At 39.2% G+C, this 288,358-nt stretch overlaps 1 protein-coding gene and 1 long non-coding RNA gene across 3 annotated transcripts; one reads left to right on the top strand and one right to left on the bottom strand.

Moving 5' to 3' along the window:
• Positions 1-95,586: 95,586 nt before the first annotated feature.
• LOC138816400 (uncharacterized) lies at positions 95,587-102,869 on the bottom strand. Of its 2 annotated transcripts, none has more exons than XR_011368664.1 (3): positions 102,813-102,869; positions 101,780-102,370; positions 95,587-97,162 (listed from the first exon to the last, which is right to left on the bottom strand). It is a non-coding gene; the product is annotated as an uncharacterized lncRNA (long non-coding RNA). The 2 variants fall into 2 exon arrangements; XR_011368661.1 differs by having other exon boundaries at positions 101,847-102,370.
• Positions 102,870-103,028: 159 nt separating this feature from the next.
• Brinp1 (BMP/retinoic acid inducible neural specific 1) lies at positions 103,029-280,529 on the top strand. The gene is made up of 8 exons (XM_070012560.1): positions 103,029-103,434; positions 148,163-148,430; positions 211,980-212,170; positions 220,182-220,351; positions 223,652-223,757; positions 249,503-249,739; positions 254,714-254,936; positions 278,908-280,529. The coding sequence occupies exons 2-8, from the start codon at positions 148,213-148,215 to the stop codon at positions 280,046-280,048; spliced, it is 2,286 nt and encodes a 761-aa protein (XP_069868661.1). The 5' UTR covers positions 103,029-103,434; positions 148,163-148,212; the 3' UTR covers positions 280,049-280,529.
• Positions 280,530-288,358: the final 7,829 nt, after the last annotated feature.

Genomic DNA, 288,358 nt, shown 5'->3' with positions numbered 1-288,358 from the left:
TGCAGCCTCCTGAGCAGCTAAGATTACAGATGTGAGAATTCAAAGGAAATTGAAATGTATACACATAGTCTTAAAACTTGGGCATTGATTTAACTAATAGGACTCAACCTTTGTTTACACATTTTTATTGTGAACTTTTTGTACAAGGAATGTCCAACTCTTTGGGAATGTGGTGAGAACTGACAAATATATTTGCCTATGTCCCATATTCTTGTTAAGATATAGAGTATCCTCGTATCCCAATGTGTTTCAGTGACAAATGTATGGATAAAGATTCTATTCTTTTGTCTAGATAGAAATTGTGAAGGAGGGAAGGAGCAGTTGCTCCCTCACTGTTGAAATCCTTGAGTTGCAGAAACTCACAACCTGGGCTTCCAAATCTAGGGTCATACATCTCTTATCTTTAAAAACCAGAGCTTTATGGCTTCCGGCTTTCCAAGCTAGAGGATAACTCGTCTAGTTGCTCAAGGCAGAGGTTTATTGCTCTTGCCTTAAATGCCAACATCTAGCAACTAGTTATGGATCCTGAGTTCTGGGAATAGGGACCTTTAGTTTCTCAGCCCCTGATGGTCCCTGGGGTTCACAATCCTCTTAAGCTTCTGCCTTTGGGTCTTCACTGCCTCTCTATTTCACACTACTTCCATGGTAGTATTAGCTTCTGCCCCCAGGCACTCTTTGGAACTCTTAACCATTTCTTGATGTTACTGCTTTGAGCTTTGGCTATCAGGGTCCATAGCTCTCAGTGGCTCTGTGGAACCATCAACTACATTCTCAACTCCTTGTTACTGCTGTTGCTGCTGCTAATAGACCTGAAAGCTTTGGAGTCTTTTCATGCAAGGTGCTTATTTTCTCTACCTGTGACCACAGTTAAGCAAAGACTATTTGGAGGAAGCTTTTATTGATCCTGATGATGCAATGTAGAGGTAGGAAGCATTAACTGGGATAAAATACGATGCAAGAGCAAGGCCTCCCTGAGTAATCTGAAAAATAGAAGCCAGAAGAAAGTGTCAAGGTTATGCTCAGATTGTTATTCTCTCAGTCATAATTCTCCTATAAGATGATGATCTCCTTTCTGTTAATCAGACACTTTTTGCCAAGTAACTAAAGGAGGTCTTTCTTCTCCCTCAACCTTGTTGAGGACTGTTATTACAAATCTAGAATATTCTGGGCAGGATTCTCTGGAGAAACTGTTGGCAGGATCATTGGGAAGTCACAATTGAGGTAAAGTTTGTCTGGTTCCGGTGCAGACTGGAGTAGCCATGACTGAAGCAAGGCCTCCTGAGACAGATTTTTTTTTGGTTTTGTATTTTTGTTTTGTTTTTACAAGTGCTATGCATGCAGCAGATCACACAGTAATATGGAAGTTCCTCCAGCGAGGATGCTATGATGGCATTCACTAAAAGGGGCTTCTCATTGACAGCTCCGGATAGAAATAAGGCTCTTTCAGCTTTCAAGTAAGTGGCAAGTGCTGGTTCTTTACAGCTTATTTTATTTGAAGAAATCCAACTCAGAACACAAAAGGGACCATACAATAAAAATCACCAGGGAATTAACATTCTCAACGGTAATAACAGTAATTGACCCGCAGAAAAACACCCGTAACAAAGTTGACTCTCTTTTGGTTTGTTTTATTTGGCTTTGAGATAGAATCTCTTGAATATTTTTTTCAACCAAGACTTTCTATTAGTATACATTAGTTTTGTAACAAAGGGAATTTCATTGTGATATTTCCATACATGCCTACCTTACACCATAATCAAAATTGCCCTTTCTACTTCCCTCTCTCATTCCTCTTCCCCTTCTTAAAACAATTTCAGATGGTTCTTTGTTCTATTTTAGTCTCATCTGTTCATACCGACTGTACTTAATCACTGTGTTTACCCTCTCCCCAGATGCACCCACTATCTTAATTCTTTCCCTCTAAAGATCAGATTTGTCTCATTCTGTGACATTCTAGAAAATGACTAGTACAATCTGTACCTTTAAAAAGTAAGACTTATTTCACTAAATCTAGAATTGTGATTTATTCTTGGTATATTCAACTACTACACAGTATTCTGTTATACAGAATATATACCCATATTTCGATGGACATTTGGTTCAGTTCTTGTTTTTAGCTGTTAATGATAATGCCTCAATGATCACTCATATAGAAGTCTTTATGTGTAGTTGTCATGTCAAAAACGAACTTTATAACTTGGCTGGGGGGGGGAGGTGGGGGGGAGGATTAGGTGGGGGGGGGAGGAAGGATGGGAAGGGATGGGAAGGGTAAACAAAGGAGGAGGCTACAATGCTTGATAAGAAATGTACTCACTATCTTGCCCATGTAATTGTAACCCCTCTGTACAGTATTTTCACAATAAAAAAATTAGTCTTTATGTGAATGCTTACTTTATTTATGATTAGATTTGTTGGATTGTAAGATAAACACATACTCATATGTATTGGAATCTTTTGTGTATTAAAGCTTTTCTTCACAGTAGTTGTATTATACTATGCTCTTTCTAAGTATGTAAGGTACTTATTGGTCTGCAACCTTTCCAACATTTAATGTCACTACTATATGTCATTACAGCCATTTTAAGTGAGTAAGTCATGAACAATGGTGGTTCTTATTAACATTTCCATAATGACAAAGAACAGGGTGTATTTCATCTTTGTATGTCACATTGACCATATGAAAGGCTTACAAAGAAATTTTCTCTTTTTTTTCACTGTGTTATTGGCATTTTTATTATTGAACTATAAGAATGATTTACCTACTTTATGTCTTTCATTGGATATGTATGATTATTTTCTCATAATATATGACTTACCTATTCATCTTATTAATAATATCTTTGATAAGATGTTTAAAATGTGTAATGCCTTATCATTTTTTCTTTTATTGTTATGCTTTTATGATTTGTCTAAGAAATCTGTGCTTACATTCCATTATGAAGATAATCTCTCATACTTCTAAAATGTTTTTTGTTTATGTTTCTAAGTTTTTTTTAAAGTAGTGGATAGCTCTAGTGTTCTTGTTATAAATAAGCAAATAACCCTGAAGTGTAGGCTTACTATTGGACTCTCTACTACATTGATTAATTGTAAATTCCAGTGCCAGTGTCATAATATCTTGATAGCTTAAGTCTTCTATGATTTTCCTGATAATGTTTTTGTAAGTTTATAGTAAAGATATTGTGCATGTACTGACATTTTTTTCTAGTATTTTACATATTGATGCAATTATAAGGCGAATTGCTTTAATTTCACATTCTGATGTTTCCAAACTTGGTTACTAGATTTTCTCAAGTAAAGTATAACAATATATGGAATCTGCAAACAGCATTTGTGAACAGCTTCATGAATTCCAGACATAAACTACTTTTTAACACACATTTTAGTTTTTTAGAGAAGTCTCAGATTTATAGAAAAATGGAGAAGAAATCACAGGGATCTCTCACCTTGTTTTTCCTCTCATTAATGAAGAACCTCTCTTATGATCAAGACCCATTCCAAGAATAGTATATATCTATAACAATTGATAAAACTACTTTGGAAAGTCATTGTATCCCCAAATCTATAGTTTGATTGGAGTTCACTTTTGGTCTTGTATATCTTATATAATTTTAGACAAATATATAATAGCATGAATATAGCATTATACACCATCTAGAGTATTTTTATTTCCTTATCCAACCTTCTATGAATGTCTTGTCTATTCATTGTTACCACCTCCAAACCCTGGGAAATTCTGATCTTTTTACTTTCACTGTATTTGTGCCTGCTAATGTATCCATCAGCATAAAACATTATATAGACTTTCAGACTACTTCTTTCATTTAGTCTATGTATTTATTGATGTTTATTGGCCTATATCAGTTATACAGGAGAGGATCTCATTGTTACATTTCTACACATGTTTACACTGTATTTCAATCAATTTTACCTTCTCTAATACACTCCCTGCCCTCTGCCCTCTATGAAATAGTGTTCCCAACAGGTTTTCTTGTTCAGTTGTTATTGTTATAAATAATCTGTTTCCACAGTACTTAATCTTCTTTATCCTCCCCACAGGTACACCCTCTCCTGCTAGTCCCCACCTACCCATAGAGTCGATTTCTCTTTCTTCTAATCTCCTTATTGATTATCAGCTTTGGTTGAGTCTCTCTGTGCTTCTCACAAGTAATGTTTATTTCAAATTCCCCCATGCTTTTACATGGCTTGATAACATATTTCATTTTAGTATTGAAGAATATTCCTGTATCTTTATGTATAAGTTTATCTGTTCACCACTGAAAGGCAAATTTGTTGTCTCCAAGTTTTGAAAATTATGAATAAAGCTGCTGTACCCATTCATGTACAGGTGTGTGTGTGTGTGTGTGTGTGTGTGTGTGTGTGTGTGTGTGTGTGTGTGTGTGTGTATACGAACTTTTCAACTCCTTTAGATAAATATTGAGGAAGATTGCCATATTATCTACTAAGCTCTATGAGAAATTACCACAGTATCCCACCATTTTTATTCCTACTACCAATGAATAAGAATTTTTATCCTTTCACATCCTTTTCAGCTTTGGTATTGTTAGTTTTCCAGACTTGGGGCATTCTAATAGGCTTTTACAGATCACATGTGGATTTTTTAACAAAATCATATACTCTGAAATTTTGCTAACTTTACATTGTACCTCTTTGAGCAGCTTTTTAGATTACATACAATTTTTGTCATTGAATACATCATTTCCACACTGACAATTTTATTTCTTTAGCTATTTCTTCCTTTTTTTCTTTTTTTAAAATTTAATTTTATTTTATTTGTGAACATACTGTACAGAGGGGTTACTTGTCATGTCCAAAATGAGCTTTAGCTATTTCTTCCTTTTACACATTTTCTCTTTTCTTTATTCCTTCATTTCTTCCTCCCTCCCTCTTTTCCTTTCTTCCTTCCTTCCTTCCTTCCTTCCTTCCTTCCTTCCTTCCTTCCTTCCTTCCTTCCTTCCTGCCTTCCTGCCTTCCTGCCTTCCTGCCTTCCTGCCTGCCTGCCTTTCTGCCTTCCTGCCTTCCTGCCTTCCTGCCTTCCTTATATCTGCTGGGATGATCATAGTTGTAGTATATTAATCTGCTAATGCGGTGAATTACATGTTTTTTGTTTTTGTTTTGTTTTTTGGTTGGTCGTGGGGCCTGAACTCTGGGCCTGGGTGCTGCCCCTCAGCTCTTCATCTCAAGGTTAGCACTTTACCACTTGAACCACAGGGCCACTTCCGGCTTTTTCTGCGTATTTGGTGCTGAAGAATCAAACTCGGGGCCTTATGCATGCAAGGCAAGCACTCTACCACTGAGTCACCTTCCCAGGCCCCATGTTTTATTTTTATTGAGATAAATTATGTATACTATACAATTAATTATTTTAAAGTGGATAATTCAGACAATATAAAATCAATTTTTTATTCCTTGCATAATCCATTTGTGCTCATGACAAATTATAGATTTGGGGTATTATATTTGATTTTGAATTCTTTGGCAAGGACTTTTATTTTTATCTTCATGAAGGAAACTGCTATAATTCTCTTTCTATATTTTTAATGTTATTGTGCAGTTGGTAGAAGGGTTAAGTTTTTGTCCTATACCAAGTTGAGCAAACTTTTGATTATTTCCTCAAATATTTTATTCAGAAGAGTTTTTATGTCATTATTATAAAGCAAACAATCCATTTGATTAATTAGTCAAGGTGATAAGCCTGCTGGTTTAATGTGGCTAATTAATACATGAAAAATTATTCAGCCTCCTTCACAATTAAATAAATGAAAATTGAAGCACAATTGAGATATTATTTTTCATTAAGTCAAACAGGCCCTAATATGGCATCTGTAACTTTTACTTGGATGGAAACTGAACAAACTTTAAAAAACCAGCCTACTGTTGATACTCACAGAAGACTTTTGTTCCTTCTATATGGTTTGGGGTCAGCTTCTTCTACATGGTGGGTAGGTAGAAGAGTAGTGCCTATTCATGGAGAAGAAACAAAGAAGGGGTAAGCATTAATCTCTTTTCCCTACCATATAAACATTGACAGTGGTTATGTTAGTTTTCTATGGCTAAGGTAACTAATTATTCAAAACTTATTGATGTAAGCAGCACAATCTTTCTTTTAATCTGACATTGCAGTAGTTTTGAAGTCTGAATTGATTTCAGGGAACTAAAATGAAGTCATTGGCAGGGCTGCAGGCCATTCTGGAGTTTCTAGGAAAGCATCTGTGTTCTTGTTCATTCCTCCATCCATCTTCTAAGCTAACAATGTGCATCTGAACCTTGCTGAATAGACATCTCTAATTGGACATCTCTAAGTGGAGATGTGACTCCAGTGGTAGAGACCAAAAACATGTTAGTGAATTGGCTAAGGCAGAATAATCTCATTTTAAGATTATTAACTACAATCTCACCTGCATTCTCCTTGTATAATGGAAGGTGGTAAATTCTACAGATTAGGATATTGACATATTTAAGGGATTATCATTCTGGCTAACACAATCCAGTTTCCTACAGCCTTGGGAGAATTTGTACTGTGGATGGTATCAGAAAAAAAAAAAAGTTTCTTTGTGTGGGCTTTAAGGATTTCTTTGTTGCTTTGTATGTCCCTCCCCCACGGTATAATCCCTGCTTTCCCTGTATTTGATGTTGGTATAATTTGTGGAGGGGAAGGGAAAAAACAAATCGTTTAAATAGGGATACAGGTGGACCCATTGCAACAATGAGATGTACAAGTCATTATGTCGAAAAATGAACTTGACAACTTTGGCCTGGGAGGGTGGGGATGGGGGGGAGATGGGAAGGGATGGGAAGGGGAAACAAAGGAGGAGGCAATAATGCTTGATAAGAAATGTACTCATTATCTTGCCCATGTAATTGTTACATCCCTGTACGCTATTTTCACAATAAATAAAAAGATTTAAGTATACTTACAATGTTCTTTTCATAGCAGAGATATATTTTGTTATTCTTTTATTTATTTATTTTATTGTGAAATTACCATATAGAAGGGTTACAAATACATGGTCAAGGTAATGAGTACATTTCTTACCAAGCATTGTTGTCTCCTCCTTTGTTTCCCCTTCCCACCCCTTCCCATCTCCCCCATTCCCCCCCTCTACTTCATCCTCTCCCCCACTCACCAGCCAAAGTTGTAAAGTTCATTTTCCCACATAATGTCTTGATGCTGATTTAATTTGTGGAAGGGAAGGGAAAAAATAAATTGTGTACTTAAATCTTATATTCTTTGACCTCCTTTTATCATAACAGCATTTATGATAATTTTTATCCCATAAAATTAGCTATCACACTTTTAAATGATGACATTGTGTTAGTGAAGATTTAAGAAATAGCACTCACATAAAATGCTTGTGTGTTGGTAATTTGGGCAAGGCTTCTTTTAAGAAAGTATGACAGTTACCTTTTAAAATTTCAACTAGTGTAAATACTTTCCAATTCAGCTATTGGTTAGGTGCTGACATCACAGGAAATGTGCTCATCTCACAGGCATGGAGATGCACTGTCTGTCAATACTGGGTTTATCAAGTTGATCTGGAAGAATTCCAGTGATCATTAGCAGCAACTGTTCAGTGTATTCTAGTACATTCACACTTGGGAATATTAGATTTCTAATGGAAAAATAGATTTAGGACACTAAAATGAAAAGATGATAAAGCCATAGTCAAGAAAAAGAGCAAACTACATTACAAAATATTAGAACTATATGTGTGTAAAGGTGTATGATAGATGCATACATTTAAAGTCATGAAAAGATAGGGAAAAACAAGTAACTTAGCAGCTATAATTTCCATTGAAAAGAATGTTGAAGATGGAATCAAGCATGAGAATTTTGAAGATAGTCATGCATTTAAAATACATCTTATAATTTAAAATTTATAAGAAGTATTTTAAAGTTAAAATAAAGTTACTGAGTAAAAGACAAAAAGATAGGCATCTATTCATTTTTAAGACTGAAGCACTGTATGAGCTTATATATTTTGCTCCTGTTTTCATCTAAATGGAAACATACAGGAAGTGGGAATTTGGATACTAATAATGTACTGTGGACCCATTATATAAATATATCTCCATTTAATAGATGAAGAAAGGCAGTTTCCAGAGAGTATGCATGAGATACAATCCATTTCACAGCTGGAAATTGATAGAATTGGCACCTAAATCAAGCCTTCTGATCTATGATCCTAATTGATTCCCATTCTGTATAAAATAGTATGAAATTTTCATGTCATTTTTAACCTGTGATAGTTTTTTAATGAACCTAGAGAAAGCTAAGGACAGAATATGGAAAAGGAAATTTTTAAGTAGACAAAACTAAAGAGTCCAGGAAAGCCAGTTTCTAGGAGCAGGCAGAGGTCAATTGGTTCTTGAGGAAAGGGCTACATAAAAGAACAACACAGGTATTGTTATTGTCCCTGAATTTCACCATTGTGTGTGATTGCTTTGGAGTATCAGGCAGAGGTTGGAGTGGGACCTGGAGATTGTCACAGAGGAAGCACAGTGAAGATGATGCAAGGTAAAAAAACCATACATTGTGATACAGAGCATTGAGAAACCAATCTCACATCTGGTATGCACATATCATAATAAGGTGAGCATACTAAGATAGTGCATGACAATTATTTAAAAGCTGGAGAGATAGACAGGTCGAGAAGTAGAAAGTGATTGTACCTTGGAGAGAATGAGGGTCTGCAACAAAAATCTCATCACCAGTTTCAGAAGAAGAATAAAAGAACTTACATCAATGACTGTGATTTACTGGACAGAATGAAGACCTGTGTAGGACAAACTATATGTTGTAGAAAATATGGAAAGCTTACATGTCTTGATCACCAATGTAATACTATCCTGAAATATGGTGTGATGTGTAATAGTCACACCAAAAACACCTATGAGTTAATGATTTGCATTGCAGGCTTTAGTATAAAACAGCTTCAGACTTAAAAAAAAATCTGTTTGATTACCAAGTTATTTTTAAAAAAAGAAACACAGTACATTATTATTAGTCTGTCTTGACCTCGAAATCTTTATCAGTAAAGTACAAATTACAACAGTGCACAACTTAAAGGTAAAATATGAAGATATAAATGATGCATGGGGTATCAGGATCATATGAAATAAAAGTTACAGAAGAATGATTTTCCTGCTACTCTGATTACACTGTCATCTTGGGCTTGAATATAGTCGAGGAATTACCACCCAAACTGGTGTCACAAGCAAGGGCCTGAATATATATAAAAAAAGTTTTACATCAATGTTCATCAAATGGGTCTATAGTTCTCTTTCTTTGATGAGTCCCTGCCTGGTTTTGAGATGAGGGATATGATGGCTTCATAGAATGAGTTCAGTAGTGAACTTTCACTTTCAATTTCATTGCAGAGTTGGAGGAATATTGGTGTGAGCTCTGCTTTGAAGGCTTTGTAGAATTCCATTGTAAAACCATCTAGTCCTGGGCTTTTCTTGGGTAGGAGGTCTCTTATTGCTGTTTCTATTTCAGTACTTGATATGGGCCTGTTAAGATGGTTTAATTCATATTGGTTTAGTTTAGGCATGTCGATATTTGCTAGGAAAAGGTCCACTTCTAGCAAGTTCTCAAACTTATTAGCATAAAGTTTTGAGAAATATTCCCTTATAATGTTCTGAATCTTGGTTGTTTCTGTGGTGATGTTTCCATTCTCATCTCTGAGTTTATTTATTTGGGTGTGTTCTCTTCTTTTTCTGAAAAGATTTGCTAAGGGTCTGTCTATTTTGTTAATTTTTTTCGAAGAACCAACTCTTTGTTTTGTTGATTCTTTTTATGTTTCTTTTTGGATTCTAATTCATTTAATTCTGACTTAATTTTAATTATTTCTTTCCTTCTACTGGATTGGGGTTTATCTTGCTGCTCTTTTTCAAGGAGGCTCAGATGTTTCATTAAATTGTTGGTTTCAGGTCTCTCCAATTTGTTGATGTAGGAACTCAGAGCTATAAACTTGCCTCTGAGTACTGCCTTTGCTGTGCCCCAGAGAAGCTGGTAATTTGTGTATTCATTTATGTTGAATATCATGAACATTTGAATTTCATTTCTAATCTCTTCCATGACCCACTGGTGATTCAACAGTGTGTTGTTCAGCCTCTATATGTTACAGGACATTTTTTGGTATCTTTTGGTGTTGAGTTCTAATGTTATTCCCTTGTGGTCTGAGAAAATGCAAGGTATGGACAAATGGGATTGCATGAAATTGCAGAGTTTCTGCATGGCAAAGGACATAGTTAGCAAGATCAATAGAAAGCCCATGGATTGGGAGAAGATCTTCACTAGCCATACAACGGACAAGGGTCTCATATCTAAAATATACCTGGAACTCAAAAAATTAAATCCCCCAACAACAAATCTTCAAAGAAACAGCTGTCCAATAAATAAGTGGGCTAAAAACTTAAAGAGAAACTTCTCTAAAGAGGAAAGAAGGATGGCCAATAGACACATGAAGAAATGTTCAACCTCTCTAGCCATAAAAGAAATGCAAATCAAAACAATTTGAGATACCACCTCACCCCATTTAGAATGACTATAATCGAGAACTCTAATAACAGATGCTGGAGGGGATGTGGACAGAAGGGAACCTTACTGCATTGTTGGTGGGAGTATGGAAAGTAGTATGAAGGTTCCTCAAAAGACTCCCCATAGAGCTCCCCTATGACCCAGCAATCCCACTTTTGTACATCTACACAAATGATCACAAACAAGATCATATTAAAGCTACCACACAACTGTGTTTTTTGCAGCTTTATTTACCATAGCTAAGATATGGAACCAACCCAGATGTCCCTTAGTAGATGAATGGATCAAGAAAATGGAATTCTATGCCTCCATCAGAAAGAATGACATTGTTGTTTGTTAGGAAATGGAAAGACTTGGAAAAAATTATATTAAGTGAAGCAAACCTGGCCCAAAGTAACATAGGTCCCATGGTTTCCCTTATTTGCAATAACTAGTTTATGTCTGAGACAAGCAGAAAAGGTCAGACATGTTGATGAACCCCAAGATAAGAATTCAAATGGTTTTTCTTTCTTGCGATTGCTTCTAACGTATTTATAAGATTTTTTTTTGTTGCTTTGTATGTCCCTCCCCCACCGTATAACCCCTGCTGTCATTTTATTTGATGTTGTATAATTTGTGGAGGGGAAGGGAAGAAACAAATTGTTAAAATAGGGATACAGGTGGACCCATTGCAACAATGAGATGTATAAGTTGTTATGTCGAAAAATGAAATTTACAAGTTTGGCGGTTGTGAGGTGAGTGAGTGGGAGATGGGAAGGGATGGGAAGGGGAAACAAAGGAGGCAGCAACAATGCTTGATAAAAAATGTACTCATTACCTTGCTCATGTAATTGTAACCCCTCTGTATGGTATTTTCACAATAAATTAATAATAACAAAATATCCTAGGGAAAAAATAATAAAATAAAATAAAAGCCTTAGGTCAAAAGAGGTTTGGAGCACATCTTAAGTGGTAGAAAGCCTAGGGAGTGTTTTGAATTCAAACCACAAGTTGCCAGGAAATCAAACCAACCATCAAAAATCCACTAGAATAGGAGGTTAAGAGAGACACAGAAAGAGCGATGAGTTGTTCTTGGGGTTCCTTAAAGTTAATCAAAGTATCATACAAATTCCTTATCAATTCACCCTCAAGACAAGTTGGCCCCAGACCTGGGGTTGGGTTTGAGAACAGGCATGCCTGTACAGATTCCACTCTCCAGAGCTGCCTATCTTTGAGATCCAAAGCCTGAGGGGAAGCAGCAGCACGCCGAATGCAGAATAAGACAGTGTATCTCTGAGTAGAGAGTGGCTCAAAGACTGGCAGGTGATTTACAGCCTTTAAATGGCTCTCTCCTTCTGCGAAACTCTTAATTTAGTAGACAAACATCTTGGGATAAGGGCTCAGTAGAGACAGAGCTGATGGGATAAATGTGGGAAGATGAAAGACCTACAGACAGGAGTGCATAACTCTGTTATGAAACTAAGAAGGAAGTTTTCCAATAGGCCGTCTCCCCACCCCCTCCACCAAGGACACATCTGAGACAAGCCAACGGGAGGGAACATGGGATGTTGAAAACTGAAAATCAAATGTCAAGGAAATAAGTATCGAGAAAACTAAAAACCATCTTGCTTAAAGGGACATTGGTTGCTTATCATCTCTTCAGCTCCAGGTGAGAAATTGAGTCACAGCAAGGTATGGTAACTTACCCAGGTGAGCTTTGAGCTATGTTGGCATTAAGATATTCTGATGTCTAGTTTCCATACTTGCCTCTGTCTCACAGTGGACAGGGAGTCTTGGTTCCGACTTGCATGCTGTTATATCCTCAGTATGTTCCAGACATGTGGTAAGCCCTCCATAAATACATGATGAAGTATCTAGAGTGCTTGATATTCTGCTGGAAACCTAATACTTTTTTCTTCTGCTGGCTGCCTGAGATTAGTGTCTTGCATTGACTTCTTAGTTTGTTTTCACTTTTGTGTTTGCTTTCCTTTATGGATAAATATCTACCCTCCCTAACCACCCTTTTACCTGTCTTCAGCCACCTTCTCACAGTGTCAGCATTGATTCTGTAAGACTCCATCTTGAACATTGCAGTAGGTCAGCCTCAGACGAGATGGGCTGACTCGGGTAAAGCACGGGTAAGGTTATAAGTGGATCACCGAGAATTTATTTTAGTTGGCTAACACGGAGAGAATATGAAGTTGGAGGGTGAGCCAAGGCAATGAACTTAGTATTATCTACTTAGATGGTGATCTAAAACCTAGCAAGGATATAGGGTATAGATAAAAGACCAGACTCTGAAAGTATGATCAAAGAAACAAGATTAGGAAACTAGATGCTTAGACTACCAAAATCAGGCTCTTTGGAGGATCACATGAGGACTGTAGACCAAACACTTTACAGGTGTGTGTGTGTGTGTGTGTGTGTGTGTGTGTGTGTGTGTGTGTGTGTGTGTGTGTGTGTGTGTGTGTGTGTGTGTGTGTGTGTGTGTGTGTGTGTGTGTGTGTTCCAGTACAAGGGCTTAAACTCAGGGCTTCTCATTCTCACTGGCATTATTGCTGGTGGCTGATACTCTACAACTTGAGCAACATCTTCATGTCTAGCTTTTTGCAGGGTCATTTGCTGGTTAATATATCTGCCCTGATTGTCCTCAAACTTTCATCCTCAGATCTCAGACTCTGGAATAGCTAGGATTACAGATGTGAGTCACCAGCACCCAGAGCCCTTTATTTGACTTTAAGGAATGTTACTTTGCATTTTGAGTCAACAGAACTTCCTCTCTAGTTAATTATTATGGATTAACTGTAGTCAACACATCAAATTGTGTAAGATCTTTTGATTGTGTAAGATCTTTTGTGTAAGTCAAATGTGTAAGAATGCTCAGAAGGCCATTAACACTAGATGTTTTTTCCAGTTCTAGGTCATTTAGTCTCATCTTGATACTCTTACATCTTTTGGCTTTTGACTTCTTTTCAGAATTTAATTTGTTGTTGCAACTCTGTACTTTAGCTTACAAAACTGAATGGAAGTTTTGTCCTGTATATTTTTTTTTGCTTTATTTTAAAAAATCAAGCTTTTGACAAACATTTTTTAGTTTTAGTCACATAAAAGGTACTTATTGAATCCTTATTTATTTTACAGTATCTTATGTTTGGAAGATTAACAAACAAGAATAAAGCCAGTATGTATTTACATTGTAGCAAAGCTTCATTCTCAACTGTAATTCATAACGTTTTAACTAACAATAGGAGTATGTGGGAAGTTTATTGATTAGAGTATCCCATGTTATTGAGCTCAGAGGAACAGCCAATATACTGAATAATAATCAGAATTTAATAGCTTTTTGGAACAGTGAGAAAAAAGAACATTTGGGTCAAATATAAATAGAAAAAGTTGACCAATTTTTGGCTCAATGTGTATCAAGTGTTCTCCCAGGTCCCAAAATCCAACCATATTTACAAGATGAGGGAGAAAATAGTTAATGAAAAAGACAGGTTGCAATCAGAGACTATGCTTCCATGTAAGTGTGGCAGTGACTTGAGTCAATAGTGAGCTTTAACTTGAGCAGAATATGCAAATGTTGTTACAGTTTGAACCCATACAATAATCCCACTGTAAGTAACCACATCTCTAATCCTGAATGCAATCTCAGTAGAGGCTTCAACATAACTGATGAAGGTGAGGCCTGAAGAAGGAACGGAATGGTCAGTAAGACACAGCGCAATTGGAGCATTGCTCTGGCTCTTAATCTGAACAAGGAAATATTCTGAGAAGTAGTTTCACAGATATCTATAAAAATGTCTGAATACTTGTAGGGGAAATCACTGGAGATTAGAATAATACAAAAATATGGTAACTGCAGAAAGACGCAGGTTAGCTCATGGTGAAGTATAATTTCCTAAAAATTACAGCTAATTCCTCCAGAAATTGGCTTCCTCAAAGTCTCTCCTGCTTCTTCGATGAAAGAATCTGGACCATCAAAGTGGAAACTATTACAGACAGTGTTGAAAGTTCATTGCATGAAGTCAAGGATCATAATGTAGGCCTGTTATAGCGTGAAGAATACCTGCTTAAAAAGAATTGATAGCCTTCAAGTCAAATATGAATAGGAAAATCTCATGGAAATATACCACAACTATCCACTACACATAAAGATCACTTTTAAGAGGCTTCATTAAATTTCTTTATTTAATAAGTTTTATATTGTGAAAATACTGTACAGAGGGGTTACAATCACATGAGCAAGGTAATGAGTACAGTTCTTGTCAAGCATTGTTGCCTCCTCCTTTGTTTCTCTCCTATCCCTTCCCTCCCATCTCCACAACTACATCCCCCTCAACATTCCCCACCTCCCACCCCCTCCCCCACCTGCATCTTGTACATTTCATTGTTGTAATGGATCAACCTGTATCCCTATTTAAACAAATTGGCAAAGGGATGGAGAATGAATTCTCACAACAAAATGGCAGGCACAGCACATGTCATAAAGGATGAAAGAAATACTACTGGCTTTCACTCACACGGAGAATCTCAGTTTGCACAAACACTTGTCCCAGTGAATTCTGATCTAAACCTCATTAAATGAAGCAAATTAAGAGGGCACAATTCCTGGTCCTGTCTCAAATCTAAATCTAAGGTCTCTAAGGTTCAGATAGATCCTCTCATTGCCTTGGAAAAGTTAGATTTCAAATGCCAGATTTTTTATTCCAAATAGTAAATTTTGTTTTGCTCTTAAATGCATCATGTTAATCAGGTTTAAACAGGAAATAATATAAAGGAGTAGAGATTATATTTTTATTTGTTTGTTTTGGTGACAGTACTGGGCTGTACAAAGGCACAGACACTGTTCTTTTGATTTTTTCCCCCCTTCTTGATCTCATAGTTCTACTTCTTGCTTTTTGTTTGTTAATTGGTGGTAAGAGTCTCACAGAATTTCCTTCCCTGGCTGGCTTTGAATGGTGACTCTCAGATCTTAGCTTCCTGAGTAGCTAGGATTACAGGCGCTAGCTACTGGCATTTATCTAGAGATAAAAATCTCAAGAACTTGTCTCCAATAATAATAAAAACAATAATAATAATGTTGAGGGTATACCATTCCAACCAAGCATGAGAGGAGGAAAAGTAATGAAATAATTTTATAAAGACATCTAAAAGACATATCTGTAGTTTTACCTACAGATATAAGCAATAAAGCTGTGAGGCAGGCTCAATTCTAGTTCATACATTCTTTCCAACACAATGAGTTTGGAAGGAAGGGGATGACAGACAGAGTGATGCTTCTCTTGGGAGCTGGGAATGACTGTTTTGTTATGGTGAGCAAGTAGTTTTGAAAATTATATACCATAGTAAGCAGGTTCTTTTTAAAAAATAAAACTGTAAGACCTGAGTTGAAATCAAGTGGTATCTGAAATGGTCTGGAAGGAGTTCTCTGGGCTTGCAGGCAGGCAAGCAGCATGATTAGTACCAGATGCCTTTTGGAAGGTGCCAATACCCAGGTTACATCCATGTGATCTAGGTCAGGAGCTGTCCTGGAAATGGTTTTGTGCCAGAATGTCCAGATGTGGTTGATCTTCCACTCTGTCTCCTTAGCATTTTTCGGTCTTATCATTACAATTTATTACCATGGCACTTCCAATATGATTTAGAAATGGTCTGAGTATCATAATTTATTTTAATGACACCTCTGCTCCAATTTGTATATTATCTGGGTGGCCCTAAGGGTCTGCAGGCTGGAGTCTTAGTTCACAATACAGTGGCACTGGGGAATGATGATGATCATTGGAAGGAGGCAACTGAACAGAAAGGTTTTAGTTTCCTGAGCATGGTTCCAGAAAAAATGTCTGCATTTTCTTGTGGGAGCCTTGCTGTTTCTCTTGAAAGCATTGTTATAGAAGGAGACACTCTGGCATGCTGGCCTTCTTCTTCCCTCCAGCTTCCTGTATCAAGATGTCTCTTGCTCCTTCATGTGCTTCTGCCCTTACAATCCAACGGGAGGTGATCTAGCCAAGAGAAGTCTTTCCTTAGCCTGTATCCCACCATCTGGAATTTTAGCCTCTGTAACTGTACTCTAAACAAATCTGTTTATTGAATAAGATAGCTATCTCAATTATTTTGTGTTGGTAAGTAAAACCGACTGCTACAACTCGTCCTGCTCTCTTGCTCTTCTTGACTGAAAGAATCCGAGATTGAGGTCAGTAAGCTCAGGGGATGGAAGAGTGGAGAAGAACAACATTATGCCTGAGTGTTCATGTTTGAAAAACAAAATTGTGAAAAATGAACCCTTAATATGGACAAATAGACATCTGAAGTCCAGAAAGTAAAATAGATGGCCAGAGGGAGATCAGGGGACAGTACATTTTATTTGTTCAGTTTCACTGTCCAACAGTGAGCAACACAGACCTAGTCCTCTTGCAGATTACCACGTAGAAGAGTAGGCAGACATTACAACAAGAATGCAGACTGCCATCCCAGAAGTGCCAAGGACAGTGTGAGTCGATGTGGAAAGGCTGCATGGGAGCCTAGAGGCCTGGGGACCCTTCTTATGCCCCTCAGTCTGTCAGTGGTAACACCAAGCCTAATATGTAATCCTACCTTTGTCAGATTAGCCATTCTACCCTTCATTCTTTTGCAATACATAAGTTATATCAATTTATTTTAGCCCTAAACTAGGGGGTCTTTAGAATCCTATGGTCCATTGATATCTTTCAGAATCTCAATCAAGACTCTGGATTATGTTAATATAATTGTGATTTAAAGAACCATTTTGAATCTCAGGGTTTTGAATTTTTCTTCTATGCCTTTAGTTCGATGACTTCATCTACTCAAAGTGCTCTTTGCTTTGGATCACCCCCAATCTGCAGTTTCCAGCTCAGCTATATCCCCTGCCAGACAGAAACCAGACCACCCTTGGTTGAACAACTTGCTAATTGTTCCACCAGGCCATTCTGCTAGCAGAAGGTAGCAAGAGCTACATTTGGTAAATAATTTTATGTGCTGGAGACAAGAATAGCCATGACATGGAGGGCCTGAAAACAATAGACTTATTTTCATGAAAATAATCTCGTGTAGGGTGAAAGTAGTTGATCACGCTCCATAAAAATATGCCTAATATATAGAGAAGGGGCAACGAAGGAGATGTTGGTTTTAGAAGTCTGAGAGCAAGTCATGAGTTAAGTGGTGAGTTTAGGTGCTGTTGGAACAGCAAAATAGGAAGGAAAAGAGAGTGGAGAAGAAAAGAAAGAATTGGAGGAGAAAAGAAATGATAAGAAAGAAACTTTGAAGAAAAAGGAAAGAACCAGAGAAGATTCTTTGGATAAACAAAACCCATAAAAGAGGAAGAATTTTAGGAGGAATCCAAGAATCCAAGGGGGAAATTCCATCTCAAGAAAGAAATAACCAATGTTAAATAACATTTATATTAAATAAAAATAGAACCTAAAAATTTCTGTGGAGTGCTTAACATTAGGAAACTATAACTGTCCCTTGCAAGAGAAGTGGGAGAGAAATTTTGGGTGAAGGGATCCAATTCCCCTCGGTTGGGGAATGTAAGGAAGATAAGGACATAGGAATAATAAAGACAGGAACCTTTCATCTTTGAAGGACTGACAAAAGACAAACATGGTGTTCAGATTGAGCTGCCATGGGAGAGATATGATTATTGAAAGAAAGGCGGAAGTGGAAAGGAAAAGCAAACATCCCAGAAATGGAAGGTCTGGCTGGGGATGGCCGAAAGTTGTAGAAGAAAGGCAGCACAATGGATCCAAAGATTTGGAGAAGATAAAATACTGACAGATGTACAAGACATCTTGAATTAGGAGAGAAGGAAGGGAGGGAATGCAGGTACAATTTTGCTTCAAGATAGGTTGAGAGGCAATGAATTGAGGGGCTATGCTTGACACCCTCAGGTCATCTGAGATGTTGGAGACCTTGTTTCTCTCTGTCTCCCCACATTCTCTTTACTTCAGTTCCCTTTTGTAACTGAGACAAGCCACAGAAGGTTTTAAATAGCCCTGCAGTCTGTCTCTGAGTCACTGCCTCCCCATGAACTCAACCTTTTTAGAAATACAACCTTTAAGAGAAAGTTTAAACATTAAATAACCAAAAACATGGAGAAAAATGTTTTCCCCAATGCTATTTTCAAATGTCATTTTAGGGCTGAGGAATCTGGTTGCAAAACTGTGAATCCTGTTTCACTCTGAATGAGCTATTCCCAAGTTTGAGGAAGAATATACAAACTGGCAGAACCTTCTTTCAGCCCTGGCTGTGCCTGAATAAGCTGGGAATCCTGGGCCTGTATATTTGTCTTTTGCTGTAGTGTCCTTTCTCATTCTCCTCATTTGAACAACCAAAAGAATGAAATATGGCGATTTAGAAGGTCTTTTTCAACTTTCACTGATGAGTAATACTTCAGAAGATTACTTAGACTACAGAATTTCTATTAAGTGGTACATTTAGTTGTGACTCATCTCACAAGTTGAAGAAAGGAAAGAAAGGGAAGGAAAGGAAACTGATCAAGAAAATTCACAAGAGAGAGGGGGAGAGAGAAAGACAGAGAAACAGAGAGCACACATAGGTTCCATTTGAATTCCATCTTCACCAAGAATGTTCAACCTTTTCACAAAAGTAGTCCACACATGAACTGACAGAAGTATAATAGACTCTATGAAGAGCTCAAATAGTATAATTCTTTAGAAAGTATAAGTCAAAACCCAACAAAATAAGTACCAAGAAATGGGTGCTTGCAAAGGAAGAGGATCCAAGTAGAGAAGGGTACACAAATGAAGGCAGGGAGAAAGAGAATGCAGCCAAGAATTTGTTGTATGTACCACAAGGTTAAGAAAAATAAGGGAAGGGGTGTGTTGAAAGGGGATCAAAATGATGGAGGGCTGACACAGAGCAAGATGCATTGTGTACCTAAACTGTTTTGTTAAATGGCAAAACTACATATCCTACAAAATTAAGAAAGTGAGGGGAGGAATGGCAGGAGGGATGGATGAGAATACCTCAAGGGGTGATACTGATCAAGATGCCTTGTATTCATACATTGCTATGGTGAATGAAACCTCTTTTGTAAAACTACTTAAAGATATTTAACTATATTCATTATACATGTATATACATACACACAAATTACACAGTGTGCAACATACTGGTAAAATATAAAGATATAAATGATTGAAGATTCACGGTGTATCTAGCTCATATGAAATAGAAGTTGCAGAAGTATATACACACATATATATGCATATAAACATACATGGATGCATGTATGTATAGTGAAAAACATGACCCAACCACAGTATTATGCATGGAGATATCTTATTTCAGTCACTCATTTCATAAGTTCACTTAATGCTGAGTTTATCACTATTCTTTCCACTTGACCTGAAAAAAAAATGGAGGCAAATTAAGTAAATACATGAGATTGGGTGATGGTATTATGGCCACTGTGCAGGGAAAATAGCAGGTGGTTTTCAAAGACATCACCATTCTAGAGGTGAAGTGGGAAGAGGCTTTACTTCACTGTCTTTTGATGACGACTTCTATACAGGAAGAATTGTGTGTAGATTCATGAGGCTGTGGGTTATTTGTTTGAAGTCTGTTAGAAGTCTGCTATTGCAACACAACAAGCTGAGTGACCTTAAAAAACTCTTAAGATTTCCAACTTGTTCATCTGTGAAGTTGGAATAACATATATATATATATATATATATATATATATATATATATATATATATATATCTCCCAGGAAAATTTAAAGCCATATGTCTTATGAGGAATTAACTGATGTCAGAACCTAATATATCTGTGTGCAAATTCTACCATATTTTCATTCTCTATCATGATCTTTCACTTCCTGTTTTCCTCAAATAATTAGTCTTCATCCCTTTCATTTTGTGTTCCAAATATGCAATTTGACTAGCAAATCAGTGAGAATGTTTACAAATCCATCACCACGGCCAGTCTGCTACACTTGAGCCTCTACTCATCTTTTTCTTCCTCATACTACTAACTGATTGTTTGCATTTTTATCTGGAGTCAATTTTGTTTTTCCTGTTTCTAGATGCTACCTGTGTATTTTTTCACATCCAGTCTAATTTCCACCCAAGGGCTTTGATCTGAAAATGTTGAAATCATCATGAGTTCTCCAAATCACATTTTTTCTCTCTGAATATTCTTTTTAGTTAGCACACAAAAAACCCATAATACAATATCTCCCATATTTAACAAAGCTCCTCAGTTGCTAAGTCCACTGGGATCTGTTCCTTTACAATAAGTGTCTGCTCTCTTTCCCCAAATCCTAGACCAGAAGTTGGGCTTATTTTGAACTTCTTTTTTTTTTTTCTTCCATTTCTCACAGTCTGTTTCCATACATCACAAAATCCTGCTAACTCTACTTCAAAATGCACTCAAGATGGGAACACTTCTCACGATTTCTGCAACTCCATCCCATCTCCAGGAAAACAGCCACCACTCCCTAACTGCTCCCCCTGATTACCTCCCTCACTCTATTCTCCTGCCAACACGCAAGACATTTATTTGTTTGTGTGCTTGTTTTAGAATGTGAACTGTAGCTGTCATTTCACCATTCAGCCCCCTCTTGGACTAATAGCTTCCCATCTTGTCAAGCATAGAAAGTGATCTAAGACTGACTCGTCATCTTCTGTACCATGTGGGACCCGCAAGACTTCATGGGAATGACGTATTCTCTTACTCACACTCGGCCTGAGCCTGACTTGTCCTTTTGCTGTTCCTAGTTCCTACAAGCCCCATTTCCCAGCAACTCTAGCTGAGGCCATTCCTTCTGCTTCCCACGCTCTCATCCCAGATGGTTTCCAGTGTCTTGATCTCTTTTTAGTTCCAGGTCTCTGCTCAACTGTGTCTTTCAGAGAGGCCTCTGTGAACAATCCTATTAAAAATTCCACATTTCACACTCATACTGGTATCCTTAAACTTTATTTCTGTTCCATTCCATAGTAGTCATGATTTTCATTTGATTATTTGATTAATTGAGCTCATTATAATCTATCTTTTTTTCTGTAAGAGCAGAAGCTTACTTCTCTATTTCATTTCAAGCCCCTAGAGCAGTGCCTGCTATGGAGAAGGTCAAAATTCACCAAATAAGTCAAGCTCCAATGGCTCACACTTGTAATAATAGCTACTTAGATCTGAAAATCATGGTTTGAAGCTAGCCTGGATTTTGATTACCACCAGAAAGCCAGACCTGGAGCTGTCCCCCAAGTGGTAGAATACTAGCTTGAACAAAAAAGTTCAGGGACTAGCCTTGAGCAAAAAGTTCATCTCAGTCCCTGAGTTCAAGCTCCAGAACTGACACATGCACAAAAATTACTGCATATGTGAGTAAACAAAATATCTTCAGGTAACTTATTTAATTTTGCTAAATCTTTCCAACTCTAATAAATATAGGTAAGATTGCCTATTTTAATTAATTACTATAAGGAACAGAATGTACATGAACTGCTTGTTGTATAAGAAGTGTACCATAAGTAGCATGTATTATGATGCTGTGTGGAATCTGTGAATAATTTATACACAAGTCCTTGTGTGGTTGCTGGTATAAAAGTTCAGGAAATTGTGGGTCTCCGTGCTCAGAAAGAACATATTTTCTGACTATTTAAATAGATTTATTGTTGGCATGATGATGGATGACAATACCTCAGGTTTTGTAGTTGCATGGCTAAGTTCAACCCTTGTTTCTATACTGTAAGTAGTGTATCTTAAACAAATTACTTCTTAGTTTCAGTTATTTCCTCTGTACAATGGGAGTGATCTCAGCCCCCTCAATCTTGCACAGATAATCAACTTCCCTTGACTTATTACAGGCGTTTGATAAATAAGACCCTTCATAGTCTATACTTCATATGGATAAAGATAAGGCTTTGAAGCTCAAGTGGGGTATGCAGGTAAAAGTGTCTGGCATAGAGCAGAATAATTAAAGTGAAGACAATATATTTGGAATCTATTTTTGGCAACACTAGGATTTGAACCCAGAGTCTCATGCATGCTACACAGGGACCTTACCACCTCAGCCATTCTACCAGCTCCTTTCTATGTTGGTTGTTTCCAAGATAAAGTTTCACTTTCTGTTCAAGCTGGCCTAAACTGTGGTCCTACTCTTTGCACTTCCCCTTTGCTGCTAGGATGGCTGGTACACAAGCTGGCACTCAACTATTGATTCAGAAGGTGTCTCAAGAACTTTTTCATGCAGTGTTTGCAAGCTTCTGGAAGAATGAATAAAAGTTCCCAAACCTCCTCAACCAAAGCTCTAAATAATAGACTCAAAATCGTCCAAAATTACATTACCAGTGTGTCGTGTAGGATGTAGAAAGAAACCAAGAATTGTGAATATATTTAGTAACTTAACTCATTCCCCTTTTGTAGATAGTTTCTTGGTGCTTTCCAGATTTAGTTGTCTATTTTGGGATTGCCTCTATGTCCCTGCCTTGGTGGTTTAGGCTTTTGTCACAAAACATACTATAATTAAAATTGTGAGAAAATATGTATAAAAGTATAATACAACTCTATAACAAAAGTACTATTATACACAGTCTAAACAAAAGGGATTGAATTTTCATAGCTCTAGAGGCTGCAAGCCTGAGATACCACAGGCCAGAGTGGTGGGAGTCTGGTGAGGTCTCTCTTCTGGATTGCTGATGGTCATCTTTTTATTGTATCATTATGTGGCCCATGAGGACTACACTCTCACAGCCTGCTCAACTCCCAGTCTTCACCAGTTCTACATGGAAGGTTAGAATTTTCAGTTTATGAAATCTGAAAGAGTACAAGCACTTAATCTGTAAGAGTACCAAATGGTGGTGTGTGTGTGCGTGTGTGCGTGTGTGCGTGTGTGTGTGTGTGTGTGTGTGTGTGTGTGTGTGTGTGTGTGTGTGTGTGTGTGTTGTTCCTGGTGCTTGAACCCAGGGCCTGGGCATTGTCTCTGAGCTTCTTTTTATTTGCTCAATCACTTCTTTTGCTCTACCATTTGAGCCACACCTCAGATTCTAGCTTTTTTTTTTTGGTAGTTTAGTGGCGATAAGAGGCTTACAGATTTTCCTCCTGGGGCTAGCTTCCAGCCCTGATTCGTGATTCTCAGATCTCAGCCTCTTGAGTAGCTAGGGTTTCAGGCATGAGCCATTTTTTTTTAAAACAAAGCTCTACAATTAACATACTTTCCTGATGTCTTTGTTATTTTAGTTCTAATTTAGAGGTGTGGAAAATATGGACTTGAAACTTTCTGAGTTTATGTAATAACATGTAGAAGAACTAAAAGGTTGAGCCTAGTGATGTGGGAGTGTCATGCAGGATCTTTCAACCTTGCTGCCACTGGCATTTTATGGTTCTCCTACGGTTAGTAGTGTCCTTAGCCCCTATGCACTAACCACCAGCGGCCAAACCTACAGGGTTGCTGCCCAAATGATCTCTAGACCTTGCTAAATGTCCTCATGCCAAGAAAACCAAAATTTCCCCTCTTGACCAGGCTATGGTGGCTCACCTAACTACTAAGGAGCTACTACTAATCCTAATTCCCAGGAGCCAGAGATCTGATTATCTTGGTTCAAAGCCAGCCCAGGAAAGTCAGCAAGGCTCTCTTATCTCTAATTAACTGTCAAAAAAACCCCACCACAAATGGAGCTGTAACTCAAAATGGTAGAGTGCCAGCTTTGAGCAGAAAGAGCCCAGGGACAATGCCTAGGCCCTGAGTTCAAGCCCCACAATGGACAAATAAAACAGAATTACTTCACTTTCTATAAACTATGCTTCCATCTATGCCCCCATATACTGTTTATCAAAAGAGAGAAGTGACTTTTATGTATTTTTATCCTAAAAATGTTAAGATTGAGGCCAAACTAAGACAAAGAAGGTAGTTGGTACCATCACCCCCGTAGGCTCCTCACGGAGCTCACAGTTCAGCATATAGACTTTCCTCTTTGCAGATGCTCTCAGGTTCTCATTATGAACTTAGCATCTCTGTGGGCTGCAGACAATAAGAACCAGCCAGTTTTCCTAGGACTTGCAAAGATGGCCCCAGACCAGGCCTAAAGAGAAAGCTCCAAGTTGAAATGGTTTTGCTATCGGTGGTAGGAGCTAAATGTTTCATCTTCATAAAATAAACATAGATCATCTCATCATGAAATATACATAAAATGTTTAAACATGTTAATTATTAAACCAATATTGATTCATATTGGATGAGGCATTAAGGGAAGATTAGCTAATGTATTTAATATCTCCTCCACAGTTGACTAGTATCAGAATTCATCATATCTAACCACCAATAGTCATAAAAGTGGCAGGCAGTATTTATGATCAGAGGTGAGTGAGTACTAGGCAGGAAGTGATAGAGATGGAAGAAATATGAGGATCTAAAGGAAAGAGCTGTTCAGTTGTCAAAGCCTATCCTCAGAATTTCAGCCATAAATCACTGGGCACATTTCATCAAAGTTTGATAAACCTTTCATATTGGGACAGTTATTGAAATATCATTTAGCCCTAACTTCCTTTTCAAAACTGAAATGAGATGGCAGGTACAATGTACAGGTGGAAAGAAAATTAGAGCAAAAAGGGTTCTTCAATCCTGGGTTTGAACTCAATCTCACTAATTTTTAATAGTTTTAGCCTTCATTTACTTGTCTGAAATTGGGAAGACAATATCACCAGGTGACATTTTATTCTCCTCACACATGTGTTTTAATTTTATCCCAATAATTATATTTCAAATTCCTAAAGTATAGCAAAAATGTCCCCTAGTGCTGAATACTAATATATTCCTTAAAAAATCTTCTCAGACCTGGTCATCTTTGCCTGCAATGCTAGCTATCCAGGAAGCAAGAAGCTGAAGGATTCTGGTCTAAGGTCAGTATGGGCAAAAATATGAGACCCTATCTGAAAAATCAACTACAGAAAGGGGACTAGAGGCATGGATCAAGTAGTAGTGCAAGGCCTTGAGTTCAAATCTTAGTAGTACAAATCAATAAGCAAACAACAACAACAACAAAGAAAAAGAAAAACCTCTACTATGCAATCAGAAACATCTGGATATCAATCGTGCATATCATTTGAAAAGAAACTCATCCTGTAGAGCTGCTGTGACGATAAACAAATATAATCACCTCAAATACATGTAGAAAGTATTAGATAGTTAGTAACCACTTTTATTCCCTTCTGTCGGAAGAGTAACACAAAACTAGATAGTTGGAGAATATCAAATAATCTCAGTGCATTGGTTTTATTAGTAATTCATGAACGTAAAAGTAACTATGCCACTAAAGATAACTATGGATTCAAGCAGCCAGCTTCTTTTCCAATCCAACCACAGCCACTTGTAGGAACAAATTCCTTGTACCTCTAAGTTAGTGACCTAGCAGCCTAACTCATTCTATTGCTAAGGAAGGAGAATTTCCTTCATTAAACTGAAGACACCATATTTGATAGAGCCATATTTTGAACCTTACCTCTGCTAACAAGAGCCTTATTCTCTGAGGCTCAATTCTCTTATCTGAAAGAAAAAAAATTCTCAAAATCAACTCACAAACTCATTTTCAGGACAAATGGAAATAAAAAGAAATGAAACAGCACAAACACATTTTGCCAATTTAGATATATCTGATATCTGCTTTTCTCCATTTTGAAATGCACTCTTTTTTTCCTAAAGTTAAGATTTCTTACAATTGGAATGTTCACCCATGTTGTCTTCTCTCCTTTTTCAAGGAGCTCTTGTTAAATCAGAGTGTCTTATGATAATGCCTTCCAGCCAAACAAACATAGCATTATCACCCATCTCTCCAAAAGACAAGGATACTTCATCCTGAATTATCTCTTCTGAGATAAGATAGTTGCTAATAAATGAAAACATTCTTAGTGAGACCGCTGTATTTTCTTATTTTCTACTGTAACAAGGTATTTTAACTTTTTGTAGGGAAATTCCATTGCTAAGAAATGGGGAAAATGGCAGGCACTTGGATATTTTCCAAAGCACATTTTCCTCCGATGTCTTTTGGCATCTGGAATAAAACAAAACCTTGATGGGAAATGGCTTACTGTCATGGATCAGGACCCATCAAGCCTCTCCAATATCATGTTTCAGCTACCAGATGTTACAAAGCTGCATTGCAAATTGTTATCTGAACACCAAAGAGAAAAAAAGAGAGATTGTTGAAGCCATGAAGGCATATGACACAGCAAACAGTGCATTTAATTTCATCTTAATGTGAGAGATTGCATGCATTAGATAAATATAATCTGATCATTAAAAACGTATTTATGGAAATTTAGCAAGTTTGTCAGGGATGTGTAACTAATCGTACAGAGTCACGAGGCCCCCAAATCATATTTCCCCTAATTGGATAGTGTTTACATTGGATTATTGGCTGTTAAATCAAAGTAAAAGTTTTCATTTGAGATTTTTACATTTCATATATGATGGGTTTGTCCTCATCTGGATAGTCATATTAGATATCCAATTTGCCCATTAAAAAAGACCAATAAAATTGAAGCTTCAAATTTCCATGTTGGTGAAGTTCTTAGAAGTCTACTCTCCTTCCAGCTCTTTTTTAATTTTTAATTTAATTTAATTCCATGTTTTGCAGGTAGCATCATCTGGTTTGAATTGCAAGTATATTTTGTGAATGAATGTCATATTACTATGCTGGGGGAAATGTGGAAAAGTAAACAGAGGAAAAATTTCAGCTCTGTTCCCTATACTCCATCATTTCCTTTCTTTCATTTTCTGTAAACTTCTGTGAGTTTTGCACACAATCATAGTTATGGTACAGAGGCATGTTATTTTGAGTTCTTCATTGTGACTATTCCATTTTCAAGGTTTCCGTATTAAAGAACATAGTATTATTCTAGAAAATGTCTGGGCTCTAGTGTATTGAGCTGTTTTCATTATTTAGGTATTTAAATGCATCTGCTTGACTTTGAGATGTATTCCTATCCATTTAGAGGCAATATGATCTTGGACAGGTCTCTTCTTTATATATATATATATATATATATATATATATATACATATATATATATACATACATACATACATACATACATACAGTAAAAATACTGTAAAGAGGGGTTACAGTTACATGGGTAAGGTAATGACTGCATTTCCTATGGAGCATTGTTACCTCCTCCTTTGTTTTTCCCCAATGTCTCTTCCCTCCTCACCTCTCCAACTCCTCCATCCCCTGGACAGGTCTCTTCTTGACATTACTGCAGCTCAGCTTCCATGCTGATAAAATGTGGACAATATTTTTATCATATTATAATATTTGTGAGAGATGAATAAATCAATCCAATATTTGAAAATGACAGAATGAGAACTTCATAAGACTTAAGCATTATGCTGGTAAGAGAGTCAGATCTTATAGAAGAGGGGACATTGATCAAGATACATTGTACTTATGAATTGACTTGTTGAATTGGAACACTTTGTACAACTACTTAAAGCTAATAAATAAATTTATATATTTCATACCTCTGGAGGGGAAAGAAAGCCAATTGTATGGGTAGATAGTAAAGTGGTACACAATTTAAGAGAAGAGAAACATAGCAAATATGGACAACTATGAATATTATGTATTTCCTTTTCCAACACATTGAAACATGTCCTTCTGGGACATTTCCAAGTCATTTTCATAAAATTATAAACAAATGTTTACTCAGACCTTTCCTAGGCATTTTCAAAGCTAAATAATCTGCTGGCTCCTTCCATGGATTATCTCATTTTATAATTCTCACCTGAAAGGTTAACTTCTAGTACTGTCCTATTTTATATTAGAGGAAAAAACAACTAAAAGAAATATGCTTAAAGTCACATAATGATAAGTGGAGAGCCAAGATTTGAACCCAGACTATCTGTAGGGACCTTTTCTTTTTCATGACAACTGTGCATCTTCAACATTTGTCTTCCTATAGGAAGGAATAAGTCACTAAACACAGGAAGTACTCTACATTCATACAAAACCAAGAAGACAAATCATTCAGCCATACAAAGGAGACTGGAGTGTTCAAAGGAATGTTAAAAATTTTTAATGTAAGATGAGTGCTGACATCATATGCCTGTCATCTTAACTAATCAGAAAGCTTAGAACCAGAGGATTAAAGTTCAAAACTAGCTGGGTCATAAAAGTCTGTGTGACTCTATCTTCAAAAATATCAAGCAAATACTGGACTGGAGGCATGGCTTAAGTGGTAGAGCAACAAAATATTTTCTAACATAAAGTATTGAGTGATGGCAAAACATAGGCTCTCAAAAAAGTCAAACATAAAAAGCAGCAGAATTTTAGAAAAGGGAGCACACAGTGCTGGATGGTTTATGAGTGACTTTGGGGAAAGACTTGCACTGACAATATTATGTCCAAGCATACAAATATAAATATATGGTTATATGTATGTAATATATATGTATAGTTAACAATATATGGCTATATATACATGATTCATTTAATGATGATGAATCATTAAATGAATGAATCATTAAATGAATCATGATTCATTTAATGACAAGAATTTGGGGAAATGTGTAGCTGTGTGCTTGGGTGATTTCTGTCATTGGATGAACATTATGGGTGTCTGTTAACAAAATGTAGATATCATACCTACAGTCCTAGATTAAATTATATATATATATATATATATATATGACTGGCCTTTGAAATATAATTATGCAGAATATGACTGTACATACTCTGAAAGACAGATAAAGGACATAGTTCTATTTTTAATAACTCATTCTTATTTGTAAAATACTATCTACCTATTGTTGCATTATTCAAAACTCTTTAATCTCTCATCCTCATGTCCTTACAGACTCTAAACCCTGAAATTGTTCTAGAATAACTGATCTGAAACAGAGACAGGAGGCTTGGCTGCAGTAAGTAAACAAAGAGGATCAAGACTGTGCCCCAAAGACACAAAGGCAGAGAGACAAAAGACAAAAGGCAAATAGTATAGTCCTTGGAGTCCGAGAGGTCTGAATCTCTATCACACATGGGCCAAGCTGTAGGACCTCCTGCCAAGCACTTTAACCTCTCAGACTAGTTTTCTCATCTGTACAATTGGTGTTTAATGCTTACTTTGCAGGATTAGTGTAAAGGTTAAATTTGATCATTTCTGTGTGGCACAAGGTCCAGAATCCAGCATACATTAGCTGCTCAATGGGTGAGCTATTTTTCCTCCTCACATCCTGGCCCCTTTCTTCTGTAATTCTGGCTCCTTTTTTTTCCAAAACAGTTCAAGAGATGATGTAATGCTTCAGTGGCCTGACCCAGGCCTGCTGTGGGATCTTGGCGGTGACCTTCCTTGATGAAAGTATTGCCTAAGTACATCTCCTGGGAAAGCTGCCGTGACCCCAGTTACCATATGGTGACACCTTTGGAGAAAATGAGATGAATGTCTCTAGCTTAACTTATAACTCTAGAGTGAAGTGGCCGTACGGATGTTTCTTTCTCTGAGCATCTATGGACTCCCAGGTATCTGTGAAACCAAGAACTTTTGAATCACAGCCATCGATCTACCACTGGATGGATCTAAGCACATGGTCTGGAAATGTACAAAGCATAAGGTTTGGAACAAGTTCAAATCCCCCCTTGTAACTTATTGACTTAGGAGACACAGGTAACTCACATTTGCTTCTGTTTGTCTACCCAGAGAGGGAGAACAGTTGCCTGAGTCATAGGTGTGGGTCAGGGTTCAATGCAAGCTTCCTTTGGAAAAGATATCGAGGATAGGGTTCTCTTCCTTATGTGGTGTTGCTGGTAGGGTACCCAAACTGAATTGACTGTGAATACTCAGGTCTTTGTCCTCTCAGGACAGGGATGGGCAAACACTGTTCCCTCTGTATCCCCCAGTCTCCCAGGAAAGACCTTCAGGCCCTAGTCCTGCATAGGATTTAACTCAGAGTTTCTATATACCATAGCACCTAGCTGTAACCCTCAAAGCCTGAGACAAGAATGGAGCTGCTCAGACATGCAGGAAACCTTCATCAAAACTCTTGAAGGGCTAAGATGATACTTAGCAGATTACATTCTGATGTAATCCTGGCAGAAGTAAAAAAAAAGCCTGAGTGAAGTACTAGACATCAAGCAGGACCCTTCATTTTAGGGGACCAGGGTAGGATGCAGAAAACAAGAAGAACTGCAGTGGCTGAGAACATTTCCTTTGTTTTTTGTTGTTGTTGTTCAATTATGTTTTTATTATTTCTAAATAGTTGTACAAAGGGGTTACTGTTTAACAAATCAGTTTATAAGTACTGTGCCTCCTGATCGATATAACCCATTTTATCATTTTCCCCGTCCTTCTCAATCTAACCCTTCCCCTCAGTTTTCCTAAGAACACTAGCTCTGGATTCAGCCTAATGGGATATGAGTCTTAACTCTCTCTTGCTTCTTACTTACATGTTTTGGGACAGTTTTGTTTTGTTTAAATCAATTTCTGATAAAGGAAGCTGAACACATACCTACCTCTGAAGCTTTATGATTGTGTATTTAAACAAGTCAACCTTGAGGAACACTTACCTGCAAGGACACTTTGATACTGTTATAACTAAGGGTCAGATCTACTAGATGTGATAGGGATCAACAGAAAAGCAGCTGTACAGATCTTGCAGGTGGTAGGAAAAACTGGTCAACCAAAACATGCCTGACAATGAACTGGGGGCTTGGGGCTACAAAAGAGTGAGAAAATAGGGACAGGGCAGTATATCTCTGGCATCACAGAGTTATAGGAAGCAGAAAATCACACCATTTAACCCAAGGCCAAGTCCTGTAATGAAGAAGACAATGCAAGAAGGTGGAGATGGGCTGAAGAGTTGTTTTCCCATGGCATGACTATGATGCATACTTTCTTTCTCTGTCATAATTCTTTGCCAATAAACTTTCCTATCACCTTTACTCTGCCCAGTTTTTTGCCTGAATTCTTCTCTGTCTGAATGTGAGGAATAAGTTTGTTTAGTTGTCCTAGACTCATAGGCTTTTAAAGATGGGCCTGTTCACCAACAATGTCCACTTCATTCCCAATAATCTTTCTTTGAAGTGAGTACTACTCAGCCCCGTTTTACAGATGGGAAAGTGAAGGATAAGAGAGAATTAGCTGGCAAAGGTCATGTCAGTCATCTGAGCCTTGGCATGATACACAGGCTTTGACTTTGAATCTCTAAACCTTGTGCAATGGAAATGAATATTTTCATCTGTAAAATGACAACAGTGAGCATTTAATGATATGTTATGTCCTTTAAATATGTTCATTTATTTAATCCTCATAATAACCTCTTGAAATATGTTACATTATCACTTCCATTTTTCATGTGAAAAGACGGGGGATTAGAAAAAGCAATCTTGAAGATTTCTTCTTGATCTATAATTTATTTAATTAAATTCAAGTGTACTTAGTGGAACACTAATTTTATAAGTTCCTCTGTAAAGCAAAGGCTTTGTAGCAAATATATTTTGGACATTCTGGCTGGGAAAGCCCCTTCTTGGAGATTCATAGCACACATTTATATATCAAAGGGACAAAGGATACCTATAGGGAACAAACTTATTAAGCTTTGTTTAACCCAGGATTTCCCAGATGCATTTGGCTAGAGACCTTGACCCCTTTCCTACAGCACAACATACCTCCACATCTGTCAGCATTCTGCAGAGATTTTTGGCAAAGTTTCTTTTAATTCCTGTCAACCTACATTCATTGACAATCTTCCATCCTTAACACTCCATGTTGCAGTTAAGAGCATGCCAGAGAACTTCAACCTTTTCTGCAAGTTCATGATCTTTTTTAAAGAAATTGCATGCAATAAATAAATATCCTTCAAATAACGACTTTTAGATTTTTTCCTATGGGAAAACTGGTGGAGAGGAATAGGAAGAGCTGAAATCAAGGAAAAATTTAAGCTGAGCCACACAGAATAAGGCTCTCAGCCTGATCTGGAAAAGAAAAGACATTTAGACTCTTGAGACATCTCCCCGCAACAAATAGACACATTTTATTAGTTGTAGAGAAGTTTTATTCCTAGGGCTGAATTATTTCATCTTCATCACAACACAACATTTCCTTATAAACATTGCAATAATATGGATTTCTTATTGCTATTATTAGGGTAATTGTTTCATTTGTAAATTGGATGTTTATGTGTTAATAAAGTATAAACATCGCTGAGCAAATCCAATGATTAATTTCACCCATCTTTTTCTTAGCATCACCTCAAGCTCCAGAACTCCTGCATATTTCTAATCCATTCTTGTTGCTTTCTCACCCACTGTGTTGATAAACCAAATAAATGCTAACAAAGAAGCTATATGAATCATCCAATCACCAACAGTTTCTTCTCTTTTCAGCATTCTCATTTCTGAAATATCCTCAGTTTAGAGCCAACAGTTACATAATGGAAGCCATGTTGTCTAATTAACCCCTACGGAATTTTTTTATGAAGACTCTATAAGATAAATGACCTAGACATAAACAATAGGACCAGTAAAAGCAAATTCTTGATGACAGCCAATGTGGAGGAAAGCTAGATGAAGGGGAGATTTATTTGATATCTAAGGCTGGAATCCCTACTTTGCTTGGATGAGCTACTGAGTTCATTCCTGTAACTTATTTCCTCCTTCCCTGTCACTATCCTTCACCTCTCCCGAGTGATCTTAGTGTCACTGGTTCTCTGGACATATTCTCCTTCCAGATCTTAGTGTCAGAAATGATCCCATTAAACTGTTGCTACATGCTATCTCATCTTTCCCTTGTGAAATGTTCTGATTCCTGTATTATTTAGACATTTGGGACAAAATGGCCAAGTGTTCGGACCAAACTACATCGCTTTAAAGATGTGTCTTTATTCAATGACTATTGAGAATATGAAACTTAGTACCTAGGCCAGAAGTATGGCTTAATGAAACATCATTTCCTAACATGTAAAAAGCCCTGGATTCAATCAATGCTGTAACAAAATGTATGGAGAGGGTCCCTCTCAACCAATAGGCATGTATGTCATCCCAAGCTCTGAGGAAAGCCCAATGGCTAAAGGCAGTGGTATTCACCATTCATCCCAATGCAAAGCAATGCACAAATAGGAAGATCACATTCCAGTACAACCTGAGCACAAACAGTTATCTTGGAAATTACCTATATAAAAATAAGGCTGGTTGGGTTTGTTCAAGTGGTAGAGTACACGCTTTAGCAAGCACAAAACCCTGAGTGCAAGCTCAAATACTGCCAAAAAATAATAAAATCAAGTATTAAAAATATATATATAATGAAATTAAATATGGTTTCTACATGTGCTTTTGATGAGCACTAGTCAGATGACATGAAGATTTCTTTCTCAATCAAGAAACAAGTAGAAAATGAACCTCTGCTTATGATATGATTTAAAATATAGTATATTTGGGATGTAGACTATATAAAATAGAATGATAATAAAAGGAAGAATTTTGTCAGGCATTAGTATCCAGATTTAACTTGTAGGCCACATTTGATTGATATTCAAAGTGCAGAGATGGAGAATGACTTACAATAAACATACAAGAAAGTACTTCCTTATGTAGGGGTTAGAGAATGTAATATAACGATTAAAATACAGATCTTCAGCCCACTGCCTGTGTTCAGAATCCTCCTATTTATCATCAGTGTCATCCATAAATCAAGATGATCAAACCCATGATTCTTAGGAGATTCTATTATCTTGGGCATGAAATACGAGTACCAATTATATCAAGTTTATTGTGTTGTGGAAAATAAAAATGTATAATCCATCAGGTACCAATGACTGAGACCTAGAATCCTAACACTGCACTGGAAACTGAGATTGGAAGGATTGTGGTTACAGGCTTGTCCAGGCAAAAGGGTTGACAAGATGTCATCTCAATGGACAAAATTGAGTGTGGATGACAATTGTCATTCTAGCTACTTCTGCAAGCACCAATAGATTTATTATGGTCTATGCTGGCTTGGGCAAAAAGTGAGGTTTTATCTTAAAAGTAATGAAAAGTGAAGTTTGAAGCGTGGCTCAGGTGGTAGAGCACAAACCAATGAGTGAAATTAAGTGTCTGATACTGAGTTTGAGTGCTGGTCTCAGACCAAAAAAAGTAACCAAAAGAAAAAGTCCTGGAGGCACAGCTAAAGTGGTAAAATGTCTGCCTAGCAAGTTTAAAGCCCTGAATTCAAACCCTAGTACTGCCAAAAATAGATAGAACATGCTAGATGATAGATAGATAGATGATAGACAGATAGATAGAATGACAGATAGATGTACATAAAACAGACTGTGGTATCTGAGACATAGCATCAAATAAGTTTTAACTAATATGACACATTTAAGAGTTTTGTAATGACTGACTGTTTCTAGTATAGTTTCTGGGGGCTGAGATAACGCACTGAAAAAGACCTGAAGGCCATTACATTTTAGGGAATATGTATTCTACTTGCGAAAGAAGTCATTATGTTGAAAACGAACTTTACAACTTTGGTGCAGGGAGGGGGGAGGGCGAGGGGAGGATGGGAAGGGATGGGAAGGGGAAACAAAGGAGGAGGCTACAATGCTTGATAAGAAATGTACTCATTATCTTGCCCATGTAATTGTAACCCCTCTGTACAGTATTTTCACAATAAAAAAAGAAAACATTTCAGAGTGGTTTGGTATGATGTTCAGTATTATAAAGTCAACTGTATATTGAAATAGAGTGGTTATTTGGGTTGGGCAAGGTTGATCTCCTTGAACAGTTGGTATTTTAGTAAGAACTCCAAATTTCAGAAGGAAGGTATTGAAATATCTGGATCCAGAAGTTTCTTCTAGAATTTTTCTAGAGATCTTTCTAGAAAAAGGCAAAAGCTTCTAGTGAGTGCCATCTTTCTTATGTAGAAAATGGATAGGAGACCAAGTGGTTAAGGTAAAGTGGTAGGAGGTAGATAGAAGGTGATAAGAGAGGAGATGGGGGAGGTAAACAAGATCTGAGCAAGTAGAACTTGAAGTCAGCAGAGGGGTCTTGATATTAATTCCCATTATACAGTCAGCCGCAGAGCTGAATGGGAAATGAGACTGGAATAAGCAGAGGACATCATTTTTTCCTGAGTTTTCGCCTTGAACAGGTGTACATAATGAACACATTATAACTATTATTAATGGGATCACTTTAGACCAGAAATAATTATTTTTCTGTTTTCCAGAGGGACCTATTTCATCAAATAAACAGAATGTCAGGAAAAAACCCACAATGCTATATTGCTCTGACTTTATACCTAGGACAGGAAAAAATGGAAATTATTGCTGTAACCCAAGCATCTTCTTTATTGCTCTGTAGTGTGGATGCTATCTTATTGATTTAGGCAGCTGTATTTTAGAACATATCCTGGCCTTGGAAGATATTTCCTTCATCCATCAGCCAGGGTCCTGGCAAGGAACAAATCCCACACTTAATGGAGTAGTTGAAGATAGTTTAATAAAAACATTAGTGATGGAAATTTGGAGACAGAATCACCAAGAGGTGGCAAAGCATCTTAAGGATAATGGTAAAATAATATGGTCAACATCACAGGCCTGACAGGCCCAAGGGAGGGAGTGGTTGCTAGAAATCTGAGAAAAACACAGCTGTAAGAAAGCATCAGTTCTCAGATTTTTGGTGTCAACAAAATGGTATAATTTCATAGACATGAAGTCCAGCAAAGAAATAAGCAAAGGGATAAATAATAGACCTTGGTCACATCCCTGCTGATCTTTATTTTCAGAAGATAGGAAGCAAGGGAAAGCAGAAGACTAGCTTCTCAAAGATGCCAATGTCCAAGTGTCCAAAACTTGTGGGTTTTCTAGGCTCCAAGGCAGAAAGAAAATCAAGGCTGAATATGCTTGCTAATCACCTGACCTTACGGTAAAGAGATCATTTTTATCTTATTATCTGGGTAGACTCGATGTTATCCATAGGCCCATAAAAATGAAACAATAAGGAGACTGAAAAATTAAACCAGAGAGACAGCAGGATGAGACGAATTCACCTGAACATTTCAAGCTTTGGAGGGGCCCTGCACTAAGGAAAACATGTGACCACTGAAGTAAGAAGAAACAAGGAATCAGACTTCCCTGTAGAGCCTTTAGGTGAAACACCTTCCTATAGATATGTAGATCTTAGCCCAGGGATAACACATTTCAGAATTCTTGTCACTCAAACTGTAAGATGTGGCACATTTTTGTTAGCTTTAGTTTCCAAGTTCATGATACCGTATGATAGCAGACATATAACACTAGCGCAAGAAAACTCAGTTAACATAATGCATTAAAGGATGGAATTGGGAGGTGGAGAGAAGTGGAAAGAGTATCTGAAAGTACAATAGAGACTATATACCTGGGTTCAAGCCATGGCGCTGTCTGTACTGTATCACCATGGTCATTACCACTTCACCTGTGGAGCCTAGATTTCACCACCTGGAAAATGAGGTCAGTCCAATTACTTCAGAAGATAGTTATAGCATCTGGATTCAATGCCATCAAGGATAGGAAGGTGTTCTATAAACCAACATCACAGAAAAAGTAAGGCATCTGTAATATAATGACTTCAGGATAAATCCTCTAATGAAAATGCCCCACTTTAGACATTCCTGAGTTCAAAGTCTTTTACCTTTTGCCTACATGCTTTTTTTTGTCCATTATGAATTTTTTTAATATGAAAAATTAGGGCATGTCTCTAAAGCATGTTTCCCTGAGGAGCCTGGAGCCATCCTAGCTGGGCTATAAATCTTTTCTTTCAATGTTAAAATTTACAGCTCTTGTTTGGAAAGATGGGTTGCAACATGCAAACACAGAATCATGCATGCAGACACATATTGTATGTTCTAGAAAATAAGGCAGTCTTGGAGAGATATAAATGAGGAATTCGTAACATTAATCACACATTCCACTAGCCACTGTAAACTCTTATGAGCATGCTGACAACACATATCTGCATGTTAATTTTTATATCTCTCATAAAGGTATTCAAATTATTGAACTTTCTAGCTCCTTCTGAAGCATAGACCACAAATTGGTCTATGCCTTACCCCATGTGGCCTCTACTGGACCTCATGTGAATTTTGAAGCTAACTAAATGCTTAACCCTGACTCAAAAGCATCTCCAATATGACAGTCATGAGGAAAAGTCAAATTACTTTTCATGACTTTCAAAATGGCTTGAGGAAGACAGGTTGGTTTATGTATTAAATGTATCTGGAATTTACATTTTGATTGGGCAAAAGTCTGGGCAAATTCCACAGTAACCTATCGATCTGACAGAGACATCTGACAGCTCAGAACTATTGCTGAAATGGCTTTTTAAACTCAGTTGACCCGGTGAGAGCCAGGGAAATTTTCCCAGTGAGCCATCTCATTCATCTTCTAATGGCTCTCTTACCTCCCCCACCTGCCTTGGGGTTGGCTTTCAATAAAGTCAATGGAGATATATTTCCAACAATACAAAATGAAAATCCTCTTGGTCTCTTCCTCCATTGCTTCTCTTTCTGTTGGTTACCTATTTGTCTCCTTTCACTCTTGATCACATTTGTAGCCTCTTCCACAATCAGTCCAGGGCCTGCTTGCTTGCTTTAGACTGATGAAAACAATAGCTATATGTTTCTAGGTTACGAGTATGGCCTCTCTGTTAAAATTCTTCCTCATCTCTGTGGTGACCTCCCAGCTCCAGATTCTGTGCCAGGAATTATTTTCCAACTTTTCTCATGTCAGAAACATAATTGATCATCTGAGTGGTATTTTTTATCAGCCCAAATCAGCATGTCTTCTTCCATTGTATGCCTACACAAATCTTTTCTCATTTAGCATATCTGTCTTGGCTTGCTAGACTTTAACTCAATGAAAAGTAAGCACTTACTATGTTTTGGCTGCTGTTAAGATTTTAATTCACAAGAACCTCTTCTAGAAGAGTCTCTTGTCAAAGAACAATGGTTCATTCAAAAGTTGATTTCCAAGGTCACATTATGTAATTCTCTTCCCTCAATGGTACAGAACCAGAAACTCTAGAAACACGACTCAACAATACTCCCCAGTGAGTCTAATGTGAACTAAAGCTTAAGCACTTCACTCAGTCCTTAGGTATTTAAGACATATACAGAAAAGCTAATATTGCTTTCTATTTTTTAAGTGACAACAAAGCTCACATGGAGATTCATAAAAGACATACTAAACTTAGTGAAGCATGATACTCAGAATTTGGAAAATGAGAAGACTTCCAGGAGAAGATGGTCTCTTGCTGTGTTTGGAAAGATGATCTGAAGGGCCTACTTAGACCAAAACCTCAAGAAGAACACAGATGCTAGGATGACAGAAGTTTAACATTCAAACTATACATTTTCATGTCCTGATCACTGGCAAAAATTGTTAATAGGCCCTGGCATTTTTCCTGATTGAGCGCTATTGTATGTTCTTTCAGAGTGCCAGTTGTGACTGGTTATGGTTGGCACAGATCAGGCCATTTCCTGTTTCAAGAGTAGAGTCAGAAATGACTCAGGCACCAGGCCTTCTTTTGAAGGTTTTTAAGGCAATATGGTTCTATGGGAACTAGGTTTTGTATGGCCTTGAATGCCACATAAATGTTTGAACTTGTTTCTAGAGGCAATAAGAAAGCCATTAAGGATAGGATTCGGGAAATTAATACCATTAGGACTGTTTTCTAAGTAAACATTTGTCTTTCACTCCTTTTAGGAGTAGGTAAATTTTTCTTCCTGTCAAGGGCAATCTGGATATTTATAACATCATTCATGGATCATACACAATTGTCAATTCAGGCAGGAGGCTACAGACAGCATATGAGGAATATACATAGTATCTCTCCCATAATGTACAAAATGATTTCTCAAATGTTATAAGGCTCCAGGGACAGATACTCTCCATCCTTGAGAGTTTCCAAATTTAACTGTCCATACAAGTCCCCCAGGGAGCTTTTAGAATGCCTCATGCCCAGATCACACTTCAAAACAACTAAATCAGGATCTTTTTAGGTGTGGTAGAGGCCACAGTATTCTTGAAATTCCTATGGTGATAACATGGATGGCTAAATCTGTAACCCAGTAAGGTAGACCATAAGTTTGTTCAATGGGGAATTCTCTGCTATCCATCCATAATTGTATCCTGCATCAACCTGAATAGTATTTCACTTAAAGAAAAAACTTAGGGTGAATTCATGAGAATGAAGGTGGTCCAAGTAGTTTATTTTCATTTATAGGATAAGATAATGAATCACTTTGGGTTTGTTTTAAGGAAGAAGACAAGGGGGTAAGGGAAATTGAAAGGGATATTTAGCAAGAATACATTGTATATATGTATGGGAATGTCACAATTAATCCCCCACTTGTACAATTAGTAAATATTAACAAAAATAAGAGGAGGCTTAGAATATAAAATTACCTTCTCTGGTGGAAGGACATCAAAAAAGTTATAAGGCCAGGTGCCGGTGGCTCATGCCTGTAATCCTAGCTACTCAGGAGGCTGAGATCTATGGATCACGGTTCAAAGCCAGCCTGGGCAGGAAACTCCATGAGACTCTTATCTCCAATAAACCACTAGAAAACTGGAAGTGGTGTTGTGACTCAAGCAGTAGAGAGCTCACCTTGAGCTGAAGAGCGCAGGGAAAGCACCCAGGCCTGGAGTTCAAGCCCCACGACTGACTAAAACTAAATAAGTTGTATGGAAAACTTCTCAAAAGCACAGCACCCTAAACTTCATAACTGAATGCAGTGTTGAGAGAAACAACACCAATAGAAATAACACCAGTGCATCATTCCCTATCTCTGTTGAAGAGCCTTGTGGGGCTGAGAAGTCCAGCAAACCTTTATAAAGGGTCAGAACAGAGGAATGTACATTAAAATATGGGTACAATCTCATGGAAGGAGACATTAAAACTGGGAAGAGGATGCTTAGCTGGGAATTTAAGGTCATTTTCTCTATCCCAAATTCTCATGGCTTACAGTTTAAGCACTTGTGTCTCACTTCACATAAGTTTACAGGAAACGTTCCAGACTTTCCCCTCCAACCAGGAGATTATTTGTTTACATTTTTGCATCTTTCATATTAGCATATAATTTTCTAAATTCTCCCTGGTAATAAAGTGAGCCCTGCCCAGGCCAATTTTCCATCTTTCCATAAAGAGCCAACTTCTTAAAGCTCTCATAGAAAGGCTTCCTCCTTGCCTTCCTATCTTAGTTTTTGATGTTCTCAAAGCAATGACCTTGATCAAATCAATGACCTTGACCAAAGCATTTGTTGCATTACAGTGAGATGTTTATTCCCATATCTCAGTCTCTCTCTGTCTCTTTCTTTCTCAAGTATGAAAAAAAAAAAATATATATATATATATTATATGCATGGATTAAAAACATAGAAATCTTATAAAATAAGAAACACTTCATAATTCTCACTCAGTTACTGACAAAGATTTGGTGTTTGAGCTGGTTTGGGTACCTGTGTTAGCTTAGTTAAAATAATAACTTACATGGAGGGGTTCATTTACTTTTGAAAGCAGAATATTGAAGCAGATGTTTTTCAAGTTGAAAAATCTTAGTCTTTATATTAATATAACTCCATTCATATGAAAAGTCCAGAAAAACCAAGTCTACAGAGAGGAGAAATAGATCAGTAGTTTTCTAGGTTTGAGAGTGCAATGGGGTTAACTGCAAATATAAGAAAAAAATATTTGGTGTAATGAAAATGTCATAAAACTAGAGTGTGTTTGTGGTTACACAGTTCCATAACTTTACCAAAGTTCAGTGAATTTCACACTTATAATGTTTTTCATTCTATATTCATACTTTAATAAAGGTGTTAAAATTCTTTAATTCTTTTCCAAACCTCATTTACACTGATGACATATGTTCCATCATATGGGACTCTTTATAATTCTCTTTCAGAGAAGATTTTGTTTCTAAATGTACTATTATTAAAAACACATAAACATAGATACATTAATTTCTGCAATGTATACCTTTGTGTATTTCTTTGTTAGAATTTCAAATTCTTTTCTTTAGATCTTATATAGAGAGGAACACTGCTTTAAAATATTTGCGAGTATTTGTCTCTAGCTACTATTGTTAAATTGCTTTCTCAAATGATGTAGAGATTTGTATTTCTAGCAGTAGAGAGGAGTACTTATCTCATAGATCTCTATTTTGAGATTTTTTTTCTTCCAGTTTTGCTAATTTGAGAGGTGAGGGTAATTGCTCTTTGTTTTAATTTGCATTCATTTGCTTGTTTTTTGAGAACATATGTTTATTTAGCATTTATATTTTCTCATTTCTGAATTGCCTCTTCATGACAATTTATAGCCTGTTACAATTTGGAATCTGAATGCTTTGCATCACTTTCTTCTAGGCTTAAAGGATAACTCATTCATATATTTTTCCATTTTTTCATATATATATTTTCCATTTTCCCTTACATTTCAGTTTTCTCTTTGATGATTAAGTAAAATATTTTATATTTTCTATGACAAAATCTGATTTTTCTTGTTTTTTCAATATTGGAGTTTGTACTCAATACCTTAAACTTGTTAGGCAAATGCTTACCCACTTGAGCTACACTTTCTATCCTTAATTTTTCTTTTAGTAGATATGAAGAGGTCTGTGACAGTATGCATATGGAGAGAATCCTTCACTGTCTTTATCTTGCTTTACAATTCTGGCTTAAGTATAAATATAAAAATAGAATTTCTCCTAGGGAAATTAAAAAATCTAGTGAGAATCCAGGAAGTTACTAGTAAACAAGTAAATAAAGCACACACATGAATTGAGCTTCTTCACTTAGCTTCTTACAGTGAAAGATAAAACTCTGTAGTTCAACCCTTGAAGCATTCATTACCTTTTGACAGCTTATGAATTATGTGTGTGAAATCCAAACCTTTTTCTGAAAAATGCTAGCATATATCCTTATATGTACTAATGCCTATATTCTAGTCACTTAATGTATTTCAAACACAAAGTGAATCCATAAGTAACACGTTACGTGGACTTGTTGCCTTGATGTTGACATTTCTTAGTGTCCTTGGTCAATATTGATAGTGCATGTATACACAGCCATATTTTCTTGTGATTTAGATTGGTTAGCAAAAACAATAGCTTTCTACGCTGTTATGATCTTCTGTGTGCCCTTTATTTTCTCACTTACTGCCTAGAGTCAGTCTAGGGAAAGAAAAAGTAGAAAAGTGATCTTTATACACTAGGATAACTGAGTATCTTGTCTTCTCTGCCCTTGGTACTATTCTAGTACAGGACTCAACCAAAAAACCCCTAACTTTAAAGGAGTCAGCAATCTGCTGAATGGAGTCCGTGGATCAGGTCACACCAAAGTCCAATTCCTAACACATCACAAATATGAAACACAAGCACTGATTGCAAATCTGAAGACATTTTCATTTTGCCCTAGGCTGGGATTTTTAATTTAAAAAAAAATAAACCTGTCAAGGTCTGCAAGAAAGGCTCTTAGATATTCTGGCCAATGGTTTATTTAAAAATCCAATAATGCAATTTCCTTAGCAGCAGGAGGCAAGAGACCTTCTCTAGGCTGAATGTCCCATAAATGGATGATAGGTAGATTTCCCAGTCCATGAAGCAGAAGGAACTTTACCGAGGCATCTACCTCAGCACCCATGACAGGGAATCAATCTTAAATAACTTTTCTATATATTGGGGAAAAGATCTGACCATCTAGCCTCACTTAGTATACATGTGAACTCCAATATCCACATAGATAATTTAAACAATAACAAATAAACATAGAATATGAAAATGGTCATATATTTCCCACCCTGGCTGGAGAAAAGATATCATATCTATGTACCATATAACTCCACCATGTTGGTCATAGCTAGTTCAGAAAAGCACTACTGTGCTACCTGCCAATCATAGTCTTTTACTCTGTACTTTGAAGTCCTTAACAAGATGAGAACATTCAGTTTGCTACGGCCAATGACACTAAAATAGCAAATTATCTCAAGGTCTTAAGCAACTGTTTTGTGATAAGCCATGATGGGTTACAGTGAATTAAAAGAGACTGTTTTTCAGGAGGCCAAAGTGTAGATAGAAATGAAGATGAGAGGCCATATAACCCATAGTAGTAGTATGAAGATAAAAGGAAGAAGTGAAGATAGAAAGAGAGAGAGAGAGAGAATACTGATAATGATCTGCTTTTCAGTGATGTTTAAAAGTTAAGTTCCATGAGAATGTTTCCCTTCCAATGCTTTGCTTTTCATAGAATGAATTTTTATTCCCAGGAATCAGCTCTAAGAATATTACATGCAACTTTGGACCTGAGCAAACATGAAGTACTTCTGACCTTACCAGTTAGTTCAACTAATACATATATATATATATATATATATATATTCATTAAATATGTTTCATAAACCAGTTGTCAACATTTGGACTTAAATTTTAATAAGAAAAAGACAAAAACAAGATATGGAAACAAAATTCAAATTAACAATAAATGGGAGAATATTGACAAATATGTCAAAGGAATGAAAAAAATCAGCAAGAGCAAATATAAACTCTTTACCAACATCAACAAAGTTGACAAACATAATTAGACTGTGGCAGAAAAAGAACAGGACTCAAATTACTAAAATCAGGAATAAAAGAAGAGTAGCATTACTGGCCTTATAGAAATTTAAAGGATAATTATAGGACATATGAACAGTTATACGGCCAAATTAGGAAGAATAAATAAACAGTGTCCTGGAAACATACCATCCAACTAAACGAACTCAAAGATAAATAGAAAATATAAAACTTAAAGTGATGGAATAGGAACAGCAACAATAGTCCCATGAAGAAAGACCCAGTACAAGATTTACTGATTTTCTATTTACTAGGACAAAACCCCTTAGAAAACATCTTAAGGATGGAAATACTTGTTTTTACTGATGGTTTTAGAGGTTTCAGTTCATAGTTGGCTCATTCTATTGCTTTTAGGCCTGTGGCAAGGCAGAGACATTATGGTAAAAGTGAATGACAGAAGAAAGGTACCCAAAAAAGCAAACAGGAAACAGAGTAAGAGAAAGACCAAAGACAAAGGCATACTGTCAGAAGTCCTGACCACAAAGGCCTACTTCCTCCAAATAGGCACAACTTCTCACTGTCCATTCAAGCATAAACTCATCAATGAATTATTGCACACTTATGATAAAACAATTCTCAATAGCAGCAGCAGCATAGCACCAAGCTTGTAACACCTGGGCATTTCATATCAAACTATTAACACTGATGAATGTTATCCAATCTTTAAAAAGAAACTATTAACATCAATATTTTAATAAAAGTTCCAGAAAACATAAAAGGAAGAAGAAAATTATAGTCTATAAGACAAGTAATATTTGAACAGTAAATTCAGGAAAAGACATCATAAGGTATCCCTCATGAATATAGAGTCAAACATATTTTTGAACTACTAAAAATATAAAAATCATTATGTTAAATGAGAGGAATGCAAAGTTGTAGCATCAAAGAAAAATCAATCTATGTGCCAGGCGCCAGTGGTCCTCAAGTCATGCTACTCAGGAGGCTAAGATTTGAGGATCATGGTTTGAAGTTAGCCCAGACAGGAAAGTCTGTAAGACATTTATCTCCAGTTAATCACCAAAGAGCCAGAAGTAGAGCTGTGGCTCAAGTGGTAGAGTGCTAGTCTTGAGCAAAAGAATCTGTCAAAGACAGCACCTAAGCCCTGAGTTCAAACACCAGGACCAGCACACAAAAATAAAAATCAATTATTCATTTTGTAGTGGAAAATAAAAAAAGAAATCTATACAATAATTTCAACAGACAGAAAAACTATCAGATGAATATCCAACATGGCTTCATTATAAAATCACTGAAGAAGCAAATAATTCTTCAGCTTGTTAGGAACAGCAACAGTAGCCCACAGAATGGCCATAATAATGCAAAAATAAATAAATAAACAAATGAACAAATAAAAGCTTTCCATTCAAAATCACAAATAGGACGAGAATGTCTTTACTCACCATGTTCAGTCAGTGTTATATTAAAATTATATGTAGAGTGTTCAGGAAAAATATAAAATTATTCAAATTAGAATTCAAATTTCTTTCTTTATTCAGTCTGCTTTTGTGTTCTTTCTTTCTGTTTTTCTCTTTTCCTTCTTCCTCTTTCTTTCTTCTCTTTCTTTCTTCTCCCTTTCCTTCCTCTCTTTATTCTCTCTCTCATTCATTCTTTATCCCTATTTCTTTCTTTGCACCTGTCTCTCTGTCTTCCAGTCTTTCTTGCTGTTGAGGATCAAATCTGAGGACTCATGCATGCTAAGCAAATATTCCACTACTGCTTACATTCTCCCCTGCCCTTGGCCAATTGATATTTTGATAAAGCTGACAAATCATTCATTGAAGGACATTTATTTTCAACAAATGATGCTGAAATTACTAGATAGCTGTACTAAAGGAATGAATTTTACCCCTGTCTAATATACAAAACTAAAATGAACCATAGATAAAAACATAAAGAGCTAAAACAACTATAACACTCTTAGAGAGGAAAGCCTAGGATTAAAGTTTTGTGGTTTCTAATAGATAAGTTGTATTTAATCGAAGCGAAACTGTTTTATTTTCCAGGTGCACCATGATGAATTTGGAAAGACAACTCACAGACTGGAAAAATATTTGAAATAGCATATTTGGTAGGATATTCATATCTGCAATACATAAAGGATTCTTACAACTCAAAAAGGTAATCTAATTTAAAAAACTGGGTAAACTTTGTGAAAAGACTCTTTTTCCAAAAAAGACATAAAAATGCCCAATAAGCAAAGAAATGAACTCAAGCTGTTAACAATTAAAAATGCAAACCAAAACCCACACTAGAAGTCTACTTTACAAACTCTGGGCTGACTATAGGAGACAATATGTATAATAATGATTGTTGGAACATATGAGGAGAAAATGAAATCTTCACACACTGCTGTTGTAATATAGAGTAGTAATATCACTTTGGAAAATAGACTTGCAGTTCCTCACAAAGCCAGAAGCAAATAAGGAGTGACTGCTAATAGACATGGAGATTCTTCTGGAAGCAATGAAGGTGTTCTAAAATTGATCATCATCTTGGTTTCACAGCCCTGTGTGTATTATTCTTAAAACAGATGAATTAGGGAATTTGTGAATAGTATCTCAGTAAAGTTGTTAAAAATAAAATATGAGGACAATTATATTCTGTTGTAGGCAACTGAGCAAAGAAAGCTCTGTGATACACTATTTTATAATAGTAGAGCTATTTGTAGGAGGGGTATATGGAATGAGATATCCCTAGGTTTTGTATCCAGAAGTGAGGGATCATACTAAAGTGTTGATAACAAGAATTTCAGAATAACTGATGGAATGTTGAAGAATATGGTTTCTTTCTTGCATTCAAAATAGTATGAAGCATTTAAGATAATGATGATGATGATGATGATGATGATAATGATGATGATGATGATGATGATGATGATGATGATGATGATGATGGCTACCATGGATTAAGAACTTATTCTGGACAGTGTCCATAAAAAGTGCTATATGGAATTGGATTGACTTCATAATCCTAATCATCTTTAATCGGTTTTTAAAAAAATTTCTTCCATTGTAAATGGGTCAATGGAAGCTCAGATAGATGGTGTAACTTGCTTGCAATCACACAGTCCATAGAGGCAAATTTGGGATTAAATTCAGATATGATTGATTCTAAGATTTCTAATGTTACCCTCTATATATGGTCTACTTGCATTTTTGGTTTGATTTTCTATTTATCACATTTTAAAGTACATAACAATTATATTATCCTTGTAGAAAAAAAGTGTGACATGGGTTACACTTAGCAATAACTGGACATTTGATATTGCCAGTCAAATTATAATATATAATTAATACTGTTAAATATGTATTTCATAAATGAATAAAAATCTACATTAAAAGCAACTGAATTATAGTACCTTTTTGTGTATATGTTACAAACATATGCACTCTATCACATAAGCATACATGTGTCACAAAATATATTTACATATAGTACATAATTGCATTATATAAATGGAAACAGTTGAAAAGAAAAAAGTCTACAAGTACTTATAGAAAATGCTCTTTGCCTCTGTGTGAATTTTAGGCAAGTATCTTACTTTGGCTTTTCTGAATTTTAAAAATTGTTTCAATATGTTCATCTTTGACTAATCAATTTCTGGATGCTTTCCATTTTTGTTGGTTTTATGACTTATGTCTACTATAGATTAGACCCTCCTAGTGAGTAGAACATTCTTGAAGGTTCCATTAACCTACAATTGCAGATCCTGCTAGCATCCAGTAAGAGGGAATTTCTTGTGCTGAGGTTAGGAAGGGTGACCAACGACAAGCAAATAACAAGCAGATTCTACTTACACAGTTCAGTGGTTCTTTGGAGGAGAGAAACAGACACAGAAAGCTTCAAAGTGAATGTTCTCCCTGTTCCCCAGGCCTGTATTGCATTCTTCTTCAAACTTCCATTTCATTAGTCCTTAAAAAATTATTATATCATAGCTAAAATATGGAACCAACCCAGATGCCCCTCATTAGATGAATGGATGAAGATATGTATATATAGTGGAATTCTATGCTTCCATCAGAAAGAATGACACTGCCCCATTTGTTAGGAAATAGAAAGACCTGTAAAATATTATGCTAAATGAAGTAGGCCAGGCCCAAAGAAACATAGGTCCCCTTATTTGCAATAGCTAGTATATGTCTAGGACAAACAGAAAAGGTCAAAAGCTATGCACATATAACCATATAAATGAATGAACCCCAAGATAGGGACACAAGAGGTTTTATCTTTGTTTCTGTTGTTTTTAATGTACTTATAATGTACTATGTGATTTTTTGTTTCTTTCGTATGTTTGTCCCCCATGGTATGACCCCTGTTGTTGTGCCTTGCATTTTGTATGTACATTTTTCTAATTTGGGGAGAGGAAGGGAAATAACAAAATGCTGAAACAAGGATACAGGTTGACCCATTGTAACAATGAGATGTACAAGATACTATGTTGAAAACTATCTTTACAACATGGGGCAGGGAGGAAGGAGTTGGGGAGGTGGGGAGGAAAGGGATGGTAGGGGAAAAACAAAGGAGGGGGTGGCATGCAACTGAAACCCCTGTGTTCAGTATCTTTAAAATAAAAAATATATATTAAGAAAAGTTATTATCATTACATTGTTGTACAAAGGTGTTACCATTTAACAAAGCAGTTCATGAATGCAATATATCTTTTGTTTTGCTAGTCCTGGGGTTTAACTCAGGGCCTGGGCACTGTCCCTGAACTTCTTTTGCTCAAGGATAGCACTCTACCACTTGAGCCACAGCATCACTTCCAGCTTTTTCTGTTCTTGTTATACTGAGGAATCGAACCCAGGGCTTCATGCATGCTAGGCAAGCACTCTACCACTACCACATTCCCAGATCTGAATGCAATACTCCTTCATCAGTGTCACCTCTTTCAACATTCTCACCCATCCCTCCCCTACACATCCCTTCCCTCACTCTTCTTAATTTTTCAGGATATACAGGGGATTCTTATCTACATTTTGTATGCCCTCCTCCTTTGCATTCATCTACCCCTCTCTCCTGGGCCATACCCCACCTCTTTTATATACTCATTTCTTAGTGTTTTCCATTACTGAGCTTTAATTTTGGCTTTCCAGTCTTAGAAATTCTCTTCTTTCCTTGTCATTCCTCTCCTTGTTTAACTGACAGTCTCTGTAGGGGAACTACAGCAATTAAACCAACAAATCAATCTCCGCATTGCTAAATTGTTTAGCTCAACACGGGAGATTTTAGCCATACTCATAGAAAGTTTATCTAAACAGAAACACATTGGCAATATCTGGATATTTCCATCTCATTATTCAGTAAAGTAAAGACTATCAAAGTAAGATCTCGCCAAAGCCATCAAAGTAAGTTCTATTCACTTTTACTAACAATTTCACTTTTTATAAATGACAATAATATATGCATCTATAGATTTCTATGGGGTTCAGAGTTAGTCATTGGTTTTTTTTTTGAAGCAAAATGTTTTCTTTGGTGTGGATTGTTTTTTTCTTCACAATAATAGATTTGAGAATTCTGGAGTGGAATAGCTCCTGAGACAGGGCACTCTATTTCTCTTATTTGATAGCTAAGACATTAAGGCTAATTTGAGTTAGTTGCTGACCCAAAATAACAGAACAAGTTACTGACAGAGTTAGGAAACAAAACTGAGTCTTCTGACTTAGGATTTAGAGTACTTTTCATACAAGTTCAGCCAATGAAAACAAATGGTAATATTCCCTAGAGTAAGAGAATGGGGAATGGTGTGGAGTTGGGTTCACTGAAAAGAATATGCTCTACCACTTTTCTGAAAGCCACAAATACACCTATGCACTGGACAGTCTGGATGTGTGGCTCCTCCATTTCAACATACAAACCTTATGTTATCAAGTGTGTCATTTAGAAACATCAATCTATTTATAAATGGCTTATTTTTATAAAGAATTAACTGTATCATTGTTTTATTCATGATTACCTAATTAAATCTTAGCTGTAATACCTTTTACATCTACCAGTGCCAATTGGAATCTTTTCCAGTGATCGGAAACTTAGTTCCCACAATTAATTTCCCCATCATCCCTAATAACTAGAAGTTTTTTTTAAATGAATATAAAGAAATTTCTCCATAACTTTTATATACTGTTCAAACTTTTATTTATTAGAAGCCAAACAGTAATAAGTTTCATCTCTTAAAACTGACAGATTTTGAAAAAAAACTTGAATGTAGCTTTCATGCCTTTCCAAATTTTCTCATCTCCCTTAGCCATTCTTCATATGAGATATAACATCCAACGAGGTGGTGTGTTCAAAAAGGTGAGGGAAAGTCCCTCAAAACCAAAATAGCTTTTTTGATAGTCCATCATCATGCCTAAAATTAATCCAAGATACTAAAGTATTCAAAGAGATGTCAAAAGAAGTGGAAGAAAGGTTCAGAAAGGAAACATGAGAAAGGCATTTGAAGTTAATATTAATGATAATGGAACCTAACATATATCAAAATCTTACACTATGACAAGAACTCTGCTGCAATACTTACATATATATTTTTTCATTCAATTTACAAGTTCTCCAATATACAAGCATTTAACTACCATTTAACAGGTGGAGAAATTGAGCCTAAGCGAGGCTTGTTAAAATGCTCATGGCTACTTAAGAATTCCAAAGGGGCAGGACTAAGATTTAAACCAGATCTGTCTGGTTTAGTCTTTATCTGTCATTATAGTCTAAAGAATTGGAAAACACAAACTAGGATTTGAGTGGCAAAAACTTGGGCTCACAATGTACCATTAACTTGTTTATTCTGAGCAAATTAGTTAACCTCTTTAAGCTTGTCTTCTCTTGTGCCATTTATCATTTACTCACTTTTTTATTTATGAAAATCCCATTTCCAGACAAAAACTGGACATTATCTACAAAGAATCTTTCAAGGTTCCAACTACCCAAAGGATGTAAAAGGGGGGAAAGTATTAATTTCTTTGTATGGAAAGACTTTCTCCTCTGCATTCCCACCTACCTTCTCATCTTTATTGTAACTTTTCCTTCAAGTATTCCATATTGTAGACACATAAGACTGCATACCACTCAGAAACTTGCTGCATAATCCCTTAACTTAGTGCTATTCTCTCTACTTTGAATGGCATTTTTCTACCTGGAAAGTTCATATACAATTTTCAGAGCTTAAATTTCCCTCAACTCTTTCACTCCTTTGTATGACCTGAATGAACCCATCTTTTTTGAATTTTAGTCATGTGATTCCAGTCTTTATCAAAATAATTCTCTGTTTACATGCTACATTTCATATGCAAACAGCTTGACATTGAAGGGCACACTTTATTCATTCATTGTTTAACCACAATCTATAACCTGGCACCAACACATTACCTGGCACAGTTTAAAAAAATGAAGATAGTATCTACTGTAGGTAGATATATTTCATGTATTTCATCCTAAAATAGCATAATGCTTCATTGTTTCTTTAATGAACAAATGTATAAAATGTATAAAACTACAAAGACCCGGGGCTTCCTCCCTCCACCTCAATTAGCATTTTATTAAATGCGATGATTTCTATTTGCTGGAAACTACAGCTCTTAAATGACTTTCATTTGTATATAGAGATGTACTTTCACGTTCAGAGAGCAGAAGATAAAATCAGGTGCCCTGTCATTATTACAACCACTGTCATTATGTCTATGATGATGAATCGGAGATTATTATTATTTTTATTATCTTTAGCAAATGAGTTTTCTTTCTTTCAGAGCTGCTAGGTTGGTTTTAGCCATCTCATCTTGTTTTGACACTTTTGCCAGAGGTAGAAAGGGGAGAGGGAAAGGGGATTCAGTGGCTGCTGTCCTTGGACTTGGGTTGGCCTGCTGGCAGCAGACTGACCTGGGGCTGCAGGTTCTACTTTGTCTCCCCCTTCACTTCATCAAGGCCGCCATTGATCAGCACACTGAACACTTTAGAGCTGTAGCCTTGGACAGGCTGTTGGAGAAATTGATTGCAGTCAGTTCCCTGCAGATTGAGCCACAGCAACTTGTCTCCTGATTCCACCATGAGTACTTCAACTCCTCTTTTTAATTACTCTAGTGATCTTTATCCCAGTAGACTTTCTGTATAACAGCCACAAGGGGTGGGGGGAGAGAGAGAGAGAGAGAGAGAGAGAGAGAGAGAGAGAGAGAGAGAGAGAGAGAGAGAGAGAGAGAGAGAGAGAGAGAGAAGAGAGAGGAGGGAGGGAGGGAGAGGGAAAGGTAGAGGGAGAGGGAGAGGGAGGGAGAGGAGAGAGAGGAGAGAGAGAGAATGGAGAGAGGAGAGAGAATATATATATATATATATATATATATACCTAGAATGAATGTCTTCCCTGGAGTGAGGTGCTTGTTAATGTACCAAGAAACTGGGTCATACTCATATGTTCATTATGAATTTAGTAAGGTGGATTATTAGAAATTTTGATTAGAGAATCAAGAATTGAGGCTGAGTTCAAGATTCAACATAGCCAAATAATTTTGTAAATTTTCAAGTTATTATCAGTTCTGTGGAAATTGGTTTCATGTCTGTAAACTGAGAAACGTGCTAAGGAAAATGTAATACCTACATGCATTTGTAAATAAAATAAAACCATCATGAATACCATGAGCCCGAGGAGGACACAGATGGTAATGAACGCTAACATTTATTAGGTACATAAGTCACTAAGCACCATGATAAATGCATTGCAAGGATAACTTTTTCTCTTAATAATTTCCAATGTATCACATTAGGATTGCTAGAAAGGAAAATGTTTTCCTCTATTCTGTAGAAGTAAGCTCTGAGGCAAGATGTTTCAACTGTTGTCTAAATTTATTATATTAGGGATCAAATTAAAGTTTCTCTGGATCTAGGACACCTGTTCACATAGTCTGTGTAAAACACCAGGCAACTTATATACAACATCATGTGCTCTGTATGTGCATAGTAGGGTTATACTTAATATGGGCACCTTAGTCTGAGAGTCATGTGGTTGACAAAGTCCACTTCTATTCTTTTCTCAGCATAAAGGGATGCTCTGAGCTCCCAATATTTACATATTTGCCTCTTCGCTTCAAGACAAACCGGGAGTTTGAAATGACAGTTGTTTCTGCCTCCTGTGTTCTTCTCATCAAGGCTTCAAAATCACAGAGTGATTGATTCTCTAGTGCCAGAGGCAGAGTACTTGCACCAAAGTCCCCTGGAGAATTTACTAGAAAGCATTCTTCCTTCCTCCTCCCCTGAGTGCTTTATAACCAGAATTTCTGGGGCAGAGGCCCAAGGTAGCACATTTGAACCTGGTTCTTTTTTTATTGTGAAAATACCATACAGAGGGGTTACAATTACATGGGTAAGGTAATGAACCTGGTTCTTGAGGACTACAGTGACTGTGAACCATGTGCCCTTTAGAGTTCAAATTCAAGCTCCCACTCATTTTCTTCTTATCTTCATGCCACCAGCTTTACAGTGTTGTTTTGATGTCTTCTTTAAAGTCTTTCCTCTACAACCTTCCTTGCACCCTACTTCCTTCTCTCCTCAACACTCAGATTAGATGCAGGGGTATATTACAAGAGGATGGTTAAAAATCTAGAGGTTGTACCTATTTTATGTCACAGCTCTGAGCCATCTTTCTTTGTCATGGTTGGCTAGAGGTGAGAAGGGGACCTAACTAATCTGGTCTAATTCAGGGGAAAAAAAAAGTCTTGTGGGAAGATTCCCAGGAGAAAGTTTCCCTTTTTCATGAAAGATAAATCTAAACAAAAGGAAGATTCCTTTGCTCAGTTCTTTGCCTTAATTGGAAGCAGACTTGCCAGGATGTGATTGTTAGAGGTACTGTACTTATCTGACACCAGTTGATGACACAGGAGAAGCCAATATTGTTAGGGTAAAAGAGTAGACAAATGTAAAGATCCCTTATCCTTGACAATGTGTTCAAGGTCATTCAAGCAATCCTGAAGGTAATTGATAGTGTCTAATTCTATGTGTAATAAATGTCCTTGGGGTTGGGCCAACTGTTAGTCAAAGAAATATTATTATAGCTTGAAAACATCTTAGCTTTCTCCTTTACCCTGTCTGGCCCTTAAGCATTTCTTGCCTTCAAAATCAATGCAGAAAAGTCATGTTGAAGCTTTATCAACTCAGCATGCTGCCTATCATGTGAGAGAGTTAGATGAAGGGAAATTAACATGGCCATTTGACTCCGCTGTCAAATCTAGATGTCATAACTCATCTTTGGCAGAATCTAGATTGCGGTAAATTGATGGTAGGTTTCTTCAAACAGAATTGGTCCTATTGATCAGGGGTCTTACATCTGTAGCCTATAGGACAAATCAGGCCTCCTGCCAACCTTTGGAGTTTATATTGGAATACAGCCACACTCTCTCATATGTGTGTAGTCAATAGATGCTTTAATGCTATCGTAGCAGAGTTGTGAAACAGTTGTTCCCACACCAAGTGGCTAAAAACGCATAAACTATTCGCTATAGTTGCTCTTTACTTTTCTAACTCTTGGTATAGACAAGGAAGTTGTTCAAATACAAAAGTTTGTGCATTAGACACCGAATCAGAAGAAAATCACTATCTATTGAAATAATTTAAGACTGGGTCTTTTGATCCCATCCCCCAAACCACAGGTATAGACAGAAGGATAACTGTAAGAAACAAAAAATATCTATATTTACCAATAAAAGGGAGCTTTGAACTTTCTTTAGCCTTTAGATGAAGTTACTGTTTGCATGTGAAGCATCCTCCAAAAGGTTCATATGTTGAAGGCTCTGTTCCCAGCTGGTAGGTCTAACTAATCACTGAAAGGTAATTAGAGCATAAAGGCGGTGACTTAATGAATTCATCAATTTGGTCGATTCATAATTTGATTGCATTCTTGGGAATTGGAGAGTGTGGGTGTTGGAGCCTGTTCGGAGGTAGTAGGTCATTGAGGATGTCCTTGGAGGGGTGGACTTGTCCTCAGCCCCTTCCTGTTTCTCTCCTACTCCTGAACACCATGTTCTTGTCTCACCATGACTCATAAACAATGAAACCAAGTGAACATGGACTAAAACCTATCGGTCACCAACCAACATCAATCCTTCCCCAAGCTGGTTGCCTCAGGTATTTGTTACAGGGATGAAAAAATACTGATGAAAACAGACAGGTAAGAGGATAGTAAAAAAAAAAAAGCCAAAAATACATTCCATTTGAAAAGTAGAAGAACCCATGGGATATAGAGACAATCAAGCATGACGTTGGGTCAGTTACTGATATTCTAGAGGGCAAGGCAAGTCATGTTGAAGAACCAAGAAGGGAAATTAATAGAATTAGAGATGGAAATTAGGAAATCCAGTTCTTTTGTAAAGAGTGGAACCTATAAGCATAGATTCCCCCTCCACCCCTGCCCCACCACACATGCACTTATTTTGGTACACTGGAGATTGAACTCAGAGCCTAACACTTGCTAGGTTAGTGCTCTACTATTTAAGTCACATGTCCATTTCTTTTGCTTGTTTACTTTGTTCTGACTTGCCTCAGACTACGATCTTCCTACCTCCACTTCTGGAGGTTGACAGGTGCTTATGACCACATCTGGTCTTGGGATCGTTCTTTAATTTGCTATTGTATGATTTCATAGAGTCATGCTGGCATACAGCCTGCTGAAAGATAAATGATTAGCTAAGGAGGTACCATATATCTACATAGTCAGAGAGAAATCAGTAGAAACTTCCACACCCATTATTTTATCTAAAGAAGGATACTGTAGGCACTCAAGAAAATATCTGATTTTAGGCAAAAAGAGATAAGAAAAAGTATTTTTAGATCTTAAGGGACATTTGCTGTCAACAGAGTTGTAGTAACTTGGGCAACATGGGACTCTCTGAGCCTGTTTTCTGGTCTGTAAAATACTGCATAGCAAGGACTGATTAAAAAAACATATACAAGAGTGTGTACATTGTACTCAGAAACACATGAAAAAAGTGTTTCCTAGCTTATAAACTGCTCTGCACATATAAGTGTCATTATTAGAGAGTTAAAAAGCCCCACATACTGATAGGCTTGCATTTGAATTTGCCATGTCCCATAAAACAGCTGTTGAAATTGACCTGTTGACTGGAGATAATTCACAACTCTCTATAAGATGTTAGAAAATGCCTGCCAAAACCCGAACTCTTTTACTTATGTAATTGACACAGAGGAGATTCTTGTGACAGAAACTAGCCACTAGATTCAACCTTTTTAAAAGGCTTCTTGTCAGAGAAAATAAAGCGATTTTCATCTGCATGGAACTGTTTGCCCATTTCTCACTTCTCTGCTCGATTAAAGGAGAAATCACAAACAGCATAGTTATATAAAAGTTCCAACCTACAGATAAAACATTACAGATCTGTCTATCTGTCTGTCTGTCTGTCTGTCTGTCTGTCTGTCTGTCTGTCTGTCTGTCTGTCTGTCTGTCTGTCTATCTATCGATCTATCGATCTATCTATCTATCTATCTATCTATCTATCTATCTATCTATCTATCTATCTATCTATCTATCTATCTATCTATCTATCTATCTATCTATCTATCTATCTATCTATCTATCTATCTTTATACAAGGCCAGAAATTCATCCTTGGGACAGAAGATGATCCTAGCAGTTCTACTTGAAGAAACAGAAGCTGCAGTAATGCCCACTGAAGTGGAGAGGATAAACCAAGGTTGATAGATAAAACATTCTTAGTAGAAGCTTTGAGTTCAGGCTGCTCATCATAAATGCATCAAAGGGAGGCACGCAGGATCCAGATTTTGGAGATGAGAGTCAGGGAAACAAGAACAATGTGAAAGGTTGAGATTTCTTTATTCTTGAGCAGAAACAAGTGCTCTATTTGTAGTTTATACCTTTCTGAAGATATCTTCTTGTTTTTAAATTATATTGTTATCATCTTTAAGTAGAGTTACCATCCAATACATCAGTTGATATGTACAACATATTTCCATCTTTGTCTCTGTTTACATCATTCTCCTCAACCCAACTCCTCAATTTTCTTAATTTCATAGGATATACAACTGAATGTCACGAGTGAAGAAATCTTCTGAAATACGTCAACACTGAGAACCACATGTAAGCAGGTCATCTCATTAGACACTTTCTGTAAAAATATAGATCTCACATTAAATGTTCTTTTTTTGTGAAAATACCATACAGTGGAGTTACAATTACATGGGCGAGATAGTGAGTACATTTCTTATCAAGCTTTGTTGCCTACTCCTTTATTTCCCCATATCATTAAATGTTCTTATCACAATAAAAATTTCAAATATACAAGTATAAGGTGATGAGCTTGAAGAGTATTTGCTTATGCTTACTTTTCGTACTTCACAATGCATTTGTATACAGCTGTATACTGTACTTCTAGTACCAGTCCTGTCTCTCTATGTGCTAAGTGTTGTGATGTGTCTTCAGACTTTTCAGTCTGGAAGCTGTGCATGCAGTCAAGCCATCCAGCATTGAACATGGAAGTCTGCTGAAGTGAAATCCTCTCTGGGAATGAGCATGAATGTTTCGAAGACAGAAATTAGGCTGTCTCACATATATGTATTGTGGTAATGTAAGGACAAAAGAATATCTTGTATATGATTCCATGCATATAAAAGCAGCAAAAATCCATGATTGCACCTGTGGTTACTTCAGGGAGGATAACAGGAGGGATCATCAAAAGCAGTTTTGAGGTCTTGTTTATAATATTTTCTTTCTTTTTTTTAATCAGAATTTATATACTTCTATTATCTTCTCAGAAGTGGTAAAGCAAGATTGTATGGTCATGGTATTCGCTTTGGTAAGAACTTCCATATTGGTTTCCAGAATGACTGCACCATGGAGTTTACATTCTACCTGAATTGGGGTTCCTTTTCTATCCACTCACCTTACCAGTACTTGTTTGATTTCTCAATAGTAGCAATTCTATTATGGGGTGAAATGAAATCACAATACACTCTTGATTTTTATATCACTTGTGGCTAAAGATATCAACTATTGTTTCATGTAACCACTGGCCATTTTAAATATTCCTTTGAAAACTGTCTTTTTGGTTCATTAAACAATTTATTGATTGAATTGTTTGATTTTTTGATTAACATTTTGAGTGTTTTATATATTCTGGATATGAATCCCCTCTTGGATGAACAGCTGACAAGATATTTTTTCATATCCTTGGGCTTTCTTTTCACACTAGTATTTATTTCCTTGGCTTTTCAGAATAGTTTCATGTGCTTTTACGTGTCGTTTCTTGCTATTATTTCTTGAAGCATTGAAGTCATACCCAAAAGTCATTGCCTATGGCTGCTTCTTCAGATGTTTCTTCTATCGTTTCTACCAGTAGTTTCTATGTTTCAGGTTCTATATAAGGGCTTTCATACATTTTGAGAGATTTTTTATACAAAGTGGGTATTAGCAATCTGGTTTCAATCTCATTAAGGTGGACTTCTAGATCTTCCAGCATCATTTGTTCAAGGTGTCCCTTTCTTCAGCATGCTTTTGGTGCATTTGTTGAGAATTAAATGGTTGTAGCTGTGTGAGCTTATAACTGGTCCTCTGTTCTAGTTATTTATCTTCATGTATTTTTTTTGTACCACTACTATGCTGTTTTTGTTATTTTGGCTCTGTGGTATAATCTGAAATCAGGTACAGTGACACCTCTAGTTGTAGTCCTTTGCTGGGATTTCTTGGATTATTCAGAGCCTTTATTGATTACATATGAATTTTAGGATGTTTTTTTAATACTGTATTTTCTCTTGGTGTCAGTGCTCAGTTGCAATCACTTTATAAACATTTATCAATACAAGCATTTATGATATTGTCTGTTTTGGGAAGCATTTTATACTTAACATAAATACACTTATAGATGGACATGGAGTCAAGGATATAAGACAGGAGAACTAATGAGCAACACAAGCCAACAAGCTTGTTGAAGCACCTTGTACAAGTTGTATATCTTGGCTGCTCCTTGGATGCCTCATCTACTGAGGGAGAGAAGTGATTCTTGCCTCACAGGACTCAATGTGAATAACAACCTTAAAAGGAAACTTTGGAAGAAGAGAGTGAGTGTGTTGAATGAGGTGATGTTGATCAAGAATCACTGTATTAATAAACTTCTTTGTTGAAAGGCAAATCCTCTGTATAACTACTTAAAGATAATAAAAATATTCAAGAGTAAAAGAAAGAAAATTTGCATTAGAGTGTGAGACACAGTACTTTATTGCCAGGATGGCTTATATGATCCTTAGATTGTCCAGGCTGATACCATTTCAGACGGGCTGGTCTATTGGTCGTCAGAATTTCTCATCCATCTAGAGATACTTACTGCATGCTCACAGGGAATCAGACTGTGGAATGTGCAGTAAAAGCAAGCCAAAGATGAGGACCGGTGTCAGACTAGGAAATAAATTTCAAAAGGCCCATTCAAGTAGAGATTATGGATTGTGGAGGTTAAAAAAGCCCAGGGGCTGGCTGGACTTTATTCCATAGGCAGAAGCTATTGAATTCTTTTCATTTTTAACAGAAAAGTTGCATAGAACTCAGATCCAGTCAGAGCCATCTAGAAAGGTAAAAGAGATTAAAATGGATAACTGACAGATAAACCTGTGTATCAGGTCTGCAGAGTCAGACTATGGTGGTGTTATTGTTATTATCATAAGTAACAATGACCAGTGCAGTCACTATTATTTTAGTGCACCTGTTGTGTATCACATATCACATTTATAAACACTATCTCATCTAAACCTTTCTCAGAGTCAAATGGGAATAGTTGTCATTTATCAGGTTCTTACTAAGTGCTGGGCACTCTTCCAAATCTTTTATACATATTAATGTATTTAATACCCATAACAGCCTGTGGAATGGGCACTATTGTAACTTCATTTATAAATGAGGAAACTGCAGGAAAGAGAGATTAAATTACTTACCTAAGGCCATACTGGTATCAAGTAATGGAGCTGGGATTTAAGCCCCTAGTAACTTTGTCCTAGTAGCTCTCTTGTACTCATTAGACTATAACAACAACCTAGGTATTATTATTCTATATTTATATATACTAATGGATACAACAGTCAAATAATTTGCTCAAAGTCGCAAAGGATAGACCTTTATCTGCGTGGTAATATAGATTATGCTTTCCATTACTATCTTATCTGTTAAGAGAAATAGTTTCTTTTCATGACCGAGGACAAATGCAACAAGCAACAAATTCTTTAAGAATGAAAAGAGTAGCAATAATAATAGTGCTTATTTATCGAACACTAATGCAGCAGGAAGTTTATATGTAACATGGGTTTGCACATGTTTATTCACCCTCACAGCAATCCTCTAAGGAATTTGAATTCATATGTTCTTTTTACAAATGAGGAATAGGATTCTCAGAGAGGTCAGAGAATTAGTGAGAGATCTAGAATGAGATCTTCTACATATAAACATCAAAATGTGTATTGTTCACTCTACTGTCTCTCAGCCAGAAGAGAGTAGATTACAGAATCTGATCCTTCCTCTCTCTACCTCACCCCACCCACATGAGTTGTTCACTTATTGGTGTCCTGGGGGAGATTTAAAAGCATTCCGAGTTTTAACTCCTTTCTGCAGCAGCAAATTCCTTCCCCCAGTTAGTAGAAAGCCTCAGGCCCCAGAAGAACAGGTGCTTACCTGACCCAAGTGTCATCTGCATCTGATATATCTCATTAGCTGCAGGCAGAAACATCATCTGATCTGCCCCTTCTCCTAGAGTCAGCCTGGCACAGCAGGAGGAAGAGCCAAGGGTATGCTTGTCACTGGAATCAGACTTGACTCCTCTCTGGGAGCCTTGGAAGGGTGTGGCTCTTTCTCACATGCCTTCATGAAGGCACCGGGCTCCATTATTACCCAGGGCAGCTGCAGAGCCCAGGACTTAAAGGAAATAGCTTCTTCCATGTTTGCCAGTAAAAGAAGTTCAGAGGCTGCCTTTCTGAAAACAGCATTTCTACTTTCAGTCCTGCCTTGAGTTGTGAAATCTTCCTCTATATAACCTAGTCTTTAAATAAAACTCCTTCTATCAGGGTTCAAATAAAGAAATAAAAGTAGAAAGGAGACTAGAATCCAAGCCAGTAGAACACACACACACACACACACACACAACACACGCACGCACACACACGCACGCACACATACACACACACACACAACACACGCACGCACACACACGCACGCACACATACACACGCACGCACACACACGCACGCACACATACACACACACACAACACACGCACGCACACACACGCACGCGCACACACACACACACACACCACGACTGTCTTGATATTTATCATCTATCAATCTATCTATCAATCAGCCAATCAATCTGTCTGTCTACCTACCTACCTATGTATTATCTATCATACAACCAGAAGCTTGCAGATTCCAACAAGAGACCTAATGCCATTGATAGCATTTCTCCTTCATTAGGAAAAGCTCAGTCTTGTTCTAAATGTCTTCAACTGATTGTATGAGACCAATTATAAAAGATACCCTTTGAAACTGGATGCAGGTAGCTCATGCCTATAATCCTAGCTACTCAGGAGGCTGAGATATGAGGATTGTGGTTCAAAGCCACCTCAGGCAGGAAAGGTCTGTGAGACTCTCATCTCCAATTAACCACCAGAAAACCAGAAGTGGCGTGTGGCTCAAGTGGTAGAGCACTTGCCTTGAACTGAAGAGCTCAGGGACAGTGCCCAGGCCCAGAGTTCAAGCCTTACAACCAACAGAAAAATAATGATACCCTTTGAAATCAATGGATTATACATCTAAACATATCTACAAAATGTCTCTCCATAATAACATAGATTTCTATTTAAGTGTAGAATTGCATGGTACAGCCTCGTCAAACCAACACATAAAAAACTGGCACATTGACAATTCACATCATGTGCTAGAATGGCCTCCAGGGTACTTGCTATGGTCCTAACGTCTGTGATCTTGGTGACTTGGTCTATTCTTGATGCTATACCAAAAAAAATGTTTTGGACTTGGGAATTGATAAACAGCATTACTTTATTGCTAACAGTTCTAAAGTCTGTGAGGTCTCAGATAAAATGACATCAGATTTGGTGTCTGATGAGAGGGCTTGTACCTTCTAAATGATTCCTTTTTATTGGTGCATCTAACATGGAGGAAGAGATAAGGGAGATCACTCTATCCTCCTCTAGAATGGCATCAATCTCACTATTTAAAAAGGTGGAGTCTTTATAGCTTAATTATTACTTAAAGACTAACCTGCTATTACCATTTGGGTATTTGGTTCTAAGATAGAACTTTATGAATAACAACATTTAGAGCATAGTACATAGATAAATTTCAGTACCAGAAAGCTCAGAGTGATCTCCTATAGAATGGGTAGAGTACAAACACTGAGAAATGAGAATGATATGAAAGTTATCTTTACATATTTAAAAGCATGTGACATGTAAGGAATATCTGGGCTTGCTCTTGAAGATAATAGGACTAGAGCTATTGTGTTCGGGAGGAAATACAACTTTAGGATTGATTGAGGAAGTGTATTTTGCAATGAGCTTCCATTATGAGAGGATGTGTCTTATAAGAGAATTCTCTCCCTCTTTCAGGAGCTTTAACAACAATAGAAGAGGAAAGTATTTTAGATAGTACAATGTAGAAGACATTACATTTTGGAAAGAATAGATAAATATTAAAGTGTTTTTCTGCATGATTATTCTTCACCACTGGAAAGACTTGCTTTCTATCTTTTTCTCCCACTGGACTTTCCACTATCCAAAGTTTATTATCTTACTATGCTATGTGACATAAAATGTAAATAGACGCTGGAAGAAATACTACTTATTAGCACCCATCAGATGCATTCTTTTCAGTTTATTCATGAGATTAACTGTAGACTATCAGAGGAATCTCTTAAATCAACTTAGATACTCCCTCTCAGAAATGCACTGGAAGATGAACCACAGTAAAATGATTTTTTTTCTTTAAAACTTAGTGTATGTATGCAAAACATTCCTTTGTATAAAGATCAATCATGAACCAGACATGGCCCCTGGCTTCAGGCAGTCTGTAAGAAACGTATCTCAAGAAGTCCATGTAGATGGAAGCCTGGCCTGGGGAGAGATTATTCATAGTGAGAAAAAAGAAACTGTATTTTTGATCGAGAAATTTAGCTGGGAATGAAGATGGAAAAGATGTAGCATAAGGAGAGTTCCAGAGAAAGGCATCATGGGTGAAGAAATTGATAGAGTTGGAGTGGCAAGAGAGCCCTTGAGCTGGAGACAGGGAGAGAGTAAGGCAATGAAAGGAAAATAGGTGAGAATTCCAAGCTCTGTGAAATTACCCTAAGACTTTTTCACTGGGATTTTTTTCCTTCCTGCTCTCATAGGCCTTCTTTTTAAAAGTGAGAAGCGACTTGCCACATGTCCCAAAGTTCTCCGCTGTAGTGGAGACTGTGCTGAGCTCAGAGCCTTGATTTCCCAACCTAAAAAATCTGCCCACTGTGGTCAGTTCAGTAGGTTTGCACAAACGCTGCTGCTAATAAGCCGGAAAGAGCAATGCACACGCTTACCTGCTTAGGGACAGGTCAGATTGGTCCTGGAGGAGATTACGGCAGCTTGAAACCAGGTCTCAAATTTTGTCATCAAAACAGAGTGGGCAGAACTGACATGGAACCTGGTGGCAGAGAGAGGCATCCACCATGTGACTCTCAAAGCCATGTGCCTGTGAGTACGGAACATGTCAGCTGCTTGGGTTGTTCAGTGTGAAATTTAATTTGGGCTCCTGGGTGAGCAGGGAGGCCGGGTGAAAGATATGACACTGGTTAATTTCATGTTTTACAGTCCCAACAACCCCAAAACGGTACATATGTCTATGGCAACAGAGAATCTGCAGGCCCCAGCATGCAGTGATATGCAGTCCAGAGGGAAAAATGAAGATAGAGAGGGAAAAAAAAATAAAGAATCTATCATTTTCCTGCAATGAAATAAACTCAAGAACTTCCATTTCAATGGGTTAAATTGGCAGGAAGAGAGCAAAATAAAACACCAAAGAGGGTTTCTTTTAACCGTTGTAATACATTTTGCACATAATTGCAAACACTCCTTAGCTTGGTTTACAAAACCCCTTGTCCCTATCTTTATCCATGTTTTCACGGTCAGGTCTGGCCTTATCTTTTTGTACCTCTCTGTAACATAAAATACAAACTCTTCAACGTAGCATAAAAAAATCGCCAGCATAACCAGAGCCCCCTCTTCATCTCCCACATCGATTGTTTCAGCTCTCACCAGCCAACCCTGTCTCCAACAACAACATTGATTAGTGGTTTCCCAAACCTGCTGCTTCTTCCACATGGCCCTGACTCTGTGTGTGCAATTCCTTCTGCCTAGAATTCTCTTTATTCTGGTTCTCTCCTGGGTTTCTAACAGTGGCTACTTTATACCCTGAACGTTGGCTTCTGATACACTATCTACAGACCTCAAAAGTTACCTAACCCCTTTCAAATATTATTAATTATTAAATATTATTAAATAGTTTCCAGTTGCCCTCTCTCTCTGAAATAGAGGCTGTTCCCATGAGTTCCTAGCTATGATAAGCATTCAATTGTTTAATATATGTAAAATGTGGAACACAGTGCCTGGCACATAGAAAGGACTCAGTAAAGGGCTCCTTTTCATTACATATGTAGCTCAAATATTCCTTCTGTGACTTCTGTAAACTTACATGCTGTTTCCATAAGAGATCCATTGTACCTTGTGTATCCATCCATTTCTGTGTTGTTTTTGTTGTGTTTTATTCTGCACTGTTAGGTTGTGTTTGTAGGTACATACATATAATTTGATCATCTCTGTATGCCCAATGCTTACCACAAATCCCTAGACAATAATTATAGCTGAATTTAAAATGACAGAATAAGTAAATTTTCACACACATGGATCACCCTTCATGACCCAGATCCACTGCCTGCTTTCTTAAAATGTCTTCTCTGATCCTATCAATGGAACAAAACTTCTCTTTTGTGTCTTTACTTTTCACCTAAACCCTCACCATACCATGAACTCAGAAGCTCTGTAAAGAAATTCCATGTCTTCTTAATCCCTAATGAACCATCAGCAGAAAACCCGAAACATGCTAAGAATTTCTTGTATGCCCCTTTTCCTCACCACATCATTCTCTCCCTCACCTTTATTATCACTGTTCCCAGGGAAGCCAATGTGTGTGATATCACTAGGTTAGAACAGAGAGGGCAGATGTTGGGAAATTGAGCTAACTGAATTTATATTTATTGTGCAAACCCCACATACAAATGAACACTATGACAGGATCTTCTAGATGATTGTCACTAGCTGCTACAGAAAATCAATGTTCAGGAGAAGCTACGAAAAAAATCTGAAAACATAAAAACATGTTAGCTCATAAGCAAGAGGGTCTGTATCAGTTTAAAAAATTCAATGTATATCCTATAAAATTAAGAAAAGTGAGGGAAGGGGTGGATTGTGAAGGGTAGGTGAGAATGTTAAAAGGGATAACATTGATCAAGACACATTGTATTCGTAAACTGTTTTGTTGGATGACAATTCCTTAAAAATATTTAACAAAGAAAAAGCAAGAAAGCTTTGAAGCCATTCCAGACAAAGAAGGGGGTGAAACTAATAATTACAATGATACACATATATTTGAAACTATCTGTAGAGCATAATACACATTTAGTGTACAACATTTATGATGTAAAAGGGACTGTTCAAAACATGACCATTTATTAATTCATTTAATACACATGGCTCTATTAGGTTGGTATTATTATTCCAGTTTTAAGCAAAAAAGTCAGATCCATTAACTTGTTTGATATCACAAGGCTAATTAGTGATAGATCTGGGTTTGTATCTGGACAACTTAATACAAAACGGATTCCCTCAGTGTACATTTTAGGAGAAACAGAGAGGTAGTGGTATGGGTGCTTCTTTTTTATTATGTTTTTATTGTAAAAATAGTGTGCAGAGGGGTTAGAGTTACATGAGTAAGGTAATGAGTATATTTCCTATTGAGCATTGTTACCTCTCTTTTATTTTTCCCTTACCATCCCTTCTCTTCCCCCACCCTGCAAGTTGTAAAGTTCATTTTCTACATAGTGTTTTGTACATCTCATTGTTCATTGTTACAATGGGTCAACCTATATCCTTTTTTCAGTATTTTGTTATTTTCCTTCCCTTCCCCAAATTAGAAAAATGTATATACAAAATGTGCAGAGCACCAACATCAAATACAGTGAAAACAGGGGTTATACTGTGGGGAAAGAACATACAAAAGAAGGGAAAAAAAATCACATACTACATTTTAGTTCTGTTAATTTTTTTTGTCTGTCATGGGACTTGAACTCTGGGCTTGGGTGCTATCCCTGCACTCTTCAGCTCAAGGAGAGCACTCTACCGCTTGAGCCACAGGACCACTTCCCACATAGTGCATCTTAAATACATTAAAAACAATAGCAAGAAAGAAAAATCAAGTTGTGTCCCTATCTTGGGGTTCATTCACTTCACATCATCTTATATGGTCATATCTTTATTTAAAAATAAAACATATATATTCAATGAGTGTGTATCAAGAACCCATTATTTCAAAGCAAAAAAGGAAAGCAAAGGGACCAGGACAAGAGCACAGACAAAGACTTGAGATGGAAGAGAACAAGACTGTTCTATGAGAGTTTAAATGAGGCTGGCAGGCGGAACGGAAAGCTCATAATGGAATCCTTCTATACCGTTGATGAGGCTGACTTTCCCTGAACGCCATTGTATAAGGATAAAAACATAAAAATCTGCTGACAAATTTGGTGATATTCAGGAGTTTGGATGGGATTAGAAACCTCACAGCAGGGACCCTGGAAAAATTCTGTGGCATAGCTGCAAGTTTTGAAAGAGTGGCCTGACTTGTTCATAGATGGCACATTGGCCCTTCTTCCCAGAGCTGCGTGTAGCTCAGCAAGGTGTAGGTTCAAATCCCCATTCTCTTGTGGTCTGGCTGTGTAATGGTAGGCAGGTCTCCTCAGTTCTCAGAATCTCCATTTCTACTAAGTTGAAGAAAAGACCTTGGAAGTCTCCATTGTGAAAGGCCTAGATGTGTTTAATGTTGTCTGTGATTTGTTGGTTAATTGAAGATATTAAATGTAAATTGACAATGGTTATACATTGAAAAGATCTCACAATAGTACTAGCTCTGTTGTGTCCCCACTTCTAAGCAGAATAGTGACTCTTTTTGCTGTACATCTGCCCTGATAACCACAAAATTGTCAGAGATGCAGAACAGTCTTAGAACCATAGAGTGCTTCTTCCTGATGCCTGGGTGCTTTCACTCACATTCTGCTGCAGATTCGGGTGACAAGTGGCATATATCCTGCTTAGGAACATGTGTCATTTCTCCCCTGTGTTCTTGTGCATTCACTCAGTCCCTAGAGCTGCCCCCCAGTTACTCTGTCATGAGTCATGTTCTTTCCTTTCTCCACAAGAGCCTCTCCATCTACCACTCATTTCTAGACTATTTCTACCAATTTGCTTTGCCCAGCTCTTTCTTTATGTCTTTCATGCCCTATTTTTCCATCCCAGCATACTAAAAGCATTTCTGGGCATCCCCACCCCTTGACAGACTGACTAAAATACCTTAATTCTACTCAGATCTTTGCAAATGAGTGCTTGCTTATGCAATCATTTTAAAAGCATTGTCTTTAACATCTATATTTTCCCATAAGTTCCTTGGTTGTCAGCACATGGTGATTTTGTTTGTAATCCCAGGGGAACAGTTTCTAATGTCTGGAGACACTTCTAGTTGTCACAGCTGGTAGATTCTATCCCTAGGTAGAAGACACCAGAGATATCACCAAATGTACAATTATGTCCCCTTAGCAAAGAATTATCTGGCTCACGATATCAGCAGTGACACAGTTGAGAAACCTTGCTAGAACACTACGAACTTTATAATGAGATTACATGTCTTGTGTTGGGTTGCCAGTATATTGCCCGATTTTTAGCTAATATTCAATAAATACCTATGGATTCACTCTCGTCAGCACATCTCCTTAAACACATCAGTTGGGTAAAGGAGGCTTTCTATTTTAACCTGGATACAACAGGCTTGAACAACCAGGCATACACACCTACTAGTGTAGAAGATGGTGGGGGTGAGGAGGCTCAGTGCCTTAACAAAACCTCCCTGTGGCTTATCTAAGCAATGGGACTATAAAATGTATACCATTAAAATGAGATCTGAAGCCAGACATCAAGCGGAGCCATCAAATGCAACTAATGTTAAAAAAATCTATCTTGTACACACACACACACACACACACACACACACACACACACACACACATATGCACACACACACCTTTACAACATTTTTTTTTAAAAAAAAAAGAAGTCAAACTGCAGAAAATAATTTTAATCAACGTCATGCTAGTGCGGGCTGAGGGTAAAATAGGATATTAATGCTTTTATCTCTGCTGGGGATGCGGCTGGCTTCACCATTGATTCCATTCGACGCCGCGCCCCAGGTGTGTTCCCACAGCATTTTCTGCATTAAGCAGCTGTGAGACCAGGCCTAACATCTTTTATTATCTCGGCAAAGCTGCACATACTGAGTGGTGGGGCCATAATGAAAAGATCCAATACCCCATTAACACAGCTAAATATTTGACTTCTAAACTCAAGTGGAAAATGAAACTCGGTGCCCGGAGAGGAGGTGGTGAGAGGTGGTGCTGTTGGGGAACTGAATGAGGATTCTTTCTGGTTTCCTAACATTTTTGTAGCACTTTACAATTTAGGAAAGACCAAGGACATATCTTTTTGCTGATCTTTCGTGACTGCCACCTGATGTAGGCATTGGCCTTCCTATTCAGAGGAGAAAGAGCTGGAGCTCAGAAAAAAATGGATGACTTGTCCTGATGACTGGTCCTGAAACCTGAAGAGTCTAATTCTCAGGCAGACGTGGTCTGTAAAATGTATGGCACTAAAGCCTTTACTTCACATGATCCCCTTATTTCCCAATCTATAGCAATCTATATTAACTTTCTAAATAGAATTTCAGTTCCACATGGGGAGTTACATGCCTTCCTTTCTTTCCTTGCTTTTTGCTTTTTACCTTCCTCTATCCTCCCTCACTTCCAAGCAAAAAGTACTGACCCCTTGCTACCAGACCTGTGCTTGATGCTTGGGCTAGAGGAGTAGCTAACACATAGGATGACTTTATCTCCATGGATAATCTCATCAAGCAGGAATTTGGATTTTTCAATTGAAATGGAAAAGACAGGGGAAAGAGAAATACAAGGAACTAAGGGAATGGAGGGGATGTGAACACTCATGTGATGAGTTATGGAGATGAACCCAAGACATGGACATCAGAATTAAAAGATGAAAAGGGATGGAGTCATGAGAAGTTGGGGAGGGCCATGCAACTGGTGAGAATTCCTAGAAGAAATCACATATAAAATGTTCAGAAATACAGGATTTGCTGACTTGTGTCTATCACTGAGGGCATTTCATTGTCATCAGCAAAATAACTGGTGGTGAATTTGGCAACAATGCAAGGGAGGAACAGATCTCAAGGAGTTAAGAGATTGGGTTAGGAGGGTGATATATTTATATAGGTGGCAATGCTGGGGAAAAGGACAGAAATATCTCACCTTTTAGTATATAACAAGGTAAGGACTACAAACCACATTTGAGTAACAAGGCAGAACCTGTGCTGTCCAATTGAATAGCCATGTGTGGAAATAGAGCCTTTGAAATGAGGCTACTTCAAATCAAAGTAAATATCATTATAGAATATGCGCCTGATTCTGAAGAACTAGGCAGAAGAAAAATCAAAATGGCTTATTAGTAATGTCTAATTGCATGCATATTAAAATATTCATATTTGAGATATGTTGGATTTAATAAAGTGTTATTAAAATGTCATTAAAACATGACATGTTTTTATTTTTTTGAGTGTGGCCATATCAGAAAAATATTTAATTATACACACTGATTATATTGGATTGAATATTTTATTATAATTAATTTTTTATGTGCCAGTACTGGGGTCTGAACTCAGGGTCTCTCATTCTCATTTGGCCTTTCTCACTCAAGGCTGGTGCTCTACCACTTCCTCTACTTCCAGGGTTTTGATTTTTTATTGAGGATATGTGTCTCAAGGACTTTCCTGCCTGGGCTGGTTTTGAACCAAGATCTTTAGATCTCAGCCTCTTGAGTAGCTAGGATTTTAGGTTTCAGTCACCAGTGCCTGGCTTATTAAAATTCATTTTACTTTGTCTTTGCTTTTGAAGATGTGAATGTTAGGTGTCTCATTATATATGTTGTTCTCTTTAGTTTTGGACAAGGTTGTACTCTCCTGGAAAGTCTCCCAGCCATGGTGAGTTTGCTCATTGTTCCCTCAGTACTGTACCCCTTCCCAGACCAAGACCAGTGTTCATGGCTTTTACTTTTCAGAATGACCTCTTAGCTTTTTCATACTATTCAACTAGTTCATCAGAAAGTGTTGATACACCTGCAGCAAGTGTTCCTAACCTTGGAATCACTAGAGAAACTGGGGACTTAACCCTAATTGCTTCTGATCTAAATGCTTGCTCTCAGGGAGTTCTTATGTGTGTTCAAGGCTGAATACACTAAAAGAGAATTTAGAATTAATCTGACCCTTGTTTTGCTGTTGCTTAAACCAATGAGCGGAGGCAGAGATTTAGTTGAGGTCAGGAAATAATCAATATTTCTTGATTCTTAACTCTTCTCAATGTCTCCATTGCAGGTCTTTCAGACTGACCCACCATTATATTTCTCATTTGTTGGTATTTGTATCTAACTGCCTTGTCCATACCTAGAAAGTCATTGTAGTTCTGGGAAGTTTGGCGAGATGGAAAAGCCCAGCTGTACTAAGAGGTAGGGAGGAGCCAAGATTTAATATCACTATAACCCTATGGGTGTCAAAACAAAATGGCGGCCCATTTAGTACATATAAGACAGGTTGGAAAAGTTAGTGCTTCACAGACACGCACACACACATACACACTACCATACTCTTGTATAATTTTATTTGTTGATATTGTAAAAAGTCTGAGGCTTACCATGAACATGAAGCCACACACACTAAACAGCCCATTGAACCTCAATCTCTTCCTGGGTCTGCACTTATTTTACCAAAGTCTTGCTTTGGTTACAGCTCCTATTAACAAGGGCAAAGCCCAGAGTTTAAACCTAGTATCAAAAGAAAAAAGTCAAGTATGAGAATAATTTTAATGTCATATTTTATTTGAACAAATGCTTCTGAACTTTTTTATCATTTCAATATTTAGTCAATAGAGAATAGTGCTGATATTTACACTCTTTATTTTTTTTTCCATTCTTGGATTTTGAAATCTGGTGCACATTTTACAATGACAGAACAGGTCAATTTAGGGCAACTTATTTGAATGTGCCAAAGCCACACCCAGCTTCTAGCTATCATATTGACTGAACTCTCATCTATTCTAGAGCTTAGAATAGTGCCTGGCACTTAAATCTAAAAGTAGTTGTGAATGAATCAATGAAAAGATCAAAAGATTCACTTCATGGAACATAGAACAAGACTTCAGAACAACCCTGACTTATTCTGTAGCAGCTTACTCAATTGCATTTTCCCCCCAGACTAAAGTAAGCACAGGGCTTATCGAGGAAACAGGCTCAGCCTACTCCTGAGGATGGTGACTCTGGGGCTTTCCACAACTACTGACGTAAGACATGGGTGTAAGACAAAGGTCATCTTGCTAATTGGTAAGAGTTAGGCAAAAGATCTAGCCTCCTGCTGAAGACCATTTACACGATACCCTGCTGTCAGTAGAATTGATTTATTTTCAAGACCTGGAAGAGCATAGAACAATTGCATGAAGGGCAAACATGCTGGTAGAGTGTTGATGCTGAGGCACTGATTACTATTTAAATTTCTGTGTGAGTAGGTGTCCATTGGGCACAGTTGGAGCTCATTGTGTCAGGATCTGAATTCGCCTGCAGTAGGGATGCTGGATATTATTTACATAGCGGAGGAAAGCAGAGGACAGGCACCTGCTACCTTGGTTCCATTTAAACAAACACATGCTTTGAGATGTGCCTGGGGCATACTAGGTTCCAAAAACTCCTTGTAAGCCACAGGGTGTCAAAGCTGGGGAAGTTCACCTGCGATGTTCTTTCTCCATCATTGCCTGCCTATGTAGGCTCCATTCCTTGGAACCTAGCCAAAAGTGATATGTAAGGATGAGTTCCAGGGTCTTTCCTATGTATATAGAGCATCTTCTTCCTCCTTTGAATGCGGCAGGGCAAAGTTCCCACTTTGACACCTGTACTTGCTGCTCTCTCCTTGTCTCCCAGGAAGCCTGCATTCCATGAAATAAATTGCCTTCTGGAATCAAGTTGCCAAAACATCTAAGCTCAAAATGACCTTGCACATTTTCTAGAGGTTTCCCAAATTCCAGGTTTTTACATACTCTCCTATATTCACTATTTGTGTACTCGTCTTGATTATTTTCTTCAAATCTTTCCATGTCTAAAGCTAAATTGATTCATTGGTTCTCATGCATATTTAATAACCCTAGAAATTTCTCATAACATTGAGGTTAAAAAAAAAACAGCTTATACTTTCTTCTTAACAACGTTCTTTGTTTTTCAAAGTTTTGACAATGAGCATGCACTAGCTGTAAAATGAGAATTTTGTTAGATTTGTCTTGTATTAACAAATATCTTTTTCACTCTTTACACTGAATGTGTGTGAGAGAGAGCGAGAGAGAGAGAGAGAGAGAGAGGGAGAGAGAGAGAGAGAGAGAGAGAGAGAGAGAGAGAGAGAGAGAGAGAGAGAGAGAGAGAGAGAGAGAGAGAGAATGTAAGTCCATACTGGAACTTGAACTCAGAGCCTTACACTCTTGCTTGACTTCTTGGCTCAAGGCCATCGGTCTCCACAACTTGAGCTACACCTCCACTTCCAACTTTTGGCTGGTTAATTGGAGATAAGAGCTTCATAGATTATTCTGCCTGGATTGGCTTTGAGCCTGGATCCTCAGATATCAACCTCCTGAGTAGCTAGAATTGCTAGTAAGTGGCACTTGGCTTTTTACATTGATTTTTAATTGCTGTATACTAAGTGTACAAATGAGTTTCATTGTAGTATTCCCAAACATGCATCTAATGTACTTTGTTAAAATTTACTTCTTTTCCCTCTACCTTTTAAGATCCTTGAAATGATGCACATGATAAGTATATTGTGTAGTTCTCCACATAATATAAATATAGTTACTTTACTGTAATTGTAATATACTCAACATTGATAAATAGCTATAGATAGCACTGTTGTGTCTGTGAGCCTTCTAAACCAACTGCACATTCACCAGTGACATACTTATTTCATTCGGAACATTTTGCTGTGGGCCTCATGTTTATTGGAATAAACGTGAGCCTGAGGTAGGGAGAAGCAGACTCTGTCTTCAGGCAGCTTCAGTAGAGATTTGGTAATCAAGCTGGGTGGGCATTTAGATTTGCTGGTTCTAAGCCCCAATCTCAAGTTCCCCTATCCTTCCACTCTTTATTCATCTGGTCTGTCTCACTTTGACCTAGTACCTGCTTCTCACACTTGCTGCCGTTTCCTATTATTCAATTTACTAAAGTGTAAGTTTGCTGTTAAAAAGAGACACACTATTGGAACCCTCCCATGTATATACTACATAGTTTAGTCAATCTGTTTATGTCTATATGCATAGGTATGTTTTCATATATGCTTACACTTTAGATCTAACTTTCATGTAGGAGAGAAAACATACACCCTATGCCCAATATTCAGTGGACATATGTGAAAATGGAATCAGGTAACTTGAGATGATGGATGGGGTTGGGAAAGATGGGATAGGGTCATGAAAGGGGTGCTATTTATCAAGATATTGTATTCATAATCTGACATATTGAATTAAAACTCCTTGGTACAACTACTTAAAGATAATTAAAAACTGGGGAAAATGTACTAATAGAGTTATTTAAATAAATATTTATTTTACTTAATTCATTATATGCACCACACTCTCAGTCCAAAAGAGAGTCAAGATAAAAGTCTTAGTGAAAATTTTTCCTTTTATTCTACATTTTCAAAATCAGCTTGCAGCATGTATAAATTGAGGGCTTGGAAGTCTCCACTGAATACTTTTAAGCACAATTTGGGATTTTTAAATTTTGTATTTTTCCAAACATCAGTAAGATGCTTTGATTAAAATATTAGCTTTTAATTTCAAGCAGAAATTAGTTAATATGAAATAAAATTGAAATTTTAGCAGTTCAAGTTGTCAACCTCTGCATAATCCCATGTCATTCAGTGGCTGCCTAGGTCTAACATGTAGCCTTGTTAGTGTACTCGTTTGTTAACTGTAAAATGGGTGTTACGGCTGGGTGCCAATGGCTCACATCTGTAATCCTGGCTATTCAGGAGGCTGAGATCTGAGGATTGCAGTTCAAAGCCAGCCCAAAGAAGAAAAGTCTATGAAACTCTTAGCTCCAATAAACCACCAGAAAAACGGAAGTGGCGCTGTGGTGCGAGTGGAAGAGCACTAGAATTGAGCTGAAGAGCTGAGGGACAGCACCCAGGCCGAAAGTTCAAGTCTCATAACCGGAAAAAAAAAATTTGTATTACATGCTACTTAAGCATCATAAAAATATTTTCACTGATGGTGTTTATTTGATCATTACTACAACCTACGAGAGAAGCTACATAGGTCTCAATATCTCCGTTTAAAAGCTGGTACAACTTGTACTCTGGAAGGCTGAGTATCTAATATAGGGATACCTGGGTAGAAAATGACAGAGCAAGTTTCAGAACTCAGGGTTTCCAGTTTCCTGAATTTAGCTTTGCTCAGAACCCTTAATGAAAGTTCCAAGTTTACCTACTATTTAAAGAGCAGTTACCTTTGAAGACAAACCCACCAAATTTATCCCTTTTAATACGCTTTTTTTAAATCACATACTCGGTGTTATGTGTTAATAGTTTGAGCCTATCTTTTTTTTTTAAGCTGAAGCTAAAGGAGATGAGGTTATTGGCAAAATGCTGAACTAATTAGCTCCACTGCAGGTTTACTTAGAAGGCTCATTTTAGAAGCTGTATTATTTAAACATCAGATAACTGATTTGTTAATAACTCTTTTTCTTCCTCTAGTGAGTATAATTTTCTTCTCCGGGGTTCAAAAAGGTAAGACTTCCCCCACATAGAGGCCTGATTGTAGTGTTCAATCTTTGATAAGGTTTATTCTTATGCCAGGTTTTTCTAGTTCTCTTTCTCTTTTCTTTTTCTCCTCCCTCCCAGGTTTCAGGGTGTGTGGGAGTGCTCAAATCTATATAGAATCTTTCTCCCCCTTCCTCTGTTTGTCTTCCTTTGACTATTTTCTCATGTGAAGGCAAATACAATAATAACATCTTACTTTCTAAAGCTCTTTTCATCTCGATCGAGTTCCGAGCGCCACAGAACACACTGCATTTCAAAACTTATGGAAATACAGTCTTGCAGGTTACAAATTTAGACAACATGAAAAGTCAGACACAGGGCCCTTGAATCACATTAATTCACTTTCAACATACCCCGTCCTCCAAGCAACCACAATTAATCCTCGCTGAGTGAAGCCAAACCTTTATACTAAAGGTAGCACAGACCTTGTTAAAGAAAGGAGAATGATGTTTATTTATGTGTCTACATTTCCATGCGATTATCGGAGCCCACACAGATCTGTTGGGCTCAAAACAGCCACATTAGAAGACGAGACTGTATTCTCACTACATTGTTGCAGAAAAAAGCAAGCCCCAGCATTTTTTTAAAGCATTCCTCTGGTCCGTTTTTTTCCAGGGCCAAAGAGTCGATGTTCCTTTTACAAACCATGCAAAGATTATAACACTTCAGATGTGTTCAGACCCACACTCCTGTCATCTTGTGTAAGGTTTTACTTAAATAATAATAGCTCCTAGATGTCCCCTGCACACTGTCCCTGTTCTCCACTTGAAGAACTGGGTGTTGAATCGTTTAAATAGAGATACAGGTGGACCCATTGCAACAATGAGATGTACAAGTCGTTATGTCAAAAAGAACTATACAACTTTGATGCGGGGGAGGGGGGACGGGGAGAATTGGGGGGTGTGGAGGATGGGAAGGGATGGGAAGGGGAAACAAAGGAGAAGGCTACAATGCTTGCCCATGTAATTGTAACCCCTCTGTACAGTATTTTCACAATAATAAAAAAAAGAACTGGGTGTTGTACGATCAGCCATATTTACCACATTATGATTTTTGTTTGCACCAACCTCCTTCGAAGTCTGGACTTTCTTCTTTCTTTTGTATTGTCCTGGTTCTAGGTTTGGATTCAGGGTGCTTTCCCTGAGCCTTGTTTGCTCAAGGCTAATATTCGAGCCACAGCTCTACTTCCAGTGGAAGTTAATTGGTGGTTAATTGGAGACTGAGTAGCTAGGATTATAGGCATGAGCCATGAGGGTCCAGCCTTCTTTCTCTTCTAATTCTCCTTTCCTCTCTCTTTCTATCAGTTTCCACAGTAGCTTCTAATATCTCAGGTCATGAAACAAAAAGCGTTTTCTCAATGGGGTTTGTTCTGTCCATCTGTCAGTTTTTACCATGTTTTTGTCTCTCTGTATTATTGCTTCTTTTCCAACTCTAGTGTATGCTTCTTATTTTGTTCTATTAATTGACATAAATGTTTACTACTGTCTTCTCCCATTAGAAAATAATTTTAGCTGTAAAATTGAATGGGTAGGTAGCCCCAGGGCTCTATTCTTCTCAGGCACATCATCCTTGTAAAAAAGAAAAAGAAAAAGTGTTGATAGAAAGAGAGAGATTGGGTATTCTTAGTGGCCTTTAGGTACTGCCAAGATCAATGTTTATGATCCAAGAGCAACTTTGATTCCATCACCCATGTGGGAAGAAAGTAACCCAAGCAATAGCAATGCTCTCCCACCTCATGGCTGAACAAAACCATTGGTCAGTTGGTCATATTGACAAGGGAACACAGCCAGAGTCATTTAGAAACACTTCTCCATCCCACCACCAACTTATTTTGTCCATTAGTATTTTTAGGGCATCTTATTCAGCTCCCATGTTTATAATTTCTTTTCAATGAATGTAATAGAACACAAACTCTGAAAGTGAAAACTAACCTCAACAAGTCTATTTCACTATAGATTACTTCTAAAGCGAACACATGCCAAAAAGTATAGTGACAGAAGAAATAAGTTTTCTGTGGCCAGGCATAGTGGCCCCAAACTGTAATTACAGGTACTGAGAGGAAGAAATCAGAAATATAGAGGTAATAAGACAGTGGGACAAAACATTAATAAGATCTCATCTCAAACCATAAACTGGACAGTAATGAGATGATGCACTCATATAATCGTAGCTATGCATGAAGTTGTAGAAAGGAATAACAATACTGTAGGTAGGATGATTGGCTGTAGGTAGGAAGCTATAAATAAGTAGGTGGATCAAAGTGTGACACCTACATAAAAGATATTAAAGCACAAAGTGCATGGCATAATTGGGAGACCATTTATCTAGAAAACAAGAGGTCATGATTTCAGACCACAGTCCAACCTAAAAAAAAACTTTTAATTTGTGGGTTGGGGGGCTTGAACTCTGGGCCTGAGCACTGTCCCTCAGCTCTTCAGCTCAAGGCTAGCGCTCTACCACTTGAGCCACAGCACCATTTCCGGTTTTCTGGTGGTTTATTGGAGATAAGAGTCTCATGGACTTTGCTGCCCAGGCTGGCTTTGATCCACAATCCTCAGATCTCAGCCTCCTGAGTAAGTAGCTAGGATTAGAAGCGTGAGCCACCAGCACCCAGCCCAAGAGAAACATTTTTAAAAAGAGATATGCCTTCTCTATACCATAGCCACATAAGCTTTGTGAGAGAAAGGGAGATGGAGGATGGGAGAGGAGAAAAGAATGACCCATTGTTTAATGCTGTAATTCATTAAGTCCTTTGACCTATACTATTTCACCTTATCTTTATTCAGAGTTAGAATAGCAGATATTAGTGGGATGTACCATGTGAACACTACCAGGTAGAATTGTTTGGTCTTGTTGATGGGCTATTGGCTACACCATAAAGGATGTGTCTGTCTGTGTATAGGTGTTGCACTTGGTTTCTCCTCAAGGGTTTACTCTGATCTGTCCATACTCAAGGTGAGGACTACTGTTAGGAAGGATTCTGAAGCTGTGTCAGGGTCTTTCAAATGCAGCAATTGGTTACTAATGTCTGTCAGGGACATGAATGAGTGGTGGTGGTAGAAAGAAAGTACATAGGCGTTCCATATAACTTAAGCCTTAGGTAAACCCAAGGCTCTGAAGTATTAATCATCCAGGTATTCTGGAATTTGAGCCACTGTACCACCTGGATTCTATTTCTTGTTCCTCCAGCAATGAGTAGTGTGGCCCTCAAAAGCTCATTTTCTCCTCAAAGGTTACTATAGGTCTATAAATTCAGGACACAGTCAATGGTTGGTTCATTCTGCAGAAATAATCTGTGACTTTACAGGAAGTTTAAAATGACTATTAGAACAAGTGTAATCTTAAAGAACAGCATATGTGATCCTGATATATCAGCATGTATTTTTCCCTCCTCTTTCTTACTCAAATAGATTACCTAAATCAGATATTTATTTATATGAATAATGTCACTACTTAGAATACCAATATTGATTCATGCGGGGATAAATGGGAAATATATCGTGTGTTTGCTCTAACACATGTCAAGAAGCAGTCAGATTCTTGGTGTGAAGTGACAGCCATTGACCTACACAGTGTGGTCTATATGCTGAAAATATGCTCATGATCAGGAATGTAGAAAAGAATCCGAGAAGCAGACTCATACCGAAAGAAGATCTGATGACATGATGATTCATGAAGTTTTGAGGAAGTTTTCTCCTTCTATGACAAAACAAAACATGTGCACTGCAGAAAGACTAGGAAATGCAGGGGCGTAGCTCTTGTATGGATTCCATCAAAGCAGAAATTACGTTTTATCTTGCCCAAGCACTCTGTCACCAATGATGTGTACAGTGTCTGGGACTAATTAGAAAGGTTCTGAATATATTAGTAAGTAAAGGAATGCCAGCCAAAAGAAATAAAAACCTCACCTAAAACACAAAAATAGCCAGTGTTCATAAGTGATAGACAGACATCCACCTAGGTTTTACTCTTACTAAATTACAACTTGCATACAAAAAAACCTACCTATTTTAAATATAACATCCAATGAATTTATGTAGCAATCCCTATAATCAGGATATAGAGACTCTTTGTTTCACTTCTAATGAATTTCTTGTGAACCGTGATCTTCCTGATCTCTGTGAAGACAGGCACATGTAGTTTACTTTTCAGTTTTCATTACAAATAATTTCAGTGTTGATAAAGTCCTTATTTCAACAGTTATTAAAAGAGAAGCATAGAGAAACCCAATACGTAATGTAAGATTGCATATATCTTCCTATCAAATTTTGCTTCAATTATTGGAAGGTTTCTTTTTTTATTAGCTGTATGTCTAGTCACAGAAACTTTTTCCCAAACAACTTAGGTTTTTATCATTAGGAAATGTGTCCCTTTTCCCCTGTAATAGTCTGTCACAAAGTCAATGATTTGTGATTATTGTATGCTTATTGCAGGCTAACTTCAAGTCATATGCTAAACCACATACTACATGTAAACCTTACAATTACATAATATATTATTCCCTTTATTCTAACCTTTCAAATTTCTTATAAGCTATATCAGCTTACATCATGTTATCTCAGTTCTCCTTGACTTGAAATTCTTTCATTATCATGCAGTTTTAAGGTATTTGTTTCCACTAGGTATCGATTTCTTTGCTTTCATCACTTTAAAAATTTGACTGATTCCATGTCTTGTCTATTGTAGATTATGCTGCAATAAACATAGTTGTATTGGTAGCTTTAGTGTGACCTTGTTTATGGTCATTTGGGTCAACCAAGATGCCCCTCAGTGGATGAATAGATCAAGAAAATGTGGTATATATACACACAATGGAATTCGATGCTTCCAGCAGAAAGAATGACATTCATAAGGAAATGGAAAGACTTGGAAAAAAATATTAAGTGAAACAAGCCAGACCCAAAGAAACAGAAGCTGCCTGTTTGCCTAATTAATTGCCTAATTATTACTTGTAATAATTAGTATATGTCTAGCATAGTTCTAGCAGAGGATCACAATAGCCCAATATCTATGTACCTATGACCTTAGATGTACAAGACGCTGTCAAAAAATGAACTTTACAGTTTAGGCAGGGGGTGGGGTGTAATTGTGGAGATGGGAGGGAAGGGATGGTAGGGGAAAAACAAAGGAGGAGGCAACAATGCTTGATAAGAAATGTACTCATTTCCTTGCTCATGTGATTGTAACCCCTCTGTACAGTATTTTCACAATAAGAACTTACTAAAAATAAATAAAATGATGCTAATTGAAATGAGCTACAAGATATGGAAAGAAGAGGCATTTTTCTTAGTGAACTGTATGCCGTTATTCCTTTTTTCTTTCATTTTTTACATTTTTCTTTGTTTTACCCTCCCTTGTCACTGGTTTTGATTTCTGTGCCCTTTGTATTGAATATAAGTTTATCTGATTTGGGAATGGGAAAGGGAATCACAGAAATGGTGAGACACAGGACAAAGAGTGAACCAATGCAACAGTGATAAGTCACAAGACGCTAGGTTGGAAATGAACTTTACAACTTGGGGAGTTGGGGAGAGGAAGGAGGAAAAGAGGGAGGGAGTAACAATGTTCGACAAGAATTGTAATCATTTACTTACTTACATAAAAATGTATGGCCTCTGTACATCACCTTCACAATTTAAAAAAATGTAGATCTCTTGTCTTTGGCCTCCCGTGGTTTCTAAGAAACTGTGAGCTAGACTTTTTACCTTTCTTTCTTTGGGATTCTCAGTTGCCTTTAATTTAGTCTCTTTATCATTAGTTTTCAGTGATAGGCTCAGGATATACTAAGGTGTGGTCTTACTTTTTTTTTCTTTTTGGATTTGTTAATCTACAATTTTGAGTGTATGATTTTTCTAAAACTGTGGGTTTTTTTTAAAGCATTCTTTTTTTTTTATCCAAATATTTTCTTTCCTGTTACCTTGCTTCATGTGTTCTGATTGCCCCAGAGTCACTGAAGTCTATTTAATATATGAAGTCTATTTAATATCTTTCTTGCTGTTATTCCTTCTTTTCTCCAGTATTTGTTTTGGAGAGTTCCATTTACTATGCTTCAAGATCATTGTTCTGGGTTTTTTTTGAATGATTAAAATTTTATAGTTCATATCTATTTTTTAATCTTTCAGTCCTCTACTCAAAATATCTATCCCTTCTTTTAATTTTCTGAACGTATTCAGTATATTTGTAATATACTGACTCTAACTTCCTTGCATTCAAATTTGATTATTCATGTTAGATATCTGGCTCCACTCATTTCTTTTGTCTTCTTGCTATCACTAGTTTCCTACTTCTTGCATGACTGGTGGTTTTGTATTAGATGCAAGATATTGTGAACTTTGATCATTGGATTCTACCCTTTTGGATCAACTTCCATCAGGTTCTCTTTTTTTCCTAGCATACATTGCTAAATTTTAAAATCAGTTTATTTTCCCTTAAAAGTTTTGTTAGTATGGTCTTGTTTGTGATCATTTGGGTAAATGCCCAAAAGTGGGATTGCTGGGTCATAAGGGAGCTCTATGTGGAGTCTTTTGAGGAACCTCCATACTACTTTCCAGAGTGGTTGAACAACTTTACACTCCCACCAACAATGAAGTAAGGTTCCCTTCTATCCACATCCCCTCCAGCATCTGTTGTTATTAGAGTTCTTGATTATAGCCATTCTAACTGGGGTGAGGTGGTATTTCAGTGTTGTTTTGATTTGCATTTCTTTTATGGTTAGAGAGGTTGAGCATTTCTTTTTTTTTTTTTTTTTTTTTTTTTTTGGGTCCGGTCGTGGGGCCTGAACTCTGGGCCTGGGCACTGTCCCTCAGGCTCTTCAGCTCAAGGCTAGTGCTCTTCCACTTGAGCCACAGCGCCACTTCCGGCTTTTTCTTATGTGGTGCTCAGGAATCGAACCCAGGGCCTCGAGCATGCAAGGCAAGTGCTCTACCACTGAGCCAACTTCCCAGCCCAGGTTGAGCATTTCTTCATGTATCTATTGGCCATTCTTATTTCCTCCTCAGAGAAGTTTCTCTTTAAGTCTTTAGCCCACTTATTTATCGGGCGGTTGTTTCTTTGAGGATTTGTTGTTGGGGATTTAATTTTTTGAGTTCCAGGTATATTTTAGATATGAAACCCTTGTCCGTTGTATGGCTAGTGAAGATCTTCTCCCAGTCTATGGGCTTTCTATTAATCTTGCTAGCTATGTCCTTTGCCATGCAGAAGCTCTGCAACTTCATGTAATCCCAGTTGGTATCATTTGAGGAGTGGAAGGGAAAAAATTGTTTAAATAGGGATACATGTGGACCCATTGCAACAATGAGATGTACAAGTCATTATGTGAACTTGTACAACTTTACAACTTTGTCTGGAGGGTGGGAGGGGGGGTGGGAAGTTGGGGGATGGGAAGGGATGGGAAGGTGAAACAAAGGAGGAGGCAACAATGCTTGATAAGAAATGTACTCAGTACCTTGCCCATGTAATTGTAACCCCCTCTGTACTGTATTTTCACAATAAAAAACAAAGTTGTGTTAGGACTGGTTCAGAGCAGTATTTATGCTGAGATTAAGTGTAATCTTTCTCTGAAGGTATTCTGAGGTACCATTCTCAGTTTGGCTCCTTATAAAGGATTAGCAGTTGTGTTCTAGTTGTTGAGGACAGGCATTACTCCCAGGTCCCTGTGAATCTGGAGGCGCAGCCTACAGCTCATCAAAGTTTTTTCCTCTGTCTCACTGGAAAGCATCTCAGCATGTAGAGGGCATACTCAGCTGAGTACATTAGATGAGTTTTTATGCAGGTCTCCAGAGGTCATTCTCTGTCAGAGTTCCTGTCTCTCTGGTACTGTGCTGTCTGGCTATCTTGGATAGTCCAATCACTATCCTCTCAAGTTAGAGTAAGTTCCAAGCCCTAATTCTGTTCTCCCTCCCCTTTCTACAACCTGTAAAGTTTTGGAAGCAGGAATAGTGCTGACCTCCACAATCCTGAGCTGCTCGTTGTTCAAAGCCTTGCCTTCAATTTGTCTTTTATACTGTCTTGGTTTGTAGTTATAAAAAGCTAATTCTCATAGTTGTTAATCCTTCATGGGTGGATGTAGATAGACACTTTGAAAGGGGTCGTATTATATCTGCTGATCTAGGGAATTTTTTTGGTTTGTCCACTTATTGTGTATTTTTTTTCACTATAACATTAAATGTCCTTCAGCAACTCCACTTTTTAATGCTTTGGAGGAATATATGACTTTTTTCAATCAATATGGAGACATTGCCAAAATCAGCCATTGGTATTTGTATACTTTAATTAAAATAACTATCTCTGTTAATCATTAAGGGTTTTGACCTAGTTAAAAGGGGCAAGAAAGAGTCATGGAATATGTATCAGGGGCATTATTTCTCCAGAGCAAGATTATTTAAGAGGTTGATGAAGAGATTTCAAAGAGAAATTTGTAGCACAATGTATTGAAGTAGCTTACCATTCCTACCAAAAAAAACCATGAAAATTAAAACCTTAGTTTCCAAACAAATCTCATAAAGTATGCTATAATACTATATTATAAAGTATGCTATGATACCATATTAGGATACCATATTAGATACCATATTAGGATGTAGAAAAGATAATACTGGGCACAATTGTTTTTTATAATATCACTTGTCCTTTATTTTTCTTTCACTTTGAGTATGGAAGAAAGTGAGGTCAGTGGGAATTAACGTTTCATTTCCATTAAAGAGCAGAAAATGTTGGCGCAACATGGGCCTAAAAGGACAGCATGGAAATGAGACAGAAGGAGTGCGGGTGAGCCCTAGGAGAATAGAGGAAACTTTGGGGGGGAAAGGATGTCCAAATCCCTGCTGCTCTCCACCAAGTAATCACACAGAGCAGAGAGTGAAAGACTGGACTCAGTTCTGTCACTGACCTGGAGATGGAATTCTCCATTTTCCATTATCAACTCTGCCAGCAATCTGCTCCCCCTGGAGCCATACTTAACTGACTTGCTACCTCCATCCACCCTGCCTAGTTCATAAACACAGATACAGACATGTAGGTTGCACAGACCTAGCGTGCTCTTCCCAAAGGGCAAACTATTTCTGTACTGCATCAAGCAGAGTACTGGGGCCAGAAATGGTTATAGTAAATAAAATAACAATATTAAATCCTGTTTGTAGTCCTGCAAGTGACAGGGAAAAAGAGATAAGAAGTGAAGATCAAGAATCAGAACTGAAAATCTTTAGCCCACTGGCTATAGTAAAGTGAATATGTTTTCGAGAAGTCTATTTTGGTGTAAGGGGAAGAATATGAATTTGAGCATAGAGAGACACCTGGGTTTATCCTCCTCATTCTACTGTATATTGTGGTAGGTCTTTTTCACAACACTCCAACTTGACTGCCCTCGGTTAGGTAACATTTCACCTGGAGTTGTTTGCATACCAAAGTGAGAATAAAGTTGCAGGTGTTAAGGTTAGCATTTATCATTTACCCTTTTCTCCTGCCTCAGGGCTATACCGCTACATTCTTCTCTCCCTTCCCACTTTTCACCTAAAGAGATGATTCCCTTTGCTTCGATGTTTTTCAGCATGAAATGGGTGAAGTTAAATAAGACAGCATTTAGTTAAATCCCACATATCAAAAATAGTATCATCACAACATGTCACCAACACAGAAAATTGATGATAGATATTTTATTTATTTTTATATTTTTATTGTAAAGATGCTGTACAGAGGGGTTACAGTTGCGTAAGGTAATGAGTCCATTTCCTATGGAGCATTGTTACCCCTTCCTTTGTTTTTCCCCTACCATCCCTTCCCTCCCTACCTCAGCTTCCCTCCCTACTTCCCCAGCTTCTCCCTCCTCTGCCCCTGAAGTTGTAAAGTTTGTTTTCAACATAGTGTCTTGCACATCTCATTGTTACCATGGATCAACTTGTACCTTTGTTTCATCATTTTGTTATTTTCCTTCCCCTCCCCAAATTAGAAAAATGATATACAAGATGCAAGGCACCGGAATCAAATACAGTAAAAACAGGTGTTATACCATGGAGGAAGAAGATACAAAAGAAACCAAAAAAATCATATAATACATTATAAGTACATTAAAAACAACAGCAATAAAGGTAAAACTCTTGTGTCCCTATCTTGGGGTTCATTTCACTTAGCAACATCTTATATGGTCAAATATGCATAGCTTTTGACCTTTTCTGCTTGCCTGGTATGTCATCCTAGACATACAGTAGTTATTGCAAATAAGGGAAACCCTTGACCATACTCTGCCTTCAATATCTGCTGTGTATTTCACACATTTCAATTCAGAAAAGCCATGTTTCAGTTGCCTAACAGACACCTGTGGCTATTTCCCATGCCAACAGTCAGTCCTAAAAGAGACAACCTTCTCTCCTTCTATGAACTGGATGCATTCCTGTTAGTCACCCTTGGCTAGCAATGGCCACCAGGTGGCCTAGCACCAGCACAGTTTCAAAGTGTGATTCAGTTTACCTGCCTTTCCTGATTTTTGATATTGAAACAAAAGATTGATAAATGGGATGGGATGGAATGTGGAAAGTCACCTTCAAATGTTGCTCTAGCCCTGGCTCGGTGTCCCCAAGAAAGTCCCTATTGTTCAGATTAAAAACAACCATCTAGGAAGAGAGTGGGCCATACCAGATTAGACTATCTGTGCCTTTCTATTTCCAGCCAGCCAGATCCAGAAGTTAGAATGCCTTTGTAGTCCAAGGAATTCTGTCTGTGCAACATGAATGCAGATGTTCCTGGGAGTAAAAGACGCTTGCTCAGTCTACCAGAACCTAAACTTGGCAGGCTCACTAAGGCATGGAGGATTATGCAGTATAAATTGGATGAGAATGTTGATGGTTGTTATTTAAAAAAATAACATCAGCAATTGCAAAATAGAAGAAACAAAAAAATGGAGACTCTTCTCTCCATTAATGAAATAACATTCTATCCTAAGTCTCTGGGCTAAACTGAAGACCTTGTAGCACCAGATTGTCACAACTGAATCTATGGCTATTATTGTGGAGAGAGGTGCACTTGACTTTCTAAAAGCACAGCATCCCTGAGTAAGGCCTGGATCGCTGTGTTCCTGCCTGGGTCTATGGGAGACATGCAGATACATGATCATTTTGTAGGCAGGCAGTGGAGGCCACTGATCTTATCTAAGGTAGATGGCACCGTCCCAGGAGACAGAGGCTTGTGCAATGAATTCCTGGCACAGTCAAATAGGATCACCACTTAGACAGGTATTTGTTTACAGGGGAGAAGCACAATTCACATTCCACTAGAGATTCAGAGAGCAGCAGAATATGAACGTTGATCTCCAGGAGCATATTCAACTAGGTATGAGCTTATGATGAACAGCCTAACTATTAGGCCTTGAAAATGATGAATGCTGCAAGCACCTGAAAACGGGCTGGGAAACTGTGTGTGTGTGATTGCATGCAATCACACACACACACACACACACACACACACACACACACACACTACCACCACCACCTCCGGCTGGATTTGGAGAGAACAGTGAGAAAAACAAGGAAGCTGGTATGATTCCAGCTCATCGATGAAGGTGCTTTTGCAGTAGGTCTGGTCCACAGAATATCAATGGAAACCCAGAGTCCCTTGCTCAGGGAACCCATAGACTGTCTTCAAAGGAGACTTGAAAAGCAGGCAGGACATATGTCGGTCCACCCTGGGGGACATCTTAGGGACTAGGAGAACCAGCCAGTGCTGGAATTCTTCTTGGGTATTTTTACACCTCACAGGTGCATGAAGCTTAAGGTTATTTTACAAAACAGGTTATGTATCCATGACCTTCTTCCTGGGATGCTGTAAAAATGGTAATGCACATAAAGGGAACTACGTTTCTTTGTTTGACTGGTTGTCACAAATAGTTTAATGCACCAAAAAGGAAATATATTCTGGTTTCTCATGCTGTGGTAATATTTTCTAATGTCTTTGTGCACAAAATAAAGGAGAGAAAAAGGAGCCCACCATGTTGGCTAAAGATTATAATTCTAGATTGGAAGAGCAAGATTCGAGGCCAGCCTGAGTAAAAAGAAGGTTTCAAGATTCTGTATAAGCCAATGGCAGGGCTCAAATGGAGGGCAGTTGTTATTGTAGCTACAAAGGAAGCACATTGGCTGGGCATGTTGTTTCAGAGTGGGTTTGTCACCCCCCACAGACACAGGGAAACACAAGGAGGATCATTGTAACCCAGACATAAATCGGAACCCTACCTGGAAAACAAAAGGGGACTGCAAGCATGAGGCCCTTTGTTCAATACCCAGTACTTTCAAAAAAGAGACCGAGACAAAGCGATTAGGCTACGTATTGGTGAGGTGAGCCTAGGTGTGTTCACTTAGTTCCGTTTACTTTGTCAAAAGACATGGACTGAAAGCCTGCTCTATGCTAGATGTAGCTATAGGGTCTGGGTGTGAATCTTGACTCTGCAACTTCTGTATAACTCAGGATGGCCAATACATTTTCTTAATTTCCTTGGCCATCAGATAAGAGGCAACATGATTGAGTCATTTACTTGGCTGAGAATAAATGTGTCAAGTACTATACCAAGCAGTAATATTTTTTAATTTTCCTTAATTCTCCCAGTTAAATATTATGGGGACAATTTTCATTTGGAGGAAGTGAGATTCCTAGAGATGAAACATCCTGGACCATTTGAACTAGGGGCAGAGTTCGTCTCCCTGTAAAGAGTATGCTCTTAACCACTAAGTGAAAGTCTTATAATAACCACACAAAGCTGTTATTTTGTAATGTTTTCTAGTGATGTAGTTAATTTCCCACATTAACCAAAAATATCTCTTGTTGAGACTGAGAAGCTTCAAGAATACACCCACTAGGTGTCCTTTCAGAAGCCAGTGATGGATTGCCAGAATAAAAAGTGGATCGCTCCATCCTCTTTAACTTCAGTGCATCCAGTCACAGCTTCAGCCAGGATTTTCTGTTGCCATAGAACTGAGACCTGGGCAGCTGAGTTGGTGCTGCACCTGGTCCTCGATCTGTGGCTCCTAGATGGATGTGCTACAGCCAGCTGCTGTGCAGCAGTTAGATCCCAAGTCCATGCCAAAACTCCAGGGACACAACAGCTGGCAGAAGTAGAAGGTATTTTAAAGACTTAGTCCTGTAGTCTTCTGAAAACGAAGAAACAAAGGGAGTAAATAATAGTCTCAAGGTCTGAATTAGCCATAATCATCCAGAGGAATAGATAGATATGAACAGAGATAGGTAGGTAGGTAGATAGATAGATGATAGATAGATAGATAGATAGATAGATAGCAAGGAATTGCTTCATGTATCTATGATGAATGACAAGTCCCATTATCAAATCAAATCCCAGTATTGGAATGAGACCCAGAAAAGTTAATAGTGTAGTTCCAGTCTGAATCCAAAGGCTAAGTCATTAAGAGTGGTTATGATTCTAATGAGAAGGTAGGAAATAGCTGATCTCTTAGTTGAAAGACAATCACGCAGGCAGAATTCTTTTTAAAAAATTATTTTCAGTAGTTGTAGCAAAAGGCTTCAATTCAACAGGTCAGTTTGTGAGTACAATGCCCATTGATCAGTGCTATCACTTCTTACCTTCCTCCCCCATCACTCTCAACCCCAACCCGGTCCATCAATGTACCTGTTCCATTTTCACACATATACCTTGAGTAGGACGATGGCTGCATTCACCCACCCGGAATTCTGTACTGCAAGAGAAAGTAGGGAAAAGGAAGGGTAACCTTCTGTTCTATTTAGTTCTTCAAGTGTTTGATTGAGGGCCACCTAAATCAGACTGGGCAATTGGCTTTTCTCAGTCTAATGATTTGAATGATAATCTCATCCAATGACATTCTCACTGCAATATTCAAAACCATGTTTGACCAAAAATGTGGGAGCCTCAATTTTATTGCCAAGTATACTTAATCCTCATAGAGCTGTGGATTCAAAGAGACAGCCATAGGAAAGCATACTCTCTCATTTTAATCCTTGCATTCTTTTCTTTCAATCACTTACTTCATGGATCTCTCAACATATTGGTCAGAAATGGTCATCAGTGTGTGCTAAACAAAGCACTATACTGAAGCTACTTATGGTTAGAGATCAAGAAATGGAAAAGTAGCTTATGCAGGTTATTGTCCAAGTGTTTATTGTTATTTTAATACATAGATACCTGAATGATGCTCTGTAGTTTACTTGAGCAAGAGAAAAGAAGCAATTAGAAATAACATTTGTAGGTTCTGCTTACAAGTCACATTTACTTCCTCCTGTTCTTTATAATGCTAGTGAGTTTGGGCATGTGAAGTTAAATGAATAGAATCATATTTTTTTTTTACAATCTGCGATGATGTTTAGGAACGCCATAAAAAATACTCAAGATTTACTGTGAACATTAAATTGTCAAATGTGTAAGGGTCAGCAATATTTAAGGATCTTTCTGAAAAAGAATATTTTGGGCATTTTAAAGCAACAGTAAGAAAGCTATATGAAAGTATGTTAGCTCTACATTGCAAATGAGCATGGCATTTCAGGAAACTGCTGAGGATCACTCAAGTAGGCCTAATGTTGACTATCTCAAGTTTTACCCAGAGCTTTCAGGAAGAAAGTTTAAGACACCTGTTTGATATTTAAAATGATCTGTTTGTGTGTATGCCTACATGCAGTTCATAGAAAGATTTAGTTAGGGTCAAAGAGGATAATGATGAGGCTATTTCTTGATTTATAGCTCTTGGTGTTTCACATTTCTGGAATATCATCCCCCATTGCTCTTCAGTAGTACCTTTCTTTCCTCTTAATCCAGCTAGTTGATATGAGGTTGAGTTATTTTTTTCCCCCTAGACTTGCATCATCAGAGAACTGTAATGGAGATTCAGTGATAGAAATCCAGCTGAATCATAGCCAGTTAGTTACAATCTTTAAGACTTTGGTTATGACTAATACATTGGCATTCAAACTATGTATGGAAACAATATCTGCCTGAGAGATAAGACAATCTAGAGAAAGTTGGCAGAGGCAGGGATAATACTGGTGACAGGGAGTCAAATCAGAAGGGCAGTTAGCTTTTGAATTTTTAGAGACATGAACCAATGCATTCCTTTTCTTCTCTCTTCCTTCTGCTTGTCCCCCTTCTCTTTTGCTTCCATTAGCTTCTTCAGAATTTCTTCTTTCACAAGCAAGAGAATGCTAATTGATACAGCAAGTATGATGTACTCTTGCAGATCTGTCTGAAGTTGCCGCACCCCCTGGAGTAAGTAGTGACACTGCAACCCTGCAAGATGATTAGTGTGGAGCAGTATATGGCTTGGCAGTATCATGGTCTGATTATTTAATAGTGTTATTATCAGTGAAGCCTAATATAGACAACTGTCCTAGCACAGAAAAACAATGACCAAATTCATTAAGCATGGCTTTGCTTATCCTCATGTTGTTAAATCAGCCGGACATTAATTTGCTTGTAGAGATACCTGTCCCGAATAAAATTATCACTGGCTACATATTAACAAAAGAGTGATATACACAAATAAGTCCGAATTTCATGAATATTGTATTTTGTACATGCATCAGCAGGGACTCGGGCTTTGTGAACAATTTTATTTTTGTGCTGCTGTATATAATATCACACAGATAATGAGACAAACTGTTCAGTACTTGACCATTAGGGTAGAAATGTAAAGACGGTTCATTCACAAGTTAGATCTATTTGATCTGACCATTGAACAAACATGCTTGTATCTCTAAAATCTACAAAGAGCCTTCATTTGTCCCCAGAAAAGAACAAGTAGCACTGGTGCCTGGGTTTGTCCTCAGTGCCAGATTGAATTGATTGGCAGTTGCTGATCCAGGGTTGTTCTAAGAAGTGTTTGGGGTTTTGCAAGAGGATTCTATGATTGGTTAGTAATGGCTGCCCCAAGTTAGAAGTGGAAAAGAAGTAGCATGGGAGAGAGGTGAGATAATGAAAATCAATGAACATGTGATATTATCAAACAAAGATCAAATGAATGCAAGCTAATTGCAACAGTAGTCAATTATAAACAGGCACAAGAAGTTTATGTTGTAAAATAAGCCAGTCTCAAAATGATTTGAAACTGTAAAAAAAAAACAAACTGGAATGTTATTGATGCACTAGGAAGAATGATGGTATGTCATTTGCACAAGAATGGATGGACTTTGAAAACATTATGTTAAGTGAAGTAAGTCAGGCTCATATATACCAAGGACACATGTTTTCTCTCAAATGTGGAAGTTTACTCTAAAGTGTAAGTATATATGTAAACATATACAGAGTCATATACATATATACACAAACATTTGTATAATGTATGATACACATACCCATACACACACACACACACACATACATGAGCATTCCAATGATTTGATATCTTGGAACAAGTAATTTATAGTTTAGCAAAATGAGTACCAGGAGTCTAGAACATTCATTGTCAGGTGGAAGGGTCAAAGTCCTAGACTGGAGACAAATATTCACAAATAAAGAGAGGAAGAGCAGGCAAATACAATCATAATATTCCAGGCACATATGTGAAAAATGGAAGCAGGTAAGTGGAGGGATGGCTGAGTTGGGGAGAGATCAGAGAGAATAATGAAAGGTAGGAGGTTGCTCAGGATGCATTGTACTCACAAAGAACCATGTCCAATTGAAACTTTTGTGCAACTACTTAAAGATAAATTAAAAATGAATTATCACAGAAACTATGTTTCTGCAATAGTGGGCTGTTGCTTTGGACAAAGGTTTGTAGTCATTGGGTTATCTTCTATACTTTGGCAAAATGTAATGTTGCTGTGAACAGAACCTGACAATTGGGAACATAGATTGCAAGATTGAGTTCCAAGCCCAGATTTAGCTTTTATCAGCTGTGTGGTCTTAAGAAGATTGTTTTATCTCAGTGTTCAGTTTTTTCATCTGTGGTAATAGGAATAATATATGACTCACAGTTTTTTTAAAGTTTGTTTTAATTTACCTAATTTATCAAATTAAGCAGTATTTGTGAACCACTTAGCAAACTTTCTGGAACATTATAAGCATGAAACAAACAGCAAGCAAAGAAAAGCAGCAGAGAACAAGAGCAGAATTAGTCATTCAAATTTGTCTAACTCCTCGCCAGTTGTGGTAACTTAGTCAGAATTTGTCATGTGTGGGGGTCCTCGTGATACGGAGGTGGAATACCTCCGTGTGTGTGGAAAAATTTTACCACTGAGGAAACAAACAAAAAATATCTACAGTCTTTTATTCATTTGGGTTTCAAAGTATACAGTCAGAGTTGGTAGGAAATCATGGTTAGGTGCATTAACTTGTGAACAAATGATCTGAATTTAAATATTAGTTTGAGTCTTACTAAGTTTTCTCTTATTGGAAATATTAGTCACAACATCTACCTCTTGGTATTTTTTGTGACAATTTCGTGAAATAATTCATGGAAAACACTTAGAGAAATCTTGCCCCAATGTTGGTACTGTATAAATGCTGTTATTAATATTGATATCATACTCATTGGTAAGTACGTATATATATATATATATATATATATATATATATATGCATGACTTATTCATTGAGCTGTATGTCCACTCCATGTTAAGCACTTATCTGATTTAATTATAATGCAACAGTCTTATTGCGATAAGTATTCATTTCTAATGAGACTAATATGTGTCAAAATATAATAGTTTGTTTATGTGATAGACCAGATATTTGGCTATGAGAAGATACTCAAAATATTAAGTTCTAAGCCAGGCACTGGTGGCTCACACCTGTAATTCTAGCTACTTAGGAGGATGAGATCTGAGGATTGATATTCAAAGCCAGCCCTGGCAGGAAAGTCCTTGAGACTCGTATCTTCAATTCACCACCAGAAAACTGGAAGTGGAGCTATGGCTCAAAGTGATAGAGCACTAGCCTTGCTCAAAATAGTTCCCGGGAAGCTCCCAGGTCCTGAGTTCAAGCCCTAGAGTTGATAATAAATAAATAAATAAATAAATAAATAAATAAATAAATAAATAAATAAATAAATAAATAAATAAATAAATTCTGGAAACTATTTGTTCCTCACTTGTCAAAGACATCAAGATTTGACAGAGTAAAAATGATGCATGTAGGGTTCCTGTTAAGGCTTACTACATGTCTCCTTTGGATGTGATGATTCCAGATTTGGGTCCAAATCTATTTAAATCCAGAGTCTATTTCTGATAGCCATTATGCTCACTAAGTTGAAAATCATTTGTGTTTATTCATACCTCCCGTAACGATGTCACTTGATTAGAACACCATTTTACTGCGATTAAGGTGTATAGTCAAAGAAAATTCATTTTCACATTTGTCCATCACTAATCATTATGTTTAGCTAGATGTGATTAACTTCCAAATTATATATAAACAGGGAAAGAGTTTATATGGAGAAGTCTCTGGGTGGAATAGATTTGTAAAAAGAGCATGAGATATAGTCTTTCTCTCTTTAGCTGGGAGAATTTATGAATGAACAAGCATTAGAAAGTATTGTAGGAATAATACCTATGTACCAGATAGGTTAGTACCAGTAAATATTACCACCTGATAGTGTGATGTCAAAGCTAAGGAAGGAAACTGTAAAGTTTATTTGAGTTTGGTATTCTATTTATAAATTATATTAATTTTTTTAATATTTTATTGTAAAGATATTGTACAGAGGGGTTACAGTTAGTTACATGAATAAGGTAATGAGTACATTTCCTATCGAGCATTGTTACCCCTCCTTTGTTTTTTCCTACCATCCTGTTTACTACTTTTTATTATTATTTTTGTATAGTTGATATGCAGAAGAGTTGCAGTTACATGAGTCAGGTACTATCAGTACAATTCTTTTTGAACCATGTCTCCCCTTTGGTCACTCTCCCAATCTTTCCCTCCTGTCCCCAACTAAAAGCTATCCAGTTCATCTTCCACATCGTGCGTATTTGTTCAGCCCTGTTCCACTTTTTATGTGCCTTCCCTTATTCTCCAAAATACAAACTAGCAAACAAGATGAAAGTAAAAGAAAACAAAGGCAACTAAAGGATGTCTCTTGTTTCCTTTTCTTGGAGTTCATTTCGTAGAATATTATTTTATATGATCTTCTGTCCATAGCTATCGGCCTTTGTCTACCCCCTCCTTTGCCTCTGTAAGTTAATGAGGAGGGTCCTGTATAAGTTATCATGTCCTAGTGTTATTTATTTATTTTAGTCATTCAGTGTATTTACTTGTAGCCTTATTGGCACATTCTAGTTACCACCAATGAGGGGAACCATATAGCCTATGTTTCTTTGGCTCCAGCTTACTTAATAAATTTTTTTCCAAGACTTTCCATTTCCTTACAAATGTTACAATATCATTCTTTCTGATGCATGAATAGAATCCAATTGTATACATACACATATACATATATATATATATATATATATACATATATATCACATTTTCTTGACTCATCATCGCTGAGAGACATCTAGGTTGATTCCATATCTTGGCTATGGTAAACATTGATGTGCAACAAATCCTCATGAATTCAACATACTTAGGTCTGCCATTGTCATCTGTGGTTTGGTGTCCTCTTCTAAGTTCATTGGTTGTTGAAAGGATTTATTTCCACATGGTTGTAGAAATAAGGTTCCCATCCCCTGATTTGCTGTCAGCTGAGGGACACCTACATCTAAGGTCCACTCATCATTTCTTGTCCCTTGACTACCATATTCAGTATACAACCTGCAGAAACAGCTTCTTATACATTAGCTGGCAAGAATCGCTCAGCTTTTCCTCTTTTGCAGTCAGTAAAAGCTCTCTGCTTCTAAAAGGTAATGTGATTCCCTTGCTGAGGACAGTCTCCATTTCCCTATAGAAATGATATAATCACACTGATATCATTTTATTCACAGGTTTCATCAACTTTCAAAGAAGAGATGATTAAATAACGCCAAGGGTTATTGGAAGACAGTTTAGATGTTTGCCTGCTGCATAGATTGTGAACACTTGACCCCCATAATAAAAGGAAGAGCAATACTAATTGTTATTCACTTGGCTCCAAGTTTATTTCTCTACTAGACTATTACTGCAAGTAATCCTTCTGGCATGGATGACATCTGAAGCCTCTAAGACAGATGCTTCAAGCTTCTGTACATGAAATTCATGCACCTGAATGATCTTTCAGAATGCATTTGGTTAAAGAAAAAGTGACCAAAAAGAAAGCCCAATCCAATGGTTTAAATAGAAAGCATGCTTATTGTGTCAGAAAGTCAAGCATGTGGCTTATTTCAAAAATCTCAGGATCCACATTTCTCCACATTGCCTTCATTCCCAGCCAGACTTCCTTCATTGTGCTTGAAGCCCAGAACTTCTGTCTGGTTTTTACCACCTAAATATGTTCATTATCACTGATACAGTTAGTACTTTTTTGAGCTTTGTTGTATGCTTTTATTGTGAAAATTCTGTACAGTGGGGTTACAGTTACATGAGCAAGGTAATGAGTACATTTCCTATTGAGCATTGTTGCCTCCTCCTTTGTTTTCCCCCTACCATCCCTTCCCTCCCACCTCCACAACTACATCTCCCCCAGCTGAAGTTGTAAAGTTCATTTTCAACATAATGTTTTGTACATCTCATTGTTACAATGGGTCAACCTGTATCCTTATTTGAGCATTTTGGTTTTTTTCCCCTTCCCCTCCCTGAATTAGAGAAGTGTATATACAAAATGCCAGGCACCCACATCAAATACAGTGAAAACAGGGGTTATACCATGGGAACAGAACATACAGAGCAGCAATAAAAAATCACATGGTACATTATAAATACTTTAGAAACAATAGCAAGCAAGAAAGAAGATATTTGTGTCCTTATCTTGGGGTTCATTTTGCTTAATATCATCTTCTATGGCCATATGTAAATAGCTTTTGGCCTTTTCTGCTTGTCCTACACATGTACTAGTTATTGCAAATAAGGGAAACCATGGGATCTATGTTACTTTGGGCCTGGATTACTTCACTTAATATAATTTTTCCAAGACTTTTCATTTCCTAACAAATGGGGCAATGTCATTCTTTCTGATGGAGGCATAGAATTCATATATATATATATATATATATATATATATATATATATATATATATATATATATATATATATATATCACATTTTCTTGGATATGGAACCAACCCAGATGCCCCTCAGTAGATGAATGGATCAGTTTTTAAGAATGGAGTAGTTTTAAGAAATGTTCCAACAAAGATCCTGAGCCTGGCTCTGATTGGATCAATTTGTATCAAATCCATTTCTTAATCGCAATGACTATTGATACCGAAAACTCTGGCCAAAACAACCCTCTAGCTTCAGGTCCTATGTCCTGAAGCTACGAGTAAGGTTGGCGTCTTTATATTGAAGTGTATGGAGCAAAAGACTTAACAGAGGCTTCCAAAGGGGAAATAAAGATTCTGTCAGCAGTGGAGGAAGATGGATCTGACGCAAGCAAAAGCTAAAAATAGCCTATATAGGGCTCCCCCTAGTGGTCCGTGGTGGAACATGTAAACTGCCTGGCAGGAGAAAAAGGGAAGGGTCTAAAAAATGTTAAAGATTATAAACAACCTCAAGTGCTTCACAGAGAAATAAAGGGAGAACCAGTCCACCAGCCGTTAGTCCAAGTTGTAGGTCTCCTATTGCAAAATGTTATCCAAATGCAAGTCATTCTTCGGCCCTGATATGAGGTTTTCTCTTCTGCACAATGCTGGGTCACTCTTCATCTTAAATCATTGAAGAAGAAAAAAAAAAAAAGCAAGTCTGCAAAGAACAGGAAAGAGCAAGGTATAAAGTATCTGAGATTTCACAAAGCTTTACCTACACTGAATTATTAATTCAAATAGGATATTGAATGTGTTTGCAATAAGGATATCTCTTGAATCTCAAACAACAAAATAATATTTTTGAACTCCTATTCTCACACCCTTTTACAATCCTATATCAGCAGGGTAAAGTCTGGTCAGGCTTATGGTTACAGAAGTGAAACTTTGGAAATACGGAAGGGAATGGGAAAAGGGAGAGAATGCAAGCTATGCATGCCTAGCAAAACCAGTTTGCCTGTATTCATGTTCAAACACATCCATTCCTATGGCTGGGAGTCTTATGGGGAAACAAGACAGGGGCAGCTAGCAGTCAAGGAGTTAGAAGGTAGCAGCATGGCTACAGAATATCAATATGTTTGCTGGAAGATCATAGCCAATGTCTGGGAATACCAAGAACAGTGTTGACATATGAAAATAACCAATATTAAGGACAGTGCAGTGTGTTGCAGACTCAAAAGAGACAGAATATGCTGAAGATTGAAAGGATTGGAAAAAAGCCTCTGTTTGTTGAATGATACACAATTGGCCATGACCACATAAAGGGATAAATAGAATCTTTATCAAATGCTCTGCTCTTGTATCAGGGAGTCCTGTGTCTAGTATATAAAATTTGAGATAATTTAACTTTTCTGTACTCTGTTTTCTGTCATTTGAAAGTGGGTGTGATAACCATAGTCGCAGTAACAGCACAGAGGTATTTAAATGGTTAAATGAATTCATGTCTGTGAAGCACACAGGGGGTAAACACTGAGACATGGGGACTAATTCATACATTTCCATTGTGCCTTTAGCTACCCAAGCTCTCATCATGAATGTATCTTTTATGTCTGTGAGTTTTAATTTTGTTAAACAAATAATGTCATTGTTAATTATTCCATTACAATGATGATACACGTTATGAAGGAGATATTTGCGTCTTTGTCTGGGGGCCAAGGAAATGACATTTACAATGAAGGCTGAGACAGACTTTGCTAGCATGAAAGTCTAGGGAAAGAAAGGCCTTGGTGAGCTCCAGCAGGGGGAAGGGAGATGTGATTGGAGAAAGAACATTGGAGATAGATCACATATAACTTTGTACACAGAGTAGAATGTACTTTATGCTCATCGACATGGTAAAAGAGGTGGCACATGAGCTCAGTATTTGAGGAGAGGTCAGATGTCTTTGTTCGGGTTTCAATGATTACTGGAGAAGAAAAGACATGATGGTAGAGGAACCATCATGAGTAAGGGCACATAAGAGTGTCAGAAGCCAGGTACTAAGAACCAGGAGAACAGTTACTTTTTTCCTGACAGAGAAAGCACAGGATGATAAAGAGACATATTACCCTGCAAGATAGTAAGGCACCCAGGGACCAGGTGATGGAAGGCATTCGATTCTTGGCAGAACAGTTCTGACTCTGGTATGCAGTTAAACATCCACCAGGTTTTGGACACATGGAATGATGAATGAGAATTTTATTTTCAACAAAACTGCATCAGCACAACTTTGGGTGCAATGAGAAGAGGAAGGGAGGAATGAGGGAGGAGAGAAACAGATGAGGAGCCAAATAGTATTTTTTTCTTTTACTCAGTGAGGAGATGTGCAGATCAATCAAGATGAAAGACACGAAAGGCTTGGATGTCTCTGACATACAGCAACTACTCAGTAAATATTAGTTCTTATGAATCTGACTATTACAAAGACTGGATAAAGCAGCTCTGGGTAGCTACAACATGCTATTCCTTATGCAGAAGTAAATTCTTTTCCTGTAGCTTTCCCAGAAGTTCCTAAAGATTTAACATGCTAGCTAGATTTAACATCACATGCTGTGATGGCTTCTTTTGATTATGTAGGAATAAATAAGTATGGTTTTGCTGTGGGCTCTAGATACTTGAAGATACAAACCAGGCAAGTCATACCAGCTCTCATTCATTAGGCACTTAAGAAATGCAGACATCCTCGTGTAGTTATTCAGGCTGTTCTGAACCCAATGTACCTCAGATTAAGGGATTTTTAACTCTGGTAAGGTTTAGCCTGAGTTGTAAACTTAAGCTTTGGAGGCAGCAGCAGGTGCTCAGAGTCTTTCACAAACAGGACAAAAAGTTATCTTTATTTAAGGAAGAGAAGGTAGAACCTTCATCTTAACTTCTGTGCATTTATCTATATCTTTCCTCTATTTCCAGACCAACAAAAAACCTGTTTGTTTGCTTATTCACTTCCTCAATGGTTTTTCTTTTTCCATTTCCTTCAGCTCAAATTTAAATGAAGCAATCTATAAAATTGAAGGTCAGGTGGGATGCTGGAAAAGTCATCTGTTCTGGAGGTGCTGAAGCTGACTTCCATGAATAGACATTTATTAATAAGATTGGCACCGAAGAATTCAATAAAATTCCACGTAAAATATTGTGGATATTTTTGTAATCACATTCTTTTTCACAACCCAGAAGTTATACGGTAATTGTCAAGTTCTTAAAATGAGCCATGACTCTAAAAAAGAAAAATAGTGTCCATCGTTCATCTAATCCATCTCAGCAAGAATGGAATGATGTGAAACACCTCTTTTTTTTAAAGAAATAAATGCCACTGGATAAATATGAGAATCACCCCCCAAGATCTACAGGCAAGAAGTTCTTTCCTAAGTCTACCCTAATCCGTTGGTAAGTCCTCCCTACGCAATCCCTTGGTAAATTCAGTAGAAATAGCAAACAGCTGCTCACCAACACCCACCCCAAAGAAAGAACAAGACATTTCTCACATATCTCAAGCTGCCTTAAATGTTCTTTCTTTGGCAGAGAAGAAAAAAAAAGAAATATATTTTTGGCCTCTAAACCTTTCCCCACCGTGTAGATTTCTGCAAAAATGTTATCCATATGCTTCTGATTGCTTTCTCCAGAAGTCATTAGCAATGCTTTGCACTCGGAACTTTTCTGATGACCAAGGAGTCTTTGGGGACATTTTTTTTAATGGCCCTCTTAGCCTTCTTTCATAGAAACAGGGAAACTAAATAGAGCCAAATGCAAATGAACTAAGAACTGGAAAGGTTGGAGTTATATGCAAAACTCAGAAGCCAGCCAGCTCTGGTGAGCCTTAAATCTGTCCATGTAAAGCTCTCACCTTCTCTGGGCGACAACGGCTACTAAATCCTCTATGGGCACAGATTGGGCCATAGTCTCAGACACTGAAGTTTGTATTTAGCGCGGGGCGCAGCAACTCTATTAAATCTCAATATCTTCCTATGACCCTAGGGCTTCCTGATTAGTCCCTGAAGATAGAATAAAAATGTTGGTCTCGAATATGGATGTAGAATTCCTGAATTCATTTCCTGTGGACTTCACTGTATCTTGGCATGCCACTCAAGTTTTTTTTTCCAGGACTTGTCTTTTATTATATAACAATGTGGTGCTATTGGCTATGCCTTATCATAAAACATTTAAGACATAACCAAACACGTTCTGTGCCTAATAAAACTTCACCAATTCTCTGGGCTCTCTTTTTCTCTCTAACTGTAGTTGTATCTCAGAAAGGCTGTGTGTTTCCTGACTGAAATATTTGCTTTATGGGATTGGAGGAGAGAGACAATAAAATGTTCTACAGTATAAAATCTTCTCCTTTTCGGATACTAATTTTGAGGAAAGAGCTAGGAAGAGGAAGCCCTCAGTACCTTGGTTTTATTTGAAGCTGCCCTAATTAGTTGTTTTGCTTATTATTTTTCAAGAAGGCATTACCAGCAAGCCTGTTGTCATGTAGTTTTGATGAATAAGAAGTCTTTGAGTCGGGGGATGCTGGAGACACAGAGAAAATGGCATGGAGAAATAAAGGTAGGAAAGGGAAGGCAGAGAGGAATGAATGAATGAGAGAGATGGAGAGACAGAAAGGGAGAGAGACGAGGGGAGAGGGGAAGAGGGGGAGCAACAGAAAGAGACAGAAAGAGAAAGTTTAGAGGAATAAGGGGAGAGAGAGCATCCTCTGTCTTCTATTGACATGCATGAGAGAAGTAGGTTGGAATCAAAGCCAGAGTTTCCTGAGGAAATGCTGGTCAGTATCTGAGCCTGGGACAGAGGCTAAGAGAAAGGAAACAAACAAAACTTGCAGAAACAAAAGGAGGAAGAGGTTCCCCCCAGGCAGGATGTAAAACCCTGGGATGGTCAGTGGCCTGAGAGCTGTCCATGGTGCTGACCTTCGCTCCCCTAGAAGAGGAAGCTGAAGCGGGGCTCAGAACAGCCTGCCTCTGGCCTCTTTCTCTTCTCCAGACACCCAGTGCTCACTCAGACTATCTTAAGAACTCTACCTGTCCTACTCTCGTTCTCCCTTCTTCATTAATTGCCTAACCTTCTCAAGTTCTCAGTCCATCATGCAAGCATTTCTCTTACACTTAGTTTCCAGACTCCTTTCCCTCCAATTAGTTGTCTGACTCGTAGGTCTTCCTAGCGGTCACCTTTCTCTCTTACAATCCTCTGGATAACAGCAGCAGCAACAACAACAAAAAAGATTATTTATAGTAGAGATCGGTGTAGCAGAACGCATGCATGGCATATTCACTGCGTGGGAGGTATCACATTAAGTGCTTTTACATACATTAATTCACTCAACTTCCATCATAATTCACTTAAATTCTATCAGGCCGATGAGAGTTGAAGCTTACAGGAGAAGTAATTTGGCCAAGACTGCATAGCAACAAGATTCCAACCCCTCCAGAGCCGACACCGCTTACGGAATCTGAGTTCCAGGAGATTCTTCAATGCTTTCTCCATTATAGCTTCCCTGCCCGCTCCGCTCCATCTGGTAGCTTGCTCCCCATTCCCCTTGTTTATCATCTTCACGAGGCTGGAAATCTGCACCTCCGGTGATGCAGTTTAAGCCAGCAGCAAAGTAAAAAGTCAGTGGACACAGGGAACGTGTGCTGGGGGAGCACTGGGTGGGGTGAGGGGCCTACTCTGACTGGTTCAGAGGCCCAGCCTCAGCCAGCCCTCTGCTCCCGCAACCCCAGGCAGAATGCAGGGGGGTGGGGGGTCTCGCAGGCTCTCCATATCCATGCTTTAGTCCCTCTCACTGTGATTTCTGGTGGTCCCCAGAGAACTTTGGAGTTCCTTTCAGCTTCCCTCTCCCACATCCTGCCCACGTAGGAGAAGCACTCGCTTCCTTCTGGGAGGTTCGGTGGGTTGTCGCCTATGCGCAGAGAGAAAACAGTCTCAAAGACTCCAGAGAGATATAGATAAATAGAGATAGAAAGACAGAGAGAGACAGAGACAGAGAGAGACAGAGACAGACAGACAGAGAGACAGACACAACCCGACCTATATAAGGGTGGAGCGGGGAGGGGGTGCGCCTCCCTCAGACAAATTCTGCACCTCGATATATCCACACAGACACCCCTTACTCAGAAACACCCCAGGTACACACTGGCCAACGCGCTGCGCGCGCACACACACACACACACACACACACACACACACACACCCATCCCGCACCCCCTTTCCCAGACCCGTGAGACTCCGCAGTGCCTCAGCCTCAGCCCACCCACCCAGGCCGTCCCCCCCCCCCCCCCCCCGCAGGCGTTCACCTTCCCTCCCTCCTCTCCTCCTCTCCCTCCTCCGCCTAAAAGATGTACCAAACCCTCCTTGGAATCAACCGGGGATGCTGGGGCTTCTCCTTCCCACCCCCCACCCCCACCCCTGCCTCTCCCCTCCTCCCGGGAGCCTCTCCCCCATTCATTTTCGGCCTGGCGGCTTCCAAGCCCCGCCCCAGCCGAGCCCGGCCCCCGCCGCCGCTCCCCGCCCGCCGGGGGAGCACGGCGCGCGCTCGGCCCTCGCTCTCCATTCGCCAGGCGCCGCGCTCCACTCCGGGTCCCCACGGCTGCGAACTGATCTGGCTGCGGGGAGGGAGGGGGGAGAGGAGGAGAGCGCTGGCGAGCGAGAGAGAGAACGAGCCCGAGAGGAGAGAGAGAGAGAGCGCGAGCTGGGAGCAAGAGAGAGGGAGAGGGAGAGAGCCGGGAGGCAGACGGAGTAGTGACCGCCTTCTGCAGCCGGCATTCATGCCTGTCCTCGGGACGAGCCAAGGGGACTTTAGGGCTGAGTATGAGCCAGGCTGCTAGGAGCCAGGTACCCCTACGCCCGCAGTCCCCGCGCCGTCCCCGGTATGCGAGCTGGACGCAGGGTTCTCCCAACTTCCCATCCAGACGAATAAAAAGCGTCCGCCCGCAGTTCTCCGCCCGGGACGGACATTGACTCCAGGTAAGGCGGCGCCGGCCCCGGCGCAGAAAGCCTGCAACCGCTCGCTCTGCCCTTGCTGCGGGATGGAGGGGGGCTGGAGGGGGGCCGGACCGCAATCGGGGCGCCCTCGCCTTCCCCGCCCTTCCCCCCTTCCCCTCCCAGCACCCACCACATCCCAGCTGCTTCCTCTGGCCGCCAAGTCTACTCAGGTTGGCTTGGGCCGGGGAGAGGGGGGGAAAGGGGGTTGCCGGAGGGGAGGGGGGTGTCCCCCAGTACCTGGGGCTCGAAGGGTTAAATGCGGGTTTTTAGTAAGTCGTGTGCATTTTCCACCCTCCACCCGTCCCCCTCCGACCCCGCGCGCTCCCGACATGGGCACCATGGAGGAACTTGATGATGTGGTGGTGGTGTGAGTGTATGTGTGGGCGTCCTTTGCTTGTGATGCTTGGTGTGTGTGTGTGTGCTTGCGTGGTGTGTGTGTGTGTGTGTGTGTGTGTGTGTGTGTGTGTGTGCTCAGGGGAAGGGGCAAAGAGAGAGGTCCTATAACCTACTTACAGCTCGTTGTGTGTATGTGTGTGTGTGTGTGTGTTTGTGTGTGCATGTTTGTATGTATGCGTTTGTGTGTCTTTTCAATTAGGTCTCTCCCCAGTCTACACGGAAGGATCTTGTACTACAGGATCACGTAGCTATCAGGAAATCCTCTCTTTGGGCTTCCTCTTGAGCCTCCGAGGCTAGGGATCTGGGGATATGGAAGGCATCGAATGAAGCCCATTTAGAGGGTACCCTTGAAGGAAAATTCCTCCAAAAGATTGGAATCCTGCCTGCACACTCGGACCTGACGTTAAATAAATAAGAAAGAGACCAGGTCCAAAGCTCCATGCGAAGGAGAGGCTGTGGCTTTAAATTCCACTCCAGGATTCGGATGGGAACTGAGAGCCTCTGGGTTAGCTGGAGATGGGAGAAAAGGGAAGCCAGGGTTAGTGGAGTCAGAAATGAGCTCCCTGGCAGCACCTCCTGCTTCTTGTGTTTTGGGGAGGCGAGAGGGAGGATCTGAGCAAGTTTGTGTGGATCCTCTCAGGGGAAAGTGTCCCCAGGGGACATGGCACAGTTCAGCATGGTCCTACAGGGTCTCAGGGACATTTCATCCGGGGGCAGGAGATGGACAGGACCTAAGACAGAGTCTTCTCTTCGCGAGCTCAGCCAGGCTTGGGGGAGCCCCCAGGGAATCTCTTCTAAAACTATTACCTCCCAGTGGCTCCACTGGAGTTAGGAGGATACTGGGCAAAAGCAGATGAGTGAGTGTGTGTGTGTGTGTGTGTGTGTGTGTGTGTGTGTGTGTGTGTGTGTGTGTGTGTGTGTGTGTGTGTGTGTGCATTTCCATACAGAGGGACATCTACAGTTGGGGACGGTGGGCAGAGAATCCATGACAGAATGTGGTTGGTAATTGAGTTAAATTGTTGTCTGGTTTGTATCTTCTTTCTCTCTCTTGCCAAGGGTAGAGGGCTATGGGAAGGTCTGTTAAGAAGACAGTTTGGGTGTTTAAAGCCCTCTTTCTGATTTTCCCTGCCTTTTATTTAGGAGTCTCCATGGTTAAGTCCTTTGGCCACTGTGGCTATGGTAGCGTTGGGCTTAGGCTCTAAGGCCAGCCATTGATTTGATTCCCGGCTGTCTCTTAAAGGCTTATCCTACTCAGCAAAAAACGCTGAGTTTTACTGCTGTTTAGCATGGCTTCCACACTCGGCAGCTCTCTTACTTTCTCAAGGTAAGCGGCAGCTGCTCGTGCTTTCTGCCCATGGGCAGTGAAGCTAGAAGACAGGCTGAGAGATGAGATGATGGTGGTTTCACAGCAGCTTCTGGAAGGAAGCACCGAAAAGGCCTCTGGAAAAGGGCTAGACATAGACATACTTGCCTCCAAAAGTATCTCTGTGCGTGTACCTATGTGCCTTTTAGGGAAGAGAAAAGCAGGCAAACATCTCTGCAGAAGCCTGTCTTGGCGGTGGGGTAGGGTGGGTTGCTGATGGCTGATCTACCTGCAGACACTTGCAGACATACCGTTCTCTGGCTACAGGCTGATCCCTGGGGCTGAAAGTCTTCCTATGTGGCCACAGTCACGGCCACGGCCAAGGCCAAAGGAACAGCCAGAGAATCTATGTCTGAACACTTGGGTTAGAACCTAGCTTCCTGGTTCATTTTGTGTGTGTGTGTGTGTGTGTGTGTGTGTGTGTGTGTGTGTGGTGGGGGGTGGATGGTGTTTGTAAAGGGAGAGGAAGAGACTCCCATGTTGGAATCTCTTTGGATTTCCTGTTTTCCCTTTCTTAGAGGATTGGAGCTGGAATTAATATTAACAAAGCAGGCAGACAGGACTTTGTGGCTCAGAGAGGGGATAAGGACTTCCCAGGATTCTCTAGTGAATTGGTGGCATACTGAAAACTGGAACTCAGGTTGCTTCTTTGCACTCTACTACTCTGCTCAGGAACTCACTCCTTAACCTACCACCATGCTTCCATTCAAGACACAGTTTGTTTTCCTTCATCAAACTTCTCATCTCTGAGATATATTTCTGACCTTCTTCATGTGGAAATAGGACCCCAGAGAGAAAGGGTCCAATATGTCTATTTTCCCTCTCCCCTCCCTCTCTGCCTTGCTCTCCCCATCTCTCTCTCTCTCTCTCTCTCTCTCTCTCTCTCTCTCTCTCTCTCTCTCTCTCTCACACACTCACACACACACACAAAGAGAAAAAGAGTAAAAGCAAAAGGAAATTCTCTAATACCTTCTGATAATTACACCCAAGCAGGGACTTAATACTGAGTAGGACTATAAAACAAAACCCAGCAAAGAATCTGGACTCTACCTAAGTCTTTACTAAGGAAAACTTTTCTTTCTAGAAAGCAGTGTGCTCACCCATTAAAGCAAATACCTGAAGCAAATTGATTTCTTTATATTAATTAGAATCTTACCTCTGTACATTCATTTATATTGCAGGTACAGGAGAATATGAAGACTCACATGCATGCATTCCTTTGTACACATATATCCATGCACAGAGGCACCCTCTACATTTCCCCCAAAGAGAATTGCAGCCTTCAGACAAAACTGAGGTTTCCAAATGTAAAGGCATCACTCAAGACTGGATATAGCTCCTGGGAAGTGGAAATATAAAGCACTTTGAATCAGAGAACCTTGACAATTTGGAGTGAGGCGCATTCACAGTATTCTCCCTTGTATTCTAGGTGCTCTTTTTGGGGTACAGGCAAGTTAGTAGGGAAAAAAATATTCTTGGTTTTTGGCCCATGTGCAATAAAGCCTTTTTCCACGTAGGGTTTTCCGGGACTGGATAGCACTTTAGCTCCCAGAAGGGGGAGCTGTGACTCCATTTCAACTGAGGAGAAACTGCTTAGAGATTCCAAATCAGCTGTTGGGCTCCTCTTGAGCTTAGAAGGCCCAGCTCAGGCTATAATAAACATATATTTGGAGCAGTTTAGGTGGGGATAGTAAAAATACTCTTCTCTACTCCATTCAAGTGCAACACCTCCTTCTTAGTGCTTCTAAGTTCATGTTATTGACTGAAAAGTCCTCTATTTCTCCCAAAAGGTCTTTCAGTTGGATAAGGCTACATATTATTTTCTTTATTTGTGTTCTTTCTCCCTTCTACCCCCACTCAGTTTCTTAGATGAAGTTACTCTTACATATCAATAAAACTAAGGTTTTATACACCATACCCTTCTTCTCTCATTGTTTTTGCTTTACTGAAACCCAAGGCTTCACACATCAGCTACTGAGCCACATTCACAAGATGGAGGTCATGCGAAGGGGACAGATCTTCCTGTGTCACTCTTCTAGTCATCCCCTCCTTATTTTCCATTCTAATCCCTTGTTAATAAAGATAGTGAGCATCTTTATCATTCTTTTCACTACCTTCTACCTCTTTCTACTTTGTTTAACTCAAATACCCCTTCCAAATAATCTTTCCCCAAACCTTATTTTATCAGTAATGTCTCTCCTCCATATGTCAATGTAGTTTTGTCAGAAACTCTCTTTAGCTTTTGTCTCAATTTGATTTGCAATATAGCTCCATTGGAAGACAGTTTTAGTATGTTTTGTATGTTTCAGTATGCTTTTCTTAGGAGTTTTTTTTTTCCTATCTTTAGGGACTGACACACAGTGTTGCTCTGTCAATGTTTGCTTTTGCATTTCACGTCCAGTTTTCAGCAGCAACTGTCATTTCATGCTCTGTCTCTGCCTCTCACTCTTCTAACAATGGCTTCATATTTGCTCAAAGCAATGCCATCATGGCTTCAAAAGCACACCACTTATACCAACAATGTAGGAAGAAGGGTGAGGATGCAGTCAGGTAAAGTTGGAACTGAAAGTTGCCCCCTGCTCTGTGCCAGGATCTTTAGTTTTGTTCTCTCCCTTTATCTCTTTGCTCACCCAGGAAGGCAGATTCAGCACCCCCATGCAGAAGAGGAAAGTGAAGCTCATACCGGTTCCTTTTACTGTTCAAGGTCACATAACCCACAGAGACAGAAAACTAAGTCCCCCCTACCTAAACTTTGCTCTTCCAGTGTATAATTGAGTTAAAAAGATAGCCAAGGAGACTTGTCTGTCCGTAGACCATGAAGGTGCCATGTTGCTAGATTAAAAAGAAATCTCAATGGTTTCCCTGAGGTTTATCTAAAAACAAACAAATCAAGAAACAAACCTCTGAGGAATTTTCAATAATGGACTTTTTCCTCTTTGTTGAAGAATCAAAAAAACAAAAAAATATTTTTGAACAGGCATATAATAAATCAGCTTCTCAGTTGTATTTTTTTAAAATTATATTTTATTGTAAAGATACTGTACAGAGGGGTTACAGCTCCATGAGTAAGACAATGAGTATATTTTTGTCAAGCATTGTTACCCCCTCCCTTGTTCTCCCAGGAGTCCAGTCCTTCCCTCCCCCACCTCCCTCCCTCCTCCCCTCCTCCCTCTCCCAGTTGTAAAGTTCATCTCCAATATACCTTCTTGTTGGTATCATTGTTGCAGTGGGTCTTTCTGTGTCCTTGGTTTAGCATTAAGTTATTCCCTTTCCCCTCCCCAAATTAGGCAAATGTATATACAAGATGCAGGGTACCAAAATCAAGTATAGTGACAACAGCGGATATATTATAGACCAACAGTGAGTTCATGACCACACAAAGACCCTATGTTGTATTTGGAGAGATTCATAGGCTAGTTCCCTATTTGGGCCCTAAATCTGCCTTTTGTCTGTAAGCCTCTGAAGTTACACAGATTTAAATTATTTTCTTTTTTAGTTACTGGTTCTTTATATACCATGAAAGTATGTTCATGTCACCCTACATGTTCGCTCATAAATAGAAGCTTGCATTTCCACAGCAGTATCTCCTGTGACATTTATTTAGAAACTCCTTCCCATGTCAATATGGTTCTGTGACCCTTGTTGAGTTCATCATTCTTTTAGGGGAGGGAGCAAAAGGCCTTAAGTTGGGTGACAGTTAAAAGAAAACATTTGTTCATGCAATTATTCAGTAAATAGCTTTTGGGTGTCTATTAGTTGGCAACTCTTTAAGTTAGTGTCATCAAATAGAACTTTCTGGAACAATGAAAATGTTCTCTGCTGTCTAACCTAGCAAACTATTAATCCCATGTTACTACTAAGCACTTGAAGCATGGCTATTGTTATTTTATTTAATGCTATCGATTTTAAATTTTAATATGTAGACATGTTAGCCAGTGACGATTACATTATAGACCGTGCTGGTCTAGACATTAGAAATGTAGATTGATTGGGTTTCTATTTTCAATGGAGCTTGGACTGAGTGGAGAGAGATGGATAACAAAGGAACAAGCAAATAGACAAGCTAGTGCATTCATTTATTATTAAATGTCAGGAAATAATTGGGGAATGGTGTTAGAAAAGAATGTGAATGGTACAGCTTTAGACAGGTTAGTCATGAAAAGCCTTTACTGAGGAAGTCATTTTATACCCATGATTTAAATGAGAACAAGCCAGCCATGTTTGGTTATATGAAAGGAAGAATATTAGAGGCTGAGATAACAAACATAAATGGAGTTATTACACAGGGGAAGAGTCAGAAAGCATAAATGATGGGTTACAATGCAGCATGGCCAAAGCTTTGAAATGAGGAGAGTGACATGAGAGGTGTAAGCTCAGTCAAATCACAACGGGTTTGAAGCCCTCCACATCTTTCCTTTGACCGTATTCCTAGTGGGGAGTGTGAAGATTGAAGACAGTTCGAAAACTCACAGAAGGTCATCATTAGATATTCTCCCTGGATTGTGGTTTTTAAATTTTTTTAAGCATGCCCAGTTTTAATCAAACAATTCAACAAATTCTCCTAATCTTTCAAGTCCAGCTCTGAGTACTATCTCCCCCCTCTGCCCACCAGAAATACCTAAGTCTAAAAAAAGGAGGGAGGAAGCAATAGTAAATACAGAAAAAAAGGTGGAAGAGGAGGACTGCATGGGGAACAGATAACTGACATGAAATTAGGTAATAGAAGATGAAAACTAGAATCAGTTGAATCAGCAAATACTTATTATGCATCTTGTCTGTGAAACGCATCTTGAATAAAATGATGGTGGTACAAGCTGATGAATCCTACTAGGTACTGGTCACTTACTAGAAGAGAGATGCAAACCCATCAATAATGACCATTCCTAATACACTGATCGTTGTCATTTCAGAATTCCTAAAGCATTTGGGGGTGGGGAAGTCTAAAGGACACATCAGTGGAGTTAGTGATGAAGATGAGGAAAAATGTTTTGGAAGATCAGAGACTGCATCTTCTCATTTGACATCTCCTTTAAGTCCAAGTTTTATACCGCAAGCGCACAGCAGCATAGGGCTCTCCATTCTAATCCAGACTCCTATGGCTATATATCTGGACTCCTTATGAGTCTATCTTTCCTCCTCTCTGAGCTTGCCTTCTGGAAATTGTGAAGGACCAAACTATGCATTGTCTCACTGAAGAGCTATTGCCTGGCTCTGTGGAAATGCTGCATGACCAAGTTCTTGTGAAAGCAGAGAGAGACATGCATGGTGCCTGTGCTTCATCATAAGGTGGAGGTGTCCTTTCAACAATGAGCATATCTAAAAGAATTCATACCTCAGAGCACAGATTGTAATTCAAGACGAGGTGGCTGATAAATGGTGATTCTGAAACCCAATTCTCCTGGAACACAGCCCACAAGGCTGTCTACAAAATCCACAGCCAGTCTTTGCTATGAGGGGCAAAGAAGACAATTAAGAAAATAATGAGGCTGAAAGAAAGTGAAATTAATTTTTTCTCTAAGAGAGTAAAGGGGATCTTTGTCTATCTCAAGGGATCTGTGTTTTAGAGATTGCAGGTGGCTTTAAAGGGAAGAGTCTGAATAAGACTGAGTGTGAGAAAGTTAAGAATGGTAAATGACCAGATTTGCTTCTGTCCACACACCAGAATATAAAGGCTGATGACAACATGAGGTCTCTAATTCTGAATAAATTCAGTTCTCAGGGTATGCGAGTTTCTCACAGGGTGCTCAGCCCTCTGCAACGGTGTTGGAGCCATCTTGGGAATAGCAAAGTGATTGCATCTCACACCACCGAAGGTGGAAGATAGGTTCAGAAGGCAGTTAAAAAAAAGCAAGATACAGTCATTTTGTTTACTCTACCAAGGTGGGAATGGCAGGGCTCTAAGAAAGGAAATGTCCCATCTGAATAGCTAGAACCCTCTGTAAGGGTTAATCCAGTATTGTCCCCAAAGGGTCTCTGAGCTATAATTTATCTAGTCTTTCAAAGACCCTGAAAGTGAGCCAGTGGGAACTTCGAGGAGAATGAATCCTGGGGGGTAACATGGAGCAGACAGGCTGCAGATTACAAATTGACTCAGGATGACAGGGCACACATCCAAGAAATAATCACATTTTAGGGCACCCACCACACTGAGTGGTGAGTTCTCAAAGTCTGTTTTCTAAGAACTAGCAGTCTGCAAAAGTAGAGGAAAGTCTGTTGGGCTGTAGAATCCCAACACTATCTGGAAGCCCCCAGATAAACCTAGGAGAGCATCTCTGAATCCCATGACAGAGACAACAGTCATAAGAAAGAACATTTCTATGTATACCAAATTGGATCTGCTCAATTTCTTGTGGAATTCAATGATTTTGGAGTTTATAGGTACAGTATAGGGGAAGGATCTACAAGGAGCCTTGCTGACACTATATAAAAAAATCTGTACAAGCAAAGAGGCCATTAAAAAACAGAAATCAGCAGTTTGGTATGTTTAGGAGTATAAGAGAAAGATTGAAAAATAGATTACCTGGCAAGGGTTGGTAATACAGTTTTGCTGCCGGGACACATTTTGGAGAGATGGCTCTTTGAGATGAAGTGGTCCTCATCAAATGCCATTTCCAGGGATGGCCAAAGCTGGGGAGGGCTCAGGGGGGTGAGTCATAAAGAATTTTATTCTGAGTGCATATCAACAGGACAGCTTCATTCAAAGTCCAGTGAAGCCTTACAAATGATGGCTGAAAATACTACCAGGTCAGCCAGAATTTTGCTTGTCTTCTCATTTCTTTCCTGACAGGAAGGATTATACATTGGTATAGAGCATAAGATCATTGCTTGCAACATGTAGAGACTGCTGAAATGCCGCTATTATAAAGCAGTTCTTGGAGTACTGAGCCTGTCTCATCTTCCTTGTGCTGCAATGGACACTTGCTGGCTGGTCTAATAATCTCAGAAAGGCAATATCAGTGTTCCTCATTATAAAGAGGAGGAAACCAAGGCACAGAACAGTAATGCTATGTGTCTGAGCCTTTATCCTGAATTTGTGGTATGCTGCTGAGGACTTGAATCCAAGAAGAGTGGTAGAAAGCTTCAGTGCTGGAGTTCAAAGGCTTGTTTTCACACTTGCCAGTGTTCTCTGACCTTGGCTATCTTACCTGAAGTTCTCAGGTCAGTTTCCTTATCTGTAAAATGGGCATAATGGGAGCAGCTCAGCGGAGAAGACACATGGGGATATATTGAATTTGTATGATCGAGGTCTTAAATGCCCAGTGGATTGTCAAAACCACATAGCATTACCATATTATGTCTGAGTGATGTTATCATTGAGTTTTAGGTACTCTTGTGCAGGGAGTTATAGAATCATTTTTTTTTTTACCAATGAATCTCTCCTTTCTACTTCTTTATGTAACAATGATTAACCTGAGATTGAAAAAAAATAGGAAAGGACATGGAAGTATAAAAATTTACTAAGGCAGGTTTTTAAATTTTTATTTCTATTTATATGTCGTCTATCATTTATTACTTTTTTTTTGGTTGGTCATAGGCCTTGAACTGAGGGCCGAGGTGCTGTTCCTGAGCTCTTTTTGTTCAAGGCTAGTGCTCTACCATTTTGGGCCACCATACCACTTCCAGTTTTCTGGTGGTTAGTTGGAGATAATAGTTTCACGGACTTTCCTACCTGTTCTAGCTTTGAATAGCTATCTTCAGATCTCAGTCTCCTGAGTAGCTAGAATTTCAGGCATGAGCCACCAGTGTCTGGCTTCCATTTACTATCTTTAAGTAGTTAGTTGTACAGAGAGGTTTTAATCTAATAGGTTTTAATCCAATTTATGAATACAGTCCATCTTGATCAGTGTCACCCCGTCCATCATTATCTTCCACATCAATCCCAACTCTACCCATCTTCTCAAGTTACCTAGGTCCATTTTTACATATATAAATTGAATATTATGACTGTATTTACTCACAATTCCCTTCTCCATTTATTACCTCACAGATGAAATAGGTCATCTACACCTTAGACAAATTTTTTTTTACTTCCTGATATTCATTTTGTTTAATTGTAAGTTCAAAGGACTTATACCACCAGAATCCTTCCCTGTATATACCTTACTTCAGTCAACTTGGTGTATATGCGCATATGGCCCTGTAAATGTTTTCATATATGTTTATTATAATTTAGACCTAAGGTTAGCATATGATAGCAAACAGAGTGTCCTTTGTTACTCTGAGCCTGACTTTCTTCACTACATATAAACTTTTTTAGGTCCATTATTTTTTTTTTCTGATCCACTCATCTATTGTTAGGCATACAACATGTTTCTATAGCTTGGTTGTATTGGATAGTGCAGCAACAAACAGGGTGTGCAAATGTGCATGTGTCTTTATTGTATCCTGATTGTAATCTTTTGGATAACTGACCAAGAGTGGTATCCACTGGTTCAGAGGGGAGATCTAAGTTTCACTTTTGGACTGATCTCCAGATTGCTAAGATTCTGAAATTCTTTGTACTGTGTGGTCAAGACACAGATATTAACATAAGGCCATCCACCATCAAAGCTGGAAGCCATCTCCCCCATAGTCCGGTTTGATTTTCTCCCTGTCTTGTTTTACCAATACTTTTTTTTCCCTTCAAAATCAAACCTGACCTTAGTTGGTTCAAGAAGCCTGGTGTCCTGACGTCCGGTTCATTGTACTTATGAAGTCACCTGGAATAGTAGAACTACTTGGGAAAGGAGATGATGGACAGAAGGCTGGACACCCTGGGGACGCTGTTTATCTTGTCCTCATGGTTCCGTTCTGCATTGGAAGTGACATTTATTTTGTCATGTCCTGACATTATATTATCTCATCTAATTTGTATAGTGACTCTAAAGTTGGCAGTATCCTCCCCATTTCCCAGATAAGGACATTGTGACAAAGAGCAGCCAAAACGTACTCTCCCATGTAAGATGGATCACAGCATCAGACGTCAAGCCCATGTGTGTTGCTACACATGTAATGCTGTGTTCTTTCACTGTATTGTCCTTCCTTCTATTAGTCTAAGGCATTGTCTAGCTGTTATCAACTTGGTGGCTTCCCACAGTTGAGGCTGATGATTGCTATTTGATCTCTATGGTCCTGAGACAGGTCAGTCACAGCAAATCTTCACATTGGTTTTGTCTTCATTACCAATCTCACACAGGCCTCACTGAGAAAGATATCCATCTTAACTTGCTCTAAGAGATGTTATAAATGGTACCATTGGAGGGAGGTGTTCTTACCTCTTCTTTATAACAGTCTGAAATTTTACTTTGTCTCCTTCTTTGTCTGTCAGCGTCATGGATATCTTCTACTCTTCCAGGGAATGCTGGCTGCCAATTTCAGAGTCTCTAAAAATAGCAATTTTACTTCAGAATGCCTCAATAGGAAACATAGCTTGGCTTGTTTATCCATGCCTTAAAAGTAGAAGTTCAAGTGCCCCTGAGACCAGGGTTAGCAGTCCAAGGATAAATTACTTTCTTTGAGCCAGATCCCAGTGCCAAGATCTTACCTTTAACACACTTTGCACATTTAAAGCAGATCATGAAATAATAGGGTGGAGGTGATAGGCATTTGTCCTCAGCCAGTGTTGCAAATTATGCATTATATTTCTATGTGAATCTCTCTCCTATATTCACTTACACAGATAGGGAGAGGGAGAGGAAAAGGGAGAGAAAGAAAAATATCAAACATGGTTCAGAATAGATAAGAAGAGAAGTAGTTATAGGCAAAACTGTTCGAAGCCAGTTCCTGCTTTCCTAGTAATAAAACATGAAATCAGACATGGTAAATCTCCTGCTATCAGAAGATAATATGAAGCTAAAATTTTTATGTACAAATGGAGTACAGGTGGCCAATAACTGCATAAACAAACAAAACATTGTTTCCCAAAAAAGCAAGTGCAAGGTAAGACCAAATGCTATCATCAAAATGTTTTTTGTTTATTCGTTTGCTTGTTTTCTTGTCGCTTATCTATCAAATGGTAGATGCGATTTGGAACAACAATTTATGAAAAGGACATTCAGTATGTTGGTCAAAATGTATATTGAATGCAGAACCTTTTGATTAAACGTTACTTTTATTTCTTTTTCCTTTACAAAATCCAGGGGGAAAGCAAATGTCGTCTCTTGATTTGTTAGTCTGTGCCAGACACTGTTGAAAGAGCTGTGAATACAGCAGTGAACAAAACTAAGACCCCCATCCCCATCTTGGAACCAATGTTCTAATTGAGGGAGAGGATATATAAATAAACAAGTAAAAATACCTCACGTCAGATGGTGATAAGCACAATAGAGAAAAATAGAACCTGGTTAGGGAAAGAAGGCATTTGTGACAGATGGGCATGGTGGGAGAGGGCTTGATGGCTTGTGTAGATGATAGAGGGAAACCCCCACTGGGATGCTGACTTCTGAGCAGAGATCCGTGCGAGGTCAGGAAGAGAGACAGGTGCACAAATAGGGGCAGAGACCACAAGAATTATGTTCCTAAGGTGGGGGCTGTGCTCAGCAGTGGCTGTGCTGACATATGAGCCCATGGAAAGTGTGACGGGGACAGAGTGTACACTGGGAAGTAAGGGCTAAGAGCAAGTGCGCCATCTTGGTTGTGATTCTCTTATCTCAATCTCTACCTCTGTCTCTGCCCTAAAAAGAAGATGGAGATGCTTTGATTTTAAGAAATTTCTCCGATTAATTGGATGTGCACCAACTTTCAAGCAGGGCTTCTATCAGAATGTTTGGGGGTTAGGGAGGAACACATGCCCAAACAAAGCCGCTAAATGGAATGTTCTATGAACTTTATGAAGGAATGCTCTGTATACGGTAGAAGGAAGAATGAAGACAGGAAGCATCATATGTAAAATGCATGTAAAAATATCACATGTCAAATGATGTAGAATGAAGACAGTACATTTCATGTGTAGAATGTATGTAGCAATATCCCATGTGAAATGATGTAAGGATGAACACCACATACAAAAGCACTTGGCAGTATACCTCATATGTGGTAAATGCTCTGTAAATGACACTTAGGTCATTTCCCCATGTTGACTTACTTTTCCTTGGCTCATTTTAAACCATATCATATAAAATTTATCACTTGTATCATGGTTGTTTTGCCAGATGCACCTGTTTAAGAGTAGCTATCTTTGGCTAATGGGTTATGGATGACTTTCATCCTTTCTTTATGCTTACCTGTATTTCTTAATATTCTATAATGAATACATTACCCGGGTAATCAGCATTTTAATTAGTAAGAAGTGGAGATCAGTGAGCAATTCATGGTACGTAAGAGAAAAAAAAACCTAACGCAGAGGAGCATGTTTTATATGGGGTTATCTACATCTCTAAGTCATTCATCCTAAATCACATTTAAATGGACTCAGTTCTTTTTCTCACTTGACCTTAGCCTGAGCAATGACATTCATAAACACTGAAGATGTTCTGAGTGATTTATACTTCTTAATGTATGTGATAACGGCTGCCACATCTTTAAAAGAAAAGTTCTAACCACAGTGCATCTGTGCATTACCTAGCTCATTTTCTGCACTGGAAGGACTTGGAGCCTCGCTGAGTGGCTACTGCCTTAGCAGCAGGAGCCTTTTGCTCTCATGCTTTCCCCTTTATACATTTAGGGCACATGAGGTACTCTTCTAGAACTCAGTTTCCTCATCTGAAAACTTAAGGTTTGAGATCCAGTAGGGTTTTTATAGATGTTCTGGAGCCCATCAAGGAGGCAGGGAGAGATGACAGATCTGGAATGACTAGAACTGGTATCTTGCCCAGCTTGCCACTTGTATGAGAGCAGCTTTGCTTTTTCCGCTTTTATTATACTTGTTCCAAAATAAGGGGTCCCCAGCAAGGCTTTAGAAAGTGGTTTGAAATCTCTGTGTGTGTGTGTGTGTGTGTGTGTGTGTGTGTGTGTGTGTGTGTGTGTGTGTGTGTGTGTGTGTGTGTGTGTGTGTGTGTGTGTGTGTTTAACTTTATAAAGGGTCACTAGAGGGGACTTCTGAATAACAGAGACTATCTTAGATTAAACTATTATGCTGAGCTCTTTGCAGGCCAAACGAGATTTAGGCATATCTCTGAAGGGCTCATGGGAAGCAAATGGAGCTGTAAGACTGTGACAACATCCATATTGTCATCGCCATGTATGACATATATTTTCTGACCACCAAATTCGTGGAACGGTGTGCCCTATTGAAGATGGCCTCAGAGAGGAATGCTTGCACAAGAAACCTCAGGACTGAAATCATGTTAGTCCAACCTGTCCAGGAAGAGCTTAGGCAGGTGATGGCACAGGAAGTGGGTCAAATCTGGACAAGTGAAAGTAGAGGAAGAGAGCATTTCATTTGTATGAAATGGTAAATCCCAAAGGCATGACTCCAACCTTGCATCTGTCTTCATCACAGATCTTGTTGAGCTGGAAGAAGTCCTAGGAGCGATCAGGTCAATTCCTCAGTTCTGAACGACAATGAAATCTAGATGGTCTTGACGAGTGTCACATTTGTTCTTCATAGGGACATTATGTCTAGGACCCCATTCTCCTGATTCTGATCAGCAATGTTTTATCATAGTATTTCTTTGAGACTTGAGAAGAATGTATTGTGTAGTCCAATACATTTTGGGAAGGATTCATGATTTACACTTTCCTTGGAAATCATTAATGTACATAAGCATATTGAAGGTTAGGAAAAGTCCTGTAATAGAAGGAACTCTGTAAAAATGTCAAATTTTTATGTTTTCCATCATTAGTTCATAATAGTGTCCTGTAAAATATGTAGGTAGCTCTAACATGAAACAGAACTATTATAGATTGGATTTAGAATATTATCTGTATGGATTTAGAATATTATAGGTATGGATTTTTTTTAATTTAATCATTTCTGATTTCTATATTGTTTCAGAAATGGTGGTTATACTAAGAGAAATGTCTAAGAAGAGTGAGAAGGAAGTTTTCCCAGGTTAATATAAGTTTTGCCCTCTTTCCTCCTTCTTTCCCTTTTGTCTGCATTTTCACACTACCTTCTTGCGTTTTCTTTCCTCTTATTCTCCTTACTCCATTCTTTCATATTGCTGCTTTCTCCTCATCCATTTCTCCGAAACATATTTTTTGAGGAGCTGCTATATTCTAGGGTGTGGCAAATCTCCCATCAGTGGGATTTTCTCCTCATTTGAGGCCACTGTCTATCCAACAGAAAAACAAAATTTGCCATCTGAGGCAACACTGAGGAACAGGTGCATGTCTGGCAGGCTGAGTAGCAGAGTTGGATTGTTTGGGAAAACCATTCTGGGTGGAGAGTGGGAGGGGAAATATTTCAGAGAGACTGGAGAACAAGCTAAGGGGAAAGGCTAGATGAAGACTCCAGCGGCAGGGCATAGAAGGCCTCAGGACTCAGAAGAAGTAATCTGTTTTAGAAAAGAATTGATAACTGTTAGATAGGCATTATTTCATCAGATTTGGGATTTAGAAAGACAAGGAAGTGTGGGGTGGTGGCATATGGCATATGGCAGTCCTTTTGCAAGTCACGGTAATGACCTACAGATGCCAGACAGAAGACTTCATCTAGATGAGCACAGTGGCAGGTCAGTATAGAGACTGGTGCTGAGGGACGGGAGGATTGAAGAAGGCTTCCTTTAAGGTTGTGCCAAATCTAGACCTGCGCTCTCCAAATAGTGCTTCCAAAAACAGCAGGGTCTCAATTATCTCACTGTGGGCTGTGAAATTCTAAAAAAAAAATTAAAAAGTTCTCAAAACAAAATTAAGTTTAATTTGCTTTAATTGAAAAAATAAACACATGCCATGTACAGCACTCTCAAGAGGAGGAAAAAGGGTTAGAAAATGAAATGAACAGTTGGGTATGTGTATAAGACCAAGTATTGGATAGCCCGAAATGGGAATTGATATTGATTGAGAAAATGCACTTAGAGTTAAATTCATAAACAGAAAGCACCAGCCCCCTCCCTCTGCTCTGGCTTGTGTAATATTTCATGATGTTATCTTTATTGTTATTAAGGGCATCACACAGCAACCATGGAACTAAAGGAAGCTCTGTAGTTGGTGTCAATTCGATTTTAACCTTCTTATCACTTGAAGTGACCCTTGCTACATTGTTGTACTTCTCAACCTAAGACTTTCCATCAGTAAAGTGGAAGTAATAATTCATATATCACTGGATTCCTAGTAGTATTAAATGATTAATATATGTGCAAGTTCTAAATTGTTAAGAGATGACGAAAGATACAGAAAAGCAGTAAAAAGGTAGAAACTTAGAAGTCAGTGGCAACGAGAGATGAAGAAGAGTACTACAGTGAAGTCCATTCTATACAGTGAAGTCCATTCTATTTTCTTTTGCCTTTCACTTTTTCACTCATGGCTGGTATTCTACCACTTGTGCTTCAACTCTGCTTCTGGCTTTCTGCTGGTTAATTGGAAATGAGTCTCCTGAATTTTTATGTCCAGGCTGGTTTTGAACTACGATTCTTGGATCTCAGTCTCCTGAATAGCTAGAAGTACGAATGTGAGCCATCTGTACCTTGCTCTCATTTTTTTAAATCATAGTATTTACTGCGAGTCTTCTGTGTTGGAGTTTGTGCTAGATGTAGAGGCTGAAATAACAAGAGACAGCTGAGTCTGCCTCAACCACTGAATGAATCAAGGAGAGGGTGGTACCTAGAAAGAATTGTATGTTTTAAGAACTCTACTCTCTCCTGGGTACTTTTTCTTCTTATGATCACTATACCTTCTTTGTTGGCTTTGATTTAGGCTCTTAGCTCATGGGAAATACAATGACAACCACACTCTCATCAACATGATGGCCACTTAGAATTGTAGGTTCTAAGTGTCATAACCTTAGATTCATGGTGTAGAATTTTAGAATCTATTAAACCTTGGTTTTTAAAGAACCTTAGAAGAAGAATAATTAAAAAAAAACCAGAGTCAGAATCTTATAGACTTATAAGAGAATATTTGTGGGCTGTAACAATCCAGTCTTAGTACTATCTCAAAAATCCAAAATTCATTAGATTAGTTTTTCAGAAGGAAGCATTTTTGGTCGCCTAGTAAATCTTCCTTCTCAATTCAGGGAAAATACGAGCGTAGAAAAATTGTAGAATATAAATATGCATGAGAAGGAATTTGCCTGCCAAACATGTCTATGAGGGGCATACCTAAGACTAATGGTAAACATATTGATCTAATAAATATTCCAACAAAATTTCTTGCTGGAGTGATGGTTGACTTTATTGACATTTAAGACAAATGCTTACATGTTGAGGTATGGCTCAGCAGTAGTATTTGCCTAGCAAGCCAGATGCTCTGACTTCAAATTCAGTATCATCAAAAAGGAAAAAAAGTTCAGGTAGAAAAGGAATCAAATGCTACAGGATGCTTCTAATAAGTAACTTAGAACTCCTGAAAGGAAGGAAAAGAATTGGACTCCGGGTTAAGTAACATATTCAAAGTTTTAGAGATTAAGGGCTAGCATTAATATATGGTTTTCTTGCTATGGGATTTTCTTTTCTCCCTTCCCTTGTTTTTGTCCCCCTCTATTGTAGATTTTCTCCAATGGAGAGCTGAGCTCACATAAACCTTATGCAGTCTGACACTCAGCCAAGGCACATAAACATTCTGAATTCACTGCTTTGAAGCTTGGAAGGGCTGAAATAGAACTTTGAAATTCTCCTTCACTTTTAATTAAAAAAAAAGATTTAGGCCAACCTTGGTTTCCCAGTTCTATTTAACTGAGACTGTTTTTTAACAGTTGCTGTATTTTTATTGTTGCAAATGTGACACACCGATCCATCTTCCTTGTAACACGTCACAGGTCACAGTTCTCTTCCTGACCTTCATCTGTTGAAGAGAAAACATTTGCAGAAATCTCTGGGCTGTTTTCCAAGGCCAGAAACTAGCAAAGATTGCAGGGCAGGAAGTAGGGCTGGGCATTTGTAAAATCAGATTATTGCTAGAATCTAGTTCCTGTCTCATTTTAACTATTGCTTTTCTAAATTAGCCATATCCCTTCCATGTTTCTAGCCAACATCATTACTTTCCCTGGTCTACATCCGGGAGACCCTGGACATCGTGAATTTAGAAGTGTTTTCTACTTTCTCTTACAAGGACTATTTTGTTCTCATCTCATGTCTGCATGCCCTCTATTGTTTGTAAGCTCCAATGTTGAGGCCTTCTAATAAACGTTCTAATTAATCACTTTTTTGTTTTTATTTTTGGTAGTACTAGGGATTGAACTCAGGGTCTTGTATTTGTTAGATAGGTGTTCTATCACTGTCCTCTTTTTGGCATTGGTTATTTTCAAGATAGGACCTCACTGTATGTCCAAGCTGTCCTGAGCTGAACTTGTGTTTCACTGGGGATGATGAGAACAGATGTACACTACCACAAGGCAGTCACCCAATGATGATGATAGCTGCCCTTTACCAAACTCTTTTTATTGGCCAGACACTGTGTTAATGGTTTACATTCACCATTTCATTGCATGTGCATACACACAAAGATGATATGAAAGAAGTACAATTCGATATGGAAACAGATGGCAAGAAGTTGACATTGCTCGCCCACCTGGATAGTATGTCCCATTGCTTGAACCAATGAAGGTCAAGACTGTCTACTTGGCTCTACTTTTAATCTTCTCACTATTGCATTGGCATTTTGAGAGAATCTGGAAGTCTGGGTGTGTGTCAGAGTCAAGAAGTTGGGGTTGCTTCTTGGAGCAAAGTTAATACTGCGTCCCTATCTGAAATCAAACTCTGGTAGAATGTACAAGGTTTTGAGTTCACTCTTCAGTACCACAAAACAAAACAAAAGAAGATCTGGATACCTCTGGGGAAGATAGGCTAAGAAGGAGATACTGAGCAAGTAACAAATTACAGTTTGTATTGAGAAGTAGGAAATGTTAGAACTACAAAAAAGGAGTCACTGTATTGGTAGAATTCTAGACGTAACTCTGAGGCTTTTATCAAGGAGGTATTTTGGGACAAGAGGAAGATTTTCTGAGAATTAAGTCTTTGTGGACAATATCCTGTTTCACATGGGCTGAGATTGGTGCCTGTGTAGAAGCCAGGCCTTGGTTCCTTCTAATTAACATCCTTCATGTTGAGTCCAGTAGATTCTGCAGAGATAGCTATCATTTCTCCATAATGCCTCGCACAAGGTGCCTTTTTTGGCACACCAGAGTCAGAACCCTAAAGTGAAAAGGACATTAAAAAACTCACACTTCCATTTTTTTTCTTACTTTCTAAAATTAGATTTTTGTAACATTTTCAGTTAGGAAAAGCCACAGACTCACAACCTCGGAGGTCTGAAATATCTTTGAGAATTCCAATGCAGGCACACTGAGTCAAGCCTTTTCTTCTTGTAATCACTGCCTGTTTTTCTCCCTCTGTCCTTCATCCCTCTTTCCTTTCTTTTACCTTTTTATTCTTGGTGGGAGCAATACTGGGATGTTTTCCAGCTTACTTGCTTAGCTGGAGCTTCAGTCCAGCATTTTGCTGGTTAATTGGAAATGCAGACATTTCTGCTTGGGATGGCTTCAAATTGGAACCTTCACGAATCTCAGTCTCCTGAGTAGCTAGGATTACAGGTATGTGTCACCAGTGCTGGCTTGGGCATTATTTCTTAATGTTCCTTTCTATGGCATCTTACTTCAGAAGTCAATGCTTACAGGTTGGGGCCTCTAAAAGCCAATGTAAAATTTAGTTTTAAAATATGAAGGACAAGTTTTTATTCTATTGTATATTGGTTATGAATGCGCTTGCTCTTACAAAATGCTAGTAATCATAATTATGTTTGGTTGAATGGCTTTTCCTAGAATAAGAATATGTCAATAATTTATCTTGGTCCAAAATGTGGATGTTGCAAATTAGACTTTGCTATGGAGACCAGAAATCCAAGTGGGTATTCAAGGTAACAGAGTAAGTCTCTTAGCCCACATATGATTAGAATGCCCTATTATCATAGCTTCATTTTTTCATTATTTTTTATAATGCTCTGACAAGCTTTTACGTAATAAGATCCAGGTGTTGGTGGTTCCCATCTGTAATCCTACCTATTCAGGAGGCTGAAATTTTAGGACCATGCTATGAAGACAACCCTACAGACAAAACTGAGACTCTTCAATTAACTAGTCAAAAGTAAAAAAAAAGAAAAAAAATTGGAGGTATAGCTCAAGGAGTAGAGTACTAGCCTTGAGCAGAAAAAGCCAAGATCACAAAGCCCTGAGTTCAAGCCCCAGTACTGACACAGAAACAATGTGGAATCAATAAGTGACTCTCCAGTAAATCAAAAATATGTAGACTATCTTTTATATTTCCTGGTGTGTGTGTGTGACATGGGAAGCCATTTGCATTAACTTCTGGCATGAAACTTAACAGTCTGTGCTTCAGATTTGAGTAAACTTAGTTGTTAAAAAGCTCAGGATCTAGAATCACCCTGCCTGGATGGAGGTGAGTTAGACTTCCTTTCTCACTGTCTGTTTTTCTTAGAGAAGCTCCTGAGTCACTATAGGGCCTCATTACTCTTCCTGTAATGGGGTGGTAACAGAAATCTCTCCTGGAGCTCTTGTGAAGACTACTTGAATGTTATGCAGATAGAGAATTTACTTAGATCAGTGCCTGATTTATAGTAGGTGCTTAGTGGATGTAAGTGCTGTTTATTAAGCCTTGTGTTTCATCATAGATTGGGGTAAAGAAATCTGGTTGACTTGGATATGAAGATCTGAGAGCATGTTTCTACTCTGCCACTTATTAGTTGGGTCAAGTTAGAAGAGCTAGCTAATGTAATCATAGAAAACCAACATTAGAATTAACAGCCAGTAGAACTTTGGAGAAAGATAATGTGCATTGGGTGGAGATATTAAAATGTGTCTGTGAAGAAGAGCCTTAAAGCATGTAAAGAATACTGCTGGGGTAAAAGCAATATAATGGGCAGCCAAAGAGATGAAAAAGATTTGGAGCTGCCTCCTTTGGAAAAGTTCTAGGAAGAATTATGAGTAAGATCATCCTTTTCTTTCTGATGAAGGACAGGAAAACTATTTATAGCTGATGGGGCATTCTTTTCAAGAAAGACACCAGAAATAGAAAGCTTCTCCTGGATAGAAGGCTCCCCAGGAATTCACTCCCATGCTGAAGACAGGTTCTTATCACAAAAAAGTAGAAGAAAAGATGAGATGATAGGTGAAAATTGGAATTAAGGCAACTCAAGTAGATACAATGAACCTGTGCTTAAGCTGGGTTCTGCATGACAAGACTGGAATCACAGTGTGTGTGTGTGTGTGTGTGTGTGTGTGTGTGTGTGTGTGTGTGTGTGTGTGTGTGTGTGTGTGTGTGTGTGTGTGTGTGTGTGTGTGTGTATTCAATGAGATAGGACTTCAATGAGATAGGACTTGTGGGTGCTTGTGCCTCCTGGGATTTTCCTGTTGCCAGAGATTAGGCTGCCATCTGGATACTACCTGCATGCAAGATGTTGCATGGATTCTTCCTGGCTTTCTGAAGTTTGTTATCCAAAAATGCCTTTATTTAACTTCATGCAAAGGGAAAATAAGTACTGGAACCTGGATATGGAGAGAGGGAGTTGATTGTGTTGGTTGGTACAGGAAATCTGTGGCTCTGTTTTATATGTGCTTGCGGAATCTTGCTTTTATACAGCAGAAGCTGAGTTAAGAAATATATCAGACACAAGAAGAGGATATTGAATGGATACTATAATGGAGTAAAATAAAGATATTTGCACAAATGGCTGGTGGTGGCTGAGTTATCTAAGGTTGGATGTATGGTCCTAGATGGCAAAAAGTGGAAGTTAGCTTTATTTATAACTTTATTCCGGGCATCAATAAAGCATTTTCACTTTGAAAATCCATTTATCCATCCACATGATCTTTTATTCCTGAGCATATCTGGAGAGAAGATAGTGGCTGCACTTAGAATAAGGACGTGGGTATGTTTCTGTTCTAGAGTACTTCAATTATATGATAAATATAAATTTTGTTCCTGTTCAGTAAGAGTTTACAATGTAAAGGTAAAGAGATGGTATAGATTCTCCATTTAGGGAGTTTACAGTTCAGGAGAAAGATGAATTCTGAGTCAATCAAATATGAGAGTGTGCACATATTTGTGTATCTATACACATATGTACAGACACATACATACATATATGAATACACATATTTAATGTACTTCAAATATTAATAATAATACATACTTATTGAGCATTTAGTATGTCCAAAGCAGTGTACTAAAACATTTTATATGTACTGATTCAATTCTTCCTGATACTCTCTGCAATAAGAAGAATACTACTATTGCCTAAATTTCAGAATTAGGAAATGGATTAAAAAATGTTGAATAAATTACTTAATGAAGCAACTGGAAGAGTTACTTCGACTCCTTCCTCTTAGCAACTTTCTTATGTATCTTCTTCCCAATATACAGTTAAGAGACTTTGGGGGAAAATGACTAATATGGTGGAGATTAGGGGCAGGATGAAGGTAGAAAAAAATGCTTAAGCTGTGTACCATAGAGCTAGTAAATTCATTAAGAGGATGCCTTGGGGAAAAGGATTTCAGGCTGTGAGAATAACAGGTTCAAACATGTAGAGGGCCAAGCCATCCCACACAGTTGAAGAAAGATAATTAGCTCTGAGTTAGGTGGGTTGGGGGCCAGCTTGGGAGTTGTGGGACATCTCCATTCCTCCATTTAGCACAGCCTCTGGCAGATCACAGTTTTCTCCATTTCAGTATCTGCCAAGGATGGCTTTTAGGGAACAGAGAGAGGGAGGAATGATTCTCTGATGGGTTAGTAAACACCCAACAGAAATGGAGATAAAGGCAGATAAAGGCAGAAGAAGCAAGTATTAAAATGTAGAAAGCTGGGCTTTCAGATTTCTCAACTCCTTCTGGGAGCAGTGGTAACTTGCAAATAGGGTACCATTCTTATTCAAGAGGAGGACGAAGAGGAGGAGGAGCTAACACTTGGGGAGAAATCGGAGCCATAAAGTTAAAATGTAAATGCCTTGAATGTGGCAAATGGGGGTGTGTGAGTGGGAAGTCCATCCTGGTGCCAGGCAGGGGAGTGGAGCCGTTAAGTTCAGGGTTTATGACTTGAAGAATGTGACCCATATAGCTAGCTTTCTCTTACTGATGTGTTTTTAATCGGATATGTTCTTCTAAAATTCACCCTTCACTGACTCCATATCTCATTCGCCTGAGGCAGTGAGGAGCAATCTGTTTGCATCTGCTCTTTATACAGCTGTGAGCCCTATTCCAGTCACACCTGGCAGGTCACATCTTGGACACAGAGCCACTGCTAAAGTACCTGTGTGCTAAATGACCTGGAGGAAGCTGGCTTCCTCTTTGTTCTGCTGGAGACTGCAGTGTTCTGCCCACTCTGCTAAACTGCTGTGGAAGAGGTTAGGTGATTTGAACTAGGGAAAAGCCCAATGTCTTTTAATAGTATGTGTTTTTACAGAAACATAAATAGAGGCAAAGAGAAATGAAGTAGCGTGTCAAGACTGGGTAGCTAATTAATGATAAGTTACGCTTTCTTTTTCTTTTCTCATAAGTATGTATGTCTATGTGGGCTAAGAATTGAACCCTTAGCAGACTCTATCACTAAGCTATACCCCAAACTCCCAAATTTAGGATATGAATTGGGAGATGTCGTAATTCCAGAGACTTGTGCCTAATCTGTCTTTTAGATTTCTGTGCATGGGTTTTCCAGCACAAATATAGGCAAGAGGCAGCTGGGTCACGTTTTAATAGCAGTTACAGATCAGGAACAGGAAGGAAGCACCACTGAGTTAATTTTGCTCACAAATTACCAGTCATCCATGGGGGTGGGGCTTCTTGGTCTCATCTTTAGAGATATTCCAGGATGTTTTAACTTGAGGGTTAGTCCTAAGCTAGGAAGCAAATGCATGAAATTTTCCATTTTAGAGGAGACATACATTGAAACAGTGATGGATATTCCCAACATAACTGTAGTATTTGTCAGATTTAGGGTTCAAACCCAGGCTGAATAGGCTACAGAATTCTTGTTCTTACCTGAAACTCTGTGCAGGTCATTTTCTTCGTCTTTATCCACTAAACAATGGTACTGGATTATATTAGTGTCTGTCAGTATTTTGGGTACCACCTTAACAATCTTATTCCATATGTAATACTTAATTTTTTAAATCTCAGAATCCAGCCACTTTTTATTTAGCTGTGTACATTTCCATGGGCAATTTAATTAATATCAGTACCACAAAAATTTTTAAACGGTGGTAACTATGTGAATACAGTAAAAAAAAAAAAAGAAAAAATAACCAGGACAGAGATATTTTTGTTCATAGTCTACCTTACATGTTTAGTTATGTTCTTAATGACCCAAGTCTCTGATCTTTTAGGCCTATCCTTTTTAACATGTTAGAGAGATGCTAAAGATATAATAGAAATAAAAATTTGTCTTCCTTCTTGTTATCATCAGAATTAGGATAGAATCCAAAAAGGATTAATTTTTTTTTGTTAGATGAATCCACCTTACCTAATAAAGATTGTGTCTCCATTGAAAAGTCCTATCTCCTCCATATCTTGTTAAATAGGAAGATCTGTGGAGCCCTGCCAGCTTTTGCATTCTTTGAAGATTCACTCTTTTAAGGATCTCATCATACTTAGGAGTCCAGTTTCAGTGCCTAAGACTTGTTTGGATAATGACAATGAAAAGTATGAGTCTAGAATAGGATTCACAGGTAGGAGGTATAGCTTTGCTCTGGACACCTTGAAATATCTGGAAGAGAGGAAAGCATCAGAGCCTTGAAACATTCAGAGTCACATCTTCTTACTGAAGGCTTCATTTTCACCAGTTTGCCTCTGATCCCTGCTGGCTCTTTCTTTTGTGAATATTCACCTGCTTTGTACCTTACACATCCCACCCTTGTTCACACCTAGGACTAATACACATTGACAATACACTCCTCCCCATCATTGGCTAGGCATTTGATACCCAGGATTTCATTTCCCTCAGCAGCAAATCAACAAAATAAATAAAGGTTAATATCTCCTTTTCCACATCAGAAAAGGTTTGGAAGGCATCAGCAACTCAATGAAGTACCACAGCTGCTGAGGCTCATACAGTTTAATGTTCTCTCCAAATCCTGCATGGTCAGTAATGCGCTGAAGGAAGATATGCCCAGGTTGGGAAGGAAGAAGCTCTTGGATGGGGGCAGTGGTTGGATCCTTCTCTGTACTCTGGGGCTGGGGCATATTGTCACATCTCTCAGCTCAGCCTTTCTTTGTGCAGTGACCAGAGTAAGATGCTAATGAGACCCTACTCATGGATTTTTAGCCCCTTGGGGGCCAATTAACTTCACTTTACTTCAGCTGCCAGGAACCTCAGAACTAAATCCAGATCAATTAGTTCATCCCAGGTGCCTGGTAACATCTATTCCTTCATTCATATTAACTATTCTTTGTTCCACTTTTATTTTTAATTGTCCTGATTTATCTCTTATTTAACTTTATAATATCACTTTAGCTGTGTCTTGGCGATAAGTGGAGTAGGCATTCTAAATACGTAAGTCAAATTACTGTAGGCATCATTTTTGGAGAAGAACATCTCCGATTCCTCCTCTAGATGGGAGCTGAGATCACTTCTCAGGCTATGGCTTTGGGAGGTGAAATCTTCCTGGAACTTGGGTATTTGGGCAGAACCAGGAACAGGAACAAGAATAAGAGTAGTTGGGCAGGGAAACCTAGGCTGCGTGGGTTAGTGAGGATGGCTTCAGTGTGAACCAACAGGATTCGTAAAGAGTCATGGAAAGACCAGAACTCAGGATTCCAGAGATAAGTAGGCTGTAACCTAAAGGGAAATTTGTCCAGCAAGGTACATTTGGTGAGATGTGGTGGAACAGCCTTGTGTTCGAATGTTTTTGACTACATGAGTGACTTATGGCACCTGTAGACCATTTATAATAACTAGACTGTGTCTATGATATTCTTAGCAGAGGATCACAATAGCTCTATAGCTAGGTGCATATGACCATATAAAATGCAGCTTATTGAAGAACTGGAAATGGAAAAAAGGACGTTTTTATAATGCACTGTTTGCAGTTGTTTCTTTTTCCTTTCTTTTTGTTTTCCTTTGGTTTATGCCTTGTTGTCACTGTTGTTGATTTCTGTACCCTTTGTCTTGTATATAAGTTTATCTGATTTGCTGAAGGGAAGGGGAATCACAGAAATGGTGATACAAAGGGTTAACCAATGCAACAGTGATACTCACTAAGTACTATATTGGAAATGAACTTTACAACTTGGGGAAGAGAGAAGTTAGGGCAGGGGGATGGAAGTGGGAGACAATGAAGGAAGAGGTAACACTATTCACAAAGAAATGTGCTCATTACTTATGTAACCATAACCCCTCTGTACATCACCTTTACAATAAAATAAATAAAACACAGGAAAAATTATTCATGACAAAAGCAAGGTCTGGTGGTAGGCAGGTAATATGTGATGGGATCCATCCATTCATTCATTTATTCATTCATTTATGTACCTATTCCTGTAAGATGACTTGAGCTCACTATTTGCTAGGCATTGGAATATGTACTGTGGGTTCAGGGTTGATTTTAGATAAAGTCTCTTGTCCTCTCAGTACTGATATTCTAGTGGAGAAAGCTAATAATAAAGAATCAAATAAGACTAGAGATGAAGTATTTTTAAGTACTATCGGGAAATAAAAGCAAGTTAATGTCTAGTTCTGCAATGAGCAAACTCTGGCCTCTGGGCCAAGTCTGACACAGTCTTTGATTTGCAAATAATATTTTATTGGAACAAAGCCATGCTCTCATTTCATTTACTGACTTTCCATGACTACTTTCTCCCTACAAAGATAGATGGGAGAAATTGAGAGAAGATGACATGGCCCATAAAACCTCAAGTATTTATCATCTATACCTTTATAGAACACATAATCTTTCCTTGGTCTATAGGAAAATAATTATTAGGAGCTGCTGTCTTGGGAAAAAGAGCTGCTGGATTTACTTTATCTTTGTCTTCCTTTTGCTTCTTCCTCTCTTCTGTCTTTTTCTATCATTCTCCATTTGTCCCTCTCTCTATCTCTGTCTCTGTCTCTCTGTCTCTCTGTCTCTGTCTCTGTCTCTCTTTCTCCTTCCTCTCTCTTTCCCTCCTTGTCCATGTTCAAGCTGAAATACTTCTTCTACTCCATTCTTCTTCATTTATGAAGAGGATGCTAACCGCCTCCCCCCATCTTGAGAGTGACTGCCAAGGTAAGGTAGACAGGGAGTGACCATGAAGGAACAACTAAGTCCTAATTTTCATACTCCTGTGACATTTACTCTCCACTCAACAAACACATTGTAAGGACTTAAAAGCAGAGATAAGAGAAAATGACAGTAAATTCATTTAGTCTGGGAACTGGCATGTAGTAAATTGTCAGTGTAGCTTATCTGAGTTCATAGATGCCTAGTCTAGTTACAGAGGCAAAAACAAAAACAAAACAGGAAAACTAGTTTACAGTTCAAATGCATTTCTGAAGCATTCACAGACTTAGTTAGGTGCTTCCCATGTACCTCAATATCCTGCCTGCATTTCGTCCATCTACTAGACAAGGTTAAAAACAGAGACTTAAGACAATACATTCTCTTTAGAAGGGAAGGGAAGAAAAACAAGCACTTGCTCAAATCTGCATAATAAGATGGGGGGAAGGTCAGGATTAGAACCACAAGCTCCCAAGACTCTTTGCATTTTAGAATCCTGGAAAGCAACTATAAAATGATAGCCTATGCTTTAAAAGCCAAAGGGCAGTTATATCGCCTCTAAGATACAGAGTTTGGGGGAAAAAAAAAAAGTTTTGCAGTCAGGAAAAGCTTCCCGGAAAAGGCAGGGCTTAGGAGGAACTTGAACTATGAAAACTGGCAGAAAATATGCTTTGCATCTGTAGACAATGGTTAATTAAGCCTCACAGCTAATTGAAATTGGAGTGACTGTGATTATGAGATTACTTGTAGATAGAAAGCAAAAGCAGGACTAGGGAAGTAGATCTGTCCAAGTTGAAGGAGAGAATTTATATTTTTAGTTAAGATGTATGGACTTGATCATTTAAGCTTGGAGTCACAAATAGATGGGCCTGTTGGCACATGAGTGGTTGAGCTTAATGCTCCTAGGTCAGCGTTGGGAAGAGTTTATTTGCCAAGGCTTAACAATAGAGACATCTCATACACACATCTACATTTCCTTCGGGTTTCTCTAGAGAATCAGGTGGCCTGGCAGTTCAGAGATCTCATTTCTCCATGGTAACAGCCTGCTGTTCTTCTGTACTGAGGAGTATTCTGCCCTTTGTAATCAGACGTCCTCCTCCTCTCCTTGTCCTGGTCCTTGTTGTCGTCCTCCTTCTCCTGCTCTTCCTCCTTCTCCTCTTTCTCCTTATCCTCCTCCTCCTAGCCTTCTCTTTCTTTTCCTTCTTCTCCTCCTCCTCCTTCTTTTCCCATCACTTACTCAAATTTAAGCTATGTATTTGAGGCATCTCCTGTAACAAGCAAAGGAATGGAAGATCAGCATAGTTGTCCTTTAAGACAACAAAAGAAGGTGTGCTTAGGGTCCAATGCAATTTAGTGGTCCGAGGAAGGGTCCAAACCAGTGCTGTGGTTCCTGTTGCCTTTGGTGATCATGGTCCAGATACTCTTTTTTTTTCATCTTCATAGCCATCTGGAGACAGATTCCCATCACATGTGCATTACAGAACACAGAAAGGGCTTGGTCCTGATGTAGAGATGGGTGAGGCCAAGGATGCACACTCACTTCCATCCCTGGAACCATATTAAAGTTGGTGAGGACCCTTCACAGGTGAACTGACCCTTCCTGTACATGAGCTTTCCCACCCATGGGCCTGACCAGCCTGGTCGCAGAGAAACCTCGGTCCAAACTTCTTTCTTAAATTCTGCTCCTGACATTTCCTTCCTTCCTGTTCGCTGCCTGGATTCTGGAAGGCTTCCGAGTTGGTATTCTGGTGCAGAGGAGGTGATGCAGTAAAGATCCTTCATCATTGTTGTGATGAAATCAATATTTGAGGCTGTTTATTTGCTCATCAAACATTTATTGGGGCATCTGCTTCATTCATGGCTTCCGACAGGGAGGATCTGGTTCAGGAGGTGAATTGTGAAGCTGGTATAGTCAGATTAGTGAGGGTAAAATCTGCATAGGAATGGAAGTATGAGGACCCAGTAGTAATTGCTTTCTTTTCTCTCCATTCCTTATGCCCTCCTTTTAAACAGAAAGTGGCCCGATCCATTTCTATGGAATCAGGAGCATGTAGATGTTCCTTTAGACTCTTTCACCTGTTTTGTTAACACTGTAATATGTGTTCATATTTTATTATGTTCACATAGGAGGGATCTTTATCCTCATACTCTGTCCACCTGTTTTCCCCCCTCTCTTCCTCATCCTGTGAAATAGACACATCCTGTCTGGTCCCATTCCCCCACAGCTCATCACCTGTATACTGACCCAGGGTTCTGAAGTTCTGAGGCTGGGTTTGTAACCTCAAGGACCTTCAGAGCAGACCAGAATGAGCCTAGGCTAGCTCCATGAGCTTCCTTTTAAAATCAATACAACTGTTTTGTTTCTCTGTGTTGGATTGCAGCATTTTGGTTCCCTCTACTCCCTAGCTTTTTGTCCTTCTTCTGCATTTTACTCCCTCCCTCTCCTACAGCCCATCCTCTCTATCACTTCTTCATTGGTCCCCAAAGATCTTCCCCAAAGATCCAAGTGTCACTATGTCCCTCACACACATTACAGTATGATTGCTCTTACAAGAACGTTAAGCTGAATTTGGGGGTTCCACTTCACTAGAAATGGTCCTTAAGTTAAAACAAAACAAAAGCTTATCTCTCCTGCCCCCCAAAGAAAATCAGTTTCTGTAGGAATACCACAAAAGCAGACTTGAAGTAGTAAAAACAGAATACCAGAAGGGGCTTGAAGATGTAGTCTATATACTTTATATTCATCCGTGAACTCATTGTGATCCTGAGTAAGCCTTGGGTTTCTTTTTCATAAAATGAAGCACCTGTATTTGATTCTCTTCCAGGACCACTCAAGATAAAATTTGCCAGAGAAATAGAAGAAAAAATATTTGAGCTGGGTCTTGTTTTCAACCTGTACCTGACACATGTGTATAGGGATGATTTTTTATAAATATATATGTGTATATATACATATATTACATATGTGTATGTATGTATATATATATATATATATATATATATATATATATGTAAACAAGAGACAGTTTTGTACTAGCACTGAATACTTTAGGGCCTCTTGCTTGGCTTTTTAACTCAAGGCTGGTGCTCTACCACTGGCACCACAATTCTGCTTCTGGCTTTTTGCTGGTTAATTGAAGGTAAGAATCTCATGTGTTTCTCTGTTCACACTGGCTTTGACTCAAGATTCTCAAATTTCAGCCTCCTGAATAGCTAGGATTATAGACATAGCCACCAGTACCGGGCACCATAAGACTCTTTACTCAAATATATCAGCAGTAGTAAGGAGTACCAGCTGTAGGAAGAATGACATGTATGAGGAGCCAGTGAGACTCAGACAAGACCCCCCCCCCCATGAATTTACATCCTGTAGGAGAACATAGAGGTTCTTCAGGCAAGCTCTTTAACTCCCCTCTGGATCCTCGTGATTACGATGGACATGTAAATAAAGATGAAAGATTCTGATTTTCCTGAAGGTAGAAATCCAAGATTCTGCATGCATTCAAGTTTCTATTCTCTGCAGAATGGTAGATGACTTTGGGTCATGCCTCACCTTGTGAATGTATTGATAGCTTTACAAAAAGTGGATTTTAGGTTCAAAGAATCCGTTACCTCATCCTTGAGCACACTGCCTAGCATATGAAAGGTGTCCTTACAAGTACTTGTTGAGTGAATCACTGATACTGGCAAGGTATCCAGAAAGTACCAGTTGAATGACAGTCACCCATATTTTGTCATAGTCCATCATTAAATGTCTGAATTACAAGGGCACTCAGAGGTCACTTCAAACTTCCAGACCACATGATGTCTGTGAACAGCAGGAACCCACACCCACTTCACATAATGAGTAGGGGACTGACTCCCAGAGCACTGTTTTTATATCCTTACTGTTTCTGTGTGTGCATCCACTAGTGTAAATTGGATCAAGCAGGCTTAAGTTAACCATTTCCAGAGGCCCTTCTGGGGTTTGTGTAAATTTCCTGAGTCTTTTGGGGGAAGGCTCAGCTGGTGCCTTCTCTCCTCCTCCTGAGCTGGCACTTTCTGTTAGTCTCAGTCAAGAGAACATTATAATTTTTCTCCCTGCTCTCCAGCAGTGCACGGCCACCCCATCACTCACTCTAACAGACCCTGCTGAGTACCCACAGTATATCTGGAAGCCATTTTCTGTTTGGAAGTCAGTGGCGGTCAGCCAACATTTCAGTAATATTTGCTTTCCTAAGGCTTAGACAAATCAAATCCACTCACTCCCTCAGACCTGATCTCTCTTGTCTGGCACAACATCCCCACATTCAAAGCAAGCCAAGATCAGATCTCTCTTTCCTTCTCTCTCTCTCTCTCTCTCTCTCTCTCTCTCTCTCTCTCTCTCTCTCTCTCTCTCTCTCTCTCTCTCTCTCTCTTGTCTCTGTCTCTGTCTCTCTGTCTCTGTCTGTCTCTCTGTCTCTGTCTCTCTGTCTCTGTCTCTGTCTCTCTCCTTGGTTTTCTTTTACACATACACAGAGAATGGTCAAATTTCCTTTTTGTTGCTGTTTAGCAGTATATAAAACCACAGCTAAGACAAGGTTAAACTGTCAGAAACTCAAATGATACTTAAGTCAATCTTGTTGGTTAAATAAGTACAAAGAACAACTCTTAAGAGTTGGGGAAGACCTCAGTTGTTTGAGTTCGAATCTAGCCTCTCCAGAGGCAGTAGGAATAGGTCTAGGAAGTTGAGTGTCCTGACACAGCTTTGCTCCGTGTCAGCAAAACCTATGACATACTCTGGTCTATTCTGACAAGTAACTATGCTTCCAGCTTTGTCTTATCCTTCCTTTTCTTTGGGACTGAAATGGGAGCAAGGAAGGAGAAGGAAGGCAGATTGGGTAAGATCAGGCACACAGCCTTAACTTTCTAGAACTCAGTTGCCTTGCTTGTGAACTGGAAGCTCAGTTTACCCATGGTGCTCACCACTTAGTGTTGCCATGGGAATTGGATGACGTAATCATGTCCCTTCTCTTATCTAAGGTGCTACATATAAGCTCACGCCTGCTGCATGGTATTCTTAGATTTTTTTTCCTTGGGCAGGAGCTTTCAATATTTCAAAGTTGTATTTATTCTATAATGAGCATTTGGGACATCCTGGTCAGGAAGCTGGTATGATGTTTGGGGGCAAAGGATCTCTTTGAGGAACCCTTCCATTCATCTAACTGCCTACTGTGTGGCAGACCCAGCAGGAGCGCAGCCATGTCCTCAGACTGCACTTAGAGCTTCCTCTACCAGGAAAGGCTTGGGCTAGAAATAGTCCAGGCCTTTCCTTTGGAGTGTCAAAAAAAAAGGATCCTTTGGGTCAAAGGCCTCTTAATCTGCAAACACAAGCTGCTTGCCTGATTTAAAGCCTCAGACTTCCTAGGCTTGAAGGGACTTTGGTATGGAAAATGGATTGTGTTTTGAAGATTAAGAATCCTTTCATCCAAAAGATGCAGTGTTTCTCTCCCCCCCACCCCCACACACCTTTCCTCCTGCTCCCAATGAAACACCTTATTCCTTTCTGGCTTAAAACCTGCAATCTTCCTTTCTTAGGCATTGATGGATTAGTTTGGACTAATCACAGCCTGTGAGCTACAGAGAACCTTCATAACCACTCAGTGTCCACTCTTCAGGAATATGTCTTCTCTCCTTCTAGAAATAAGGGTGAAGCATTAAAATATTGTTAAAATATATTATTAAAATATTAAATAATATTATTAAAATAACAATTTTAATAATATTATTAAAATATAATCTGGGAGTGTTCTAAGATGACAACATTTCAAAATTCCTAATGAAGCCTGGAAAGGGAAATGTATTTCCGAAGAAGAGAGACTTCGGAGTCCCATGCTACATCAACTTAAACATACCTGAAGATCAGATCTCATCTTTGACTCTTACTGTTCATTGGGTTCCTTTAGAAAGAAAAAGCTACCTAACTTTATTGACTCAATTTTTCTATCTACACAGTGGGAAAAATGATGCTATGTCATGTGTCTGTGAATTCCCACCACAACTTGCTGTGTATAGAATTCCTTCCTTCCATTCACTCAGTTCCATAAAGAACCTTCAAACATACACGTGGGACTTCTCCTACCCATGGTAATGGAATCCTGCTACAAGAGGAACCTATTAGTCCCCACATGAAAACCATTAAACTAGCAAATGTGACAGTGTAGTACTTAGACTCAGCATTAATATGGAGACATTTTGTAAGAGAAGAGAGGGAGTCACATTTATTTCTCTAGCACAGGGTGAACTTCATGTGATAGTGGTATGGGATGAAGGCTTGGAAAATACACAGTACCCCTGGTAATCCTACATCACGGTTTTAAACAATTGGCACTTGTTGCTTCTGTAATAATCAATTACTTAGTGTCCAGCAGATCTAATCTAACCTTACAGACTGAGACTAGCTGTTTTCACCTACAGTTCAGCAAAAGGAGCTCTGCTAAACTGACCTTGAGGGATGTTCCCTGGGAAGTCAGTTGTACATGTCATTCTTCCTCTCCCGAAACATTAGATACATTTGTTTCTTGGGGAAGTAGCAGAAGCACAAGAGGTTATATGGAGACCTACAAGGCCTCTTGAGTTAGAGGGTCACAACTAGCACACGGCCACTTCTGCCACATTCCAGGGATGAAAGGAAGTGATGAGAATCAACTGAAATTCAAGGAAAAGGGAATGGTTTCTGCCCCTTTGGAAGTTGGGGAACCATTGATGTGTAACTCTAACCCTCCCATAGTGGAGCCCTGCTGAAATAAAATGTGGTAAATTGCAAGACATAGAGTCTAGTACACTGTGTTCACAAATTACTTTCTTCTGTATTTATTAATATAGTAGGTATTCCAACATGGTGGCTGAAATGTTGAAATCTAAAAAAAAAAATCTAGCAACACCGATGTTCAGACAGAAGCATCCGTGTTGAAATGATGAAACCAAGAAAATCAAGCAACCCTGGTGCTCAGCGAGGAGATGGGGATTCCTCAAAATCACACAGGGACTGGTCGGTCTCATAGAAATCAGATAATGCTGGCTCCTAGCTTTGGCATCCTTGTTTCCTCCTTGGTTCTTTACTTGCTTTCGTGGGGATGTCATTCTTGTAGCACTTACCCCTCTAGACCCTGCAGCATCTAACTGACTAGTTTGCACTAGTCGGTGAATTTTCCTAATTCTAAGCTTTTGCTTACACTGGTCCCATAAATTAACATATTTTCTCTGCTGATGTCCTTCCTCTCACCTTCCTGCTTTATGGCTAGAAAATCTCTACTTGACCTATTAGAACCCAAATCAAATCTCAGCCTGGCTGAGAAGTCTCCTTGAACTTGCTCTCTCTGAGTGACTTTTCTTTTGCACCGACGACATTTTGTACAGCTAATAAAATTCAATTCAGGGGCTGGGAAGGTGGCTCAGTGGTAGCGTGCTTGCCTTGTATTCATGAGGCCCTGGGTTCGATTCCTCAGCACCACATAAGCAAAAAGAAAAAAAGCCAGAAGTGGTGCTGTGGCTCAAGTGGTAGAGCGCTAGCCTTGAGCTGAAGAGCTGAGGGACAGCGCCCAGGCCCAGAGTTCAGGCCCCCCCCCCCTCAATTCATTGTTCTGCAATTTGAGCCACAGATATATCTCCCTATGGAACCTTAAAGCTATGGGTACTTTCTTATTTTTCTTTGATTACCCGGTAACTAGCCCAGAATTTGACACACTTCACCCTAATCTCAGATCCCACATGGCTCATTCAACAGTTTACTTGTCCTTCCATGTTTTTTTTAATAAGTTTTTTACTGTGAAAATACTGTACAGAGGGGTTACAGTTACAGAACAAGGTAATGAGTACATTACTTATCAAGCATTGTTTTCTCCTCGTTTGATTTTCCCCTACCATCCTTTCCCTCCCACCTCCACAACTACACTTCCTGCCCCCCTGCCTAAATTGTAAAGTTCGTTTTATTCAGCATAATGTCTTGTACATCTCATTGTTAGAATGGGTCAACCTGTATCCCTATTTAAACCTTTTGTTTTTTTCCCTTCCCCTCCCTAACATCAAATACAGTGAAAACAGGGGTTATACCGTGGGGGAGAAGCATACAAAGCAACAAAAAAATCACATGGTACCTTATTAATACGTTAGAAACAATAGCAAGCAAGAAAAAAAAACACTTGTGTCCCTATCTTGGGGTTCATTTTGCTTAACTTCATCTTATTGGTCATATGTATGTAGCCTTCCATGTTTTTGTTTTCTCCTTTAATGATGGGTCTGTATTATGTGTATATAAAATCTACTAAAGCCTTGTTATAAAATAAAATGGCCACATTAACCGTTGGCTTGTTTCTCTGATAGACAGAGAAAAGAGGTATTGGCTGATGCTCTTTTGCTCTTCCCTTCCTAGCCAAGAGATCTACATTCTATGTCACCATTTCCTTATTTCCTGTTCATGCTTTAATCTCTTTCAGTGAATCTCTAGCTCCCATTGAGCTGTTGAAAACAGTCTACCACCTCTGTAATTCTGAAGCACAATTGGCATTTCAAGTCTCTCTCTTGCTATTCCACTCCGCAGCTTTTGAAACTTGAGACCCTTCTCGTCTTAAACATCTCTGCTTCCTTTCATACAGTGTCTTCTCGGTCTACTTCATGGAATCTTTTCCCTCTTCGTGCTGCCTAAATATGAGCATTTCCTACTGTTTGCTTCCATTACTCTTGACTCACATGTGCTCAGGGGGTAATCTCATTCACTCTAAGAGCTCTAAACACCACTAGATTGTAGTAATTGACAGATCTCATCCTTCAGTTCTGGCCTCTCTTTTCATTTGGACTCAAGGCTTTTATTGCCCACTGGAAATCCTGTCTTGAAAGTTGTACAAACAGGTACCAGAAACTCAATAGATCTAAGAAGGTACTTGTTATTAATTCTAAATGCATTCCTTTGTTTCTAGTGTTTATTATCATGTGTGGTACTATCATAAATCTGACTCACCAAACTAGCTATGTTGTCCTGAGCTCTCATACATAGCTTCATTTTCTCATTCCACCTACCAGCCACCAAATCTTGTTTGTTTTGCCCCAGTCTTTTCATTTGTCAAGTATCAGACAGCTTGTTCAGCTCATATATAACTAAGTCTATTGTACCAGCCTCCTTTGTTTTATCCTTGTCCTTCCCTAAGCCTCTTTACTACCCCCTGCATGTGGAGCAATCCATCTGAAATGCACGTCTAATGCAGAAGCTCTTCTGTTTAGAAGTCTTGAGTGGGTCAGTCTCACCCTATAGATGACCCACTAACAGTCTATTAAACATGTATTTCTTTCTTTACTTTTTGGCCAGTCCTGAGGCTTACACTCCGGGTCTAGGCGCAAGCTTCTTTTGCTCAAGGCTAGCACTCATATCCCTTGAGCCACAGCTCCAGTTCTGGTTTTTTCTGTTTATGTGGTCCTGAGGAGTTGAATGCAGGGTTTCATGCATTCTGGGCAAGCACTCTACCATTCCCAGTCCCTTAAACATGTATTTCTGTTCTAATAAACTTTCCTATGAACTACAGGGAAAAAAATGGCCCTGAGTGGCTCCCTATGATCCCATGGGGATGATCTTAATTTCTCATTGTATAGTTATTCATTCAGTAAATGTCAGTGTAGCATCTGCCATAGGATTGGGTCTAGATTCCGGCCATACACAGGAAGGGAGTAGTAGAATCTCTGCCTTGAGGAAAGTACCAGTTATGTGTAAAGGTTTGACTGCAAATCACAGTACCCCATTCAGCTTTTGTTTCCATTTTTGCCACTGTGCCTAAATACCCACAGTAACAAGGGCAAATTATTGGTATATCCTGTATCCATTCCAATTGCCATTCTTTTTCCACATGTCTTTCTTCTGGCCTGAGATCCAGGACCCATGTCTTGTTACTTTGTGAATGCTTCTTGTTTCTAAGTCTTTACTAGATAACATTTTCAGGAAGCACTATTAGAGACCTATGGAACCTTGGACATACTCTTGTCTTTGCCTTGTGATTACTTTACATTGAAATCACCTTCTTAGTTCCACCTTAGCCTTTGTGAGCCAAAACAGGCTGGACTTAGTAGATATTTGTTGAATTTTACCAGACTGGCACAGAATAAGCACTCAAAGCATTATTAATTTCACTTCTCCTTTTGAAAGATCTCCTGCAGAGAAGGCTGATAATCTAGGGAGAAAGCTCAAAAGGTAGGAATTTAGATCTTCACATTTCTAAATGTGGCTCAAATGAAATATTTATGAGATAAAGACGCTACAGATAACTTTGTTTATATTGCTAATTCAAAGGGTAATACTTGAGATCACAAAAATAAGTATTTTACATATTTTAATTTTAATTTGCATTTCTATGGCCTTCCCTAACACTAACATTTCTAGAAGTTTCACAACACAGGTTGACTTATTAGCCTGATAACATCTTTATAGCAGATTTGTGATGGTTCTTGATTGTCAGAATAAGAAAACTATATGTATTAATGGTAGGCTTTTGGGGCTTATGTATTAAAATCCTGAGTCACAGACCTTAGAATTGGCTTAGGATAAGATTGGACAACAAAAGCACAATGTATTTGATTCCTGCATGCTATTCTTTAAACTTGTTCTTCGATCAGGTTTCTGATGCAAGTTTGGGCACCATTACAATTTTTTAAAGTTTACATTGAAAAAAGATTTTCTTCAAATCTTTGCCTACTGAGTAGCTAGGATTACAGACATGAACATGGCACACAAGAACTTTGGAGATAGCTTCAAGATTCTCTTTCCTGTACATAGTATTCGTTTAGCTATTAATGTTCACTTTAATATATTGTGATGCGTAGATCATTTTCTTTGAAGTGAAAAATTCACTCTTTCTCCAGATTCTTCTCTTCCTTTAATGTATGGTTTTGCCATATTGCCTCCATCTGGCTAAGTCTGATGTCTGAGTTTTCAGGGAGTAGGGTTCAAGTTTGCAGAAGTAAGGAGATAACTCCTGCTTGGCTTGTACTTCCTGAAAATCTGCCACCAACGATTTGCAGCTTTCATGGAAATCTTTCATTTTTTATCTTCTGTGTATCTGTGTGTGCTTGTCCTAGGACTTGAACTTGGGGCCTGAGCATTGCCCCTGAGCTTCCTTTGCTCAAGGCTAGTGCTTTACCACATGGACCACAGCTCTCCTTGGGGCTTTTTTGGCAGTTTAGTGGAGATAAAAGTCTTACAGACTTTCTTATCCAGGTTGACTTCAAACTACCATCTTCAGAGCTAAGCCTCCTGAGTAGCTAGGATTATAAGTGTGAGCCACGGGTGCCTGAATTTGTCCTTTCTCCCTCTCACCCTTCCTTTCTGCCTTCCTGCCTTCCTTCCTTCCTTCCTTCCTTCCTTCCTTCCTTCCTTCCTTCCTTCCTTCCTTCCTTCCTTCCTTCTTTCCTTCCTTCCTTCCTTCTTTCCTGCCTTCCTGCCTTCCTGCCTTCCTGCCTTCCTGCCTTCCTTCCTTCCTTCCTTCCTTTTTCTGAAACAGGGTCTTATATCATAGGCTGGCCTGGATTCTCATGTCCAGAGATTATAAGCATGAATCATCTCACTGGAAAGTGCTAGTCTTCTCATAAGAATACTTTTTATTTACTTGTTTTGTTTTCATATATTTTTGGTTGTATTTTAGTTTGGAACTCAGGGTCTTGTGATTGTGAGGCATATTTTTTGCTACCACTTCAACTACTTGAGATATGATTTTTTTGGGTAGGACTTCCATTTTTGTCTGGAGACAGCCTTGGATGGTAATTCTCTTACCTAAGACCTTTTATGTGGCCGGGCCTACAAGTGTGAACTACCATGCCTTGATTATTGATTGAGATGGGGTCTTGTCTTGCTTACTTTCTATCTGGGCCGGTCTCAAATCAAATCCTCCTGATCTCTACACTCTGAGTTGCTGGGATTATAGGCATAAGCCACAATATCTAGCTTTCAAAGCATCTTTTGAAACTTTTATTTGAGCTTCTCTTTCTTCTTTATACAGATCCTTCTGCTTCCCAAATTTGCAATTTTGCCGTATTGACTCCATCTGCCTAAGGTTGATATACTTCTTCAAGTTCAGGGTTTAGTCAAGAATAAGGAGGTAAGGGGGAAGATTCTTCTTTAACTACTACTCCCTGCCAACTCTGCCATTGGGGCTATTCTTATTAGTCATCCCTTCAATTCTTGGTAAAGATAAGCGTAACTCCAGTCTTCTGCTGGGTCTCCTCCCCCTTGGGTTGGACCTCAGGCAATCTTGCCTCAGTTTCTCTTGTATGTGGCCCAGTTCTGGTCCATGGAGGAGGGTCACAGTACCTGTGTCATGAGTTCAGCAGGAAGTCACTTCCTAAATTGCCATCTCAACTCTGCTGCCAGGCTTCAGCCTGCCTCTCTTTCAATGAGCATTCTTGTTTTCGCTTTCTCTGGTGTGAATTAGGCAATGGGAATGTTTAGTGCATTTTTGGTGTGCTCTTGTTGTTGCTCAATCCAGGAGACTTCTCCCCAACACTGAGGACTTTAGGGAGAGCAGGAAGACTCTGTGTTCTGGGTTTCCATTCAGACCGTAGCCCTGTAACGCATTTTACTTGTGATGCAGTAATCTTGGGTGAGAGATTGTGCCTCCCCAGAGGGCGATTTGATTGTCTTTTGTTAGTGCTGTATGGTGGCCCTACACTTGTCTTTCTGTAGGGTTGATATCTTCTAGTTTGGGGGATTTACTGTGAACATGTGGAAAGGAGCTAACTTTAAGGATCAGTCCTCATCGGAAGCATCTGAGGTGCTTGTTATCTCTGTAATTTACAAATGAGGAAACTGAGGCACAGGGAGTTAAGTGACACACACAGGGCTCTCAGCTTCTGTAGGTCAGGGAGAAGAAGTCTCATGGGATGATCCAGGTTAGGAAATGGAGGCTTCCGTGAGACTATCCAGTCAGCTCAGGTCAATCAGGTTGGAGCTGGGTCATGCCTTCAGATCCAGTTATCCACCTTAGAGTGCCTAGGGGAAGGGGGGAGATGAGGCCTCCTCATCTGCCCTCTGGCCTAGAATGTGGGCCATGGCCTAGTAATCCATGCAGAAAGCCCCAGTGGAGGTGCTTGGTAACCAGGCTGCTGAAAAGACATTCTCTCTGCTTTCTCTGCAGTGTGTGCCTAGGATGTAAATAATTTACAATAGCAACGATTAGAGAATGTGCTCTGTGTGGGATGAACCCAATTCCCTTAATGACACTGCAGGCTTATATATAGTACAGTTCAGCCAAGGGTTTCACAGGCTCTCCATGCTACAGTCCTGTCAGGAGCTCTGTTGACTAGAGCATCACACAGCTGGGAGCCAGTGACTCACTGAAGGTCACAGGAGGTCAAGGGCAGCACTTAGAATAAACTTGCCTTGTACTCCCAGGCTCTAAATCTCAGTGGCAGGAAAGTCCCTTTATGAATGTTCTGGAAGCACAAAAGCTGTGAAAGGTGAGGTAGAAGATATTCTGAGCTTTCTCTAGGATATGGACTAAGAGCTGCGACCCTAAAACAGGAATTTTTATTTGTAGTATATTTACTCTGTGTTTGTTGGTTGGTGTATGGGTTTTGGAAGCAAGAGGTAAGTCAAAGACTTGTAAGAAGGAGCTCCCCAAGCTGGCAGAAATGGGGACAGAGAAGAATGACCTTCCTTAGTAATGTCGTATAGCACAAGGGTTCATCATATGCCTCCAGTGCCCAAGAGAAATAGAATGGCAGCCAAACATAAAACATTCTAGGAGACAGATATAAAGATGTAAAAGAAATAGGTGGAATTAATTTTAATATATTCTATTTAAAGAAAATACATGCAAAGTAGCATTCCAACATATAATTAATATCGAACTTTAGGGAGTTAGCATCCATTATGTGATTGCCTCCAATTTCTTTTTTTTTTAATTTAATAGTTTTGCATTAGGACTAGCCACTTTTAAAATACTTGATAGTCACATGAGGCCTATTGTCCAGCACTGGGTCATGCAGCCTCCTACTGTAATCCCGCTAGCTTTGTGACACTGGGCCAGTTACTTAACCTCTGTGAACCTCAATTGCTTATTTGGTCAATGGGTAAAACTATGACTCTGCCTTCTTCTCATGGTTTTGCCCCAAACTCACATCAGGAACCAGTGTGGTTCATCACACACAGTAAATGCTCATTTAGTGCACAATTCCTTCCCCCAAATGACTTGCAGAGAAACTGAACTGTAGGCTTTCACGTAAAAGATTGAAATGCAGCCGTCCTATGAGTGTTTTTTTCCCTTCCACTGACATTTCTTTTCCTCCAAGCATATTCTCTCACTTCAAGTCTCTGCTTATGACACTTAGAGGGTGTGGGAATTTATGAGAGTGGGAAAGTTATTGAGTGTTGACTGAGCAATAGCTGTGTCTGCCATGTGGAATACGCCTTCATTAATATTTAAACTAGAGTGTGTGCTTTGGTATTATGAGAAGAACAGGAAATTTTAGAGGAAAGGATAGTGTACGCGCTTAACAATTAAATCATGTGACCCTTATTTTATATTGAGTCTCCAACAGTGCTGAAACCTCGTACTGAGTGGGCTTTACAAAGTCATAGCTCATCTGACAGCATTTAGATAATAAAGTCGCTCATCTCCTCTCTGAGCAAAAATATCCATTTTTATTAAAATGCACTTCATAGGAATATCCATTTTTATTTTTAGTGCTCTATGGATTATGACGATTTTCTAAGTCAACAGAGAGTGTTTCTGACTTCTTCCAGGAAGTTCGTTCTTACCTCAACTTGCTGTAATGCAGATGTACCACAGACTCTCAAAACAAAACAAGTTGAAATACAGTCAGATATACCGAATTTCCCTGCCTGGAGCAGAAGGAGAAAAACTCTTAACCAGGAACTCTAAGACAGGAATCTCAATTTATCACTTAAGTCAAGAATTCAGAGAGAGAGAGAGAGAGAGAAGGGAGAGAGAGAGAGAGAGAGAGAGAGAGAGAGAGAGAGAGAGAGAGAGAGAGAGAGAGAGAGACAGACAGACAGACAGACAGACAGACAGACAGACAGACAGACAGACAGACAGACAGAAACAGAGAGAGGCAGAGAGAGACTGAGGGAGGGAGGGAAAAAGGGAAGGAGGGAGGGAGGAGGAAGGGAGCGAGTTCTCCATTTTGGTACAGTTTATTGGTCCATATTATTCTTTGTTGCCTAGGATTTTCCTATGCATTGTGGAAGGTGTAGCAGTAGCTCTGGTCTCTACTCAGCAGATACCAATAGCATCCACTTGACTGTAACATTTAAAGATGTCCCTGTGGAGACACATGGCCACTACCTGGAAAGCAATGGATGAGAGCTGTCAAAAATTACCTCAGTCCAGGACTGTAGGCTGTCTCATCCTCTTGTGAGACATACACACACACACATGCACGCACGTGCACACACGCACACACACACACATGCACACACACACACACACACACACACACACACACACGCTCCAGTCCATGTGTAACCACGTTCCAGTTCCCATTTTGAAAGCCACCCTGTTCTCTGTCCTGCTTCTCTGCAATAACAGCTAAGGCATTCTCTCACAGCCTCCCACCTGCACCCACTCACAACAGAAGCTCTGTAGCAGGGCTGTATGGGCGACACGCTGTGATTCCAGCGTGTTAGAGCTCACGTCGGGGATCTCTGAACAATCGCCTCCTCCCTCTGCTTGCCGCTCTGGAGAGCTCTGGCAGACAGTCTTTGGCAGCTGTAGCTGTTACAGATCTGGGCTCAACATGTGCAGTTTTGTTTTAGGCTCTGAACAAAACTTCAGGCCATCGCTTTTTCCAGCCCACTCTCTGTACACGTGCCTCCCTTCCTTGTCCTGACAGCTGGGGTGTGCAGTGACAGGCCGATTTTTGTGGCAACTCATGACAAAATGGTGCAGTTGGGCAAGACAGGGAAATATTCAGCTGTGCAGGAAATCTGCATCTTTTTCATTTTGATTTATTTTTGTCTTATCCTTACAGCCTTCCCACATTCAGCTGAAAGAGAAGACATTAACGTGTATTTAATCTGGGTGTAGGTGGTTTTTACAGTTGATAAAATGTTTGTGTCTTCGTCGTACTTTAAAATGGTAGCCATAAAAGGCTAAAATACCGGGACTGTTCTTAGTCTCATGTCTAGAAAAGGCTAGAACTGTTTTCTGCAGGCTCTTACCAGTTAAATACTTATAGTCAAATGAACAAGACAGACATAGAAACAAAGAATTATAATTAACACAAGGCAGACAGTGCTTTTGTACAGTTACAGAAAATGAGCAATTAGAGTCAATGAAATGAAGGGTATGAGGGATAGCACTTTTTTTTTAATGAATAGGAAGAGACCAATGAGAACAGAAGCCTCATCTGGTCACTGCAGGAGAAACATGGCGTGGTCAAACCATGGGAACAGCGTAAAGATGAACACTCTCTGGTGGAGAATTAAGCTGACAGCATCCATAGCATCCATATTAATAGTCACCATCATTATTCCTGCTTTTTTCATGCCAGGCACTGGAGGCAGCACTTAGAAGTTAAATAACTTGCATAAGGCAATGCCGTTTCTAATTAAAGTTTCAATATGGAAGAAGATAAGGTCTTTCAGAATACAAAGTGTGGGGAACATGGGAGTCCAATATTGAGCCAGTAAGTAGACTGATGATGATGACATAAAAATAAAATCATACATTTCCCCAATGCTGCACAGTCTTATTATTTTTCATTTATGTACTATACATGTACATACACACACAAACATACACACAGATATACAGACAGAGACTCACAGACAGACAGACAGACAGACACACACACACATGCTGTGTTCTTGCTTCAATGCAAGTTATTTGTCTAATGTAGCCCCATTGTGCTGGGATACCCACCAGCCAACCCAAGAGTACATAAGGGCCCGTCAAACCCCTTAGCCTTCAGGTTCTCTTTTGAATACCAGAGGGTCTTGAGTTTCAAAGGCATTAATAGGTGAATTCTCTGGTCATGAATTTGGTTTGAAAGACATTCCCCTGAACTTTGTCAAAGTAAGATCCAACAAGTATATGAACTCTTCATCTATAAGGTATCCAGATCAGATAGTCTGGTTGAAAATCCACCCTGAGGCGCTGCATTAGTCTGACAGTACACAAGCAAAAGGTACACACAGTGAGTTCATGTCCATGCAAGAGCAAAGGTCAACTATTGTTTATGTCCTTGCTTTGAGAAGCGGGTTGTTTGTGGAGATAGCGGGTAAAACAAAGTCTTAAGTTCTCTTTCCATGTCCTGACTGGCTCCATGAGGCTCAGCTTCTGTGTTCAATCCTTTCATTCTTTCTTAAAACATAGGCACTCTGAATATTTATGATGCACCTTGTGATAAAATAAAGTCAACTAGTCACCTCCTAAGTATAACAATTAGGAAACAGCCTCTTTGAGACCAAACAGTTTGCATCCGTTCATTAAACATGTGTAATGCAAAGCCAAGTCAAGGACGTGGCCCAGGCTGCCACAGATCTTATTCTTTTAGCCAGAAACTAATGGCTTTTGCAAACCTTACAGCATTCAACTGGTAGAAGATAATCTCTGCTGATGAAAACATGTTAATTTTTTCTTTTCCATTGTCTTTCTCTCTCTTCTTTCTTTCCACTTCCTTCTTTGTTTCTCTCTTCTTTCTTCTTGATCTCTTCTCTCTTAGGACTCCACAGAATGGAGCAAGAATGAGAGGAAAAAGGCCGGCAGAAAAGCATGAACTGGAGGTTTGTTGAGCTCCTCTACTTCCTGTTTGTATGGGGCGGTATCTCAGTGCAGCCCTCCCACCAGGAGCCAGCTGGGACAGACCAACATGTCTCCAAGGAATTTGATTGGCTTATTTCAGACAGGGGGCCTTTCCACCACTCCAGGAGCTACCTATCCTTTGTGGAAAGACACCGTCAAGGATTTACAACCAGATATAAAATATACAGGTATGATCTTGGCTAAGAGAGCCATTGCCTTTCAATCTTACTAGGCTGTTTCCTGCTGTTGTTGTGATTGCTGTTGTGGTTTTTGTTGTTGTGGTTTTACTTTGCATACATGATGCAGAGAAGTATTTACTGAGGGCTTATTTTATGCCGCTCATGGTACTTGGTACACATTATGTAGTTTTATTGCAAACAATATCTTAGTAATCACCTCATGTAGATGATTATCAACTACTTGTGTAACTGAGTCTCCGCCAGGTTTAATAATTGTCTACAAATACATGGTCAATAAATGGTAAGACTGGGGTTCAAAGCCTCTGGATTGGCAAATGCTAACAAACCTAATATCTTACCCAAATATGTTTATGCACTTGGAAAAAAGTAGAGATATTGAAAGGACACCTTGTTTTTGAGCAGATCTAAACTCATTGATGATTTATTGTAGTTGTTGTCAACAGAAAAAGAGTTAGCTTGGTATAGGAGAGGCCCCCAAAATGCTTTAAGAAAGTTTATGTAGGAAAACCGACCTTTGATTTTAATTGCTTGGGTAGGCATGGAGTCCTACAAAAAAATCAGAGTTGAAGAAGGGCCAGATGATTTAATTTCATGTAATATCTTTAACTACAGAAGAAAAAAAAAAGCAGCTTTGGGGGTTTCTGCGGTATGGTGGCCATCCAAGTTATGGAGGGGTCAAGGAGCAAAGGCTGGACAAATGAAAGATTGCCCTGTTAATGAAAGTCAAGTTTCCATGGCAATGAAACTTGCTTCCCGGAATAGCCCATGAGAAACATAGGTGGGAAGGTGTGATAAAATCTGTCTGTTGTATTAATCTACCCTGATTGATGAGATTCTTGGGAGAGGATTCAAGACAATTGAGCTCCTTTTGAAGAAGTCTTCTTTGAGAAGACACAAAAGGGAAGTTCATCCCAAATCCTACCTAGTGCTTTAGAGGAAATAGGCCACAGACTGGAGGGCAGAAGAAGGTGTTGAGTCTTCAGTTATCATTTGTCCAGGGTTGTAAGCCCTTCGCACGGATAATACCATGCTATGGGGTACTGTTTTCTAAGCCTTGGTAGCTCAAAATACTTTCTTATTTGAAATGTTCATTTTACACATTTTACTTAATCATGATGTCCTTGATAGGTCCTCAACTCTTTATATTTATTCATCATCCACGAGAAACCATTGTCCAGTAGAGTTTATTCTTGTATTTCTTTCTCACCTAAGTGGAAATTCTTTGAAGAAATTCTCTTGAAGAAAATACATACAAATATACTCACATACATTCATGCAGATACACATATGCATGCCTGTATGTATAAATCTATATTATGTATCTATATCCACATCTACATAGATGTATAAAATTAATCCCCTTCTAGATTCTCAGATGGTTTTTGCGAGGTCATTGTTACCATAAGCACACCATAAATATTGTGGAGTTGAAATGAGGAATGCAAAAACCTCTGGAGCTTTTGTCTTAATGTCAAGGATGAAAGGGCAATTTCTAACATTTCTGAGCCAATTAGAATAAAGAGCAAGAAGGAATCCTGGTCTGTAGCTAAGAAGCCTGGGTTTAGACCTGTCATCTTTTTAGTGGTTGATATAAAAAGTAGGCAATTATTTTCAAACATTTTGTAGTACTGTGTATTGGAGATAGTGATTAGTGAAATCTCTACCAGATACAACTACCTGCTATTCTTTACGGAATGCTTGAATTTCAGTGTGAAAGTTGGCCCAGGAGTGGGTGAGGTTGTTCAACATCTGTGCTTGTGGAAAAGTTCATAGATGAACTTTTTGTGGGTCTTGAAGAGTTGTAAATAACCAGAAAGCTATTGTGGAAAGGTGCTTATAGACATTATGAAATGTAAGGAAGAAAAGAAATGATTACAGGGTGAGTAAAATGAAGGGGTAAGGAAAGGAAGAGAAATGAGAGATGGTAGAAGGAAAAAGAGAGAATCAGAATTTCACACATATAATGATTGATTCAAAGGGTTACCCCCTTGGGAAAACTATTCTTAAATATCCCCCAAAACAGTAGTCTTCTAATTAATTTCACATTTTGATCCTTGTAAGTAGTGTTTGGCTTAATGCAGCCTTTGTTCTTTGTGTTTATGCACGAACTAGGTATGGATATGCATTTACTGCATGAGACCGAATATGTGATTTTCTGAAATTTTTCCTACTGGATGTAGGAGGATGTAGGTTCGATATGTTAAGTTTGGGGACTTGAAGACATAGTAAAGATGTTGCTATCTGGATTTTGTCAAATAATAACCTTTTGGTATTATGTGTGACTTTGTCTTCCACGTGAGCATCATGTGACATTCTTATGTTAGATGCTGAGGGTGAGTAGCCTGAGAATAAGTAGTAGTGATATGATATGATTTGTCATCTTATAATGTAAGCCATGGCCCAGGTGAGATGACCAACATGGTTGTTATTATTTTTGAAATACCTTAAACTTCAATAGATTCTCCCCAAAGGAACCACGTGTACACAATGCTAACTGTCACATCCTTCTATTGAACATTTATTATGTTTCAGGATTTGAGCTAGGGAAGGTTGGGTCTGTTGATTTATGTCATTCATCCAGTGAGGGTTTGGAGTTAAGGTCCTATGCTAATCTGCCTAACATTAATTCAGAGTTGTGTATTTGTCTTCTCCTTCATTGCCAGTGTGGCTTCCAAATGAATTTAGACCTCCACATATTCTTCATTATGACTAAATTGTAGACATTTGGCATGTTAGTTTAAGAGATACTGAGATGTGAAATGTTGCTATTGTGGTTGAAATTTAGGACATCTGGATACTTTTTCTACCTCTCCATGCACTGGATTTGTGAAACTAGGCAAATCTCCCTCTTTTCCTGAATCCTACTTTTCTCATTCATTTGGTATGCGTCATTGGTTTCCAACCTGTGTTATTTGAAATGGGGGCGGGGGGAGGAGGATCTTATTATAGTAGCCATAGAAACCACTGCAGTGGGGAAAGGGTCAAAGTGCCTATTAACCAGGACTCCCTGTCCTCCACTTCCCTTAGAAAGAGATTTGCATCTGCTTTTGTGCCCAGTTTTCATATGTGCTTTGGTTTTGAATGCAGTGCTTAAAGTTTGCAATCATCCAGCAAGCTGAATTTCAACGTGCTATCTAGCTCCAGAATTAAGTAGAAGATTCAACCAAGCTCATGTGGTTAATTAAATGATAGAGTTCAACTTAGATTTCAGGCCCTTGACCATCCATGATTTCTTCCTTATTTTATTTAATCCTCAAATGAAATAATTATGAATCAACAATTACAGGCCCAGTACTGTATCTAGGACAGATAATACAGTGATGAATAAAATAAACATAGTCTTCCTTCTAGTAGGGGAAACTGACATTAATTAAGCATTCCCATTCTCTCTCTTTCTTCTATCTCTCTTTCTCTCTCTCTCTCTTTCTCTCTCTCTCTCTCTCTCTCTCTCTCTCTCTTACACACACACACACACACACACACACACACAGACTTGGTAAATGGCTCAAAGGAAAAGTTCAGGATAGATAGAAGTAGGAAGTAATATATAGTATAAACATTGTCTTGGCATTCATGATGCGTAAGGAGTGGGTGGAGCTATTGTCAGAACCTACACATGGACATGCATGCAAATAAGTACGCAGAGATGTGTGCTCATCCAATACTGGTCAGATCTAGATCCAACTAGGACATGCTCATTGGGACAAGCTGTCAGTTCCTCTTTGCGCATCACTTTGTTGAAACACTAATACATTTCACAATGTGTCTGTCTTTCTGTGTGCTAATGTGGCTGGATACAGAACATTAAAAACTTGACATTACCTCATCAGAGAAAGAACATGTTTACCAAATGGATGCTCTAAAGCCATCTTTACTAAGATGCGTCAGATCTCAAGTCTTAGCTAGTACCCAGAACCTGGAAAATTCCCCTCCTCACTTAGGTAAAGTATCACCATCTTCTTCCACATTCTTTTCCACACGAAAGGTGACTTCATTTCCTAGAGGCATGGTGAGCAGTCACTGCCGGTGGCAAATATGAAAACGTTTCCAATCTCAGCAGTGGTTTCCCCTCATGTCCTGTCCATGCTGTGGTTGGTTTGTACACATGAGGTCCACACTGATGCTTGAGACAGCTTGAGCAGAGGAGGGCTTGAAGTAAGAGAGGATAACAGAAGATAAGGGTTTTGATATTGCTGTTGTTATTCTTGATTCTGCCGTGAGTACTGGCAGACCATTGGCTAATCTAGTTACTAGCCAGCCTCCCGTATGCTTTTTTCTTTGCTGTATGTTTTTGGCCAAGTAATGAAAGTTCCTTGAGCCTTCCTGCCATCCTCTATAAATTGGGTGAACCAGCTGAGGTAGTCTCCCTCTGAAATGCTGTGATTCTGTGAAATACTGTCATTTTAAAACACAGCATGTATTTGTGTGGATTGTGGGTTTGGAGTCTAGATTCTCATGTTTTTATTTTTTGCTTTTCGCATTTTCTTTTTATCTTTAAATAGTTGTACAAAAAAGTTACCATCTAACAAAGCTGTTTATTAATGTTGCACATTTTGATCAATGTCTCCCCTTTCTATATTCTTACCCTTCCCTCACTTTTCTTAATTTTGTGGGCTACACGTTGAATTCCTGACTGCATTTCCTCCCCCCCCCCCTGCTCATTGTCTCTCCCTTTCCTCTTGACCCTACCCGACTCCTTTCAAGTACTTGCTTCTTGATGTCTATTTTGTTGGACTGTGATTTTGCCTTTGTAATGAAAGACAGTATTTGCGTTCTCTCTTGAATCTACCATATTTCAGTTCATATATTTATATGCATACCATACAATATATTTACTTAGACATTTTTCAACGAAATCTAGCTTTTACATATGTAAGTGAAAATGTTCATCCTTTCTCTCTCTGGACCTCTGATTCTTAGGTTTTTGTCTCCTCTTGGTTTCTTTATTGTGTGTTTCAATTCATGCAAAGTTCATTGACTCATAAATATATTATTTTAGAATTTAGCAAGACTATATGCCATAGCTCTGCTATTGTTTGATGACAGACGACCAATAGTAAACAATAACACACACACACACACACACACACACACACACACACACACACACACACACACACACATTTCACAGCTGCTCCTCCACAGAACTCGGACTAGGGTTGAAGGATAAAGCAGGAAAAGGCAAATAAGAAAACAATTATAATTGCATGATAAGAGTGACCCTTCAGATACTCAATTTTCTCCTCTGGAGGAAGCGATCACAGTGTTTGTTTTACCTAGTGGTTCAAATAATCAATTTAAATTATCTTTTGTCTGGAAATATTTTCATGAAGTTCTAAAGCATTCCAATAGAATTATTTTTTTTTTGCTTTCTGTGAAGATCATACATCTATCAAATATTAATTAATTGGTTCATATTGTGAAGGAAACAGTATTTATTGTCCTATATTATAAATGAGAAAATTGAAGCAGTAGAAGACTGAGAAAATTTTCCACATGTACAACAGAGAAAGGAAAGAGCTGGTAACCAAAAGCATGCATTGGATATTCTACATGAGCCTTTAGTATGCTTTCTTTCATGACTTGCCCTCTTCCAGGTTACTTGATTTTGCTACCAGATATTTTGATGTTTGGATTCTTCTGACTATGGATAAATTTAAATGACTCTGAGACTTTTCTCATCTGAAAAATGGGAATAGTGAATACCTGGAACTCTTTTCTTCAGAAATAATTTATCTAAGTGTAGAGCTTAGAATCAAGTATATAGAGCTTGGAATGTTGAAAGAAATTCAGAAAGGTGGACTCTTTCATTCTAGAAGCTGGATATATTCATAGAAGTCATTGATTTCTTCTATGATAATTTATAAGTCAGTATAGTCTAATGGTGTTTCCTGAGCTTACACTGTTTCTTCTTGCTTTATTTTCTGTTAATTTCTTTCCCTGACTGTGAGATCATCAGTACTTGTGACCACTTTAGCAATTATTTCCAAAGGTGGATTTTATTGGGGAATTATGGTATCATTTGAAAGCTTTGGATCTGGAAAGGCAAGACAGAAGGAAGACAATGTTAAAGATATTCTCTCTGCCTCAGGAGGTGGTTTCATATTGAATGGATTTTTCCTACAGCTTGTACAGAAAGTGGCTTGTGGTTTATGTTGCACCACCCTTTGAGCTCTAAATATGCACCTTCAGGTTGAGCATAAATCAAATCTTGGTAAACCAAGTCTAATTGCCTAGCTGTCTTGCATATTTATTTCAGAGCTGTGTGAATCTCAGTTCTAATGTGCTCTCTTGGTGGCCCTTCAATGTGTTTTTACCAAAATGCAGTAGGTTTTTGTGGTAAAGCTCTTTTTCTCAATGAATAGGCTGGGAGCAGGGTAGATAACTCAACTCAGATGAATGGGAAGTGGATTTTACCCGGGACTCTCTCGGAAATATATGCTGGCACTTCTGTATACCAGGTGCTGTGCACTGGGTAGTTATGTGGTACAAGGGCAGACATGGTCTTTGCTCTCAGAGATCTAACAGAGAACTGAAGATAAGAGGAAAGCCATTACTTTCAAGAGACTTGTGGATGAACTTGCAAGGGGTCCCCAGCCTCTTGATTGCTGAAGGGATTACAATACTGAGTTTGAACTCAGTGATAGACTTGAGCCATGTCTTCAACTTGCTTTTAGCTGGTTATTTTGCAGATAGCATCTAGTGACATTTTCTTCCAAGGATGGCCTCAGTCTGTGATCCTTCAGAGTTTGGCTTCTTACATAGCTAGGGGTTAGCCCTCACCACTCCGTTTGAGACAGGATTTGATATTATGTAGTACAAACTATTAGTGTGGGTAAAAATCATTCCAAGTCTGAGTTTCATAATGCATATTACATGGATTTCTATCCTGAAGTGATATCAATAGTTGTTTTGTGGGGGAGCAGGGATGAAAGATTAGAATCCTCTAGTCAGATGAGTGGTAACAATAACAACAATCATCGCCAATTAAAACCTTACGTGACTGGCATTGCATTATACCCAGTATAGAAATTGTCCAACTGATATTCACAATAAACTTGTTAGTTGCTAGTATTTCCATTTATATCATTTGGGCCAGTCAAAATGGTAGAGTAGATACTGCGATCTGATAGGCAAGTATTTATTGTTCCAGTGTTTGCCTCTTTGTCCATCCTATGTTGCTTTCCAATGATATACATATATAGGATATGCGAGCACACATATATTTGCATATATATATAAATGTATTTAATATATATGACATATAATATCTGCATATATAGCAGACCACACACACATATATGTATATATATACACACATACATATGTAGGCATGCATGTGTGTCTACACACATAGTCAACAATGTTGTATGAGCCCTCCTTGCAACTGGGCTTTTGATACTATTAGACAATAACAACTTTTTTTCTTGTTACCAGATCTCTGTAACCATATCACTTGTAGTGAGCAAGCCCATGGGAATTGCTGGCTCATCCTCGCTTTGATAGTTGAAGCGCTGCTGTTGTGAATTCAGCCCATGTCACCGCACTCCGAAGGGACATACCTTCAGTTTGGCTGTGGAGTTTGTTTTTTCCAGTTCTTTGGCTTGCATCTACCTTTTGGTTCACTATTGAGAGGATGGTATCAGTTCCATCAGCCTCTATGTCACAAGTTTCATCTTTACTTTACATTTTCCCATTTTTATTTCACGTTCAAGTTGCCATTCCCCTGTGGTGTAGACATAGGTGGGGTGACATTTGAGGAGTGAGAGGTCACCTTGCTTAATATGCAGAACTATAGCTGGCTATTAGCATCATGTGAAAGGCTTCTTTAAAAATACCAATGCCCGAGTCTTTCCTCAGATATTTAAATCTAATTTTTGGACATGAGCTGGATCAATGATTGTTGCAGTTTTGTGGGTATAATTTTGTTGTCCAACTGGTAGTTATGATGGGTACCACTGTCATCTAGTGGGTAGAAGCAGGCAACCAGGGGCACTGCTAAGTATGTTACAATGTGCAGGACAGCTCTCATTAGCAAAGAAATGCCATTTCAGTTGTGCAGAAGTTGAGACACTCGGCTGTAGTATTTCTGAAAGCAGATTTATAAAAATGTGTCAAGAAAACTATTAGAATAGATGTTATTCGATTTTGGTCTTCATGAATTTTCTGAGTGGATTATACAGGGACACCACTCTAAGAGTTAGATTACCAAAGTGCTGGCTGCAGGATCTAATGGGGAAGGAATTTTTCATGCAAAGAATAAACCCAGCCTTAGGCCTGGCTATCAAGGATGCATAAGTGGAAGAAAATGATTCTTGCTTTCTACTACAAAGGAAGAGTATTTAAGCATAAGTAGTTTTCTACACCAGAAAAGCATCTTCATTCCTTTTTCTTTTTTTGGTCAGTCATTGGGCTGGAACTCAGAGCCAGGGTGCTGTCTGTGAGCTCTTTTTTGCTGTTCCACTTTGAGCCACAATGCCAGTTCTGGTTTTCTGCTGGTTAATTGGAGATCACAGTCTCATGGACTTTCCTATCCCCCCTTCCCTCCCCCGCCTCCCAAGCTGGCTTCAAACCACTATCCCCAGATCTCAGTCTCCTGAGTAGCCAGGATTACAGGCATGAACCACTGGAGCTAGGCCTCTTCATTCCTTTTGTGAATTCCAGAGGGCTTCTCCACTGACTACAGCAGGCTTTAAAGATGTCTAGGTGTTATTGTTAGGTCAGATACACACATGCATAGTGTGTCCAGGACGTAGGTATTCAGATCACCTTAAACCTAGATCACCTTAGACCAAGAGTGTAAACAAACACTGGTTTTGAGCCTAATTGGTTCAAAAGTAGATGAGGACAGAGGACAGGGTTTCATCTCATGTTCCCATTTATCAATTCCAGCCACTTAGAATTTGGCAGCATTGATGAGAGTCACAAACCTCCAGTCCCACCCCCGCCTTCCCTCACATCTTACTTTTCACTTAATCCAAATTTCCTATCGAAGTCTTACTCTTTGGAAGAGAGTTATAAGCGGAAAAGTTAGCTCAAGTTGCAGTATTGACTTGGTGTCAATTCAAAGATTATCTTTGGTGTTGATTATTTAAAATTGAGCCTCCGATTCCAAGAACAAGGACTTTATTGCTACTAAATTGGCACCCGTGCAGTATGTTGCCTTTTTGAGCTCCCATGCCATTACTGAACCAACTTCTGTGAGTTGCAAACCACAGTTTGCTGCAATCACTGTAGAGCAATTTTCCCGCTTGAGTCAGGAGCAGTGGCTAAAATTGGACTTGCTTTCTCAATTCTGTGAGAAACAGACTGACATGGGGTCTTTAAACTGACACAAAGATGGCCAGCCACTGCTAGGACTGAGGAGATTAGAAGGAGAAATAGAAATAAGCCCTTAGGGCCTCAGACTGTTTTTAAATGTTGGCTGAAGAAGAGAGGGCCTGGGTCTGTGATCAGGAGCACCTATAGCCTACTCATTCATTTGAAAAAATGCTTATTGATCTGCTAGTTGGCCTTGCACCCTTTCTTGCGAATGGAAGAAGGAAGCCTTGATTCTTGTGATCAAGAACTTCAAATATATCCTGGAGAAAACAGACTAAAAGGCAAACTGCTGTGATACATGGTAAACGTTCAATTTCCTGAGTGAGTGGTTTGTGCAGGGGAAGGGATTTTTCTTGCCTAGCATGGAGATGGCAAAGCTGGGAAAGAATGGGAGGAAAAGGTAAGTCTGGGAAGGCATGCTAGAGGAAGGAAGGGGCACTGAACACAGCCTTCAGCAAGGATTTGATTTCATGGAAAGGCATCAACAATCATCTCAGAAAGATGAAGCAGTTCCTGGAAAGGCAGGGAGACAGGAGAAAGCCGGGAACTATAAGGCCTTCAAGTGTGGTGTATTTTTTTGGTGGGGGAGGGTAGTTCTTATCGTAGTGCCCAAAGCTGTAGATGCACTTGGAGCTGGGATGACAAGGTGAATTCAACCAATTTACAATCTCTAGATTATTCAGTGTATTCCTAGGTAGCCATTTATAGGACTGTCTTGTTGTTTTTATACATTTTAAGCTTCACTTATGCAAAAAAAAAAATCTTTTACATTGACTTGCAATGGAGTCATAGCAGAGACATATGCCCAGTAAATATATAGATAAGAACCTGAGATTGAAATGAAAACTCACAAAACCAAAATCTAACCTTAGTACTTGTGATAGTTTGATATTCTCTTTTCTTTTCCTTCATTTTTTTCTTTTCTTTTCTTCTTTTCTCTTTTGTGCTGGTAGTGGGGCTTGAACTTAGAGTTTTGCACTATCATTTGGTTTTTCTGCTCAAGACTTTTGCTCTACCACTTGAATCACACCTTCACTCACATTTGTTTGCTGGTCAACTGGAGATAAGAAGGAAGAGTCTTACCAACTTTTTCTTAAAACCTGGGCTGGCTTCAAACCTTGATCCTTAGGTCTCAACCTCCTGAGCCACCAGGGCCCAGCTAATATTCTCTATTCTATTCCATTCCATGATGATCTGTTCCTTTCTAAATCATTTATCCTTTTTCAAATGCTGGTGTCTAACACCAAAATGGACTTCAGCTCTTGTTCATAGGGGAAGGAGTCTCTGAAGTTTGTAAAAGGCTAATTTGGGGCCTGTTTTGTGGTTTTCCTATACTGTAGTCCCTTTTTGGCTTGGAGGAATATTGTGCTATCCGTGTGGAAAGGGTTCAGGATAAGACGGTTCCAATCTGTGTGGGAAACAGAATATGAAGGTTGGGAAAGGTGAAACTGATGTGGACTGATAACACATGGAGACTATTGCTCTGGCTGAAGTGGAAGGGACAGGTGGAAGAGAGAAAAAGAGAAGGGTTATATGGCTGTAGCAGCAATTCAGGGAGAGAAGACAGTGTGGAACCTAAGACATAAGCAATGAAGACTGGGTTCATTTACCCTCAGTACCGCTCAGGGCAACCTACCCTCGCTGAAGATGTCCTGGTCTTCCTTCACCTCACTAGAGACTCACCTACCACAGTTCTACATCTTTACCTGGATGCATTTTTCTAGGTGGAGCTCTACAGCTGCTGGATACCTTTGTATCTGTCATGAAAGGAACCAAAATGCCCAGGCTTTTTGCCTCTAGGCAATTTCTTTATCTCTCAAGGCCTTCCTCCTGGGCACAAGAATTACTGGATTTCATTAGGAGGAAATGCTCAGATTGTCTGGGAGAAAGATTATGAATTCCACGCTTTATCTTAACTTGATTTGGTAATGTTCACCTTGATGGAAACCTCCAGCCACAAGTCTGTATCTAAGCATCCATGAACCCTAAAACCATCAGTGTAGCTTGGTAATATTTGAGACTCAGGCCACACTCCTATGAATCACGGTTCTGTCCTTTCCCCCAAAATATGGAATTCTTAGGCCTTTGGCTGAAATTACTTGAGCTTTAATTTCTTCATCAGCAAAAATGAAGATGCATCTCCAAATTGCTCTAAAGCATTAATAGTACAAGACAGCACTGAGCATAGAGGACTGGCTAGGTAAAGCAAATATTTGAAGGACCAGCACTGGGAAAGTGGACAGACTCTGTAGGAGGAGTCCTGCTAGAGCTTCTAACAACAGGAGCCCATGTCTTCTGTAGTGGGGATAGCCTGAAGAGATAGCATATGCTCCCTTCTTGGACCAAGAAGACACTTTGAGGGGAAGTATGAAGTAGGCCGACTAGAGAGGGAGGAAGATTTCTGATACTCCGAGGCCCACGTCTTAAGAATCCAGGGGCCAGGACACTAGGAAGGTATCTTCCAGATCTCAGAATAACATTGATTCATGTATACAGCACACGTTCCAGGATTTGCAAGCTTGTAATTTATTAATCAGCCCAGGTGATGGGAGCAGTCTGCTACATCTCATTTTCTGGTTCCTACAGCTCAGTGCTTGCTAGGTTGTCTCTGATGTGGTGTGCGAAGGGGACACTGTCCCCCAGGGATGGCTTCTCATCCGAGCACCTTCCCAGCAATCAGCAATGATTGGGGAGGAGGTAGGAAGGGGCACAGATAACTTTGCTTTTTGGTGAAATGTACATTTGTTTTTCAGAAACCAGCAAGGTACAGCTGCTTTCCCTGAGCACTTTGACAGCCTCTCTCTGGTTCGACTGTGACAACTGTTTTATTTCACATGGATGAGGGAGTGTGGTTTCCACGAGAAAGAAAGAGCTGAATACAAATGATATGAAAGCATCTATGCTGCTGAATAGGTTAGGAATGTCTGACTTTACAGAGAGAAGGACACATCTGTGCTTTGCTACAACAACTGTTTGTTGAGTCCTTACTATGCGTAGGCTTTGAGTTAGTGTTTGATGACTCCAGAGCCTTACCAGCCCCCACCCCCTTTTTTTTTTATCAATACTGAAGCATAGCTAGAAAGAGACCAGAAATAGCCAAATTGATTCCTAGTACAAAGATCCTATGGAGGACATATAAAATTGAACAACAATGTAAGGAAGTAGTGATCATTTTTCAGGATTAAGAAAAGTTTTTAATAAATGAGTTAAGTGGTATGTATGTGTGTATGTATGTGTGTATGTGTGTGTATGTATGTGTGTGTGTGTATGTTCGTGTGTGTGTGTATGTTCGTGTGTGTGTGTATGTTCGTGTGTGTGTGTGTGTGTGTGTGTGTGTGTGTGTGTGTGTGTGTGTGTGTGTGTGTGTGTGTGTGTGTGTAGGTATGGGAATAGTGGTCTGAGGTTAGTCCCTGGCCAAAAGTGCAAGATCTTATATAAAATAAAACTAAAGCCAAAAAAGAATGGAGCAGTAGCTCAGGGGTAGAGTGCTTGCTTAGTAAGGGCAATGACCTGAGTTTAAATCCTAGTATTACAAAAAAATGACAATAGAATCATAACTGAGATACTTTAAGGTGGCAGGGGCTTCAGTATTTAGTGAGGGTTAGAAGATGAAGGTAGAGAAAGAAGAAAAAGGTAAGTGTCAAGATCATTCCTTTGGCAATGAATCACCAGGTCTAGGTTAAATAGGGAAAAGAGGGGAAGGTGAACATTTTGACTTGGTTCACTACGTGGGTGGTAGTCATTTTTATCACGGTGGAAAACCATGGAAGGCAATGGGAGTTGTTGAGGGTATATATGATTGAAGGTGGTGAGTCAGATTTGAGAATGTTCAATTGATATTCCAGCAGATCAGTTAAATAGTAGCTTAAGTAGGAAGTGGTGGAAATGGTTCTGAAACTTAAGAGAGCAGGGTTAAGGAACTATAATAGTCACAGTTCCCAGGTTACCAAGCGTAGTTCTCAGGGCTATGTTCTCACATGAAGCAACTAGCTCATCCTGTGCAGAGACAACATTGAGAAACAGCTAGTACTTTGTGATAAATTGTGGGATTTTGGTACCAGGGAAGGTAAAATAAATGAAGGTTTAAGGAGGAAAGGTCTAAAGTAATCAAGGACTATGTTATCTGATAGAGTACAAAGAAGAACTGCCAATAATAGTTTATGCTTAAATTCTTAAAATTGACAGGAAACCCTTTAGTAGAATGCTAAGGTCATGTGCTCAGTTTGGTAGGGTGAGAAAATGAGAAGTGAGACAGAGCTATTAGGGGATCAGAGATGGAAATGAAGCTTTTTATTTGTTGTTATTATAAAGGTGATGTACAGCCGGCGCTGGTGGTTCACTCCTATCACCCTAATTACTCAGGAGGTTGAGATCTAAGGATTATGGTTTAAAGCCAACACAGGTAGAAAGTCTGTGAGACTCTATATTCAATTAATCTCCAGAAAACTGGAAGTAGCATTAGGGCTCAAGTGGTAGAGTGTTTGCCTTGAGCTGAAAATCTGAGGGACAGCGCCCAGGCCCAGAGTTCAAGCCCCACAACCGACCAAAAAAATAAAAATAATAAAAATAAAAATAAAGGTGATGTACAGAGAGGTTGTCATTTCATGTCTCCCTTCAATGTCCTCCCTTCCTTTGCTCTGTTTGTTAGTTTTTAAAAAAGAATATGATTAGGGAGGGAAAAGTATGGAATGGGTGGCTTACTTCTGTCAGCTACCCAGGAGGCTGAGATCTGCGGATTCAACTCCATCCCAGGCAGACGAATCTGACTCTTATCTCTGATTATCAGTGGAGATGTGACTCAAGTGGAAGAGCACCGACCTTGAGCAAAAAAGTCAAGTGAGAGCTTAAGGCCTTGAGTTCAACTCCATGATGGGATAAAAGAAAATGGAGAGATCAGAACTGTGGTTCCAGGTGGGCTTAGCTTTGATGAGGCAGTGTCAGAAGAAGCAGGGGGAAAGTAAGGACTGGAATGAAGGCCAAAGGAGGGATACCTTTCAGTTGAGAAGGAAGAAAGAAGGAAATGAGGTGTGGGTTTGATAAGTCTGCATGCTTTCCTCATGGTGTCTCATAAAATAGGATATGAACCTTGTCACTGTGGATGGAGGTGCTGGGAGAGCCGCACATGTCTGCAGTCCTTGGAATCACTTGAAGTTCACATGCAACACTGTAGAAGGTTCTGATTGTGGAAAATAGGGTTAGACATAAAAAGGTTACCAGGATGCAGGCCTCTGATGAGTTTGATGTCCAACACTGTGGATGTGGAGGCTCTAGTCTGTGTAGCTGGGTTATAATTCTCCAAAATAACTGACCATTCTGGGTTGCAGCATGGATGATCACGGGGTTGAGAATGATGGGGATTTTTCAGGTAGCACAAGATGAAAAGGCCAACACACAGTTAAAAATTTTGGCAAAATAGTATAAGTACCTTAGGATCCAGAAACCTCATTACCAAGTACACTTGGATATCCAAAGGATGTGAAATCAGTGTGTTAAAGAGATGTCTTACATTCCTATATTCATGACAGAGTTTTTATCATAGTCAACATATGTATCAACACGTCCATCAAGATGAGTGGATGAAGCAAATGACACACACACACACACACACACACACACAGAGAAATACTACTGAGCCCCCCCAAAAGAAGTTAATTCTATCAGCTGCGGCAGACTGAACCTACAGATTTTTCCATTAGTTGAAATAAACCAGTGGCAGAAAGAGTAAAGAATCTGAAGGTGAAAGAACTATAACCAGCAGGGACTTAAGGGAGTGGGAGAACTGGTGATTTCTGGTTGAAAGGTACAAAATTCCAATTAGATAGGAAAGAAAAACAATTCCAAGATGTTTCCATTTTCTAACTGTAGTTGACAACAATGTATTAAAAATATCACTGAGTATTTTAAGTGTTCTTACAGTACTAAATTATCTTTTCTGAGCACTGGTGGCTTATTCCTGTCAATCCTAGTTACTCAGCAGTCTGAAGTCCAGATGATTGTAGTTCAAGGCCAGCCCAGAAAGAACAACTCTCTAGACTCCATCTTCAAAAAGCAGAAACATACAAGACTGTATGGCATACCTGGAAGAGAGCCATCAGTGAACAAGCAAGCTAAGCAAGAGCAAAAGATCCTGATACCTGCACCTACCCTCATCCCCCCACAAAATATATTGGCATTCCATATATTAGTTACACATATACATATATTAGTTGGATTTAGCCTTAGCAGGTCTTCAATGTATACCTATGTCTACACATCAGGTTGTATACCAAAAGCCTAAAGAACTCTTGCTTGTCAGTTAAAATGAATTAATTTCAAAAAGTCTTCATGTGTCTAGTGGCCATTCTTATTTCCTCTTCACATGAAGAAATGTTCAACTTCTCTAGCCATAAAAGAAATGCAAATCAAAAAAAATTGAGATTCCACCTCACCCCAATGAGAATGGCTAAAATCAAGAAATCTAATAACAACAGATGCTGGAGCGGATGTGGACAGAAGGGAACCTTACTGCATTGTTGGTGGGAGTGCAAACTTGTTCAACCACTTTGGAAACCAGTATGGAGGTTCCTCAAAAGACTCCACATAGAGCTCCCCTATGACACAGCAACCCCACTTTTGGGCATTTACCCAAAGGATCACAAACAAGGCCATACTAAGGGTACCAGAACAACTATGTTTATTGTGGCATTATTCACTAGAGCTAAGATATGGAGCCAACTCAGTTGTCCCTCAGTAAATGAATGGATCAAGAAAATGTGGTATATATACACAATGGAATTCTATGCCTCCATCAGAAAGAATGACATTGCCCCATTTGTTAGGAAATGGAAAGACTTGGAAAAAATTATATTAAATGAAGTAAGCCAGGCCCAAAGAAACATAAGTCTCATGGTTTCCCTTATTTGAAATAACTAGTGTATGTCTAGGACAAGCAGAAAAAGTCTAAAGCTCTGTACATATGACTTTATGAGATGATGCTAATGAATGAACCCCAAGATAAGGACACAAGAGGTTTTATCTATGTTGCTGTTGTTTTTAATGTACTTATAATGTACTATATGATATTTTGTTTCTTTTGTATGTTCTACCCCCATGGTATAACCCCTGCTTTCACTGTATTTGATTCTGGTGCCTTGCATCTTGTCTATACATTTTTATGATTTGGGGAGAGGAAGGGAAATAACAAAATGCTGAAACAAGGATACCGTTTGGCCCATTGTAACAATGAGATGTACAAGACACTATGTTGAAAACTGGCCTTACAACTTTGGGGAGAGGGAGGAATTGGGGATGTGGGGATGGAAGGGATGGTAGGGGAAAAACAAAGGAGGGGTTAACAATGCTCCATAGGAAATGTACTCATTACCTTACTCATGTAACTGTAACCCCTCTGTACAGTATCTTTACAATAACATATGTAATAAAAAATTTTTAAAGAATATTAGTCAAAAGTCAATAGATGGCTAGCTCATTGTATGCAAGAAGTAAAAACAGTGGCTATTAGATAAAGGTCAGGGACAAGGTCCCAGAACTAGAGCTCTTGAAGAGCTGGGAGAGCTGGTGTTCTCCCAAGTCAGATGGGAATGTTTTGACATAATACCACCACAGTGGGAGATGACACACTTCCTCCCTTAGGAGGCTGGTGAAGGTCCTTGATGTGGAGTAGAGCGGCGGGCTCTCATACTGGGTATTTGATGGGAGGCCCATGGAAGGAATCTTGGGTGAAGAGCCATTCTGAATATAATTTGCTCAGGTGCTCAAGGAACATGAAAGCATATTCTAGAAGTTGATTGTTCTATTGGTCTGTTTTCTGTTGATACAGTAGAATACTTGAAGTACTGTATGCAAAGATGTCTACTTACTATAGTTTTCAAGGTCCAAAAGCCTTGCACCTGCTCAGCCTTTATGAGAACTTTCTGTCTGTGTTACAACATGAGGGCTGGCCTCCTGGTGGGTATCCTGGGGAAGAAAAGATTGTGTCCACCTGTGGAGATCACAAGAGAGAAAGCCAGATCATCTAAACTTGCTTTATAACAATGTTTAATCCATTTTTGGAGACCAGCACTAATCTCTTCCTAAAGTGGTGCCATCAGAACCTCCTTATGAAAGGCCTCACATCCCAACATCACCATAGTGGGAAGCCAGGCCTTTGTACCAGGTGGACCTCTGGGAGACAAATCCCATCCCAACCAAATCAGGAATTAGACCCAAAAAAGAGGTCCTGTGTGTGTGTAGTGGAGGGGGGGAGGAGACTCAATTTATAAATGATTTATATCTGAATCTTCTATTTTTCCTTAGATCTTTAATATATCCTCTTGGAGCCTTAATATCCTCCTCTTAAAGGAGGAATTTATCATCTTTACCTCCCCCACAAAGCTGCAGTGAGGTGCTCAAATGAGAAAGGAAAGTAACTGGGCTTAGCAAACCCTGGAAGTCCTGTAAATATGGGCCGTATTGTTCTTGTTTATCGGCACTAGGCAAAGGGGGCTTTGGATTCTTTCCACCGCTCTGATGGAAGATAGTGCTTTGATACCTAATAATTGCATTTGAACGGTCCGATTTCAGAACATCATTTTAGGATAACAGAAATGAACAGCAGCCATAATATTAGGGCTGGGCCGTTAGATGTCCTATCTTTTAGATGTCCAGAAAAACTGCATGAGAACAGTTGACCCAGACAAATTGACTGATGAAAGGATAGCTTGTGCTTCCACATAATGAGTTCAATATTCTTTTGATTTACAAAAGAGGCACTGGGGACAGCTAAGCCCTGGATACTAGTCAGTCCTAGGAAAAGGGAGATTGCATTGTGTTTTCGGTAGACAGCAGACCCTTTAGTGTAACAGCCGGAGTTCAGTCAGCTTTTAAATTGCTATCATTGTTGTGATGGTGATAAAGAAGGTTAAGGAAAGGCATAAATAGAGGCCAGAGTTTTCCAAAAGGAAATATTCAGCAAGTAGACCCACACCACCATAGAAATCTCCCATGCTTGATTTTGCAGTTTGAACAGAAATGGGGAAAACTCCTAGATGAAATTTACTTTTGCTTTTTCTTAAAAAAATGTTTGTTTTTAATTGTGACATTACTAGGGCTTGAACTTATGGCCTTATGCTCTTACTTGACTTTTATTTAGTTATTTATTTTTGTTCAAGGCTGGCACCCTATCATGACAGCCACAGCTCCACTTCTGGCTTTTCATTGTTTAATTGGAGAGAAGAATCTCTGAGATTTTTCAGCCCCAGCTTGCTTGGAACTGTAATCCTCAGATCTCAGCCTCCTGAGTAGTGGAGTTAATAGGTACGAGCCACCACCAGGACCTGTGTTCACGAGATCTGGTTGGAATTTATTATCTAAGAAGGAAGTGTAAATATATATCAGAAGAAGAATGGCTCTGATAAACCATCTAATAACTGTCAAACACAATGCTAATAGTTAAGATTGGGCTATGAAGGGAAATAGCCCTGGACCATGCAACCGGAGTGCTATTCCTTCCTTCAAACTGCTTTGCAATGCAATCCATGCAAACTAGTGCCCAGAGCCTCTGTTCCCTCATTTATAACACTAGAAATCTGGATAGCATGACGGTCCACATATTTTTTATTGCTGTTTATTCCCTCCAGCTTTGTTTTGGAAGTCTAATTGAAAAGTAAGAATTGCATATATTTTTTATTATGTACAACTTGATATTTTGACTTATATACAATATGAAGTCAAGTTAATTGCTATATCTAGCTCTTCATATAGCTTCCATTCATCCTCATATCCTCTGTCCTTCCATTGCTCTCTATGTGTCTCATACATCACTGAAGGTGTATTGTCTTAATAAACTTCAAGGATGTAATACAGTATTGGCTTCATGCCATAAATGAGATCTCCAGAACTTAGTCATCCTGTGTGACTGAAACTTTGCATCATTTCTTCCCTGGCCACTGAACCCTATGATAACCACTATTTCCTGCTCTGCATCAGTGAGTTTGACTCTTACATTCCACATATAAATGAGATCATGCAGTGGTTTTTTTTTGTGTATGTGTGTCTGGTTTGTTTAGAATATCCCTCCTGCCCCTCAGGTTCATCCAAAAGAATTTCCTCCTTTGAATACCATGACAATGTGCATGTGTGGGTAGCATGTTTTCTTTCTCTTTTCATTGGTTAATGGATATCAGTACACTTAGATTGTTTCCATGTTCTGGCTACTGTATAGTAATATAGTGAACATTTGAATTCAATTTTGTTATTGTTTTGAATTAACATTTGAATTCAATTTAGTTTCCTTTGGGTGTATAGAGCAATCCCTAGAGTAGGGGTTGCCAGATCATGTGACAATTCTCTAATTTCAAATTTTGGAGGAAACGCCTACCCTTTTGTATAAGTGTTTCATCAATTCACATTTCCATTTGTAGTGTGCCAGGGTTCCCATTTCTCCATACTTTCATCAATACTTGTCTTTTCATTTATTTATTATTTTTTTGTCATTCGAGGGGCTTGAACTCAAGGCCTGAGTGCTCACTGTCCCTGAGCTTTTTTGCTCCAGGATAGTGCTCTACCACTTTGAACAATGGCACCATTTCTGGTTTTCTGGTAGTTATTGGAGAAAAGAGTCTCATAGCCTTTCCTGCCCAGGCTGGTTTTGAACCATGATCCTCAGATCTCAGCTTCTTGAGTAGCTAGGAATGCAAGTATGAGCCACCGGTGCCAGCTTGTTGTCTTTTTACAATAACCACTTTGACAGGAGTGTGGTGATACCTCATTGTGCTTTTTCTGCCATCTTCTATTTCACCAAATACTGTATGAATACAATGAATGTTGATCCATGTTACAGCTTTCATAATTCTCTCCTATCCTTCCCAACCCCATCCTTTCCCCTAATTTCTTATTGGTACCAATTTTTTGTACCTGGAGTTTTATTTTGACATGGTCACATATGCATATGATATATCTTCACCAGACTCATCTCCTTTGCCCAGTTTGATTTGCATTTTTCTGATTCTGTGAATCTGAGTACCTTTCATAAACCTGTTAGACTGTCTATTCTGGTCTTAGGCAATTCCCAGAAGGCTTCTTTAGTTTCTTTGCTTCCGTTTTGTTATTGAGGTTTGTATACCTTAAGTATTTTGGTATTACCCCCTTATCAGCTACATCATTTGGAAATATTTTTCTCTCATTCCATAAGTTGTCTCTCTCTCTCTCTCTCTCTCTCTCTCTCTCTCTCTCTCTCTCTCTCTCTCTCTCTCTCTCTCTCTCTCTCTCTCTCTCTCTCTCTGTGTGTGTGTGTGTGTGTGTGTGTGTGTGTGTGTGTGTGTGTGTGTGTGTCTGTTGGTCTTGGGGCTAAACTGAAGGCCCAGTTGCTGTCCTTACTCAAGGCTGACACTCTACCACTTGAGCCACATTTCCACTTCTGGCTTTTTGGTGGTTAGAAGTAAATCTCATGAATTTTGATGTTGAGCTGGCTTCAAACCCTGATCCTTAGATCACAGCCTCCAGAGTAGCTGGGATTACAGGCATGAGCCACCCCTGCTGGCAATAACTTGTCTTCTCACTAAGTTAATTGTATCCTCTGCCATGCAGTTACTTTTTAATCTGGTGGAACCTCACTAGTTTACTTTTGCTTTTTTGTCCATACTTTTAGTCTGTCTCCTGCAAAACTTATTGCCCAGGTCAGTGCAAATGTTTTCCCCGACTTCTCTTCTAGTATTTATTGAGGGGGGCGTTCAGGTATTATCTTAATGTTGTCATGTACTTTGAGTTGAGTTTTGCATATGATGCAGGATATTCTTTTGCTTATGAATATCTAGGTTTTCCAGTATTATCTATCGAAGAGACAAACCTTCCCCACTGAATGTCTGTAAAACCCTTATCACATCCTTAATTTATTTCTAGCCTTTCTGTTCTTTTTCATTGTCATATGTATTTGTTTTTAGGCCAGTGACATATTATTTTGGTATTGTAGCTTTATAATAGATTTAAAACTAAGCAGTATGTAGATAGACCCATTCTTCCCGCTCAAGATTGTTTTGGTTATATGGGACTTTTGTGGTTCCATAAAGACTATAGAATTGTTTTTCTTATTACTGAGAAAAACCTAACATTGGAATTTTGTAGATAAATATAGGTTGTGTGGAAGTTTAAACAATACTAAGACTTCTAGCCCATGAACATGCAATGTGGATTTTCTTTCCATGTGTTAGTCTTTTCTTTCACTTCCTTCCTCAGTGGATTTTGATTTTCCGTATGGCAGCCTGTGTTTAATTTCCTTAGTTAAGTTTATTCTTCACATTGCTATTGTGAAAGGCTTTGTTTTCTTTTATGTTTCCAATATCTCACTTTTAGCATGTACAAATGCAATCTTTTTTTTCTGTGTTGCTTTTACATTTGGCAACTTTACTAACTCCATTTCTGAGTTATAATGGATTTTTAAAAAATATTGTTGTTGCTGTGTGTTTCAGATTTTCTGGACAACTGATCATATCATCTTCAACTGTAGAAAAGTTTAGTTCTTCTGTTCCATATTCTTCTTTGTTTAGTTGGCATAATTAACACTTCTAGTCCTATGCTGTACAGAAATGGAGAGCATGGGTATCCTTGCCTTGTACTGTATCCAGAGGAAGAGCTTCTACTTTCCATTGCTAATAGTCCACAACTCTTATTTAGAATTCTGTTTATTCCTTTATTTCTTCCTTTTCTCTTCCCATTTTCTTTCCATCTTCTCAGACACACCATCTGCCCATAATCCTTTGAGTTTCTGAAACAATAACTCAGTTTTTCTGCTTTGGAAGTCCATGAATCGGTGGAATGCTAAGATTGAGTGTTGGTGGCTGTGATCTGCAGCTCAGGGTTTAAAGTCAGCTCAACATCAGTGCTCATGAGATTTATCTCTAACCACCAAAAAGCCAGATGTGGAAATGTGGCTCAAGTGGTAGAGTGCCAGCCTTGAGTAAGGACAGCAACTGGGCCTTCAGTTTAATCCTAGGACCAACACACACTGAGTGATCTACCCAGTGTAACATAGCTGATAAGCGATCAAGTGTTGATTTCTATCTGAATCTTCTGACATTTCTTCCAATTTGTGTTAACTGTTCCACCGGTGTCTTCTTGTTGGATGAGCCTTTTTTTTTTTTTTATCACTGCCCTAACTTAGTAGAGTATTGTTGCTTTTTGAAATCCTTTTTAAAGAAGAATCTTAGAGTTTTACAAATATTCAACAGAAAGAATGAATTGTATTTAATTTTCAGAAGAAAAGATATAGATGGATTTCTCCTTTATTTTAATTCCTAGCACAGAACATGATCACAAGAAGATTTATATTTTAATATTCTTTTTCTCCCTAAGTATTCTTAAAACGTAACATACTCTACAGAGACTTACTTTCAATTTACTGGTTATTTGCTCCATACAGCAGCAACTTCCATTAAAAAGAGCCATTGTCCTCGTTGAGGAATCTTTGGTCCACAATTTAAGTTCCATAAGGTGGTAGATTTTTGTCTGCTTTGATTACTCTTACCTCCTCCAAGCCAATACCCCTGTATTTCTATTTCTAGCTATTCAGGAGGCTGAGATCTGAAGATCTCAGTACAAAGCCAGCCTTGGCAGGAAAGTTCATGAGACACTTATGCCCAATGAACTATGAGAAAATAGGAAGTGGAGCTATGTGTCTCAAGTGGTAAATCACTAGCCTATGTAAAAAAAAGCTCAGGAACAGTGCCCAGGCCCTGAGTTCAAGCCCCAGGACAAGTATAAAAACAAAATAAAACAAACAAATAGTATATTAATTCATTTTGTTTATTTCATTAAAACTATTCACACATATGTAACTGAGTGATCTGCCCAGTGTTTATATGTGTATATATATATATATATATATATATATATATATATATATATATATATATATATAAAATGATGAAAGTATTCAAGCTTCATTTTGTGCCGAGAATTCTGTTTGTTATTGATAAAAGAGTAATATCACTTCATGGCTGAAGAAACTAATGTCATAGTATTAATGTCAGGCAAATAAATTTATAAAATAATTCTATAAAGCTATTTTAAATGCATATACACCTTATTGCTTTCCTATTCTATCATTGTTGTACTTTTCTACTCTTGATCTTGAGAAGCTATATGGAGTGGTATTGGATGGACAATACATGATATTATGACTTCTTGGTTTTAGTCCTATATCTAATTGGTTAAGTGGACTTAGTTCAGCTGAATGTGATTTAGAGGTCTTTGTTTCCCCATCTCTAAAGTAAGATAGTAGGAGTAAATATTTTCTGAGGTCCTTTACAGCTCTTATATGCTGGCAATCATTTCATGACTAAGGAAATAAAGTATTTTGTCCTAAGATTCTTTTCTTGAAATTAGCAAACTGATGTTATATCATTAAATGCAGCCAGCTCACCAAGCTTGAGGACTAAGATCCTTTTGTTTCTTGCAGATGGAGAATGGTAGGGAGAAGGTCATGTCTGTACCTATTATACAGTTCTATTTCAGCCTACTCTATAATTCTCTCCCTTTTTTTGGATCCTATTCTTTTGCTGTGTACCACCCGCCTACTTCTGGGAGACAAGGCCAGGTGAAAGACATCTTCAGATATTTCAGCTGCTTCCTCATCCACCTGCTTTGTGGGGCAGGGAACTGGATTTTTAGGAGTATTTGGGAACTTCTTTTATGAAAGATAATAATTAGGGAACGTCATTAACATGGGGCTAATATCTTTTATATGCAGGAAGTTTGTGAAGTTATCTATGTAGACGCTTTCCTGGGGAGTGAAAAGTTTTTCATGGATTAGTTCCAGAGAAGAGATTAGTGATGGCTACTGGAATCTGGATTTATAAGAAGGAAAGTAGCTAATGGTCAGACTTTTCAAAAGAAGGGGCACCTTAAATGGCAAGACAGTAACTGCATTCCAGTGACCTCACGGTCACTGTCCTGCCACCGAAGGGATTTTAATTCGTGTAGTCTTGCCAGAAGTGAATGTAAGCACAAGTAGAAATTGGCTTTGGTGACCTTTTATGCCCCTGCCAAACCCAGGCTAGTTCTCTGGGTAACCATTGACAGTTGTTCATTTCTCCCCCTACCCTCCCTGTACAGAGCAATCTTGATGGAGAAAGAAAGTAGTAGAGGTTCCATTCTGTCATAGAGCTTCATAATTACATTGAAATGGATGCTTTCTCCAATTTGTCTATGTAGAGAGACCATCCTTTTCCAACTTCCAAATGGCATCTGTGTTACGAATGAAGATGCTGAGAGCCTGATTAACAATTGATGGGATGCTCCGACTAATCATAGAACTTGTTTTGGTGGAAGTTTTCAACATGGATATCTCCTCACATGCATTCGTTGTGTTATCTTTTCCTCTTACTCTCATCCTGGACAATTGTCTTTCATTATCACTGATATCCCAATAATACTCCAGTGTCTATCTTCAGCTTTCATTTCTCATCCAGATTGACTCCTAAGTGTGAAATGTACTTTTCCCTTACATATCAGAATCTTTATTTCGTCCTTACCAATTTGCGTCCTAGCTTTTCTGTCTCCGGTAATGGCACTATCTCCTGGTCAGGGGGAATTTTAGTCAAGATTCTACTCAAGTCATTCTTCTTCCTCACCCAGTCGCAAAAACAACAGTGCAATTTTATAGTTACTACCAGTATTTATTAAGTGCTTACCATGTTTCTGGCTTCTGCTCAATGCTGCTCTGAACCTATGAAGTTGCATTTTTTCCACTGCTGCTTCTTGAACCACCATCAGATCACAAAGTCAAAGAGACAAAATTCTGACCCCTTCCAGTTATAGTTTTTCAAGCGTAAATTTCCAGTGGTATCCCCATGGTCGTTGTTCTGTTAAGAATGCAACTAGCCAGGCATGGTAGCTCACACCTGTAATCCCAGCTACTCAGGAGGCTGAGATCTGAGGATCACAGTTCAAAGCCAGTCCAAGGGAAAAGGTGTGTGTGGGGGGGACCGGGAAAGTATGTGAGATTCTTCTCTCCAAGAAACTACTCAGAAAATGCTAGAAATGGCACTTTGGCTTAAGTGGTTGGGCACCAGCCTTGAGCACAAAAAGTCTCAGAGGCAGTCGGCAGACCCTTAAGTTCAAGCTCCAGGATCAGGGGAAAAGAAAGGATGAATTTAGTGTTCTTAATTGTTGTGTGAAGTATTGATTGAATACTTTACTCTGCGGCCTCTTCTCAGCTCTTAGGAACTCAACAGTAACTCAGTTACTTATTAAGGGATCACACTGTCTGAATCAACCAGGAAAGAGTACTAGAAGGTAAGTTGCGGCCTTGTAAGAGCTGAGCAGATTGGCCTAAGGAAGAAACAGTAATGGCCTAGACTAGAGGATAATGGACCTTTTGAGAAATGATCAGATTCACAGGTTTGATATGACAGGATCTATGTGATCAGTTAAGAATGGAAAAGATGATATTGTTCCAATTTATTCCGAGGGGTTATGGATCAATGCATTGATTCTTCAAGATTTCTGAGTTAATGAGAACTTAGAATTAGTAACTGGTGGGAAACTCAGTACTATAAAACATTATCTGGTACAATGGAGATGTTCTTACATTTCCTTTAAAGAGATTTGTAAGCAATACTAGTGGACGATCTCAGGCATGTGTTTCTAACAACTAATCAAATCTTATTGGTCCTGATTTACCCTTTTTACCTTCTTTTCATTTCTGAGCTCTACCGTTTTGTGTGTGTGTTCCCATTCTGGAACTTGAATTTAGGGCCTGTGTGCTTTTGTGCTCAAGGCTAGACTTCTATCACTTTGAGCTACTGCACCACTTCTGGTTTTTTAGTAGTTAGTTGGAGATAGAATCTCATGGACTTTCCTGCCTGGGCTGGCTTTGAACCTTGATCTTCAGCATCTCAATCTCCTGAATAGCTATGATTATAGGGGTGAGCCACTGGCACCCAGCCATCTAGCACTAATCCATATATCACAATTAAATCTTCTTGGTACATGAAACATTTAGAAGAACTAATCTCCTAAAATAAAGATCGGATGACATTTTACCTCTATCCTCTATTATTTCAATGGCTTCCCAAGTGTGCAGATATAAATCTAAGTTGGGTAACTTAGGTGTTCAGTCATTTCCTTACTCATTCATTTCTTTCCAGAGGAAGAGCATACCTAATTCCCTTCCAGTCCCTGCATTTTTACTCACACTACCCTGCTTTTGTGCTTTCCGCATTATATTCTTTTTCTTTGGAGTGGTCTTTCTCCAGCCCTGGGTTTGATATCTAGCACTATAAGAAAAAGAGACTTAGAGAATGCTCTTTCTTCTTTCCTTCAATTCTCTACCTTTTGAGATGAAATTGAGACCTCAAGAATTCTCTTAAATGGCTGGCACCTGTTCTTTGGTTCATGTGCCGCTTTTCATGTCTTTCAGAGAGTTTTTCTGTATTTTTCCTGGGTGCCTGGCACAGGGCTGTATGCTAAGACTATGAAAGAGGAAGACGCATTTTCTTTCTCCTCATCTTACATCACACCATTCAATGGTGTGACTGTATTCAAGATTCTCTGCCTTTTTTCTCTGAAGACAGTTGATTTACCTTTGATACACTTACACATAGTGTGCACTTGGTGAAAAGACACAGATTTCCCCCTCTTTATTATAGTTAGCTGTTCTTTTCACTCTTCACCAGAGTGGAAGAGAGTCTGTTGTCCAAGGAGGTGTAATACCAGGATGTAGTTATTTTTTTCTTTCACCAAGGTTTCCAGCATTATTGTTTTAAATATGCATAACACCATATATTTATGTCTAACATAGGAGAGCAGTTTCTAAAAAGGTAAAAAAAAAAAAGATTGAGTAGTGATTGTTGTCTTTTCATCTCTGACCTCCAAGACTCACAATCTGACAACATCATTTAGGATGAGTTATTTACAGAAAACTGCCAAGAGGGGGAAGTTATCCATCCTTCTTAAATGAATTCCTCCAGGTAGAGGGAGAGGAAGGGAGGGAGGTGATGGAAAGGAGACCTTGAATGCCAAGATTCCCAAATACTTAGCCCTCCTCCCATGAGTGCCTTCTCCATCTGCAATGTCACATCTAAGCCTTGTTCCAAAGGCAAGATTTTGCTTGACCCATAGTGAGTTTTAAAAATAACAATAGACTTCAGAATTTTTTTAAAAGAAGAGGAAGCAAACCCCAGACATCTGGCTTTTCTTTAAAAAAATGAAATGTCATAATAAACTTTTGCCATTGTTTATTCAAAGCCACAATAGGCTGGGGCTGGGTCACAGCTGTTTCCTTAGGATGCTGTGGCTGCTCCCGTTTCACCACGAGGTTGGTATTGTTGATGTGTTTGCATGGGAGCACTTTCTTCCATGACCCTGAAAGCTTTAAGTTTTTTTTTTTATTCCATGTATTCTTTGTATTGCATTATTTATCTGTTGGCTCCTTTAGCATCAAGGGAGAAGTCCCGTGTTGCAGGCTCTGTGTTCTGATATATTTCACCCATCACATTATCATAACTACTCCTATCCCAGAAATGCGATCATACCATTTCTACTGCAGAGGATCTGCGGTTCAGAGAAGATAATAAACTTGTTCCCAGGTATTATAGACAATGATGAAAAGTGTTGGATCAAACCTAGCACTAGCATCTATTCCCAGAAGGGTAGGCAGAATTAAAGCAAAGAATGTGAACCATCTCTGAGCCAGGATAATGAGGAAATCTTATCCTGTGGTGATATATTTAGCATGTTATTCAGGAACTATTTCTTGGAACCGGGTCCCTTGTATGATGAACATGCTCTATAGGCAGCATTTAACACACCACATGAATTATTTAAAGCTGTGGTGTGCTATAACCTATAAACTGAGCATTTGGAATAATCTAGGATTGGGTCCCCAGATAAGTTGAAATTGGAAAGATTTTATTTTTTCCTACCGCTAATTTCTTTCTGGCTCTGATTCCTCAAGGTGAAGTCAGCCTTAACTTTTGGTGAGTTGAGGGAAGGGAGTGTGCAGCTAACCACGTTTGTACAATTCAAGTCTTCTAAGAATGGTTATGTTGGGTCCCTGAAAGGGTTTAAAGTCCCTCTAGCACATTGGCTAGTTTTTATTTAAATATTCACTAACTGAAATCTGAGTAGTGAGGTGAACTTATCTTAATCATGGATGAATTAATGACAGATGCAAGCTAAGAACTTCTTTCCACTGATTTTTTTTCCTCCAAACTCAACTCCTTCAATCCTTTGGTTCAGGGTTTTTTTTTTTACTAGCAGGTCTGACTGTCTCTTTACTTTCAAAATATCAAAGAGAATTGCTCTGGAATTTAGAATGTGAGCCTGGTGTGTGTCAAGTATCTTTTCTATCAGCTACATCAAAATTTTATACGTGCCTTGTATATCTCCTTTTATATTTTTAGTTAATAGACATTTGACTAAATTTCTGGGTTTTTTATGATATGAGAATTTGAATTCAGGTCATCATACTAGCTCAGCTTGGTTGCTCATGCATGGCCCTCTACCCCTTGAGCCATACCTCCAAGTGGAGCATTTTGCTGGTTATTTTCGCGATGGAATCACTCAGAATTTTCTGCTTGGTCTGGCTTGGAATAAAAAAATCCTTCAGATCTCAGCCTCCTGAGGAGGTGGAGTTAAACCACTGGCACCCAGAATGCACTTTTTAAAATGGTGGTGTTGTTGATACTTTTAATGCGTGAGAGTATATTACTCATGGTGGAGAAGGTGCTGATCACATTGATGCTGGCCATGACAGTCATCAATAGTGGCAATTGTAATGTCTGTAACTGTTTCTCCAGCTAAGGCCAATGGTGGGTCTCCATAGAAGCAATGGTGAAGGTAATGGTGATGATGACTTTGCAGGTGGTGATAAATAAAGGAGAAGGAGACTCTGGCCCTGGTTCCAGGTACTAAGCTTTTAGCTCAAACATGCTGTGGTTCTGTCTGGCTCTCCCTCCTTTTACAAGCTGCATCCCAGTTATTATGCAAATGTATTGGTAATGAACTTCCACCCAAAATCAGAAAAATAGATTTTCTTGAGCCTCTGGTAAAGGACACAGGAAAACCTGATGGCTAGTCAGGAGAAGAAGGAGAGAAAGAAAGAGAGAAAGAAAGAAAATAGAGAAAGAGAGAAAAAGAATGAAATGAAAAAATGAGAAAAGTCTGAGAGCCCCCAATCCTAACCTTGAATTTCCTCTATGGTATTAATTTCTAAGTGCAAGATATTAACAATTGGATTGAGGAATGGATGGATGGAATCTGGAGGATGAAATGTCTAAAGTGGCCCTTCAACTGCTTATCTAATGTAGACCTTTAATAAGCTAGTTCTCAGTTCCCCATTCCCATTCCCGCTAGCTCCATTCTGTACCAACCCCATCAGAGCCAAGACTGTCTTTCTCTCATTGGTTTGTTTCTTGTCCTAAATTCAGTGATTTCCTTAAGTTGTTTTTATATATTTTTTTCTGTCCTGTAAGAACTTGATTAGTATGCAAAGGAGTGGCCAGTTCACACCACACTGCAGCAGGAGACCAGAGGTTAGCAGAAGGCCTTGGGAACTTGGCCATGCATTTCTCAATGGTAGGAAAAAATGCAGCCAGGATGAGTTAAGCTTTGCTTGTTTCAAAAACTCTGCCGTAAACCAACGTAAAGATTTCTTTTGCCTCACCAGCCAGAGAACAGGCGCTTTTCGGTAGGCAATTAATCTTGGCTGGTCTATATTAAATATTTATCTGCTGAAATGAACCCAGTATTGGAGTGGTATTTTTCATTGTAAGACTATCATTTCCAAAGAGATTTACATGTGCTGGCTCCCATGTATATATTAAACCCAATTTCTTGTGGAATGACACATCTTTCTGGTGGTGACCTTTTCTCTCTGTAACAAGCTACGGAATTGTTGGATGTTGGGTGATAAAAACACATTGTATTTATTTCCCTAATTTAAAAAAAATCAAAAAATAAAACCTTGTGAAACATGGATATTGGTTCCTGTTTTCAGCAGCATGGTGTCAGAGGGAAAGGGAAAGAACAGAGTTATAATTTCTGCTTTTGAATAGGACATTTATGTTACTTTCATTATTTAATTCAAGACTCCAAGCCATTTGGAGGAGTAGGAGTAACTCTATTGTAGAGGTCTCAAAGTTTCAAAGTCTTCATGGAACACAAATGGAGGAGAGCTGGGACTAGAACTCTGATCTGTAGATGGTGGATTTCAGGACTCTCGCCTGTACCACACTGCCTCCCTCAGGGAGATGAAAGTCATGTGGCTACATTTGCTTCTGTGAAATTTGATATCCAAGTCTCTGGGTGATGTGCAACTTATTAGATCTGAGAGTCAGCCTAGATTTATGTTAGAAACCACGAGCGTTTCCAATGGGAACAAAAGTAAAATGAAAGTAGTACACAGCATGCAAAAAGAGGACTCATCTCCAAAGAGATTTTCTTTTTCAGGAAAGCGGAGGGGGAGAGAGGTGGTCAGACAGAGTGCTTCTTTAAAGTTAGTGTACATTTAAGTTGGCCCCGCTCTGTTTAAAGATGTAGATTGCAATTATCTCAGTCTCTGGTGGGAGCTGGGCTGCTGAATTTCTCTAAAGTTATTGGATGATGCCTGTGATGCTGGTCCAAGATAATGAGGAACAGCCCGGGAGGAACTAAGGGGAATGGGGAAAACAGAAGCCAGCATGAGGCCCTCCTTGGGAGAACTAAGACTACTCAAGCTATGTCTAATGGGTTGTGATTTCACAACCCCACACATACCCCCTTTTTAATCCTGAGGGCAAAGCTATGTTCTGTGAAAGTGGCAGGTACTTAACTGTTCTTTTGGTTGAGGGTAATCTCAGACATTAGCCTGCTTCACCTCATAATCACCTAGAGAATCGTCACCTGCCACACTGAGTTTCTGAGTCACTGGGTTGCAGGCAAGGCCAGGGATTTTTGCATTTCTAACAAGATCTGAGTAACACAGATGCTACGGGTTCATGGGAATTTGAGGACTATAGTGTTGCTTCCACTCTTTCATTAAGAAGAAATATACAAGTAATATGATTTCACTTATAGATCTCAAACCAGGAAGGAGAAGAATGAGGTTGTAAATCCTCTGATCCATCTCCTTTTCATTTTTCCATACCTCTGTATTGTTAGTCAAGCCTGGTCATCCGTTTGTGCTCTGAAAAGGTCGAAAGGAAATCTCTGGAGTGGCTGGTCGGTAAGGATGATGATTTGAGCAGCTATGATTAATATCACATTGAAGAGAAAAGAGCCTGCCTTCCTCTGAGGGACAGAAGGCTTTTGTGTTGTGGTGCATACAAAGTTGTACAACCTTGAGCGGTAATCTGTCCCCTCCATCTCCCCCATGACCAGCCACTACTTTCCTCTTGGTTCCATCAACTTGAAAAATATTACTCCTGGGAAAAATTATATGTGGGGTTTTTTGAAAATAAAAGAAGTATGTCTTTGTTTGTTATACCTTCCCCTACCCCCTTCAGAATCCTTTTTTCTTTCTTCCAAAGGTTGTAGGTACTAGCATTTGGTGCATATTACATTTTTTTTCTCTTTTGCTGGTCTTGGGGCTTGAACTCCAGGCCTGAGCACTGTCCTTGAGATCCTTATGCTCAAGGCTAGCACTCTACCACTTGAGCCACAGAACCACTTCTGTCTTTTTTCTATGATTAGTTGGAGATAAGAGTCTCTAGGACTTTCCTGCCCAGGCTGGATTTGAGGTTCAGACCTCAAATCTCATCCGCTTGAATAGCTAGGCTTACAGGCATAAACCACCAGCACCTGGCATTACTTGAATTTTAAAAATGCTTTTCCTTAACAAATGACTGTGGAGATGGGCTTATTTTTCATTATATCCCTTATTTGATTTCTCTCTTTTTCGTTTGCTCCCCATGCTACTTTTTTCTTTACATTCCCATTCCCATTTATGTTCTTCCCACTCAGACTCTCTCCTTTCCTTCACTCTTTCTTCCATGTTTTCACTAAAGAATCTGAAGCTGAAGAGAACCTCATTCCTGAAATCCAGTTTCCTGCATGGCAAATGAGGTTTAGAACACTTTTTATTGCTGTATCTTAAAGAAGTGACTTGTCCAGAGTCTTAGCACTACTCAGTTTGCAGGGCCACCGCTACTACGAGGCATCTTGAATCCTTCAAATCAGGGTTTTCAAGCATTCTCCCTCCAAGCACCATGGTCATGGTCAGCACATTCCCCAATATAGACATCTCCTCTATATAGGGTAATTCTCAAGCCAGGGACAGGAGTGAGTGTAAGACAAGAGGATGAAGGACTTGTTAAGAATTATTTAAGCCCTTGGATAGTGTAGAGAAGCCCACACTTTCATACAGGTTGATTGAAATATGATCCTTTAAAAAACGTTCAAAAATGTCACCCAACTATGATTCTATAATTATCTTCTAGGAACCATGTCCAAGAAATACAATATGAACAGCAGTGCACAAAATGATATTTATCGCAAAACTTCCTACTAGCCAAGAACAAAAAGTGGAGGCAATGTGGTATTTATGAAGGGATTGCTCAAAGAAATGATGGTTCATCCTTGTTCTTGTTTGTTTTTGCTGTGGGGCCTAGGGCTTGAACTCAGGGCCCGGGCACTGTCCCTGAGCTATTTTTACTCAAGACTGTGCTCTGCCATTTGAGACAACTTTTTTGGTGCTTAATTGGAGATAGAATGTCACTGACTTTCCTGTCTAGCTGGCATTGAACTTGAATCCTCAGATCTCAATCTCTTTAGTAGCTAGGATTACAGGCATGAGTTATCAGTGCCTAGCTCTGGTTCATCCTTATAATAGCATTTAACCACTTTAAAATATGAAAGCAATTTAGTGTATTCATCATGGGAGAAAAATGCATGATACACAATAAAAGTAAAAAAAAAAAAAGAACAAAACATAAAGCAAGTTGCAGCATCCACCCACATATTCATCCACATATTTCATGGCCTGGGTTTTGTTATGTTTGTGTTTATGTGTTATGTTGATGTTTATGTGTCTATATGCATGAATGCTAGTTTATATAAGCATAAGCAAATGTGTGACATTGCACTCTAAAATAATAGAATGATGAGTAATTTTCCATACTTTTCAAAAGATAACGTACCAAGGCTTCATATTCCTTGGGAGTTCTGATTTGTTCTCACTTGCCCATAGAAAGCCCCGTTCAACCCTAAAGTATTTCCTCTCTCATTTTTGCTCCATCTCTCTGCCTTCTATTATTCTTACTCTTACACATATTTATTGCCTAGGTGATCTTTGAGTCCTTACATCCGTGCAGAAAGACCTACAGAGGAAGAGAGAATTTGTTTCCTGGTAGTTCTTCCTCAAAGGCAGGCTGATTGATTGCACGTTGCAACAAGATCCAACTTTCTGCCCCAGATGACAAATGAAGAGCTCTTAAAAAGAGAATAAAATATTCCATATGCAGTGAAGTATCTCTGCCAAGCCAGACATGGAAGGCAGTGAGCAATGAGAATTGTGTGTAATTCCTGACCCATCAGTCACCTGTCTCATTTCTGCACTCATGGGAGCAGTGTTAGCAGTATGGGCTCGACCTGTTGGCTTTGTTGTCAAGGTTCTCTCCATCATCCATCCCTAATTCAGATTTACCCCCGCCTTCTGCATTCCCTGCGACTTCCTGTCTGTGGCATTAAGTATGTCCTCATTTCCTTGGAACTCTGGTTACACTCAAGCTCCCTGTAGCTGCATTCATATGTTTCTTCCATCTGTTAAAGATCCAAGCACTCCTTAAGGCTGCCTGCATGCTTCCTTCTCTCAGAATCCTTCTTTCCTGAATCCGTACTCCCTGAGAATGAAATGGATCTCCCTTGCTGTATTACCAGAGTAATTATTTGATGTTGTGTTTGTCACAGGGAACTGGTTTGGGGCTAGATTTTTATTTTTTCATGCCAGATAATTCTGGAACATTCAGTATCTCCTGCATAGAAGATGTTCATGAACATGAATGATATAAAGGATGAAGGAGGAGCAAATGGTTTCATGATGTAGTAGGCTACATACATAGCCTACTAATTACTATTAATCTCAATTGGGCTTAATTCAACATCATTGAAACTTACCAGGCATTCTACGCTTGCTCTTACTATCTGAAATCAATCTCATTCCTTTCTTTATGTGTTGACATTCATCTATGACAGTGGCATATTAATATTTGGGTGCAATTTGAATTTTCACACATTTACCTGTGCTCTCAAGTCTCTTCTAAGACCATCTACCATTTTTCCTTCTGTTGAAAATTTTATTTTATTTCTCCCTTTTCAAATAATAAGCAAGGCTGTTGTTATCTTCTTTGTGTGTATAGCATTTTTCTTCTTTCAAATTATTTCCTTAGGATAAATTCCCAGGAGAAGGATTATTAGGTCAAAGCATATGAACATTCTTATATGCCTCATTAATTTTGACCCTACTAATCCAGAATTTGTGCTGATTTGGGCAGGTAGTGAGCTTTCTTCCGCTCTCTTCTCAGAAGAAAAATTGCTAAAGAATAAATTGGTGTGAACACAGTTTCCAGGGTGCCACTGGCACTATTTTATGTGAATTTTTAGAAAAGCATTTTTGGTAGGCATCTTTTTCTTTCATACATGCAGAATTGATATGCTAATTATAATTCATTCTCGTCAGTTCATTAGTGCAGGTCTTCAATGATCAACACTTGTTTAACTAATTTCTGCCTTTTTCTACACAATTGATGTGAATGGGACCTGGGCTAGCTCTGAAAGATTTCTCACCAGAGCCTTTTGAGATACCTATGTTAAGCACTTATTATTTACTGATCTTTATTTCATGTGCTTAAGATACAGCAGTGAATATGAAATGACATTCTCTCTTCTCTCAGGAAACCTTCTTTAGTAGGAAATCTTGGTATTCACACTAATACAACATAGTGAGAAAAATGGACAGGGTAACCTTCCATCTTAGGGTAGCTTCACATAGAAAGATAACTGAACAGAATTCCTGGGGTTAATGACCAACTTGAGCTGAATTATGAAGGAGTGGAAATTATCTTGCCAAAGAATATAGATGAGGCACATTTTTTTTTAGTTAATACATGCATTAAAGATGGGTGCTTAGCTATTCAGGAAGCTGAGATCTGAGGATCTTGGTTTGAAGTCAACTGAGTAGACAAATCTACTGTGTAACTGGAGAAAAGCCAGAACTGAAGGTGTGGCTCAAGCGGTAGAATGAATGCAAACACTGAGTGTACAAGGCCCTGAGTTTAAGCCTGAGTACAACAGAATTTAATCCTGAAACAAGAACCAAAAATGCATTAGATGATTTTTGTTTGTTTGTTTTCAGGCCTTGGACTCCTTCACCTTTTCATTAATCCAAACACAATTACCCCCAAGTAGCCTTAATTCTTGTTGCTTAATTTCAAATCTTTATTTCTTCTCTTCTGCAAACAACACTGGGACATACATACCTGAAAAAGATGGAAACTTTGACTTTGGCTCTTATTGCACAATTTCTCTGAACCCTTGCAAATCAGTATATCCCAAGCAATCTCAGTTTTCTTCTCAATTAAAGGGAATAAAATACTATATTTGTTTCCTTAGTTGGGAGATGGTGAGTATAAAAAAAATCAATCATCAGCGAACACATTAAATTACAGTTTTTTTAAATTCAAGGTAAATTAAATTATCTTATTTACTCAGTTAATACAGGGCCTCCCTTAGTTCTTCAGGTACCTCTCATCCATCTCTCTGTTTGAAACTCTCCATTGGAACAGCATCACAAAAATAATTTATGGAACATGAAAAATGGTCCCCAATAAGTTCCATATGAAGCTGGGAGAAAAAAAGTGGTAAACAGAATCAGTGAAGAATCAGTCAGGATGACAACACTGCCTCTCACTGTGTAGGGAATGGTTCACTGCTCAGAAAGATTATGGCTCTAAATACAACCAGCACCTTGGTACAGCAGGACTACACAAGGATGTGGGGAGAGGGACAGAGATCCATGGCAGAGCCCAGGCTAAGGAAATCATTGGTTCTGGGAAAGGAATGGAGAAGATCATGCTGTGAAAACTTTGAGTTGTAAGTACAGAAAAATCCCAAGAAAGGGAAAAACAGGACTAAGATGTATGTCTCATTCAAGCTATGGGGAGCAAAACAGTGGAGAAAGACATGAGGTTGAAGTTGATCCCAAGTAGATAAAAAGCATTCCATGAACATAATGAGGTGGCTACCACGGGGACTGTCCTTACGTAGAGAGAGGATGAACTTTTTCCTAAATATGCACTATGAAGGAATATAAGAATTATGCAAGACGACTATGTTATTGCAGCATTATTTACTATAGGTAAGATCTGGAACCAACCCAGATGCCCCTAAGTAGATGAATGGATCAAGAAAATGTGGTATATATACACAATGGAATTCTATGCCTCCATCAGAAAGAATGACATTGCCCCACTTGTTAGGAAATGGAAAGACTTGGAAAAAATTATATTAAGTGAAGTAGGCCAAGCTCAAAGAAACATAGGTCCCATGGTTTCCCTTATTTGCAATATCTAGTATTTGTCTGAGTCAAGCAAAAAAGGTCAGGTAAGGTGGTGTTAGGAAAATGAACCCTAAGATACGTATTCAAATGTTTTTTTCTTTCATGTAATTGTTTCTAACACATTTATAAGATTATTTCTTTGTTGTTTTGTATGTCCCTCCCCCATGGTATAACCCCTGCTTTCACTGTATTTGATGTTGGTATGATTTGTGGAGGGGAAGGGGAAAAACAAATAGTTTAAATAAGGATACAGGTTCACCCGTTGCAACAATGAGAAGTACAAGTTGTCATGTCGAAAACGAACTTTACAACTTTGGTGGGGGGGGGGAGGATTGGGTGGGAGGACGGGGGGGGGGGAAGGGAGGCTGGGAAGGGATGGGAAGGGGAAACAAAGGAGAAGGCTACAATGCTTGATAAGAAATGTACTCATTATCTTGCCCATCTAATGTACCCCTCTGTACAGTATTTTCACAATAAAAAATTAAAAAAAAGAATTATGCAAGAACTATGAGATTTGGTAAACTTTACCTAATGCATTTCAATGCTTTTGGCTCCATGTATGCTATGTGAAGGGATTCCTGGATAGGATTAAGTCTTAGGGACCTTCTTTCTTTCTTTCTTTCTTTTTTTCTGAAATGTTATGGAATTTTTAATCCTTGTGGAAGATATGAGGCACTTTCTTCTGTCAGGTACATTCCTCTTCAGTACCCTTTGGAATACATCTGTACTCTCAGGGGGGACTGTAAATGCCTTTGAGGATCACCTTTGTGTCTTTCTGGGTTGCTTCTTCTCAAGAATCAGTGGCATGCTGGTTATGCTTCACAACTGCTTAAGGGTTTAGCACACGGTTAACAATATTTTACCTTCTCTTTCATCTCTAAGTAAAGTCCCAATCAATAGTGTTTCCATGATGTGGATATGCACAACGTCAATGTACCAATTTGATGTCCCTAAATGTGGAGTAAGGAAGAGAGGGTACATTCACCTCTTATGAACCACTAGGAACTGACGATGGCAAATCAGTGCCTAGACCTATGTCCTTATCTTCTTTTGTAAAGCTTCTTTTTATTTTTATCTAGTCTGTTACAGAGCTAATGTTCTGGAATAAAGAAGGAAGAAGATAAGGAAAGGAGGATGTGGATAGAAGGGAGGTATAACTAGAAGACACAATTTGAATGCACAAATATTCACCACCCAATGTAGCCACTGATTGCCATCAGAGAAATGTCATGAACACAGCAACTTAGCTGTTTAATCAAAAACAGGATTATGTTGAGTGGAAGAAGCCAGACTCAGAAGTCTGTCAACTCTAAAATTCCATTTGTGTAACTGGGAAAAATCAGAACTGTGTAGCTAGGGACCAAAATAGAAGATGCTGGGCTGAGAGGTGGGAAAAGGTTTAACTATAGTAAGTACATGGAGAGATTTGGGGATGCTGTAAACTTTCCATTTTTTCTATTACTTTACATTCTTTACATTACTTTACATTCTTTACTTTAATGGAAGTTAATAACACTATGAATTTATCAGTACCCATAGAACTATGTGCAGAATCTTCAACCTTAACATATAGTGAAATTTAATAACAATAATGATAGAAGTAAGAGAAATGGAAAGAGAGAAGCCAGGGACACTAAGAAGCCAGAAGAGTTTATATTTGCATGGTTGCTTTGGAGGGGAAATCAGGTGTTTCTGTATCATCTAAAATGGACAAAGCTTCTATTCCAGCAAAACTATCTCTCAGAAGGTGAAGGTTCTAGTTGATAGATGGTCTACCATAAATAGTGAAAATATTAGAATCAGCCTAAAGAGCCACCAGAAAGTCAATGCATAGCAAGTTGGGTTTCTTGATAATGTAAAGCATTGTGTAATGATTTAAAAACTAAAATATACCTTTTTTATGAGCTTAGAAGGTTACACATTTACACAGTTATCGATATAGCAGTATTGATCTTTCTCTCTCTAAACCTACCCACAAATATATACCAAAGGATACTCTATATTTTCTAAGAGTATATTTAGACACATGAAAACCTAAAAAGACAAGTCAGGAAGGTCTCCGGGCGATAATGGCAATTATCTATAATTAAAACTTTTTTTTGAAAAACTGTATTCACAGATTGTTGAGATAATTAGACATAAATTACTATCATTAGGAAATATTATGATGGCAAATGATGGACCTTGTTTTGGATGCATTGAGGAAAGAACCCAATTATGATAACTGTTACAGATATTTCAGGACCATGGATCTTTGAGGAAATGTAATTTACTGCCATCAGAGAAAACACAGAAGGAAAGGAAAGAAGAGAATAAAGGAGAAAGGTAACAATAAGTCAATAAAAGAGAGAGATGGAAAAGTAAAACTTTAAACCTATCAGAGAAATGGGAAAGGAGAGGAAAAGATAAATGAAGGAGGAAACAAATTGAAGGTACAGGTGGGTAAGAAAACAAACGGAGGGCAGAGAGAGAATGCGGCGGTGTTTCCTTGTTTGAAATTCCAGTTACATACCTCCCTGTCTCACTTTAATGGTGTCAGTTTTCAAATGCTTTCATGTCTGCACCAAGTAGAATGAGAGTCATTGGTAGAGCCTGCTCACTCAAGATGAGCCTACAAACTCAGAGTTCAAGTCATATGGGAATATGTCTGGCAAAGGCTGAGTGACTGTGGCTCGTTCCTGGTGAGCTTTCCAGAGACCTCTCTGTGTGGATGGCCTCAGTCTCTGATATCCACTGGGTCTCTGGAACTTCCACGTACTCTGTCCACTTGAGGATTACCTTGGAGGCTCTTTTACATTAAACTGTGCATGAACCCCACCCCCTCACCTCTTCTGGAGACACCATAGCCCATTGGAATATGGTCTCCGTACATTTTGTGTGTGAATGTATGTCAGCTTTTCCTCACTATAAGGAAATACCTGATCTGGCCTCCTCACAAGGAGTGGAAGGTTGGTTTCATCCACTCTATTAGGGATTCATTATCCGCCATCAGAACAGCTGCATTTGTGGGCCTCTGGTGGCAGTGACAGGTGGCTGTGCATTATTGTGGGAACATATATTGGAACAAGTGGTTCCATCTTGGCACGGAGGGAGAGACACAGGAAGGGCCAGCCTTGCGCTTAGTTAAAGAATCCGCTCAGGAGAACTACCAATGAGATCAGACTTCCGGTGACTTCAGGACTCCTCACTAGTCCTTGCTTCCCACCAGTCTCCCGTCCCCTCAACGAGTGCCACCCTGGACCTACAGGGGATGTAAATTATATTCAGTTCTTCTCGGTAGTCAGTTTCTGTGTGCAGGACATCGTGCATCAGAGGAGACAGAGATAAACAGTGAGGTTAGAACCACCAAGAAATAGCTCATATTTTGTTGGGGGTTAGGAATATATATGTGACATAAGAGAAGGTGATATTGCAAAGCATTTAGACGTCAAGTGTTTTCTCCTTCGTTAAAGGGAATCCTATTTGCTTGAAGGTAGACTTTGATAACCCTATTTATGTAGTTATGAAAAGAAAAAGTATGAATTTCTTGTATGAGCTTGTAGATATGCTTTAGTAACTTAAACCAACAATTATTGGGAATTGACTAATATCTTTGTTCAGGTGCCCAGAGTTGAGAATCAGATGGAACCAGGTTCAAATCCTAACTCTGCTTTTACTTATAGATGATGAACTCAGGCAGGTCCTTTTCCTACCCAAGTTTCAGTTTACAATGTACAAATAAATTATTTAACCCTTAACTTTATATTATGAACATTAAACTATGCAATTATGTAACACTGGTAGCACAGTGTATGTGCATTACATATGTCTCTATTATTATATATTACATGTATTTATAGCTGTTGTATACAGTATATATGTGGAAATGTATCTACCTGTAAATGCAATATATATGTAAATCTCTGTATAATATAGATAATGTGTGTATGTATGTATGTATGTGTGTGTGTGTGTGTGTGTGTGTGTGTGTGTGTGTGTGTGTGTGTGTGTGTGTGTGTGTATACCGATTTTATTTAGAAAATCTTCCATTTTAAAGGCTGTATTTGTTTCTTGGAGTCATGCCTTGGTGTTTTATGATTCTGAAAATACTCTCTTAAATCTCTAAGTCTTACTTTTAATATTTGCCGATTGATCATGTGATAGATTTAGTGCATATTTTCTTACTTGGTCCTTGGGGGCTAGCTAATCTGTGGTATAGACAGACCCACTACACTGCCTCCACTTTAGGAAGGACACTGGTGAGCAGTAATTGGAGAGACTTTCCCAGGGTTTCCCAGCAGAAGAATGGGTGTTCCTCCACTCTCTTTCTGTCTTTTGTGAATCAAGGCCAGCTGGGGTTTGAGCCAGTGAAATGGAGCCAGATCCATTGGCAGCAGCCCCTAGACTCTTAAAGGTTCTCTGTAATCCCCACCAAATCTGTCTCTTAGTCACCCTGCTTTAAACGTTTAACTCAGGTTTATTCTTCATTCTGTTCATTCATTCTGTTCTTCCTATTAGAGTGGCTGCCTATCACAGAATCCTGCTCTGGAGGGCAAGATCAACTGTTGCCTTCCAGTCCCCCATTCACTCTATGGCCTTTCCTTTCTAGAGGACCCATGTAGTCTCATTGTTTCTAACATTGCTCCTTCATATTCTTCCCGCAACACAGAGTATTCTTTGCAAAATACAAGATAACTTGTGTCACTTGCAGAGTTCAGTGCCATGCAAGGGCTCTTCATTTATTTCCTAGTAAAACCGACATCCTTCCAGTGACCAACAATGGCTGAAAGGTCAGATTTCTATTTATTTCTGGTGTTCCTTCCCATTACTCCTTGTTTCTTGTTGACCAGTCTTCTGTTGTCCCCAGCAGATACTTTTGTACAAACAGTTGTTGACACAGCTCACTCTTCTACTGCTTCAGGTATTTCTTCACATCTCATGTTCTCCGTGAGACCAAAATTGACTGTCCCATATAAAATTATTTTAATCAATCAATTAATTTATCTATTTATTTTTGTTGGTTCTGGTTTTTGAACTTTAGGCCAGGGTGCTGTCCCTGAGCTCTTCAGCTCAAGGCTAGTGCTCTACCACTTGAGCCACAGCACCACTTATGGTTCTCTGATGGTTAATTGGAGATAAGAATCTCATGGACTTTCCTGCCCAGGCTGGCTTTGAATCTCGATCCTCAGATCTCAGCCTCCTGAGTAGTTAGGATTACAGACATGAGCCACTGGTTCCTAGTTATTTTATTTTTTAATCCTGGTCCTGGGGCTTGAATTCAGGGCCTGGGTGTTGTCTCTGAGCTTTTCCCTTCCAAGCTAGCAACCTACCACTTGAGCTACAGCTCCACTACTGGCTGTTTGGTGATTTATTAGAGATAAGAGCCTCAAGAACTTTACTGCCCTGTCTGGCTTTGATTTGCAATCCTCAGATCTCAGCCTCAGGAAGAGCTAAGGTTACAGGTGTGAGCCACTGGCGTACAGTCTATCTAAAATTAAATCCTTGTTTGCCAATGTATCTAGTGTCTCTTACCCTCCATCTTTCTTTCTCTTTCTATAATATTTATAATCTTTTAACTATTTGGCTTAAATAATGGTTATTATTTGTTTTATAAAGTAAATGTCATCATGAAATATCTATAATTATTTTCTTTACTGGTATATCTGAAATAACTTAGAACATCATCAGCTACTTGTAAATATTTGCTGAATATATTTCTGAGTGAATTAATGAAAGATTAATTAATTGGATTGATGAATGATGTGCCAAGTGGAGAGACCAAGGATTTCAGAATTCACACATATCTGACACCTCTTCCTGGCCCCTCTAGCTCTGAGACTATGCAAAAATTATGCAGCCTGTGGCGCTGCTATTTCTATATTTTGGAAACAGAGTAACTAAAAATCTCTACCACAGAGGGAAGCCCTGGGGTTAAACCAGGATATCTGAGATGTGCTTTGTATACCAGATGTGCTTTGTATAAGCATTAGTGTAGAAAAGATATTAGGAAGGGGGAGAATGGAATAAGACAAAGAAACAGTGGAGTAACAGTGACCAGCAGGGATTAGAAGACAAATTCCAATAATCTTAAGGTAAGCAGTAGAGGATATAAGAGTCTAATGAAATGAGGTGGAAGGTATTCAAGGCAACAAATGTCTTATGGCCCTGAGGAAAGAGAGGGAGACAAAAATAGCCCACAAGTGTTAATATGAAATCTGAAACTTGCAAGTCACTACATTCCAACAGGGCCCAACTGATATTGATAAGTTCTGAGTGACTGATGGGGGTAAAACCCACGTGTAATATAACTGGATTTCACATTCACAATTCTGAGGAAGATGGCTTATGGATTATGAGGTAGTTCTCATCATGTAAGAGCACTTCTACGTGGACGGCACTTTATAATCTTGGCTCTAACAGGAAACCTGTGGAGAGAGGATCTTTAGGATTCTTCCTGCCCAGAGAATTCAGTGAACTCTGCACAATGAGCACATTGCAATGCTGCTTATGTTTTGTATTGAGATATAAGTCACAAGGAAACTTCCACATGGAAGCAGAATCTTATTTTGGTCTTGATGAATGGGAGTTATAAACATGACAATATTGTGAGCACCTACTAAATAATCACTACAATTAGACTCATGTGATTAACCATTTAAATATTAAGACAATGCTGTTGTTTTTTCAGAGTCTATGTTGTAGTGCAAACTAGGTCCAGGCATGGAAAATATGTGAAAAAGACAATAATGTATTAACACAGGGATAAAATCACATAAACTGATAATCTATAAACAAATGGATCAAATGAAACAATCTCAGATAGCAACACAGAAGCCCCAAATAATGAAAATTGAATAATAGGATAGGTACTATTTTAGCTTTCGTGCCTTCCTGAAATGGTTATCCTAAGATTTGTACAACACGGGACAGGTTACAAATGCAGAATATCAATGTGTTCCTTCTTATTTGAGACTGAGAAAGGCCAATGTGATAAAAAACAAAAAGCACCTAAGGAGAGAATGAAACAGGATGAAATTGGAAAGAGAAACAGAAGAAATACATATAAGCTCTAGGAAAGACTCAGTTTTATACCAATTAAATTAGTGATTGCTCAAATTTTTCAAAAATTTTCTAATTTTTGCTTACCGTGTTAGTCTTTTAAGTCTCATTACTGATTCTTCTCATTTTTAGTCTATAGATTTTAGAACACCTGGAATTTTAGTTCTCAGGCCTCTTTTCTATGTATGCTAATGTTCTGGTGATTTTTTTTTTTTGGTCGGTCATGGGGCTTGGACTCTGAGCTCAAGGTGAGCATTCTATGAGTCTCATGGACTTTCCTGCCCAGGCTGGCTTTGAACCTCGACCCTCAGATCTCAGCCTCTTGAGTAGCTAGGATTACAGGCGTGAGTCATCCACGCCCCCCATTCTGGTGATTTTATCTACACTTGTTGATCCTCACAGCCTTATAGATTCTATACTAATAGCTCACATTTGTATCTCCAGGCTAGACAAATGCCCTGCATTTCAAACTCATGGTTCAATAATTTAACAACCTTTATGTCAAATTGCGATTCTTGTTTCTTTCTTCAAATATGTTCCTCTACCAAACTTTCCATGTTCATCTAACAGTATCTGCTGTTGGCCCCATTATCTGAATCACAAGTCAGGAAACATTCTGATTCTTCTCTTCCTTTTATACTTCATATCATCAGATCCACTGACTGTGTACTTACCGAAGATCCTTCCAGTGTTGTATTCATTTTTCATCCAGGTTCAGATCACTAGGTTTCGAATGGTTGACTGCAGTTGTCTGTCTTTTAGCATCTCTCCTTCCAATTTATCACCTGTCTTCAGCTCTTCTCAGCATAACAGCCCGGGAGGTCTTTTGGCAATGTGATGCAGGTCCTGTCACCCTTCCCAGAGCTCTCCAGGGACATTTTATCTTAATACAGAATTCAAAAGCTTTGTTGTGGCCACTTGATTCTATGTCATGTAGCCTCTGGTACCTCTGGTCCTCTCCAAAATGTCCATTTGATTATTTTTCAATTAATTTCACTTTCAGTTCCTTCAGAGTATTGAGAATTTTTCCCTGGTTCTTCCTTTGCCCGGGATGGAATAGTTATATCTAAACATTCCCCATTCTGTAAGAGAAGTTTTCATATTCTCTTTCTACCCCTGGTACTTTCTGTACCCCTGGTTTGCCTTAAGGTTTCCCTGAGCCTTGCAGTGTGAAATATTTTGATGCACAAGTACTAGTGTATTCATTGTGTTTCTCCTGCTAGAATGTAAGTTCTCAAAGTTCAGTGGTTTTCCTGACCTTCTCATTGATAACTGTATCGTCTGTGTTTAGCATGGCATCTCAAATATGGTAAGTATTCAGAACTGCCTAAATGAATGACTATAAGGGAACTCATGAGCAAGAGAGAGAGAGGCATAATCATCTTTCCTCAATTTTTAAGAACTTATTATATGCCAGGTCTTATGCTAAGAATACCTGAACAAGATACCCTTTTTCATTCTCATGAAGAGCACACCATGTATCTGCGATAGAGAGACAGTAAATAGTCAGTCTTTGTACAGAATAATACAAGATTTGGGGACATATATAGAAAGCAATGTAGAGGAAGTGCTTTTCCAGTGGACAAATCCGAAAGTTAGCGTATTGTACAGTTGATGACTTTAAAAGCAAAGCAAAACTAAATACAACGAGACTGCTGAGGGGAAGGAAAAACTAGAGGCCAAAAGTTGCTAGAGAAGTAAGACAGATATGAGAAAGACAGAGCCTGAAAAGTATCCTACTCAGAGTGTAGACATTTGGGTCACATTTAGGTAATGAGTACTCTCTGAAATTTCCAATGAAAGTGAGAACATGTTGAATATGAGTAGTATCAGAAGGGATGAGACTATGGAAAAAATTGGAATTGACTGTCATAGGCGTTGAATAATAGAGTTAAGAGCAGGGAATTTGAAATTGCCCTCTGATGTAAGGAATGTTGAATATAGACTCTCTCTCTCTCTCTCTCTCTCTCTCTCTCTCTCTCTCTCTCTCTCTCTCTCTCTCTGTCTCTATGTATATATGAATGAATGAAATGGGACTCATGACTGCTTTCCAATAATTGGAAAGAAATGCTAGAAAGAGATACTATAAGCCAACTCACACTTTAAATAGATGATTTGGCTGGCATGTTGAGGAAGAATTGTAAGGTTGTCAAGGTAGAAGCTGGGCGGGTAGCATTTGTGCTGCTGTGGGTCTTGGCAAAGAACTTCACTTTGTTTAATCCCACAAGATGTTTTTCCTGCAGATCTCTGGTCATAGTAGACATGTTACTGATTGGAACAGGGAGAAAATGAAAGCACTAAGGTGTTAAGGATTAATTCAAAAATTCTTCACTTCTGAGGATTTAATTGCCACTTCTGCCTACGCACGGAACAAGGCACAGGAATAAATAGAAACAGGAAGTCACTAGGTAATTTGGAAGCAGAGTTCTAAGGTAACTTGCCAGACTCCAGGGGCTCAGTGTTGGCAGTGAAATACGCTGATTGCGGGAGTGCCTGGGAACATGGGTGTTCTCATGCTGTGAAGAAGAGAAGAGTCATTCATAAACCATTCGTAATGCACTCATTTATTCAAGGATTGTTTGTTGGGTATTTTATACATTCCAGACAATGTACTAAGAGCTGAGAAAAAAATGGATACCCCCATTGGAAGGAAATCTTCTATGTAATAGAGATGGGTGGCAATACAACTGTCATCTAGGAAAAATAATCACTAGCTGTGTTTAGGGGTCAGGGAGGAAACTGAGTGGGCTTTCAGGAAGTGGCTGAGGTGCCCTGTAGTAGTGACCTCCAGGCCTAGGTTGAGAAGCAGAATAGGGAATGGGGTGGGAATAGGAGCTTGGGGTGGAGGTACAAAGTCAAGAAGACTCCAGAAGTTCTTCAGTCCTGGTGCTCCCAGTTCTGTTCTGCAGAGGAGACACCAGGAGTTTGTTAGAAAGTCAGAGGTTGAGACTCAGAGTTGCTCAGTTTTGAGTCAGTTCTTAAAATGTATTCCTACCAGATTACAATATAGGCGGTCTAACCCCTCACTTCTAAAATGTACAGATGAGACTCCTTATCTGATGTATGAAATAGCATCCCCTTTGAACAACACCTTAATAATAACAATAAAACTCTCTCTATATATATAGATATATTTTAAAGAAGTACAGATGGCTTTGAACCTGTTCATTTTCAAATTGTGCTCTTTTGCTAAGAAGGTAGACTAGTGAAGGGAAAGACAGACTGGCAAATATCTCTATCCACTGAAAATTTCTACCTACAAGAACTTTGCTAATTTTATAACATGATTTTATATTATATTATATTTATATTATATATTATCTTTTGTGTTTTCTCCAGAAAAAGGAAAGCTCTTTGACTATAGTGTTTACTCTTCATTCCTAAAATAAAAACAGAATTATGAGTATATTTCTTACATAATTATTTAAAAGAATAAATTAATGAAACAAATGTTCTGTATTTAAACAAAAGCTTGAGGGCTTCTAATCTAGACCACCTGTCTACTGTGCAGATGGGAAAACTGAAACCCATTTGTAGGATCATGACTTATCTCATTGGTCCAGATTTTGTTAGATTTGGAATGTCATTTCCCATAGTCCAGTGTTGAGGTCTCCTTTCAGCCTTTAATGAGGCTAAAATATTGACAAAAGTTTTTGTAGAAAGTTTAAGAGGTAAGTGAGAAATATGAATTGGTTAAGAACAATACAAATAAATTCAAAATGAAAATTTGCTTGCTAGGCAGAATCTTGGGTTTAGAGTAATCCTAAATCTAATCGGTTGTACATATCAATGCAAAGATTGAAGCCTCTGTTGGCAGCTCTCAGCCTAAGTTTCTTCTGTGAAATGGGCGTAAAGATGAAACTGCAAATCTAGATGAGAAAGAGAGGGTGGAGAGAGACAGAGACAGAGGGGGTGGAGAGAAAAGGAAGAGAGGGAGAGGAGAGGGAAAGAAGCAATGGGGAAGGAGAGAGCAAAAGGGGAAAGTGAGGGAAAGGAAGAAGAGAGGGAGAAAGGGATATAGAGAAATGGAAAAGAGGAAGGAGAGAAGGAAGAGGAAGGGGAGACTGGGTGAGAGAAAGGAAAAGAAAAAGAAAAAAAAGGGAGATGGAGAGAGGCAGAGAGGGAGATGAGGAGCAAGAGAAAGAAGAGAAAGAAGGGTAAGAGGGAAAGAGGGAAAGAACCAGGGAGAGGGAGATGGGAAGACAGAAAAGAGAGAGGGAGAAGAGGAGGGAGAGGGAGAGAAAAAGGGAGAGGGGGGAAGAGAAAGAGTATTGTTCTTTCTCTACTTCCTTCTGGAAAGTACCACATGAGCTTTCAGAAGCGTTGTTACTAGACGCTGGCTTTTGGACTCATTTTAGTATACAAGAAAGAATAGTCAAAATTCAGACGCTCCATAGTTTTATGATGACAGAACTAGAGGTGTGCACCTATCAATATATTTTTGGAGTATTGGCCAAGTGTGACTCAGAGCTGCAAAGGCTGAGTAGGTAATCCGTTCTGTAACTGTTATTCATTGTCCCAGTGTGCCTGTGGCAGATTGAGACAAATGTCTGGCTCATAACAATGACTAGCTCCTGACGGACACAGTTCTACTTCTCCTGAGTAGTTAGAAGATAGAGCTGGATGTTCTACATATTTTCCCCCTTAAAAATTTGTCTAGCACATACTCTCTCTTAATGGGTGGCAACAGTTAACCCTTTCTAATAACTTGGATTCTGAATCCTTCCCATCAGCATATTTGCCTATTAATTATGCAGATGATGCTTCAATAAAGACCAGGACTTCTCAGTGTGCCAGATCAGCCTCTTCTGTTCTGCTAGGAAGAAAGAGCTTACTTTCTTGAGCAGGGATTTATTTACCTGTCTGGCAGTGATGTCTGGTTATTGTTGGCTGTAGCATGTGGAGTCAACTTTGGAGGTCACTGCAAGTCATCAGATCCCAGGTTGGAAATCTGGCATGTGTCTTTTCTTTTTTGTAATGTTCAAACAATCAAATACTTCTAAGAATGCTTTAAATGCCCTCCAGGGAATTTTTTAATTACATCACTGTATCAGTCCTACTTAAATGTTTTCCCCTTAACTCAGGAGTGATCACTTTTTAAAATTATGTACTCTTATATATATATATTATAAAATATTTTATATTCATCATATGTTGTATATATTTATATATTTATTACATAATATAATACATTTCTATATTATTTATATAATGTTTACTTGTATTACATACTTTATATTATAAAAATTATATATATATATTTTTCTCTAATGCAAATTTAAACAATGATTCCTCTTTAGACTTAAAATTGTTCCAATGTAATTACAGCACTTGGGAGCCTGAAATGGGACGATTGCTAGGTTAAGGCCAATGTAGGTTACATAGTAAGTTCACGGCCAATCTAGAAAGATCCTGTCTCAAAAACAAACAGGAACAACAACAAAAATGAAAGATAAAACATAAAGTTGCTCCAATAAAGCTATTTTTGACAACATTCTTATTTTTTTAATTTTCTTTAGCCAAAAGTTTTCAAATATTCTTATAACAGGGAACAGTTTTGCCAAAAAATAAGTAAAACAGAATATAGTGAGCAAACAAAAATTATTCTGAATCTATTGATCATTTAGTAGCTCCATTTATAAATCTTTAATCTGGCATCCTTGATTGCTTTTTTAGAGTACAGTTTGACTGAGCAGGTCAACGGCTAAATCAGGATCAGCATGTTTTCTCCTATAAAGGGTCGGATCGTGAACATTGAGACTTTGTGGGCTTTATTGGGGTCACACTGCAGGTTTGCCACTCTGTATTGCAATTCAAAAGCAATCTTAGACAAAGCCACATTTACTCAAATGAGTGTGATTGTTTTATAGTTTGTTCACTCATGAGCTCATTAGTTTTTAACAACTTGATGGTCCTAGATCTCCAGTTCCTGATATAGGGCCAAAAATTTAATGAATGTGTATAAAAATGAGTTGAAGAAAAGTATATTTGTTAACTCACTTAACGCAGGCACAGGAAGGTTTCTAAATAAGAAAATGGAAGAATGGTCTAGCTGAGAATCTAAAGGCAGAAGTACAATACGAACCCTAACATATTTTAGCAAAAGAAAGAAATGGCTTTACTTGCTAAGGGAAAAGTTGTTTAAGTTTTTTCCTAAAAGGATGTACCACAGCAGAGGGAAACAAGCAGAAGCCTGATGTTCAAGAGCCAGATTTTCAAACCAGTACTGCTTGTTGACAGCCGAGTGTCTCTGGGAAAATTATCTCTCCTCTCAGAGTCTCTGTATTTCCATCTGGAGATTGAAAGCAGTGGTGAAGAGAGTCACTGTGCTTCCTTGGAGCTTTTAAATTTTGTGATCTGAAAGAGAAAATTCATCTAATTGCAATATTTAATGGGATTTATGATAATTGGAAAATAATTGCTGCTCCAAACTTTTATTAATCTATATTTAGTTATGAGTCATGCTTTCACAATGGATGCTTTGGAAATAAGCAGGGCGACAAATCGTGTAAACAGAATTTTAAATATTTTATTTATATGCAGTTCGTTTAATCCCGGGAGCCCATAGGCATATTAAGATCACTTAAAATACCCATTAAAAGTTATGTGTTTGACGACAAACTACCTTTTAAGAGTGCTTTGCCAAAGGATAAATAGATAACATTTATTGAGTAGCTACTAGTACCAGATTAATTGAATTCATTATGATTCATCCTTCCAGCAACCCTGCAAGGTAAGTACTAAGTTTTCTGTTGCTCTTAAGGAAGAAGTTCAGAGATCCTAAGGATCTACACAGGGTCCCTTCAGCTCTCTGCTGGGATTCAGAGCCAGATCTATCTGGCTGTAAAATTTGGGTTTGTCCCATGATTCCTCAGTGTCTTGGGGAAAGGACCTCTTTGTATACCCTTTTCAGATGCTCAGGGGATAAGCCTTTGTTGGGTTTTGACTTCAGGTGTTTCTTCTGTGGAGTGTGGCAGGGAGTTTTGGGTAGGAATTTGGGAGAATCAATGACCCTTCTCCATATGTATGATGACTCTAGAATGAGCAAAGGAAGCAGGAGTGGGCAGAGACTTCTGTGGCAGCTCTGGCATGGATTTGGCCGAGTGGCTTGTACTGCCCTGGCTTCCTTTTCCTCTGCTTGTGATGTGATGGCCAATTGTCTCCATCTCCTAAGTTCTTGGAAATATATCTTTTTTTCTTTTTTTAAAAAATTTATTTAATTTATTTTTTTATTGTGAAAATACTGTACAGAGGTGTTACAATTACATGGGCAAGATAATGAGTACATTTCTTATCAAACATTGTGGCCTCCTCTTTTGTTTCCCCTTCCTATCCCTTCCATCTCATCTCCCAGCTTCCCCCACCAAATTTGTAAAGTTCGTTTTTAGACATAGTATCTTGTACATTTCATTGTTGCAATGGGTCCACCTGTATCCCTACTTAAACAATTTATTTTTTCCTTTCCCTCCCCAAATTATACCACCATCAAATACAGTGAAAACAGGGGTTATAATGTGGGGGAGGGACATACAAAGCAACAAAAAAATCACCTTACAAATGTGTTAGAAACAATAGCAAGAAAGAAAAAACATTTGGCTCCTTATCTTGGGGTTCGGAAATATTTTTTTAAAAACCTCTATAGCAGAGATTTGTTAACAGACTTCACATACGGTAATCATGTGACCTACATTGAATTTCAGTTGGAAATACTGAATCTGTCCCCCTGACTGCTCCTTAGTGCTGGGACCTTAGAAAGTCACTTTCTTAATCTGGATCTGGATTCTCAGGTGTGAAACAACACGGTTTCCTTGGATGATCTATCTGAAGGTCCTTCCTTCCAGATATTTCTGATTCTGTGTGGGAAGAGATTATACAATCACCTTCAGTGCCTGGGGTCTGCTGGATAAAGAACAGCCACAGTGAAAATGAAGCAAGAAAGTGCCAAGCATCCTTGATTCCAATTCTGTCCTCATGGACCCTCTGTTCCTAGTATCTGTGCTCCATAAGAATCTCACTTGTTTGTATGGCACAATGCTCATTTACATGAACATAGTCAGTTCAAGCCCCTGAGTTGCTCTACTTTTTCTTCTCCAGGAGGAAGGCAAAGCTTATTTCAGCATTCTTTCTCTGGATCAGATTCTTCCCTTTCTCTGAACTTTGTTCCCTTATGAACCTCCAGAGCCATCGTGAGAATAAAAGTGTCATGACTTAAATCATCACACTTTGAAAATTAGACTTATATGCGAACCACAGGAAGAATTATTTTGTTCTATAAAGTCAAGTCTTTGTCTTTGCTTGGAATTAAAATAGCACTACTCATAATCACACTTTCAGAGGTAGTCCTTTCCTTCCCCTCCCTCCCTCCCTCCCTCCCTCCCTCCCTCCCTCCCTCCCTCCCTCCCTCCCTCCAATCCTTTCTTCTTTCCTTCCTTCCTTCCTTCCTTCCTTCCTTCCTTCCTTCCTTCCTTCCTTCCTTCCTTCCTTCCTTCCTTCCTTCCTTCCTTCCTTTTCTTTTTAGTTTTCTTCTCCTGGGTTGACAGGCTCAAAGAGAACTGCTTAGATGGTAAAGCTTCTCAGCCAGCCCTCTCACTTAGGTTCTGGGGCAGGAATGCAGGCAGGAGACTTGGCACCAACACCCTTATTCGTTAAAATGCATCATTTCTACTTCACATGTGCCCTTGGCTTCACCTTTCTCTGAGCTGGCTGGGGATCTGCAGGGAGGGACTGGAATCAGCAGGCAAGAGCAATGCCCTCGTTCGCTCCTCCTCTCAGCTCAGTGATTTCATCTCCTTCCTCTCCTTCGCTGTGATTCCCCTTGTTTATCTCTGGGGATAATTTGCTGCTCACAATAATAGAAGCATTTCCCAGGATTCTCCTCCATCACCCTGATACACAGAGGCTTCTTTTATTTTTTTAATTCCAGTTGCAAATGATTAGTTAATACAACCAAAGGGATAAGTCATCCAGGAATAAACAAAATGCAAGCATCCCATGACTGTAATCAATCATGTTTTCAACAAACATTTAGTGGGGGCACAGAGTCTATAAAATATTCTAAAATGAAACCTTGGATGAAGTCAGACCACCGCCAGAGAAGCACATAGCTTAGATGATAATGTATTTGACCTCCCAGAATTGCTATGCTGACAGTACTTCCCAATCTGCATTTAACTGCCTCAGGCAAGTCAGATTCACTGGGGGTACTTTTTGGGTGAGGATGTCACTTGACAGTACTAGCTAGCTGCATGCAGAGAGTGGAGATGTTTGCACCTCACTGTGAAGATCCCACAGATCTACATTTCTCCAGCCGTTGTGAACCATAACTATACTGCCTGACTTCAGTGTTTTTTCTTTTGGGCAGGAATTTCCCTTTGTCCTTTGAAAGCACGGAACCTCAGAGGTGCTGATAGTTGGTGTTCATTGAGTTTCAGGATTTGACAGAATGCATTTGTATGTCATTTTAACCCAACCTTTTTTTCCCTCCACATTTATCCCTTTCTATTAACTATTTCTCTGCATTCAAAGCTTTTAAGATAAGTGTTTTTGAAAAAAAAAAACAAAAACAAAACCTCCAACTGTGTCTGCAGGGAAATCAAATTTAATAAACAAATAAGACATAAAACATATATTGTGAAAAAGAGGGCAAAAAACCCTTTACCTATTCAGAGGTCATTAGTAGCCTCAGTTGTCTAGGAAATAACAGAGGAAATGATCATGAATCCAGATCATGTGGATTAGAAGATTTGGACATGCTTCCTTACCCCTTTTCATAGATGAGGAAACCAAATGCACATTTTTATTCAACAGAAGCATCAAAATCGTAAATGTTTCCTTTGCAACTAATAAGAAATACTAAGAACAGCAGCAGCAGCTAAACATAACTCACACCCTGTTACCATTTACAAAGAAATCTTGCAGCATCATTTAACTCTCTTAGGATAGTGTTTGGATCCATGTAGTTGTAGTATGTAAGTTATTATTCTAATACTTAAACTCAATCTTAATAGCTTCAATACATTTCAAAAGAATCAAATCCACTTTCCTTCCACATTCTATCTACTAGCAGTTTTTTGTTTTGTTTTTTTTTTTGTTTTTGCAATCTTTTTTTTTTATTGTGAAAATACCGTACAGAGGGGTTACAATTACATGAGCAAGGTCATGAGTACATTTCTTATCAAGCACTAGCAGCTTTTAAAAGAGCATATAACTCTTTCTCCCTTTGTGTCCAACCACCCAGCCAGAGTCACCAAAACTTCCTATTGGAGCCTCTCATATAATTATAATGTCAATGATAATACCAGAAATACCTTTACGCTCCTATTTTATTGAGGGCTGCTTTTGTACTAGGTACTGTGCTTTGCGATTTAATGTAATCTCAAATCCCTTTGCCTAAGGCACCTTTCATTTAGGCTTTGTGGAATCGAAGCAGTAGATAGCAGAGTGGGGCTGTAAGCCAGGATTTGTTACCTCTGGACCCTGGTCTGAAGGAGACAGGGTTGAATATGAACTAGCTCCATCACTACCTCCTCATTTCACAGGTGGACGCAAGGATATTCAGGAGGGGAAATACCTTCTTAAGAACATGGAGCCAGATCTGCCTAGTAATTTTTTTCCTTTTCCCTCTTTAGTACAATGAGACAGAGAGAGAGAGAGAGAGAGAGAGAGAGAGAGAGAGAGAGAGAGAGAGAGAGAGAGAGAGAGAGAGAGAGAGAGAGAGAGAGAGAGAGAGAGGAGACAAAGACAGATGAGACAGGATGAACGCAAGAACATGAGTATATGTGTGCACAGGAGAGCATAGAGTAGTGAAGATAAAGAACAGTTCTTATAAGGGAAATGCTTAGTTTTAAAATAAAAAAAAAAGACCTATTTTTTTTCTCTCAGTCCCATCTTAATCCCTGCCCCCCTGGCTCTTGTCTTCTTGAATTCTGGATCCCTTGTCATCACCAGCCCTCCTGCCTCCAGCCCCCCTCGCAGAATGGGTCTTGCTACAGACACCCCATGCCTTCCATCCAGGATCCTCTTTTTTTTTTGGTTCACCTACCCTGCTGGAATGCTTAATTGGCGGAGCATATTCTGCCGATCTTATCCCATTGTGAGCTCTGCTTCTCCTCCAAGGGGAATTTGTTTGCTCTGTGGATTCAGAAGGAAACGTATTTATGTTGTGCTCAATGCATAAGGAATTCACATGAAATTATTCCTGGGCCAGCAGATCAATCGGATATGGCAAGCAAAGCTTTCTTGCTTGCTTTTCCATACTTCCGTTTTGCTTGTTTTCAGGTGGCAGGGTGCATGAAAAGGGTTCTGCACTTGAAGTCAGGAACACTAGGCTCTGACTTAGTCCTAATGGTCTTCTCCTGTCTGGTTTTGGACAATCTCTTGGCATACAGCCTTCCTATTTATGAACTGTTTTGATTTGATAGCTACTGTGAATGGAGTCAGAATGAAGCTTTTAGAAGATTCATATAATCTGTGAGCCAAATCAGACAAACAAAATGTTTTTGTCTGTCATGAGGTTTGAGCTCTGGGCCTGGGTGCTGTCCCTGAGCTTTCCAGTTCAAGGTGAACACTCTACTACTTGAGCCACAGTGGCACTTTCGGTTTTCTGGTGGTTAATTGGAGATAAGAGCTTCTGGGACTTTCCTGGCTTTGAACTGTGAACCTCAGATCTCAGCCTCTTGAGTAGCTAGGACTACAGGCATGAGCTACTAGGACCTGGCTTGCTACTCATCTTTATACATAACATTTTATTGGAACACAGCCATCCACTTATTTATATATTATCTATTGCTGCTTCATATCATAGGGTGGAATTGAGTGCTTGGCAAAAAGGCCTCAAGTATTTACTATGACAACATTTTTACATGAAAAATTTTTCCTCCCTTTTTTTTTTCATGTCTGTTCAACTTCTTTTCACTTTTCATGTGGCTTAGAATTTTAAAATGAGAAGACTTTGCCAATGCCAGAAAGCCTTTAGAGATCTATGTCTACCCCTTTCAGAGATTCTTACCATCATCCTTTCTTTTATCTCAACCTTTCTACTCATCTATTTATTTAATCTTGCTTCCTACTTGGCAGGAGTACATTCCTACCTCAAGACCCTTGAACTTGCTGCCTCTTAATCTTAATGTTTTCTTCCACCCCTAGAGGGCCACAGGGTCTTTTTTCTTCTTCTTCTTCCTCCTCCTCCTCCTCCTCCTCTTCCTCCTCCTCCTCCACCTCCTCCTCCTCCTCCTCCTCCTCCTCCTCCTCCTCCTCCTCCTCCTCCTCCTCCTCCTCCTCCTCCTCCTCCTCCGTGTGAGTTTTTGTTTTGTTTTGTTTTGTTTTTTGGGGGGGGTCAGGTCATGGGCCTGAACTCTGGGCCTGGGCACTGTCCCTCAGCTCTTCAGCTAAAGGCTAGTGCTCTACCACTTGAGCCACAACACCACTTCTGGCTTTTTTCTTTTTGCTTATGGGGTGCTGAGGAATCGAACCCAGAGCCTCATGCATGCAAGGCAAGCGCTCTACCACTGAGCCACCTTCCCAGCCCCAGTGTGAGTTTTTTTTGTAAAGATATTGTACTGAGAGGTACAGTTACATGAGTAAGGTAATGAGTACATTTCCTATGGAACATCGTTACCCCTTCCTTTATTTTTCCCCTATCATCTGTCCCCCCCCCACAAAAGTTCTAAAGTTCGTTTCAACACAGTGTCTTGTATGCCTCATTGTTAAAATGGGTCAACCTGTTTCTTTATTTCAGCATTTTGTTATTTCCCTTCAAGTATCTCTTCAAAGACCACACAATCAGAAAGACCTTTTCAGACCACTGTGTAAAACAGACCCTCTGTGCCTTTGGACATTCCCTTCTTTATTCTATTTGTCTAGATGAATTTCTTTCCCTGACACATGTTGGTTTCAGAGCATGACTTTATCAGTCTTGTTTACTGCCCTGTCCTTAGGACCAGACAAAATAGTCAGTACTGAATTTTTTGATTTGCCAGTTCCCGGCTTTTGGCTTCAATGTTTCTATCTACTTCAGAATAGATCTAAGTGTTCTTACCAAGGGGATCTTGGTAAAGAATTCCATGGTGATGGCATGAGGATGGCAGTGTTTGCTTCACATCACTTGAATGGTTATAGATCACCTGAACCCCACCGTTAAAGCAGCTTATAGTCCAGATTGTTGACGAATAACAACAGTGATTACAGGCTGAAATCTAAGCACAGAGCTTGACAGTCCTTTAGTCTGTAGTCCCTAAGGTAACTACTTTTATATCTTACCCTTTACATGTACCTGTGGCTGTGCACACGTGCATACATACACACATTCAACACACACATACAAACACACACACACATAAGTTCTGTCCAACATCTCACCATCTTCCATTGTTAACCACTTCACACGAATAACTTATTCTTCCTGAAATACCTTCCATCCATCTTTGGTTTAATGTTGTTGCTTTCAAACTTCATCTTTTACAGGTGGATTTCTAGCCATTTCCACTTGCACTCACTCACTTTTGCAGACTATGCCAGCGACCCTTCTCTTGGTTCTCTGTATGATTTTTTTGGTACTGGTACTGTGGCTTGAACTCAGGATCTGGATGCTGTCCCTGAATTTTATTGCTCAAGGCTAGCACGCTGCCACTTGAGCCACAGATCTACTCTGACATTTTTGGTGGTTAATTGGAGATAAGTGTCTCATTGACTTTCCTGCCTGGGCTGGCTTCTGATTGCAATTCTCAGATCTCAGCCTCCTGACTAGCTAGGATTATAGGTATGAGCCACTGGCACCTGACTCTCTGCATGATTTTATGTTTTACTTTAAATTTTATTGTAAAGGTGATGTACGGAAGGGGTTACAGTTACATAACTAAGATAATGAGTATATGTCTTTTTGAACATTGTTATGCACTCCCTCATTTCTTCCTACGTCCCCAACACATCTCCCTCCCCTCCAAGTTGTAAAGTTCATTTCCAACATAGCATCCGGTGAGTATCACTGTTGAATTGGTTCACCTTTTGTCCCCCTGTTTCTGTGATTCCACAAATCAGATAAATTTATATTCAAAACAAGGGTACAGAACTCTAAAACAGTGACAGCAGGGAATAAATAAAAGTAGAAAAAAGAAATAACTGTAAACAGTAAAAAGAAAAACAACCAGAAAACCTTTTTGTTTCCATTTCTTTGGAGTTCATTTCAATAAGCATCCTTTTATGGTCACACACACATAGCTATTGAGTGGTTATGATCCTCTCCTAAGAATATCCTCCTTTGTTCTCAGTGTGCAGATGCTTAATTAATCATATCCAAGTATAATTATTTGTCTTTTACTATCCATTGGATTAACTTGTAGATTTATAGACATATTCTAATTATTTAAAATAAGGAAACCCATGCAGCCTATATTTCTTTGGGTCTGGCTTACTTTGCTTAATATATTTTTTCCAAATCTTCCCATTTCCTTTTGAATGGGGAAATGGTATTCTTTCTGATGCAATCATAGAATTCCATTGTGTACATGTACCATATTTTCTTGATCCATTCATCTACTAAGGGGCATATGGGTTGATTGCAGGTCTGAGACATGGTAAATGCTGCAGTGAAATGGTTGTGCTGGTGGCATTAGGGTGAGCTGGTTTGTGGTCATGTAGGCAAATGCCCAGGAGTGGGATTGCTGGGTCATAGGGAAGCTCTGTTTAGTCTTTTGAGAAACCTCCATATTGCTTTTCAGAGTGGTTGAATTAGTTTACATTCCCACGAACAGTGTAGTCGTGTTTCCTTTTGGCCACATCCCCACCAGCATCTCTTATTATTAGTTTTCTTCATAATGGCCATTCTAACTGGAATGGGGTGGAATCTCAATGTTGTTTTGATTTGCATTTCTTATATGGTGAGAGATGTTGAATACTTCTTCCTATGTCTATTGGCCATTCTTATTTCTTCTTCAGGGAAGTCCCTCTGTAAGTCTTTAGCCCACTTATTCATTGAGTTGTTGTATCTCTGAGGATTTGTTTTTGAGGAGTTTAATTTTTGGAGCTCTAAGTGAATTTTAGATATGAGTCCCATTTCTTATTCTGATGTATGGCTAGTGAAGATCTTCTCCCACTCTGTAGGATTTCTATTTATCTTGCTATCTATGTCCTTTTGCCATGCAAAAACTCTTCAGCTTGATGAAATACCATTTATCCAGCCTTCACTGCCCATACACAGGCTCGCTGCAGAAATTCTGCATGTTTTTTTTTTTTAAAAACTAACATTGCAATAGCAGATGGTAGTTTTCTTTTTTCTTTCTTTTTCTTGACAAGGTGATGTACAGAGGGGTTACAGTTTCATAAATAAAGTAATAAGTACATTTCTTGTCTAATTTGCAGATGGTAGTTTTTATTTAATAAGTTTTTAATTGTGAGAATACTGTACAGAGGAGGGGTTATAGTTACATGAATAAGGTAATGAGTACATTTCTTATCAAGCATTGTTACCTCCTTTGTTGTTGTTTTTTGTTAAGCAATAGTATGCCTGTTTTGGGAAGCATGAACTCTGTCCATGGTGCTGAGCAAGCAGGCCCATTAGGACCTTACCTGGTCCTAATTGTTTATAATATCTGTTTCCAAGCTTATTCCAAGGATCTGGTTCCATGCTCAGCTTGTCACACGCATTCTTTCATGAGGGTCTTGCATCAACTCTAGGGGGAGGAATTGCCTTCCTTCCTTCCTTCGTTCTTTCCTTCCAAGAAATAGATATAATGAATGAAAACAGAAAGGAAGGGAGGGAGGGAGAGAGGGAGGGAAGGAGGGAAGAAAGAAAGGAAGGAAAGAAGGGAGAGAAGAAAGAAAGAAAGAAAAAAGAAAGAAAGAAAGAAAGAAAGAAAGAAAGAAAGAAAGAAAGAAAGAAGGAAGGAAGGAAAGAAGGAAGAAAAGAAAGAAAGAAAGACAGACAGACAGAAAGAAAGAAAGAAAGAAAGAAAGAAAGAAAGAAAGAAAGAAAGAAAGAAAGAAAGAAAGAAAGAACTGATTCATGGCTCTGTAATTTGTTGGGGGTGGTCGTATCTCATTAGATTGATATTGATTTACAAGGTTTTTATATTCTCTTGCTCAAGATGGATGTTACAAGAGAGACTTAAGAATGAGGATAATTAGGATATAGCTTTTCTACGCACAGTTCTACCAGTGATTAGTTGGATAATTTTTAGCAAGTTGCTTGATCTCTTTGAATTATATATAAATATTAATTTGGAACAATATTGGCATGATAATATGAAAATAAGAGCAAACTAATGAGTAAGTTCTAAATAGATATCATATATACACTATATATTTTATATAACTGTATATTTAAAATATATATGCATAACATATCTATCTATCTATTTTCAAAATTTTGTGTGCATGTACATTTTATGGATAAGCTATTGAGGAAAGATTCTTCACCTCAGATGCATTTTGCGATTCTCACAGCCACATGCACCAATGACTGCTCAAGAAGTCAAAAACATCAGTCCACAATTTAATAACTGAAATAGCACTATTATGGGTTGGGGACCTGAGTGCCTTCTCTCTGGGTCTTTCATGGGCCTGAAGTTCTGAGGATTCACTGGGAAGGGTCTGCTTATCAGTTCATATACCTGGTCACTCTTGGGATTCACTTGTGACACGAGGTCCTTGGAAACTATGGGCTGCAGAGTTCTCTTGGGTGCTTGCTCTGTGGTTCTCTCCACGGGCTTCAAACAACATGGCAGTGAATGAGTAAGTAAGAGATCAAGAATGAGAGTGAGAACCAGAGAGAGAAAAAAGAGGAAACCACGGTGACTCACTCCTATAATCCTAGCTACTCTGGAGTCTGAGATTTGCGAATTGCAGTTTGAAGCCAACATAGGCAGGAAAATCTTTGAGACACTTTATCTCCCAAATCTAGAAGTAGATCTGAGTCAAGTGATAGAGTGCTAGCCTTGAGCAAAAAATGCTCAGGGACAGTGCCCAGGCCTTGTGTTCAAACCACAAGGCTGGCTCAGAAAATTCAAAAAAAGAAAGAACCATCACAACCATCAAAATCATCACTAGATGGGACTGGGAAGGTGGCTCAGTAATAGAGTGTTTGCCTTGCATGCCTGAGGCCCTGGGTTCAATTCCTCAGCACCACATAAGCAGAAAAAGCTGGAAGTGGCGCTGTGGCTCAAGTGGTAGAGCGCTAGTCTTGAGCTGAAGAGCTGAGGGACAGCGCCCAGGTCCAGAGTTCAAGCTCCACAACCGACAAAAACAAAACAAAACAAAACAAAAAACAAAAAACAAACATCACTGGAGAGCAATAGAGAACAAATGAAAATCTCAGTATTTTGTAGCCTAACCATAAAGGTGGCGTTCCATCACTTCAAGTTGGTAGATATTGGTCTCATTGGGACTCATTTCACAAGCTCCCCATCATGTACATACAGCTGTCTGTCAGTCAGTCTCTCTCTGTGAACTCTGGTTGGCACACTGGCTTCATCCCATTCCTTCTTTACTTCCTTCTTCAGACTCCTCTTCTACTCTGCTCTTTGCCTAGCACATTCTGAATCCCCCTATTGCTTGCTCTGTTCCTGCAGTTGCCTTGATGTGGCTATTAAAAAAAAATCTTTGTCTAAATCCTCTGTAGATTTCAAACCTGGAGTCTTCGAAGGCCTCTTCTCTAAAGATTCCTTCAGAGCCCTGAGGCACCTGTGCTCCACATTCTGTATTCTATAGCCCTTAATTTATGATAAACTGGAAAAGCTTTGTCTTACCTGACAGACTGTGCTTTTCTTAATGATCACCTCACAGGTGACTGTCAGGGCTCTGTTGAGCACAGTTGATTGGCTCAAGTGTCTATCATATAGAAGTTGAACTATGTGAAGAGCTATGAAGTGAGATTTCTTATGCAGAGGAAGATTCTAAGTACTGAAGTCTGGAGATATATTCTGATTCTAGCCTTTTTGTAGATCCTGTTTTTGGTGATCCAGGGGTCAAACTCTGCCACTGAACTACAGGAGCATATTCTGTCCTGATTCCTACCCTGTTTCCTTCAGCACCCCTCCCCTTCTTTTGCCCTGTGGCCCTTTCTTCATTTGTCTCTCCCATACTGTGGCAGGAGAAAGAGACCTTTTCATTAAACTCTGGTTCTCATCATTTATCTAGACTGACCTTATGGACCCTTGGATAGTCTGTTTTTCTCAAGGGACTGAGACTATGTAACTCAAGCAAGTTGGTCTCTTCAGGGGAGTTTCATCTTGGTAAGAAGGGAGATTGTTATCTAAGGCAAAGCAATCTGAACCAAGTCCTATTATATTTCTACTTCCCTCCAGTGTGCATGCTCTTGTTCACTGTCTTGACACCTTTAATAACTTGAATGTACATACCTGGGAATTTGTGAGGAAAGAAAGTTATAAAACAGTAACTTCACATTAGGTCAGTGCCTTTCACTTTCCAGAGGTATCATTTTACATTGTCTTTCCTGTGATCCCTGCACCAATAGGAGGAAATAGATGCCATGAATTGGATTTTTATAGATGAAGAAATGTAGGCTCAGAGAAAGGATATGCTTTGCCTAACTTTGCACCACCTAAATTTCAAGTGGCTCTGAGAGACGCAGACAAGACCTGGCATGTTCTGGACACCAAAGAGACTTAGATTCCCAAATTCAATGATTCTTTTGTCTTTATTGTCTCCGTCATTTACTGATGATGGAAAAATTACACTTGAATCATAGCATCATCAGAGCATGGTTTAATTTCTTCCAAATAGTAAGTACTCAGTCAATTCACCCTTGAATTTTGGCTATAAAAGAGCTCTAGAGTTAAAGCTTAGTTTCTGAAATGTCATGGATTTCAGGTGGTTTCATGCCTTAGGTCTTATTCAATATTGTACACCTTGCCTCCTTCTCTTGCAACTCCCCTTTCTCCTTCTCTGCTCTATTTATTCATCCATCAACTATTGTTATGATTATTTCTATATAACAGGTACTTAAGTGTTTACAGAGGTAGGGCACAGAGTACCTGAGGAGATTCTATCACTATAGAATTAGCCTGGTGAATGTGATAAACCAGCAAATAGAGAAGGATGGAGAGAAAGTTCCTATGAGTTGAAGCAGAAAGAGTTAGTAGATCCCTGACACACTCCTGATTTGATATAGTTAGGTAAGAAATGAGATGTGCTATTCTTCTGCAGTATGAAAATATCTAGCTCATAGTCCCAGTCGTCATCATCATCATCATCATCATCATCATCATCATCATCATCATCACTACTCTTTCTTTAAACTCAGCCTCTACCTGGAACCTAGCAAAAGTGACTTTTTTTTTTACTTCTGTCTCCCTTTTGTTAATGTTTTGTATTGTGAAAATACTGTACAGAGGGGTTACAATTACATGAGCAAGGTAATGAGTATATTTCTTATCCAGCATTGTTGCCTCCACCTTTGTTTTTCCCCTACCATCCCTTCAACTACAACCCCCCTCATCCCCACCCCTTCCCGTCCCACCCCCGCCACTGAGGTGCAGTATCTCAATGATGAGAGTAACACCCAATAACTGTCTGCTGGCTGAAGAGGATTACATGGTTAGACAAACATTGAAAGTAATCTAGACACTCTCACCTAAGGAGATACCCACAGGGATGGTTGGATGGCCTTTAACTCAGAAACCGAAAGTTGAAGAGTATTGCTTATCTCCCCTGCCCAGGGAGTTTGCCCGTTGGAAGGTGAGGAATACAGCCATTGAAAGGAGAGATCTGGTCCGTCATCCACTGCCCCTCATGCCGGAGTTTCAAAGGAGCATCCGTCTGCTTGGCAGGAGACCCACAACTCAGCAGTTCATCGATACCATCATCAAAAAGTACGGCACACATCTCCTCATCTCTGCTACATTGGGAGGTAGGTCAGTAGCCACTAGACACTATCTCTGCCATGATTCTGGATCTTGGGTGTGAGGAGAATAGAATGTCCCATCAGCAACACCTTCTATTTTTGGAGGAGGGGAAGTGTCTTTGTACCACTGGACATTACTCAAAATATATATTGTTTTGAGAAAGGTATTGTCTTAATTATACCCATATCTTCATAGATCTTTCAGGTCAATGGGAAAGTAAAATTTGAATATTTACTAACTTTTGCAGTTATATGCCTGTTTTTTTTAAAGTTGTTTTTGTTTTGTTTGGCATTGTCACTGTTAATATTGATTAATCTGATCATTGTTTTTGTCTCTTTGGGATGCAATTTAATCCCAGGGGGGAAAACAAATCAAATTTTAGATGTTATTCAGAGACTTACTTTTGCTTGTTTAAGTCTACCTTAGGGGCTGACATCTGTTTTGAGATATCATTTTTAAAGTGAGCTATCATTTGTATCCCGTTTGGCTTGGAATATAGCCCAGTTGCTTTGCTCCAGCCAACCTTCCACACCCTCCATACAACAACCACACCATCTTTGAGGGAATGAGAAAAAAGAACTAAATAAAACAGAGTAGAGTAATTCAAAGACAATCGGGAGATGGTACAGACCAATAGGGAGATGACATTTGGAACCTTACGGGAATTACCTGCGTGCATCATTTGATATGATGAGCTACAGTTCTTTAGGCATCAGGTCTTTTTTATTTTCCACAGTGGCTTGGTCCACTGAACTTCCCAAAACCCCACTGGTGACATAGCACCTTTTCAGAAAGTTGCAAAGGTGAATTTAGTCATAGTCCATCCCAAGAAGATAACATATTGACAGACACAGAGTAGACTGAAGTATGGTTTTGAACAGGGGTTGTTTTCAGAGGAGAGTAAAGCACTGTACACTGTAGCAGTCAGCACAAGCTTCATGGAGGCATTAGCAGTTTAGTTTATCTGGAGCTGGCTAGATAAAGGGTAGAAGCCCCATCTTGGCTTGAGCATACAGTGCATATTCTGAAGAAGATGAGGTGGGCACATTGGTTATGTGGAGGTTGTAAGGGGAGATAAATTCACATCGTTCTTACAGTGGTAATAACTAATGACTACTAGCTGTACACCAGGGATCCTATGGTCTGTGGTTTTCACAACAGCAAGTTAAATGGTGCTACTTTGCTGTTCAAATAAGATAAATGGGACCTAGTGGAAGCAGAGCTAATATGTGGAAAAGCTAAATTTTGAAGTTAAGATTTTCTGGCCACAGCAACCTAAACTATCTGTTCATCTAGTTATCTAGTTCTTCTAGTTACCTACTAATGATTTCTTTATCCACCTTATTTACACACCAAACTACCCACCCAGTCCAGAAACCAACTAATCAGCATGTAACTATTGTCTGCTGTTTGACTAATCAGATACTAAATTAAATAGGAGTTTGTGTAATCATTAGTATAAATTATACCCCACGGAAAGTGCCACACTGAGTGTAGCAGCAATCTATACCATTCCTTTAGATGTCTCCCACCCTCCCATCTCACTTGGAAAAAAATAGGTTGTAAGTAATTCAATTCTTCTATGAAAAGCTGTGCTCCAATTTCAGTCCCTGGAAATTCCAAGTAACAAAGACTTTCCTTTCTTCATGAAATATATTTTTAATTTCTTCAAGGCGAAGTGGTAAATTATTCACAGAGCCTTGTTCTTCTCCTGTTTTTACAACACACATTTTAAAATATGCAAAGCTTTGGATTGAAATCCAGTGTTGGACAGCAGGTTTTAATGTTCACTCAACTCTCTATTCTGAGCAAGGAAGGCAAGGAAAAGGAAGAGATAGATGCATCACTGATCAAATGCTGGGCACCAGAAACTATGTGTGATCTTGTCATATTTTCATTTCATTCATTCTCTCATGAAAAGTACTTCCGAGGGCCTCTTACGTGCTGGTAGAGATATGAATGGGGGAGGTGTAGTAAATGAAGAAAAGCCTCTGGGCTTTGATCACTTGGTTTTCAGCCCTTCCCCTAATGTTCATCAGCTTACTGTCACTTCTACAAGTAACTCAGGTTTCTGGCCTTGATTTTCTCTTTTATAACTAATCATAATAACTATACTTCCATAATGCATGAAACAATGGGTGAAATAAAAGTACTTTGTGTATCTAACAAATTATTGTTATTATGATTATTCTTATTATTATTACTATTGTCATTACATTCTTCTTACAATTATTATTACTATTATTTAATGAAGAAAAAATTGGGTGGGGGGAATCCAGGATGAAAGCTCATTCCTGACACTCACTAGATAAGTAGGAAGAATACAGAAAGTCACTTTTCTGCCTGGATATGTTTTCCTTTCTGTATATATAAATAAGTGTAGAAAAATGTTAGTTGTTATAGTTTTTTCCAAGAGCACTGTATTTCTTTGGGTTTTTTTGTTTGTTTGTTTGTTTTTGTCAGTCCTGAGCTTGAACTCAGGCCCTGCACACTATCCCTGAGCTTCTTGTTTTGCTTAAGGCTAGCACTCTACCACTGGAGCCACAGCGCCATGTTTGGCTTTTTCTGTTTATGTAGTGCTGAGGAATTGAACCCAGAGCTTCATGCATGCAAGGCAAGCACTCTACCACTGAGCCACATTCCCAGCCCCAAGAGCATTGTATTTCACTGAGAAGAAACACTATGATGAGCTATTGAAGTGTCACATAAGTTCCTAAGAACATAATTAAAGAAAATATGAACCTAAAACTGTCTCATACAGGCAAGAGAATGCATTAGTTTGGCTGAGTTTTTGCTTGCTTGATTGCTTGCTTCCTCTCCTCTCCTCTCCTCTCCTCTCCTCTCCTCTCCTCTCTTCTCCTCTCCTCCCCTCCCCTCCCCTCCTTTCTTCTCTTGTCCTCTTCTCTCCTCTCTTCTCTATTCTTTCATTTTGCTGGAGATCAAGCCCATGATCTTCAGCATAGCAAACCCTATGCCACTGAACTACATTTATAGAATTGCCTTTGGCATTTTAAGGAGAAAAATAGGAAGGATTAAGGGAAGTATGTCTATGAGAGGTTCATTGACTTGGGCATTTCTAGGATTTCTTGAATTTCTGATGAAATCAATCTTATTGAGAATGCTTTTAGGACCAATTCTATGCCTGGAGTCCTACATAGGAATATAGGTAGTAAGTTTTCATAGCCTGTCTGAAGATTGTACATTTTAGTCAGTGGAAGTACTTTGAGGCTTGGGTGTCTCTGTGGCATTCATGATTTCAAATGTCTTCCAAGGCAGGTGGGTGAATTAGTTAGTTTATACTAGAATGAACATATATGCATAGTACTCATGTACTCACATTATACTATGTACCTATGTGTGAGCTTTCACAGGTATGCAAATGTGTACATTGCACAGATGCCTGTTTTAACTCATTTGTATATATCTGTGTGTTGTGTAATTATTATCATCTACACCACATTTTGAGAGGCCTTCTTTTTGCTGAGAGGAGGGCTGAGAATAAATCACGGGGGCTCAGAAAAAAAGAATGAGAGCTACCTCAGTGGCCCCACATCCACATAGCTCATCTCCTGCGAAGAGCAACATTTCCTATTGACTCGAAAGCAAAAGAATCATCCCTCACCTCTTCTTCATCCTGTGTGTGTTCAAGTCTCATTTTTGTTACCATCTGAGGTACTGGAGAGAGTAAGGCAAAATCCCCTGGAGGACAGGAAGACTGAGCAAAGCCAGTGTGGGGTGAAGAGGCAATTTGTTGAAATGCCCAAGTGGGAAAGAAACTCCAAACAGAACATTCTCTTAATAAACATGAAATTAAGTCTTAATAATGCAGCAAGAAGTCCATTAACCCCTCTTGATCTAAGGTTTGCATCTGCCAGTTCTCAGTCCAGAGGGAAATGGCTTGTTTCACCTTCTGTTCCACAGGCCCCTAAGAGAGCTTGAGCTGGCATTAGGAATATTTATTTCTTCTGTCTCAGGGCTCTATGTCCTAGCCTATTTACTTAATCATTTAGTTCTCTAGCAGTCTTTCAAAGCATCCATCCCCACAATTGTCTGTCCACCTATCCATCAGTTCATTTGTCCATCAAATGATATGTGAGCATCTACTTTTCATCAAATCCCTAGAGAAGTTTTAGAAACATTGGAAAGACGAATTGATTTCTTGATCCACCTCTGTACCACTCACTGTCCCAGAAATCCACTGCTCATGGAATTCAAAAAACTAGAATGGGATATAAAGTTGTTTCTAAACCAGATCTACTCAGGTCCAATGTAAAACCTGTGATGTCTTACTGCAAAACAGTGAATGGCTCATGAAGACAAGAGAAAATTTACTGTGAATTTAAGAAAAGCCTAGACATATAGAAGCTGAAGATGAACTTATTAGATAACAGCGTATCTCTGTGGCTGGAAGATTTTAGTCCAGTTGTTGAGGCAGATATGTCAATCAACAAATTCTGTTATGGGAGGCCACTTCTGTATTTATTTATTTACCTCTAAGCCCTCACTCAATTGTTACGCAGGAACTATGTGTCCACATTGTACTGGGTAGGCAGCAGTAAGAGATTTTCATGTACTCTCTGACCTCACTGTGGTTTTGCTCTACTGGGGGAGACAGAAATCACCAGGAAATGTGATAAAGAAATGAAAGAAACTGTGGTTATATGCCATAAGAGTGATTAACCCTTTAGGCACTGGTGGCTCATGCCTGAAACCCTAACTACTGAGCTGAGATCTGAGGATCAAAGCTAGTTCAAAGCTAGCCCAGGCAGGAAAGTCCCTGAGACTCTTATCTCTAATTAACCTCCAGAAGACTGGAAGTGGCGCTGTGGCTCAAGTGGTAGAGTGCTTGCCTTGAGCTGAAGAGCTCAGGGACAGCACCCAGGTCTAGAGTTCAAGCCCCAGGACCGACCAAAAAAAAGTTATTAACCCAAGGCAAAGTAGTTCCTTGGGGGTCGAGGAAAGGGTTCCCAAAGGAGGTGATAATGGCTTAGTTGACACCTGAGGAGTAATAGAAGTTAGTCAAAAGAAGAACAGAAAAAGTCTTAACAGTGTGAGAAAAATGAACCACCTCTCTATAAGGTATCTACCTGGAGCGGCCAGATTATGAGTTGAGGAAGAGAATGAATAGAATTTACTACAGCAATGTGGGTACTTTGCTCTGATCTGCATTCCACTTCATTTTCACTGTACCTTGATTATTTACCTGGTGTATCAAAATGATCTTATACCTGTTTCTCTCTACCATCACTAGTTAACAAAAACAAAATGTGCCCGCAAATATTACCCATTATAAATTTACTTGCTGCCATGTGTATAAAAAGGAGAAGGAAGCTGGGCACTGATGGCCCACACATGTACTCCTAGATACTCAGAAGGCTGAGATCTGAGGATTGGGTTCAAAGCCAGCCTGAGCAGGACAGGCCATGAGACTTTTATCTTCAATTAAGCACCAGAAAACTGGAAGTGGAGCTGTGGCTCAAGTTGGTAAAGCATTAGCCTTGAGGGAAAAAGTTGAGGGACAGTGCCTAGCTCCTGAGTTCAAGTCCCACGACTCACAAAAAATAAATAAATAAAAAGAGAAGGAAAAAGGGAATATCAATTTAATAATACATTTTATGAAACAGAATACCTCCAAAACATTTTCATTTCAACATACAATCAATAGAGCAAACTATTTATAAGAAAAGTTGCATTTTTATATTAAATCAGGGTGTGTGATTTCTCTTACAGAATATCTTGGCGTCTTACTAATTTGTAATACCAATGTTTGCCAAAGTGCTCCACATAGGTGTAAAGCTCATTGTGTGTCCACTGAGGTGACTTGAGAGGACCAACTAGAGAAGGAACAAGGCCAGTGACCATTCCTTCCCTCTGGGAGAGAGAGTGTGTGGCTTGGGAAAGGTCCCCAGGGATGTGGTGTCTGGCCTTTCTGAGTAGTATGCTTGTGAGGAGGGAAGGGCTAGGAAGAGGAAGTGGCATTGGAAAGCCTGAGAGGAGTTCAAAAGTCATATATGTAGGGGAGAGACCTGACAAACACCTTCCAAAAGTGAGTTGCTTTTTACCTCTAGTTCAGAAAGTCATCAGCATTCAAAAGACATTTCCATCATCCTAGACACCTAGGCTTTGCTTCTCAGAAAGTACTGGCCTCTTTTGTCTGCTAAATAGTTTATTTCTTGGAATTGATAACATGCAAGGATAAAGATTGTATACTGGACAATACACCCAAGTTGGTAGTTCACACTAGCACAGTGCTTTGTACTTGGGGGGGATTCAAGTACTTCCTGAAACTGTTATTTTTCAGACAACCCCGTGTGATTAATTCAACTTCAAAATGTTAACTTCAAAACTGTAATAATTTTTCTTTTCCTGGTTTTGTTTATTCGGCGGGGGAGGGGCGGCTACTTTAGGGGTTTGAGCCTCAGGGCTTCATCCTTGCTAGGCAAGTGTTTTACTACTTGAGCTACACCTTTACTTTGCTCCTTCCTTCCTTCCTTCCTTCCTTCCTTCCTTCCTTCCTTCCTTCCTTCCTTCCTTCCTTCCTTCCTTCCTTCTTTCCTTCCTTTCTCCCTTCCTTCCTTCCTTCCTTCCTTCTTCTTGCTTTCTTGCTTGCTAGCTTGCTTTCCTTCTTTCTTTCTTCCTCTTCTTCATCTTCCTCTTCCTCCTCCTCCTTCCCCACCTCCTCCTTTTCTTCTTTCACCTCCTCTTCCTTCTCCTCCTTACCCACTCCTTTCATGGGGTTGGAGATGTGGTTCAGTTGGTAGAGCACTAGCCAATCAGTAAAAGCATAAAGTATGGAGTTTGATTCCTTGTCTCAGAACTATAATTTTAAAAACATAGTTTCTTTTCAAATGTTACCTGAAGTATTTTCTGAACTACAATAAAGATCACCATACTCTAGCACTGTTAGTAATTGACAAATGCATAGCTAAGGAAAATATCATGGAGGAAAAGCTATGAATTTATATATTTATGTTCATAACAATATAACTTTGCCTGCCAAACATCCATTAATTCTGTGCATTTACTCAGATCTATTTATTTATCGAATCTATACATACAGTCATCCTTTCATCCATCTATCCATCCATCCATCTATTCATACATACAACTATCTGTTCACCTTCTTTTACCCTATCTAACTTTCCCGCTAAGATATGATCTCTTCTGTTGTGCTCTCTCAGATGCATAGTACCTGGTATATATAGATACTTAGCATATATGTTGAGTGAATTCCTATGTATTTTATATATTTATATATTATTTTGAAAATACTGTATAGAGGGGTTACAATTACATGGGCAAGATAATGAGTACATTTCTTATCAAGCATTGTAGCCTCCTCCTTTTTTTCCCCTGCCCATCCCTTCCTATCTTCCCCCCCCCCACTTTCCTCCTCCCTCCGCCAAAAATCAAATTGTATTATATACTTTTAAGCTTATCTATCCTCTGTCTGTGACTAGCACCTACTATCTATTAGTTTATCTAGAAGTTTGTGGGATGGAGGCAAATAATAAAAAGGGAATGATGAATAAATGAGGGATGGGAAGAGGAAAGAGGGAAGAGGAGATATGAGGAAAGGGAGAGAGGAACTGAATGGGGTGGAAATAAGAGAAATAGAAAAGAATCAGAAAGGCATGTCTATGCCAAACCCATCATTTTGTTGGAAAGCCAATGCTGCTTGGAAAAGGGAAGCATGGTAGAGTGTAAGACAGTGCTGGTAGAGTGTAAGACAGTGCTGGTGAGGAGCATAGTATATATCATTTGAAGGAGGACCAGGGGTTGAGGGTGTCTCCATGATCGTTGTAGGAACGGAGGTTAGTCTTTATAGCTTCCTCAGGACTGTTTCGTCTTCCTGTGTCTTTGATTATTATTATTTTTTTAGAAGCAGAGACAAATTTGGATGTAATTAGAGATTCGAGTCTGTTTTCCACATCCAGGCTCAGGTACATCTCTTCCCACACTTGAAGCTCAAAGAGGATTTTTTGTTTGTTTCCTTTTCTTTCCTTTCCTGTGCAGGAGAGGAGGCTTTGACCATGTATATGGATAAAAGTCGCCTGGACAGGAAGTCAGGCAATGCCACTCAAAGCGTGGAGGCTCTGCACCAGCTGGCTTCATCCTACTTTGTCGACCGCGATGGCACCATGAGGCGGCTCCATGAGATCCAGATATCGACTGGAGCGATCAAGGTACAGCTCAAGAATGGATTCACAAGGGCAGGGTCTGCAGACCAGCAGCACCACGATACAGACGTCCTGACAGTAGAAAGGCAGATAATAATCTGGGGCTCTGTATCCACTTAGCTCACTGGGCTCCTGTTAGCCAAGGTGTCTGATTTCATCACATGACCTGCAACATCCTGAGCATTGTTGCTTGGGTGGCCATCTGTATTGATTTCCTGCTACAGTTTGGCTTTGGCCATGATGTACGTATCCACACCCCTTCGGTATGGATAATGATCCGATACCTTCTCTAGCGTCTTGGCTATGGAGTGGTAATAGTTTTTTTTTCTTCTTTCAATGACCACATCACTAGCATGAAATCAGAGTAGTAATGGTAAAAACATTTCTCAATCTGGTGGCTCACCACTTGTAATCCTAGCTACTCAGAGAGTCTGAGATTTGAGGGTGGTGGTTTGGTTAGACAGGACAGGACAGTCCATGAGAGTCTTCAGCTTTAATTAAGCAACAAAAAGCCAGAAGTGGAGGAATGGCCGAAGTGGTATGTGCTTGAGCAAAAGAGTTAAGGGACAGCACCTACACGCTGAGTTCAAGCCCCAGTACTGGCACAAACGAACAAAACAACATATCAGCCACTTCTATCCTTCATTCTTCCTCACCTTCTGATGTGCAGATGTAAAGCTATGGTCCACTCTTTGAAGCCCTTTGATCAGAACTACACAGCTAGAGAATACTTTAACAGGGACTAGTATTCTGTTCACTAGAACACATTTAGCAAACATTTTCAATACAATGCCAGTAATTGGTATTTTAGGCTTTGCAGGCTTTATAGTTGCTGCTACTAAAGTCCGTTATTAGAGCATTAAAATAGTCCTAGACAGTATATACACAAATATACATGGCCACGTTCCAGCGAAACTGTATTTGTGTAACAGATAGCTCGGCACACTGTTGTTTGCTGAACTATAAAAGCATTGTACAACAAAACCCTCAAAGATGATGTGAGTGCTCTCTATGTGCTAGTCAAGAAAGATACGTTTATGGAAAGTGTGAAATGTGGCTACCAGGGAAGTATGTGCATAAATGTATTTAATCTTAATCAATTCATAGTTAATGTAACTGAGAAAGGAGTTCTGGACTTCAGATCCAGTGTCTTAGAGAATAGGAAGGTGATAAAAAAAAGATTCTGTTTACAGTGCAATGATTGGAGACATTACCTCTATAAAGACAAATCTGGGAGGAGATTCCTGATAGGAATGATTCATTTTTCTGAGGATTACAATGCAGATTTTCCCATCTCAAATTTTCTTCTGTTAGATTAGGCCTGCATTTTTTTCTTCTCAGTCTTTAACCTCTTCTGAATAAAATGCAGACTTAGGCTTGCTTCTATTACAACTTGGCGAGATATCTCAAGGCAAAAAGAGTGTGGGGAAGGTCAAAAAAGTCTCAGGCAGATGAGCCAGAAATTGACCATGAAAAGAGAAATGTAAAGGAAGGAGAGCTTATTGAGAGAAAAGGGACAGAAATAAATCAGATCAACAAACAAAGAGCTAGCTTCTCTGAGAAGAATCGCCTATATTGGGGAGATTACATTGTTACAGAACTCAGCACCGAGAGACAGATCTTTATGAAGCCATCAGATTCGGGAGCAGCCAAGGTTTTCATTATCGCCAAATGGTTCTCTCCTCCTAAGATGGGGATGCAGAATTGAGATATTGATGCTGTGTGGGAAGATAATCCTCTTTTGTGCATCCTGGAAGTGCAGTCAGCCTCCTTAGGAGAGATTTCTCAGACAAATTGCACAGAGACTTCCAAGACACCATTTTTACATTAGTACTGGTTTCTCCATGTAATTTGACTCTTGCCACTATTTCAAGACTCAGTGGACTAGAACTTGTCTCACTATCAGATTTATCGCAAGCCAGCTACCAACTGGGGTAGGGAAATTTTGACCATGTTTTTTCTCCTCTTCACCACAATTAGCCATTTTTTTCTTTTCCAACAGCATCACTATGTGTTATCTTCAATAGAACAACTCTGACTCCATAAGAACTGTGCTATAATTCTGTACAAAATGGAATAGATTATCTGTAAAACAAAAACTACCCTCTGAAATTGATTATATCTCAAGTAATAAATATGCCCAAAGTATGACCTTTTTACCTGTTGGGGTGATTAAGGATATTATTAACATATTGCAGGTGTGAAATTTGAGCCTTAGAAAGAGAAAGTTCCTACCTAAGTCTTCTTGACATCTGGAAAAGGGCAGAAGAACTACTTATTAGCTCTTCCCCAAATTATTATTTTCTGTAATGGAGGCTATGTTTCACAGTGGGATGCAACATAAAAATGTTTCCAAATAATGGGAAGAAAGGTAAGAAGGTATAAAATGGTACTAAGTTTTTCTTATTTGAAGGTTATTTGTGTGTATATGTGTGTGTGTGCGTGTGTGCACACCAGTCCTTGAGTGAGAATTCAGGGCTTGTATACTGTTCGATAGCTGTTTTTTGCTTTACCACTGGAGCCACAGCTCCAAATCCAGTTTTTTGCTAATTGACTATGAGTGTTACAGACTTTCTTATCTGAACTGGTTTTAAACTGCGGTACTCAGATATCAGTCTCCTGAGTAGCTAGGGTGATAGCCATGAGCCACTGGCTTTTAAAGTTTTTTTTTTAAATAAACTCTGTTCCACACCATGCTGAGTTTTTGAATATCACCATATTTTTGGCATATACAGCCAGAAGTCACAGACATTGATTATGTTTGTTGCCAAAACTTTTTTGGAAAAAGAGGAAAATTTCTATTGTTCTTGTTCTTAATAACGTGTAGATACTCTCTGAAATTTATATAGGCCTTTCATACTCAGATGCTCATTTTTGAGCACTGACTCTGTTCCAAGTACTTATACCCATTATCTATGTTCCACTACCTCCATAGAAGTAATTTCTTAGATTGAGTTTCCAGAATTTTAGAGAAGTTAAGTGACTTTCTTTTGTCACCAAGTGTAGAAATGGTCAATCTTGGATTTAAAAATTGATTTTCTTGATTGCAAACTCCACGTTTGACAATTTATTAAAAATCTAGAATGCTTACACCCAACTTGTGAAGTGAGAACCAGAGTTAGGCAGCAAAAGGCTTCAGTCTGTGTGGTTGAGCGCTCTCCTGCTCTGTCTACTCATCCCCTGCCAGGCATGTTCTCAGGTATGGAGAAGGCGTTCTGGAGATGGCTGTAGACCCAACCTAGAAGAATCCCTCTCCAGGGTGTATCCTAGACCAGTGCACATTGTCTTACTTGATGTCCATTTCAGGTCACAGAGACGCGCACTGGGCCCCTGGGCTGTAACAGCTATGACAATCTGGACTCTGTGAGTTCCGTCCTTCTGCAAAGCACGGAGAGCAAACTGCACCTGCAAGGTAGGAAAGCAGGAGCAAAGGAATGGGGCCTGTGGCAGTGGAGGAAAGGTATGCAGCGTGGATGTGATGTCGAGGAGAGAGAGGTTAAGGAAGGACACTGAGGAAGATGGACAGAAAAACCAATGAAAATTGCAAATATAGATGTTAGACAGTTAGGATGATATATTATTTGGAGAGATTTTTTAGCATATACAAGCATTAAATTCATGATTGTTAATTAGTTTTTCAGATAGAATGAAAAAAGGAGCTTCATCTGATTATTTTGATGAAAACGTCCAAACAGTATTATTTATAGATGGCCCTGACCTAATATATATTAAAGTTTCATATTGTATCATCTGAGATTTCAGCATTATTGCTTTTGATTTCCAGTATGTTTTGGCAGGAGTGATTTGAATCCCAAGAAATATAGGACACTTTATAGAATTTTTGGTTCTCTGTAATTTCTCCTTTTTATTTGCTAGTCATTTATAGTTTTAAGTACACACAAACAAAACACACACATCCTTTTAGTATGCAAATGCTCAATGCTAGCTGGGATGTAGAAAGAAATATGTTCTTAGACATGGTTACCAAGAAAATATAGCCATCATGGGGATTAATTTGTTAAAATTTAGAAATGTTTGTATTTATTCTGTGTCACTCATCTGTTAAGTTTGTATTAGCTGCTCACATGCACTTATTCCTCTGAAGAAACCACACTCTTTAAAACATCAATTTTATCATTTTTGAGTTCAGATCATATAGACAAAAGAAGATGGGTGAGGGAGAGATTGACAAAGAATTTTGTACAGATGGAGTTGTTTTAAAGATCATAATTGATAATGTTTTCCAAAAATGAGGAGTAGGTGAATTGAATTATGTTATAGCAATACAATGCACCGGGCACTTACTGAAATGTTATTGCTAAAGAATATTCTGGAATATGTGAAAAATGGTTTGAGAGTAATGAACAAGTGAAGAGTTACTGATTTAATGTATGTCATGATCTTAACAATGTCAGCAGAGAAGAAAGATAATACTGCTGGGAAATGCCGAGATGTTAAAAGAGGTAACTTCTGATGGCTAGGTGATAGACGTTTATTTTAGGCTTCTAGTTTTTTCTCTAACTTTCCTTCAATGATCGTGTATTAACTTTATACTGTGAAAAAAAAAGAACATGCCTTAACTTTGAGCAGACTAAAAATGTGACCTTCCTCAAAAGTATATGATAAAGGTGATTCTCAATGTCAGTGGGAGGGAGCTGGTGGAGATTGGCAGATAGAGCTAAGCAGAGCTTAATATGACTTGGTTCCTTGGCAACTCTTTGATTCAGGCTCTTGCTATAGGAGACAGCTGGAAAGTGTTGCAGGGAAGCCTTGTGTCAATGGGAAGTCGTGTATGAGAACCTCTCTACCAAATGCCAGCCAGACCGTGTTTCAGAGTGACACACAGGCATGCCATACTAACACACATGTATACCACACAAGCACATAATGCATACATGCCACACAACACATGCATACACATCATATAACATAGATCCTACATCTGCATACACTGCAACATAAACGTGCAGGACACAGATATACACACAAGACTCGACACATACATGTATAACAAACATACACATATAACACACATATACTGAGTAGATAGAGGTACACATGCACAGCACAATACTGTCACAAAGTGTCATATATATAGGAAATAAAAGCTACCTCCTTCAGTAGAGAAAACAGTAGAGGGAATCATTTAGTAATACTGGTTAAGAAGGTGGATGAGAAAGACAAATCTGCCTTGGTGGTACTGGCGTTTTCAGCATGTCAGTTCATGTTGTGTCTATAGTTACTTGGTGAATTTGTGGAAGGCAGAGAATCTCTGAAATTATGATTGGGATTAAACTTGGTAGGATTAATAGAGCACTACTGTACTCTGTCAAGGAAGTTACTTTTTAATTTTATTTTTACATTTAATTGTTTACACAAAGAGGTTGCCTTTCAGCAAAGTGGTATATGAATAGATGGCATCTTGATTGATATTACTGCTTTCATCATTCTCCCCAACCCTATCAGCCCCACCCCTTCCCTGATTATCTTAATTTTGTAGAATATGCATTGAGTTTCCTGACTATTCCCAACTTCATTCCTCTCTGTATTTGTCAAGGAAGTTTTTGAGAATTTAGGGACAATTGGAATCTAATTTGCCTTGAAGGCAATGAAGCTTAAGATCCAAGACTTCGGCTGGGAAGGTGGCTCAGTGGTAGAGTGCTTGCCTCACATGCATGAGGGGCTGGGTTTGAATCCTCAGCACCACATAAACAGAAAATCCCGGAAGTGGCGCTGTGGCTCAAGTGCTGAAGAGCTAAGGGACAGCGCCCAGGCCCAGACTTCAAGCCCCATGACCAAAAAATAAAAATAAACATAAAAGGGTTTTTACCTATCATTTCCAAGTCTTCTTATTCTAAATTTTTAACTGAATTTTTAATCTGTTTCCGGCAAAACCAACCATTCTATAAAAGTATGATATTGGTTCCTGGAACTCTGCCATTCCCAAGTTGAAGTTGACTGGTCTTTCCTCATCTAGATTGGTCAGAGCAGGTGTGGAAGATCAAGTCCATGTTCAAGTATCACACTTTAAGAAGGATGTTGAGAAACTACCACATGTCTGGAGGAGGGTGTCCTACAAAGAGAGTTTGCCTTGGAGTACAAAGTTCTTGTCTAAAAGTACAATGTGTCTTGCCAAACACATCATTAGCTTCATTAATATGGATACAACAAGCCAAGCTTGATCTCATGTGGAAATAAGGAAACAATTGTAATAAATCTCAATACTAGACCCTGGAAATAAGAGCATTGATCAGTTCTAGTCATCACACATGCACACACACACATGTGCACTTGCACACACACACACACACACACTAGCATGTATCTCACATATTTTCATAGAACTCAATTTAGCAAACAGATGATAAACAAAATGATCACGACCAACGTCGTTTCTGCCCCAGAAGTAACATGTTCTATCAAAGAAGACAAGGTTCAAGCAAATAATATTTGTATTGAATGTTAACAGATAAAATTATGGGAGTTGCAGGATACCAGATTACATGAGGACCCATACTTATGTGTAGTCAGTAAAGTCTCCTTGCAAGACAGATATACACAGGATGAGTCCTGAGGATGAGCCTGAGGGCAAGGGCATAGATTCAGAGATAGAAAAAAAGGAGTCTTTGTGAAAAGGTTGTCCAGGAAATTAAAAACTTTTATGAGATCAAAACAGAGCCATCAGTGATGAGAAAGACAAGATAATCTGTCTAGTCTAAAATGGCTTCTGCAGCATGCTAATGAACTAGACCTTAATTTGGAAGCCGTGGAGAGCGTGGAAGGGCTTTTAAAGGGCAAAAAGCATGAAGAAAATGGGACATCACCCTGGCTCTATGTGGGCAATTATGTGGAAAGGTATAGATTAGAGGTTGGCAATGGTTAGGGGGGCTATTGAGTTCTCAATATGAAGTATCATGGATTTAGGACATGAAAGTGGCAGATGGCATGGAAAGAAATGGACCAATTCTAGACATACTTATGTGGCATTATGACCAGGATGCAGTAAAAAGACCACTAGGAATTCAAAAAATGGAGTGACTGAGAAATGGGGCTGTTGAAGAGAGAATGGTCAGGCAAACTTCTGTGTTTCAAGGTAATGGATAACATAATAAAGGTAATGGAAGTAATATGTAACATTATGTGAATTCAGAAAAGAAGTCATTTATTCTTTCTATCCAGGAGGAGAAAGCATAGAGAACAAAAAAAGATAACTGAAGAAAAGAAAAAAGTTTCTTAAATTCAAGCCAAAAGACTATCTTATGATGTTTGAGTAGGCTGCTACTTATTCAGTGAATCCAAAAACACTACGTAGGAAGAAAAGGAGTGAAACTGGTAGTACATTGAAACTGAAATTCTTTTTATCACAATATACTATTAATAAAACGAAAATGCAAGCCACACAGCAGAAAAAATAATATTTGTAATATACATATCTGACAAAACTCTTATACAAAATAAAGAACATCTATACAATTAGTGACAGAAATAGTTGTATACAATATATATTTTAAAAACTCCTGTACAATCAGTAAGAAAAGACTGCCAGTCTAGTAAGAAAAGAAAAAGTTCAAGACAAAAAAAGGCTCCTCAAAAGATACCAAGACTTGAAAAGATGTTCAGATTCTCTGGTTTTCAGAAAACATTTTGAAAAACATAATTTAATATTATCGCAGGGTGACAACTGAAAAATAAAACCTGACAGAATTAAAGAATTAATGTAAAGCAGAGGGAGCTTACATGTATTGCTTATGGAGCATAAATTACTCACAAACATTTTGGCAATCTCTTGACAGTATGTACTAAAAATTGCACATACTCTCGTCCTGTGACCCAGAAATTCAAACTCCTAGAGATATGACAACATAAATGTGTGCAAGTTCACCAAAATATGTGAATGTCTTTAGCAGCTCTATTCAAAATAATGCAAACTGGAAAACAGCAAAATACCCATCAACAGGTAAATAGACAAATACTCTCTCACTCCCATACAGTCATGAGAAGTAATCAAGTAATATTTCATGCAATAATATGGGAAAATCTCACAGACAGATCACCAAATGTGCAAGTTACTTAACACAAAAAGGCTATATTCTGTAAGATTTTATTCTTGTACGGGTTCTGAAATTATAAAAACGCGTAATTGTATCAGAAGTCTGGAGAAGTCTTAACTTTAGGGGAGACAATTGAGGGATGACTGAAGGATGATGAAATCAGTATCAGGGGTCAAGTCATTTTATATTTCTTCATCTGGAGTGCAGCTCAGGAGTACGTTCACTTGGAAAGTTCATAGAACTGTACAGAATTTATTTGTTATGTTTGAATTTTATATGTGTATTATGCAGCTACTCAGCACTCATTTAATATTATGCTTCATCTTGAACTCTTCTCCAATAGAAATCATGAATAAATTAGAGGCATGTGAGAGTAGGTACTAGTCTAGCCCAGCTTGAGGTCAGCATACCTGGTCTGAGGTCAGAAGAGACAGCACTAACAGATAACAGGCGACATTTATTTTGTGCTACTCCACGTGCCAGGGACTATACCAATTGGGGCATACCATTTTTAATCTATAATTATTACCAACTGATATCGATTGTATTTCTCACCTGGCTTCTATGAATAATGTATATATTGTGGCACACTTAATTTGTAGGTGATGAAATAAGGACTGAGAGAGGTTATTCACAGAAAATGATGGCGTTGGGATTTTCACTTGGACCATTCGAGGACACAGCTCTTCTTTTTCAGAATTATATTGCTTTGCATACCTTTATTCATCTGCTTGTTCCTTTGATTAGACTGGAAGGAATGATTCCACAGAAGTTTATATGGGTAAACAGAGGATCATAAAAATAAGACTCTAATGACCATGTGGTATTTCATGAAATGGTTATTAAAACAAGGCAAAGGTACAATGAAATAAGGAGGAAAGGATGGAGGAATACAGAGATGAGATGAGAAATGAATGAAAACAAACAGGTGTGGGAATGATCAGAGGACATTAGTAGTCATAGCAGCAACCACTAAACTAGTAGTAATAACAATAAATGGCATGATAACTTCCTATGTTTACGCTTCACTCTTCAAGAAGCCTATTGTCTGTTTTACAGACGTTGTCATGTAATTCAATCTAGTATCCATCTGGTGGAATCCACAGAGAGCTGAGCTCTTCCTCAGTAGCTTACTGATGTGGGAAGAGATGCAGAGAGAATATTTTACTGAAATCTCTGGCTGATCTAGACATGCATTCACTCATTCCCTCTAGCATTATTAGTTGAGCTTCAACTATTTGTCAAATGTTGTTTTAAGAACTGGACAGACAGTGGTAAATAAGCTTACCCAAAATCAATTTGGAGCTTACATTAGCCTATAGGGGTAAGAAGACAGAAGGTATACAAGTAAACAGAGAAAGGTATTTTCTTTACACTCAGAGAGATAAACAGGGAACAGGTCATATGGAAATGTGTAGACCATGGAACAGACTGTAGATTGGATTTGATTCTAGAATGACACGAAAAAAAATTGCAAATTTAAGCAGAGGATAAACCTCATCTGACTTCCATTGTTAATGGATCACTGTGGCTGATCATTGAATAGAGAAGACTGCTAGGGACAATTCTGGGAAGGTGCCCAGCTAGGAGGTGATTGTGCTTACAAGGTGGGAGGAAAACTGTATTTGACCATGGTAGTTGTAACAAAGGTGGTGTAGTTGTAACTAAGGTGGTGAGATACAATTAAATATGCACATGCAATTTAAAATGGTGCTGCCACAATTTGGTAATGGATTGGAAAATGCTTTTGAAAGAAGGAGAGAAGGCAGGGGTGATCTCAAGGTTTTGTCAATAAGCACTTGCAATAGGAGAATTACTGCTTACTGGCCTGGCAAGACTATTGGAGGGACTGATTTTGATGGAACATGAAGAGTAGACTCTAACATGGGGTGTCTAGCAAATACTCCAATGTTGATTAGAGTGGACATTTAGAAGATCAGAGGAGAGAACTGGGAACACCAACTACTATAGAGAATACTATGCAATGGTGTGAAATAGGACAGAGAATAGATAGAAAAAAAATAGAATGGATAGAGGACAATTTAAAAACACAGGTTTTACGTTTTAAGTTTAAGTGGTATAGTTTTTAATTTTTAGGTTTTGTAGTTTAAGTAGAAAAGTTGAGATTGAGCTGAGTATGCTGAAGGAAAAGAAGTGGAGTTGAGGAGTAGCCCAGGGAGGAAAAAGAGAGCCAACGAAAGAAGATGTTGTCATTATTATATGTTTTGTTTTGTTTTTGGTAAATCAGAGGTGCTAGTGAACTGGATTCAATGCTGTTTGTAGAAGGGTTAAGATGAGGACTGAGAACCAAGCATCCGATTGCGGGCCATGGGGAAAAAAAAAAAACAAAAAACTGGGTGACTTTGATAAAAGATACTTCAGTGCATACTGAAAAGATACTTCAGTGATGGTGAGAATCTGACGAGGATAACTTCAAGGGGAATTTTGTGCAGAGGTGTGTCACGGTTGGTAATGTAATAGCCCACAACGATGTGAGTCAAGTGATATTTTTTTCTTCTTCTTTTCAGATTTAGAAACAACTAAAGTTTTGACTATGGAAGTTGTTGTGTAATGAGGGGGAAAATAATGCTGCGAGGAAGAGGAAATTCGGGGATCCTAGTTGGATAGATTGGAGCCAGTTTTGTGTATAGCTTATTCCTTTGCCTGAAGTAGAAGCACTCGATCTCTGTGAACTGAGGGAAAAGAGGGAAGATGGGATCATGGATGGGTATTAGTCAAAGATCCAGTAATTTGTTGAACTTCCTGATTACTTTTCACAAGATTCAAGTTGGGTGGGTTTTTAAGGTGTCGGTATCTGTGAAGCTGGCATACTTTTTGTAATTGATGGTATGTCAGTTTATTTGGTAAGGTATTCTTCTCTTAGTATACTTAAAGCAATGGCATATTTGTGATAAATGGTCATCTTAGATTTAATGCCATGTGCTATTTTTCTCTGTGTAAAAGGAGGAAAATAATTAGTTCATTCGATTAATAAAAGAGAAAATAGGTAAGAAGAGGGTGAACTTGTTTATAAGATGGAAGGCTATATCAGTGGGTCAAAGAGAGGCCATGTCCAGACAAGAATTACTAAATGGATGTTTTCAGAGCCTCCCCTTCATCTTCTCATTTGTTTTATTTCTTGCTCCCAAGTCAATCATCTTCTTCTTTACCTCCCTTCTTGTCTCTTTTCTTTGCGCTTTCTTCCTGTTTGATCTCTGCTTGTTGATTTCCTGTGTCTCCGCTTGAAATCCCAGTTGTTGTTTCCAGGCCAGAATATTTACATCAGTTTCCAGCCAGATTCTCTTCATAGTTTAACTGATAGCCTTTCTCTCTTTTACTGAGTTTGGTCAATCTTTTAATACTCAACAGGGATGTTCTCTCATTTGAATCATTCATTCTCCACCCCTTGTCTTACATCTACTCTTCAGTTTACCATTTCACCACTGTCTGAATTGTTTAGGTATTTTCCAAGCCAGCCTTCTTGTTTCTGATCTTACACCTGCTGATCCATTCTATCATAGCAGCCACTGTGGTATCTTAAGGCCAAATGAAGCACTGTTGTTGTTTTTTTCTCTAGAAAGTTCTTTATTTAAGCCAGGCTCTGGGGACTCTCTCTATTTATTTTCCTAGGTATTCCCAAGGTTGAGATTGAGGAGAGCAGTTTAAAGCCAGTCTGCGTAGGCGAATCTGAGAAACTCTTATTTTCAATTAACCAGCCCAAAGCCAGAACTAGAGGTGTGGCTCAAGTATTAGAGCACCATCAACAAGTGGATAATGCCAAGTGAGAGCCCAAGGCCCTGAATTTAAGACCTAATACTGGCACAGCAAACAAAACTAACAAACACTAAAACACCCTTCACATTAAACCCTTCAGAGATTTCCTAGATATTTTGGAATAAAGTTTAGACGTGACTTAGCACCAAGGGCTAGTTGTAATCTTGAACCTGGCCTATCATTTGTTTGTTTTGGGGGCAGTTCTGAGGTTTCAACTTAGGGCTTTGTGTTTGCTAGGCAGAAACTTTGTACCTCTAGCTTTTCTTTTGCACTGGTTACTTTTGAGATAAGGTCTTATTAGCTGAAATGTCAGGTGTTTGCCACCAGAACTGTGGAGACACAGACTTTTCTGCCTGGACTAGCCTAAAGCATGATCTTGTAGACCTTGGCCTCCCATGTAGGTAGGCTGATAGGCTTGTGTCACTGTGATTAACTGTTGTTTGAGAAGGTGTATGTCTGCCCTAGCCTTGAACTGCAAACCTCCTGATCACAGCCTCCCAAATAGTTACAATTTCAGGTGTGAACCTCTGGTTTACACTTTATATTGTCTTATTCCACAACCCCAGCCCCTAACCCACCTCTGTACTCCATCAGCTCTGTGGAGTTTCTTTATATTTTCCTATAAGCATCCCATTTTGAAAGGTAAGTAATTTTCTATTTGTACCTTTGCACATCCTTTCCCCAATTCCTAACTTTAAGCTTGCCTCTGTCCCCTTCTTCCAGACTCAGTATCCTTGTCCATCTTCTTCCCTGGAATTTGTCACACCATGGTGGCATCATCCCATCACTACTATGACCCCGCCCCATTCATGACACCGGGATCTGCAGTGCCTCTCTCTAGCACATTACAGAGAACCTGGCTTATAGACATTCCTCAGCAAACATTTATTGCTTAAACTAATTTAAAAGACAAATGAACAGACCAACCAGTCCATAGTAGTCTAGTTTTTTTCCTCTCAAAACTCTTACAAATATTATCCCATATCATACTGAATTCATTTCAACCTAATGACATCTCCTGAGGATCCTAGGACACCGGACACTTTACTGCCTTGCATGGGCAGCATTCTTCAAGAGGGATACATCTTTTCTACTGTGTTGGATGCCACGCAATCCAGACAGACGTGGCACAATAGAGTCCTCCAACTTTAGAGAAGCTGCCTGACTTCTCTGGCTTTTCTTAGCTTCCACATTTATAGCGTTGATCATTTTCTTCTACTACAAAGAGATCCAACATAGAAGAGTCGTTTTTAAAAAGAGACCCTGAACTTCAAAAGTCTTCAGCTAAGGTATCAGCTCTACTCTTTGCTCAGGGAATGATCCCAGAGCTTCTCTCCCTCAACTACTTCTTGTGGTTGTTGATACTTAAAAGAATTATACCTAGTTCACATAAGCCTTCAAATGATTCAGCCTTTCTTTTTCTTTTTGCTATCTTTATCAATGCATTGTTTGCAAAACCTGTGTTTTATTTGTCTTTGTATCCTCAGTTACATATATGCTTGGCTGATATCAAGTGCCTGTTAAAAAACCAGGTGCTTAGCAAATGCAGTGTTCCTTACCTGCTTGGAACTCTGTAAATCAATCCATAAAATTTTAGCAATTATTTGTGGTGCATAAAATATCCATAACAACCACTGTGTTAGTCACGGTGGAAAATCACAGTATATAGAGTTAAACTAAACACATAAGTATAAAAAGCATTCCTGGCCCACTTAAAAGATAAATCTCAGTTTGATTATGGTTTCTTTGTGGATCAACCAAGTGACTATTATTATTCTCAGTAGGTCTGTCTTCCATGTACATTAATCCATCATTTTGTAATTATCTTTCTAAAGTTTAGTCAAATCGGTCTGACTCTTGTCTAAAATCTTTCAATGGATCCTTCAGGTCCTGGATTATTTTTCCTGTGTAGAACATATTTATTACACTTTTAATTTAGCCTTGCCATTTCTTTTTGGTTCATCTTTTTATTGTCAAGGTGATGTAGAGGGGTATTACAGTTACATAAGTAAGGTAATAAGTACATTTCTTGTCAAACTTGTTACTCCTTCCTGCATTTTTCTATTACTTTACTTCCTCTCCAACCACCCGGATTTTAAGAATTCACCTTTCAGCTTGCTATTCTTCCCAGACTCAGAGTTGAAGACTTTTGGAGCAATGTGGTTGGATGTTTCCTGAAAGTATATGTTAGGAACACTGATCTGTCAGATGAAGGCCAGAGGTGATGATAGTGATGGATATTTGCCATGGTATAGAATTTTTTTCCCCCAACTACCTCTTTTCTTTGGGGCAAGGCTAGCACTTGAACTCACAGAGTTATATTTTCTAGGTAGTTGCTCTACCACCTGAACCACAGATCTGCTTTAGTTTATTTTTCAGATAGAATTTCAATATTTTTCCCAAAATGGCCTTGAATGTAGCTGGGATTATAAACATGAGCCACCATATCTTTATGGTCCCAAATTCATCCTCTTTTTCTTCTGACCCTTCTCTCTTTGCTCAGCCATATTCTCTGTCAGTGATGTCTATGTCTCCATCTCAAATTGATGGAATTCTACTAGGTCATCAGAAACTTGTTGAAATGGTTCCCTGCATGCACATTTGCACATACACGGAACTCCCTTGGCATAAGGGCATTACCACCCTGTTATTATACAGGAAACAGAAAATGTTTAACTTTTTCTATTTCTTCCTACCTTCACTCTGTTATGCTAAAAATAAATCTTTGCTAAAACTTTACTAAGTAACAAAAACGTACATATGGAGCATTTAGTTCATATCCATCCCCCTCGTAATTTCACACCACCAATTACAAGTTACTAATCAGGCTCACTATTACAGAAGTGAAAAAGAAAATTAAGGCTCCGAAAGGTAACCACATCTCTATCTCACTATCCCAGCAATTTCAGTTCCTAGTTTCAGTGGCTTCGAAGTTCCTTTCCTCCTTGCAGAACATTCAGAGTTATCAGGACAGACTGCATACATGGGGACACTGGAAGCAAGCCAGAGGTACCAGATGGATAGGTTTCTTAACCATAAAGCTGCCTTCTCGCCTACACTACCACCATCCCACACGGCTTTGTCATCCCAAGGTGAAGCACTAAACAAGTAAATGCTGCCAGAGCCTGCTCTCATCAGCAGCTTTGGGGTAAGTCCTCACGAAGAACTAACGCAGAGTTACAGTCAGTGAGTGGCTCCTGAGCATGAACTCTCTTGTCCATTTAGCAGTGGCCTGGGAGGCATAGGTAAGGATCCCGGGACCTGTTTTCCCGGGGCTCTCATGAAGTCTGTAAAAGAAAAGAATAGGGCTGCCACAAGACATTGGATTTCCCACTTCCACCCAGCAACTTCCTTCTCATAGTGGACGGGCAACACCAGCATATGAGCAAATTGCATGTGTAATGAAGATCTGTGCCTCCCAGATGGCATCTTCTTGCCTTGTCCTCATATGGTGGATTGGACAATGGAGCCCTCTCCATTGATGCATGAGTTGGCTCATTTCATGGTGGTGGAGTTCTCATCGCTCCATCGCTTCACAAAGCCCCAGCTCTGAGTACCATCACATTAAGTGGAGAGTTCCAATATGGAAATTTTGGGGAGACTCCTTCAGGCAGACCATAGCATTTCATTTAACTTCACACCACCCAAATGAGCTCAGTCTAACGATTAAAGTTTACACAAGATCAGACTGAGTCCCTAAAAAGTAAAATAACTTTTCTCTGTATAACTCTGGTTATACTACTAGTAATGGAATTATGATTTGCTAATATTTAAAACCAAAACTTTTGTTACTATGATTTTAATTAATAACAATAATAATAATAAAACTAGTATTTGCCATGCTCAGGACCAAAGCCAGGGCCTTGTCCATGGTAAGCAAGCATTGTAACATGAAGCTATATCCTTCCACCAAAAGCAGGATTCTTTTTAAAATTGAAGAAATTATCTTTAGGCAGTTGTTATAAAGGAGTTGCCATTGAACAAAGCAGTTTATGAATACAATATAGCTTGATTAATATCATCCCTTCCAACATCCTCACCCACCCCTTCCATACCCACCCCTTCCTTCACTCTTCTTAATTTTTTAGGATATATATTGGATTCTTGACCATTTCTCCCTCTGTGCTCCTCTTCATTCATCTACCTCTTTCCCCTTGACTTCACCCCATCCCTTTTGAGCCCTTGCTTCCTGGTGTTTTTTGTTTGCTGAACGTTGACTTTGCCTTTCTAAGGAATTAAATTACTTGAGGTGTCCCTTGAATCTACCCTATTCAGGTATTTCCATTAGCTCTTTAACTAGTTGATTATATCACCACATTTCCCTAGGAATTTTATTATTTTTATTCTTGGAGTAGTGCTGGAGTTTAAACTCAGGGCATAGTGCTTGCTCAGCTTCCTTGTTCTACTGCTCTCTACTACTTGAGTCATGCCTCTCACCCTGTTTTTGCTGTTGAATTTGGAGGTGTTATCGCACAGACTTTTTCACATGAGCAACTAGAATTACAAGCTTGAACTACTGGCCCCTGGCCTTCTCTAAGTATTTTAATCTGAAGAATGGGACTGAGAATACATATGCCTCACAGACATTTGTTTTTGGAAAACATGCACATACAAACCAGGGTGCCTGATGAGGTGGCAATTGTGCATGGTATCTATCCACTATTATGATGCGTTGAGTAGATATTTCTTTGCATTATATCAATAACCTTACTAGACTTGAACATAGAGGTTTACAGAAGTAAATTATCATCTTGAGGTTCAAGTAGGAATTTGAATCCAGACCTGCTCAATACCAGTGCTCTCAAACTTCTTATCTGTTTCCTAAGAACAGTTCTTATTCTAGTAAGAACTACAGTTTTATTTTTATTTTTTGTCGATTGTGGGGCTTTCACTCAGGGCTTGGGCACTAGTTCCTGAGCTTTTTTTGTTCAAGGCTAGTACTCCATCATTTTGAGCCACAGTAACACTTCCAGTTTTCTGGTGGTTTATTGGAGATAAGAGTCTCACAGACTTTTCTGCCTGGGCTGGCTTTGAACCTCAATCCTCTTATCTCAGCCTCCTGAGTAGCTAGGATTACAAGCATAAGGCACTGTTGCCAGGCTGAGAACCAACAGTTTTTATTGAGTATTTTAAAATATCTTTCTATGTTGCAGCATCAGCAACCTTCATAGCATATGTTCTTTATCTGAGAGTCTATAATCGTTCTAACATCACTTGGCAGCCTGCGTTAGATATGACTGACATCTGTAGCTATTCTTATACTCTCAAATGATGTGTAACCAGGAAAGATTTCCTCCCCTCCGCAATGGAGGCTCATCACAACTTAGGACTCTCCAGGACTATAAAGAGTATCACCTCTGTCCTGAAGAAACCCAGAATCTGGAATGCAATTGTCTCAGGCTTGGAGAATTGGGAGGCAGAAGATTTGAACAAGTGCACACACTCAGAGTAAGCAGAAGCTAAGAGAAGAAACATCAGGCAATTATGTGGCCATGTGAGGTTTTCCCTTTTATGTATACTGGTGGCCAAGCATGCAGCCTGGAAATCCTGACAGATACATGGTAGATGTGTTAATTTGGTGTATTTCAGAACCTTGTCCCTTTAGATCCCTTGTCAATATCACTGATTATCCAGAGATCAGGCATCAAGATAGCCAAAACCTAAATAAGTACCCAAGATAATTAGTTTATTGACTTCCTATTGGTTTGGCACTTATTTTCAAAAACGTTGGCATAACCCTTGTTTTTCCCTCATAATTCATCTTAGAATTAAGTTCTTCTCTTGCACTGCCAACACAGCATTTTATATGAAACTTTATTATATTCCAACCTGTCTTATTTGTAAATAACTACCACTAAATTGTAACAGGTCTCTGAAAGGAAAAACCGTATGCTTTTCATTTGTCTTTTATGTATTTTTATACTTTCTTGTAGTGTCTACCTCATAGTAGGTGTTTAATAAATATTTAGTGACAAATTAGTTTGAACTGAGTCTTGGCTCTGAATCTTATATGTTTTACTGTGATAAGATATGCACAACATAAAATTTAAGGTTTTAACCACTTTTGGATGTGTAGCTCTGTGACATTAAATGCATTGACAACATTGGGCAGCTAGCCTCATATTCCAGAACTTTTCCATTATCCAAATATAATTTCTTTGTCCAGGAAGCAGTCTTTGTGCACCTCCTCCACAGGCTGTGGAGCTGCCTTCTGTTTCTATCCATTTCCGTTTCACGTGTTTCAGGTTCATGGACTCATATAGCATGTGACTTTCTTCCCTCTCCGTTCTTTCAGCTCATACTTTCAACATCCATCCATCTTGTAGCCTTTATCAGTGCTTAATTTTTATGTCTGAATACTGCATTGTGCACATATTGCACATTTTGTTTTATCTCTTGCTCATCTGTTGATGGACATTTAGGTGAGCTCCACTTTCTGATTATTGTGAGCCATGCTGATGTGAACATTTATGAACAAGCTTTTCTTTGACTGTCTGTCTACAGTTGGTCAACACACACACACACACACACACACACACACACACACACACACACACACACACACACACACACACATACACATACATAAGTGTGTGACCTAAATTGCTTAATCACATAGTAGCTAAAGTTTAAAATGATTTGGAACAAACAAATCCTTCTATTTTTAGCAATAGTTTCATGACCGCAATATTTTGTCCTTCCTCATGCAAGATTATATGTCATCAAGTGTATTTCCATTTTGACAGGAAGAGTACATTGCCTGTCCAGGTGACATTGCACTTGGCTGTGAGATTAGCTTCGGCCAATGGGATATGACAAGGCATGGTATATGATTGATACGTCCATGCAAACATTGAGACAGTGCCTCGTTTAACTTTTCACAAAAAGAGCATATTTCTAATAAGGACTACCCCTTTTGCCTCAATCTGAAATAAAGGGAACACGTGGAACAAAGCCAAAGCATGTTTCCTGTGGGAAACATGAACTAGAAATAAACCTTTCTAGCTATGAACCACTAGGCTTCTGAGCTTATGTATCTCTACATAGTAATGTAGCAAAAGAAATACTGGATTAAATAGCAGAATCCATATTTATTTACTGGGGACTTCTCAGTGCCTTAACTATGCTAGAGTGTGTTAGGAATCTGGATGTGGATTAAATTCTCACAGCTTGCTGAATTTATTTAAGCCTGGGCACATCCACAGATAGGTGATTCTGGGGTCAACATTTTGCTAAATGATTGACTATGACATACCAGTCAGTTTTGATCCTATGCACAATAAATTTACCCAAATCCTCTCTTACAAAAGCAAAGAGATTCCTTTTATTACTCTTACTGAAACTTTATAGGTAGCCTACACTGGGTTTGAACTCATGATCTTCCTTTCATTTTATTCCTAGTGCTGATATTATGGGTATATAACACCATGCCCAACTGAATTGAACAGTTTTATTTTCATATTCCTCTTATGATCTATATCTGGGCTTGTCAACTGGAAATAATAGAGAGAAATAACACATAATTATTGCAAAATCTTAACTTATAATCATGTTTCCCAAACAAATTATATGAAAGAATTAATGATCAAGTCTTTGGTTTGGGGGGTTTATATGTTTTCTTTGTTTTATTCAGAGTTTTCCTAGTATCGATTTGCAACTGCTAACATTAAGTTAAAATGGATTCAGGTTTCAAGTTATAATATTGGGAATTAAAATGCAGTTTCTGCTTGTCAGGGCTGGAGGTAAAGAGGCAGGGCATGCTAATCATAGAATATAGAACCGCAATCCTTTTGGAAACACATTCTACCTGCATGTACCTTCATTTAAACACATTTTCTTGGTACCTACTAATGTGCTAGATGACAAGGGAATGGGAGATCAATGCCTCCTGCATTCAAGCATCTGTCAGGCTAGGAAGAATATGAATATATGAACATATAATACAATGCAGTAAGTGCTTCTATTAGAATTTGAGATAAATGTTATGTGTTTGAGGCTACCAGCAGAGCGGGTATATGAGACTTTCAATAGCCTCCAGAGAAAACAACAGAAAACAGGGCCCGGACAAGATGTGACACCAATTGAATATAGCAGTTAACCTACATACCATAGCCTCATGTTTGTTATACATTTTTATTGTTTTTAGGTTCATGCATGCATAATATACATATAGCCAAATTACTCTTTTGAGCTGATTCATTCAGTTATTCTAAGAATTCCATGAATATATTTAGTCATGTAACCACCAGCAGCAGCACCAAGGTATAAAAGACCTCATTTAACTTTTCAGCAGCCCTAAAAAGGAACTTCTTTTTAGGTAATTTTTATTGAGATTAAGTGATTACATAAATTTCACAAATTTCACAGCATTGTGGGATAGTGATACTTAGCTAAAGTCACAAACACATTTTAACCTTCATAAGGCAAATTGTCATTATCATGGCCTATAATGTTTGTGAATTCTATGAGCTTTGACAATACAACTATTTCTTCTACATCAGGTGACATGTACATTTTTTTTTCCTTTTGCTTAGTGTAAGATGATCCCTCTATCCCTTTCCTTCCCTCCCTCCCATCGCTGCCATTGATTTGCTTAGTTTGTTTTCATCAAAGTCCAGTGAAGCCTGTAGGCCCCTCTGTAGTATATTTTCTCCTGTTTCCCTCTGATTCTGTGCCGTCCTCCTAGCTTCCCTCAGATGTGCATACTCACTCACACACACACACACACACACACACACACACACACACACACACACACACACACACACACACACACACACTGCATATATGTGGTCAAGAACATAGAGTACCTTTAGAAATGATACAACAAATTGAGTAGAGGCCCTTTGCTTCTTGAGTCCTGTTTACTTTGTCATATCTCTAAAAAGGAACTTTTGATAAAGAAAGCAATGGACAGAGATGTCTCCCGGATTTGTCCAAAATTGTGGGATTGAGAAAGTCTGAGAGCAAAGTCTGGAGAGGAGACAGCACAATGCTCTTGGAGAGCAGAGGCAGAACAAAGTGAAAGAACTTGCAGTTTGTAGAAAGAAGCAGATGGATGGGTAAATGAGGAATTCAGAGACATCCAATAATCCAAAGATTGAATAGTTTGTTTTTTTAATCATGAATTCTGTTGAGAAGTGTATATTGACCTGTTCTTAAGGATTGAAGAGTACATTCCTGTCGAGATCTTATGAAATTGAATAGAAAATCCTGTTATCCTCTTGTTCTTTGGTGATTTTATAGTTTAGACTGTAGTTCTTTTTTCTAAGTTGAAATTGTCATTTGGATGCCTGCCTATTGCCAATCCTTTTGTTCATATAAATTATCTTTATTTTGTTATTGTTGTCGTTGTTATTATTATTATTATTATTAATTATTTTGTTGGTGGCACTAATGAACCATCTCATGTTCTTACACTTGCTCAGGATGCACCCTATTGATTGAGCTACATCCCTAACCTTCTATTTTGTATTTATACATTTTCCCTTGTCTACCTCACTGAAGTTCCACAAGAGCAAGGACGGTATTTCTAGTTCCTTGCCCTTTGTTTTACATCTTAGAAGACTATCCAAGATATACTACATGCCAAAGTCATCTTGACTTAATAACAGAAGGAGGAGTATGACAGTATCCAACCATGAAGAAAATAAAAGTTGGAACAAATCTTAATGGCCATTTGATACAGTGGTTGGCAAACTTGCTCTTTAGAGGGCCAGATGGTAACTGTTTTCGTCTTTGTGGGCCACATGGTGTGTGTTACAACCACCACTCTACTCTTTCTTGTGTATGACTCTGTTCAGGAAACTTTATTTACAAATATAGCTGCAGATCAGCTTAGTCCATTGTTCATAACTTGCCAAATCTGTATCTGTCAGAGTTGGCTAGCTCATTCGAAGCTAACAAGCAATTCCTGTATCAATGGTTTGCAAAGATGAATGCTTGATTCATATTCTGCACGATAGTCATAGTCTATGATGATTCTCTTTCTCTGGTGGACTGACTGGGCTACTGTTAATCTTGTGCAAAGGAAGTTGATAAGCTCCTGTGTTGGTTCTTAAAGTTTTATTTTGAAAATGACTTACCACTTACACTCATTTCCATGGCAACACATGGCATATGAACCTGCCTGGGTCCAGAGATCGTAGGTATTATAACCTTAAAGAGAGAGCCTTTTGGTGTGGAGAACACTAGATATGAGTAAAGGATAATACAATCTACCACATTTCATTTGGAATTTGACATAAAATAAAGGGTGCTATGTCTGCTTTCAAATGCTGCTTGTGTATCCCTAAGAAAACTGGTCTAATTTTTGTAAACTTCTGATAGCTAAAGACATTTTAGAGTTATTATCTTGAATCCCATCTACCTATATTCTTCACCTAATTCCCTGTCTATGCCTCGAGATCCTGCAGAATAGGAGGTAATAGGTACACAGACAACTGTTACTGGGAGGAGGCATGTCCTAATTCTTACATACAGGAAGTCAGAACCTACCGTTTTCTCCTCTAGGTAACAGCCTTTCTTCATTTCCCAGAGTGTAAATGACCCATCACGAAGACAGGGCTCAACTCCTGAGTGAGATCATAGCCTTTTTGCCCTTTCTGCACAGTTTCACTGGGTGAATTATCATCTTATTTTCATTCCACTCCAATGAGCTGTCAGCGATGGATACTGTAATTCATGGCAATAGAAACACAAACAGATGGGTAATTGACCTGCATGCCTTCATTACACTGGAGTTCAGCATGGCTGTGTGAGCCATAAAGTCCTTTATCTGCCAGTCTGAAATCCCTGGGCTTTCATAAATAAGAAAATCAGGCTTACCTTTTTGAAAAAAAGGGTATAGTCCTTGTTCTATCCACCTTGTGCATTTCAGAAATGGACAGAATTTGACAAGTAGAACTTTGCAAGTATAAGACAACAGCTGGGACTCCCTGAAAACTCAGAGACCTCTACAGGAAACTACATTTAGGTGCAAGGACAAGATAGAATGAACAAAAATATCTATACTCAGCCAATGTAGAGCCTCTTATTCTATCCTCCTCTTTCTTATTTCGTTTTTTTCCTCCTCTTTCTTTTGGCACTATAGGAGATTACGCATTTAGTAACTAATATGATAAATCAGAAAAGAGAGCAAAAATCATCCCCCAAAATACCACGACACCAGGTAATTATGATACACAATATAGGATAACATAGAGCAAATCTGAGTCACGGCCTTTGCCTTGAACACTGTCCAAGTTATTCAATATTGAACTGTGTTTGCGCAAGCTCCTCACTCTGGTGTGGCGTCCCAAACCACCTTCCATCATAGAGTTTCTCATAATTATTATCTGAACCTTTATTTTCTTGTGTTTTCACAAGAAATCATTGACTTTTCCAAATTCTTATTTGATTTGTTAAACACAGTGTACCAGGAACAATACTATGGAATGTTTTAATCATCAGCCAAAGCCTGCCCCTCTCTCTCTCTCTCTCTCTCTCTCTCTCTCTCTCTCTCTCTCTCTCTCTCTCTCTCTCTCTCTCTCTCTCTCTCTCTCTCTCTCTCTTAAATTTGTCCTTTGGTTTTGAATCTCCAATTCAATTATCTCCCTTCCCTGTTTTATTAGAGTTTAGAAAAATAGATATTAAATATCTTAAACATCTCTATTGCTATATTGCTTACAACATTTCCCCATGCACTACTTGTTGAAAAGAGGAAGGAGTGAAGAGTTCCTATCAGAAACTTTCAATTGCAAGATCACTTGTGTCTAACAGGGAAGCTTCAGGCTTCTCTACCAATTGAGGGTTCTTTGTCGATATTAAATATTCCCCAGCCATACATAGCATGGTTAGCTGAGTCACATTCCTGCTTCAGGAAGCAATATCTGCAGTATCATTGGTGGGTCACAAAGATCCAATGTGCAGAGTTTACCTGAAAAGTATCTGATGCTTGAATGCCCTTAAATATCAACAGCTCAACCATACATGGAGCCCTGTGTGTGTTTCTGCATCTCAGAATCTCTGCCTGTGCTAAACAAGGATCCCCACTGTAGTTACCATCAGAGCAGCTGATGAACTCACAGATCTCTGCTCTATGCCCCTTCTGAGTTCTGAACTTACATAAGGCATGCCATCCTGTCTCTTCTAGGGATTTGGACAGGAAACAAATGAAGATGACTTTCAGTCACAAAGGAAGATGATAATTAGGTTGATCTCTTCTGCAAAGAGCTAAGTTGCCTGAGCCTCTATATATTTGGCATCCACTTTCCAGACATTTCTTCCTATGCATTCATTACCCTTAAAACTTACATATCAGTTACGAGGACTTTCCCAAGATTGCTTCAAGTTTGGCTCTGGTAATGGCTTGTGATCTGATAGGTGATACATGAGAGAAATCTAGCATTGATTGCACATTTAATCATGCCAGGATCTGAGTGTGCTTGGGCTGGTCTAACAAATACTGTAGACATGCTCACACAGAAGGCAGTTGTTTACAGTTCTAGGGATTGACAAGTCTAAGATCATGGTGCTACCATGATCTGGTGAGGATCAGCTTATAGGCTTGTAGACAGCCAACAGCCACATTCTTGTGTGTGCTTCTGTGGTCTTTCCTTGGAGTGCATTCATGGGGGATGTATGAATGGTGTGGGGGAGCCCTTCTATCTCTTCTATCTCTTTTTACAAGCTCATCATGAGAGTGCCACTTATACCCACATCTGATCCTCAGTCACCTCCTCTCTTAGTGGCATCCTATTGGAGATTAGAGTTCAACATATGAATTGGTGTAAGACACAAACTTGCAGTTTATAGGAGTCAGATTATGGATTAAGTACTGCTTGTGATTTTTTTCTTTCCTTGTTAGCAATTTAAGTTATTGAAATTTCAACTTCACAGGCATATAAGCTCTGAGTTACAGAAAGGGTTAGACATTGCCAGATTTCTCGATAGTAGATCTACCTCGGGGTACTGAGGCTAGAGATTGACTCCATTTTCTCTCTCTGTAGCAGGCTGAAGGACCCTCTAGTACTTTAGAACTCAGTCTGAATTCCTATATTTGAGTTCATATTTTGTTACTTTATTGTGGGTCTTCGTACAGGTCTCCTAACTTTGTAATTGCACCATCCCGAAAGCCTAAATAGGAGCTTTCTTCTCCATTGGAATGAGGGAGGAAACTGGTGAGAAGCCTCCACTGGGCTGTAGTGGACATACAGGCCTCTTTCTCCTAAATCTACTCTTTCATGGTGGTGAAAAGGTGTGAAACAAGAAGTTAAATCAGTAATTAAGCCTAACGAAGAAAACAGGAAAACAAACTTGAACTGGGCGGTCTGCGAAGGTCTGAATTTGAGGACAAGGAAGCCACCCAGAATTTCACCATGACGCAGGCACAGAGAATGGGGAAAGCAAACTTTAAGGAAAGCAATGAACTGGGGACAGTGTCTAGAGAGACTATATAGAGAAAACGAAGGCAACGAAAAAGAGCACACTGCAGTATGTGATGGGAAAGGGAGAAATAAGATCTAAACACCCAAAAACTTTATAAAAGACAAAGAAAAATGTCTTAGATGTATATACTAGGCGAGGTGGGAGTAAAGACTGAGGTAATAAAGCAAGCATGAGTGGAAGAATGAGAAATCCCTCTATAAAGCCTAACAAGATAAGAAAAACAAAAGTTAACAATGTTAGCAGGAAATTATTCCATATGTTCAGTGTGGGTGAGATGGTATGAAAAATAACTCGTAACCATTGCAAGGCAAAATTTACATGCTTGGTGATAGTAGTGTTCTTTTATCTAGTGTGTGTGTGTGTGTGTGTGTGTGTGTGTGTGTGTGTGTGTGTGTGTGTGTGTGTGTGTGTGTGTGTGTGTGTGTGTGTGTGTGTGCCTTTGGGAACCATGGGTACAGAATATTCTACCCCAGCCGGCAGCCATATATCTTTCAAACAGTGGTTCCACAGGCCAAATCCCCCTCCAAATTATTTATGACTCCCATTGAAGCCGGCAGGATTCAGGCGCCAATCTTGGAGGTCAGCAATGGGCCTCTTTGTTGGACACAGGTCACTGGGAGATGACTCTGGCTGTGACTGCTGTGTGAACCTCCGCTGCCGTAGAAATGGTTATGTAACTTTAAACAGGAATGACATTTTGCAGAAAAGCGTTTTTTAATTGCTATGTCTTCATTATTCTCTTTTGAAATTGCCCAGGAGATTTTGCCTCAGAGACAGCTCTGCAAGTTTTGCGTTTCCATTTTTAAACAGCAGCCAGTTTTGTGTTTCAGCTTCTCGCAGAACCCCCCACCCCTCCACCCGAAACCCCAAAAGTCATCTGTTTGCAGTTGCATTAAAAAGGATAGGTAATCCTGTCTTTTGTATCCTTGCCAAACAGAAAAGATTTGATGCAATTTTCTAAAAATGTTCTCCCCAAATTCCTTTGGGCTTGAGACCAAGAATAGAATATTTTATCCCCTCCAAAAAGGAAAAGGAAAATGATGAGCAAGCTAGAAAAGAAGAACTGAGCATATAGTCTAAGCAACAGAAACGTAACCCCAATCCATAGATCCAGTTGCCTATAGGGGATTGGAATCAGCTAAAAATAAATTTTGCTTTGGAAAAGAAAATAACGATGTGGATAAAGTGACTCTGTAATACATACCCTGAAAGAATTGTGGACTGAGTTTAGAAGGGTCTTTACAACTGGATTTGTTTTTGTCCAAGAGTTTAGTTTCTGTATCATATCTCTGTACAAAAGCTCTTCCAAGAGATCACTGTTTCATGTGGACCCCTGGGTCATTAACGTGAAACTCACTAGTGTTGTAGCAGACCTCTGAATAGCTGAATCTCTCTGTGAGAATACCGTGTAGAATGTGTATGTGTGTATATATGTATGTATGCAGTTATACATACATACACACGTATGTATGTATGTATGTATGTATGTATGTATGTATGTATGTATGTATGTATGTATGTATGTAAACCCTTCTTCTACAAAAGCTCTCCAAATAACTGTAAGACTGTTCTGAATTTTTTTCTCATTAAATACCTTCAGCTATTGTTCCTTTATTAAACTGGAACATTTCTATTGAAACTTAATAAATTTTATAAGATGTGAGAATAACACTGCCATCATTATCATCATCACCAGTGACATCTTTCTCATAAGCAACAGCAGTGAGTTCATCATTTCACAAATAAGAATTGATAATTTTGTTATTCAATTGCTTTGTGCCAAGGACCATTCAACATGTGGAGAACTCTATGAATGTGTGTATGTGTGTGAACTGCATATGTGTGTATGTGTATGTGTGTGTGTATGCTGGTTCTGGGTCTTGATTCAGGGCCTGTGTGTTTCTGAGCTGTTATGCTCAAGGCTAGCACAGTACCACTTGAGCCATAACCTCACTTCTGGCTTTTTGCTGGTTAATTGGAGATAAGTCTCACTAACTTTTCTGTCCGGGCTGCCTTTGAACTGTAATTCTCAGATCTCAGGCTCCTGAGTAGCTAGGATTACAGGCCCATGAGCCACCTGGGAGAACTTTTATCTAGCCCTCTATATAGACCTTTAGTGTAGGTACTAAAAACATCTGCATTTGAACAGAAGAGAAAGGGGAGTTCTAAAGAAAGGCTGAACAATTTGCATGAGATCTCTCTCACACACAGAGACAAACACATATGCATGTACAAACACAAACATAATAATGAAGCCCAGTGATGTTGAGTCTTATATGACAAGGTTTCACTATTATAGATGGACATAGTATTATATGTCTTCTGTGTATGTGTTGAGTGAATTATGTATGTTTTTGTTTGTATGTAATTTGAGGGAAAAAGAAGGAAAGACAAAAATATCAAGCTTATTCAGCAAATCTATGATGAGTAGGATTAATGTATATTATACTGCTAAAACATAACTGTTAACAAATAACAACTCAGATCTTGGATACTCTTCTCTTATACAATAAGTAGTGAAACCTTTACTACTGTTGGACTCTGGAGGCCACTCCAAATGTGGTGGAGAGAATTGTCCTTCTCTCTGGGTACCATAGGCAATAAAGAGCCTGCTCTGCTGACATTTCCAGGTAACAAGGTACTGACCATACCCAGAAAAATCCTTGTCCATCATTGTTTTTCAGCAATAAGACTGATTGTTCAAATATAAAGAACAGGTCATAAAGTAGGACCAAGAATGTCCATCTTATAACCCATGGACTAATCACTTCCCCTTAGTGCTCCTCAAGCTCTTCATTTTTAGAGCAAAGGAGTGAAAACTAATTATCTCTGATGCTTTTCTTCACTGCTATTTTAGTTTTTATGATACTTGCTCTCTTTAAATTGTATTTCTCTAATTATATCATTCTTTTCCTCAGAAACTACCAGCAATATGTACCAGGATTCATAAGCGATAACCCACAATCCATAGTGCATAACAAGAACTTCCACAGTACTGCACTTCACCCATCCATGTTTGTTTTGTTCACATGAAACTCACAGACATGTTTATTCCATTTTCCCCTTTCTGTTCTGTATAGAGTATCTTTTTGGATCTTTTAACATAATCATCTCTTAACTTGCCTTTCAACTTACTCCAATCTTTGTTATGTAGAAAAGGTTCTCTGCTACCCAAGTCTGGTTATTTTTAGTTTGCTCCTCTCCAGTTGCTTCCTGTGGTGATCTTGGCTACGGGCTATAGACTTGTGTTCCCATGCTGTGTGTCCAGATATACCTTTGCTCATTGTATTGTAAATTTCTTTAGGGCAAAAGACTGTTTCTTTTTACAATCGCTATAGACCTAGTGCCTAGCTTAGGACTTGTTCTTCATGAATAGGTTACATAAATAGTTTCAGAAAGGGAAAGAAAATGAGTGAAAGAAGTTAAGGAAAAGTCAACAATTGTGTCATACTTTCAATAAGGGTTTTCTTTTTTTTTTGCAAGCGTACGTGCAGTTTTCCATCCCCTCTTTAATTTGTTTTAAAATTTTTATTGTAAAGATACTATACAGAGGGTTACAGTTATATGAGCAAGGCAATGAGTACACTTCCTTCAATAAGGGTTTTCTCCACAAATGGAAAAAAGGTATACATTGTATCTGCTCTAATCTTGATACTAATATAGCAGAATTGAATAGATATTTCAGAGATGTTCAAGGTCATGACTTGAGAGGTCTAAGCAGAATCAATGCAACCGTAGACCTTGGTGATATGCTATCTGCACCCTGGTAGGCCCCCAAACACTTTGATTCCAGTACACAAGGAGAAATGTAGCGGCTTCAAATTCCTATGTATCACCTTTTGAAGCTGTTAATGAAACACCTTTTGTAACCTTTCTGCTTTCCCTTCTTGCTGTTCTCAAACAGGTCTTCAGATCATCTTCCCTCAGTATCTGCAAGAGAAGTTTGTCCAGTCAGCCTTGAGCTACATCATGTGTAATGGTGAGGGGGAGTATGTGTGCCAGAACAGCCAGTGCCGGTGCCAGTGTGCCGAGGAATTCCCACAGTGCAACTGTCCCATCACCGACATTCAGATCATGGAGTTCACCCTGGCCAACATGGCCAAGGCTTGGGCAGAGGCATATAAGGACCTGGAGAATTCAGGTAGAGAACCTAAAAGTGGTATGGTGGGAATGACCCCGAGTTGAATTTCGAAAAGAGAACTTCATCTAAATGGAACCAATGACTGTTGTAAGTAGAAATTCAGTGACCCTTACTGTGTCTCATGGGATGGTCTAGTGCTGTTGCAGAATAACCTTTCAGTTAGTCTCCATGGAAGGAAATAACAAATAGCATAATCCAGTTTGTGGTCATATGATATAGTGACATTATTTTACTCAAAGGACACAGTAAGGCAACATAAGAAGACTCTACAGAGATAGATATGGTTATACTTAATCTTCTCTGTGTATGTGTGTGTGTGTAAATAACATGCCTGTGTGTAAATGTGGATGTGTAGATGTATGTTTATATATATACGTATGTGTATATGCATGTGTGTATATGTAGATATGTAGATGTTTGAATATATGCATATGTAACTATCCTTATACATAGTTACAATGACAGCTCTTCGACGAACTCATGGGCTGTCAAAGCTGCAAATCACTTTTCTGCTAATTTAGCTTTTCCAGCCTTTTACACTTCAGGATAGTGAGTTATAAGAGAGTCAAGTCAGTTACCCAAGGTCACGATGTAGGAAAGTTCTAAAGTTAGATCTTTTTAAGTTTTGTCTGAAACCCAGGCATTAATTAAATAACCAGGTAAGCGATTATGTCATCTCAACTGTTCATGTGTAAAAGTGGAAGCAAATAAGGTAGAGTTTAGGTAGATGTGACCAGGGGATGCCAGAAAAGGCCATGTTGATGAAGAGCAAAAGTCTGAGGATTTGGCTGTGATGCAGAGAGCAGACTATAAACAGATTCATGGGAGGGACAAAACACCTAGGAGAGAGCTACTGCACAAAGTTGACTGAGAGCTAGTCCAGTTAGTAAAACAGGAGGGGTAGAGAAAGGCACCCTGCTCCATAAAGTTCACGATTAGAATGACTATGTGAGCTGAAGAGAACTGGAACTGAGTCCCAGTCCAAAAAACTTGTCTAGCTATGGACATTAATTACATAAGTTTACAGTTTAGATCGCATAACCTTGTGAATCCTTGAGACACTCCCTACCCACAGCCCAAGAAAAATTGTCAACTAGGTAGTTCACATGTAACTATCTACTAAACAAATGGGTCTATATGCAGAGCATTACTATTTTTCTTAAAAATAACTTCACATCCCTTAAATCTGTCAAAAATGCATTACAGCAGGAAGTGATATTCCTGCATTACATGCAAGGAGGACACAAGACTTTAGAATATTCCCCAAGGTTACAGAGTTTGTAAATGACAGCATTGGTAATGCAGCTCCTTATTCCAAATCCAGTGTTCACAGATGCTTTTGCAACATATTAATTCCACTTCACCCCTTAGGCCTTCATTCCTTCATCTGATAAATGAGAAAACATGTTTATGCTTTTAATATTTGAATTTACTTAAGTCTTTAGCCAAAAAAGAAAAAATAAAACCTTTGATCAAACAAAATCTTACCTTGGAGCTACTGAATACCACAGATAAAAGCAGAGCATCACGGAGTGCCATTTTAAAATAATGAGATTCCATGAACTCTAAGCCCCCATCTTGCTATGGGGAGTCAGGATACATCAGCGATTTCACCCTTGTAAGGTCATACAACTGGCATGAGTTGCAGATGCTTCATGAATGGCACACATTAATCTATTGAAAACCTGGGAATTAAAAAAAAAGAAAAAAAGTGGTTCACAATGGAGATATATCGTGACAATTATTTGGCCACCAACAAAAAATATGTATTGGATAAAATGTTTCTGCAAAGCACTTTTACTGACTATTGAAAGTGCAGAGGAAAAGAAAGGCTGTATGGGCAGGTATTTGGGAACTTTAGCAACACTGCTAGTTCTCAAAGAAGAGAAGTCATTTGGAGTGGGTAGATAATGAAACAGAGAGCCTGAATCCTACAGAACAAGGCAATGATGCTGTGTGTGTGTGTGTGTGTGTGTGTGTGTGTGTGTGTGTGTGTGTGTGTGTGTGTGTGTGTGTTATGTTTTCTCTCCATAAGGCATACATTCTCTCTATAGGTCCTGAACTTACCTATGTGAAATAGTTTCACCCATTGAGACAAATGTGTCTACACCAACACACTTCATTTGCTGATACTTATGTACTTCATCTGTTGGGGTTTTGTTTTGTTTGTGTGTGTGATTTTCAGCCTGTACCTTTAACACTTCAGCCCTAGAAAATTTGGAGGGAAAAATTATAGGCACAAAATAAAAAGCATGGATTCCTTGGTGGCTCCAGGGTGCTGGTAACCAAAGAGCACCTGTTTTCTACTTTTTATTTGGGATATCTTTTTTGGGGGGGGAGTGGAAGGGGGTGTTGGCCATGGGGCTTGAACTCTAGGCCTGGATGCTGTCCCTCAGCTCTTCAGCTCAAGGCAAGCGCTCTACCACTGGAGCCACTGCACCACTTCCTACGTTTACTTTTAGTCAAAAAAGATTAAAGTATTAACCTTTCAAAATAGATTCAAACTTGGCTTCATGGGAGAGCTGTGATCCCCCTTGAGGTCAACAGGCTCCTCTCCCAGAAGAGCTCTATGTGTCTTCGATGGGAGGAGAATCCAACTGTCTTTACAGTCTCAGTCACCAGAGCTAGGCTTCTGCCTCCAGGCGGCTCACAGAATAAGCCAGTGAGTGTAGAGTTCTGCATTACCTTCTGGGGTTAGTCAGCTTTCTGTTAATGTTAGGAGATACTTGAGATAATCAGCTTAAAAAGAGGTCAATTGGGTCCTACTTTCAGAGTTTGCTGTCCATCCTTGCATGGCTATACTGAGGCCCACAGCACATCATGGTAGGAAGGTTAGGCCTAAAGAGGCCTACTCGCCTCATGTCGACCAGGAAGAAAGAAAGAAGAGAAAGAGGAAAAAATAAGGGAAAAAAGAAAGTGAAAAATGACAAACAAGGAAAAGGTCAGGAGCCCCATACCTCCTTTCAAGAACATGTTCCCAGTCACCTGACTTCCTTCCACTTGGTCTTGTCTACCAAAGATTCCATCACATCCCAAGAGTACCAAGTGGAAGACCAAACTTTTCACTCATTAGTCTTTCAGATATTACATTGACCTGCAATTCATAGCTACCACTCATTATTTCTATGTAACAAGGATTATTTAGGAAAATGGAGCCCTAAAGGTTCACTCTGTCAACCTTTTGGTTTGAAACCATACCCATGTCATAGATGGGGCATACTGAGGTGCTGGAAGAATATAAGCCCCACTTGTATTCAGTAATCTCAATTTTATGTGAACTCTTGAATATCTGACCTACTATCAAAAAGCTCCAGAGGATTTCTAGGAGTAAAAAGATCTCTGTTTTCAGCACCATTCATTTACTTTTCTTTCAATGCACTGAATCTCAGGGTAGCTCTTTGTGTGTTGAAAGTATAAATACAAAGGAAACCATACAAGTTGGAGATAGACCACAGTCTTACATTGACCTGAGACAAGTTCGCCCACTTCTCTGTACTCTAAGGCTACACAGAAAGCACCTATTTCATAGATTTTCTGCAAAAATCAATTAAACACATTGAGTGCTTGGAGTTGTACCTTGGTGCCTACTGAGAGCTATGTAAGCATATGTTAAATAAAATGAATGCATAATACATCTGAAATTTCCTTGTAGGTTTTATGAGGCAAAATTAGTATACTGAATGCATATATATATGTATATATATGTATATATATGTATATATATATATATATATATATCCATTTGTTGGCCTTCTACCAGCAAAATGAACAGTGCTTTAGCTTTTCAGTTTTCCTAATAGTTGGAGAATGGTGTCAGGAAATGCCAGAGTAGAAAACAGCAGTTTTGATTTTAGAACTATCTATTGTGGCCATGGTTTACAGAAAACCATGTTCCCACTCCAGACTTCAGTGTTCCTGTTCTTTATGCAGAATAAAATAGCTGAACCAAGCAATTCTTATGTCTGTGTCAAACTGTAGCCCACAATTATTCTCTGGAACTCAACTGTTAAAAATGAGAGAAAGCTTGGTCCCTATAGCTCATGCCTGTCATACCAGCTAGCTACTCAGGAAGTTAAGATTTGAAGATTGTGATTTGAAGCCAGCCTGGGAAAGAAAGTCTGTGTGGCTCTTATCTCCACTTAGCAACCAAGACATTGGATGTGGAGCTGTAGTTCAAGTGGCAGGACTTTAGCCTTGAGCACAAAAGCTCAAGGACAGCACCCAAGCCCTGAGTTCAAGCCTCAAGGCTGGCACCAAAATAAATAAAAATAATAATAATAAGAGGAAGAAAACTTCACCAAGCAGACCCAAGAGTTTGTCATCATTTTGTAAGCTGGAATTTCCCAAAATGCAATATGATGTTAGATGGTCCTCACATAGAATTTCAAGTAACACTTGGGTGACTGAAGGGGAGAGGGGTTCCATCTATTTTAGTTCTTTGTCAAGCCTCCAGATTGCATCAGAGGAAGTTTCAGGTGAGTGCTAATAAGCCTGTAACACCTTTCTAACATGTGCTAATTTCCTGTATTTCAAAGTGAAATAAGGCACTTAGCAGGCAACAGTATCTGACTGGAACATATTAATATTGCTTTCTTCTGATTTGTTTTCCAAACTAACTTTTGTGTTGAAGCACATAGCCATGATTTCCTACTTAGAACTGCACAAAAAAACCCTTTCAATTTTAACTCAAAAGTAAGATGTGATTCAAAGGTGTTATTGAGCACAAATGAGAGATGACTATTCTCATAAACTTAGCATTGGAATGAGAGAAGTTTGGGAATCCCTATCATAAACACAGATGCTTGGTGCAGACATGCTTCATTTGAAAGCACAGTGCTAGGGGAGGGGCAGGCCCTGCCAGATCCTATGGGCCTGAGACAAGATGCTCTTATTTGCAGGCCTATGTATTGACCAGTATTGGAAGGGGCTTTGGATGGAGGGACAATGCTTAGCAATCTTTTGCTTGGTCTCCAGATGAATTTAAATCATTTATGAAGCGCCTGCCCAGCAACCACTTTCTGACCATCGGGAGCATCCACCAGCACTGGGGCAATGACTGGGACCTGCAGAATCGCTACAAGCTCCTCCAGAGTGCCACTGAGGCACAGAGGCAGAAGATCCAACGCACTGCCCGCAAGCTCTTTGGCCTCAGCGTGCGCTGCCGTCACAATCCCAACCACCAGCTTCCTAGAGAAAGGTGCGTGCTGCCACTGGCCCATTTCTGCAGGTGCTACCTGGCACCCGGTGTCCATTAGTGTATACTTCTTTACTGCAACTGTAAGCAAGCCTTTCCTGGTCCAAAGCAACAACGCTCTGGACTGTCTTAGGCTTCTCATTTATGCCTTATATCATTTGCATATTTCCACCCACCCTCGAAGATAGGCAGTTGACACTGTATCTGCAAGTTCTGCATTCATCTAACATCAACTTTAAAGTATCTGAAAACTTCTCCAGTATATGAACATTCAGATATTTATCATGTTGTTATTCCCTAAATAATACTGTACCACAACAGTTTGCATGAGATACTCACTATACTAAAATTTACAAGGGACCTAGAGATGTTTGGAATTATGCAGGAAGATGTACATAGGTTATCTGTGAATACCTCTTCACTCTTATGAGATGGACTTAATATCTTTGGATTCTGATGTGAATGGGCTGAGCTGGAACCAATTTCTCAGTGATACCAAATAAGGCTGTACTATGAACTTTTTTTTTGTCGGTCATGGGGCCTGAACTCTGGGCCTGAGCTCTGTCCCTCAGCTCTTCAGCTAGTTTATTGTTCTATATTTCAGCTTACTACTATCTTTTTCAGGAAGTCTTTCTTGACTGCAACAGCCAATCAGAAGGCTCCTTATTCTAGGTCCTATTTATGTAAAGCCACTTTTCACCATTAGCATGTTCCAGATGATGAAACTGTCTCCTTAGGGCCTGGTATTTGTTCATCTCTGTTTTCCCTCCTTCCTCCAAGCCCCACTGCATAACTGTTTCATGAGAATCATGTCATATATCACATAGAATTTCTGGGAATAAATTACTTGTGGCAATGAGTCAAGGACTAGGAAAGACATCCAGTTATAATGGATCTTCCTTGTCTTAGGCAGCAGATGCCAAAACTGACACCATGGGTGAGTTTCTGTTGGAGATTGATGTTGAGCCATCAGATGTCTGCCCCTTGACCAGCATCAGGTCCTTGACGTGAGAGAGACAGACATAAACACAGTGCTGTGTCTTATAACAGGGTTGGGAAGGATTCTCTCAGCAATTGTACCTATATCTATCAGTTTGCAAGGACTTCCAAACAGTTAAAATCTATCTTCTCATAATTCTAGCAGTCAGATGACTCCAAAACTCAGGATGTCACCACAGTTGATTTCTTCCAACCTCTTGGGCTTGTAGGTGGGCCATCTTTTCCATGTGTTCTTCCATCCTCTTCCCTCCAAATGCATCTGTGTCCTTGTCTCTTCTTAAAAGCATGCCGGTCATCACGTATCATGGCTCACCCTTAATGAGCTAATTTTAATTTAATTACTACCTTGAAGACTCTATCTCTAATATGGTCACATTCTTGAGGCACTGAAAACTTAGGGCTTCGGCACATATTTTCTAGGGTTCGTTGGAAAATTCTGCCCACAACACCTGATAGGGTGGCTTTTGCTGGGATCTTTAGTCAAAGAGACTGTATCCCAAAGGCTTGCATCTCAAGTCCTTGGTCAAATCAAGCCCTTGGATGCAAATGTTGATGAGGAGGGCAACATTTAGCTGACTTCAAATAGATACCACTGTCAGTTTTATTGATGGTTGCCTTGGAGAACAGAGTACAAGGTCCAAGTTCAAAGACATTCAACCAGGGACATTTATTAAATGTGAGAAGAACTTTCAAAACACAGAGCAAAACTAGGCCTCCCAGGTATGGAGGGAAGAATTGGGAACTTCTTAGTAGGAAGATTAGCTAGATAGCCCCTAGAAGTAACGAACTAAATGTAGTGATGGAAGACTACAGGATGGGATTAGTGAGCCATGCCTTACTAATAGTGAGGGGTACGAGATTGGACAAGTAGCTGTTCTATTCTGAGCATAGCTCACCACAACTGTGAATAAGTCTCTGCTCTTCCATTGCAAATTATAAGCTTAGAGTGGCTAGAAATACCTTTTAACCACTGGAACCTTCCAAGAAACAACTCTCAGTGTTAAGCCTCTCCCATTGCCCTCTTCTCCTCCCCCCATCCCTTCCCTCCCCCACCCTGGCCTTCTAAGGGAACAAAGTTTGCCATAATCCTAACATTTCTCTTGCACTCACCTGGAACAGATGTGACTGGTATCCACCACGGCAAAGACACTCAATTATCTTCACTTAAGGAATATTGAATGCTGGCACAGGACATGGGAACACGCAGAAAGTAGGAGCTCAGAAGCCTTCCCAGGATAGTTGAACTTCCTTGGCCTGGCTGTGGGCTGCTGCCTCACATCTGAATCAGAGGCATTAATGAGCATTTCTCACACCAGCAGGATACCTCTCTGCCATGGAGCGGTGTCAGACAGAGGTGCTAACACTTGGAGCCTCGGACTGCCTCTAGCTGTACAAGTTTGTATTTGCAGATGAACTGATTGCTCAGTTTCAATTTGTCTGCCTGTTGAACTCTGTAGGAGATGAGTGCTCTGAGCAGGTGCCATTCAGATTTTGTTTCCTTGTCACAGAGGGGTGGCATTGAGACAGGATGGGAGAAGGCTAGAGCATAGGGCGTCAGCTGCACACAGATGGGTTGAAATCCTGCCTCTGTCCTGTCACTCATCAGCCACAGGGCCTTATGTAAGTATTTGGACTTATTGGCAAAACTGGATAATGACACTTGCCTTCAGGCTAAGGATTAGGATTAAGATTCTAAAATTTGAAGAGCCTAGTAATGGACCTGATTTAATTCAGAGGAATTGAGAGTAAGAGCCCACTCGTGTACACGCCAGAGAGAGAGATACATTCTAAAGGTCTAGAATCTTGTATGAATTCAATAACTTCCTTCTCAGTACTGTCTTCTGAACTAAGTGCTCTTACTCTAAGGACCAGAATGGTTGGTAATGGGTTTAAGCTCAGTGAATATTAATCAGGTTGTCATTGATTCAAAGAAATATTTTCTTGTAAGATTTGGTGAGAGATCATCTATACATATTTAGAGCTGGACCTCAGTCAAGGCTTGCTGGAAATTTAATGTTGAATTGGAAGGCAAAAGAAATATTTGGGTCATCCATTGAGGCAAAATAATTTACCCTGAAACTTAGTGACTCAAAACACTTATCTGATGATCTCACGTGATTCAGTAGGTTGGCATAATGCAGCTGGGGTCTCTCACACTGACTTTGACTGGTGTCATGGGTGGTTTGTCTGCAAGACCTCCAGAGTGGCTCATTCCCAATGCTGGCAGTTGATGCTGCCTGTCAGCTGGGAGCTCAGCTGGAGCTGTCAATCAGAGTGATTGCACATACCTCTCTTTGTGACCTGGGCTACTTGCAGCATGGCAGCTGAGCTTAGAAAGCTAGGGGCGGGGGAGCGGGCACCCTTGAAACAAAGGAAGCTGCAAGATAGCATTGGAAGGGAGAAAGCATAACTTTCATTATACACTATCAGCCCAAGGCCTAACCCAGATTCCAAAGTGGTAAGCATGGGAGGGAGAAATCATTGTGGTGGCCGAGGAATCTTTACTTCCTTTTAGATCAGGTACTACAGAAGAAACTGAGTAGAATGAGAGACAGACTATCATAGACACAGGGCAAATAAGATGAATAAAACTATCTAAAGCAATAGTAATAACAATAACTCTAAAGCCATAACCACAACTGTTACAGGAAATACAACTATGTGGACTTTTCTCTAGTTCTCAATCTTCTCTGTATTTAGGACTATGGACATGAGTTACCAGCACTTGGTAAATAGTTAATACTTTTAGGTATTTACCATTCACCAGCCACTGTCTCCTCCAAGCATCTTCTTCTTGTCTAATCATTGTAAGAATCTTAATTCAGCCAACTACATAAATGGGGAAATTAGGGAACAGCAATGATCGTTGTCCAGTTGAAGATTCTACAACTGGTAAGTAGCAGGATTCAAACCTTGGTATGATATTTTCTTATAATCACTAGGCTATTCTACCAATCCCTCGATCAACCTGGTCTGAGATATTTAGGTGACATACCAACACTGAAAACAACAACAACAACAACAACACATATTGATGGTAGAAATCACCTCTAACTGCAAGAAAGAGATGGGGGGGGAAGGAAGCAAGGAAAGTTGAAGAAAGGAGAGAGGGAACAATGAAGACAGGAAGGAAAGAAGGTAGGAAGCGCATGATGCACAAAATTATCCCAGGAAATGTTGAGTTCAAGTGACCTCTGTGCATTACTAGATATACTTGCTGGTCTTCACTTTGGTATCCAGTCCCTTTGTCAGTCACCAGGGGCCCTTAGGAAGCATAAGCTATGAGCCTTTATCCTCCAAGCACTGCCTTACCTTCAATGAGGCTGGACTGGACCGAGGATTCAAGGGTCCTTAATTCATGTCATGCACCTTTTTCAGGTATGGGGTTCCAACTGAATAGCTAACAATTCTACCTCACTCTAAACTAGAACAGCAAATTTACTATTGTCTTTATAGAGGATCTGAATTAAAACTCATTTGGGAAAATGAGGTGTCTTTTTTTTCTAAAACAATTTAAAAACAACGGGGCTTAATTATCGCCGAGGTCCTTCCCAACTCCAAGAGGAATAATATCCATGAAGGAGAGAGTATTAGCTCCATTCAGAAATATTGGTAGAAGGTCAGTAATTGAATAGTTGAGTAGCACTGCTTTGCGTTGGCGCTAATTAGTCAATTTTAATGAGTATCCTATAGTTCAAACTGAGATCTCCCTTTGCTCGAATTTACGATGGCCTCTTAACTAAGGTGTCCCAGAATATACTCTGATCATTTTCCATTTTATGTTCCACGGGGCTGTCAGAGTGATTACTTAAGAAACAAATTCAATATTTTGTTCCACCCCTGCTTATAACCTTCTGGTGATGATTCATTGCATGGGGAAGGAGAGAGCAGGATTTCAAAGTGACCCAGAGGTTTTTCAGACATTAGACCCTGCCTACTCCTTGTACTACTTTTCACCCCTTTGCTTGGCTCTCATTTACACCTGCATTGATTTTCCTCCAGGTTGCCATATGTACCCTGGCCCAACCCCTGTATTTTTCAGTTGTGTCACAAGTAGTTCCTCTACCTAGAATGTGCCTGCCTTTCCCCTTCAAAGCAATAAGTGCCACCTGTCTAGACCTTGAATCATTCCTTTCTCAGGAACATGTTCTCTGGATCCAAACGCTGTCTTTGAGAATATGCATACTAGTATTCTAACCATGTGAACCACACATCCCAGTTGGCCATTATATTTTTATCTATTTACTATTATGGTTCTCTCTCATGAAACTGTCTGCTCCTGGAGTGCAGTTTTTCCTATCTTCTAATGACTTTATTCACAAAACTTCCTAGCACAGAAGCTATTATTTGGTAGGTAGTCACAAAATTATTCAATAAATAAAAAAATAAATTTTTTCCCACACCGAATATGTTCCAAAGGCATGTAGACACAGTCCTTTGGAAACAGTCTCATTCCATAGAACATGCCTTATGGATTTTCTACATATGTTGAATATAGTTAGATTATGTTTTCTTGTTCACAAATAAAGAAACTGAGACTAAAGGGAGTTACCTGAATAGTCCAAGGTCACTCAGAGAATTTCTAACCAGATGATGATTGAAATGGCAGTTTTTCAACTCATCTTTCAAACACTTTGATGTAATAGAAGTATGAAAAAGGTGCAGAGAAAAGGGAGATGAATAGGGGAGAGGAAGAGAGAAAAGGAAGGGGAAGGAAAGGTGGGAGAAGGAGAGATGAGAGAAGAAGGGAAGGGAGAGAAGGAGGGAAAAAAAGAGGGAGGAAGAAAGGAAGGGAAGGAAGTGGGGAGGGAGAGAGGGAGGGAGAGAAAGAGGGAGGGGATGAATGGCTTGAAGAAAGAAAGGGGGATTTCCTACTTCTGACACTTCTCAGGATTTATTAAATTCATTAAAATGGAGCAAAATTCTTCGGAGGTGTAGGTATTTACTAGTGGTGTGATTGACTATTTCCTCTCTGGGTCCTCAATCAGCTGATTATTTTTAGAGATTATAGAATTTTGAGGCAAAGCAGAGCCATGAAAAGTTAACGCGAGAGAAGGCAGTATAATTCTTTGTACCATCCAATGACTCCCAGATTTTGGTTTATTTTTACTTCTCACATTTGTATGGCCTTGACCTGGCAGTGCAGGCCACAGCCAAGCACAATATAATTATGCGTTGTGGAAATGAAAATCTCTCCTAGGCATCAACCTCAGGCTCCAGTCCTGGGGCCATGGCTTCTGAACCCACGTCAGCTTTTAGCACATTTCCTGCTTTATTCTTTGTTTAATTGGTATCTTCAAAAAGATTCTGGCTACTAGGATAATCATTATCTCAATGATGATGACCCTCAATATCCACGCTGGGTTTTTTGCTTCTTTTCTCTGAACCCTGTACTTACTTGTCTCTGGATTGAATCTCCAAAGACTCCTGCAGAGACAGAAGGATATAGATTCTTACATTTGTTTGAACTCAAGTTAGTTTTCAGTTTATTAGCCCGACAGTCCCAGCTCTGCCACTTATTAGATCTGTGACCTCTAAATGTCTCTAAAAACCTCCCTGGGCCCTCTGTTCCTTCTTCTACATGGGCAGGATAAGAATACATAGCCCATAGAGTTGATATCTTAGTCAATTGATGCATACCCCTTCATACCTGGAAGGGATATCCCAGGCTTAAAATGAACATGAATAATTAAGAGCAGAGCTGTAGAATGTTCTGAATCCTTTATGATTATGCTCTTTCTGATGTCTAATATAATGTATGTATTATATAAGATAAAATGCGAGCCTTACAAGACATAAGCATATAGTAGAGAGGCAGCAAAACATGAGATCCATAAGACCGTCTCTGGAGTGCCAGGCCAAAGTGCCTAACTCTATGTATTCTATGGCTCAGTATGAAGGTTTCCAAACTTTTGTTTCCTAATTGGTATGATGAAGATAAATTAGGGGATAAAAGAAATATGTCCTACCCTAGAAAAGTCAGGAAGAAGAACTTACATTCTACCTTCAGCAGATAGTAAAAACCAAGTACAAGGCTCCTTGTCAGACTATTAGGAACCAGTCATTTGATGGTCAACTAAAACAGTGAAACTGAGGAAGGATTGTACACAAGCTGATCCTATGTGAGTTACATGTATATGCCACAATATGTAATGCCACATATGCTGCTATTTCATTTTAACCTAACATGTATAAGCCTTTGAGAAAGTAGGGCCAGAATCGTTCTGTGGGTGTTTGTGAAATTGGTTCTATTGGCTTGCCTGTATAAACCACATTTGGAATCATACACTTTTTTCCTACGTCGATTTGCTCAAATTAATCAACAGTTTAGACTCTTAGGAAGTAATCTGAAAATACTTGTGGATTTTCCTGAACCTTCTTAACCTTTCTTAATGACTTATTTGTTTGCATCACTGGGCATTTCAGTTAATAACTACCCTTTATAGAATTTTTTCCACAAAATTCAAGAGTTTCCACAAGGGGAAAAATAGCAAGTCACAGATTATTGGTTTATTTTACTCTTGATTGCATGCTCTGATAACAGATGACATCTGGAATGAAATGGCATAAACAGATTTTGAAACTAAGGGGACATTGAGGAAGTGTGTTTACTACTTGGGGACAGAAGCATGGGCAATTTGTAGGATCACAATTAGCAAGTGTGCTCAGAGAGCCATGGACATCACATATCAGTGTTTATCTGATGGAAAGGAGTGTCATTTTGCTGCCAGTCACTTTCACAGAGGTCAGTTATAAGGGCTTGTCTTGCTGGAGATAGAGACGCTCCTCTTATTGCTAGTAACTTGCCACTATGACTGGAGCTCAAGGTCATACAGTAAGAAAGAAATTAATGCCAATAATTGAGACACATTCTAAGCCTTCACTATATATCAAACAAAGTATCTAATGCACACCAACTCTTTGGATCCTTATAGTAACTCTACAGAATAAGTTCTAGTATGCCTCACACATTATAAAGTTGAACAACAGTGAAATAAATGCTTCAAGTGAAGGAAAGGAGATGTATCCAGGTTGTAAAACTGGAATATATCTCTCCCTTTTTACCCAGATTACTGGATTTATCCCTAGAACTCCAGACTCAGCCCTGGTGTCTGAGGAATGCCTTCCCTGACATATTTGACCAGGTTGCACTGCTTTGTTGTATGTGTTGTTGCATGTTTCATATATCATTTCTCCCCTAACATTGGCCATTTTTGTGGTAGTATATTTAATCCCAGACTTTCCCCTTTTAACCAAAAATTTTGTTAGGACAAAGACTTCATTATTTTTTGTTTTCTTTTGAATTTCATCTTTCCTCATCAGTGTATCCCCAGTGACAGTTAAAGTGTCTGCACAAATGACCTTACTGACAAGACACTGGATGAAATGAAATGAGGGAGCATTTGACATGGGAGTTGAGGGATAAAACTTTACACTGGCAGTGACAAGGATATTTTCCTGGTCACAAAAGCAGCATATTTACATGATGACTTAAATACGAGATCAGTTTCATTCAGCAGCTGGAGATGAGAAATCAAGAAGTGTGGATACATTGAGATTAATTAAATACCTGGTCTTTGAAACTAATACATGTGTTATTATGTCCTGGGGATATCTTCTGCACCTCAGAATCCTCATCTGTAAAATGTGTGTGATAATAGTAGCTCCTCTACAGAGACATTGTGACGATTACCCAAGACATATACGTGGTAATCTTAGAATGTAGTAGATGTAGTAGCACTTCATGTAATTGTCCTTAATGTTATTGCAGATGATGATTAATACCCTGTTATGCATCATACTCTTATCATTTAGTTAATAGGAAGCCATTGGATGATGGAAGGCTAGATGGGGTGTTACATTTTAATAGGTATTCTCTGGTTCTCTTCTGGAAAATGAACTGAAGAATCAATGGAGTTCCTGTCTTCTGGCTGTAAAAGGGTCCAGAATTCCTTCCTTGTATTGATAAAAATGCTGTGTGACGCTCACTGATGAAACTTCATTACATACCACACCCACCTGTAAGGATATTTTTGAACACAGACGCACAGGTTCTGCCAGGATTCCTGATTCAGTAGGGCTTGGGAGGAGTCTAGGTTCTAGATTATATCAATGATGTTGATGTGGGGACCCCCCCTAACAACTTCAATTAGAGGATTTCACTCATTGCCATAAATGTGGCCACTTCCCAATGTACAAATTTGAAGAAAAAACAAGCAAGAATGAGTTTGCCTAATTGAACCTTATAGGATATTCTAAAAGAACTGGAATTTGGGGCTGAGTAAAATAACCACCACCACAACAAAAGCACAACTAAAGAGAAAGGGATCAAGGAATCAAGCTGGCATATTTTCCAAACTTACGTGGCCACTGGACCCCTTTTTCCCCCAAAGTTATAAGGTATCATAGTTCACAGAACACAGCCTGAGAAAAGAGTTCATTACACTAGATGAAGCAGAGAAGACCCAGATTGTTTAGGGTGAGATCACAGGTGGTGGTTCCCTTCCTGTCAGTAGAGATCCTCATCTTCCAGCATCTTCCAGATAGTCTCCTTGCTTAAGCAGATGCTAATGGCTTTGTGTCCCTGCAGGTACCATTCCCACTGAGAGGTGGCAAGACTGCTAACCGGCAGCTGCCAAAGGAACAGCAGGAAGACACTCCATTTCTGGTATAATTAGGGAATAAATTTACCCCATTTGGCTTAGGGACATTCCTAATCTTGAAAAACAAATTACTCCCAAGACAATCACTTAAGTACAGGTTGTCTGCCACTTTGCAAAGAGTTTTTACAACAACCTTACCAGATCCTTAGAATGGCCTTCGAGAGAAAATGAGCCATGGTTAGTCTTTCCATTTACAGGTGAGAAAACTGAGGATAACACAGTTTAGAGACGTGCTCAGATTATGAAATAATATTCCTGCTTCTGCTGCTATCCTACGTAGGCACAGTTCTCTGCACTTGTCAAAGAATACCTGTATCTGCAATCATTCACCATCTATTCCTTCTTTCCACAGATAGTTATTGTTTACTAATTACCAAACTTCACATACTATATAAAAGATTTAGTGTTAGGGTAATAAGCAAGACAAGACAGCTTGAAACATGTCAGATCGAATCAAACTGGCCCGAGACTTATTCTCCACCCATGCTGCACCTTGCAAATCTGAGGCTCTGAAAAGCTAAATGAGCTGAAACTGTGAAATCAGATGTCAGGCCTAGAAGGGATCATCTGATCTTTTGACATCACTTTACTAAAGAGCAAAACAAAATGAAATGAAGATGTGTCCCAGATAGGCTAACCACTGCTATGTAATGAATCACCATGTATGTCGAGGTTAAAATAGCACACAGGGACATAGAACTCCTTGTTTCTCAGTTTCCTGGGTAGAAACCTGGGTGTGGTGTATCAAGATCTTCTGCTTAGGATTCCCAGGCTGAAATGAGGTGTTAGCCAGATCAGGCTATTTCCCGTAGGCTGTGGGGAAGAATGGACTTCTAAGCTTCTTCTGGCTATTGGCAGAATTTAGTTCTTTGGCATTGTTGGACTAATGTCTTCTTAGCTTTGGATTCACTGCAAAGACCCAGAGGTCCCCCTCTGGCCCTTGTTCATGACCCTTTCATCCTCATGTTCTTCTGATGCTTCAGATTTTGTCAAGACTTGCCTTTAACCAACACATCTAATTATTAAGTCTACCCAAATAATCTTCCTAGCATTAGGTCGACTGCTATATATATGAAAGTGTATATTCAGTAGAATGAGATCATATCCTATTCACACTTTTGGGGGCTTAAATTCTAAAATCTCAGAAGATAGCAAGCATCTTTAGAATTTTGTGCAGGAACATAGGTTGGCCAAAAATAGGATGGGGAAAATATACACTGTTTCCTTCTTTTAGGCACTAAAACTGTATATTGTTACTCTATGTATAGAATATTACTCCATATAAGTTATTGTTTTTATTTGTCTTATTTTGTTTTTTTTTGTCAGTCCTGGGGTTTAAACTCAGGGCCTGGGTGGTCTCCCTTAACCTCTTTGTGCCCAAGGCTAGTGCTCTACCACTTTGAGCCACAGTACCACTTCCAGTTTTGTGGCAGTTAAGTGGAGATGAGTTTCATGGACTTTCCTGCATGGGCTGACTTTGGCCTGTGTTCCTCAGATCTCAGCCTCCTAAATAGCTAGGATTACAAGCATGACCCACCAGTGCCCTGTTGTTCTATTCTGTTATTCTAAATTCTGTTATTCTAATTTAGTAGCTTAAAACTCTCTCTCTTCTCTCTCTCTCTTCTCTGTCTCTGTCTCTGTCTCTCTGTCTCTCTGTCTCTCTGTCTCTGTCTCTGTCTCTGTCTCTGTCTCTGTCTCTGTCTCTGTCTCTGTCTCTCTCTCTCTCTCTCTCTCTCTCTCTCTCTCTCTCTCTCTCTCTCACACACACACACACACACACACACACACACACACACACACACACACACACATTCCTGATATATATGTTGGAATTGACTGGCCAGTTCTGTTCTATATATAATACACTAGTTATTCATGGTTCAGCTGGAAGTTCAACAATGGGTAGAAATTGCAAGAAGGCTCCATTTAAATGCCTAGTACCACAGTAGAGATGGACAGAAGGCTGGTCTCCATTGGCCAGCTGTCTCTCTCCAGGATTGCTACACATGGCTCTCCCACACTATGGTCTGATTGCTGAAATAGGAGGTTAGAGCTCCAAGAGGGAGTCTTCTAAGCAAAAGGAATAGAAGCTTCTCACCTCTTCAAGTGTGAGTCCATAAATTACATGAGTCAGTTCTACCCTTTGGTTTTGGTTAATGGGATGGTACCATTGACCTCCATCTCCTGTCCATGTGAGAAGTAGGTCAGAATATATTATGGGTTGGTCACTAGTTTTTTTTCTAGTATAGAGAGGAGAATACACTCTGCATAGACATATTTGCAGTGCAACAACTGTCTCCTTTAAAGTCTTTGTTGATCAAGACTGATTTTTCATGAGCTTGCTTTACAGGCTTTGTTCTGAGCTTCACCCTAGGTACCTGTTTCGTTACTGATACGGTTTTTGTTTATTGGTTTCCATAGAAGTTGGTGAAAGGGGGAACAATTGCCCATAAGTTGCTGTCATTATGTTCTTTGGTGAGTCTACATATATTTGTGGTTATCAGAAGAGGGAAGGAAAGACACATTCTGCCACAGCTATTAGAATAGGATTTGAAGGAATTCAAGTGCCTGTGAACTTTCACCTCATATCCCTCTTACAAAGGGCACAGGGCCCTTCATTTTGTGGTAGTTTTACCATTCTAGAATGCACATTTGTGTTTTGATTATGGGATGATCCCAAATATTCAGTGAGATTCTGTATCTCCTCAACATAATTCAGTTCCAGTGTCCAGTAATCTTCTAAAAGTATGGTCATTTCCTTCCCTTCATGCCCAGTCATACTTAGGGTTGTGAGAAAGATTAACAGTGCAGTTTTGGTCACTGTACAAGATTCTTCCTTAAGGGACAAATTTGGGTTCAGGGCTTCCAGGTATGTTCTATACAATATGATACATGTCAAGTAATGTCTTTTTGACTCTATGTTCCATCTGTTGTATGGACCAGGCCTTCCCTAAGCATCACTCAGCTCTGGGATTCTGACGTTCTAACCACTGTGGCCCTTTACCTAGTTCTTTGATATGTATCTATACATAGTTTCTTTGATAGGACCTTACTACCAATTTCTCTCCCCACTGTGAGGGGGAAGGAGGAAGAGGAGAGTGTATGTGGAGGGTGGTAGTTTGGTTGACAAAGAGTTATGAATGTGAATTAAGCTATCTTAGTGAATAAAACATACAAATTGTCAACTAAGTGCAAGTAGTCCAAAGAAGCCAGCAATATGCTCATGTCCTCAGACCTGTATAGCAGTGGAGCTTTTATCTAGAAATATCTTTGGCATTTCTTTTCTATGTACAGGGCAATAAGAACTGCAGTGAGACCCATCATGCTGACAACCTATAAGGATTAGATCTGGGTGATGGGGCAAATAGTTGAATGCCAGCACCACAGCTTCATCCTAAGAGCTGCATGAGGTTTAGTTAAGTGAACCCTGCCCGGGACATCTCCATTGCTCTGTGTGTGTGTGTGTGTGTGTGTGTGTGTGTGTGTGTGTGTGTGTGTGTGTGTGTGTGTGTGTGTGTGTGTGTGTGATTCTGCATTTGTGGCAAGTAGGGCAATTGACTCACTTCCTTGACGTAAGCCAAGAAAATCAGCATCTCAGTTTCTTTTTTTATGGTTTTTTAGTTTGGGCGTTTTCTTTTTCTTTTTTTTCCTGAGGCTCAGAAGTAGCTTTCTGTTTGGAATACACTCTGGAGGCTCTGGGGATTGAGTCAGAAATAGAACTACGTTCATATAATTTTTGTGGATAATTCTTTTTTTTTAAGCCTCCCAATATTCCTTTCTATCCTCACCTTCCAGGTCCAGCCAGTACTCTCTCTCTTTCTCTCTCTCTCTCTCTCTCTCTCTCTCTCTCTCTCTCTCTCTCTCTCTCTCTCTCTCTCTCTCTCTCTCTCTCTCTCTCTCTCTCTCTCTCTCACACACACACACACACACACAGAGAAGAGATAGAATCTAACAATTTGGCCAGGTGCTAAGGATCATCAAGGCATCATTTCTCTGTAATGAGCCTCAGGTTGTCATACAGTTCAAATACAATTCTCTATTAATGCTATTCTGGTTGCTCTAAAGGATTTATTTTGTAATTGTTACCCATTGGCAGATTGCGTGCTTAATCAAAAGTATAAATATCTGAAGCGTATGGGAAGACTGATTTTCACAACTGGAATTCACACGTATAAACAGCACGCAAGGGGCTGGGAATGTGGCTCAGTGCTAGAGTGCTTGCCCAGCATGCATGAAGCCCTGGATTCAAATCCTCAGCACCACATACACAGATAAAGTCAGAAATGGTGCTGTGGCTCAAGTGGTAGAGAGGTTCAGGGACAGTGCCCAGGCTCTGAGTTCAAGCCTCAGGACTGGCCAAAAAAAAAAAAAATATCAAACCACATTTTGCTGGGAAGGTGGCTCAGTGGTAGAGCGCTTGCCTTGCATGCATGAGGCCTTGGGTTCGATTCCTCAGCACCACATTAGCAAAAAGAAAAAAGCCGGAAATGACACTGTGGCTCAAGTGGTAGAGCACTAGCCTTGAGCTGAAGAGCTGAGGGACAGTGCCCAGGCCCAAAGTTCAGGCCCCACGACCGGACCCCCCAAAAATAAAAGTAACAGCACCCAAAATCAAGAAATAGGGTCTTATTTGCAATCCAATAGACAGCTTCTCTTCTAGGAGCTGTCAGAGTTCTCTGTTAGGGAATTGCTCTTCTTGGTGTTACATGCATGATGGGTTAAATCTCCCTTCTTAAATATAGTAAGATCTCTCTGTCTCTCTTTCTGTCTGTCTCTTTGTCCCAGTGTCAATCTGTCTGTCTGTCTCTCTTTCTATATCTCTCTCCCACTTTGCCTCTCCCACCTCACACACAGCATGTATATGTATGAATATGACCTTGGGGTCTTGCTTTTTTCATCCTTCTGCTGTTATCTGAGTTCTCTCCATGTTGTTTTGTGCAGCTGTGCTCGTACGTCCTCCAGAGTAATGTCATTGTATGTGCAGACATCTGCTTTACTGCTGACAGGCATTTTCATTGTTTCCAGGTTGAGGCCCCCAAGAACACCACAGTGATCTTACATGTGTCTTTTTGTGGACTTACATCTTTTTCTTGGGAACATGCTTTCAGTGCAATTTTTAGGAGAGGTCTTATATATATACTTGGTTTGCCAGATCCTCAAATAGTTACTTCTACCTTTTCCTACTTGCTAAAGTATTTCACCATTAAGTAGGACAAGAGAGCTGCAAATGGCTACATGTCTTAGTCAACAGCGAGCATATCTTGTTCTTCATATTTTATACTTTAATTATTTGTCATTCTGGTACAATAGCAGCATCTCATTGGAATTTTAATTTGCCTTGTCTTGGTGATGAACAAGACTTCAGTGTGCTTTTGACCTTCTGTATATCCTATTGTGTTTTATTTTTCATGAACTGCCTGCTCCTGTTATTTCCTCTCTATTTCTTGACAATGACTCTTTTCTGTGCTGGTACCGGGGTTTGAGTTCCGGACCCGGGCACTGTCCATTAGCCTTTCACCCAAAGCTGACACTCTACCCCTTGAAACCACAATTCCACTTCTGGAATTTTGTTGGTATATGGGAGATCAGCTTTTCAGGGACTTTCCTGCCTAGGGTGGCTTTGAACTATGATCCTCAGGTCTCAGTGTTTTGGATTACAGGTGTGAGCCACAAGCACCAAGCTTTCCTTCTCATTTTATTAACAAATCTGGTGGATTTCATTATGTTTTATTTCTTAATCCATTCATCCAGCCATAGCAAAGCATTATTTACTGGATATTTTGAAAGAATCAGAAATTGATTTCTCATTGCTCTGGAGGTTAGAATTTCAGCAGGAAGGCATTGGAAAAGATGGTGCTACTGAAGGCATTTTTGCTTCTCCTTCATGTCCTCATATGCTACAAGGGATATCAGGTCTTTCTCTGGTCTCCTGTATGAGGACATTAACCCCATTCATGATGGTTCTACTCTTAACACCTAAACTGGGAAAGGCCTCCCTGAAGCAATCACCATAGGGACTGAGATTTCAACTGAAGAATTTGCGGAGATACAGACATTCTGACCACAATATGGGTTTGTCTTTATAATCTTTTCTTGGCTAGAGGTATTGAAAGCATATCCTCTTATGATATGTTTAATCATGACATGTTTTTAGGTATTATACTTGTCTTCTATGGTGCAGTCTTCTAGAGAAATACTTCCCAACTCTAATGCCATGAAGATCTTTTGCTGTGTCTTCTTCTAAGTGTTTTTTTCTTCTTGCTGCTGATTTTGTCTTTCCCATTTACACCTACGATCAGTCTGTTTTGGTTTGGGGGTATAAAAGAGCCTAAGTCTCCCAATTCTTTAAAAATAAATAGACTGACAGCGAATAGACCCAGCAGCATTTGTAGGTTTTTTTTTTCCTCCCCTGGATTTTTAAACGAATAACTACTGACATCAAAGAATCACTTACTGCATGAGTTCAGGAAGAGCACAAGAGTTTGTCTTCATGAGAGACACTATGTACTTACCATATGTCAGGAGCTTTGTATACGTCATCTTATCTGAGCCTCAGAATAATCTTGCAAGAAGTATAATGTCATTCCATTCTGTGCTTAAAACAACAGAGTGTGCAATTAGTTCAAGGTTAGATAATGAGTAGCCGAGCAAAAATCCAATACTCAATTTTTCTTTTACACCAAAACCCGTATCAAGTTTTTTCCAATGTAAGCTTTACAGTGATAGCATTCATGAAAAACTGTGGAGAATAAACAACCAGTAAAACTAGAAAATGTTATAATAAAATGTATAACCAACTGGTCTAAAACCAAATGAAATGTTTTTAAACAGACACTTATAAAATGTGGTCATTCTTTGTCTTCAATAATGGTGATGGTTATGTGGTCATTCATAATGTCCTCACAGTGGAAATCTCCAGGAGCTTTGCATATACAGTTTGAGTTTTTCAGCTTCCCTATTTGACAGATTAAAATAAAAAAAAAACACTTAGAATCAAATAGGTCAGGTCATTTATTGAAGTATTATTGTACTTCAAGGTTAGGGTCTGCTGTGACCCTTTATAATCCTTTCACATTTTGGGAGCCTTTTGATCTGATTCTTTCATTGTCCAGCCTGTCTTCTGCTCAGAATGAATAGACAGTTTTTGCAGCCCCACCACCTGGTATTGCTATTAAGTTAGTTTCTTATGCTAGTCCCTCTTGGTCCCTCTCCTAGCTGGCACTGAGCCATGCTATCATTTGATATTTAAGCCATACCCCCAGTCTAACTTTTTAATGCTGGTTAATTGGAGATAGAGTTGTTGTTGTTGTTGTTGTTTTGCCAATCCCAGGGCTTGAACTCAGGGCTTGGGCTATGTCTCTAAGCCTCTTACACTGAAGGCTAGCACTCTATCACTTGAACCATAAAGTATCCTGTTGTTTCAAGCCCTTCTGCCATCCCTAAAAGGTTTCTGAGTCTTCCTTCATTTATCTTCAGCAGGTCCATGCCCTAGAGTAAAATGTTGATCTTTGAATATACAGCCCTGGTACTGCTTGCTGCCTGTCACCTCCTTCCAGACCCAGAGCTGTGTAGTGGCAAAGATTATTTCATAATCCTCCCCAATAAAGCTTCTGACAGCCCAATTTTAAAGGCCCTGTTGGATCCTTGCATTGCTGCTTTCTTCTTCATTCCTCCTTCCACTGTTCACCCCAGCCTTCCTCAAGTAAGACCTACTGCCTTCACTCCAGAATTCCAAACTAGAAAATACCTTCAGCAGAAAAGAGACCATAAAATCTCCTTTCATTCTTTCTTCCTTATTGTGATGAGCCACTCAACGAGACTGTCAGCTCATGAAGAATTGGGAGGAGAGAGGGAAACAAACAGGTTATTAAGGCAATGACAGACACTTAAATAAGGGAATGATTAAAAGCTAAACATTTATTTGGGGAAAATGATGATCCGTTTGGATCTGATGGGCAGTTATAATTCATAGGAGCACATCCATAAACTATCCTTTCGTCTGAGTTCCAAGCACCAAATACCATGGACTTATTCAGCTTTTGTCAGCACCATTTGTTCAAAGCCTGCACACACACACACACTCACACACACACTCACACACACACACACTCATACACAACACCACTACAAAAGAACAGTGCGTCATTAGACACTTACAAACAACTCCTTGTCTTCCCAGTTTAGTCTGTGCTGTACTGAACGTACATTTTGTGGAGTCACCAAATTACTCATGCACCCATTACAATGTCAGAGGCACACCACAGGAGAAGCATGGGGGCATAAATAAAAGAATAATTCAGAATCCCCAGCTCATTTCTTTTTCATTTCCTTTCTACGTTTAAAAGCACACTACTCATAGGCATATCAGAGTTATGGATTATAGTTTTCTATTTTAACCTACATCCACCCCCCCCATCCCTCTCTCCTTGGCACTCGATTTGTATGATCTTCCCTAAAATGCCACAGGCCAGGCACCACATTCCCAACTTCTGCAAAACCTCCAATTAAAATCAGCAGGGAGGTTGCTTGAATTAGGAATCCCAGTGAGGGCTCCCCAGCCAGCTAGGTCTGAAAGGGAGATAGAGCCTCTGAAGGCACTGATGGGAAACCCTGGGTGGCAGAGCCTCTGTCCTCCAAATGACAAGCAACGCCATGCTGTGTCACCAGGAGACCTGACAAGTTGCCAGAAAATCCTGGCGGAGGCAAAGACAGTCTAGAGATGTACAGCTGGGTGGCTCTGAGGCTCTGAACTTAGTGCATCCTCCATTCTAGAGTGCAGATGGCAGGGAATATGTCTTGGGTAATTGAAGGAATGTTCATGTACATCCAGAAGTCCTGATCTCTAGTCTTCTGTGTTCATGCTGTGTGGCCATCGATGAGTCACAATCCCTCTCTGGCTTTCAGACCCCTCATGAGTAGAATGCAAATTAGGAAGAGAGTCTTATCTCACAGAACTGATGTGAAGACATAGAGATTACTGACCTGGTGTAAAAAGCACTTGAAATACATGACAGCTTTAAACATGGGATGGGGCACTGTTGAACATCTGAAAAGTGTCTTCTTGAAGATTCTGTTTCTGTGGTCCAGGCTGCTTCATATGGAATCATTGTAGGAGCTAATCAGTTAGGTTCCAGGCATCATTCTCTCTCTAGGTCTCTTTCTCTGTCTGTCTGTCTGTCTGTCTGTCTGTCTGTCTCTGTCTGTCTGTCTCTGTCTCTGTCTGTCTCTGTCTGTCTCTCTGTCTCTCTGTCTGTCTCTCTATCTCTGTGTCTCTGTCTGTATCTCTCTTTCTCTCTTTCTTTCTCTCTCTCTCTCTCTCTCTCTCTCTCTCTCTCTCTCTCTCTCTCTCTCTCTCTCTCTCTCTCTTTCTCTCTCTCTCTCTCATCATGTACTGGGGTTTAAACTAAGATCAGGGCACTGTTCCTTAGATTTTCTTTTTCACTCAAAGCTGGCACTCTGTGACTTGAGCCACAACTCTACTTCCAGCTTTTTGATGGTTGCTTGGAGATAAGAATCTCTTAGATTTGTGTGTCTGGGCCGGCTTCGAACCACTCTCCTCAGATCTCAGCCTCTTAAATAGCTAGCATGGGCCAGTTATACCCAGCCAGTGTTTTTGTGTTTAGAAATGAAGAGAAAGCCTTCTGCCCTCCCCCTCCTTCCTCCTTCCTTCCTTCTGTCTTCTTAGTTCCCTTTCACTCCCATCAGAACAAATTGAAATCCTCCAATGGAAAGATGCTGATTTGAGTGTATTGGAATTCAGCTTTAGCTGAAGCTTTGGATCCCTAGTGACTGAGAAAATGCCTTTTTTAAATCGTGGTCTTCATTGCCTCTCCCTGACCACCTTGCAGTTGGGGCCGTGTCAGCTTTCTGAGACCCTTCCCTCTGGAGCTGGCCTATTAAGCCTTTTCTCTGTTGTCAGGGTTGAGGCAGGCTGTCACTGGCTAGCCTGGGAAGTGGTATTTATAGATCACAGCCCCCCCACCTTTCTCCCTCGCTTCTCCCTCTGCTCTTGTCGGTGAGCCCCAATTATTAGCAAATGGAGGAGAGGGACTTTGGCAGGGCCAGAGGAAGTAAGGAATGTGATAATAAGCCTTTCACACACTCAAGCTTCCTGGAATTTTCCATTATTTCAATTTATTCCTGTTCTTGTGGCTTGCTCTCCCATCTCGCTGGCCTTATCGTTATAATTTCACATCATGGCACAGAGCAGAAAGTATACCCATGCTGAGGGAGAGTCTACTATTGGACTGCAGAATCACTTTGTGGTCTCAGACAAGTTAACCCATTTCTCAAGGATTCATCATCTTCATCTGTCACATCAACATTTTTACATAAGCTGCTCAGGGGGACAGAAAAAGGCCCTTCAGCGGCATGGGTGGTTTAATAGGAGGGCTCTGACGTGGTCAGCCGCAGTGACCCTTGGCCAGTTTAAGATGCCACTTCTCAGAGTGAACCTTGCAAAATTATTGCTATCAGTGATTACTGCTTAGAGCCCTGGCTTCCAATGAAGGAGGTCTAAAACAGCCTTCTGATTGAGGCTGATTTCTCACTGCAAGTTGTTTGCATTATTTTAAAGGCACACTACAAAGAATGGGATAAGCTCATTTTCCTGGTTTAATCTCCTCCAAACGACATACTACAAAGCAAAAGACTTCTCACTGACCTTGGAAATCAGAGTTATCTGGTAGGTGCCTCTCTGGGTTCCTCTCTTTGGCAGAAAAATTAAGGGGTGCGTGAGAAGTCCTCCTCTCAGGTGGCCTATCCGATGTCCATTTTCCCCAGAGTCTGTAAATTACAAGTGTGTCATGGCCTCATGTTTGCAGCTCTGTTGTGTCCACTCTAGTTGTATCCCATCCAGTCCTGCCTCTCCAAGGGCACCTGTGTAGCCTTGTATGTTCAACTGTCATCACTCCGGACACCAGATCCTTTATCTCTTCCTCTTATCACCCTTCCCCATTCTCCACCTTCTCCCTTAGTCTCCTCTTCCTTCTTTCGCTGAGCCTGGAGCTCCCTGTATACCACCTCCCTTCTGCGTTCTGGTGCTGTATCATTAATGCCTCCTTTGATACATCCCACAACCTCATGATTATTCCAAGCTCAGGAGACGCAGGTGCCATGCAGCCTGCTGATGCATCTCAGAGGGCCTCTCTGTCCCCAATCCCTCTTGCCTGACAGGGCTGGAATCCTAATTCACCCCCAGTCCTCTTGCTTGTTGTAGCATCACCAGGAACTTTCATCTTTTTATTTCCCCCTACGGAGGATTCTGAGAGTTCAGCCACAATGAAGCATTGATTCAAGGAGTAAGGGGGGGCTATGGTCCTGACAAAGGGTCCCAATGATGGGACACGAGAAAGGGGGCGCTCTACGGGGTTATAGAATGCCTTGCAGATGGGAACAGAGGAGCTCTAAATGGGGTACTGTCCTGTCCCTTGGAGAGGGAGTGACAGGGGCAAGTGTGGGCCATTTGAAAGAGGCATTTTTGAAACGATGATCTTGTCAAATGGAAAGACGGGATCAGAGCTGCGTGGAGGGGCCCCTGAAGCTCACCAAAAAGATTATAAAAAAAAAAACCACAAAACACTATCCGATGACTCATCCCCCAATATTCAGTCAATGTTCTGGTTTGGGAGGTGGCAGCCACATAGCTCATTGTTATTCCAGCTCCGTTTTCTCAAGGCTGGGCTTGCTGCTGTTCTCCATGCTGTAAGAGGATTGCTCTCACGAAGCAGGGACCCAGGGAGGCCTGGAGCTGTGTGGGAGGATGGTATTGAAAACTAATACTGTGGTCCTGAGGGGAGAGAGAGAGAAGTTTGTTTTTCATTCTTTCTTTTCTTTGGGGGGGTTAATAAAAAGAAGAGGAAAAATATTAATATTCTTTGCTCATTCCTTTGGCAAACATTCATTCCTTCAGCAAAATTTTAGAAAGCCAGACTTTATGCTAGGTGGTCAGGGCAGAAGGAACTCCTTTAACTTCACCTAAAGACCTAGAGGGGACCTGAAGAGGCAGCCGGGGCCCTGATTCAATGCCATTGGGTGTTCTGAGGTTCTATTGCCAGAGAAAGGGAGGGTTGTATGAGTTTAAAAGGCAGGGAATTTCAAGAAGCTAATTATTCCACCATTTTCTCTTAGCTGATAAGCAACTCATTTAAAGCAAAGCAAGCCAGGCAGCCATTTCAACAGTATCTATTTTCAAATGGATATAACAAAATGGTTTCCCTCAAACTGCAGGGAGATAGAAAAAAAAATCCCCAAGAGAGTTTCTCAGTACCTTCAAAGGAAGAGCTTATTCTCTGGGATAAGAATACTTTTTATTATTACCTTCTTCGTAATTGCTCTCTGCCAGGCTTTTCTGAGCACTTTAAATATATAATCTCGCAGAATCCTCTCACCAACTGTATGAGATGGGTCTTATTATCCTCATTTTCACATATGGATGCTGACACTTCAAGAAGTGGAACGACTGGTTCCTGGCTTGAATGGGAGTTTGGGTCTTATCCTCCTTTTAGATATCGAGACGGAGGCTTCAGGAGGCAGAGAGACTTGTGCCTAGTGGGAGTGGAGTTTTGAACTCCGTTCTGCTGACACCAACTTTCTGTTTATGGCTTGGTAACGGTCGCTCATCAGTGGAAATGATGGCACAGATGTGTTACACAGCTGACACTTCCTACCACAGGAAGTACAATACCAATGGGCTTTTTTCCAGCTGCATAGAAAGGGTCATGGTGAACCATCCTCACCATCTTCGTCTCCATGGACATCACCAGAGCACATGCAGCCTCAAGAGAGGTTTACTGCTTGATGGGTAATGGCCTTCTCAGCAATAGCTGTGAGCCAGGCAAGTTCTCTGCTGACTGGTTCTGTCTTTTGATCTCTGAGATTTGGGGTCATGTGTGTAAAATTGACCCAAGAGTCCCTTTGCACACATAACCAAGTTTCACTGAGCCCTTAGTACCTACCAAGTTTGAAGCTCAGCCTTCACACGAACACTTGTGTAATTCTCATTTTAGCCCTGGGTGGTACAGAAATGAGTTCAGAAAGCAAAGGGAACTGCCCAGCATCATCTTCACATGAGGAAGAGCCAGAATGTTCTGTAATCTCTTACTGACCTCGTCTCAAGCGATTATTCAGGGTGTTGTTGTGAAGCTCAAGTGAGAACATGTCCAATGCAGTGTAAAAAGTGCTAGACACATGTAAGGGATCATGTGTGGCACAGGAGACCAGCTCAGCAGTGACTTGCACAGAAATGAAGACAGATGAGAAACCTGTAGGCTGAATAACTTTTTTTTTAACCTTTTGGCTGTTGCTTCTTGTCTCTTAGTGGATCTGTCTTCATTGGGATGTGTTAGTGGCTGGAATCTGAGGATAGTCTTCTCTACCATGTATAGTGTCCTGGTAGTCAGGAGGGGGCCAGGAGAGATGTGGGGCCGTAGAAACACTACTCCAATAACAATGTGGAGCTCTAGAAACATGGGAGAAATGCAGTTTTTTTTCCACATGCCTTGAAATAAGAAAAACACCACTCTGATCATCGATCTAGAAGTGCTATGTGATTTGTAGATTGTGGTAAAATATGACTTTTCTGTGGAGGTGGTTGGGTGTCATAGGCCCTCCAGGGAGGAGCCGTGTGTGAAGTGGGTTGAGAGGTCTGATGGACATTACATGAAATAACACAGAGGTCTTCTCCGTGGCTGACTTTCACCATTGGCAGCCATCCAGAAAGGGTTATTTGTGTTCTCAGACTTTATTTCCTAAATCAAACTTCTTTGAGATGATTAAATATTAGAATCAAAGTGGGGGAAAGCCCATTCTTCCCAACCCTTTCTCTGCCCTTCCTCTTTCTCCTTGTCTTCCTCTTCCCCCCTCCTCCTCTCTCTCCTTGGCCTTGAACTCAGACCTTTAGACTCTCACTTGGCTTTTGCACTCAAGGCCAACACTTTATCCCACTTTCACTTGCATCTTGGGCTGGTTAATTAAAGGTAAGTCTCACAGAATATTCTTGCCTGGGTTGTCTTGGAACAGCAATCCTCAAATCTCAGCCTCCTAAGTAGCTAGGATCACAGTAGCTAGACCCCCACAGTGCCCTACCCAATCCCTCCTTTTTCAGATGAAGATCGGCAGCCTCTGAAGGGTAAGCTACCTTGAATGTCGTACAGCAGGTTGGGAGCTGACCTGGAAGTACAATGCAACTCTTACAACTGATACCGTCTTTCCTGTCTAGGAGTGTCCCCGGTTTGCACTAAGGGATGGTATAGAACGATCCCCAACTGCATCCCGCAGGGCTTAACATTCTCCACTCTCCCTCTTTCCTCCAGGACAATTCAGCAGTGGCTCGCAAGGGTCCAGTCTCTTCTCTACTGCAATGAGAACGGGTTCTGGGGGACGTTTCTGGAGAGCCAGAGGAGTTGCGTGTGTCACGGCAGCACCACGCTGTGCCAGCGCCCCATCCCCTGCATCATAGGCGGGAACAACAGCTGCGCCATGTGTAGCCTGGCCAACATCTCACTCTGCGGGTCCTGCAACAAGGGCTACAAGCTGTACCGAGGCCGCTGCGAGCCACAGAACGTGGACTCGGAGCGGAGCGAACAGTTCATCAGCTTCGAGACCGACCTGGACTTCCAGGACCTGGAGCTGAAATACCTGTTGCAAAAGATGGACTCCCGCCTCTACGTCCACACCACCTTCATCAGCAACGAGATCCGCCTCGACACCTTCTTCGACCCTCGGTGGCGCAAGCGCATGTCCCTCACTCTGAAGAGCAACAAGAACCGCATGGACTTCATCCACATGGTGATCGGCATGTCCATGCGCATCTGCCAGATGCGCAACAGCAGCCTGGACCCCATGTTCTTTGTCTACGTGAATCCCTTCAGCGGGAGCCATTCGGAGGGCTGGAACATGCCCTTCGGAGAATTCGGCTACCCACGTTGGGAGAAGATCCGACTCCAAAACAGCCAATGCTACAACTGGACTCTTCTCCTGGGCAATCGGTGGAAAACCTTTTTCGAGACAGTCCATATCTACCTACGTAGTCGAACGCGGTTACCTACCCTCCTGCGTAACGAGACTGGCCAGGGCCCGGTAGACCTGTCGGATCCCTCTAAGAGACAGTTCTACATCAAGATCTCAGACGTGCAGGTGTTTGGGTACAGCCTGAGGTTCAATGCCGACCTCCTTCGCAGCGCCGTGCAGCAGGTCAACCAGTCCTACACCCAAGGGGGCCAGTTCTATTCCTCTTCGTCCGTGATGCTCCTCTTGTTGGATATTCGGGACCGAATTAATCGCCTGGCTCCCCCTGTCGCCCCGGGAAAACCCCAGCTGGATTTGTTCTCGTGTATGCTGAAGCACCGTCTGAAACTGACCAACAGCGAGATCATTAGGGTGAACCACGCCTTGGACCTCTACAACACCGAGATCCTCAAACAGTCGGACCAGATGACAGCCAAACTCTGCTAACGGGTGGGGGACTCTTCCTGCCAGTGGACTTTTTCCTTTTGTTGTACACATGCAACAGAACCAAGCGAAACAAAACACAAAATAATTTGTAAAATGTAATTACTATTCAAAGAGAAGGAGGAGGAAAAAAAAAGTATCTTCATTTGTTGGGAACTAAAACGTTGTAGCAACTGTATAAAACCGTGGGGCATGTTTGTTACTTCTATACTCGGACATGAGGAAGGGTCTCAGCCTTTTTTTTGTGGAAGATTTGAGGTGGTTGCTTCTTAGGGCTCAGGTGCTGTATGGATGGGGGTAGAAGGGGAGAGCATATGCAATGAATTGTAAAATCTCTGCTGTGCAGGTGCTAAGATTAAACACTAAAAGAAAGAGAGATATATGTAATGTACCACTGACACTGCCATTTTTCCTTGTGGGAGGAAATGGAGATAGATAAAGAAGATATTTCTTCTGTTAAGAGTTCTTTCCTCTTTATATTTAATTCGTTGTGGTTCTTTTGACTCATTCTCAAACTGGAGTGGTGATTGGACAGGGCTCTCTTACCTCTATGCGTTCCTCCCTTCTCAATAAATCAAACTACTGGAAGCTGGCCGGTAGGTAGGAGGGGGCAGAAACGCATGTCACAAAATCACAGGACAATGCAACCTTAGGTATAAAGCTCCCCAAAGTCCTTAGTTCGGGAAAGTGGTTCAGAGAGGAAAGGCACACTCAGAAATGTGCAGTAACGATCCAGACAAGGATTTGAAGTCTCTTGACAAATCACACTTTTTCAAAATCACTCCAATTGCTTTTATGTCGTCTCCTTCAACACAGCTGCCAAGGGATGAATTAGTTTTCTGCCCAAGTTTGTTTTTAATGTGTGTGTATGTATGTGTGTGTGTGTGTGTATGTGTGTGTGTGTGTATCTATGTCTGTGTCTGTGTGTCTGTGTGCATGTGTGAGCATGCGTATGTATTTGAAAAAAGTCTTCTATGTGCTTTCCTAGAAATTATTTTCCAACTTGAATAGCCAAAAGTAAATACTAATAAGGTAAGTATTTATTATTGCATTGGGCTACAAGAAAGACATCCCCATCCAAAGTGTTATCATTTGACTGGTGCATGATGCATATGAGCACAAGTACAACCCCTCTGTCTGCTCTAGCCTCTCTGACATTCACGCTCCATACACACACACACTCACACACACTCACACTCACATATAAGTACTGCTTCTTCTTTGGTAGTGGTTTAAAGTGAGCAGCCTTGTGAGAGACTTGGGGTTAAAATAGAATGAGAGATTTCAAGGAAGCCATCTCATCTCAAAGTGCTGCCCTACAGGAGTGGTTTTGCAGTCTCTAGGAACTCCACATGAATCTTCTTGTTGGTGGTACTTGCAAGAAGTACTCTACCCTTATTTCTTCATTTGCAGTGAATGCAGAATCACAAAAATGCAGGGTTGGAGGGGAAAAGAGAAATGTCCTAGTCTAAACTACTGCCCAGTACAAATTTCCTTTTAATCATTGGGAAATCACCACTGTTCAGCAACTGGATCCATTGCAGACAAAAGATGATTAGCTCTATTTTCCACATGCCTTGAATTCTTCCACAGCAGGAAGCAGGAGCTCCCATTTCAGTCTTGTAAAACAGAACCAATTATTAGACTATCCATTCACTGCCCTTGTATACCTTCACTATTGCCGCAAGCTCTGGAATATGTTTCTCTCTTGTGATAATGATACCCTAGATAAAATATAAAGACTCAGAGATTTTTCAGAATTTCTGATAATGATATACAAAGTGAGGATGTATTTTAATTTAAAGAGAAAAGGAAGAGCTTCAGTTCATGTAAGTCTACGAATTACCTGTATGTTATAGAGTATGTAGGGGGAAGATTTCTTTTTTCTATAATGATAATATTCCAGATTTAGTATTTTATTTTCAGTATCTATTAGCATATATATTTTATAACAACTTTAACACTTACCATCTACTTCATACCTGCATCGGTTTTTTCAGGTCTCAGTTTTTACGAGGGTTCAGTGTCCATTTACTGTGAAAATCCTCCATGCCAGATGTTAGATCACAGCTTCTCCATCAAGCACAGGAGTGCCCAAATCCAGTAAATCATTAAACAAGCATGTAATAGATGAATGCAGAATGCCAGAAATGCAAGTATCTATAAAGACATTGCCCATGTGTTCCACCTCTCACAAATTAATGAAAAAAGACAAAGTAAATGAAACACTAGTGATTACAGAACATCCTAAAAATGTTATCCTCGCCTCAACCACAAAGAGCCCCTTTCATGAGATTGTCAGGATTTTAATAGGAGGGATGCATTCACTCTGAGTGCTGAAAAATGATCTGAAAATGGACAAATCAAACACAATGACCAAAGGAACTTACTTTAGTCATTACTTTTTTTTTTCCCTAAGAACAGACACACAAAGTTATGAAATTGCATTTTAAAAGCATTTAGGAACAAGGTATAACTACACTGTTCACAAGTGTCATTTTAAATGGCAAACCTAGCCAGGAAGTGGGAATTTTGACTTCTATATAGATAGGAACAATCTCCAGTCATCAGTATGACCTGAAGAAGCTCCAGACTGATGTGTATTTTACTTGCTTCTCTTCCTTTCCTTCTTCCTTTCCACCTCCCAAACCTTTCTGAAGAGTCTCCTGAGAACCCCTTGTATTGGCACAGCCTGTCACAGAGGGCTAGGCAATCTTTTCTGCATCATAGTGTCTAATCGTATCATTATTCAGTTAGGAACTTCAGTCTGTGTTTTTTCACCAGAGTTCACCACTGTTGAGTGTGGGAAAAGACTCTGCAAGTCAGTCATTTCATCTTACAGAGAGAATACAGCCATGTACAGAGATTGGAAAGGTCAAGGAAACGAAAGACTTTTCAAGGAGAAGGATTCAGACATCAAAAATTTATTCTGAGGGGGAAAAATAGAAGGGTTACAAAGTTGTATGGATTTCCAAATATGTCTGGCTTTGGTCTGGCTAGCCCTTTGAACTGACAAGGTTCCCCTCTAGCTGTGAGGAAGAGCAGACTGATGCCTTCAAGAGGGATTTTAATTCAATTAGTGTCTTACCAATTTGATGCAGCAACTGAGGACCTACAGTGTCTGATTAATATGCCAATGCAAAGACACAAGAGTGAACAGAATGCCCATTTGGATAAGGTCTGGCAGTAAAGCATGTCATTGCCATGGAAACCACAGAAAGCTATTAATTAGCTATCACATAAAATCATTGGAAAGCTCTAGACCCCACCATATCCACTCCCTTTAAAGAAGAGGGCAAGAAGAGGGTCATGCTAACAGTAAGTCTCCCTTCAGAGAATGAAATCATAGTTACACAGAAAGGATATCTTGCAAAGTGGGAGAAATGTTGATATCCAATACAAATGGCTCTAGGCTTATTCACATCCAAGAATATGATTTAAATATGGACTATTTGTGTTAGATTACCTACATTGATAAAATTATATCGATTACAGATCATTCTAGTCTCAGCTTTATAAAATAAAAGTGATAGTAATTATATGGATGCAGTAGATGGTGATAAACTATCAGGGAAAGTTTATATCATATCATCAAAGGATGAGGAATAACTAACCCCTAGACTAATAGCTATAAATTATATCACTTCTGAAAGGATAAAAAGTATTCTAAAGCAAATAGAAAAAAATTAACTAGCTATATATAAATAGATGACATAGCAAAACTTACTGAACAGATAATCACCATAAACAGAGTTGGATAAAACTAATCAGTAGAAAGGAGGTTGTCAGGTAATAAGTCAAAAATCAAAAGCATACATAAAGATTGGAAATGAAATCATCACTAGCTATATACAAATAAAAAGAAAGCTGATGTAACCCTGTTAATGGAAGTCAAATAGACTTTAAGTCAAACTACATCATTAAGATCAATTCTTGTTCAGTTTTTCAGGAACAATGGACAGAAGATCAGACTCAGACTCAAAAACTCTTAAGAATAAAAAGACTTTTTAAGAGATCTTTAAAACTTCGACTGTAAAATACAAGGAATTAAATCTAAAGATTTTCTACTAGTTTTGAACATTGAGCATGAGTGTAGCTCCATTTCAAAGGTCATCTAGCTCAATCACATTAACCAAGACAAGAACTTATAAACTGATTTATTGAATGGTAACTCCTTTGTACAACTACTTAAATATAATAAAAAATATACTTAAAAGAAGAATCTGTACCATGACATTTCAACTAACGGTTTTACTGCACTCAAGTGCATATTATTCTCTCTCTTATTCTCCCTCTCCCTCTCTCTCTCTGTCTCTTCTCTGTCCTCTGTCTCTGTTTCTTTAATATCATCATTCTCATCAAAACTTTTGTACCAGCCTTTGTTCTAGTTGAGATCAGTCAAAAATATAGATGGTTGTAATGATCTCAGGCTGAGACCTGTATATTATCTGTGGCTCCAACTTTGCTAACCTAAAATACTCAGAAGGCATAGGTTGCTTGAGAGAACTCTATATCTCTTTATTCTTTCTCTAAGTATAAGGTGATCCTCTATTTTCAGTTCCTTGTCTCTCAGCATTCTGGATTAATGCTAATTTTGGTTTGGAACCTGCTTTGCTTCCCAACAAACTGACCAAATAGGATGCTGGTCTTGCCTACACAGGTAGCAGAGATGTAAGGGTTACAATTTGAGACCAGTTTTAGCAATAACTTAGTGAGACTCTATTTCAAAAGAACAAGTTGAGTGTGGTTGCACACACATGCAGTCCCAGCATTGCAGGAAGCAAAGGTAGCAGGATGGTGATCTAAGTTTGGCCTAGCTGAAATAAACAATGCGAATGCGATGGAGTCATGCTTGAAGTGAGAGATCCTTGCCTAGTAGGCACCAGGCCCTGACTTCAAACCCCTGTAATGTCACCGCACCATTTATGTTAGGTTTTTTAAAAAGATGTAGCTGAATAAGAACTGCACTATGCATGTGGTATTCAGGTAAGGGGTAGGTTTATTCAGTAGACCTGCTGGGACCAGGTAAGGTTGGCACTCCATGTGGCTGGGAAAGGCCTGGGAAAGAGAGAGAGCTGGGAAAGAGAGAGGAAAGAGAGAGGAAAGAGCTAGAAAAGAGCAGAGAGAGCAGAGAGAGAGAGCAGAGAGACAAACCCCTGTAATGTCAAAAACAGACAAAGGAGAACACAGTGAAGAGCATGAAACAGATTCACAACAAGGACCTTGGCTAACAGCATAAACTAAAACACATAGTAAATTTTGGAGCAATTATAGACTTCTTTAATTACTTACTTTTGGTTAAGGTATATATTTGAGAAAGGCAAAGCTCTGGAATTTTTCTCAAAGTTTTTTCACTCTCTTTCTCTCTCCCTCTCTCTTTCCTTCTCTCTCTCTTTCTCCAGTCTTCTTTTATAATTAAGATCTTTTTTTAATTTTTTATTGTCAAGGTGATGTAAAGAGGGTTACAGTTCCATAAGTAAGGTAATAAGTAAATTTCTTGTCAAACTTGTTATCCTTTCCCTCATTTTTCTCCTGCATTCCCTCCCTCCATTCATCCATATTGTCTTGTGTATGTCGCTGTTGCATTGGTTCCTCCCTTGTACATTGTCTCATCATTCTGTTGTTCCCCTCTGTTGAGGTTTGAACTTAAGACTTTGGGCCAGAACCATAGTTCCAACCCTTTGTACTTTGAGATAAGGTCTTGAGTTAGAATTGAGATTAGGTCTTGAGATACTTTTTGACATAAGGTATGGAGATACTCCTATTGAGATAAGGTCTTGCTTTTTGCCAGGCCAGCTAAGACCACCATCTTCCTATCCATACTGAGATAAGAGATGGATATGCTACCATACCCAACCTATTTTTCTGTTTAGGCATTTTGAGAACTTTTCAATCCAGCGTGGTCTTAATGTATGATCTCCCTGATCTCAGCTTCTGAGTAGCTAGAGTTTTAGTCATGAACCACTGCATCCAGCAACTCTGTCTCTTGAACAGTCTAAACTACTATAAAACATGAGTATTTCTGATCTAGTCTATGGACTTACCTCCTTTTTTCACTATCCCAACCATAGTTGTCCTAGAATCAGATATCAAATTTCTGTAGTTAATACAATAGCAACCTACTTTCGAGCAGTTTTGTACATAAATATATGAAATTAAATGTCTACCAGATCAGAATTCGCTAACTGAATCTATTATTTGCAAGAATAAAATCCACAACTAAAAGAAAGAGGATATTGAGATGGAAAGCAATGATCATGATGAGCTTGGTTAAAGGGTGAAAATCAAGCAGAGTCTCACGTCACTTGGTAAAGATGGGCATGAAGTTTGGAGGAGAGATCGTTCAATCAGTAAAAGAAAAAAATCTCTATTAAGTATTTTGGAATAGACAAATGAATTTAGTGACTCACCCGTTGAATTTCTTCCTGGGTCGAATATGTTATCTCTAGAGCTGAATGTGTTTGCCTAGAGAGTATCTCCCAAAAGTATTTTTGGTCCCACGCAAGAACCTTCTCTTGAGTGGAGCATCAGCCTCTACCCCAGCCGAGATGTCACCTTCCTGATAAGGTTATAAACAGTCATTTACCCAAAGATGAAAACAACTTTGGGAAAAAATTAAGTAGGAGCTTCAGAGCTGATAAGGAGCAAGAAGTTATGGATACCAAAGCTGCAAAGGATAGCTTTAGTGCTGACCTTATTTAGTGGCAAACTCTCTCTTTCTAGGAATTTCTGCCAGTCTTAACCAGGAATGGGAGAGATGGGTCTGACTTTGCCACAGGCCTGAATAAATGAGGAATTGTAATGCTCTTACAAATTACTGGGTGATTATAAACACTGCCAAGTATTTGTTAATTATATGGTGTTATTGTATAATGCATAATTATAAATTAATAATGATGTCACCTGATACTTTGTTAATGCACAAAAGGATACGGAGTTCAAAGGCTTTATTCAGGCCCTAGGTTTTCCTGAATTATCAAGCACCTACAAAACCAGAATTAGAAACCCTATTTTCTGATTTGTAGGTTAGTGATTTAATCACTATTCTCAACATAAGAAGATAAGAAGCAGCATAGCACTATGGCTAAGAGCACTGACCTGGAATTGGTAATGATCCTAGAGTTTGGCTGTCTACTCACTGTGCAACTTGACTAACATATTTAGCTTCCTTATGATATATTTCCTTTTTTTCTCTTACAAAAAGGAGATTCTGACTTCCCTAATCTGGTTGTTATGAGAATTAATCATTTTTAAAGTCCTAGAAAACCACTTGGCATGTAGAAAGCCTATCTGTTAAATAAATTACATAAATAAAAGTATGATTTAGATTGACATATATGCAAAGTCATCTTAACAATGCTAAAACCAATTGAGCTCATTTTAATCAGTTCAGACACTCTAGTAAAGCTGATGCAAGCCATCTATATCTTACTCCATTTGGGTTGTGATAAAAAATATTTAGACTGTGTACTTTGTGATCAACAGAATTTACCTGTCACATGTCTAGGAGCCAGGAAGCTCAACACCAGTGTATGAGCAAATTGGATGTGTAGTGAAGATCTGTGCCTCCCAGATGGCATCTTCTTGCTCTGTCTTCCCATGGAGGATCGGACAATGGAGCCCTCTCCATTGATGCAGGAATTATCTCATTTCATGGTGGTGGAGTTCTCATCACTCCATCACTTCTCAAGGGCCAAGCTCATCTGAGTACCATCACATTAAGTGTAGAGTTCCAATATGCGAATTTAGAGGAGACGCCTACAGGCAGACCATAGCATTTCATTTAACTTCAAACCAACCGAATGAGCCCAGTTGAATTATCTCTTAGGTTTACACAGGATCAGATTGAGTCCTTGAAAAGTAAAATAAGTTGACTATGGTAGCCCGACTAATAATGGAATTTATATCTGTCAGTATCTAAAAACAGGACCTTTATTTATTTATTTATTTATTTATTTGTTTGTTTATTTTACTATTCATCATTATTACTTCTACCCAAATTATTTGTAGTACTCAGGACCAAAGCCAGGGCCTTGTACATGCTACAAGCATTTTGACACTAAGCTATATCCTCAAACCAAAGATAGGATTTTTTATGATTTTTAAAAATTATCTCTAATTGTACAAAGGAGTTGCCACTTATCACAGCAGTTTATTAATATGATAAAGGTTATCAATGTCACCCCTTTCAACATTCTCACCCATCTCTCCCCTACCCACACCTTCCCTCACTGTTCTTAAATTTGTCGGATCTACATTGCATGATTGACTGCATTCTTCCCGTCTTTTCCTCTTCATTTGCCCACTTGACCC

Source organism: Dipodomys merriami, unplaced genomic scaffold (assembly GCF_024711535.1).
Source record: "Dipodomys merriami isolate MVZ:Mamm:240054 unplaced genomic scaffold, mDipMer1.0.p SCAF_11, whole genome shotgun sequence".
Taxonomy (NCBI): Eukaryota; Metazoa; Chordata; class Mammalia; order Rodentia; family Heteromyidae; genus Dipodomys; species Dipodomys merriami.
This window is presented reverse-complemented; position numbering and strand designations above follow the sequence as displayed.

Coding starts and splice junctions, on each gene's coding strand:
- Brinp1 (XM_070012560.1), top strand. CDS start 148,213: ATGAACTGGAGGTTTGTTGAGCTCCTCTACTTCCTGTTTGTATGGGGC. Junction 220,352..223,651: donor TATCGACTGGAGCGATCAAG/GTACAGCTCAAG, acceptor TGTCCATTTCAG/GTCACAGAGACGCGCACTGG. Junction 249,740..254,713: donor TAAGGACCTGGAGAATTCAG/GTAGAGAACCTA, acceptor CTTGGTCTCCAG/ATGAATTTAAATCATTTATG.